Below are 277951 nucleotides of genomic sequence, written 5' to 3'. Positions count from 1 at the left end.
CACCACTATGCTTCAGCAGTAACCCAGGGTATGCGCTCACTAGTCATACATTCACCCGAACAGCAAGCCTCCCCACCTTCAGATTATGCCACCTTCCCCTCCGCTAACACGTATCCACTCAGACACGTTGTCTGATGTGTGTACCTGCAAAGGCACACGAATGCACCTGCAGACCTCAGCTTCTCCTTCAGGCTCCTTCCTTCTCCCCTAGCAAGGTGAGGGATGTGGAAACATGCTCCCTTTTGTCAGGAGCAGAAGTGCTTTGGAAACTATCATGGATGTATATTGGACCAATTTTCGAAATGAGCTGGGCAAGCCCTGGGTGGAAGCATCTTCTCTTAATCATCAGTCTCCTTGCCCTCTTCTCCTGGACAAAGCAGGACCCTGAGGCTACTTTGAGGCTGAAAACTATTTAAAGTGGCACATTAGCCTATAGGGAAAAATGAGGAATTTCTATTGGAGAAGGTTACAGAAAAGAAAGAACGAATTAGGGAAACGATTGTCCTTCTGTCAAGGCACTGCCGTCCTGGTTTAGAGGTTCTCTGTGATTCTCCCTGCCCTTCACACATGGCTCCAAATCTTAAATTGGTAGACTTCAATGTGTTCATGCTCCTGTCTCCACGCAGAACCCTGACCAGTAATAAGATGCAATGTGTCTTGTGTGAGGGGAACTAACACTCAAAGACCATCCTTGATAGGCCAGGCCTTGCATATATTTTATTTCATTAAAACCTTAAAACGGTCCAAATGGGAGATCATACTTACCTCCATTTTGTGAACAAGAAAACCAAGGTTCAAAGATATTAAATAATAGTGGTATTGGGATTTGAACTCAGTCCTGACTGACTTACGAGCTTTCTTATTCTCTTTCTTTTCCTGTGCTAGAACTGATCTGAAGTCAGGGAAGTTTGAGTTTTTAGGATTATTTTGGCTTTTTTATTTTAGCCGTGTAAGGGTGTTGTTCTGAGCCAGGGGCAAGAGTTATAGCCTATATTTGTGAAACAAAAACACTGACCTGTGATAACAGAGAGTGCACATGTGCTCAGCCACGTCTGACTCTTTGCGACCCCCTGGACTATAGTCCACCAGACTCTTCTGCCCATGGAATTTTCCAGGAAAAAATACTGGAGTGGGTTGCCATTTCCTACTCCCGCAGAGCTTCCTGAGCCAGGGATTGAACCTGCTTCTTGTGCATCTCCTGCATCGGCAGGAGAATTCTTTACCACTGCGATATATTGATAGAACAATAATGATAAAATACTTTCACAGAGCTTCTAATGATAACATATATCTTTGTGTGTTTACAGTATCTAAATATTTCCCATCTATTGGACCCCTTTGATAGTCACACTAAGCCTCTAAAGGATGCAGTCCATACTCATTTTATATTTAAGAAAACTGAGGGGGGGGCAAAGAAAAGTGTCAGTATTTACTGAGGAAATGATTTTTATCTCTCTGTCTCATGCGCGCGCACACACACACACACACACTACCTACTAGGAACCTCTTGTGGGACTATGCATTTTTTCCCATGCCATCTCTGTGAAATAATATTATTTTGCCCATCTTACAGATGAGGAAACATTTGAGCTCTGCAATGAAACATTGCATTTAGCACCATTTTCCAACAAGTTCAACTAACTGGCATCTAAGTCATCCTGATGGGTGAGTATCAGAAAGCCTGCCCTAAACACTACCAAGACGGGGGTTGCATCACTCAGGAAGTGTTTCCTCTGTCTAACTCAATCCTTGCTTCTATAGTTTCATTCTACTTCCTTGTGGTTTTTATTTCCCCAGAAAGAATGAAGAATGGCTGCCTGTGGTCCCACAAACAATAACTCTTCAGAGATTTGAAGCCCATTATGGTGTAGAAGACGGTGCTCTCCCAGTGCCCATCTTTTCATGTTAGGGTGGACTTAACTCGGAGTGTTCCTCAGCAGAGGCTCAAAGCTGTATGTAAGCAAGATCACTCTGTTTCATTCTCTGGACCCTGAAGATGTATTTCATGGGCCAAATAGCCTGGCAAGAAGCTACTGGCCTGCCCACCAGTGGGTGTGGGTCTGAATCAGCTGGGAGAACAGAAGGCTGGTGACTTAATTTTCATCACACCTCCCTGTCTTTTACCCTCTTACCTTCTTCCCCAGACTAGAGGTCCTTTCCTTGCCTCTCTGCACAGATCTAGGTCCACTGCTTTTCACCACCCTTTTCAGATGCCTTTTGCAAAACATACATGGAGACATATGCATGGCATCTTGTGTATATCCGTTCACGTTTCTCTCTCTTTTTTTAACTTTATTTTCTTATGGCATTTATTCCCAGAAGTTTTTGTTTCTTTGGTTTCTTCTGGGGTATCTTTTTCTTCTGTGCAACCCCGTCTTCTGATTTAGGAACAGTGTGTTATTTTTCAGTAAGAACCATCTCAGTGTGGCAGGAAGAGCTCATGAATGGGTTGATCTGACCATGAGTGCCATATCTTGGGAGTTTGTTTATCTGAATGTGCTCAATAACCGGAGAATCTACGTCTAAGCCCTTAAGTTTGGCATTACTCTCTGCATTCTGAGCACGTGCAGTAAAAATTCAACACTCTTTTTGGGCCACTGACCCTGCATCTGGCCCCACTGTTTGACCTGGACCCACCTCCCAACTCCACTTTCGTAATGACAGAGTGGCACTCACAGCTCTGTAAAGGGACATCCTTCAGGTACTTGGTGGCTTTTCAGAAACACATACCCTTAATGGCCTGGGCAGTTCCATGAGTATTCTCAGAGTGAACACAAAGATATGAACCTCGTGATTTGCATGATTTTGTGGGGTTTCCTGAGTCAAGTGAATGGCGAACCATTTTTAGAGGTCATTTCAAGCCTCTTGCCAAAAAAGCTATCCCTTCATGTTAATCTTTAGTCCTGATCTTGATTTTTCTCTTTCATCTCTTTCCATCTTTTCAGCACTTATCTCTGCAGCTCAGTAAAGTGCCTCCTGGTCTGTGTTTGTCTTTCTTTGCCTTGGCCTCTGTGTCATGAGTGCCATCCCGTCTTCCTGATGGGACTGGACTCCACCTGTAGGAAGAGGGTCTCCTGTCTCTGGATTTTCCTTCTGCTCCCTGAACACAAGGTGGTCACCTCAGAAGTCATTGATCCATAAGTCATCTGTTAATCCTCCAAGTCAGTGAGATATTTCTTAAATTCCTATTTTTTAAAAAAAATATGTATTTATTTGGCTCTGCTGGATCTTAGTTGTGGTCTGCAGGCTTTTTCAGTTGCAGCATGTGAGATCTTTAGTTGTGGCATGTAAACTCGGCATGTGGGATCTAGTTCCCTGACCAGGGATGGAACCCAGGCCCTGGCGTTAGGAGAACGGAGTCTTAGCCACTGGACTGCCAGGGAAGTCCCTCTTAAATTCCTCTTTAAGATCTTGCTCTAATTCTGGATATGAATTCAGCATTTTTCAAGAACAAATGTTTCTTGCTTCTGATATTAGCTTAGAGTGACAGGAAAAGTGTGAGGAGAAAAAAGAAATATGGTGGTGTGGATGAACACAATTTCTTGGGCCAATTAACTGAGACAATTCACATGTTTACTATGTTTAAACTACTGGGTGATTAATTTAGGGACCTTTATAGACAGTTTAATACTCTACCAGAATAAGGCATAAACCAGTTTATATAAAAGAAGAGAGAAACAACCCTGAGATATATCTACATCTGATGATGACTATGACAAATAAAAGCTAGGAACATGAAAGAAATTTCCATAAATCATGTAGTCCAGAATGTGGGTACTTGGGATGGGAGATGGGAGGGAGGTTCAAGAGGAACGGGACATATGTATATTTATGGCTGATTCATGTTGATATATGGCAGAAACCAACAGAATATTATAAAACAATTATCGTCCAATTAAAAAGAAATTAATTTTAAAAAAAAGAATGTGAGTACAAAGAGTCAACTATTAAACGTTGGCATGCCAACTATCTTTAGAGAAATTAAAAAACCTAACATGACTTTTCCTTTCCTGTCCACACACATCTTGGCTGCCCTATCCCAGTCACTCCCAAATCAGCATTGCAAACTCTTTCAAATGGGATTGCTTATATAAATCATAATTGCTAAGATGTAACTCCTTGGGCAAACCAAATTTAAAAATTTGGGCGGAGTTTCCTGGCAGCCCAGTGGTTAGGACTCAGTGTTTTCACTGCCATGGGCCCGGGTTCAACCCACAACTAATATCCTGCAAGCTGCACAGCACAGAGAAAAAACATTTTAAATCATAATTTAATATAATTTTAATAATAAAAAATGTTCATTGTCCACTTCATTTTTATTAAGACAACTGATCAAGAGTTGCCTGAAATTAAACCAAGAATATTTACTGAGTACTTGGGATAGCTATGGTGATACGGCAGGGGTGACAATGTGAGGTCAGTTCAAGGCCACAAAAGAACCAAATCATATTACTTGAAAATGTGACTCTGGATCAGCCCCAAACCTTTAAGGCCTGAAATGCCCATTCTGCTCCACACCTTTTCCCTCAGTGTTTCTGACCTTGCCTTGCCTATTCTCTTGTTTTTTCACCTCAGGCTTTCTGGGACAGCTGCACCTATCTACTCACATAGAAAAAGCCCTCTCCCTTCTTCGTCCTTCTCTTTTGATCACGAGATGCACGTGTATAATGCTAAAAGTGCCTTTTGGTGTTGCCAACTGATTTCAGTGGATGGGGAGCAGTGCTTTGATTCAAGTAGCCCAGCATAGATGTATCATCAGCTAGCTCTCTGTCTGCCTTTCCCTTTTTTGTCTCTCTCAGTAATCTTTCATGTATTCAACAAATATCTATTAGGTACTTACTGTGTGCCAAGAATTATATTTGTGGTTCGATAGTGACATGATATTGCTGCGTCTCTCTAATTACCTTCTCTCATAGCTCAGTCAGTAAAGAATCCGCCCGCAATGCAGGAGACTTGGGTTTGATTCCTGGGTCTGGAAGATCCCCTGGAGAAGAAAACAGCAACCCACTCCAGTATTCTTGCCTGGAAAAATCCCATGGACAGAGGAGCCTAGCGGGCTACAGTCCATAGGGTCGCAAGAGTCAGACACGACTTAGCAACTAAACCACCACCACCACTCTACCAGAAATTTTAAAAGCCTAAAGAAGGAAGTTATATCAGGAAAACAGCTATCACAGGAAGTTGACTTCCCTGCTTATTTCTGGAGGTTTTATTAATTGAGGGGAAGGCAGTGGTGGGAGGGTCAATATTTCTGATCAGAGATTTCCTCACCTTAGCTCCTGCCCTGGACTGTGGGGGTAGGGCAGGGTTGCCTGCATCCATAGTCCCTGCATACCTTCTCACTCTTATTTTCTCGCCCCAGTCCCCACATCCCCCATCAACCAAGAGGAGTCTGTCACTGTAATTATGCACTCTGTAATCAACCAAGTCCCATTAAGAAATAATGAGGCCAGTAATGCAGTGGGTGCTATTGATGGGGGATTAGTGAAACTCATGTGGTTTCCTACAACTCCCCTACTCTCTGAGGAAGTGGGGTGAGAAACTGTTGACTCGGCACCCTGAGCATTAAGCCCTGTGCTCCCTGCAACACTCCCTAATTAAACTCCATGCTAAAGTTGGATGTGTTGGATGGACATGGATCCCCAGGTGTGTGAGAGCTCTCAGGATCACCTCACAGTCATCTCTGCATTCCCAGAGCTTTCAAGCATCAGTGCCCAGTAAATGGCCCATGGGCACTGGGAGAGGGTGGGCTGGTAGCCCACATCGAGCATAGACCTGAAGATTCTTACTCAACTTCCTTACACAGACTGTGGATCCATTAGCATTTGTGTAAATATCGTTGACTGATGGGGATCTTGGTCCTAAGAACTAGAGTCTGTTTTCATACTCCTCTCATGTTGAATACTGCTTGTATTGTAATTACTTATATACAATGGCATAAGTTATTGGAGGACAATGACCATTGTATACAGCTTTATATTGTATATAACTTTATATAGCTTTGTATGTGGCATGTTTCCTAGCTGCAGTAAAACTCTCAGGCTTATTTCACAGCAGCAAGGATTGAGGCTAGACATAGGGAAAACTGCTATGTTGGAAAGTCAAAGGAGCGATCCCCCAAATATTCCTTTTTACTAATTTCACTGAGTCTAGTGAAACAACAAAAGCTGTATTGAGGAATAACCAATCTAGAGGCTCATGAAGTGCTTTATGTAATCTTCTGCAAGGGAGTTTGCTCTATACTAAGATATTGGTCTTCTACTTTCCCAAAGTGAATTCCACTGAGTCTAAAGAGCCTTCCCAGGTGGTGCTAATGGTAGAGAATCCATCTGCCAATGCAGGAGATGCAAGGGACGTGGGTTCGATCCCCAGGTCAGGAAGATCCCCTGGAGGAGGCGTGGCAATCCACTCCAGCATTCATGCCTAGAAAATTCCATGGACAGAGGAACCTGGGGGGCTACAGTCCCTGGGGCTGCAAAGAGTCGCACACGACTGAGCGACTGAGCAGAAAGAGCCTTCTACGGTAAAGCAGAATGATCCCTCAAATCACCTTTCAGCCCAAGGTTCCTAGATGTGCACTCTTAGCATCTCTTGAGCTTGCAGTGTTTTGCATTTGCTTTTTTCCCTTTGGCCCATGGATTTGAGCTGGGCGAGCCAATCGGGCAAGGATAAAAGTTCATGAAGTCATTCCACTAGTTTCACAGCCTCTGAGTGTACATCCCCCTCTTAAGCAAAGAAGGAGTTTCAGCTTCTTTCTAGGTAGAAAGTTCTTCTGCAGAAGGAGGCAGTATGAGGTGATAATTAAAGGCACGAGTTTTGAGTCACATAGGTCAGTGTTTCAACCCACTCTCCTGCTTTGTAGGGCAAGTTACCTAGTCTCATCTCTGAAATGATGGTAACAATTCCCACGACAAAGGTTTGTGAGTATTATTAAAGTACCTGCCAGCACTGTGGCTGGCTGACAGTGAATGCTCAGAAATGGTTGTTAAGAAGAATAGAAGGAAATCTCTATTTCTCCCTTTTCCAAAATGTGCTGTGTAATTTTCCTAGATTTGTGTGAGCTGTTTGATAGCTCTCGTGTCTTTGTGTTTCGTTTCTCCACTAAACTGTAAGATCCTCTGGGCAGGGCCAGGTATTCTTTAATATTATTTTGCATTCTTTGATATTATTGAATAATTGATACCTGGCCTAAAACCACAGGAGATTTTAGGCCAGGTATCAAAAAATTATGATTGGCCCTTCTGCCATTTCAAGTTCATGAAATGTATTATTTTGATTTATGTCAGAGAAGCTTGCTCGGTATTAAGATATAATTCATCCATATTCCTTAAATGTATCCAATGGAGTCCAAAAAGCCTTCTATGTAGTTTGAAGAAAAAAGGAGATCAGGAACATAGGTGCACGGAGCATGTGGTAAAGAAGAAGAGAAAAAACCCACAGAGCAGAGTGGGGCTGGCAGAGAAAATTGGGCCTGCTTGACTTGGCTGAACCCACACTGAAGAGAACCTTCTCTTCTAGGACTGTAGCCATGTACTTTGCAAGTCTGAAAAGACAGCCTCCTGGCGTGAAACCACAGTCGCAGGGTGATCCTGGAGCTAGGTGTCACCTCCATAACGTCCTTCTCTTCCCCAAACTAGAGTTCCCTTTCTTCTCATTTCTTCTTCCAATGAGAATATAATTTTGGCAAGAGTTGATCATTTCCCACTTACTGTCTGTTCATTTTGCCATTATCTCTGTTAACATTTTGGAACCATTTGCGGCAGGTGTTTTGTCTCGGCCCAGCTTTTTCCTGTTACCCTGCATCCTTGGGCTTGGCCATCTCCTTGCTCTATCATTTGGTGCTGCTGCTGCTGCTGCTAAGTCGCTTCAGTCGTGTCCGACTCTGTGCGACCCCATAGACGGCAGCCCACCAGGCTCCCCCATCCCTGGGATTCTCCAGGCAAAAACACTGGAGTGGGTTGCCATTTCCTTCTCCAATGCATGAAAGTGAAAAGTGAAAGTGAAGTCGCTCAGTCGTGTCCGACCCTCAGCGACCCCATGGACTGCAGCCTTCCAGGCTCCTCCGTCCGTGGGATTTTCCAGGCAAGAGTACTGGAGTGGGGTGCCATCGCCTTCTCCGATCATTTGGTGAGAGTAGAACAAAACAAACCCCTCCTGATAGCCACTCCTCCTAGAGAAACTCTTCATGCTGGATCAGACCCCTCAAGGAACACCTTTCCATCTGTATCAGAAATCTCTTTCGACTGTCGGTATCTCGTTGGTTACCAGAAACGTGGACAGTTGAGACGATAGAATTGTCGTTGTTTAGTCTCTCAGTTGTGTCCGACTCTGCGACCCCATGGACTGCAGCACACCAGGCTTCCCTGTCCTTCACCATCTCCCAGAGCTTGCTCAAGCGCATGTCCATTGAGTCAGTGATGCTATCCAACCATCTAGTTCTCTGTCATTCCCTTCTCCTTCTGCCTTCAATCTTTCCCAGCACAGGGTCTTTTCCCATGAGTCAGCTCTTTGCATCGGTGGTCAAAGGATTGGAGCTTTAGCCTCAGCATCAGTTCCTGTAATGAATATTCAGTGTTGATTTCCTTTAGGATTGACTGGTCTCCTTTCAGCCCAAGGGAGTCTCAAGAGTTTCCTCAGTTCAGAGACAACAAAGAGCCCTTTCTAAAAAGGTGAAAGGCCTTGGTTCGATGGGGGTGGAGCTTAACCTCTGAGATTGTTTGAGGGGTAGATAACCTTTCCCAACCTTCATCCTCCTTACTCCACAACATCAGCATTTGTACTTCGAGACTCTTACAAAAGAATATTTAACAGTGCCGTTTCCCTTCAGCTGGCAGCTTATTGGCTGCTTCCATGACTTGTCCCACAAGGGAAGAGGTTGATTTAGACAGTAGAAAGCCTCTGCTATTTAGGACATGGGAGTGAGGGAAATGGAGCCAGAAAATGTTTCATAAGACAGTGAGAAAAGAATGAGAAAGATACCCAAAGTACTGCAGACCTGCTTAAAAGCAGGACATATTTAAAAGACCCCAAGGACTGAGGTGTTTGTAACATGAGTGACAAGTATTAAAGCCAAAAGTTCTCCGCTTTCAAATGGGCATATTCCTAAACCTACCAAGCAAAGCAGAACCCACAACATCCATTGTGCAATTTTATTTTGCAATTTTATTCATGTGTTGCTTTGTAATTGTTCTCAAGTTGCTTTTGTGTAAAAGGTAAACTTTTATTGAGTTTACCTTCATAGGTAAACTTCATTCCCTTCATTTTGAGGGGAAAGGGCAGACTCAACAGCAGAACTCAGGTCCCAGTTCGCTTTGTGTCTGAGCCTGTGAAAGGGGAAAAGAAGCGAATCTTCCCTGAGATGGCCGAGCAAGGAAGAACTAGCCTTAGGATTCATCGTGGAAAGAGGCTTTTCAGAGCCTTTCTTAGAACAACTCAACTCTTCCAGTTTAGTCTGTTCCTATTCCTTGCCTTTCCCACCTATAATTCTGTCTTGGCAAGAACTCCACACTGAATGTTCTCAAAGTACTTTGTAGACTTTAATTAGTTTCATGGGAAGTAAGGCAAAACGCAGCCTTCACTCTGCCAACAGGGATGATGGCGGTGGGGGCGGAAGGAAGGCAGGGAAAAGATGGACGACCAGAGCAGCTTACAACCTACTGAAATCCATGTGGTACAGGACAAACTGAGGTTAAAATCCCTGAGTCTTAGTACAAATTTCTTAGCCTTCCAGATTCCTAAATAGGTAGTGGGCTCATCCTACTAACCTACTTTGCTGCGATGCTGTTGATGAATGCTTATAAACCCTATCCTAGATGATAGGTTTGGAGGATTGTTAAGGAAAGCATGTCATTAAGTCCATACTCACCCCCTCCTCGACAAATAGCCCTGGAGGGAAATGGGTGTTAGCCAGGACTGGAGGGACTCCACTTCAATGGGATGGTTGAGGTTCAACAACAGGAGGACTTTTCCAACCGTGAGGGAACTCAAGGGCATGTATTAGGGGGTGATGTTGGGGAGGGGACTGAGGAAGGCCTAAAATGGGTGACACATGGAAAAAAATGGTACAGAAAGATGATCAAGAAGTGACTGAATTCCACTCAAGTCACTGTGGATGGTCGCTTTCCTAAAATCCAGGATACAGTTTTATAGTAGTTTCCTTTCCTCTCTTTCTAAGAGAGTAAAACTTCTCTGAGGCCTACCACAAAAGAATTGGGTGTTTGCAAATTAGGGACATGTTTCAAGCCTGGGATTCATCTATGTTTCTCTAGAAGAAGTAATCTGAGCTTTGAAGGCAGAGACTTAGGTTTGAATCCTTTGTCACTTTCATCTGTTTGAATGAATTAGTTACTAAACTTCTCTAAGCCTTGATTTATTCATCTGTAGAATGGGCCCAATAATAGTTCTTAACTCAAATATTTGTTATGCGCATTAAATTAAGGTAAAGCCTTAGCACAAAGCCTCACATGTAGCAGCACTTGGTTCATTTTAGCCACTGTCATGGTCTCAGTTTTTTTTCTGTGGGGGTTATCCATTTTGGAGTTTACCCATGGTCTTTTTTTTTGATCAATTTCTGATGGTCTCCCTGGTCTGCCTCTTGGCTCTCTCCTCCCATCCCTAACCAATGAGAAGGCAGGGAATACTAATACCAAACTCTTTTTCATGTCATTTAGGACAAAGCAGAATTAGGAAGGTTAACCAGCTACTGTAAAAAAGGATTACATAGATTAACATAGCTCTACACACCAGATATGTTCTCATAAAGCTGTTAAGTGGCTATTTTTATGTTGAGTAATTTTTAGATGACTTTCTTTATGCTTCTGAAGTAATATTCTCATAGAAATAAGAATCACTGTTAAGGGAAGAGAAGCTAATATTTGAATGTGAGACAACTTCCATATCCAAGTCTAATTGAATCTTCCTAGTCACCCAATAAAGAGGTCCTTATTATTCCCATTTTATGGGTTAAATAACTGAAACTCAGAGAGGTTAAATGGTTTATTCAGACTCACTTTTCTAGGGATGATGGAGCCTAAATGTAGATATAATTCTGGCTCCCAAATCAATTCATTTTCTACTGTATCACACTCAAAGGAGTATTCCTATTTGTAAATGGCCAAATCTACGTGCATTTAAGTTTCCCACACAAATTCCAGAAGAACTTGATCAATAAATTCACATGATCGTGAGTATTAATTTAATTTTTAAATATTTCCTCTTATAATTTAAAGTAGATATGCATCCTCTTTAGGAAATTATCCAGGTCTTCCCTGATGGCTCAGTGGCAAAAAATGTAGAGACACAGGTTCTCTCCCTGATCTAGGAAGATCCCACAGGCCGCGGAGTAAACAAGCCTGTGCCCCACAACTATTGAGCCTATGCTCTAGAGACCATGCGCCAAAACAAGAGAATCCATCTCAGTGAGAAGCCTGCATACCTCAATTAGAGAGTAGGCTCTGCTTGCCACAATTAGAGAAAGGTCCACACAGCAACTAAGACCTACCACAGCCAAAAGTAGATAACTAAATAAAAATTTTTAATTTTTTAAAAAGAAATCATCCACATTTCCTTTAATTAGTCAGTCAAAAAATGACTGTTGCCAGGTAATAATGAGAACATATTTATGATTCTATTTATGTAGAACTCTAGAAAAAGGAAGCTATTCTACAGTGACAGAAGTTAGGTCAATGGTTGGCTAGAAGGGCTGAGGCTGGAGGGTAGAAGGCAAAGGGGCAAGAAGAATCTTCTGAGGGGGACAAATATGTTTATCTTGATTGTGATGCTGATTCTACAAATGTATTTTATGTTATGTTATTCAGTCACTAAGTTGTGTCTGACTCTTTGTGACCTCATAGACTGCAGCACGTCAGGCTCCTCTGCCCTCCATTATCTCCTGGAGTTTGCTCAAATTCATGTCTGTTGAGCTGGTGATGCTAACCATCTCATCCTTTGTTGCCCCCTTCTCCTCCTGCCCTCAGTCTTTCTCAGCACCAATCTTTTCCAGTGAGTTGGCTCTTTGCATCAGGAGGCCAAAGTATTGGAGCTTCAGCTTCAGCATCAGTTCTTCCAATGAATATTCAGGGTTGATTTCCTTTAGGACTGACTGGTTTGATCTCCTTGCAATCCAAGGGAGTTTCAAAGTCTTCTCCAACACCACAACTTGAAGGCTTCTATTCTTTGGTAGTTGGTCTATTTTAAGGTCCAACTTTCACATCCGTACATAACTATTGAAAAAACCAATATAGACTTTCGTTGGTAAAGTGACGTCTCTGCTTTTTAAAACGCTGTCCAGGTTTGTCAGTTTTCCTTCCAAAGAACATGCATCTTTTAATTTCATGGCTGCATGGCATGAAATTACAAATGTATCAGTTCAGTTCCGTCGCTCAGTCGTGTCCTACTCTTTGCAACACCATGAATCGCAGCACGCCAGGCCTCCCTGTCCATCACCAGCTCCTGAAGTTCACTCAAACTCATGTCCATCAAGTCAGTGATGCCATCCAGCCATCTCATCCTCTGTCATCCCCTTCTCCTCCTGCCCCCAATCCCTCCCAGCATCAGAGTCTTTTCCAATGAGTCAACTCTTCGCATGAGGTGGCCAAAGTACTGGAGTTTCAGCTTCAGCATCATTCCTTCCAAAGAACACCCAGGGCTAATCTCCTTTAGAATGGACTGGTTGGATCTCCTTGCAGGCCAAGGGACTCTCAAGAGTCTTCTCCAACACCACACTTCAAAGGCATCAATTCTTCGGCACTCAGCTTTCTTCATAGTCCAACTTTCACATCCATACATGACCACTGGAAAAACCATAGCCTTGACTAGACGGACCTTTGTTGGCCAAGTAATGTCTCTGCTTTTCAATATGCTATCTAGGTTGGTCATAATTTTTCTTCCAAAGAGTAAGCGTCTTTTAATTTCATGGCTGCAATCACCATCTGCAGTGATTTTGGAGCCCCAAAAAGTAAAGTCTGACACTGTTTCCCCATCTATTTCCCATGAAGTGATGGGACTGGATGCCATGATCTTAGTTTTCTGAATGTTGAGTTTTAAGCCAACATTTTCACTCTCCTCTTTCGCTTTCATCAAGAGGCTCTTTAGTTCCTCTTCACTTTCTGCCATAAGGGTGGTGTCATCTGCATATCTGAGGTTATTGATACTTCTCCCAGCAATCTAGATTCCAGCTTGTGCTTCTCTCAGCCCAGCGTTTCTCATGATGTACTCTGCATAGAAGTTAACTAAGCAGGGTGACAATATACAGCCCTGACATACTCCTTTTCCTATTTGGAACCAGTCTGTTGTTCCATGTCCAGTTCTAACTGTTGCTTCCTGACCTGCATATAGGTTTCTCAAGAGGCAGGTCAGGTGGTCTGGTATTCCCATCTTTTGAAGAATTTTCCACAGTTTATTGTGATCCACACAGTCAAAGGCTTTGGCATAGTCAATAAAGCAGAAATAGATGTTTTTCTGGAACTCTTGCTTTTTTGATGATCCAGTGGATGTTGGCAATTCAATCTCTGGTTCCTCTGCCTTTTTCAAAACCAGCTTGAACATCTGGAAGTTCATGGTTCATGTATTGCTGAAGCCTGGCTTGAAGAATTTTGAGCATTACTTTACTAGTGTGTGAGATGAGTGCAATTGTGTGGTAGTTTGAGCATTCTTTGGCATTGCCTTTCTTTGGGATTGGAATGAAAACTGACCTTTTCCAGTCCTGTGGCCACTGCTGAGTTTTCCAAATTTGCTGGCAAACTGAGTGCAGCACTTTCACCGCATCATCTTTCAGGATTTGAAATAGCTCAACTGGAATTCCATCACCTCCACTAGCTTTGTTCGTAGTGATGCTTTCTAAGGCCCACTTGACTTCACATTCCAGGATGTCTGGCTCTAGGTAAGTGATCACACCATCGTGATTATCTGGGTCGTGAAGCTCTTTTTTGTACAGTTCTTCTGTGTATTCTTGCCACCTCTTCTTAATATCTTCTGCTTCTCTTAGGTCCATACCATTTCTGTCCTTTATCGAGCCCATCTTCGCATGAAATATTCCCTTGGTATCTCTAATTTTCTTGCGGAGATCTCTAGTCTTTCCCATTCTGTTGTTTTCCTCTATTTCTTTGCATTGATCGCTGAGGAAGGCTTTCTTCTCTTCTTGCTATTCTTTGGAACTCTGCATTCAGATGCCTATATCTTTCCTTTTCTCCTGTATACTCATGTCAAAATTTATGAAAATTTATCTATACACAGAAGTAATGCCTCATTAAAAGTATAGTATAAAACAGAGCACCAGGGACTTCCCTGGGGTCCAGTGGTTAAGAACCTACCTTCCAATGCAGGGGATGAAGATTCAAATCGTGGGTTGGGTAACTAAGATCCTACATGCCATGGGGCAACTAAGCCCATGTGTGCCACAATTAGAGAAATTCCATGTGCTGCAAAAAAGGCAACACACAAAAAAGGAGCCCCCATACTGCAGTGAACAGAGCACAGTTTCCCTACATCTCATTGTGTATAAAACATATTGCCCCTCCTGCCTCAGAGCAGCCATGATGGAAGATCTGGACAACAGCCCCAACTTCCTCTCAGGAAGGATCTTGGACCTAAAGCAATAAATGGAGATTTTCAAAGTGAAAATTTTCAAAGTGATGCTGCTTTATGGGTGGACATATCTGATTCTCTTAGTGAGAGAGATAAAGTAAAATTCATTGTTCACACAGAGTTCATTGCCAAATTTTAAATAAAATGAGTTTTCTGTTGTTGGACAGCATGAGAAATTTACCTGGCTTAATGATTCCTTTGTTGAAAATGAAGACTATGCAGGTTACATTATCCATCCAGCACTGCTGAGACCTGATTGTGATGCTTCAAGCGAAGAAGTACAGAAACTTGGAAAAGGGTCTATGACAAAGGAAGAATTCATAAAGATGAAACAGGAGTTGGAAGCTGAGTATTTGGCAATATTCAAAAAGACCGTGGCAATGCACGAAGTGTTCCTGTGTCATGGGGCAGCACATCCTATTTTAAGGAAAGATTTAAATTTCTACATCTTCTTGGAATTTAATAAAGATTTGTGTGTGGAAGGAAAAAAATAAAAAAGAGAAACTTGAAGATTTCTTTAAAAACATGGTTAAATCAGCAGATGGAGTAGTTGTTTCTGGAGTAAAGGCTGTAGATGATTTCTTTGAGCATGAATGAATATTCCTTTTAGGATATCATAACCAAGTGGAGGGTACATCTACTAAATCTGATAGGATCAAGATCCCACAAAAGCGCTGGCTATGATTGCAATAGAATTGGTTCTTCATCATCTGCTTTAGGAACTCAGGATTCAACAGATGTATGCAAGTTTTTTTCTTAAAGTTTCAGAACCATTTGATAAAACAGGAAAAATAGAAGCACAGGTATCAGCTGATGAGGACCTCAAACTTCCTGATCTTTTAAAATATTACTTAATAGAATTCAAACTGCTAAGGATATCCTCTATCGGAGATGTAGGTCACTAGTGGATTATTAAAATGCTAACAAAGCACTAAGTAAAGCAGGATAGAAAAATAAAGATGCTCTGCAGGCTGAAATGTCCCAAACAATTATGCTGTCAGAAACTTGAAAAAATATCTGAATCTGCAAAACAAGAATGTACAGATTTTTAAACAAAAAGAGTCACTGCATTTGGGAAAAAAAATCAGTGTAACTGGCAGAGAGAGAACTGAAGCACGAAAAGGGTAACCATAGTTGCTACAGAATTGCCTGGAGATGTTATGGAGACACATAAGCCACACGCTATCTTCCTTAAAAAGGGCTGCCTTCCTTCAGATTCAATTCTTTTAACAATTAAAACAATTTTTTTTCTATTTTTTTGGTCACACTGCGTGGCATGTGAGATCTCAGTTCCACAACCAGAAATTAAACCCGCCGCCCGGCAATGGAAGCACAACATCTTACCTGGACCACCAGGGAAGTTCCCAGATTTAATTTTTTTCTTAATTATGTGAGGCATTTACTGCTCACTGGAAGCAAAAGAAACAGATGATAAAGGGCATCTACTCTCCTCTTTTTCTGAGAAACAATGGCCTGGTGCCACCCACGGGACCTGCAGACCTGCGGACCTGCGCCTCGCGCCCTCCTTGTCTTCAGATACCCAAAGTGCTGTCTTTTTAAAAGTAACCTCTAGAGCTGTGTTTATTTTTTAAATAGTATCCCTTATGGTTGTCAATCTTTGGGCAGGAGGAGAAGGGGCCGACAGAGGAAGAGATGCTGGATGGCATCACCGACTCGATGGACATGAGTTTGGGTGAACTCTGGGAGTTGGTTATGGACAGGGAGGCCTGGCATGCTGCAATTCATGGGATCGCAAAGAGTCAGACACGACTGAGTGACTGAACTGAACTGAACTGAACTGAATGCCTCAAGTTTAACCCTTTCAAAATACATTGCTCAAACAAGGTGAGATTGCCGTTTCGAGTTTTTTTTTTAATTGTTTTTTTTTTAAAAAAACATTGTACACCACCTTAGTTCACTCTTGTATCCTGGCAAAGCATCTTAATCAGACTTATTTTTAATTAATAAACATTTCTTAGGAGGTTTGGGACAGACTTTATGTAATTTTTATAAGTATGATTTCTGAAGAAAAGCAAATGTATCAGTATGTTTGTCTTAAACTTATAGACTAAATCAATTATTGTCAAATAAACAGTGGTAACAGTGAAATAAACAAACACCTTGCCTTCTACATTCCAGAGCACAGCTGCTTCCCCTAGTTGTCAGCTGCCCAGGGGCAAAGGCTGTGTCTCTCTGGTTCTTAATCTCTAGCATCTAGTACAGTACCTGGGACACAAGTTCTCAATGGGCAGTGAAGAGGACTAGGTATTTCCTCTGGAATTTACACTTTGGGAATTCCCATAGAATTCAAATGTTTAAGCAGCTTGCTAAACATTTATCAAATTGCCCAAAGTGGAAGAGCCATATCAGGAAGCTTAAGTTAAAAAAAGAAGTTTGTGCAGAAGTCAGTTCTCAGTGGTTCCAATTTTATATTTAACCTTAAAAAAAGTGAAGAAATTACATTGATTTGCTAACTGAAGTTGTTCTGATGTCAACCAACTTTGAGTAGCGTGTCTACAGGGAAGAAAGAAGCTCTAAGAGAACAAAGGACTAGTAAGAAGAACATCTATGAAAATAGCAAGCTCTTAAGCTGTAGATTGCAACTGTGGGCTTAGTATTATGACTTCATTAATACATATAGTTGGGAGAGTGCATATAATAGTGTATTCTCACAGCTCACATCGCTTGTTCACCTTTGATAGATGATCTTTCCTCCTACTGCCCCCTCCATTAAAACCAGCTAATGCTAACACTCACAACTTCCATCCCCTTGGTCTCTAAATTTTATTATAACCAATAGCCTTTCCAAGTTTCTTATGTTAATCAGGGGCTTCCCTGGTGGCTCAGAGGTTAAAGCGTCTGCCTGCAATGCAGGAGACCTGGGTTTGATCAGATATGGCCTTACTGCTTTCAGATGAACTTCTCCACTTCTGTTCTCACCCCATCTCCTTCCTCTTTCACCTGTCCTTGATCCATGTTTTCATTTTCCTCACCCCAAATAAATCTATCCTTGAATCTCTTTCTCCTAAAATGCCAATCCCCTTTCACTCTTCAACCCATCATCTTTCCAAAGCTTCCTTCTCTGGTTTTTCCTATCTCAGTTTATGGAGTCACTGTCTACTCAGTCTCTCAAGCCAAAAACTTTGCAATTATCTTTAAGTCCCTATCTCCCATATCAAGTTGATCTTCCAGGCTTGTGACCAGTTGAATTGTATTTCAGAAATATCTTGTGAATACATTTCTCTGCTATCTCTTCTCTTCTCTGTTTTGGCTTAGACCATGATCATCACCCTGAACTATTCCAACAATCACTAGATACTTCTTTCTACCAGGCATCTTCCATTCTGTAGCCCAAACTTCTACACCTGCCCCACCACTGCCACCACCAGAATTATCTTTCTGGAATATGAATCCAGTTGGGTCACTCCTCTGCTCAAACTTTGACTCTGCATTGCCTATAGGACAGAGGCCAAGCGCTTGGGTGTGGCACTAACTGCCCATCATTCAAACTCCACATCACTTACCCGAGGCTGCCGCCACGTTGACTTGCCTGTTGTCCTGTGCTCTGTGAAGCCACATATGTCTTCATATGTTGGTTCTTCCGTCTGAAATGCCCTTCTCCTTCTGGAAAATTTCTACTTGTTCTTCAATGCAGCTTAAGTATCACCACTTCTGAGAGGGCTGTGTTCCCCTCTAAAGAGTTGGGTGGTCCCTCCTATATGCTCCTGGCATTTTGTTTATACTTTCTTTTTTTAAAAAAGGGTTTTGCCTCTTTAAAAAGTTATTTATTTATTTATATGTATTTGGCTCCACCAGAGATTAGATATTAGGCATGTGGGTTCTTTCATTGCAGCATGTGGGATCTAGTTCCCTGACCAGGGATAGAATCCGGGCCCTTTGTACTGGGAGCCTGGAGTCTTAGCCGTTGAAACACTAGGGAAGGCCTTGTTCCTATTTTCATCTTAACGTTTATAATGTTGTTTTAAAGTGTTTTGAGAAATCAGTTTTCCTCTACTACCTCTCTATAAACTAAACTGATTCAGGACAGGAATCAAATTTACTTGTCTTGTATCTGTTATGCCCAGAGCAATAACTGGCATCTAGTAGAGACCAATAAACATTTGTTGAGTGAGTGACTGAACCAGCAGCAGTTTTCTCTTGGATAGTACCAGGCAGCTTGTGTGAAGTTAATACTACTTCTTCAAATGTGCAAGAGAAAGTGCATTGAGTAGATATGCTAGAACTGCAGGGTAACACACCCCAAAGACAAATGCAAATGATATTTGCTCTTTTTCTATTATTTGGATTAGCTGATGTTTTAGATGAATTTCTATTTAGGATGAACTCTACCTCTACCTCTACCTTCTCCCTGTAATGTTGATCTAGGTGAGTATACAATCCTTTCCTTAGATCATCCACACCACTGTACCTCTCGCCCAGAACAAATCGTGAGGTCATAAACACTGCCTCATTCTGAGATAGCAGATTTAGGTGCTCTTTCCTGGACTATTGTGAGTCATACTCGACAGAAGTTGGCACAGATTTACTTACAGTTTTCCTGGCTGAAAGATTTATTTTAAATGTTTGCTGTTTTCACCTTCTAATTCTGAAATCCGTTTTTTTTTTTCTTTCTGTTTTTTTCACTCCTACGTCTCAACCCTAGGAATAGGGACTGGCACATAGTAGGTATTTGATAAATAGTTGTTGAATGAGTGAACATTTTTAAAATTTTCAGACACATCATACTTCCCTGGGAGCTCAGTGGTAAAGAGTCAGCCTGCCAATGCAGGAGACATGGGTTTGATCCCTGATCCAGGAAGATCCCATAGGCTGCAGAACAACAAAGCCTGTGTACCACAGGCTGAGCCTATGTGCCACAGCTACTGAAGCTCGAGCACCCTAGAGCCAGTGCTCCACAACAAGAGAAGCCACCACAATCAGAAGCCTGTGTAGTGTAACTAGAAATTAGCCCCTGCTCTCCACAACTAGACAAAAGCTCACACAGCAACAGAGACCCAGCATGGCCAAAAATAAATAAATAAAATTATTTTTAAAAAATATATATATAAACTCTTAAATAAATAAAACAGATGCCCATGTACATAATAAACAGATTCAGCAAAGTTGCAGGATACAAAATCAAGACACAAAAATCAGTTGCATTTTGATACTCTAACAATAAACAATCCAAAGAAAATAATCCCATTTGTTGTTGTTGTTTAGCTGCTAAGTTGTATCCGACTCTTTTGTGACCTCATGGAAGTAGCCCTCCAGGCTCCTCTGTCCATGGGACTTCCCAGGCAAGAAGACTGGAATGGGTTGCCATTTCCTTCTCCAAGAGGTCTTCCTGACCCAGGGATCAAGCCCAGGTGTCCTGCGTTGCAGGCAGATTCTTTACCACTGAGCCACCTGGGAAGCCTAATCCCATTTATAACATCAAAAATAATAAATCACTTAGGAATAAATGTATTATGTGTATATATTTAATGTATATAGATAAATGTATCTTTTTATATATTAATTTTTCCCTGTATATTATGATGTTTTGACATCTTAAAAGACCTTTCTGGCTGGGTTGAGACTGCCCTTCCTGGGCTAGCCAATTTTTAGAGAAAGTAAAAAAAACCCAGCTGGAAGCATGCCTTTGGTATGCAAACTAACCACTTGGCAGTCCTGCCTCCTCCATCTAGCTAGTGCAGATATTCCTTTGCCTTATCATTCCAGGACTAGATACCAGGCAACCAGAGACCATCTCTATAGCCCAAAGTCCACCAAAATTACTCGAACTAACCAACCCTAAGTTGCTTACCTTTCCCGGCCTTGCCTTTTCCATGGAAATCCCAAGAAATTCTACAGCTTAAACTTTCCTCTCACTCCTGTCTTCTGCCTCCTGATCACCCTGGTGTTTCCCCATGTGGTCCCACGTGGGGTGCCTCCTGTTTCTAGCATGGGTGAATATAATAAACTTTATTTTTCCTGAGCATATCCTCTATCTCTTCTTGTGGTTACACCTGAGTGACTGTCTTATCAATAAAATGCAAAACAAGAAACCTAATCAAGAAACTAAAGACTTGTACACTCTAAAACAATGCTGAAAGAAATTAAAGAAGACAAATCAGAAGATGTCCCATGTTCATAGATTAAAAGACTTAATATTGTTGAAAAGTCCATGCTACCCAAAGTGATCTACAGATTCAATGCAATCGCTATCAAAATCCCAATGGCCTTTTTTGCAAAAATAGGAAAAGAAACTTAAAATTCATATGCAATCTCAAAAAACCCCTGAATAACCAAAACAATTTTGAAAAAGAAAAACAAAAATGGAAGCCTTGCACTTTCTGATTTCAAAACATATTAAAAAGTTGCAGGGACTTCCTTGGTGGTCCAGTGGTTAAGAATTCATCTTCCAGTGCAGGAGATGTGGGTTCAATCCCTAGTCAGGGAACTAAGATCCCATATGCTGGTGGGACAACTAAGCCTGCACACCACAGCGAGAAAAGCAGCGCAATGAAGATCCAGCATGGACAATAATTAAATAAAAGTTCATTTGTTAAAAAAGAGGAAGAAACTACAGTAATCCAAACAGTATGGTTTTGGCATAAAGACAGACATATAACTGATGAGCAGAATAGAGAACCTGCTAAAAAACCCTCAAATATATATATAGCCAAATAATCTTTGAAAAAGGTGCCGAGGCCACACAATGTGGAAAGAATAATGTCAACAGATAGTATTATGATAGCTGGATATCCATGTGCAAAAGAATAAAATTGGACCCTTACTTTACACCAGATACCAAAATTAACTAGAACTTAATTAGATACCTGCATATGAGATCTGAAACTGGAAGAAAATATAGAGGAAAGCTTTATGATACCGGATCTGGCAATGGTTTTCTGGATATGGCACCAAAAGCACAGGCAACAAAAGCAAACAGAGACAAATGGAACCACATCAAACTTAAAAACTTCTGTGCAGCAAAGGAAACAATAAACAGATTGAAAAGGCAACCTATAGAATGGGAGAAAACATTTGCAAAAGATATATCTGATAACAGATTAATATATAACATATATATGAAGCTAACAACTCAACAATAAAAAAATCTAATTAGAAAATGGTCAGAGGGCTTTAATAGATATTTCTTCAAAGAAGATTTACATATAGCCAACAAGGATATGGAAATATTTTAAGCATTACAGTCATTAGGGAAATGCAAATCAAAACTATAATCACCTGACACCTATTAGGAAAGCCACTGTCGAACCACAGCAAACAACAGAAAATAAGTGCTGGTGAGGATGTGGAGAACTGGAGCACTTGTGCCCTGTTGGTGGGAATGTGCAGCCACTAAATGTAAATATAAAATCATATGGAGGTTCCTTCAAAAATTAAAAATAGAACCATCATGATCTAGCAATCCCACTTCTGGGTATTCATCCAAAAGAATTGAAAACAAGTTCTCACAGAGATATTTGCACATCCATGTTTCTTGCAGCATTATTCATAACAACCAAGAAATAGAGACAATGCAGTTGTTTGTCAACAGATGAATGGATAAAGAAAATGTAGAATGTAAATACAATGGAACATGACTCAGTCTTTATAAAAAGGAGAGACTCTGCTTTGGGAAAGCAAGTGTTCTTACTTGCTGCAGGTAATAAATCCTTCCTTCTCTGGAAAAAAAAAGAAGGAAACATTTTCTTATGCTACAGAATGGATGAACTTTGTAGATATCATGTTCAGTGAAATAATTCAATAACAAAGAGAAAAATACTGTCTGATTCCACTTTTATGAGATATCTAAAATAGTCAAACTCTTAGCAACAGAAAGTAGAATAGTGGTTGCCAGGGACTGGGAGAAGTGGGAAAGAATTGTTCAGTATGTAGTTTCAGTTTTGCAAGATGAAAAAGTTCTAGAGATGTGCTTTGTGCATATAGTTAACACTACTGTACTGCACACCTAAGGTTAAGATGGTAAATTTTTTTTGATCTATGTTTTTGATCACACACACACACAATGAATAGAGTTGCTGGCTGATGTGTATCTTCAACTTTAGAAGATAAAACTAAATTGTTTCCAAAGTGGTTGTGCCGATTATACTCTATCCAGCAGTATATAAGAATTTTGCTCCTTATCCTCACCAACATTTGGTATTGTCATCCTTTTTAAATTTGGCCAATCTATGGATAATTTTAATTTGCATTTTATTGATTACTATAGAGTTTGAACATCTTTTCAGATGTTAATTGACTATTTGGATTTCCACTTAAGTGAATGACCTATTCATGTCTTGCCCACAATAAAAAATGATTTTTAAATCAATTCTTTATATATTCTGTCCACAAATTCTTTGTAAGTTATTGAATAACAAATATCTCCTAGTTCATGGCTTATCATTTTTTTGATGAAGGCCTTTAAAGAAAACACATTTTTAATGTAGTCAAATTTACCCATCTCTTCTATTATGGTTTACTCTATTTACATCTTGTTTTAAGAAATTTTTCTTTACCCGTAAGTCATAAAGACATGTTTTGTGGAATTGAGTTTTGAAGAAGCGCAAAAATGGAATAAGAATCCATCAAAAGAGGTACTTTTTCTTTACATAGAAGGCGGATGCCGAAGGTGGTCCATCTACACAGAATTAGAGCTGATGCTGCTTCAGAGAGAGTTGATCTAACCACAGGAAGGGTTTCCTATCTATGATAGCTTATTGAAGCAATGGAGTCTATTTCACTCTGCTTGGGAGTGGTAGTGGTTGCTTGGGGGTTGATGAATACTAGAGAGATAATTCAACTGGAGAGGAGAGACTAAGAGTCAAAGGACAGACAAAAGAATTCTCCAGTTCTCAGTGAGCCTAAATATATCACTAACAAGGTGCGAGGCACAAACTGAAAATAGAGTGTACCACCGTATCCAGGTCTCCCTGTCTCTGCTGGCATCCTTACCCCTCATCCTTCGCCTGGAACTTTCTATCTAGTGAAAATAAAACAATCTAAAGAGAACATGGCCAAAACCACAGTGGAAAGGATAAAAGGTAAAGCTTTGAGAGTTAGAAATACTCTTCTTGAGGAACAACAGAAGTGTGGATTTATCTTCCCTGGAATCTTTAAAAGTTACACTAAAACAGCTTTGAGTGGAAAAAGGAGGAAACCTCTGGAGCTATTTGGATCCCTGTGGAGGACTTTTATTAGAGCAGAGGGCCAGGGAGGGAGGGAGTCTCATGATTGGATCAACTGAAAAGTCCTTCTCCTTCAACTTGACCCAAGGTGGCTGCCCCAGTGAGGAGAACATTTCAGAAGGAGTCAGCGGACAAGGTTTGGGGAAGAAGAGGAGACAGACAGAAAGACTGGCCTCTCGAGCTCCTAAAGCAAAACAGAAGGAGTGGAATGAGAAGAAAAGCTCTAGAGGGGTAGACAGAGAGACAGGATGAATGACATTCCTGGCTCCTCCAAAGGGATGTCACCGTCAGTCTTTAGTTTTTCATCCTAGGCAAGAAGGGGAGCAAGAGAGGAGGGACGATGCAATGTAAATTATTACACAGCCCTTGGCTTTCAGAGTCCTGCCAGTAAAAGAGGTTTATGGAGTGAAGCTTCGAGAACAGAGTTCTAGAAAATGCTCACACCACCTTCAGGCACATTTCTTTACATTTGTGCACTCGTGCATGGACCCCCTCCATGTGAATACTCAAGACATCCATGTCCATAGAAAGAACAGGTATGCAATAGCATGCAACATAATTTCACTACACTTTTCAGATACAATCCTGTCCATTCTTGTGTTTCCACATAGGCTCCAGGCTAGATCCAACCACTGACGTGGGTTTTATTCAGGTTTGCATGGTTGAGAGGAGCAACTATAAAGGTGATGAGGAGTTGCAGAAATCTCCACTAAGCGTTCCAAATTGAATTCAGTAAACGATTGTTCTTGAGGAAGGACGTGAGGAAAGCAGTGATTCACACAGACTATTTTAACTATGTAGATGGAGTTAAATTTTGATTCACTAGAAGCAGAGACTGGAGAGGAGGCAATGCTGTTGAACAGACACAAAAGATGAGTCTCGGAAACATCAGATGAAAAATTAGGGCTGTGACAATAAAGACCAGACAGGTTGAACCTGGGGTAATGTCTATCTGTCTCCTGTTTCTTTCTTTCTATTTCCAGATTCCTGGGAGTCAGGATGCAGCCAGGAGCTGGAGGAAAGAGATCTTTGATCGTATGCTTCTTCATGCTCTAAGGACGCCCTGCCTGGGTTTCTCAAGAGCTTACTCAGAGGCCTGCAGGTAAGTACCTTGGAGCCAAACTGTAGCAAAGTCCTGGTTGTTGTGGGGCAGCTTCTGAGACAAGCTGAGAAAGCAAAGGGGAAGGGAGACTCGGGCTGTTGACAGGGCAACTCCGTCACTTCCCCCCTGCAACCCTGCTGTGGTTGGCTCTTACACCACCTACACTATTGTGACCTTCCTTTCTTCACTTGATTTCAGAGTTAATGGTCAGGAAGGGACTTCAGGCATTCATGCTTCAGTGGTAAGAACATCTAGGACAAGCATGCAGAAGTCTTCCATACATTTAAAAGCAATGACAGAGTCATCATTGAGCCTTGTCATACGATCATTTTAATTGTATTTGTATTTCTTAGCCATTTATTGCTTGAACCATATGCAATTGCTGACGTATTTGGCCATTTTGGTCTACAAAAACCATAATCTCATAGATTTCAACTGAATATTAAGAACATTTTGTGTGCTTAATAGGACTAGGAGGCGATTTGGTGTAGTGGTTAAAAATCAGAGCCAAATTGCTTTCCTTCTCCCAGATCAGCTCCACCATCTAATCTTAAATAAGTTGTTTAACTTCTCTGCATCTTCATTTCCTCATCCCTAGACTAAAGATAATAGTACTTCAAAGGCTTGTTTTGAGGGGGTTTTATGGTGGCTAGTGGTTAGGATTCTAGGCTTTCACTGTTGTGGTCTGGGCTCAATCCCTGGTTCAGGAACTGAGTTCCTGCAAGCTGTGGGACACAGCCAAAAAGAAAGAAAGGAAAAAAGCTTGTTTTTGAGATTTAAATGAGCTATCACATATAAAGCACTTAGAACAGCACTCAAACCAGATTCTATATAAATAGTGACTATTTTTATACCCTAGTCCTTATCTCTTTTTTTAAAAAATTGCTTATTACCTTTAATAATTCTATTATTTATAAATCTTCCACAAAGGGGCATTATAGTTCTTCAGTTTATTGCAAATATATCTTTAAAAAAGTCGGCCCTACTGTTGAAGCTATAATACAAATTATTTTAATTATCAGCACTATACTAAAAAGCACAATGGAGAACATCTTATTTAAATAAAACAAGGATAATATTTCACTGGGGAGTATATCCAACAGATTTTTTTCTATATATATATCTACAGCCAGTGGTGGTGTTTATAGGCAAATTTTAAACAACTGCAAATTTTTTAAAAAGCCATGTTTTGCTCAGGAATACTTTTATACACATACTCTATTGGTTGTTTTATACAGTCGTGTCCAACTCTTTGTGACCCCATGAACTACAACCCACCAGGCTTGTCTGTCCATGGAATTCTCTACTAGTCTGCCAAATTTCAGATGGCAAAATGCTAAGCTGTGGGTCTGGTATTGTCCAGCTAGTTATTTCTTGTCATCCTGGAAATGTGTCATTGAGAAATGTGGAGATCATGTTGTCACCACCACTTCTCAGAGGTACCCCACCATGACAGAACATTCATATCCTGAAGATTCAAGGCCTAGCAAAAAGCCTCCCACAAATCCACCGGATATCACAAGGTTCTGTTTGACAAGTTCTGTTGCTGATTTCAGGTGCTGCCTTATTTGCTCATTTCTTCATCTGTCTTTTGGCTTTGTTTATGTCTTTCTCCACTCCCTTCTGGTTGCTCTGCACACAGCCACTGCGGCTGGCAATCTGAAGGAGAAGAAAGCCACCACCTACTCCAGTTGCTGCAAGTTTTCCAACTTTCTGGAATAAAAATCCCACACACCTGTCACTCACTTCATCCATTACAATCTGGGTGGCTACTGAGTAATTTTCTACAACAGGTCCAGAACTGTGGCCAAACACTAGACTCCACCAGTGGTGTCTTCTTACATACTCAGTTAAATCTAACGTCAGAAAAGTCATCACCACTTTCCTATTCTTTGGGAGGGGAGTTCTGGGCCCTATTATTAAATTATTAAATATTTCAGTCATATAAAAAGTACATATTATAAGAAAATTAACACTAAGTGCCAACTTTTCAGCTTAGAAATAAATTACAAAAATAAGGAAAACCCATGGATAATCTTCTCCTATCATATTAGTGTTCTTCTTTCTCAGAAGTATCCTCCATCTTGAATTTGGTGCTTATCATTACCATGGAAGTTTTCAAAAACTTTTATTTCATATGTATGTAACATAAGCTTTATACAGTATTGTTTTATATGTTTCTTAATTTTTATCAGTGGTATCATACCATACTTATCCTTCAGCTAGCTTTTGTTGTTCAATATTGGTTTTGGTATTTATCTGTGTGGCTACAAGAAGCTTCATTTATTTATTTAACTGCTGTAGAGTATCCTTGGGCTTCCCTGCTTGCTCAGTGGTAGAGTCTGCCTGCCAATGCAGGTGACGCAGATTCAATCCCTGGCTGGAGAAGATCCCCTGGAGAAGGAAGTGGAAATCTGATTCCAGTATTCCTGCCTGGGAAATCTCATGGACAGAGGAGCCTGGCAGGCTACAGTCCTTGGAGTTCCAAAAGAGTTAGACACAACTTAGTGACTCAACAACAGCAATAAGCTAGAGATGTAAATTTAAGTTATTAGCATAATAATGTTTATTGTATTTTCCTCTAATGGTGTTACACTTCTGCTTTTCACCTTTACTTCTTTAATCCAGTTGGAATTAACTTTTTGTTTAGTGAGAGAAAAGGATTTAATGTCCCCCCTAAGGGAAGCCCATTGTCCCCAGCGGCATTAATTACATAGTCCAGCATTTTCTCTACTGGTTTGAAATATCAGACACCAGATTTAAATAGCAGAGGTCTGTTTGTGGGTTCTAGTCTTTTAAATTAGTCAATCTGATCATCCCTATGCAAATACCACACTTACCTGGTGTTGTTGTTCAGTCACTCAGTCATGTCTGACTCTTTAAACAACCCCAGGGACTGCAGCACACCAGTCTCCTCTGTCCTCCACTATCTCTTGGAGTTTGCACAAATTCATGTCCATTGAGTAGGTGATGCTATCTAACCATCTCATCCTCTGCTGCCCCCTTCTTCTTCAGTCAGAGCTTAATGTAAGGACAGAAATAACCCCAGGTATTCTAAGCAGAAAGGAATTTACCACATTGATGCTCGATGTACGATGCTCACAAAACTGTTGGAAAGACTGAAAGAACAGGAGTCAGAAGGTACCACTAAACTTGTTGGTTGAAGAACATACTGCTGTGGTTGTAATCAAGAGGCCCGGAAGCTGCTGCTCCCAGCGTCATAATTGTCAACACCACCCACATATGGCCCAAAGCTTCTGAGAACAAGGCTGTAGCTGCTACTTATAACTTTCTTAATCAACTACCCATTCCATGTTATTTTTGTCTTCAATCAGCACCTAGCTGGTTTGGGTTCCTAGTGGAGAGGCCCCAACCTTTATTCCTGAAGGAGCTAGCCTTTAGGGGTTCCGTCTACACTTGGGGTGCCCCAATCTTCCATCAGCTCTACCTTAGTCATGGAGCTACTGTGAGGCACCCCAGAGGATCCCCTGCTCTCACTGCAAGCAACCACTTTCTTTCACCCCAGCTGGTTCAAGAACCCCTTTGCCTGTTGATTCAGTGGCATAAAGGATATAAAAGTTTCCTAGGAATGAATACCTCTAAACCAGAATCTAAGTTTAGAGGGATGAGAATCAAGAAAAATGTTGAAGTTGGTCAGTATGTGTAACAGTGAGAGAAATCGGGGCTTCTCCACTCAGTGGTAATAAGAATCCGCCCGCAAAGAAGGAAACGTGAGTTCAATCCCTGGGTCGGGAAGATCCCCTGGAGGAGGGCATGGCAATCCACTCTCATATTCTTGCCTGGAAAATCCCATGGGCAGAGGAGCCTGGTGGACTGCAGTCCTTAGGGTTGCAAAGAGTCAGACACGACTGAAGTCACTGAGCATGCGTGCACTTACATGAGAGAATTCCACCCTACATACACTTCTTAGTACCTAGACCCATACATTTTGGCTATAGGAATAATATCTCCAACCACGGCCCTCTCAGTCAGTCTTACAAGACAGCACCCCAAACTCACAAAGTATCATCTCCCAGGTGGCTCTGTAGTAGAATCTTCATTAGACCCTTCTATCATTTCATAAAGTCCACTATCTATGGATAATAGAATACATGTTAAGACTGCTGAATCCTATGAGCCTGAACCCACTGATTCACTTCTTTTGGTGTGTACTTTGGATGGGAGAGATACAGTATGGGTTATCATAATGGTGAATAAGGCACTTGGTAAGTTCATGGATGAGGGGGCTGACAGAAGCATTATGGGCAGAGAAGGCAAATCTGGAGCCAGAAAAAATGTCTGTTCAAGTGAGGCAAAACACGACCTCTCCATGATGGAAGGGATCCACTATAATCAGCCTGTCTTAGCTGATTCCCTCAGGCACAGTATCATATGGCTCATTATGGTCTGTGCGGTTGGCAGATTATCCTCAGGAGGTATATGGTAGCCAGATCTACTTTGATGAGAGAAAAATCTGTTTCGTTGCATAATTTCCAACTTGTGCCCATAGCTACTGTATTAAGAGTTCTCTATCTCCTGAGCATTTTGATAGAGAATGACTGACATTTAAAGACCCAGGTGATACCAACCACCTCATTATTGAGACTTCTTGGAACCCTTTGGTGAGTGAGCACTTACCAATCTGTAGTTTTGTTGATTGTCCCTATTGTATCCTTGTTTTCTAATTTTAACTTTTACAATTATTATTTCTTACCATCTGCTTCAACTATAGGAGAGGTTTTGTGCCTTTTTTTTTTTTTTTTGGTAATTTCTTGAGTTGGAGAAGACTCTTGAGAGTCCCTTGGACTGCAAGGAGATCCAACCAGTCCATTCTGAAGGAGATCAGCCCTGGGATTTCTTTGGAAGGAATGATGCTACAGCTGAAACTCCAGTACTTTGGCCACCTCCTGCGAAGAGTTGACTCATTGGAAAAGACTCTGATGCTGGGAGGGACTGGGGGCAAGAGGAGAAGGGGACGACAGAGGATGAGATGGCTGGATGGCATCACTGACTCGATGGACGTGAGTCTGAATGAACTCCGGGAGTTGGTGATGAACAGGGAGGCCTGGCGTGCTGCAATTCATGGGGTCACAAAGAGTCGGACACGACTGAGTGACTGAACTGAACTGAATTGAGTTGGAACTTAGCTTTTTGTTTCTTTTTCTTCTTTTCTAATGTATTAAGACTATAAAGGACTATTCTAATGCTATGTTAGCTATATCTTACGTATTTTGAATGTATGTTTTCTTTATTAGTCTAAATATTATCCAATTTCCATTATTAGTTATACTTCAAATTTTTTCATGAATTTCCAACAATATGGGAATTTAATCTTTTTTTATTATTGCTATCTAAATTAATTGCTTGCATGCAGAGAAAAATGGTCTGTATAACACATTCTTTTTTAAAAATTGGAGTATACTTGCTTTACAATGTTTTGTTAGTTTCTGCTGTACAGCAAGTGAATCAACTCTGGGTGTACACATATCCCCTCTTTTTTGAATTGTCTTCCTGTTTAGGTCACCACAGAGCACTGAGTAGACTTCCCTGCGCTATGTATAACACCAATTCTTTTTATTTGTTGAGATTTGTTTTGTGGTCCAGTATGCGGTCAGTTTTTGAAAGGTTCTGTATATTTTTAAAACATAAGTGTATTTCCTAATTGTTATATAAAGATTTGTGTTATTCAAATCTCCTATGTCTTTACTAATTTTTATCTACCAGTGTGCCAATTACTAGAGAGTTGTAATTTTAAATCTCCAACTATTATGGTAAATTTATAAACTTCTTATTATAGCTTTGTTTTATGTATTTAAGTGAGCACATAAAAGTAAATGCTATATCTTCCTGGTAAACTGTTGTTTTCATGATTATATAGTGATTACATTTTAAAATCTTAAGGTCTAATTTTTTAATTGTGGTAAGATAGACACACCATAAGACTTACCGTGTTAACCACTGTTAAGCATACAGTTTGGTGGCATTAAGTACATTCACATTATTGTGCAATTATCACCCCTCTCCATCTCTAGAACTTTTTCATCATCCATCACAAACTGAAAATTTGTACCTATTAACCAATAACTTCCTATTATCCTCTCCCTGAAGCCCACAGTAACCACTTTTCTGTGTATCTTAAAGCTGATTTTGTCCCATCTTAATATAGTAATATCAGCTTATTTGGTATTTTTCCTATTCTTTTAATCTCAAACATTGTATGTCATTATGACATATAGCAGCACATAACTAAATTTTAAAATCCAGTCTGACAATCTCAATCTGTTAACTGTTGATCTTAGTCCATTTATATTTGATGAGCTTACTGATAACTTTTGTTTTATATGTACCAGATTATTTTGTGCTTATATTTTTTCAGTGTCTCTCTTGCTGCCTTCTATGAAGTTGATGAAAGTTTTGAAAAATTTTCCTTTTCTCCTTTACGAATTTGAAAGTTGTATATTCTATTTCTATTCTTTTCATGATTATTCTAATTTTTAAATAGTAATCTTATTGGCCTAAGCAATATTCCTATTGTCTTCCCAAATAACGCAAGAAACTTGGAACTCTAATTCTGATCGTATCTCTCTCATTGTACACGTTACTGCTGTCCAGTATTATAACACCCCTTATTTTTCTATCTCCAAATTAGTCACTATTACTACTGTCTGCCTAGTCAACGCTTGTTTAGATATACCACATGTTTTCAGTGTCTTTACTCATCGAAACTATTCTCACAATTCTTATTTTTATCTCACTTCCTCCTCCTGGGTTGAAATTTTCTTTAAGAAATTCCCTAAAGAAAATGTCTTCAGTGGGAGATCTATTTGTGTTAAGAAACCTACTGTGTTTGTCTGGAAATTTATCTATTTCATGCTTACTCTTGAATGATAGTATAGCTGACTAAAGAATTCATGCTGAAAAATATAAGACTTTAGAACTTTGAATACATTTTTTCTTGTTATCTAGTCTCTTTTGTTGCTTTCAGAAAGTCTGCCGTGAATAAAATTGTTGTTACTTTGAAGATAATGTGTCTTTCTCTCTGTTTGCTTTTTAAACTTTCTCACTGTAGTTGGAATTGAATAGAACATTCATAGCAAGGTATACGAGTATGGATTTAGTTTAATCAATCCTGCTGAAGATTTCTGCAATTTGAATCTGAGGACTCAGGTCTTCAATTAATTCTGGAAAATTCTCAGCCATAATCTCTTTGATAAAATGTGTCCTCCTCCCAGTCTCTTCATTCTCTCCTCCAGAACTACTATATGTTGGACCTTCTCATTCTCCAACTCACCTTATAGTCTCTAATATATTCTTTTTTTTTCTAATATAGTCTAACTCTTTATCTCCTGCATTACCTTCTGAACAATTTCCTCAGATCTCTCCTCTAGCTTTATAATTCTCTTTTTACTTATACCTAGATTTCTGTTTACGCACCCACTTAGTTTCTTTTTTAAACATAAAAAATTGAAGTGCAATACATACACAGAAGTGTACACAGAAAAAGCATTGTTGAATTAATTATTATAGTTACAGTAACAAATCAAGAAACAGAATGTTGCCAAATCCCAGGTGCCCTCCCGCTACATCTTCCCAATCACACTGTCTTCCTCTCCACTAGAGGTAACTACAATCCTGATTTTCATGGTAATCTCTGTCTTGTATTAAAAAAAAAAAAAAGCTCTACCACCTAAGTATGTATTCCTAAACAATATAGGTTAGTTTCATTTGTTTTCAAACATTATAAAATGAATACTGTATGTAAAATTTTCTGTCCTTGTCTTTGGACCAATATTATACATTAAATATTTACCTACTTTATTGTGTTTATCTGTGGCTCATTCATTTTTGTGTGTATGTTTATGTACTATTCCACTGTCTAATATACCAAATATTTAACTATTCTACTACTATGAACATCTCATTGTTTTCAATTGGGGCTGTTATGAGCAATGTTGCTATGAACATTATGGTTCATGTATACTGGTACATACATACGCATTTTTGTAGGTTATATACTTAGAATAGAATTCCTGAGTCCTAAGATATGCATACCATCAAACTTACCAGATAATGCTACACTGTTCTTCAAGAGGTACTAAATTATACTCCTATCAGCAGTATATAAGCACCCCATTGCTCAGCAACCTCACCAATACTTGGTATTATAAGAAGAATTTTTTATTTGAGCCAATCTGGTGGATATCTAATAGTATCTTATTGTGGCTTTAATTTACAGCTAATAATTTAACTTGCAATTAGTGAAATGATACACTTCTGTCCATTTGGTTTTTATACTTGGCCACCCTCATAGATATGGTCTGCTGGACTGAAAATCCCTTCTCATTCCCTTATCTTTTCATAAAAGAGAATCTAGAAAGCAAATAAGTATCTACCTACATTTCCCAGGTTCTGCATACAAATTAGATTCCATCCAGAAGATATATGCATGAAAGATTTGGAAGGCAGAGCAGAGGGACCACCTTTCTCTACTTTCAGTGATGAATTTATCTTTGTGAAAGGAGGTGTGATAAAGAATGAATTGACTGAGGCTTCCGCTCCTCTCAGTTCAGTCAGTTCAGTCGCTCAGTTGTGTCCTACTCTTTGCGACCCCATGAACTGCAGCACGCCAGGCCTCCCTGTCCATCACCAACTTCCGGAGTCCACCCAAACCCATGTCTGTCGAGTCGGTGATGCCATCCAGCCATCTCATCCTCTGTCGTCCCCTTCTCCTCCTGCCCTCAATCTTTCCCAGCATCCGGGTCTTTTCAAATGAGTCAGCTCTTTGCATCAGGTGGCCAGAGCATTGGAGTTTCAGCTTCAACATCAGTCCTTCCAATGAACACCCAGGACTGATCTCCTCTAGGATGGACTGGTTGGATCTCCTTGCAGTCCAAGGGACTCTCAAGAGTCTTCTCCAACACCACAGTTCAAAAGCATCAATTCTTTGGCGCTCAGCTTTCTTCTCAGTCTAACTCTCACATCCATACATGACCACTGGAAAAACCATGGCCTTGACTAGACGGACCTTTGTGGGCAAAGTAATGTGTCTGCTTTTTAATATACTGTCTAGGTTGGTCATAACTTTCCTTCCAAGGAGTAAGCGTCTTTTAATTTCATGGCTGCAGTTAACATCTGCAGTGATTTTGGAGCCCAGAAAAATAAAGTCAGCCACTGTTTCCACTGTTTCCTCACTTATTTGCCATGAAGTGATGGGACCAGATGCCATGATCTTAGTTTTCTGAATGTTGAGCTTTAAGCCAACTTTTTCACTCTCCTCTTTCACTTTCATCAAGAGGCTCTTTAGTTCTTCTTCACTTTCTGCCATAACAGTGGTGTCATCTGCATATCTGAGGTTATTGATATTTCTCCTAGCAATATTGATTCCAGCTTGTGCTTCCTCCAGCCCAGCGTTTCTCATGATGTACTCTGCATATAAGTTAAATAAGCAGGGCGACAATATACAGCCTTGACGTACTCCTTTTCCTATTTGTAACCAGTCTGTTGTTCCATGTCCAATTCTAACTGTTGCTTCCTGACCTAGCCCATTCAGTAATTTGCAAGGACTTAGTTCCTTGATTTCTTCCTGTTTAAAATCCCTAGGGAGATTTTTTTTTTCCAGTCCTGAATCCTAACTCATACAATGACTCTTATACATCACATAATCTAAGATGATATCAAAGGTAAGAAGCATCATTATTTTACTGAATTAAGAAAGCCATTACTGCAATTAAACTAAGACAAATACTTTATTGACACAGAAATTTTTGCTATCTATTTAAAGAACTAGTTCAGATTTCAGACATAGGTTTTATAGTTTATTACTCATGTATTCATTAGAAAAAAATAGGAAATTCCCTGACGGTCCAGTGGTTAGGACTCCACACTTTCACTCCCAAGGGCCTGGGTTCCATCCGTGGTTGGAGAACTAAGATTCCACAAGCTGCACGGTGCAGCAAGTAAAGAAAATATATATATAAGGGAAATAAATGAATTAAGGCACTTCTAAAACTTCTTCACCTTTGGAGTCCATATATTCTGAATGCTTTTTAAATGCCATGCATTTGCACGGAATGGCATCCTCTGTGATCTCAAGGGCATTTCCTAAGAGTGCCCCGCATGGGATCCAGAATTTGTTCAATGTTGCTGTTACACTTCTTAACTAAAGAATTCCTATACCATGCACCACTAATAAAAATTTGAATTCCCAAACTGGCATGAAGAGAGGCAAAAAAAAAATTATATATATATATATACACACACACACACATATATATATCATAGGAGAATGTGTTTTGATATGTTGCAATTGTTTTCCAGACCAGAACCCAGACCAAGACAAACTTTGTTCTTTCCCTTTACTAAGGAGCAGATATATTAGTTGCAGTATAGTTGTTTTATAATTTTTTTCAGGGAGCAGATATTTTTTCTACTCTTCCTTTTTATTTGGGCCAAATTTTGATTCCTATTCTAATAGGACCATTAAAATCCTAAAAAAAATAAAATAACAATAGTGGGTATTGACTGGAGAAATGGAATACAAATTACTTAATCTAATTAAACATATCAAATTGGAAGAAATAAGCAAACCTAAATAAATCTAAAGTTTATATTTGTTCCTGTATTTATAATATTTATTTATATTCCTGTATTTATAATATTTTAAAATTAACATTCTGATTGGTGTTTAACTTTAAGAACAAAACAAACAAAAAAAAAAACAATCCTTTGATTACCAGAATCAGCAATCACTCCTAAATACACTGTAGAAGAAGCTTCAGGCTCAGTTCTCACATTTATGGTTCAAGTTTTCAGTTCTCTTCTTATTTTTGGTCCCTTAGGAGAATTTTCTAACAAGTTCAGCTATATGTAGTTTTTTAATTTATATTTTATCCAGTATTTCTAAGTGGTTCATAGTAAAGCATTTTTACTTGCTATAATTCTGGAAAGAAAAGCCCATTTCATTAATATGTTCTACAAAATTTCCATTTAACAAATGAGAAAATTAAGTCTCAAGGAGATTAAATCATTTCCCAAAGCTTACACAGATAACAAATGGTAGAACCAAGTTTAAACCTGAAGTCTTGAACTTCCTTGTTGAATCAGTGGATAAGAATCTGCCTGCCAAAGCAAGGGACACGGGTTTTATCCTAGTTGGGGAAGATTTCACATGCCTCGGAGCAACTAAGCCCTTGCACCACAGCTACTAAGCCCACACGCTCAATAAAATTTCTAGAAGAGAACATAGGCAAAACATTCTCTGACGTAAATCATAGCAATGTTTTCTTAAGCTATTCTCCCAAAATGATGGAAATAAAAACAAAAATAAACAAAAGCTAATCAAACTTATAAGCTTTTGCACAGCAAAGGAAACTATCAACAAAATGAAAAGACAACCTACGGACTTGGGGAAAATATTTGCAAATGATGAAACCAAAAGAGCTTAATTTTCAAAATAGGCCAACAGGTAATACAAGTCCATACCGGAAAAAAAAAAAAAAAAACAACAACAACCCAATCAAAAAATAAGCAAAAGAACCTAAATAGACATTTCTCCAAAGAAGACATACAAATGGCCAGTTAGGCATATGAAAAGATGCTCAACATTGTTAATTGTTAGAGAAACACAAATCAAAACTACAATAAGGTACCACCTCACACTGGTCAGAATGGTTATCATTAAGAAGTTTACAAATAATAAATCCTGGGACTTCCCTTCTGGTCCAGTGGTTAAGAATCCACCTGCCAATGCCGGGGACACGAGTTTGATCCCTGGTCCAGGAAGATTCCACATGCAGTGGGACAACTAAGCCCGAGCGCCACAGCTATTGAGCCCATGCTCTAGAACCTGACAGCCCCAACTCCTGAAGCCTGAACCATCTAGAGCTTGTGCTCACAACAAGAGTAGCCACCACAATGAGGAACCCTCTCATTGCAACTAGAGAGTAGCCTCTGCTCGCTACAACTAGAAAAAGCCCACACGTAGCAACAAAGACCCTGCACAGCCAAACATAAATAAATAAATTTTTAAAAATACATGCTGGAGAGAGTGTGGAGCAAAGGGAACTCTCCTGCACTGTTGGTGGGAATGTAAATTGGTGCAGCCAATATGGAAAACAGTATAGAGGTTCCTTAAAAAACGAAAAATGGAGTTGCCATATGATCCAGCAATCCCACTCCTGGGCATATATCTGGAGAAAAAGCTAATTCAAAAAGATACATTCACCTCAGTGTTCATAGCAGTACTATTTACAAGAGCAAAGACATGGAACTAACCTTACTGTCCACCAACAAGTGAACAGATAAAGAAGATGTATACACAACAGAATACTATTCGACCATAAAAAAGATTGAAATAATGCTACTTGCTGCAACATGAATAGACCGAGAGATTATCATCCAAAGTGAACTAAGTCAGAAAGAGAAACAGAAATGCCCTATGATATCACTTATATATGGAATCTGAAATATGACACAAATGAATTTGTTATAAAACAGAAGCAGACTCACAGACATAGAAAACAAATTTATGGTTGCCAAAGGAGAAAGCGGGTGAGGGAAGATAAAGCAGGAGTTTAAAATTAGCAGATACAAACTACTATATATAAAATAAATAAACAGCAAAGTCCTACTATACAGCACAAGGAATTATATTCAATATCCTGTGATAAACCATAAAGGAAAGAACACAAAAAAGACTATATATATAAAACTGCATAACTTTGCTGTACACCAGAAACTAATGCAACACTGTAAATCAACTACAATTAAAAAAATTTTTTAGAACAAAAAACAAACCACAGTGGAACGTTGATGAATTTTTGAATGTTCTATTTTTAAAACTAGACTTCTGGAGACTTCCCTGGTGGTCCAGTGGTTAAGAATCTGCCTTGCAATGCAAGGACACAGGTTTGATCCCTGTTGGGGGAACTAAGATCCCATCTGCCTCCGGCAACTAGGCCAGTGTGCTGCGAATAGAGGGCCTGCAAACCACAGCGAAAGATCCTGCACGACACAACAGAGAGTCTGCAACTATGACCTGATGCAGCCAAATGAATTAAAATAAATAAAATTATTCAAAAATAGACTTCTGGGCTTGAAAGCCACCTTAAAAGGGCATCTTGTCCATCCCCCTGCCTCCAGGCAGAACCACCCTCCAACCATTATTCACAGTCTTTGCTAGATGATAATTTCCCTGGGATCTAAGGTGCTACAGAAGACAAACTATAAATCCTTTTAGTCGAGCTCAGGCTTAGTGAGTCTCCCTGGCAGGGTTTTCTCCCGTGTCTGAACTCATTCTCTCCTTGTGCACCTTCAGTCATTCCTATTCACCGGGGAGAGACCAAAGAGCTTTCCTTGTCCTCTTTAAAATAGCATCTCTGCCCTCTCCCCAATACCCAGTAACTGCAACTGCAAGCCCCTATTGAATCACTCAGATCCTTTAAGCTTTCCCTTCTTTCTTCCATTTGGGTCATGAATTTTTTTCTTAGCTATTACTCCTGGTGAGTTATCTCCCATTAATGATGCTGACATACAGAACACAGATAAAGTACTATATAAATGCTAAGTAATCACACAGGCTTAGCTTGTGATACAGGTTATCTCAGACTGTTGTGTTATGGGATCAGCCCCCTGCTGACATTCAGGATGAAGTTTACCAGCTGCAGACTTTATTTATTTATTTATTTGCAATGGAATATTATGGCAAGTGCCAGGGCTCTAATAGGAGCCTTCAAAAAAAGAGTGTGCTATTATTTGCTGGTCTGTATGTTTGACATGCATAAGTGTGTGGATCTTTAAAGTATGCTAATAGGTTTTCAGAATGTGGCTGCTCTGGGAGACCAGAGCAAAGTCTTTGTGTTCAGTATTAATCAGGATAAAGGTAGAGAGAGATCCAGAGAGAAGAGGGCCTGAACACAAATTCTGGAGGAAATGGGCACACATCCATAACACAGACACTCAATCTCTTTAAAATGTTAAAAAAAAAAAAAAAAATGTTTTGACTACATAGTGCCAAATGGCCAACATGACTGATTTTTCATTGACTTAACTAAAGCATTCCATTGTGTAACTGCAGTCAATCTCCAACATTTGGGCAGAACAAGTGACTATAGACCTATTCATTCTCACGTTCATTATGTGACACCAATGCAGCTGTTAAAAAATGAAACTTTCAGTCATTAACCCCTTACAATATCAAAAGTCCTCACAATATCAAAAAAATTAAAATTTTGTCATTAGAAAACAGAACTAAAAATTTATTTGGGCATTTTGTGGACAACTATGGTCATCTTCGGAGAAAGCAATGGCACCCTTACTCCAGTACGCTTGCCTGCAAAATCCCATGGACGGAGGAGCCTGGTGGGTTGCAGTCCATGGGGTCACTAAGAGTCGGACACTACTGAGTGACTTCACCTTCACTTTTCACTTTCCTGCATTGGAGAAGGAAATGGCAACCCACTCCAGTGTTCTTGACTGGAGAATCCCAGGGACGGGGGAGCCTGGTGGGCTGCCGTCTATGGGGTCGCACAGAGTCGGACACGACTGAAGCGACTTAGCAGCAGCAGCAGCAGCATGGTCATCTTCTGATCTTCTTTTTCACCAAACTTTCTGGCCATTTGGATAACACTACATATGTGATATATGTGTATTCTGACTATATCTAAGAGGAAGCTTAGATTTTATAAACAACTTTCACACTTAATGGATGAAGAAACAGAGTCAGAGAGAAAGTAGCTTACCAAAGGACAGTCTGCTATTAGGTGATAGGTATGGACTAATAATTCATATATTTTTATTCCTACAGGATTCAGTGCACTTTCCTCTATAGCACACATGCTAGTGGCAGTGAGATATTGGACTAATTTGTTGTAGTTCGTTCAAAAAAAATTAAGCAGTATGTTGCTTGAAGTAGTTGGTTAGCTGGTATTCTTTCTTATAGACAAAAAAAATAGATGATTTAAACACCATTTAAACTCTACTGTTCTCTTAATTTTTTCTATAGTATATGAAATGGGTAGCAGTTAATAGCACTTGTGTCTCTGTGTGGATCTGAAATGGTGTATCTCCATACATGTGCTTTTCTAATACAGATATATATATATATTAGAAACACATATAAATATATATATATATATGAGTGTTATTCAGCATGTGTGTGTGTGAAGGGGTCAGTGCTACACTTTCTTCCACGGGATATATGCTTCTCAAGCTCTCTCAGCAGTATGCCTGTTAATCTATTGCACTACTATATTTGTTGGTGCAGTTTCTGCATACTTTTTCTAAAGGGTTCCAGAAGAAACACAATCAGAACATATAAAGACATGTACCTGTAGCCTTAAACACTCTGATGGAGACATACAGACAGGCACATGCTGCCACACATTCCTTAGCTCTTCCCTGGATGCTCCTGCAGTAGCTAGAAGATATTATTGCTACTTCAGGCTGGAACTGGGGAAGCGGCTTGCTTTTTCTGTTTATCCTCTGTTGCTGACCAAAGATGACTGCATTGCCCTCCTTTGCTTGGATTTTACTTCTTTCTGAAAGGTAGCCAGGGCAAAATCTTCCTCCCTTGTCAGCATTATGGCCACAAACACCTTTACCCAGAAATTCAAGTTTGGCCCATCTTTTCCTGCCAGCTTTATAATTCAACAGCTTCCTAGCCTCTTCTCCCATAACTTCTGTTGCAAAATTTCTGTTCAACCAGACTCCTGCACTCTGCACATCAACACAGTCTCCAGTCTCTAAATTGCACAAGCCATTGCCCAACCTGGGGCACAAGCCGTTCCCCACATCTGCCCTCAGCCCCATCTCAGCTCTGAGCGACGTCCCCTCCTTGAGGATTCCTCTCTGGCACATTCCTCCAGCCTCTCTTCAGCTCCCGCTCCTCCTCCTCCCTGTGCATGGACGTCTCTGTCACCTCTTCTGTCTCTCAGTCTTCTCATCTTTTTTTGCTAGGTCCTGAGCCCCTGTTCCACCTCCACGCACAGATTGGATAAGTCTCCCGCTGTGCAGGAACCCAGCCTCGCCTCTTGTGGTGTCCCCGCCCCCCGTGTGGGCAGGGCCTTGCTCTCCATAGGGGTGTTGATTGACAGACTGGCTAGGGTAGAAGCTCAGCCTTGATACCTCTCCTATCTCTTTTCTCAATTAATTTGATGCGTTTGGCATCCATTACTTGAGAGGTATTTTCGAGGAGGAGAGGAGTGCCAGAGGCTTTCCTCCTGTTCTTTCCCTTCCCAAATAGTCTAGTATTTCAACCTGACAGCTCCCAGCCAGTCCTCTGGTGATGGGGCACTAAGGGTTCACTTTCCTGATGTTTTCATTCTAAAGTCTTTGCCAGGGTCATGTTGTTGAAGTCTGCCAAGTGACAGCAGCCCCTGACCCTGCTACTGAATCCTACACATTTTACAGGTACTACCGTTGTCAGAAAATTATAGAAGCCAACAGCAAAAAAGAGGGAAAAAAAGGGGTCTTGAGAGATCATCTTGGACATGCTCCTGTCTCTGGTCTAGTACTCATCGATTTCTGCTCAGGTAAATTAGAAAAGATCTAGTATTCAAAGTGATACACAAGGAAACTGGCGACATACTCTTCTATTTTTTTTTTTTTTGGCTACATACTCTTCAATTCCCATTCCATTGTCTAACAGCCCTCACTGTATGTAAAACATGTTTCATTAAAGAGACCTGCGTCTTCTTTTGACTGAAAGTCCCTTCCCACTTTGGCTGTTCTCAGAAAGTGGAGGACAGTGAACATAGCTTACTGTACACTTGAAAGTGTGAATTAGAAGACTGGACATGATCCAGAGAAAATGGGCCAAGTGGCCATCCACGATGGATTATTCAGTCTTTAACCCAATCTGCCATTATTTCCAAAGACCAGGCTACTTTCCAGACTGTTTTAGTTGCTCTTTGTAGACATCTGAAATCCCTCCGTGCTGACAATTGTAAGCAGGTTTCTTAGGTGGTAAGAAATGGTAGGCAAGATTTCAATGCCTTTTGTCTACCTACATCCCACTCTATAGCTCTTCCCCTAGAGCAGGCTCAGAAAATGCCACTTAATAAAATGCACACTTAAAAGGTCTGTTATGCCAAGCAACTGTTCCTAAGCAGGAAGAAAATGTCATCTGGTTAATCCATCCACTCACTACAATATATCTAGATATTTTGAAATAACCCAATGAAGGGTTGAAGTTTTCCTTTATCAGCATGTAGACAGCCCTAAAAACTTATAGCCAAGCAGGATCCACATATAAAGTAAACTGTATCATTAACACTTCTGCACTTGGCATGCTGTTGCTGGACAGGCTTTCTCCCCACCTGGTGACCCCAAGGCTGGCCTGAATGGCTTGGCACTGGCTATAAAGAGGGATGCCAGTATCTCAAAAATGCCAGAGTCTGGCAGGCATTTTAACTATCAGACAACTGCTGTGATTTCCATAAAAGAAGTAAAATGCAAAACAGAACTGCAGAGAGGAAAGGGCTCAGTTCCTAATATTGGAAAGGGCCAAAAACCAGGAATTCATTCTCTGAGAGTGAGCCTAGTCTACAATCTAGGCAAGAGGATGGGAGAAGTTTGGGTGAATTAATTCAAAACAATGTATTCTCGTTACCTTTGGAGAAATGCTTACATACCAGCCATTTTTGCAGGAGACCAGTGGGGGCCATTTCTACAAAACCTAGTGAATGAATGGTGATTCTTTACTCAAATTTGGAAACACATCAAACTAATAATTCAGAAAATCTACTTAAAAATCATAAATTGTCTAGACCTCCACTCTCTATATATCCAATTAAGTAACTAATGGCCAAAGTTCTGCTTCATTTGGTGCTATGTACCACTACAGTAGCCCTAATCTGGTTAGTTTATCTAAACTCAAAGTCACTGGACATTGTTCAAACCAATCCCCCACTGTCTCCACCTCTCAAACCACTAGTTGATCTGAAACAGCAGGTGAGGATAGGGGGAGGGAAAAACTCAATGCTAAGTAATAAGTCAAAACTACCCCCTCCTTCCCTCTACAGGCGTCTAGACTGAAGCAATCCTGAATTAGGGAGAGGAGAAGATATCACATTAAATCAAACTCAGTGCCTTGAAGATACACCAGACTGAATATTCTAATTACAGATTTGAAATTGTATATATGACTTGAAGTTGTTATCAGACTGTCACCTAAGAAAAGGCAGAAGAATCTTGGAGCCTCTTGGAGTTTTAATCCCAATAAAGGTGACCTAACATCCATTGACATTTATAAGGGACGATTTTGTTTTTAAAGAGCATGTTAGTCAATAATAAAATCCAAAATGTACAGTGGATCAAACACAATAGGTTATTTCTCCCTTGGGTAAAGTCCTAGGCAAATGATACCTGCCAGTGGGCAGTTCTTCCCCTGAGAATCTCCACTGTTCCCTAAGGCCTCAAGATTAGCATTAAACAGAAGAAGGAGACAGAAAGCATTGGGGGAGGGGATGGGGGCACATCCACTTATTAAAAGCTTTGGCTAGACAATGGCATTTCATTAACAAAAACTTGGTCACGTGGCCACATCAAAATGCAAAGGAAGCTGGGGAATGTAGTCCAGCTGTGAAGAGCTACCAGATTTGGGGGAAATAATTGCTATAGAGACCAACCTGGAAAATCCTCAAGAAGAACCAATGGTTCTACAGCACCTTTGTAAGAATACTTCTTTCTTCAAAAGGAAGAGCATCACTCTCCAAAGAGATCTTTTTTCCCAGATGGCATGTGTTGGTGAATGGGGTAGAGAAAAGATAAGGAGGAAAAGAGAGGACTCCTGTGAAAGAACAGAGGGTACTGCAATCAGGTGGCCATGAAGATGGACAGGGTCCTGCAGCTTGCCTGCCCAGACCTTCCACTCACAAGAGACCGGGTTCTTCTCCCATGGAACTTCTGGCCTCTTGTGTAATAAAGATGTGCCTAAAACCCCTAGGTCTTGGGAAGTGTGGAAGGGAACACAACCCTACAAAACTTCTTGTTATTGAAAAGAATCCAATAAAACTTAACCCTGGACACAGAGGCCATAAAAATCCAGTGAAAGCAGAAGAACTGCCTGGTCTCTCAACCCTAAACAAAATCATATTTTACACGAGGGTAATTCCAAAACTGGATTTAAGTTTTTTTTTTTTTTTTTTTAATGCTTCATTCTGGTAGGATCAGAAGACACATCTGGCAGAGATGAGGTCATCTCAAGAGGAGTTTGAATATTTACAATTAAAAACAAAAAAAAAAACTTGCCTCTCTTGGCGTCTCACTCCTCATGGGAAGCAAACAGCTTCTTCACTGGATTTATCACCTAAGGCAAAGTTTCCAGCAACTTGTTATCTAAATTTCAGGCCTCTGGCTTGCTATTAAAAATAAAAGGGCATCTCCGTTCTTCACTAGATGTTCCATTCTGCAGAGACACTCATTACCTTATTCATGTATGTGTGAAGAGAACGTTTTCCTGTTCCCCTAGTTTCACCGGAGTTTTACGTTAAGCACCCTTCCCCGCTAGGTTTCTTGAAATAATCTGGAAGTCACGCAGGAAAAGCACACTGAGGGAGACGGGTCTGTCAAATCCCAAAGCAAAGAGCAGCGGAGGCTTTCTAAGTAAAATGAAACAGACTTAGGGAGGAAAGAATTCGTTGCTGCTGCTACTGCTACGTCGCTTCAGTCGTGTCCGACTCTGTGCGACCCCATAGACGGCAGCCCACCAGGCCCCGCCGTCTCTGGGATTCTCTAGGCAAGAACACTGGAGTGGGTTGCCATTTCCTCCTCCAATGCATGAAAGTGAAAAGTGAAAGTGAAGTCGCTCAGTCGTGTCCGACTCTTAGCGACCCCATGGACTGCAGCCTACCAGGCTCCTCCGTCCATGGGATTTTCCAGGCAAGAGTACTGGAGTGGGGTGCCATTGCCTTAGTGGGTTGAATTTACTCCGGGTCCCCGCAACGCCGTGAAGGAGTAGAACGTCGGTTCTGGGAGTTCCAAAGCTGCGAAGTGAGGTCTTTGGAGGCGTCCGGGATCCGAAGGTGTGGAGGATCTGGGGTTCCCGGCGCAGCACCCCGCGGAGGCGGGAGATGAGTACCCGCCTGCAGCGGCCGAAGCTTGCACACTGCCTGGACAAGGAGGTGAACTTCTGGAAAACGGTTTTGAGGAGCGATCAGTCCTGGAAAGGCGAATGCGGTTAAGTGATTCGGTCCCCTGCAGTTGAGGTGCTTCGGCCTCGGCTTCTGGGAAGGGCGGGAGGCGCTGGGCGGATGCCGGGCCCTAGTGAAGCGCCCATACACACAAGGTCCGCTAGGAAGTTTGAAAACACGTTTCTCCCCATTCGAGGATTTTTTTTTTTTTTCTTTTCTTTAAATCTGTTCCCCTCAAAAAAACAAAGATGTGAATGGGTAGATGCCACCTGGTCTGGGAACTGAGGTTGTGACTCGGGCAGATTTCGTTTGGTTCAGGCTGAGAAGAAAAGGGTCTCCAGGCCCCAGGCTGGGAGCGTGGGACGTCTGTCTGAAATGGTGCAAACCGTCTGAGGCTCCTTCGAGAGGGGCGCGCGACCCCAGCTGCCCAAAGACTCAGGAGGTTCCATGGAAGCAGGCGTCGGGACCGCTGGATCCCAGATCCCCGTGGGGGAGTCACAGCCCGCACCCCTCGAAGTCACCGCCCGGAAGGCGCGGGTCAGCACACGAGGCCGCAGGGCGGAAAGGGGAAGGATTCTCCTGCTCAACTGCGGCCATTCTCTCCGCCTGATTTCATCAGTTCTCCAGGGAAGATGAGGAAGCTGCTGGGGAATTAGATAGGAAGACAAGATTCGCGAGCAATTTGAAAGGCCCTGGGAGAGAAAAAAAAATTAAATAATTCGGCTGAAGTTTAAATAAAGATCTGGAGCGAGATTATGACCCCGCCGGCTTTTCCACTGAAGACCCTCCCCCATTAGTCTGTACCGCCTGAGCTCGCTCCGTCAGGAAAAGGTGCCTTTTCGGCCTTGAGATGGGGGACTCTCCCCCACAGTTTTAGATTCTCGAAACTGAAGCTACCTTGTCATCAAGGCAGGTTTTGAAATTTCACAGGTATGTTTCCTATTCAAATAGCATGGCCCACATTCTCCAGGTTCACCGTGTGGGGCGGGTCATAGACGCAAGGTTGTCCGTGGACGGTGCGTGGGGAGGGCAGTACTAGAAAGCATCATCGCGATGAAATCCTGAAAACATTCTCACAACTCCTCCTCTCACCTTTGGATTGATTATTTGTGTAATTTAGGAAGAGGAGAATTCTAATTGCTTGTGGAGACTCTCCTGGATGGAGAAGAAAAAGAGAGAGAAAAAAAAGGAAAATCTAATAGAGACCAGAGCAGTGTGCTCCACAATGGTGGAACGGGTCCTTTGTGCATTTTTCCTGGCTTAAAAGGACAGAATCTGCCTTTCCAGGGCACCAGTTCCTCTAAGGATATGGCTTCTGCTGCGATGAAAGGCATAGAACTAGACACATTTGTCAGAATGCATATATGATATAGATATGAAAGAGAAAGTGAGCAAGAGGGAGAGAAAACATGGGTTTTCTCCTTATGTCAATGAAAAACATATTTCTTGGACCTCCAGGGTTTTTTCCAGGTTGATCACAGCTGGGTAGGGCTAGCCCCCTCCACAAAACCCTTAGGCTGAATGCAATCACAAAGTGAATTTGGGGCATCAACCCACTTGAACTGGTACATTCAGATCCATATTCCAAACTGGGCAAAACATCTGAGAGATTCCTGCCCGGCTCAGAGCCTAAGGAGTGAGCCTTGAGAGGCCAGCATGCAGAAGGGAAGGAAGTCTCTTCTGTTTGCACCCAGACAGCCAGAATCCAGGGACTAATGGAGCAGTCATTTTGAGGGAAGAAGGGATGGGACTGTTCTTTCTTCTTCCTAGGACAAATACATTTGGGAAACTTTTTTTCCGCCCAAGAATGAGGAGGCTAAACTTTAAAAGGTAGTGAGCCTGTTCTTTTTACTGGCAGTGTTTGAAAAGAGAAGTTTGCCACTGCTTATGAGCCTGCCCCTGCCATTTGAAGGACAGTATTCTAAAGAAAAAACTTAGCATTCAGATATTTGTAGGCCTATAGTATATATGCACTAGGTTTAGAAGTACAACTGAAACATATCCAGTTGGAGGGGATATTGTCTTCGTGAGTTTCTACATGAACGCATGCATGACTGTGCCACTTCATACATATTATATAAGCAGATGGTGACAAATATGTAAATAAGCAAATGGCAACAAATACATAGCCACCCAGAATTTAATACCAAGATCCCTAACATCTGAATAATTTGCTTTCTTCCTTTACCCTAAGGCAAATTAACATTTAGGAAGCTTTGCAGAAGTCTGTTCTCAGGGCTTCTCTGCCTCTGGCCTCCAGCCTTTCCACCCACCCATCCACCCACCCACTTAACCCCACTTTTTTTTTTTAAACCAGGGATTCTCTCAACTCTTTGGGAGAAATCTTTGTAAGTGTATGATTTTTTTAGAAGACCACTTTCCTACCCCAAGACTGGACACAGGGCATAGAGAATAAGGGGAGGGGTTTCTTTCTCTATTTAGGAGGTACCCTTTCCACAGGAGCAGGCAGGCAGACAGAAAAAGGCAAAGGAAAGCTGGCTGATTCTTGGACATGGCAGTGGTGGTTATCAACAAAAAATCCACAGTTAGGATGCGTCCCTTCAAATAAGCACAGGAACCCCTGGAGGCGCAGGGACCAACTTCCAGAACCATCAGATCGCAACAGCACGCCCCAGCATTCCAGGCACCCGCGCGGACCCGCGCCTCCCCACACGCCCAGAGCTCTCTGGGATCTCATTAGAGTCCGCTCTGCCCCACAGAGAAGTGTACTCACCGGTGTGCTCGGCCATCAGTGCCCACGAAGTGCACCCAAGTGCATCAGTCAGGATTACGGGTGTGAGTTGTGATTGTGACTGTCCCCTGGTTCTGCGCTGGCGCCACGGGAAGTGGAGCGGGAGCTTGCGGGCGCGTGCGCTCGTCCAGCTCTCCTCACGGCTCGGTCTTTGATGCTCCCGGGTGAAGCGGCTTTCGCCAAGCTTCAGTTTAGTCGGAGTTAGTGAAATCAAATACTAAATAATTATCATGTAAAAAACACAAAATCAGCCTGTTAAAATTAACGGAAGAGCTCTCGAAGTCTTGGGAGCAATCCACAAAGAAAAGAGAAAGGAATTAGATGCTGGTGCCGCGTTCCCGGCGGAGCCAGGCGGCAGTGATTGCTCTTACTGAGGGGACTAGCCATCCAGGTTCCAAAAGTGACCCGAATCTCCTAAAAATCTGTGCAGAGGGAAAAAATACTCTGAAAGAACAGTGCCAACGCCGGGACTCTGCCAAGTTTGGCTAGATGGCAATTTGGTTTCTGGCAGGCACATAATTCCGCTAAGTGATGGCTGGGGTGAAATGGGTCTGAGAATTATATACTGCAAAGTTCATCCTGGATATCATCAGACATGGTGTCTTTATTCTCTCTTAAATAGAAGGCTTTTAGCAAAATTGTTAACAAGCATTTCTGCCTACATACATGCCTGAATACCATCTCTGCTCAATAGCTGACTGCATCAGAGGAAACACTGGTGAAGGTGATTATCAAACCCATGTGTCTGTCTCAATATGTTTTTACCCACCAAACCACAGGTCCACCAGACTCCCCACACACATCTCAGCACTGGCATAAAGACAATTAAAAGCTTGGCTTTCAATTTTAAAAAATTTTAAATGTGATTCTGTTGAGACATATTCAAGGGAAACATTATTAATTTTTTTTACAAAGAGTAACTAATTAGATGGAGATGGGTATCTGAGGGTATATATCTTATGTTAATATTTATCTAAAGTTCCCTTAACATCTAACAAATCATATATTACATATTTATTTGTTTAGTGATGATAGGTCTATAATAGATGACAGAAATATATCTATAATACTTCTTTGGAGAGAAGTTCATTAATAAACCAAGCACTGAAAAAATTACTAGTGCTTCAAATCACAAATGCAGATTCTAGCAGAAAAAAGGTTGTCCTAAGTCCTCAGAGTAGGAGAGGAATTGCACAAGGTTTCCTTAACCCCTTAGAAATAGCATTTCTGTGGACATAAGGATGATCTTTTCTCCCATCCATTTGCTTACAGTGGTTCAGCTAAAGGAGAGAAGACCACCACTGTAGAGAGCTGGAGTCGGAGGATCCTCTTGGGGTCTCCCCAAGCTCAGATCCTGTGTTTCCCTTTCTTTCACCATCCTCAGCCTACCCCCACCAGCACCTCTGTCATGATCAACCTGTCTCCATGCTAGCATAATGCATAGCCATCGCCGTGCATGTTTCCCAGCCTGTGTACTATCCAACAGTATTCAAAAATCAGGACCCTACAGTCATGCTCCCCAGAAATGCTGAAAACCACCATGTGCAAGAAGTCTAAGGTGTTCTCTATACCTTGAAATATACTTTTTCTTATCTAAGTTAAAATTCCTCTGACTATGCAAATGAGTGTGGTAATCTTTCAGAAGAGAGAAAATGGATGTCTGAATCCTCCTTTCTAGTTCTTTAGATGTCATCGACTTTACTGCGTGCATGTACAAGACCATAACTAAGAGAGAAAATTCTTCTAAATACATTCTAGAGAAGGAGAAACTGGAATTAGAAGGAGGAGACAGTGAGGGAGAGAAAATCTAGCAGTTCCCTACTTACAGATATCATAGGGACAGTTTCCTTCCAGTCACTAATAGTTCACCAAATTATATCTTTTTAGGAAAGTGGAATTAATTGCCACCAGCAGAAATCTTGTCCCAAGTACCTACTGAATCTTCTTCCTGCCTTTTTGCTCCATATTTCTCAAGCACAAACAGCTATTTTAGCAAAGAAGTGTTCTTCCCCCTTTAGTTGAGTCTTGGGTTTTCATTTCCCTCTTTTTTGGAGATAGGAAAACTACATTTTCTTTCGTTTGGTGAGGGATCTTCTGAAAGTTCTTTAATTTCTGGTGTCCAGCTCAATTATTTTCAAATTAGAATGATTAGAATGCATCTTCTGATGTTACTTCTGAGGGTATCTGGTCATGGGGAGAACTAGGCTGTAATCCATTTAGAGTATAATTTCCCCCATTCCTCATAATGAAATATACATACAACCTCTTACTGTCTCTATCTAACTCTTAGGAGCCACTAAATTCCAGGTGTCAGCTTCATGATGGAATTGAGGGCAGACTTTCACCTAGTTAGAGAAGAAATGTTCAGCCCTTCAGCTATGCCTTTTATATTTATTCTTTATTTGGGACAGGAAAAACAGTCCATTTTGATCCAGAAGAATGCTGTATTGAGGTCTACAATCCTTTCTCAGAAAAATGTTATTTTCCATTATCTTCTTTTAAAGTAATCTGAAATCTTAAAGAAACACACAAAAAGGCGAGGGGGAAGGGAAAGAAGGGAAGAAAAAAAGAAGAGAAGAGATGGTCTGTCTCCTTTCTAGAAGCCCCAGATTTAAACTTTAAAAGATGGAAGAAATTATCAAAAGTGATAAATACCTTTTCAAGCGTTCGTTTGTTGGTTTTCTGACCAAAAGAGCCTGTTGTTAGATCTCTGCAAGGAATTCAAATACAGCCCCTAGCAAACACTACTCCACCTCTTCCCCAACCCCCCTCAGTTCCCTTGTCTAACTTGAAAATGAACTTGGACTTCCCTCTCAGACAGGCCCTAAAACCAGGAGAGATTTTATTTGTCTGTTTCTAAAAGGTTTCCAAAAAGGAGGAGGTGTTTGGGGGAAGAGGAGGGGGACAGGGGGCTCTCTTCCACTGCAGAGATGGAGTAGGGGTAGGGACTCTGGGCCGTAAGAAGAGGGAGAGATACTTTGTTAATTTTCTTAACTCTGTTTATTCCCAGAACTTCTGTCCATGTGGGGTGGTGGAGGGCAAGTGACTGGCAGAGATGCTGCTGAAAAAGAAAAAGGGAATAGGAAGAATGAAGATAGAAAAGGGGTGGGGCTGAGGAAGGAGAGGTTGAGGAGGGTTGGAAAGGGTTTCTGTGAGGCGCCTGGCAGGGCTGAGAGGGCCAGGATGCGAAGCAGTGGAAGAAAGAGGGCTGAGGCAGGAATCTTGGAGCCCACTGGAGGAGGCTTCCTGAGACTTCCCCAGGGAAGTGGCTACCTGATCCCCCCCACTCAACCACAGAGCACAACAAGCAGGGTCTGTGATTGAGGGCAGGCTGGAGGAGAATCCAGGAAAAGATTGGAGATGGCAGCCTAATCCCCCACCTTCCTGTGGATCCCTGCAGAACCAGAGAGGAATGTTTAACGTGACTTCCCAAACTTTCAGCCAGCAATGCAACCCTAAATTGACAAAGAGGGTAGGTTTCCCTAAGGTCTAAGACAGGGAAGTGAATAGGGCCTGGAGGAAAGCAAGTTTGGGTTTGAGAGCAGAAAGCAAGTTAGGAGCAAAGCAATGCTTCGACCCATCCTGGTCCTATCTTCCTTCAATTGAGCGGCCCAAGGAGGGAGAACAATAAAGGTGGAAGATGCCAGGCTGGCAGCTGCTGTCCAGGAGGTGAGCTTCAGACTGGAGGAAAGGTCTGGGTGGATCTCCTCTGAGTCCAGGCTGTGAGGGTGGAGAGAGAAAGTGGAGAAGGTTCCAAAGGAATCCAGGAGCCTGGGAGTGGCATCTGCATCTTCATGCTAGAGCCAGGGAGATGAGGGGAAAGGAGTCAAGGAGGGAAATGGGCAGGGCCAGGGAGTCACAGCATCAGTCACTTTTCTTTCCTTCCCTACCAGTATCACCCTTTGTGACCCACTGGGAATTACCGCTGAATGTGTGGAAGGCTCTCCCATAGCCCCTGCTCCCCCAACTCCCACCCCTTCCTGTTTGTGGCCTCTCCATCCCCCAAATCCCTTTTTTTCCTAGTTAGCTCAAGTCCCATGTCCTCTGTCCTCTACAAACCTCCTCTTCCCTCCTGCCTGCAGCTTGTATCCTGGACCTGAAAGGGCCCCCCAAACTCTATGCCCGCCCACCAAAGCCCCAAGTCTGGGCAAGAATCCAGACCCCATGGTGGTAAGGCTCTTTGTTCTCTTGCAGCCTCAACCCACTCCCTCCTCTTTTTTTAAAACTGGAATTTCTCCCATAAAAAGGGGGGGGAGCAGGAGCTTCAGAGCTTCAAGCTCTTTTTTTTTTTTTTTTTTCTTCCCCCTTTCCTTTCTTTTTTCTGGAGAATATAGAGGAAATAGAGGAAAGGGTGCATGGGGGCAGGGAAATTAAGGGAAATCAACTGACGCTTGATTTCCAGAGAAAGCGATCTGGGCATTGAATATGGGGCACACAAACTTCATTTCTCTCATTCCCTTCTCCCTAACCTGGTATTCTAGCTACACCCAGCCTGCAGTGTGTGCGGCAAGCTTGAGAGCTCCTGCTCCAAATGCTGCTAACTTACCCCTCCGATTTGGTCTCTAACACAGCAGGCCAGGAATTTCACCCCTCACCTTGAGAAAGACACAGACATCTGCTTTCTCATTTTCCTGATATTCTCCTGGAGGTGTCTAAGTAGAGAGCAGGATAAGCATATAAACTGTGTATCCAGAGAAAGAAACAGACCAGCAGAGATCTTTATTTGCACAGAGAGGATTCGAGCCAGATATCTTCATGCATACATTTGGGCTTTATCCACAAGAACATGTGCTGAAACAGTGCATGGAGCCTGCCCACAACCCCAGAACCACAAGGCCAGGCATGTGCACGCACCTACACCGCGCGCGCGGGCGCGCACACACACACACACACGCTTCCAGTAAGAAGGCACATCGAATATCTCTTTTATATATTGGAGCCTCTGAAAACAAGAATTTCAGAGTTGAACTTAGCAGTGAACCCAGTCCATAGAGGACGCTGAGCGAAGAGTGGCTCCCGTGGCCTCCCCATCACAAATGTCCCTTTGAAAAAAAGAGCGGAGCGCGCAGCCCGGGGCTTCTGTACGGGGCTAGAGGATCTGTTTTCCATTTTCCTTTAGTATGATGAAATGCTCCATCCTTTCCTCCACACACCAACATCACAGTTAGAGACCGAAGGGTCATATTCCTATTCATTCCTCTTGACTTCCTGTCAACCGCAGTCCAGCTCCATCATCCGTCCGCGAAGCCCCGGGCGGAGCGAGGTGTGGCTGCGTGGTGGGGGGTGAGCGAGCGCCCGGCGTGAGGATTTCAGCGCCTGGCTTTCTAGAGCGGGATCGCTTCATCGCCTCTGAGATGTAATTACGCTTCCAGTAGTGCATATTCTCCTGGAGTGCTTAATTTGCTTTTATTTGTGTCTCAGTGAGATCCACATTTTTTTTTCCGGGTGAGGAGGGAGAAGCTACCCCAGGCTTAAAGTTAGTTAACCAACAAGGCTTTACTTTGAGCCTCCTGCCTCAGGCTCTCTCCTCGAGTCCTCGGTCCCCACTCCCGAGGCGCCCCACTCTTGGAGTCGGCAGTTTCAGGTGCAGAAGGTCTTGGGGGAACCGAGGGAAAAAGAGTGAGGGATCGTTCAGAGCCTGCGGACGCTTCTCCAGTGCTTTCAACGCCCTGAGTCCTGAACTTTCGCTGCAGCCTTCCCACTCTCTCTAGTCTCTTGGGGGCCTACATCTTCCGCCGGTCTTCCTTGAAGGAAGGGGACTTTTCCCTCTCTTTCCACCAGTCGCTAAATTTTGGCCGCACAGCACCGCTAATAAATGGAATTGTAAATTGTAAATTTGCTGGGTTAATTAAATCTATATCTCACTGCAATAGGAATAGTTAATATAAACCTGGAAAAGAACATACTATTAATTTTATTTATTGCTGGGCCGCCCGTACCCAGAGCCTTTCGCTATTCTGCCCCTTATTCCCAAAGGCTGGAGGGACTCGTCTGTCTTTGGGTTCTGGAGCGGGGAAGACGCGTTGGGCTAGACCATTCCCCGTACCCTGGAGTGAGTCCTAGGAATGGGGTTGCCATTTCAGGCCCTTTGTTTCTCCCGGCTGCCCCCCATAGCCTGGTCCACCTCGCCCGGGGGTTCTCTTTGGGGACCCGGACCCCGCACTTCAGAGGAGGGGAAACCAGGGCCTCTCACCACCCCAACACCTGCCTCTCGGAAAGCGGCAGACTTCTCCACCCACCCACCCCACCAGCCAGACAGCAGGCAGACTCGGGGTCCAAGGTCACAGGACCCAGTCTAGACTAGCCAGGCCGTGTTTGCTTTCCTCCGTTTATCTTGACCTTGGGGACCCCAGAAAGAGAAGCTAGTTTCTTAGCCAAGAATTGGCTCCCAGCAAGACCCACCTTCCCCTCCACCCGGCTCTCTTCCCTCCACCATCATTGCCCTCAAAACGCACTCAAGCTAGCCTGCTGACGTTTCCAAGATTCCTGATATATTTTTCTTCCTACTGTAGCTAGCCCAGCCCGAAGCCTTCTTTCTGGAATTCTGAGGTGGCCTGTCCGAATCAAGATCACACAGATAAGGATTACAGCTCTTATCCTAACTCACCCACGCCAGGGCGCTCTCCATCGTCAAACACCACCTTGCCCCTACAGGGAGAAGGGAGGCGGCTGGCCCATGGGCCAGATCTCAGTACAGACCTGGCCACTTGCTCTCCTCGAGTTGGAGGGATCCAGTGGGTTAGGCTTAGCCGGATGCTATTGCCTCAGCACGGCCTGTGTGCTGTCTGGACAGAAGCACCCAGCATTGAAAATGTTTAGCAGCGACAGGGAAGATGGAGATGCCACAGCCCCCTCTCCCCTCTTTTTTTCTCTGTTTATTACCGCTTCTCCTCAGGGAGGCCCTGTGCTGAAAGGGAACATGGCTCAATCCCACCGAAATGCTCTCTGGAAAGCATATCCAAACTGAGCACAGAAGTCCGACAAGTCGGGAAATTGGGAGGAGGGAAAAAGGTGGCTTTTTAATTTTTTTTAGAAAATTAATAAATTGGTGTTGATTTTTTCTTGAAAGATTAGGTAAGTTCAAAGCATTGAAACACTTCACATTAAAAGGGAGTGACCCCAAGAATGCTCTGGGAGCTAAAGTTGGGGTTATCCGGCTGGGAATTGCGTTGATCCAGACTCTGCCTGGCTCCTCAGCTTATGGCCGAGGGCGGCGACGGATCCGCGGGACTGGGGTCAGGCCTCCTGGGGTCTCCCAGAGTAGCGCCTGGGAAACGTTCCTCCAAAGGGGCAGCGCTGCCTACTCTCCCTCATGCCACGTTCCTTTTGTATATGGATCCGAGAGCGCGTGCTCTGGTTCGCATCCAGGGCTTTTCAGCTTTCCTAGACCGAATCCCTGCTCCTCCTCCCCCTTTCCTTTGAAAAATCTCACTCCGAGGCTTTTAAACTCTACTGTGTATTGAAATGCCTCCATTTCTCTCCTTTATTCTATCTCAATTTTTCATTGAGAGCATCCTGCCCTCGGTGTGATGATGTTTGTGTCTGGGAGTTATGACATTCTCCCAGTTTTCTGCTCCGCTGGAGGAAGACCTGCGGGCAACCAGACTAGAGAGGGTCCCTGTCAGACAACTGGAGCTTTGGAGAAAGTGTATGAAAGTCGGAAATGGAAACCCAGTCCCGACATTAAAGTCTTGCTGTTGGCGTCGGCGTCGGGTTCCAGCCGGAGTTCCCGGGTAGTTAGGCAAGGCCAGACCCGGGGCTCCCTACTCCTTGCCGGTGCGCTTCCGCGTGCTTTCTAGATTTTTTATTTATTAAGAAAAAAAAACACGGTGTCTCCTCCACCCTTAGCTGCAAGCCCCCATCCAGTCAGAAACCTTTGTGGGTTGGAATCAGTCTTCCCCGTACCCCTCCTCAGCCTAGGAGGAAGCGCCCAGGAACTGTCTGTTCTCTCCAGACCCCTTTGCGTCGGCCAAATTCAGCCTCACCCTCCTCACTCTCCCTCCCCTGGGCCTGCCAGGGGGCGGTACCCTGTCCCTTTAAATCTCCCAGCTCCCTCCTCTTTGCCCCCCCCCCCGAGCCAATCAGCAGAGACATCTCCCCTTTCGCCCCGCCCCGCCTCTAGGGGTGGGAACCCCAGGAAACCCAGCCAGGAGGTCACGTGCACCGCCGGCGTCACGTGAGCGCGGGAGGGTAGCCTAGGGGAGGCAGGCGGGAGACGGTGATTTCTTAATGAAGTGTACCCGCATGCGTAGAGGGAAGGTGGGGAGGGCGGTGGAAACACCAGGAGGAGGAGGGGAAGGATGGGGAGGGAAGGGAGGAGGGGTGGGGAGGGAAGGGAGGAGGGGTGGGGGAGGGGAAAAGGGAGCGAGGTGTCTCCCTAGCTCGCAGCCTCTGGCAAGTGGAGTTTTTAAAAAGCTCGAGCAGATCATGTCATGACGACTTCGCTGCTCCTGCATCCGCGCTGGCCGGAGAGCCTTATGTACGTCTATGAGGACAGCGCGGCGGAGAGCGGCAGCGGCGGCGGCAGCGGCGGGGGAGGCGGCGGCGCGGGCGGAGCGGGGGTCGGCTGCAGCGGAGCGAGTCCCGGCAAAGCTCCGAGCATGGACGGGCTGGGCAACAGCTGCCCCGCCAGCCACTGCCGAGACCTGCTTCCGCACCCCGTGCTGGGTCGCCCGCCGGCTCCCCTGGGCGCCCCTCAGGGCGCCGTCTACACGGACATCCCGGCCCCGGAGGCGGCGCGCCAGTGCGCCCCGCCGCCGGCGCCCCCCACCTCATCCAGCGCCACCCTGGGCTATGGCTACCCGTTCGGTGGCAGCTACTACGGCTGCCGCCTGTCGCACAACGTGAACCTGCAGCAAAAGCCTTGCGCTTATCACCCGGGCGATAAGTACCCCGAGCCGTCGGGCGCCCTTCCCGGTGACGACCTGTCCTCCAGGGCCAAGGAGTTCGCCTTCTATCCCAGCTTCGCCAGCTCCTACCAGGCGATGCCCGGCTACCTGGACGTGTCGGTGGTGCCTGGGATCAGCGGACACCCAGAGCCGCGTCACGACGCGCTCATCCCCGTCGAAGGCTACCAGCACTGGGCTCTCTCCAACGGCTGGGATAGTCAGGTGTACTGCTCAAAGGAACAGTCGCAGTCCGCCCACCTCTGGAAGTCTCCCTTTCCAGGTAAGGAAGGGTCCCGACCGCGGCCGCCGCCAGGGACCCCTCCCAGCCCCGTCTGCCCCGGGGCTCCGCGCCCCAGCCACCCCCGCCGTCTGGCCCTGGCGCGCCGGCTTTGCTGGGCTGCAGATGGAGCCGGCCGGGCGAGCTGCGCTGAGGAATGCGCCGGGGAAGAAATCTGCTCCGACACGTTCCCCGGAGCTGCCCGGCCGAGAGTGAAGCAATCACAGGCGCCCAAGCGCCGGGCCGCCGTCTCCGCTCCAGTCGGGAGCTCGCCTCCTCCCCCTCCGCCGGGCTCCAGTCTCACGGGCGGCTCTTGGCCCCCTAAACGCGCTTCCGGCCTGAAATGGGGGGTGGGGTGGGCCTTGGGTGCCTTGGAATCTAAAACCATTAGAACAAAAACACTCAAGCCACCGAGTCAATTGGAGGAGAAAATAAGAACCCCAAGCATTTTCTTGGCCTGAATTTCCAAGAACATTTAGACACTAGACAGGTGTTTTGTCGCTGTTGCTGTTTTTAAAATACGGGTCTAATTTGCCAGGGTCTACAGAAATGTAGATTTTTAATTTTTAAAAGTTTTCTCTTTTTTTCTTGATTTAAGAATTTCACCACGAATTTCCTGATTGTTGAAGGAGCAAGGGAACTGAAATCTCTGGAGAGCGTGTGGGGAAAAAGGGTGTTCGCATCCCTCTCCTGGGATATAAAATTCTTTGCCTGTCTGTGGGGCTCATATCCTGTGTGTGTATGCGCACTACCAATTCCGCCAAACGTCGGGGAGAGAGTTACCCATGCCTTATACACAGAAAGAGGGGAGTGAGAATGAGGTTTCGGGGGAAGGCTTGTTTTGGAGGAATCTGAGGTCCAGGCCCAGGCTGGGAACCCCTCCGCATTGTCTGGCTATGTATTCGGTGGGGGATTGGAATTCACTGGTGTTCTGTTCCCTCTCCAATTGAGACTATCTCTGAACAAGAGAGAATCCCGCAACACCCACCCCCCACTCCCCAGAGGAAAATACCAGTTCCAGGGTTCTCAAAATCACATCAGGAGCTTTGGATTCAGCGCAATGCTGAGAAATCAGGATTCAGCGAATCCAGATCTTGAGTCTGCTCTAATTATATATAAGCAGAGCTCAGTGGGAGAGGGTTGACTGGCTCCGTTCTGATGCTCGCAGGGGTCCTGGGGGCCCAGAACAGCCATATATGTTTCCTCCTACTACCCAGAGGGCCCGTCATGGCTCTCTGTGGGGACCCAAGGACATTTTCATTGGGAAGACCTGAAGACCTCCTGAGGGTGGGCCTGAAATTCCTCTGCATCCGGGATTGGGGAAAGAGCAGACAGTTAAAAAAAAATACTGGATGATGTTACAAAGTATAGCAAATAATATTCTTGTAAATATTCTGAGATGACTTAGTATAATACAACTGACCAAGGTGGGACCCACACTAGACACTCAGTTTCTGACTGCCAGAAGATTTAAGGATGATGGAATTTTAATGTACAGTATCATGCATTACCTACTCTGCATTAACTATATTTTTATATATGATTTATGTTATTAACTACATAATATGAAACACATAATAACACTTTCTAGAAGATAAGCACCTCACATGTAGGTGTGCAATAATGTGTTGTGGAGATATGACCCTTTAATTTCCCATCTCACCCAGATGGGAAGATCCTTGGGAGGTGGGGATTTAGCAGGAATTCCTGGAGCATGGGTAGCTGGTAGCCAGCAGACCATGCTAAGGGGCTGAAGGGCAGAGGGGCCGATGCCCACCAGCCCCACTGTGGGCAGAGCAATGGGCGGCTGGTTTAGTGTGAAGAGGGGATGAGAAGGAGCTGCTCTGGCATTGCTGTGTCTGTATGCGGAGTGAGTGAGAGACTGGAGGAGGAGCTCAGAAATAAATCTGAGCAAAATAAAACACCTTAAAGATTCCCAGAAAAGAAAAGAAAAAAAAAAAACCTGCTAAAAGTAAGCACTTTTTGATCACAGCCTCCTAGGGAAAAATATCTTTAACATAAAAAAATCATACAACCCAACTGAGGTTTAACACACTTGAAAATTATGGCATGAAAATGGATATAAAACCAAATATGTCTCAACAGCTATGTGCTCACACACTCCCAGTGTGGAAATAGAAACCAGCTGGTGTATCTCAGTACAGAGGTACACACAAAAGGTAGATGAATAAGAAATTATCTTCAGACACCCTCCATCTTTCTACCCACACAGAGCCCTTTTAGAAGTAGTGAGATTGCCAGATAACTCTGTCTATGCAATTGTGGTTTGTTCGGCAGCATCTCAGCATAAACAGTACTGTCTCTCTTCAGTGCCTCTGGCTCTGAGAAACCTCATCTGTGGCAGTCTAGGCTGGTGTGGAAGACGAAGGCAATTGTTCAGAAAGATCCAGATAATTAGGGCCAAGATGAGTTGCGGCTTCTTCCTTCACCTAATTATATAGACCCTTGCTTTATCGCTCTTTTTTTCCTTCCTATAGTGAGGGTAGACAATTTTTAATTTTGACAGAGATTCCGAGAGAGGAGGTGGGTGTGGTGGGGAGACAGGGAGACAGAGACAAATAGGATGAGGGGAAGAGAATAATAGAAATAATGGGCTCTTTGGGTCATACTGAAAATCTCTGTTGATAAGCCATTGGATTTTGGTTGAGAAGAGTGGCTAGGATTTCTAGCAGAACTAGGTCCTCTTTGGAGCCCAGAGCCCTGTTGTGGGAGAGAGTGGGCAAGATCTAGTGGGTGGTAGAAACGTGTACACAGGACCCCAAGAGAGAGCTATGGCTAAGCATCGATCTGATTTTTTATTTGCTCCTCAAAAGTGTCCGTTGGGTTCCCAGGTATGAAGTAGGGTGTGTGTACGTGTGTGTGTGCCTGCATGCCTGCGCATGCTCTGAAGGGAGACTACTATGGAAAGGTTGATTGTAAAATTAATCACCAAGTCCTCTACTTACTTTAGGTAGCATAGACACAACTCAGGGCCGAAATTTCCAGATGTCTCCATATCTGTAGATCCCACTTCCTTTCCGAACAAGACAGAAGACAATGAAAGGGGGCTTCTTTGAGAAGGCAAGGCTGAAGGTATTTCCCCAGCTGCCCAAAATAACTGGCAGTTTGGTCTGATCCAGGGAAAGCTTGGCCAGATCAACCCTTGGCATACTGTAGAAAAAAATAGCCAATTTAGACCAGTTATATGCTTTTCAAAAACTGATTCTTTTAGGGTTTGTTGATTAAACCTCATGGGAAATTTATAGTTGGGGTTTAGGAGAGCCCAAATCAGGTAGATAACTGTGAGTTTTCTCAGAAAATGATGTTTGACAAATCAGGGACAATTATCTGGTTAAGTCAGGAACACAAACCCACTTCTATCCCATTTGTTCTCCAGGGAAAAGGAGGTATTTTAAAGCTAAATTGTACCAGGTGGTCTGTTTCCATTTTAGAACTTACTGTGTCATTATGTTGAGCCCAAAAATCTGGTTTTAAAACCCGGCTCTGCCACTTGAGTTTTTTTAACCTGTTCTGAGGCTCAGATTCCTTATCTTGTAAAATGGGTTTAATAAAATAAGCCTTAAAAAGATGTTCCAAGGATTAAAAAATAATCTCATATTATCACTACTTACCTTCTGTGTTTTACTCTTGTTCCAGATTCATCGATTTCTCAAATCATAGTTACATTTGTAAGAGCAAAACATATTTGAGAACGGAGAGTTTTTTTTTAATTATCTTGTGCAAAAAAAAAAATCCTTTTTAACATAAAGGATCTGCTTTGCTAAAGTGAAGTTGTTTTGTTTTTCAGATTTTTAAAAAAATTTAGCCTGTTCCTACATAGGCAGAGGAAAATGACAAGTCCAGCAATTTCCCATAGAAATTGTCATCCTGGAGACAGCCAGACCAGGCCATTGGAATCCCCTCTCTCCCATATTCTTTCCATGTACTTTATTTCCCCCTGCCTGTGACGGTGACCTCTTCTTTCCTGTCCTGTGTAGACAAAGATCTCTGAAAGAGAGCAGACCCAATGAGAAAGGGGATAAGGAAAGTGATTCATGAAGGGGAGGTGAGAACAGGCATTTCAGAAAGAGCTTTGTGCCCTTATTCTGGACTGTGTCTACACTTCCAAGGGGCAGTAAGAATGAAGAGGAAACCTTATTCAGACCTACTCATTAGATCCTGCAGGAAGAAGTCAGCCAATTACAGTTTTTAAAGTTGAGGGGTGAGTTATTCAGATCATCTCCCTAGTTCCTTACTTTCCTTGAAAGTGTTGCAAGGACCTTTCTGTTGACAGGGGTGAGGTTGGAGTGGAAGAGGGGCTGTAAGTGACTCACATTAGCCTTTAGTTCCTGTGACATTCTCATAGAGCAGAAAGAAATTGAACTAGCAGTGGTATGGCAAGGTATTTAGAGTTTAGGATTAGGGTTCCTGCACGGGTTGGAGAGTTTCCTTCAGCCTTGGTGGAAAGATGAGGATGGGGAACCAGATCAGAATTGCTCTGTCCTGGTGAATGGACATTTGAGGGAAGTCAGGGGAAGGGCACTGATTTCTTTTTGTAGAAAATTAATGTGAACCGCTGGTCTTAACCCAAGAGGGGCTCTCTTGGTGTGTCTCCTCTGGCCGGCACACCCTGGGGTGTGGACTCTCTACTTCTCGGGACCTGATTTCTTACATTCTCACCTGGGATGTTACTAAGTGGCTTACAGTATTGGATTCCTTAAGAGATTGACTCCCAGGCAGTCTGGCTTCACCTGGACACTTTTCTCTCTAGCTATTGGTGCTGGCCTCAGATTCCCAGCACAGAGCCAGTGACCAAAGGCAAGAGGCCCCACCTGATGGTCTGTGCCGACTGAGACAGTCTCCCTCAAGCGTACAAAAGGACACCTTCCTCTAATAATTGGGCAGAGTATAACTGACCGATTCCCAAGTGATCTAACTGCTAGGAAAGAGGAATTTTCCTGAATACTTGCAATCCTGCAGGCTAGCAGACCAGGATGGAATTTGGAGGGACTCCTCTACGGGGACAAGGATTCTAATAAGGAATGCTGTGCAGAACCAGATTGGAGGCTGAAGCAAAAAGAAAAATCAGTAGTACTGGTCCTGCATTCATTTAAAATTTCGATTTTTTGTTTATCATGAAATTTTTGATAATCATATAGGTATAATATATAAAACGTTATTTATCTTGATTTCTGAGCTTTTGGCACCCCCTCCTTTAAAGTTCGAGCCAGAGGCATTACCCCAGTGTCATCATTTCAGCCGTGGCCTTGGTAATAGCAGAGGTGCAAAGGATTTGGGGACAATCTGCCCGCCCCCTGTGAGTCCCTGTGCCTTGCACCTCTACAGCCATTTGCCAGGTCCAGCCGCGTGACTCACTTCCTGCTGCCTGCCTTCTTTCTCCCCTCAGACGTGGTCCCCCTACAGCCCGAGGTCAACAGCTACAGGCGCGGGCGCAAGAAACGAGTGCCCTACACCAAGGTGCAGCTGAAGGAGCTAGAGAAGGAGTATGCAGCCAGCAAGTTCATCACCAAAGAGAAGCGCCGGCGCATCTCAGCTACCACAAACCTCTCGGAGCGCCAGGTCACCATCTGGTTCCAGAACCGTCGGGTCAAAGAGAAGAAGGTGGTCAGCAAATCGAAAACGCCTCACCTTCACTCTACCTGACTGCCCACCGGCCCCTGCCCCGTCTATTTATGTCGCCAATTTGTACCATATCCGAACTCACCAGAAGGACCCTTCTCCCGGGTTTAACGTTAACCAGAAAGAGGAATGCAGGGAGGCAGAAAATATTAGATGGTTGGCTTTGCTGCCCTCTACTCCCCACCCCATTCTCAACCCCCACCCCTATGCAGATGGGACCTACCTGGCCTCAACAGCTTTGGAGGTGGGTCTGAGTGGACTGTGGGAGAAGGGCAGCTGGCCTGCACTCCCTCTGGCCTTCACCCCTCTCCCCTTGCCAGAAAGCAGAGTGGCAGCGAAGATCACTCCAGCCAAAGCAAAGTTGGAGAACCCTGAATGATCCCGTTCTTGCCTCATCCTTTGCCCCGGCAGGTAGACAGGCATCCCCACTGAGGGTGCCACCGGGGTGCAGGACCTGCTGAGCTCCTACTTTCAGTCCCTCTTCCTGCTCCCAACCACTTGGCACTCCTTAATTAGGCAAGATGTCCCCGTTAAGATTTTCTGTGCATATTTTAAAAGTCTCATTAATATTAATGATAAGTATTAGGGATCTGGCATCGTGATTGGAGTACAGACAGCACTTAGGTTTTCTTTTTTCTTATCTGTTTCAACAAAAGCTGGAATTGGCCGAGGACCACCTATCCCCTCTCCTACTTCCGGCAAGGAAGTGAGTTTCTCTGGAGCCACCAGTGCCCCCACAGCCTCCTCTGTTCTGCTCCTGAGTCCCATCTGAAAATCCAGGGAAGACAGAAACTCCCACCACGCTGCTAAATATGTCTTCTCTATCTCTCTGTCTCTCTATGGTGAGGCTGAGATTAGGGCAGGCACGGGGGCAGAACTTTTCTCGTAAGGAAAGGACAGACTTCTCTTCCAAGAGGGTGCCAAGTGGGTGCCCCAGCAGATTCCCTCTCCAGTCACTTCTCCATCAAGGCAATAGCTGAGAAGGCCTCACACTTTCACTTTTACTCATTGTCCAGAGGAGAGCCGTTTTCTTCCAGGAGGCCAAAATAATCGCAAGTAGCCAGCTAATTAGACCCGACTGACATTTCCCTCCTCAAAAGCCAGCTCAGTGCTGGGGAGGTGTTGGGGCTCGCCTTCTCCTTTCCCACTGGCACATTACAAAACAGTGTTCTTTTGAAATGTTCATCAGAAATAGGTTTTTTTTTTTTTTAAGTTGTGTATCTGTATATAGTATTGTGGTGTCTAAATGACAATGTACTGAATGCAAAAAGAAAAAAGAACCCACAAACCTGTTTTTAAAATAAAATCTTTTTTTTTTTGCCTTAATTTTATTGCTTGGATTATTTCTGAAACTCCTATCCACTGGCTCTATGGGGGAGGCTCTGTTGCCCTGACACAGCCAGGGTTGGCCAGGGCAAGAGTACTGACATCACACTGGGCTAGGTACATCCCAAACTCATATTTCGCTTTACTTGAGTTTTTTAAGTTAGTCATTCAAATTGTTGATAGTGTCTAGACAGGAGAAAACTCTTTACCATCCTGATGCCCCCAAACAAGTGAGAAGGTTTCAGAGAGAAGGATGTGATCAGTGACTAAAAAGGCCTGGCAGCAAGTAAGTGAGTTCACTTCAGTTAGTAGGGCTCAGATCTGGATCCTGGGGCTGAGAAAATGGCCATCCCATCTGGGAGCTGGATGCTCCGGTGGTGGTGGCAGCAATTGGGCTCTAATCTTAGGTTCTGGAGGCCATTGTGCCCCAGAGGGTCCCAAATCCTTGCCAACAGTTCAGAGCTGGAAATAGGAAGTGGTCCCCTTAGCCAATCCTGGTGGGGGGCGGCATGCAAGCTCAGCATTCCCAAGCTGCTGTCTTTTCTTCCCCACCGACCTGTGCAAGAGGTCAGGACCCAAGGATGCTGTGGTCCCCAAGTTTCTATTCTCTATTCTGCTTCTATTCTCCAGCTTAGCTTTCTTGGGAACCTCAGTCTTCAAGGCAATCAGTAGCTGTGTAGACTCTGCCACTAATTTGTTTTCACTGTCGTGTCCATCTGCGCCCATCTTCCTATCCGGCTGAGTTAATGAGAGCATTAAGTTGTCAGATTAAGAGATTTTTAAAAAGCAATATAGCCTAAAACAATGTTATCTCTGATTAAATCTTTACTGCAACAACTTTTATTTATATATGATATTATTCCTCTCCTGAGATACAGAAAGACTGGAGGCATTGGATTGGAATTCAGAGTGCTCCAATTTCTCTTTGCCTGATGGCTGAAGGTCTTCAAGTTTATTTAAATAAATGTTTGGTGGGGGGTGTGATACACACACATGCACACACAGCACACACACTGAATCTGAGAGACTAAGACAGACTGAAGAATTCACCCTCTGTGGAGCCTCTGCTACTGATGTGGCTGCCGATCCTGTTCTCTCCATCTCAACCCTGGATTAACTAACCAAAGAATCCCAGGCTGAGCAGTACAGATTTAGGAGTTGCAAATCGATGAATCTCCCAGGAATAACGTTCATTCTTAATTCCATCTCCCCTTTCTCTCCCCACTCACCACTCTTAACCTCTCTCCAAAACCCCTCAGACTTCCCTGAGATGTAAAGAATTGAACACTAAATGTGTGTGTTTCATCAGAAAAAGGAAGTGAGTAGACAAGAGACCTCAGGGCTTCCTTAATGGACCCACACCCCTCTTGACCTCTTTAAGGTACACTGGGTAGTCCCATGACACAGCTGTAGACACAGTGGAAACTTGGAGGCTCAGTAGGGAAAGAGAATTCTAAAGTTCTCCGAGGCTTCCTTCCACTTCTGCACACAAACCCACGTGAAGTCACATGAGCGAGCCTTCCCACACGGAGGGACCCGCTGTAAGGCCCCAGAAGGGGGCGATGGAAAAGACAGGGAAAGCTGGTGTAGGCTGGGACACCAGTGACCTGGGCAGGCACTGTGCTACTTCTGAGTCCCAGTGAGCCCCAGTGTGCCAGGGTGTTTAAGATGCCACCCATTCACTGGATTAACTATGCCTGGAGCAGTTTTGGGGATGCCTGTCCCATAAAAGTAAGCAGGTCTGAGAATGGAAACTCCTGTGTGAGACAGGTATTGTGTGAGTGTGTATTCTGGGGAGACACACATTCCCCAGAGTTGGAAAAAAAGTATGATTCATTCCCTGATTGTGTTGGTTCCTTATCTGTCCTTCCTCCAAGAGTTGGCATTCTCACTGCGGAACTCTGTGAGACATTCCTATGAAAGGGTGTGTGTGTGTGTGTGTGTGTGTGTGTGCACATGCCTGTGTGTGTGCCTATGTGCATCTTTGTGTGTGTGTGTGTATGGAGCCTCTGATTAGTGCAGAATTTCCCCAGCTTTTACTGCCTCTGTGTGTACATGTGTAACAATGCTGTCGGCCAGCACTCATCTCAAGGTGTAGAGTGTGTGTTTTCTTCATTCAAATTTATATAAGCTTTTCTTTCCAAGGCCAGTCTCCTAGAGTCTGTGTGAGAGTGAGGATGCAATAAATATGAAGGTGTAAGGGGATAGAAAAGGTCCGAAGGACTGTGAGCATTGCAGTGTCCTCTTCTCTGGGACTGAGGTTCCTGCTATCTTTCTTATAACCCAGTGGCATCGCCTGCTCCCTATGACTCTGTGGCCAGGGCTGGGGGACCTGGGAGAGCCAGAGCTTCACAGGACTCTCGTTCTGGACATCACTCTACCAGGCTGCCAGGGAGGACTCATTTAGAGCTTTTCCTGATTTGGGGGAGAAAACCCCTTCTCCACCCATCTCTTAGTCTTCAGATCTAGGGCCAGCACAAGTGGCCTTTTGGCCAGTAGTCAGTCTCACAGCCAGGAACCCACCTGAGGATGCAAGGCCAGCAGTTCTTGGGAGACTCCTCCATGGCTGTCTCCAGACCAGACGCTTTTCCACAGGCGGCTTGTCGGCAGGGCTGTGTGGGTGTAGGTGGGGGCAGCCCCTGGGACACTCTCCATCTCTCCAAGGATTGAAGCTGGGGACCCTGTAGCAGCCCCCTCTGTTCTGTTCTGAAGAGACCCCACACACCAAGATTTACTTGAGTCTGACTTGGATGGTGTCGGAAGCCCGGTCCTCAAAAAACTCCCAAGCCCTGGATCAGGCAGATGTGTATCCAGACCTGCGCTGGTGGAAGATGGAGGGGCCCCGGGGAGCCAGGAGCTTCTGGGAGGAGGAGGAGGGGGCCATAGCCTTTTCGCAACCAACCAGGCTCTTCCTCTTTTAGCCTTGACCGTGACTAGGTCTTTCTGACCTTGACATCGCAGGAAGCACTGGGAAGGGGGGGAGGGTGGAAAAGGCCTTGATCTTCCCGTGGCCAGAGAAGGAGAGGGCCACTCGTCCCCTCGACGCGCCATCCCCCTTCCCGCCAGAGGCCGCCGCCTCTGTTTACACACAGAGGTGTCGTCTGCAGTCTAGACAGGGGCGCTAATAACGCCCATAAAAGGCGGCCTCTCCAGAGATGCTCTGCAACTCGGCTCCCGCGCGCCTACCGCTGGCCGAAGCCTCCGCCTCCTCCGCCCCGCCCTCCTCAGATACCTCGGCGGGGCTTGCGGGCCGCCTTGGGGAGGGGGGGCGGGGATCCAGAGGGTTCCTGGAGGCTGAGATCCCCTGCCCCGCACCCTTCTGAACCTCTTCAGTCTCCAAAGGTAAGTGGGCCCCCGTTCCCGTTCTTCCAGCCCAGCCAGCCTTGGGGTTAGCAGCGCATCCTCCTACCCCCTCTGGCCTATCAGGCCGGTTGCCCGCACGCAATCCGCCTGTGCCCAAGACCATCTCCTCCCCCGCCCGGAACTGGAGGCTTGGTTTGGGAAGCAGTTGGGTAGCTGGGCAGAGCAGAGCCCAAGCAGATCTCAGCCCTTCCCCTGAGCAGGACTGGCCAGAGGCCATGGTCAGAGGGAGCGGCTGGTTGTGTGACAGAGGGCACTCTAGGTAGTCCTCACCCCATGCTGAACTTCGAGGTCCACGGAGACCCTGGCCCTGGGCTCCGCTTACGTTGCCGGCGGCTTGTAGGTGTGGTGTTGAGGAGAGGGTGCTTTTTTTTTTTTTTTAAACTTGGTCCCCACACCTTTCCTGACACTCAGTAATTCACTAGGTGGAGGAGATCCTCTGCTGGCGGAGGGAGAAAATGTCAGAGCCGCGAAACTAGTTAACTATTCGCGCGCTGAAAAGACAGTGAAAATGAGGGAAGAAGGTTCAGGTGAGGAGTGGAGAGATGGTCTCCCAGATGTTCCCGCCTGGGACCCCTCCCCATCCCTTCCCCATTTCCTGAGTGGCAATCGGGCTGGGATCTTGTGGTGGGAGGGGGCTCAAGGGAGCTACAGAAGACTTGGAGGAGGTAAGGGCGCTGCTGACCCCGGACCGTTTGTGTGAGCCTGAAAACCTGACTGGGCCCCCTCATCCAAGTTTCCTCTCACATCCTGCTCCTCCAGACTGCAGAGCCCTGGAAGACAGCACAGGGGGAGGGACCTTCCAATCTTCTTGAGTCGCATAAGGGGGCCTGGGAGACAGGGGGCTCTGACCCCTGGCTAAGCTGGCGAAGCAGAAGAAAGAGGAGTCTGAGCCCACTACCACCACCCATCAATCTTGTCTGAACCCGACAATATCTTGTCCCAAGCCCAAGATGCCCCAAAAGGACGACCTAGAGAGAGCTAAGAGGTCGGGCTGGGGTGCAGACCTTCCCCACCCGCCGCTTCTCATTTCCCCTCTCTGGGCCAGCCCAGCTCCTGCTCACCTCCCTTCGGGACCCAAGGCCCTGCCTTATTTGCATACGCAGCAGAACCGCTTTGTGCAAACTAGGCAGTGACCTTGAACTGGGCCGCCTTGGCCTCTCGACTGGGGAGAAGGCAGCACCGCACGGAATAATTCCGACCTCGGGTTGGCAGGGGAGCCGGACCATGGCAGGCAGCTCACAGTCACTCCGCGGTGGCCTAAGCCACTCGCAGCCGCTCTGCCTCTGTCACCAGATCTGGCAGAGATTTTGTAATAACTCCTTTCGCCCTGCTCGGCGGTGGCGGGGACTCGAGGAACCGCGCAGAATCGGCGAAGATGCCGAGGCTTAGATAGAGCCAGGTGGGGAGAGGCCGCGGGGCATCCCGCTGGTGAATACGAAGAAGCACAAGGGCTGCCGGGGGTCTTCAAGGAAGTGCTTGGACCACATTCTGGTCTTCAGTTTTAATTAACCCCTGAGTTAATGAAAGGGGGGGGGGGGATGGTTGAGCCAGGCTAGCTGCAGCAGGAACCTGTGGTCCAGCGGCCAACAGGCAGCCCACCTCTTCTTGTGATTTTATGAATGTGTGTTAGAGTGGGCGCACAGATCGCTCCGCGCGTCCGGAGCCTGGCTCTTGCCATTATAGCTTTTCTTGTAGGCTGGCAAGTGCCGGCGGATTAAACCCGGCTGGAAGCGGCTGTCCAGCGCCTCGGGCTGTCCTACGAATTATTCTCACCAAGTCCGGGTCGGCTCCTGGCGAGCAGCTTTCCCCGAGGCTGGATTTAGCTTCGACCCGAACCTCCCGCCGGCCCCGGGGACCCAGGCTGGAAGCTGTCTCTGCAGCTTTTTAATTCGAGCGGGGTTAAGGAATGGGCGTCTGAGCTGCGTGTGCGGCGGGGAGCCGTAAAGGCGTACAGATCCGAGGCTTCCACGAGGAGGCTGGGCGCCTAGATTGCCTGGGTCTTTGCCGGGGTCCTAACAACCCTGTAATAACCCTAGTAATCCTCGAGGAGTAGGGTACAGGGGATGTGAATTTTGCTGATGGTCCTCGGCAGCTCTTGCCTAGAGGAAACAGAGTCGGCTGCACGCAAGGAAGGGGGTTTGTGTGTGTGCAAGTCCAGGGTCCGAAACCTGGGGGAAATAGTGGCTTTTTTTTTTTTTTTTTTGGATGGGACCAAATCGGACTGGGAGAAACTGCATGTCTGGAAGAAGGAAGTCCTCACTCCATCCTCATTTCCGCGGCGTTTCATCTGCCGCCCTGTGGCCGCTGCTCTGCGTGCTCAGCTGCCTGGCCCGGAGGACAGCGAGCAGAGTTCCGGGCTTGAGATTTTCGAGCTAGGGAGGGGTGGGGAGAGCCTAAGACCTTTCTCCTTGCACCCCCCCCCCCCCTTCTAGGAGACTGGAGTCATCTGGGAAGGGAAAAGAGAATGGGGAGAAGCCTCCACCCCATCAAGGACTAGTGATTATCCCGCAAAGCTCAGATCGGCGTCCCCCACACCAACAATAGCGGCTGAGCGCGAGGCCTGGAGGCCTGGATACCTCGCCGCCGGCGCTATGTTCTGATTGAAAACAGCAACAATATTAAAGTCACACCCTGTTTATCTTTATGACTCAAAATAACCCGCAAATAAATTTAATTAAATATTCAGTAACGCTTATTAATGCATCTTGAAAAAGAGGGCATAAATAAGATATTGGAGATGCTGTGATGTGGAATTCGCAGCTGAGGGATGCTCCTCTGTGCAGTCGCACAGCCCCTTAATCAACTAGGCACAAAAAGGCCAGTTCAATTCTGCTCGCTCCTTGCTTCCCCCACTGTCGCGGTTCTGACTGGAGGTGACTGCGCGGGGCTGACATCCCACCGCTTGACCTCGGTTCCGGCAAGTGGGCCCAGCGTGGGGTGGGCTCCTGGGGGCAGAAGGGACCTGGCCAGGCCGCCCAGCTGGCCAGGGCGGGGAAAAGGAAGCGGGGTGAGAGCGGAGGGTACCGAGCTAAGAGCTGCGAGCTGTGCCCGGCAGGGAGACGCCCGCGCGGACACATTTCTGTCGGAGTGAGCAGCTATGGTTTGGGATATGAAATTGCTCGAGAAGCTCTGGAATTCAAAGAATCTGCATTCTCTCTGCCGTGTCCTGCAGAAGAGAGAAAAAGAGGGAGATGAGAATCTTCTGCTTAGGTCTGCTTTTGTGGCTTCTGCTCATTTTCAGATATTTAATTTTCACCCACGTGGGTTTCTTTCTCCCATATTCTGTCGTCTCTCTAGTTTTCTCTAAATCTGGTGTATTCTCATATTTAGACTTTTGCCGGACTATTGATCCCACCTGGTATTACTTAAAGTGGTGCTTTGAGCTTTGGCTCAAAAGAACCCAAAATAATAGCATAGAAATCCGAGTATTCTGTCTACTAGACCCCAATAGAATACACCTTGTTTCGAAGGGAAGGTTTGTTTCCCTTTTCATTTTAATCTGCTTGACTGTGTGTTTTTGGACTTGGTTGAAGTTAGATCGTAGCTTCCAGATGTCCATTAATTTTGCCAATGGTCTGCATTAGGTTCTCAGCCTTCTGCAAAAAGAGCTGTTGGGGTTAGCACCATACATATAATTTTAAATCCCAAGAAGATAATTCTCTGGTGTTCCTTCCCTCACTCCCAGCACACCTACTGGACTGGGCATTGTTATCTGTGGTCCCAGCAGTAGGCTGGGCTCGTTCGGGGGTGTGAATGTTTCCTCCACAGTGGGAATCAGGGGCCTCTCCGGCCAACCAAGCCCTGCTGGGAGCCCAGAGTCTCTTGCTGCAAAGACTCCAAGAGGACAGCACCCCCCCCCCCGAAGCCCCTCTGACCCACAGAAGTCATGGGGCAGAGTAGTTCAGCCCCCCGGGTTTTCAAGAGCAGATGGGGAAGTCCTCATTGAGCTGGGAGCGCCCTTATTCCACTTCCTCCATCTCTCTTCTGTTATTCTTCCTCTAACAGTGAATGAAGATGTGAGGCTGGGTGGCTCCCAGGTGGAGAGTGGGGAAGACCTGGCATTAGTAATCCTCCCTGAGCGCCTCCTGGGGGAGAGGACCCCACGTGTCTCCCCAAATTCCTGAGGAGAAAGAGCCGGGGAAAAGAAGCTGGCAGCGACAGGGCTGGAAGAGACAGCTGCAGGGAAACCTGTCTTTACCCCCACTTCGCCTCTACTGTAAATAAACCCCGAGCCAAAGGGCTCATCCGTCTCCTTAAACAGCCAGTAAACTTTATATGACACAATATCTAATAGTAATTTATTGGGGATATATTGTAAATTCCAACGGTTTTAGTTAATAAAGGAGCTAATTAAAGAGGGACGGGCTGTGCTCTGGCCAGCTGCTGGCCAGAAGATAATACATGGAGGGGGGAGGTGTCTTGTTCAGGGTGCAGAAGCGTGTATGTGAGGGTATTTTTGGTGTGGCTCTTTTCCTCTTGCCCCGTGTCGGGCGATTACCTCGATCTCTGCGTTAGGTTTTATATGATTTTTTTAAAAACCAGAAACCAGCGAATAAATCTGACCCCGCGATTCGTTCACTCTCACCCCCCTCTACTGGGGAAGGGGGAAGTTGGAGTTGGTGCAGGGTGGGGGGATTCTCTGTCCCCACCCATCCCCCTGGCGGCGGCGCCCACGTGAGCCGGACGGCCAATGGGTGGCCGGTGCAGGTTTAACTATGTTTAATGTCAGATAGCAATAAAGTAGAAGCTGCCTGTCGGGCCCCGCGGAAATGGGCGAGCATAATCTCCTGAATCCCGGGTTTGTGGGGCCGCTGGTGAACATCCACACGGGAGACACCTTCTACTTTCCCAACTTTCGCGCGTCCGGGGCGCAGCTGCCCGGGCTGCCTTCGCTGTCCTACCCGCGCCGCGACAACGTGTGCTCGCTGCCCTGGCCGTCGGCGGAGCCGTGCAATGGCTACCCGCAGCCCTACCTCGGCAGCCCGGTGTCTCTCAACCCTCCTTTTGGCCGCACGTGCGAGCTGGCGCGCGTGGAGGACAGCAAGGGTTACTACCGCGAGCCGTGCGCCGAGGGCGGCGGGGGCCTGAAGCGTGAGGAGCGCGGGCGCGATCCCGGCCCAGGAGTCGGGCCCGGGGCAGCGCTGCTGCCGCTGGAGCCGTCGGGGCCGCCAGCGCTCGGTTTCAAGTACGACTACGCGGCAGGCGGCGGCGGTGGCGACGGCGGCGCGGGACCCCCGCACGACCCGCCCTCGTGCCAGTCGCTGGAATCCGACTCCAGTTCGTCCCTGCTCAATGAGGGCAACAAGGGCGCCGGCGCGGGCGACCCCGGAAGCTTGGTATCGCCTTTAAACCCCGGCGGCGGGCTCGCGGCCAGCGGTAAGGACCTCGGCCCACTCCGGACGGGACGTCTCACTCGGGCGGGCAGTGTAGGACTGAGCTAGGGCCGCCTAGGGTGACAGACTGTGTGGTGAGAAAGCGCTTCTTTAAAAAAAAAAAGAGTTGAGGGGGAGGCCTATAAACATGTAAATATCCCCATAAAAGAACTAGAGAGATTCCCTTTTTGCTTGGCTTGCAGCCGAGGGGGCAGGGAGCTCCGGAGACCGGGGATTCTGACAGACTTTTCCAGGCCTGGGGGCTGGGGACCCAGAGCATGATCCCTGCCTGCCCAGGGTCTCTCTTTCCACCTTCCCACAGGGCCCCATTCCCTCCTTTTTTTTTTTTTTTTTTAAGAAAGGCCAGTGGATATGGTTTACTCTTGTCACTAGCTCATGTCTGTTCTAACTGATCAGGGACTCCATTCTGGAGGATGTGAGAGGAAGGGGCCAAGATATCCTGGAGAAAAAGAGGTTTGAGGAGAAGTGAGAGGATAAGAATCTAGAAGGTTCTGGGATGCGGCACTGAGAAGTAGGGTTGGGGAGGCCAGGAGAAAAGAGTGAAAGGGGAAGAAGAGATTGATGAAGGCTGAGGACTTGATGGGGATGGGAATCTTTGCAAAACAGGAGAGGAAGAGCCTGGCGTGGGTTGTTAGGCCAAGGTGAAAGGGGCTTGGGAAGGACCGAGGGTACGGGGCTTGTCATCTCTTGGTCCTCTGGTCAACCCTGCTGGTTCGTCTCCACCCAGGAGCGCCCTGGTACCCGATCCACAGCCGCTCACGGAAGAAGCGCAAGCCCTATTCAAAGTTGCAGCTGGCGGAGCTGGAGGGCGAGTTTCTGGTGAACGAGTTCATCACACGGCAGCGCCGGAGGGAACTCTCAGACCGCTTGAATCTTAGTGACCAGCAGGTCAAGATCTGGTTTCAGAACCGCAGAATGAAAAAGAAAAGACTTCTGTTGAGGGAGCAAGCTCTCTCCTTCTTTTAGGGGGCCAAGACACGGGTGCCAGCCCCAGACTGAGCCTGTCTCTGGCGGACAGCAACAGGGGGTGCTGCCTGGGACACAGTCCCCGCTTAGAACGCCAGGCGTCTCTTGCAGGTCCTCCCCGGACATCCTCTTATCTCTTTTGTTCGTGGTTCCCTCCCACACACCCCCAGCAGACCCTGCCAAGTCCCAGAGACAAGGGAAGAACCCAGCCAGGGAGAGAAGAAGCCCACAGCTGCAGGTAGGGGGTAGGGGAAGGGAAGGCTGAGGCCCTGGGGAGGGGCTAGTTTGACCCCGGGGACTGGGGCTTTGGGCCTCCGGCTGAGGATCTGGAGGCAAGGTGACTAAGACACCCCCTCCCATCATTTTCCTTCCATGGTCTTTGGTCAGTTTGCCTGCAGGAATAGGCCAGGGTGGGGACAGTGGGACCAGTGCTCTCAGAGCTTGCAGTTGTTGGGTTAGGACTGGCCAAGAGGAGGGAGCGAGAGTGGAGTATCAGCAGAGATTGGGGATAGGGTCAGGGTGGCTCTGGGAGGGCAGGAGGAAGTGGGGAAACATAGGAGGAAGTGTGGTTTGAGAGAACAGAATGGTCAGCAGTGCCCAAGTCTGCTGGGGCCTGGGTCCTCCAGGCCTGGACGCCAAGCAGGCAAAGGCACGAGAAGGCATGAGCATTTTGTTGAGCCGGCTGTTGGATGGGGCGATCATCAGCCTTAGGTCCCCTTTACAGCAGGCTACCCGAACGCACCAACCGTGCTCCTGGTCCTCAGCCCCCTGCACCGAGGCCCCTGCGCCCATTCGCTGACAGGTGTACTGCCATCCACTCTCCCTGCCGTCCAGGCGGCTGCGGACCGGAAGCTGCAAGAGGGGAACTGAGAGCTGAGCAGACGCAGTCTCAGGTTCAGTAGCCACCCCAGGGACCCCCACCTGGCTCTTTGGGAAACCCGGGAGGCTGTAAAAGAAGGAGCTGCGAAGCGCAGCACTGATTGGCCCAGAGAGTTTCTGGCAGCCGCAGCAGATCCTCTCTTCCTGCTGGCGTTCACGGTCACGGCCAGCCGGAGGCTGGACCAGGATAATTTACGAGGCGGGAGGAGAATCCGCCCCTAAAAGGGGCTACTGGCCGCAGAGGGCCCCCGCTCAGCCCGGGTTTCCCAGGCTGGTGACAATGAAGGAGGTGGGCGCTGCAGCCCCCCACCCAACTCCTTTCTCTCTTGCCCACCCCTCACTCCACCGGCTCCCCAATGTTCGCCTTTTGTCTGAAGATCCGGTGCCTCCGCCCCCAGGCCGAGAAGCCTGGATTAGGAGGACCAGAGGAGAGGGAAGGGCACATCCCCCAAACCCACTGTAGGCCAGAGAGTGGCTTCACCCGCCCAGAGCCTTTTCATAGCCCCCTTCCGCCGCGGCGCACCCCCATCTGGGTAGATGCCAGGCTGGCTTCGGAAAGAGAAGCAGTGAGGGAGTTGGCCTGCCTTCTTGCACTCATTTTTATTCCTCTTGGTGAGAGTCCCTCATCTTCCCATCTGCTGACCCAGCCTTGCCAGGAGGCAGAGAATGAGAAGCGGGGTGGGGTGGGGGGAAATGATGGGAGTTAAACCCAGCCTGGATGGTGTGAAACTGGGCTGCTTGCTTGGAGTTCTTCCCACCTGGGGAGAGTCTCTCCTTCCACATCCTGGAAAGCCAATCCACAGGGCCCCGCACTCTCCCACCAGCTTCAAGGCCCTGCACAAGATTGTACAGAGGCATGAACAAACAGGCACAGCTGCCCAGTACACCATTGGGCCTCCACCATTCTCCTGACTGTATTTGCAAGCGGGCAGACTCAAAACCCCAAATTCAGCCCTGCAGAGTAGCCTGTACAATCACATACCCCCATCCCCCACTGGGCACCTGACACATTTCCCCACCAACAGTAACCTATGTACAAATTCACAAAAAATCACTAGGCTTCCAGCTATCTTCGCACTCCTCTGTGGGCTGGACCTGGGTGTGAGGCACTCCCCTCTTTGCCAGGTCACCTATCTACCCCTTCATTGAGCCCCTCCTGTGACCTCTTGGCCTCTGGGGTGCTGGGTTTGAGCTCCACCACTCCAGCCTGACTCTTACAGCTTAATAGAGAAGAGATACCAGAATGCTCCAACAGAGGTGGGGGAACAAAGATATGCAATATTCTCTTCCTGTCGCTTTAAACTTGACTTTTGTGAGCGTCTGTTACTCTGTGTCCTCGTCTGTGTCTGTTGCTGGTACCTAGAGTGACCCTTGTGGGTATATGCCCTTTCTCCCTCTTTCCCCAGCTCTCTGTAGTGTGCCCTCCTATGCGGATGTCTGTCTCTAGCACGTTTTCCCTTTATATTGTCCTTGTACAGAGTTGCTTCATCATATTAATAATAATTAAAACATGATGGTATGATGATGTGATTTTTTGAGAGAAAAAAATTTAAACTGGCTCCCTACACATGGTCTCCACTGCCCAGAAAGAATGAGATCCCCAACCTCCTAGCTGTTCACCCACTTTATTTTCTCCAGCTCAGATGAATAATAAAAATAATAAACCTACAATAATGAAGAGCCGGTTGCATGGGCAACAAAAATATACAATCAACCAAGATCTGTTGATGAGCTGCCATCTCCAGTCCCAAGCAATTACTAGCAGAAAGAAAATTGAGGGATGGTAGATGAGTGGGGAGGAGAGGGATATCTGAGGAGTCACAGGGTTGTACAAATCATGTGGACAGCCTGGGAGAGGCTGACACTACCTGTGGGACCACAGAAACAAAGTCTGAGCTGCAGGAACTCCAAGAAGTGAAGCCAGGGTAGGAGATGGGATGGTGAGAGTGCCATGGGGTATAGGGCAGAGGCTGGTGGGTCCACACGTCTAGCTCTGTGGATTCACTGTGAGAGCACATCTGGTGCACTGTCAGATGACTGGACAGGGTACTAAAGACTGCTTGAAGCCGGTGATATAGGCTCCATCCCTGTCAGCCGTGGTCCCCTTCAGGTCATGCTAGAGAGGGGCTCGGGTCTGGGCCAGAGTCTAGTCCCAGCTGGGCCCATGATCCTCTGCACCTCCACCTCATTCCTTCCTTATGGATGATGGGACACCCTCCCTCTGCCTCCAGCACCCATGAGCCTCTGGTCCCCGTTTCCCTTTCTTACAGCCAGGCTCCAGTCACGAGTCTTCTCCACATTACCCCTCCACCCTCCTGGGCCTGCTCCAGAATGGCAGGAGCCCCCATAGAGTTCAGCCTCCTGAGCCAGGCCTCCTGCCCTGAAATCTTTCTTTCTCTTTCTCTCCTCCTTTTTTTACTCCTGCAACTAGAAAAAGTACCAAATTCAGACCAAATCCCATCCTCCCTTTGCCCCAATCCCCTGCTGAGTGTGCATCTGAGGGGTTCAGGCAGGAAGGAGATCCCAAACTTTGGGGGTATTCATATAAAGGGCCCACAGAGTTCAGGGGAGGGTGGGGGCTGGATAGCGTCTGGAAGCCTTGAGGTGGGTGGGGGGAGGGACTGGATTGCTGCCCTTAGGTCTAAATAAAGGCTGGGGGAGAGGGTCCTAAATCCCAAAGAGACTACCCTCATCTATACAGGAAATTAACAGAGAAAGCATTTCTGGCTAAACAGGAAAGAAGGAAGGTCAGGAATAACTGACCTTCACCTTATTCCCTTGATTTATTCCCAGAGACAGTGCAGATCTGAGAGAAAAGGTTCCTTGTTGGGTGTTGTCTATGCAGGCCCCGGAGACTTAATAACTGGGGAAGCTGTCAGGGAAGAAAAAACACTATAACCTCTTCCCAATGGCTAAATAACAAGTCCTTGGCTCTCCTGGACAAACAGAAGGTCATGGTTGGAGCCACAGCCTAAATAACCCAGGGTGCAGTTGAGCTCTGTATCTGGGCAAAGACTGCATCTATTTTGCAATTGTTTGTCTGGTTTAAGCCCTCAAACTACAATTTACTCCACTGATTTAAGACAAAGCATCCTGTGTCTGTAATTGGGTCTTGAGGGACAGGAAAAGGGGAGCGTTATCTGGATAACTCCGGTAAAAAATAATTTCACTGTTGTGTATGTGTAAGCTTATACCATTCAAATAAGTTGTGTATTTGGCCCTGATTATCACCCAGTTCTACACCTTGCGCTGAGTAGACGCAGCTAGAGTATTTTAAGCCACTATCGAACGGACGGAAGATGGGCCGGCAGCCCTGGTTCTGCGGATGCTAATGCAGCCGGAAACCCGGCGCGATCGATGGCACAGACCCAGAGCCAAGCCGGGACCGCCGGCCTCATCTTCGAACAAAACAAACCCCCAGGACCTTGTGTTCCGGACCGGCCAGAGCTTCCGCCCATCCTCCCCGCCATTACCCGGAAAGTAGGAGAGGATTGTAGGCCCCCGACCCGTGTGGGAAACGCATACCGGAGCCCCCAGCCCTCTCTGCGCGGCGGGGACACGGAGGCGCCGAAGGTTCCAGCGTAATTAAGCGTGAGGTGGGCTGCAGGCTGAGGACCTCACCGCCGCGTATACGCCGAGTGTTTGGCCCGACCGGCAGCCCTACGGTGTCTGCCTCCGTCAAGAAGGAGCTGCCGATTTTCCGCGGGGAAGTGTGCGTCCCGGGCCCGCCGCCACCGAACGCCCCGTACCACCGCAGCCCGGCGCCGAGCTAGCGATCGCCGCTCCAATCCCCGAGACAAAGACCCGCCGGCCGCTGGTGGCCGACACGGGCGCCTGGCCGCTCGCTCCCCGCCCCGCGTCCGGAGCGCTCCGTGCCCCGGCCCGGCGGACAGGGCTCCGGGACCTCGGTCCAGTTCCCCGAGCGCCTGACCCGACCTTGGATCCTGGGCGCCCGAGATCCCAAGGAGAGGAAATACGGCGCCCCTCCCAGCCCCGGCCCCGCCGCCCCATGTAGCTGCCAGCCCAACCAACAGCGCCAGTCGCCGCCCGAGGGCCGCCGGCCCCCGCGAATGACGGGATGACCCCTGCTGGCCGGACCCGCGGAGACCGCCAAGACCCGGACCCGCCCAGCTGATCAGCCCCGAGCCCCAGCCCGGGGACACGCTCCGGGGGTTTGTGGGTGACCTCAAAGAGCAGCCTGAGTCCCAGACGCTGCCAGGCTGCGGGAACGAGGCCTTTCTCCCAAGTGTCCTCCCTCTGCTGGGCACGCGGCGTCCGCACAGAGGCGGCCGGCCCTCCTGCCGGGCTCCTCACCGCCGGCGGATCTGCCTCAGGCTCCTAAATAAAGCCTGTGCTGCCCCGCCGGAGCCTGGCACCCGAGGCTTGGAAGAGATCAAACACAGAGAACCTTTAGGCAGTGCGACCAGCCTGTTGCCTGGGGGTGACTTCTCCTCTCTGAGCGTGAGTCGCTTCGTGGATACTCCGAGACAAGCCTTTGGTTTATCAATTTTCATGATCTGGAGTGGAGAACTTCAAGGACCGGGACTGTGCGGATGGAACTCACTGGCAGTTCCTGCTAGAAAAGCTCCCTGTGAAAGATAGTCCACATTCGGAGCAGGGAAAAGATGTTCCACAAAATGTACGCCTGGACATACTGCCCATATAACCAACATATTGAAACAGTCTAAAATGCACAGAGATCTATATTACATGTACATTCTGGCAATGGAAAATATATATCTCTAGAAAATATACAAACGTAGGCACTCATCTATTGTATGGGAAAGCAACCTCCTGAAAAAAGATTACATATAGCATGTATATCCATCATATATAAAAATTCATTTACATGTATAAACAGTACACTTGCACAGGGACAGTACAGTCCTGCACCTATTTAGATACATGAGTATATACACTCTAAAAGCCATATAAAATCAGTACATGGACAATGCATCCAGATAATAATTATAATATTAGATATTAATAGTATTATGTCTTATTATTAATATATCCACATTTTAAAGCTTCATGGAAAATATATCATGTTATTATATATATACAAAATGCATACCAACTCAGTACATGAAAAATATATTCTGTGAATTACATTTGCATACATGTTGTATGTGTACCAAATACCTTGAAGTACATACTTTGGGTTCACATAGTATTGTATTTATAGTACACATTTCTCTGCCAACATTAAAAACAGTATCAGGAGGAAGCCCAAACATTAGCAATGACATTCCCCATCAGCAGAAGTTCTTTTCTATCCTTCCATACTTTCTATTATTTCTGTCTTTTCAACCCCCCTCTATATCTACATGGATTATTTATATCGGTGGTCTCCTGTCTCTAACTGTTGCCTCTCTTGTTTGAGGTCAGGGTCTATATTTTGAGCCCTAAGTCCTGTTTGCAGCAGGGTCTAACTGCACAGTCATGCCTGCATGGAATTAGCATTGTCTAATTACTTTACCCCTTCTATCTTAGCATTTGTTCTTCTGGACCTACTTTAAATATCCAGTTACTCTGGGTTGCCAGTTAGGGAAGTGCAGCAGCCAGGAGAGGTGTGTAACAGGCAGGTTCTGAGTGTGTGCTGGGCATACAAGGGCTCCTTGAAGGGTGAGAATTGTTTAACTTTTTTAAAATTTACTTTCAAAATTCAAGTCTAGGAAGCAGAATGAAGTAAAGACCGGACCTTGTCTTCTATGGTCCTCTATAATTCCATAGCAGCCCCACTCTGCCCGGCCAACCAGGAAGAGGACTCTGGCCTGCACAGCTCCTGGACTCCAGTTTCCAACCTCAATCTTGGCTAGGTCTATCCAAGCAACTGGGAAATTTTATCCCATAACCCAAGTTTTTCTCAACAAAACCCACTCCCAATGCTTTTCCAGAGGCAGTGATAACTTAAAGCATTTTGGGGGGCTGAGCAAATTCTGATTTGATCCCCTAAAAATTAGGTCCACTTGGGTCCTTCTTTAGTAGCTAAAAATCCGGGACTATCTGACACATGCCTACGGAAAAATTCTTTGACAGACAATACACTCACACCCAGCAGATACTGTTTTTGAGTCAATGGGTTCCTGTAGATGCGGCCATATTTTACTGTCCAAAGGAATCAATTAATTAGTGCCTCACCACTCCTCACACCCTCCGCTGCTTGGCTGAGCCTGCCTGAGCCTCGGAGATAGATGTAGGTGGCCAGCTCGAAGGTCTTGTTAACAAGCCTCGTCATAAAGATGGAGATGATAAGAAGAGCAAGGAAGCCCTGGTGGCCATGAGGGGCACTTCGAGGGCCCAGCCCAAGGGTGTGTGGGGCAGCAGCAGGTCGGAGCCAGAGCGATGTAGGAGCCAGAGCGATGTAGGACCGAGGATCGAGGTGACCCGAGACTGAGATCACCAAGGATCCAGTGTATCCAGTGTTTTTCCCTTCTAGGGTTGAAACGCTGTGACTCGAATAAGTCCCTCTCCCCTCCCCCGTTCTTGAGTTTTCCCTTTTTAAAATCAAGCCTCAAGTTTTTAAAAATTAGAAAAAAATAAAGATACATAAACCTCTGTCCATGAGAGCCTGTCTTGCCCTCCACCACGTTTGTTCAGGAACCTGCCGCTTTCTCCTTTCCCCGCATTTCTCTGCGTAGTCCTTTTTCATCTCCGTCTGGCGCTCTCTTCCCTCCTTAGGCTCGCTCTCTGGCTTCAAGCTTGCTTTTTCTACCAAGTTGATACTGGCTCAGGCCCCAATGAGCTTGTAAAAATAATATTACAGATACCCCTGCTTATCTCTCAGCAGAGTAAACACCCCTAGATAAGCCCAAAGGAAAACAAAAACAAACAAACAAACAAAAACAGCAACAAAACATTCCCCTCCCCCCAAAAGGATGTAATTGCTGGTTTGGGTTGCAGCACTTAATTCTCTTTATTCTCACCAATGTGGATACTGAACAGAGAGATACTGATATTAGTAGGCAGGGGGGAATTAATGTTAGTTTTACAGTCATCTATTAGGAGCAGAGAGCGATCTGAATCTACTTTAAAGGGACCAAAAGGGGGGGGGGTGGAGAGAGAGAGAGAAAGGGAGGGGGAAGGGAGAAATATGACTGAAGGCAAACAAGATCTTTGCCTGAAGAAACAATGTAATACTAGACAGAACTATAAAGTCTAGGAATGTAAGAATGCAGGCTCTCTCAGCTTCCCCCTTTTGGAATTCCGTCCCTTGCACTTCCTGCTGAAATCTCAACCTGACTACCCAGCAGTATTCAAGGAAGGATTCATGCAATTATCCGGATAATTGTAGGGGGTGAGAGAAAGCATTTCCTTTTGATGGTCTGATCCTCTCTGGTGTCTGTGCAGAGGAGGAGGAGAGGGGGGTGTAAGGGGAAAAGGAGGTGGTAGGGTCTCCCAATATGACCCATCCCCTACAAGACGGCTACTCCTAAACCACGGAGGTCCTTGGCAAGCTTACAGATTCTGAAACATACTCAAGAATGGACAGAGTCTCACTTTCATTTTTCAGCATATTTCCTTGGCTTTACTTTGTCTGCATAAACCTGCCTCATCCAGTATTGTAATTATCACAAGTAAGCGAATAATAGATAATTATAGGGGTGTCCATAATATCATTTATTTTATAGCCACACAAGATATGATTAGAGTTAATGTTGGAGGCTTTGTTGGAGCCTGGGAGGCAACAAGAAGCAAAGCAGAAAGGCCTGAATAATCTATCTCTTTTCTATTTTTATGTGTGGGAATATCCAAATCCCTATTTCTCTAAATTCCCTCCCCAAATGCCTTAAGTGAAATATCTAGGATTTTACAGGCTGAAAGCTCAGAGAAAGGTAAACAGCAATTTACTCCTTAAACATTTCCCTAAGTCTCAAGAGCAGAGGTCTCTGCTCTCCCTATAACCGCCCCCCCCAAACAAGAGCTTCACCCTCAGTTCAAGACCCCTAGGGTCACAGACCTGGCAGGTGAGGCCAGTGAAAGGAAGACAGTCTTCCAAGTTCATTGCCATCTTCAGGTGGGCACTGGGCCCAGAATGAAGCCCCTTTGATCCCAAACTCGCCTTCTTTCCTGGTCCTTCTTCCTCAGGGATACCTGGATGGGGGCAGAAGCCAGGCGAGGGCCATGGAGGTCAGTTGGGGTGGGGATGGGAGAGTATTGAAAATATTATTTCCTGTTTCTGAGATTCAAAAGATCAGGAAAGAAGAGAGAATGAGATTGCATCAGAGAGGCTAGGAAAGAGAATCAAGGGAAGCCATGAAACCAGAGGCAAGAATCAAAAGAATGAGTCAAAGGAAAGGGGGGTGGGGGAGAAAGAAGAACAGCAGGGAGGGGAAAGGAAGGAAGAAAGTAAAAAACAAAGGGCAGGAAAAGGGGAAGAAAGGGAGAGGAGGGGGAAGGAGGAAGTGAGGGGTGGGGGGGAGAAAAGGAGAGACATTTGACAGAGAAAGAAAGGAAGCAGGGAGGCAACGGCCAGGGTCGCCTGGGCGCTGCCTGGCTGCCTGCAGAGGTCTGGGTGGGCGGGGGGCGCCATGACAAAGTGAAGGTCAAGTTAGCATCGTACCTTATAAGGAAGGCGTCGGTCCTCCATTTCAGCCTTTCTTTCTGCCAGGACGTGGCCGTGGCATTTCTGGTCTTGTAAACACTGGAGTCTTAGGGGCCTTAAAAAAAAAATAAAGACCCCCCTCCTTCCTTTATTGGGGGTGAGCTCGGCCGGCTGGGGGAAGCAGTGGACAGAAGTCAACTAATGATGACTCCGGGAAACTTTTCTCTCCTTTTCTCTCTGGCTCCGCTCCCGCCAGCTGGGGCCCCCTCCCCCTCCCTCCGTCCCTCCCTCCCTCCCTCTCCCCACCCCAGTGCCTCTTTTTCTCTCGGTATCTCTCCGTCTTCCGTATCTCTCGCCACCGTCTGTAACTCTGGGCTCCGTCTCTCCACTCCCTCTTCCCAATACTGCAGACTTCTAAATCCCTTTCATGCTACCGCGAAGCGGAATGGGACGGAGAACTGGAGAGAAAATTAGCCGTCACAAAGAAAAAAAGTTCATTTACAGCTTAGATGTCTGACTATTCAGATTTCCTTCGAAAACAAGGCGGTACACTCGGTAAGGAGGAGGGGAAGTGAGGCAGCAAGAGTGGGGAGGGCTGATGAAGCAGGGGACTTGGATTTATTTATTTCTCACATCCAGAGGCGGAAAGGGGTTGGGGAGAAACGGGAAAGTGAGAGAGAGAAGCGGTTGAACCCAGCAACTAGCAAAGAAGGAGGCTGCAGCGGGGGACGGGGAGCGAAGCGCAAGAACCCGGTGGGGCGGCGGCGATCCGCGAGCGCTGAGCAGGCTGAGCCTAGGCCTTGGGTACGGAGAGACAAGGGCATTCGATGTCTGTTGGTCTGAGAGGTGGGGGCGGCGGGGTGTGAAGGCAGGGATGGAAGGAGTCAGGCAGAGACAGACGGAGTGAGGCGGCGCCGCAGCCGGCGGGCCGGAGGGAAAGCGAGTTCCGGAGCCGCCGCGGCGGCCCAGGCAGCGGGCAGCGGGCGGGCTCAGGGGAGAAAGGCGGCCAGAGAGAGGAGCCTGAAGTGGAATCCTTGGCCCGGTCCCTCCAGGGTACCAGAATAGCACTAGGAGAGGGTGGCGGGGGAGAGAGAGAGAATATGGCGTGGAGGTGTCTGTGAAGGACTCACCTCTATCTAGGACTTCTGTTTTTGCCTGCTCTGCGTCCACCTTGCCCTTTTTAGGCCTAATCATTGCTTATTACATGGGAATTCTAATAGCCAAGGGAGGGACGCCCTGATGGCGGCCTTCTGGTTAAACCTGATGCCCCACAATCCCTTCTGGTTGTCACCTACACCCTTCTTAACTGAAAAATCAGCGTCTAGGATCAGCCCCCTCCCACTTGGCCTACCTGGTTGAGGGCACCTAAGGGCTCTCTGGAACCTGAAGTGGGGCCTGGGGTCCAGGTGGGAGCAGCCAGGAGCAGTGAGGGTGGTCAGGAAGCTCCCAGGCCTCCGCCTCCGGCAGCCCTCCCACCCTGTGTTCTGATAATGAAAAACAAAGGGGGAGGATTTGATTATTTCTGCTGGTGTTAAAGGAGCCTGGCTTTCAAAAACAGCCTCTGACCCTGAGCTCTAAGGTGATAAGTGTCTCTCCTATGGACATTTAATCTGGGCAGGCCTCCTACTGCCTGGGCTCTGGGGGCTGAGGGGGTGGCCAGGGTAAGGACATTTGAAGCCAGGAAGCCCCAGGGAAGGAGCGGCAGGCCCTCTCTGGCACTCTCTAGAGTTCTGTGTAGAGTACTTTTAAAGGACCAATTGGACTGGGGAAGCCCTTTCTGAGGTTTCCCTCAGCCCGGGGAAAGGGAGCCCTAGGAAGGGAGGGAGTTTATTAGGAGCTGGGACTTTTCCCTAATGTGGGAAAGACAGAGATAGCCAGACCTTATCCTGCAAAAATGTATTTTGTGCCTGCCACAGAAAATTGGTAGCCACTGGGGAGACAAGGGACTGGCAGTGAGTGGAGCAGGGCCAGATGCTGTGGTGAAGGCAGAGGTTGAGGTGTGATTTCGGGTGGGTGCAGGAATCTGAGGGAAAAGAACTGGAAAGGTATCACCCAAACCCTTTTTCTCGGAGAAGCTAAACACACACACACACACACACACACACACACACACACAATGGGCCCCAAATTGAAAAACACCAGATGATCTGCTTCGAAGAGACATAAACAGGCCAAGCGGATGCAGGTTAATAAAACCCGCAAAATCCCAGACAGGAACACTTAAAATGCCCCAGAAACAAAGCATACCGTGACAAATTCTCACCCAACACACAAGTACATGTACCAGAATGTTCCCAGGCACAGGCAGTCCTTCCCTATTTCCAGCTCCCACCCTGGGACACTCAGGTGAACCTGCCCAGCTCCCAAGGCACATGCACATTTGCGTCCCCTGCTAAACCTACCCACCAGGAGCCCCTACTGGGCAGGGGGGCTGCACACACACCCCACATAGTCAGCCCCGAGTCTCCTGAGCCTCAATAATGCATGATCCATACCCCGAGATAAAAGTCTAGACAATAGATGGCTGTTTATGACAACAAGGCTCTCCAAGTTTGGGGCCAGGCGATAAATCTCTGGCGAATCTTCCTGTAACTCAACTTCTGGCTGTAGTGACAGAAGAACCACGGAGACCGCTGAAAGGGGAGCAGCAAAATGGGACATACTTTGAATCTAGAGCAGAAGGCGACTTCCAGGCCCGGTCAAGGGAATGCAAGCGGCCGCACTCGGCCCCCATGGCAGGTCCACAGTGTGGAAGCTTTTGGACCAGGCTTCAGAACACAGGCAAGTCAGGCTTCCTGGCTCCTGAAATCAGGGAGAAATGGCAGGGCCTGGAGGCTGGGACAGACCCTCAAACCATTCTTGCTGCAGGCAAAGGGTCTTTTTTGTGGGTGACCCAAATCTTCTTGCTACGTGTCACCTGAATTTTTTCACCCCACGCCTTCTCTCTCTCTCTCCCTTTCCTTTTTGGATTGATGGGCTGTATCCTTTTGCATTTTCTACCCAGGCGTCTGATTACAAGTAAAGAGCCACTGAAGTTGATCTCATAAAAATGCCGCGAGCTCACTTTGATCTGCGCGGACTGGGTCCGAGCCTAAGTAGGCGCTAAAGCCGGGGAATGGCGGCTTCGGCCAACCCGGCCTCCGCTCCGCCGCGAGGTCGGAGATCCTGGTGGTGGGTGGCCGGGCAGGGCAATCCTGCTTAGAAAAGGCATTTTGTGTGTGTGTGCTGCTGCAGCTGAATTTGGAGACCAAGGTCCAGTGGTTGTGACTCCGTTTCCAGACTGCTTTTAAGACATTTCCTTCATTTTAGAGCATTTGCTGAGGGGGCCAGTGAAACTGGCTCATAAAATGGGACTTTTATGGGGAGAAATGGGGTCGCGTTGCTAGCCTCCCAGGACAATCCCTCCGCGGAGGAAAGAGGGTGGGGCCGCGGGGGCTGAGGGGCTGCCCTTTTCCCTCCCCTTATCCTCTCCAGAGGCCACAGGAACCTCGGAGCAGCATGTCCTCTTAGGTGACCTGAGTTAGGACCTTGGGCTTGGGTTGAGGAGAGATGAGTATTGGGAACTGGCAGTCCCTTTCCTTTCTAGTTCCCTGGCTGGAGGTGTGAGGTGTCCAGGGATGCAGGATAAACTGCTGGGCTGAAAATCCCCAAGCACACTAAAAGGATTATTAAAATCAGTGGCATTGCTCTAACGGAGAGAGCTGTGCCCAAAAGGATGCAACCGTTGCCTGCCCGGCAGTCTCAGACCCGCGGAGGGAGTCCATGTGCTGATTGCTTATCTTTTTACTGACTCTATAGAGACTGATCTTACAGACTTGAGAGCCCTAAGGGCCCCCTTGCTCCAACCTGAGGTTTCCTCCCAGTTCTTGATCTGTGGGAGTGGGCCCCTTTCCCGACCACAATCCACTCTCTCCTGAGCCTCAGCAGGAGGTGGACAAGCTGCAAGGGGGCCCAGTACTGGGTGGGGGGTGCTGCGCTGGGATCCGAAGATACTGCCCTTCTGAAGCCGCTTCTGATGTCTGCGTGTGGAAGGGAAGGGTGCTAGTATCTGTCGCAGCCCTGGCCAGAGTACCGAGGCAGCTACCCAGACCGCAGCCGCCCGCTGGCCGCCATGCAGGCAGACAGTGCTGACTGAGGCCACCCAGAGCCTCAGTGGGGCTGGCAGGATGGCCCCGCTGAGGAGGATTTCAGGTGAAATCTGGGTCTCCAGTAGGAGAGGCTACAGGCACCCATGAGATGAGGGGAAAGCCAGCCACCTCCACTCTGAGGAGTGAGGTTGCCCAAGGCTCTTGGAAAGTGACCTGGGGTCTCACTTCAGGGAAAGCACTGATGCCCAGGGATGCAGGCCAGGGCAGGTGGCTAGCCTATGCTTCAGGGTGGCCTGGACTTAGGACTGGGCAGGGAGGCCGCTCGCCCATGCCTTGGGCACTTTTGCTCACCAATATCTTCCTGACTTCAGCCACCACGGCCTTCTCTCCTTGACCCCAGTAGCAACCTCCTGTTGTTGGGACTTTTTCTAAGCTGTTGAAAAATTAAAAGTCAGACCAAAACTAGAAAAAACATTTTTTTGAACTTTGTGCCTTACTTTTAGGGAGATGAATATTAATATTCAGAAGCCTCTGTTGGAAGATCTCACAGTTTCCTGAACATCGACTCCTTTGACATTCTTTCTTGCCTTTCTTTTTGTTTCAAGGAAATCGAGCCGCCAGCAGCTCCTTGCAGCCGCCTGGCTCACTTTTATGGTGGCCCTGGAATAAACTTTGGTGGTCAAATTCAAGTGCTCAGGCCCACAGCTGTCTCCTCACAGGAAGTGCACCCCCTCCCCACTGTCGGCCCTGCGGTGCCTTGGGGGCTTGGGCCCCACAGCGCCCTGGAGGCCAGGATGGGGGAGGAAGCACAGCCCTGGGGAAAAGTGGGGAAAGCCCGGGCTGAGACTCTGAGCCGTCATCCACACCTCTGCAAGGGATAGGGGTACCTCTCACCTCCTTCTTGCCAGTTCCTATCACTGTTTGGGGAGCATTTTGCCTCCAATAAATTCGAGTTTAATGAGGAGAGCACGAACCCCATAAAAGCCATAGCCCATAGTTCCCCATCATTATAATTAAAAACGCTGGCCCCAGTTCACCCTATAAAAAGGGGTAGAGGAAAGAGGAAAAGCAACAGATTTTTTTTTCTTGCAGCTTACTCTTTAGCAAAACTCCAGTCTAGCTCCTCTTTGCCCTTAGTTAAGATCTGGCCAGAACTAAAGGAGGGCTCGGGAAGCAGTGCCCAGCCAAGAATGGGTAAAGGGAGCCCAGAGGCCTACCCTTGGGTATGCCAGAGCCACCCCAAGAACAGGACCCATGGTCAAGGCTGTCCCAACCCAGGTGTTGCACTAAAGTAGATTTGAGGAGGCAGAAGGGTTGGGAAAGAATGACTTTGGAGGGGTTGTATTTGGAGTCAAGGTATTTTTTTTTTTTTTTTTGTACCTTCCCTGTCTGGTATTGGGGCCTCTGTAACTCATCAATAAAAATCAAATACAAATAATATTTTTTAAGTGGAAACCAAGTTTAACCATGAGTTAGGGGTTAAAAGAAGGTTTGGGCCATTTCTGGCTTTTCCTAAGAGTGCATGGACTAAGTCCTTGGGGGCTTCAGTTCCTCCCTCCTCCAACCCTCGGACCCGAACAGAACAGAATAGATCATACTCTGCTGGCTCCTCTTTAGATGCACGGTTGGTTTCTGCTCGTGGGCGGTTGCTCTGGTACCCAGTCCAGAACCCATCAATAAACTGATTTTCAACTATCCAGATGTGTCCTGTGGTGCCCAGAGGGAAGGGAGGCAGGCAAGGGAGGGCAGAACCACTGAGTCCACCCCTTGGGTCACAGCCATCTAGGAGGCTGGCAGATGTGGAGGAGGGCAGGGCAGGGCTGAGAAACAGGAAAGAGGCACCCACCAAGGTCTGGCTGCAACCCCTTGGGAGGGGGGAAGTGGGGCTGGGGGTTTCCATTAGGGAGTGGTCCCTGGCCCTGGGCAGCCTGCCAGGGTCCTCAGTTCCCTTCCACTGCCCTACTGGTCTGTCCCAGAGATCTATACTGTCCACCCAAATCATTCAAGGATATCACCCCCAAACCCAGATCCCCCATCATATCCTACCTAGACCCAACACTGGGCTTCTTTACTGCGCAGAAGCTGACACTTAGCACCCAATCCAAAGGGTCCCCAACAGAGAAAGACGTAGGACTCTCATTGCAACCTTTTTCTTGGGGGTTGAAATTTAAAAAGCCACTGTGGATGCAGCTTTCTGCGCATTGATTGACAATAAAGGCAGGCATGAAATATTCACCCAGGGCCACTCTCTCATACTAAATATTTAACACAACATTAGAGAAGGTTTTTCCCAGACTTCGCCAGGCACCGGCTGGGCGGCTGGCTCACTGCTTACCACTGTTTATGACTAATCTGAGTCCCTAGCCGCCAGCAGCACAGCAAGCCAGACAAAGTTGGGACACTGGCTGGTTGCTGGGCCACCTCACCTTTGGGAAACTTCAGATACCCTTCCAAAGAGTCCCTCCAAAGGGGAAAACGAGTCTGGATACCCAGCCCGGGCTAGGAAAAGAATCGACTTCTTCAAAGTCTTGTAAACAGGCACTGACTCTCTTCGGGTTGGTGGGGTAAGAGTCCCTGAGAGTTGGGGGAAAGATTCACGTCTCTGGAGGAATCAGGCAGTGGAGAAAGAGGTCCTCATCCCCACCTCTGTCTTGGGCTGATCTCAGGGAGAAGGCAAGACCCCCCATATGTGAGAACCCTCCTCCTTCTCCCAATCCTGGGGAAAAAAAAAAGAGCAGCAGCTAGAAAAAAATACAATTACCCCCTCCTAGCCACCGCCCCCGCCCATCCCACTGCCCACCCCACCCCAACCCTCTCTCTCTCTCCTTTGCTCGCTCTGTGGAATGGAGAGGAGGGGAGTGTCAAGAGCAAAACGAATACAAATCTGCAATTGATTTTCATAATGTTTCTGCGGTGTTTGCAAACCAATCGCCTGAACGTCCCCATCTTACCTAAGAGAGAACCCCTCCTACGACTGCGAAGTGCTCCGAACTGATATATGACAATATCTACTTTGGATCACGTGCTCGGGGAGAGAGACTAAGACGGATAACGCGTCATCTCGCCTTCCCAAATTTTACCCCCTCGCTAGACTTGGTCCAAAACCTCCATCTGGAGCCGGCAGAAGAGAACGATGTTTAACTCGGTCAACCTGGGCAACTTCTGCTCGCCGTCGCGCAAGGAGAGGGGCGCCGATTTCGGCGAGCGAGGGAGCTGCGCTTCCAACCTCTATCTGCCCAGTTGCACTTACTACGTGCCTGAGTTCTCCACGGTCTCCTCCTTCCTGCCCCAGGCCCCCTCTCGTCAGATCTCCTATCCCTACCCGGCCCAAGTGCCCCCGGTCCGAGAGGTCTCCTACGGCCTGGAGCCCTCCGGCAAGTGGCACCCCCGGAACAGCTACTCCTCCTGCTATGCGGCGGCCGACGAGCTCATGCACCGGGACTGCCTGCCTCCTTCCACCGTCACCGAGATCCTCATGAAAAACGAAGGCTCCTACGGCGGCCACCACCACCCCAGCGCCCCGCACGCCGCCCCCGCCGGCTTCTACTCCTCAGTCAACAAGAACAGTGTCCTGCCCCAAGCCTTTGACCGCTTCTTCGACAACGCCTACTGCGGCGGCGGCGACCCGCCCGCCGAGCCCCCCTGCCCGGGCAAGGGTGAGGCCAAAGGGGAGCCTGAGGCGCCCCCAGCCTCGGGACTGGCGTCCCGGGCTGAGGCGGGGGCCGAGGCCGAGGCCGAAGAGGAGAACACGAATCCCAGCTCGTCCGGTTCAGCCCACTCGGCGGCCAAGGAGCCGGCCAAGGGAGCCGCCCCCAGTAGGTAGCAGCGGCCGGGAAGCAGGCGGGCAGGAGGGAGGGAGCTAGGGAGGGAGGGCGAGCGAGGGTAGGGGGGAGGCGAGGGGAGCGGGGACGGCCTCGTGTTTTGGGTCAGTCCAATTTTATGTGGAGTTTTATAAGCATTCAAAGGATTTTATTATAACCTACAAAGCCCTCTCTCCCAACGACTCGACTTTTTACGATGGAGAAGGGGTGGGGAGGGAGGGAAAAGGGCTCTTTGGAAAAGCCGGGTGAACCCCCCTCTCCGTTATCTCCTTCGGTCTGTGAAATTTTTAAAAGCGCCACCATCGCGGGCAATATTAACTTTGATCGTGAACTCAGAGGAGCATTTAAGGAAGGATGGGGAGCCCCGCGGCCGGGGTTGGGGGTGGGAGGGAGGGGAGGGGTGGAGGGGGAGAAAGGGGAGGGCAAGGGAAAGACAGGGAGAAACTCCGAGAGGGGGAGTGGTGGAAGAGAGAGGCATTGGAGCAGAGCTGGAGCCCGGGGAGTCCAGCCAGGGCCGCTCTGCTTCTTTAAAAAAAACTATTTTTTGAAATGTTCAAACTCTGTGTTGGCGGGTCCCTGAGCAGGGCTCGGAGCGACCCGAGGGTCAGCGGCGACAGGGGGTGGGGGCGAGGCGGGCTCAGGGCTCCCCTCTGCTCCAGGCCTGGGGCTTGGCGTTTCCCTGCGGCCCGCGGCCTCCGCGCCGGCCTGCCCAGGCCGCGGGGAAGGAGCGGCCCGCCGGGCGTCCCGGGGCGCCAGGGCCCCCGGAAGCGGCTCTCGGGTGTCTCTGGTGCCTGCTCTCTTGCTTCCTCCCCGCATCCCAGTGACTCTCGCCGGATCGCACTTCTTTGCGCCTGTTCTCCGCGGTCCCCCCACATTTCTGGGGGTGGGGAGTGGGGGTGGGTTTTTAGAGCCACCCGGAGGGCAGAGGAGCGCGGCTGAGCGGGCGGGGGGCCTTGGGGACGCACTTGGCCGCGGCTGGCGCGCATCTCCCGAAGACCCCGCCACAGCCACGGCCCTCGCCGGAGGGGAGGGGGCACGGGCCCCCGCGGTGGCCCGGGACGTGGGACGCGCTTGCCGCCCAGGCTGGGGGTAGCGGCTCGGCCCAGCGCCGCGCTTGCGGGAGGAGACCCGGCCGGCCTGGTGGGAGGGCTGCCCGGCGGTGGGGCCGGCTGACGGGCCCGCCGAGCGCTCCGGGGGGCTGGGGTCGCCAGGGTCTCACGTGTCTCTCTCCCCCTCTCCTCGCACTTGCCCCCTCCCCTCCCCTCCAGACGCCCCCCGCACCCGCAAGAAGCGCTGCCCTTATTCGAAATTCCAGATCCGGGAACTGGAGCGAGAGTTTTTCTTCAACGTGTATATCAACAAAGAGAAGCGGCTGCAGCTGTCTCGGATGCTGAACCTGACGGACCGACAAGTGAAAATTTGGTTTCAGAACAGAAGGATGAAAGAAAAAAAACTAAGCAGAGACCGGCTGCAGTATTTCTCGGGAAATCCTCTGCTGTAACCGCAGACTGGGCCCTTTTGAGGGGAGGGGGGAAAGGGGAAAATTATTTTATTTTATTTTTATTTTTTATTTTCTAACTCGCCTACTTTCCGCGGGTGGAAAACTGGACTGTGGCCAGGGCTGGCCCGCACTGTCGTTTCCCGCACGTCTTTCTGGACAACCTCCTTCACCTTGGTCTGACTCCATGTGGGACAGGGACAGGGCCTGGAATGGGGGATGAAGGAAAGTGTCTGACCCACGGCGAGTGGACACCGTTGGCGCCGAGGCCAAGACTCTTTATTTAAAAGAAAACACACCTCGCGACCATGTCTTGCTGCTCGAATTGGGTGGGGGAGGGGCGAGAGTAGTGGGCGCCTGAACTGAACAATCCTTGAACTAAAAGCCTTCCCTTGCCCAAGTGACAAGATCTGCTAGGACACCGGGTCTGCGAGGGGAGACTTCCCGGGCTCCCCATCCCTACCCCACCTAGCTCCATTGGTAGGGGGCAGCTAAATGTGACCCCGCCTTGCTGTGAAATTTCTGTTCCTTTGACCTGGTGTTAGGTGTGCAAACTCGTGTCCTACCTCCGTCTACGCCCAGGCCCCACCCGAGCCTAGCTGTTCTCCCCTTGAAGGTGTAGAACCCTCTTTCGAAATTTCTTAACTGGTGCATCGAGGTTTCCTAATCTTTTTCCTAGCCGCGCCCCACTTCATGAATTTATAGCTATAGTCTATGCATTTGTTACCTCCTTTTTTGTTGTTGTTGTTAAGGAAAAAAATAAAAAAGATTAGGGTGGAAGAGGCAATAGGGAGATGGGATTGGGCACCTCCCCTATGCTGGGGCCTGAATTTTTTGTAAATAAATTTCACAAGCATTTCTTTCTACCCTGAGGGGGTGTGGGTAGGACTGGCCTGGAATGAGATTGGAATCACCCATCTCCATGTGCGTGAGTGTGTGTACATGTGCAATCCCCATCCGGCTCGCTCCCTGTCCCAGAGGGATTGCTGTGACTTTTTTTTTTTTTTTTTTTGTGGCAAATAAAGATATTTCATTCTGTTCAATATTATGATTTTATTTGATCCTTTTATTAGCCCCTCTCCTCTTAAAACCCTCGGTGCTCTCCAGGCGGAGGAGGAGGCAGGCGGGCAGAGCATGTGAAGGTGAAGTAGGCCAGAGCTAGCGGGCCTGCTCCCTCCTTTCCACGGGCAGGGGCAGGAGTGTGGCAGTAGCTTCCTCCAGCTCTCAGGCTGAGGACTTTCCACCGTGAGTCTCAAAGCTGTCCTTTCTCACGTGCTGCTCAAGCCTCGTCCAAATGCCCAGCAATGCTTTCCGCTTTCCGTTTAAGCACACATTTGTTGTGGAGTTAATTGTAACCATCATCGAATTTAAATTTATAGGAATTTTCTTGGCTCCACCGCCCTCCTGCCAGATGTCTCCGTCTGTCGCAGTTAAATGTGTAGGGTCGAGGGTAGGGTTTTCGGTTTTCCTTTTTTTCTCCCCCTCAACCATGAGAAGACTGTATTGGAATTTTTATATACAGTTTCGAGGGAGGGAGGGGAGAAGGGGGAAAGCCAGCCCCCACCTTTCCTCTCTGCGCTGGTCCCCGAGGGTGAGAAGGTGGGGCTGGGCCCCTTCCCCTCAAGCACAAATGGCCAGTTCGTCCAGACACAACAAGACCCTAGACTGGGGCTGGCCACCCTGATGTTTATACGTTGGTTTCCCAGAGTAGAAAGCCCCAGAGATTCGTTTTGTAAGGGGTTGGCTTGGGGTGGGGCTCTGGGGAAGGAGGTAACCTGTGAGACCGTCGCCACACCCATCTATATTTGCTGCATGTTTCTTCTGTATAAAGATAACCACAGTCCTTTCAGCGCGTTCAGTGAGGGCACTCTGGTGGTCTCTGTTCCAAATTCGTTCTGTGGGGGCTGAGATTTGGAAGCAATTCTCTCATCTTTCCCTTCTCTTTGGAATTGTTCTGTAATTCAAAGAAAATGTTTTTTTGTCAATAACAATTCTGTTGAATGAAAGAAAAAGCACCACGACTATGGACTGACTATTGCATCTAGGTTCTCATTTTTGATGACAGAGGTATCTGAACCTCTAGTTTGTAAATGTAGGTCTTGAGATGAAATTGACAAACTGGGGTTTATACGCAGCCCCACAATCCTTTCTTGTGCTTGCACACAAATATTTAAGTTGGGATGCCTATGGGTGCACATGAAAAGGATGTTATGTGTGTGTTTTTGCCTGCAGTGTGGAGTAGAATTGACCACATGCACATCTAGAGCTCGTGTCCTCCGAGCTGTGTAAGCACTCTGGGTGTTTAGTGAATGTGAGCAGCAATGCAGCTGAGAAGCCTCTGTGTGTGTGTGTGTGTGTGAGCTTGCACGTGTTCATGCGTATGCACAGAAATAGGAGAGATTTCTCTAGGTGTGGTGTTTGTCCACCAGTAATAACAAGGGATATTGACCTGCCGGCTGTGTTTCCAATAAAATAGGAAGGAGATAACGATAACGCTATAGAAGGAACCTGTTTATAAAGCAAAATACTAATCTCCAAATGGCTCCTGATTATGAAGGAAAATATTAAAAATCCAAAGGTACCACTTTCCCTGTATTGTGAAGCTCAGAAAAGGTCCCCGGCTCTAGAAGGATTTCTGAAGGAAAACGCAGAGTGACATAGTGAAAGAAAAACAAAAGCTTCTAGGATTCAAGCCCAGGAACCTGCCAGTCCTGGGTGACCCTCTAAAAGTTAGGGGAAAAAAGAGGTCTCTGTCCCCCAAACAAACCCACCTCCGGGCCCCTGGGATGTCCAACCCCGCCCTTGCCGGTCAGGGGCACTCTGGGCTCAACCTCTTCGGGTAATCCCCTCCAGCCGCGGCGCTGCCTGGGAACAAAAGAGCCTCGTCTAGACGCCGCCATAAAGCGCCCCCCCGCGCCTCTAAACCCAGTTTCATTTCGCCCTTAACGACCCAGTCTGGCCTGTGTTAGAAAACGCTTCCGCCCTAAATAGTAAACAAACCCGCCGTGGATAGTCTCGGCTCCCCCAACACACCCCAGACCCCCATTCCATTACCCCCTTGCCTGCATTTCCCCCCTCTTCTCCTCCTGCTTTTCTCAGCTCCCAGCACCCCCAATCCCCTCCCCCCACCCCAGTAAATAAACCCGAGGCCGAGTTCAAAGTTTCCTGGAGCTAAGGAGGAATGTTGGTTGTAAAAATCCAAGTTTATAGCGCACGTGGGAGTTTACAAGGGTATTAAGTGGTGTGGGCTGAGAGAGCACTCTGGGCCCCTCCCCCTCCCACTATGGGCTTTAGGGGTGCCGGGGGAACCTGGGGGACTTGAAAAGAAAAGTGGGTTGGGGCCAGTCTTGAATTTGGGTTTCTTTGTCGCTCAGACCTGGGGTTGCTGGGGGATGGTGAGGCAAGGGAGACTTGAAAGAAGATTCACAAAGCCCCATCAAGCACCTTTGAGAGAAAACCCACAGGTTCTAGGTGTCCCAGAAGGGGCCGGTGGGGAGCTCTGCTTTGGACAAGCAAGAAGGTTACAGACCAGGTGTCTGAAAGGTGGACGGAGTTGGGGACACCCGGAACCCTTCCTCAACCAGAGAAGAAGAAACTACCTGAGGCTGATTTCTCGAGTGGGTTGAAGGCAGAGGGGTTTTTTCCTCACCAGAGCAAAAAAGAACTTTGAACTTCAAGGGAGTCAAGGGCAACACCCCTTCCCTCTCCCCGCCCCTCTCCGGAATCTACAGGGCAATTCCTTTCCGAGCAAATATTCCCTCAAGGGGGCAGCCCCTGGGGTTTCCTGGTGCCCCAGGGCTGGATAACGCTGTTTGCTGAAGGCTCCCAGCTCAGAGCCCGCCAGAACTGTGTGCACGCGACTGCACTCTTTATTATTCATATAAACCTTTGGAAAAGGCAACGCCTGGGAAGTTTTTATAACTTTGTTTGGCATAAAAGTTTTACAAGATTCCTCCTCCCTTTTTAAAAAAAAAATTAAAGTTTTGGTCTTTCCATGGAATGAAGTCTCAGGATCTCTGGGAGGGTGGGGAGACAGAGGTTCTGGGGTCCAGGGTGTGGGGGGGGTGATGTCTGGAGCTGCATCTCTAAGGCTTCTTTGTCGCTCAGACCTAAAGGCTTAAAGGTAGGGATTACTCATTCCTGAGGCCCACCTTAGACCCAGCTTTGGGGGCTGCTAGGAAAGTCTCAGCCACTCTGCTGTTGAGACACACACTAACAGACCCCCAAAGTTAGGACGATGTCAACTGGACCAGATCTTTTCCATCACATCCTCTTGTTCTCCTGTAGGCATCTCTCTCTCTCTCTCTCTCTCTCTAACACACACACACACACACACTGCGCACCCTCAACCCACTGCACAAAGTGGAGACCCATAACCTTGACTCAGACCTCCAAGTTGGCAGAGTCTCTGCACACACACACCCGCATCCCTGCCTCCTGCAAAGTCCACAAAGGGTTTGATGAAAGACAGAATTCAAAACAAGAACTGCCTGCCCAGAGGTTGCAGCGATTGCAGGACGGAGAGAAGAGGAAAGCCAGTGGGCTGCAGTCCAGGAGCGTGCAGAACAAAGGTGCCTGTGTAGAGATGTGACCTTGGGCTGCTAAGCCTGCTTGTGACTCCTTGGATCTGCCCCCCACCTGGGACTGACGGAACCCCACTCCTTCATTTCCCCTAACTCCAGCCTCGGGACATCAAGTTGACTGAAACAAGGGCTATTTTAATGTTCAGCTCTGGAAGTCACGACGAAGACGGAGTAACTTTTCCAAAACAGGCCTGGCGGATGAGGCTTCTTTGGGGTGATGGACTTGAGGGTACCTAAGCCCTGGAGCTGAGCACTTCAGGGAGCCATCGGAGTCGGTCAGGACGTGCCCCAGACTCTGCTTTTCCTTCTCTCTAATGGCGACTGCTGAGGCCTGGCTGCCAGCCGTTGACAGCCCTACACTTCGCCTTGTGAGGAGCCGAGTTAAGGCTGGAGGCGGGGGAAGGTCAACTCCAAGCTTGAGCAGCGGGGCTGGGGAGGGATGCTACGGAACCTGGTGCTCTCCCCCTCTCCGGGCGCCGGGTGCAACAGAGAAAAGTAAGAAGAGCTGGGGGAGAAAGTCAAAGGAAAGGAAAGCATTGATGAGGAAAGAAGAGTAAAGAATAAATTGTATAATAAAGAAGGAAGAGAGAAATAAGGACGACAATTAATTTAAAAAGAGAAAGAATCCGAAAAAGAGAAGGAAACAAATGGATTCCAGAGAAAAAGAAGCAAATAACGAGAAAGGAAGAAGATGGGGAAAGAAAGAAAGGGGTGGGGAGGAAGATGGAAAACAAAGATCTTCAAAAAGGAATTTAGCCGGTAAGGGAGGAGCGAGATTCTCTCTGGAGTAAGCCGGGCGACCGCAGACCTGACTCGGGCTGGAAACCCGACCTACTGGGTAACTTGGAAGCACACCATAAAGTGGGGAGCAAGTCTTCCCCCTCCCCAGACATCCTCCCATCCGTCCTCCTCCTAAAGCTTCTCTTGGATGTGTTTGCTGTCTGGTTTCAATTCAGGAGGCAAAGTTAAATAACTAGCTGGCTTCAGCGGGGCAAGAAAGCCATTGTGCTGGTTATGAGACTTCGGGATGCGGGAATCGCAGGGAGTACATTTTTGGGTAAAAGTGACTATGTGTGGCCCTGTACATACAATTAAGCGCCTAGTCAGACACGTGTCTAGGCGGTAACCTCCATAGCATCTGGGTGCAAACGTGTACAATGTCCAGATGTGAGAGCGACTCTGGTGGCTGGGCTGCCGGCGTGGCGAGGAGATCGGGGTGGATCAGAGGCCCCTCCATGCGTCCTGTCCTCGGCCTCCCACTTGCCTCTTGTACCTGTTTAAAAATCTGTTTGCAGGGTGGGGTGGGGGTGCTGGGGAGCTTCTAAGCATTCTTTTGCCTGAGATTTCTCTGCTCCCAGTTCAGCCGGGGCAGAGCCCGGTCGGTGTTAAGGAAGAAAGCAAAATTTTCCTTCAAGTTTTGAGAAGAGATTGATTTATTTGGGCCTCCAAAACAAGAGGGGAAAAAACTCTGCAGTTTTCACCACTGGTGTGATTTTGTTTTCCATTTCGCTTGAAGATATTTCAACACACACACACTGTATAATTATTTTATTATTTGATCCTAAATGGAGAGACATTTTATTTTTGTTTCACTTCACCTTTGGAATTTCCTAGATGACTTCCTTAACCTGGTGAGGAGACTCCACTAGTTTTCCCTGGAGGAATAAGGGTGCCTCTGGGGCGTTTTGAAGGCTAGAGCGGGCAAAGTAGCCGAGGTTCCTTTCTGTTCATCGAGCACTACCTTTTCCGGCTTCTGTTTCCACGTGGGGACCTCTAGCGCCCCAGCCCTCAGCCTGTCCTCTAGAACCCGCCGATCACCCTGGAATCTGTGATGAGCACTCTCCACCTCTTCCTTGGTCACAGTCCCACTGGTGGCAGGAGGCCCAGCTCCCATCCCTGGTGCCCTTTCCAGGGTCTGGGTACTGGGAAGAAGGGCGCAAGGGGCCAGGGCGCTCGGGATGGGGGGGATTGTCAAAATATAGGTGCCGCCTGAGCCCCACTCATTGTGGCCTGAAGCCCCTGAATTTTCGCATCCCCAAGTTGAGGCAAAAAGAGGGCAATCCTGAGTCAGGCATAGACTGGGCACTTTCAGGGAAAGTTGGGTAAATGGCTTAACGGTGATTTTAGCAACACAGACTTCTCCTGGACCCCAATCCAGTTCCCTAGGGGTGCAGGCCTGAGGCTCTAGGCCCCGTGGGCTGGGCTGATGGGCGCCTGGCAGCGGTGGCAGGCGGGGTGGCCGTGGTGGCCTGAGTGCCTTTGAACGCCAGGCCTGGGCAATAGGACTGAACCGGCCTTTGCTCGATGGAGCCCGAGGGGGCAGGGCCAGGACCCACACGCGGACCCACACAGTCGCCCCCTCTCACCGTTCTGGCCCATGCATCTTCCTTCTTTTCGCCTCCATTGGGGCAGAAACCCCAGTCTGCAATAACCCAACAAGTTATTCAAGTCTGTGGCTTCGGGTACTTGTTTAACAGCTCTGGGTTTGCGTTTATCCTGCGTAATTAAAGGCAAACATTTGTCCCACCGGGGGTCCCACTTAGGCTGATGAATTTGATTTCTTTTTTCATTAATGGGCCGTGTTTATCATACTTCTAATTATTTCAACTTTAAACACTATTCGTTCTTGTGAGGAGGTGGGAGTGGAGGCGGGAAGTTCGTTCTCCCCGGGGGGATTATTTCCATGAATAATACCGAGGATTCTGAAAGCAACTCTGTCCCCACCCAGGGCTGAGGTAAGGAGTGGGTTTGGGACCGGGGTCAGGTTGGTCTGGGAGACAGGTCGCAAGGCCCAGTGAGTCTGCTTCCCTCCAGCTGGTTCCCCAGGTTAAGCCGTGGGGCTGGATGTTTATGAGAGGTTATCTGGAGTTTGTTCCCCTCATTCTGCCGCCTCCCTCGCCCCCTCCCGGGCTAGGCTCACACTCTTCCCCTTCAAGGCTCTTGAAAACCTTCCACAACCCCAGCAGATACCAGCCCGGCCTGGGCAGAGAGGGTCAGGGAATGATGTCCCGGCCCCCAGCTTCCAACACGGAGAGAAAGACAAGGAAAAGCCTGAGGTGGTCAAGCGGCCCCTGGGTGTGGGGGACAGGGCCCAGCAGACCCCAAAATGGGGAGCAAGGGCAAGGGACTGGGACGTCAAACTCTAGGGACAGGCACACCAGGCAGGAAAATAAAGGAGACGTGAAAGAGGGGGGGAGGGAACCCCCCAAAGCCATATAATTCTCAATTGCTTTGGTCTTTAATTTCATCGCCCCATAAATGAGGAAATATCAGTTCCCATACTAAATTTTTATCCTCGGCTGATAAATATGACGGGGAATTTTCGTTGGGTCCTCGTAAAAGCGAACAGTTTCGATCAAACTGGTGGGGAAAGACTTATGCAGATAATACAAACAGAGTTGCCATAAAGTCTCCGCGTTTCCCGCGGGGTGGGCGGTGGGACAAATGGCTCCTTGGATTGACTGCCGCCCCGGCCGGCCAAGTCTCATCTGGGGCCTAAGCAGGCTAACCTTGCCCGGGCCATCCCCCTGTGCCGAGCCCACTGCGACCCCTGCAAATGAAAACACGAAAGCATTTCAAATCTCCCTTGGCTGGCCGGGTCAGCAAGTCACACATTACAAACATTTTCTTCCAGTTTTTCCTGGGGTTCAGGAACCCCTGAGCCTTCTCTCTCGCCCTCTGGATGCAAGAAATCCCGGATTTCTTTCCGAAGTCGTCTTCTAGAAGCCGCCGGCTTGGGCCTCCCTAGAAGGGATCCAGTCTCCTCACTCCACGCCAGGGCGCCCGGGGCTCAGATCCCTTTCTCGGCCCGGCTCCAAACCTTTGGAAAATCGAAACCCGAGGCTCAGCACTGGGGGAAATGTGGGGCCACCGGAAAATATTCTCCACATTCCGTCTCCTGAGGAAGGGGTAGAGAGTTTAGTTCGCTTTGGGAGAAAGGCGATGAAGAAACGGAAAGAACTATTTGAAACATACCTTGTCTCTTATTTCTCGCTTTCCCTTATTACAAAAAATAAAAATAAAAAAATAAAATAACAACCATAAAAATAGTCTGGTTCCGCTCCATTCAAAAATGCCCCCAGCTCCTTGGCTCCGTAAAGGACACTTCTGTAGGTCGGGTTTCGTCGCCGCCTCTGTTGTCCCGGTTTCCCGGTTAATACGTGACTCCCCCCAAGCCGCTCGAGGCGGCCCCGAGGGTTCCCTCTTTCTCTCTGGGAATATTCCCTGTTTTCATAGGGGGCAAGGTCAACTGGAAAGCGAGGGCCGCCAGGGCTCGGAGCAAAGCAGCCGAACCGGCTCCAAGGCCAAAGCCTTCCAGCCTCTGAGTTGATAACCCCGGAGCCGCCCACCCAGCCAGGCCCAGGCCGCACTCCCTGGTCGGGGAGCCGGCGCTTTGGGTTGCCGGCTTCTTCCTCCCGCGACCCCTAAACCCCTTCGGAACCTCCCTCGCCCACGCAGCCCTAAAGCCGTCTTGACCCCTCCCTGGCCTGCCCCGGACACTGGAGATTCCCCGTCAATCCCCGCAGGGAACTGGCGACTCAACCAACTTCCGTGACAGGCGGTCCCGAGCTGAACTCCCAGCCCCAAGGAAGGAGCCCGACGAAGGAGGACGCAGGAGAGGAGAAACTTTAGTTCTGTTCGGGAGTCCTTAACTTTTTCTCTCCCTTTTTCTGTCCACAGGAGCCCTCCCCCAAACCTCACCCCACTCCCATCCCAAGGGAAGAAGTGGGGGCGGGGGCCAAGGCGAGGAAAAGAGGAGGTGAGGAGAGGGGAAGAAGTACCTGAATCGTGTCTTGACCTTTTAATTTGAATTTGACTATTTTGAGCCCTGAGTTGCCTCGCTCTCTCACTCTCTCCCGCATTTCCCCCCACCTTCTCCCGCCCCCCTCTCCCCAGGAGTTACAGGCTGGTTCCCGGGTAAGCAAACCCCATTCTCCCTAGAACCCCCGCACCCCCCTCTACCTCCCTCCTGCCCCCGTCGCCCCGGGGGCCCTTCCTTTGTTCGCGGGGAAGGGCTCCGACGCCCCTACCCCGAGGCGGCTGCTAGGTGGCGCTGTTACTCCACGCTGCACACTCCGCCTGCCGACAACTTGACCCCGCTGACGTCACGGCCGTCTGAATCATCAAGGCCATTTTCAAATCCCATTGGTCTAGCCGTCACATGGTGAGGCTCGAATGCGCGGATAATTATGGAGCTGATATTTCCCCCCCTCCCCTTCTTTTCCCTCCCGCCCCTTCAACCGCCCCCCCCTCCCGGATGGGGAAAAAAAAAGATGTCAGCTCCTCCGCTGTAGTATTGCTCCTTAAAAACCCCTCTCTCTGAAAATGACATGCCCTCGCAATGTAACTCCGAACTCGTACGGGGAGCCCTTGGCTGCGCCGGGCGGAGGAGAGCGCTATAGCCGGAGCGCAGGCATGTATATGCAATCTGGGAGTGACTTCAACTGCGGGGTGATGAGGGGCTGCGGGCTCGCACCCTCGCTCTCCAAGAGGGACGAGGGCAGCAGCCCCAACCTCGCCCTCAACACCTACCCGTCCTACCTCTCGCAGCTGGACTCCTGGGGCGACCCCAAAGCCGCCTACCGCCTGGAACAACCTGTTGGCAGGCCGCTGTCCTCCTGTTCCTACCCACCTAGTGTCAAGGAGGAGAATGTCTGCTGCATGTACAGCGCAGAGAAGCGGGCGAAAAGTGGCCCCGAGGCAGCTCTCTACTCCCACCCTCTGCAGGAGTCCTGCCTCGGGGAGCACGAGGTGCCCGTGCCCAGCTACTATCGCGCCAGCCCGAGCTACTCCGCGCTGGACAAGCCGCCCCACTGTGCCGGGGCCAACGACTTCGAAGCCCCTTTCGAGCAGCGGGCCAGTCTCAACCCGCGCGCCGAACATCTGGAGTCTCCCCAGCTCGGGGGTAAAGTGAGTTTCCCTGAGACCCCCAAGTCCGACAGCCAGACCCCCAGTCCCAATGAGATCAAGACCGAGCAGAACCTGGCAGGCCCCAAAGGCAGCCCCTTGGAGAGCGAAAAGGATCGGGCCAAAACCGCCGACTCCAGCCCAGACACCTCCGACAACGAAGCAAAAGGTAAGGCCGCCTGGGCCGTGGTCCGGCTGGGACGCTCGGGCACTGGGTTTTAGTGGCCCCGGGCGAGGGCAGGGAGAGGGTTGGGCCGAGGAGGTCCTAGACGGTCTTGGGAATGCGACCCCAGCTTGAGACTCGTGTCTGCTGAGCGCCAGGCTGGTGGCGCGTCACTTGGCTGGGGAAGGTAAGCGGCGAAGTGGAGGTGCAAGGCCGGCAGCGGCCGTGGGCGCCGAGACCGGGGAGGTGCACACCGCGGGCAGCCTGCGGGCGCCTTATGCTGCCCAAGGCGGGTGACCGCGCCTGGGTGTGTGCTGCCTTTGGTTTGCTTGTTCTACGTTGTTGTCCTGGGGGACTGATGTCCCCCCACTCAGGTCAGAAGCTTGCAAAAAAGCTTAAAATGGCGATCTTGGGCTAGGGACTAAGGGAAGCTTGGGAGACGGGGGATTTCGCTTTACTGCGTTTTCCCAGTTGGAAATGTTTCCTGCGAAGCGCGATTTGTTGTTTGTGGGTCTGATTCCTGCGTGTGGTTTGGGCTCCTGCGGTTTTTGGCTCGGCCGGGGGCCTCGGGCCGCAGGGCTGGGGCCGGAAGAGGTGGAGGTGAAGGGCTGCCCGCTGCGTCCCTCCCTCCCCCAGATGCCTAGGCCGCCTATGGCGTTGGAACAGGGCATGTGGAATGTTGTTAAGTTTTTTATCTTCCTTTGAAAATTTTTTTCTTTTCCTTTTTTTCTAGTTGCATTTTTAAAAATGTAGTTTTCTCATTGGTTTCCAAAAACAGACTACAAATGAGTGGTTGGGAAATTTCTGTGTGCATAGTAAGCGGTTTTCTCCTGCAAGGGAGTGTAGCTTTAGTTGGATTTCATTGTGATTTTGGTTGGCGAGGGAAAGCCTAGGCAGAGTTCAAGCTCAGAGTTCAAGATTCATTTCTGCTGAAGGAGCTGGGGGCCTTCAGGACCCTTCTCTGACACCTGGAGAAAATGTAAAGGAAATGGGAGCAGTGGAGGGAGGCTGAGGCGGTTTTCCATGAAAAGTTGGAGCAAAAAGCATCAGAAAAGGCCCAACTGGCAGACGAGGTGGGGGCGGATAAACTGCTCCCCACGGCACTGGCTGCTGGAGGCTGTGTGTAAGAAGGGCTCTTTGGGTGCAGAGGCAGATGAAATAGTGAGAAGTGAGCAGACTGAGGGCGGCCTGGGTCTTGTGGCGCTTTGTATATGGATGCGGTGCACAGGCATGCCCGGCGGCGACCTGTGTCACACTCACACACGCGTGCCCTCTCATACATGCACACTCACTCTTTCAGAGGGTGAGGGCAGAGCCTCGCCCTCTTGGGTCTCCTCTGCAAATCAAAGGTGGGCCCTGGCAAGTCAGCCCATGGAGACCCTGGCCAGAAGATGGGCACGGGTGTGTTCCTGAAGGTGAGGGGGAGAGAGGCACACACACCCACGAAGCCTTAGTGGTGGCACATGTGCAGCACAGAAGTTTAATTTTATACCATCTCCCCACACCGTGGGCTTGGTTGGGGTGCAGATTTGGGGTAAGAAAAGCTGCATTCTAGCCCCACCAAAAGCAAAGTCAAGGTTAACAAGCCCACCTCCTAGCTCAAATTGCCCCCATGCCCCATAGACTCTCCTTTCTCTCCTGCCATTCCCCACACCATCTAAACCCTCCAGCCCCAACTAATCTTTCTCTGCCTTCTGCCTGTGCCCTTCTTGCCTCCATCCCCCCATTTTGGTACCTCCTCCAGGCCAGAGGCAAGCCCGCTTTGGGCCAGACTTCCCCACTTGTAATTTCTCCCCTTCCCCTAAACCCCAATTAAAAAAATCAATAGCACAGAGTTATATGTGGAGAGCCTTTGAACAATTTGGCAGGAGGCTGCAGGTGCAGAGGTGGGAGCAAAATTAAGGACATTCAAGTGTTTTAAACTAGAGCCTCAAGTTTGCATTTTTCTGGTGCCTCCTGGTTCCCCTAGGGCCCCCACCCCACTCCCCATCAAGATAAGATCCAGGAACTTGGCAGTTTCATTGGGCATAGAGGGGAATAGAGCACAGAGCCATCAGCAGAGTCCTTTGCTTGGTGTCCCTCTCGGGTCTCTGGACTCTGGGTTTTCTCCCTGGAAAAGATAGCCAAGGTCCCTTCTGCTGCCTAAGGTTCATTTCAGCGAGAATGTGTGCCAGGGGGAGAAGCTATCCATGAGGGAAAGGGAAATACATAGTATATTTAGAATATCTCCTTATATAAATAGACACACATGTGCATATCCCTGTGTGTGCATATGGGGAGGAATGTGTGTCGCTGCAGAAATGCACATGTACATGCATGCATGCATATCTGCATAGACGAGGCAGGAGATTTCCAGGAGGCTGCATTTCCTCAGGATCTCTCTCCCTTGACCTTAGGTCTCTGGCCAGGGCAGTTGTCTGAGGACCCCTCAGCATGCCCCAGAGCTGTTGCCCCTGACCTCTGCTGCCTGCACAAGCTCCCTGCCTCAGGTACTCCTGGGGAAAACAGCTAGGAGAGGAAAAGCTGGCGATGGGAGATCCAGTGGGGGAAGAGTCGCTCTGTGGCACTTGGGGTGGGAGTCAGGGCTGGGGGTCTGACTCTGGCTGCAGAGACTGGGGCAACCTCCCTGCACTGAGTTGAAAAGGGCCAAAGCTCTCTGGGAATTGCCCAGGGCAGCGGGGTGGCCTCTGTTACCCAGTCTGAGGCCTGGAAACACCTTTCCTTCTGGTTGGGGTTTTTTTTTCCCCCCCTAGAGCTGGAAGGGAACAGAGAGGAGGGAGGGTCTGGTGGGGCTTAGAGAGCCCACCAGGGTCAACAAGCTGAGGGACAGTGGGAGTACTCAGAACCTGCTAAGTCAAGGTGGACTGGGGTGATTTAAATTTAATAGACACGTTGGAGGCAAGTACCTTCTGTCTTTCTTCCCTGTAAGTTTAGACCCCAGAGAAATTCTAAAAGCCCTGAACCCAAGAGGACCCCACCAGCCAGGCCTGTGGGGCGAGAGCAGCTCCCCTGGGCTCCCTCAGCCGCCCCCACAGCAAGCTAGCTAAGGCTGCAGTGCTGCGAGGGTTTGCCTCTTCCAGGGATACTTATGCAAATAATGTTATTTTTAACAGAGGAGATAAAGGCAGAAAACACCACAGGAAATTGGCTGACAGCAAAGAGCGGAAGGAAGAAGAGGTGCCCCTATACTAAACACCAGACGCTGGAATTGGAGAAAGAATTTCTGTTCAATATGTATTTGACGCGAGAGCGCCGCCTGGAGATTAGCAAGACCATTAACCTTACAGACAGACAAGTCAAAATCTGGTTTCAAAATCGCAGAATGAAACTCAAGAAAATGAACCGAGAGAATCGGATCCGGGAACTGACCTCCAATTTTAATTTCACCTGAGCTCGGGGGGCCTCCCCTCCCCCTCCCTTCTCTCCCCACCACCTTCTTTTCCCCGCCCCTCCTTCCTTTGTGCCTGGTGGTATATTTTTTTTTTCCTCCCTGAGTATAAATGCAACACGCCTGCAAAAAAGGCAAAGACCTCAGACTCTCCTTCCAAGGGACCTATGGTTCGTGCTCCGAAGATGCGTCCACCTAAAGCATGAGAAATGGGGTGCTGGGGTGTGGGGTGTGGTGTGCCCACATAGATGAGGGTGGGAGTGTGGCTGGTGTGTGTGTCAACCCCTCACTCATGCACGCACTCACACATAGCATCCTGTTCTCCAGGCAAAGTTAAGGTCGAATCCACCCGATTATAGGGGGAAAAAAATCAACCAGAGAAGGTCTGTAATCTCGCAGAGCACAGTCAGAATCAGAATCGCTTCTTCCTTGCTGCATTTCCTCCTTAGAATAATAGACGTTTTGGAAAGTTCAGCTAGTGTTTGTGTGTTTGTTGTAGCGTCCAGCGCCTCTGCCAAACCCTCTCTGTGTCTTTACCTCCCAGTCGCTCTGAGAATCTGCTTGAAGTCTCGTATTTGTACTGCTTTTTGCTTTTCTCCCATCCTCCCAGCACCCCTACATCCTCCATCCACTGCCATCTCAGAAATTCCATTCAGAGGAACAAAAAACAATTTTTAAATTAAAAATAGAACATAGAGAAGCAAAGACAGAATGCCCCTCCCCCAAATATTACCCTGTCCCTGTCTGGGAGTTGTGTTATTTAAAGATATTCTGTATGTTGTATCTTTTGCATGTAGCTTCCTTAATGGAGAAAAAAAAAAAAAATCCTAATAAATTTCCAGAATCGTAATCCTCAAATGGGTGGTTTTTTTGTTTTTTAGTGTTTTTTTTTTTTTTTAGCGACACCCTCCCCCCAAAGAGGCTGAGTGTGTGGATATGTGTGTTTTGTGTTCGACTCATCTCCTAGAGCCTTTCTAGAACGTCTCTTGGCGGGTTTAATGTAAGTGAGAGACCATAACGTTGATTTAAATATTATCCAGGTGACCACAATAAGTCAAGGTCATAAAACAGTAATGTCAGGACGGTCTTGGTGCGCGCGAGAGGTGGATTTTATGATCTGCAAATATAATGTGGTGCTGCAGTAAAAGATGCATTTAAAGGTGACTGGAGGAGGGAAAGAGGCAGAAAGCAAACTGCAATCTTGAGGAGCAGACGGATCCCATTGCTTGGGGTGCTGGGCCAAGCGCACCCCACCGCTGCTGGGGGGAACCCCAAGAGCCCCCCACCTATCCAAGGAGAGGAATAAACTTAACCACCGGAGGGGGATGAGGAGCTGAGCACCCCCCCCCTTCTCGACAGCAGCAGCAGAAGCGCGGGCAGTGGCAGGAGGAGGAGGCAGCGACAAGGTAAGAGAAGCGGTTTCTTGTTCTTCTCTTAGCGGCGGAGTGGGGACTAGCGGCGTCCCCAGGTGCCCAGCACGCATTGGGCAGAGCAGGGTGGAAGGTGTTCTGGGCATCTTTGCTTGCTGGGAGCCCAGGCTTGCCCTGTGGCGGCTCAAAGCGGAGGGCAGTGGCCACAAGCTCCCCCTCCCTGACCCATTGCCTTGGGGTTCGGCAGTGAAAGGGGTAAATTGGTGGTTTTTGGCTTCTTTCTTTACTCGGTCACTCATGGTCGCCTGGAGCTCGACACATGGGTCTTGATGTAGCTCAGTCTGGTCGTCTGCTGAGGGAAGGCAGAAGGAGGATGGGCTGGTGAGGGCTGGAGCTTGAAGCTTAGGTTTTCCTGCTTTCTGCTGGTTTAGATGTGAGCCTTAGCCAGGCTCTCGGTCCCCACTCGCTCTGGCTGTGGGGCTTTGCCAGGCAAGTGGCCTGATTGGAAGAGGCTTTGGAGTGGTTCGGTCACACACGGACGAAGGGAAGCCAGAGTTCAGCTGAGAGACAGAGGGGATCAGAGGAAAGCTAGGAGGAGAGCACAGCAGAGCCAGAAGGGCAAGACAGGGGACCCAGCCCGAGAGTGGAAGGACACTCCAGCTTCCCTCAGGGCCAGAGGCAGGGGGATAGCCCCACTGCGGTGCTGGGGGCGGGGCGGGGGTTTGGCGGCTTGAGGTCCCATTTCACCAGAGTCTCCCTGAGCGATTGCTTAGACCAGAAGCTGATGAGGCAGTCAGACCCCCTGCCCACCCAGCCACCCAAAGTCTACCCTCTAGTCCTTAGGGAGGTTGTGGGGGCGGAAAAGGGGACGGGGCTGAATTTCTTCCTTCCCCAACCCCCTTCCCTTCTCCTCCCGATAAATGCAAAGCTGAATCTCCCGCCCTGCTCGCTCAGCTGATCTGTGGCTTAGGTAGTTTCATGTTGTTGGGATTGAGTTTTGAACTCGGCAACAAGAAACTGCCTGAGTTACATCAGTCGGTTATCGTCGAGGGCCCCAACCCACCTATCCCGCTCCTACCCTCCCCAGTGGGACTGCTCCCCAGGCCCCCTCTTAGACAGGGCAAAATGGGTACAGACTGAGGAGGGCAAGCTGTGAGTGGGGCCACACGACAAATCTGGAGAACCCCAGTTTATCCGTCCACTCAGCCTGTCCCAATCCCCGTGCTTGAGGGAGAGGAGTTTTTCCTGCAGCTATTGTTTCCTGGGCCCAGCTGATGGAGACAGACAAAGGAGGTCTAACCAATTCCAAGGAAATTCAGGAATTTGAGTAAGAGGTGGCCTGGCGGGCCAGCTCAGCTGGGTAGCAGGGTGGGGCAGGATGATTAGAAGAGAGAAGACCACAGAAATAGAAAGGAGTCTTTGAAGGGTTAGTTTTTCCCACTTGCCACCCCCGGGGTGGGGGGCGGGAATCTGCCTCCAGTCAACTGGGGCTGGAGCTTCTTAGAAAAGTGGGGTGCGTGGGGGGTCCCAGGAGCTGGGGAACTCTGAGCGTCAGCTCAGCCACCTCCTCTTCCTCTTGTATAGCCCCATCCCCAGGAGAAGGGCATATTTAGGGTGTTAGTAGGCTAGAAGAAAGTCATCAAGTCCAAGTAGAAACCCCCCTACACACACCCTACTGGGAAACATCAGGGCAAGAATCTGGCTCTGGTCTCTCTAGCTGTTTGTTGCCCGTAGGCCTTGGTCTGTTGTGTCTGTGCCTGTCAGGCAGCTGCTTGTCTTTGCACTGTGTGGAAAGGTCTGGGTGAACCGGAGGCTGCCAGCGCCCAGCATTTCATATTGTTGGAGAGGTTGTTGGCTGATGCCAGGGGGAGGAGGGGAGGACCTGGAGTAAAGGGGCATCTGAGCAATGTGCAACTTTGCAAAGCTTCTTCCCCTCCTTGCCCCCTCTGGTTCCTCAGTTCTGGTCCTGGTTGCTAGAGAGAGGGCTCTCCGAACAGGTTTCTCTGCCTGCAGAGAAAAATGGGGAGGGTCACGGAAAATGGAGAGGTACACCCCTGCTCTCAGATTGGGAAAGAGAAAGTCAAAAGGCAAAGGACAGGTTTTTGGTTCTCTTACTTTGGAATTATTATGATTATTAAAACATAAGAAACTTTCAGACAGGGAAACAAAGTCATGTCCCTGTAACACAGTATATCCATGAAGTTTATTCACGCAGTTGTCTGCTGGGGGATATATTGAACCTTGCATGCATGTGGGTCTCTGTTTCTATATCTCTGCCTCCTCCAGGCTCTCCCAGATCCCCTGTATATATTTTTGTGCATACTCATGTATTTTTCTCTCTCTCTTATACAAAGAGATCCCATGGAGATTAGAGGAGAGAATAGTAATAGAGCCTCCGTTCTCCCCAGCTGAAATTGTCAGTCTGTCTTTCTCTCTGTCCCCCAGCCCTTTGTAAGGGAAAAAAAATCTCTTCCCTTGGAAGGAAGTGCTCAAATCGCCCTATGGCTCCCAGAGAAATGGGGAAGTTTTCAGAGAGGAAGGCCAGCTGGTGCGAGGCAGGCAAGGGCTTCCCCGGTTTGGGAGCCCTTGGCAGTCTCTGAGTTTTCAGGCTGTCAGAAGCCGGGGGCCAGCTGGAGTGAAGGGAATCCCAGGCAGGGGCGGGGTGCTCAGGAGTGCCTGGCTTTGAGACAGTGTCCCTGATGGGCCGAAATTTACCAATGAACGACTTCTGCACTTTGGGTCTCAGCCCCAATTTCCATTTCAGAGCTGGTGGGCTTATAGGGGGGTGGCCACAGAGCCATGGGTCTGAGTGTCCCCCCTACAATATCCTGGGGAGAGGGGTGCATTCCCACAGGGCCAAGGTGAGGGCCAGTCTGGTGGCCAGTGTCCACCGCGGGGCCCTGGGGCCGTGGATCATGGCTAAGGCGATGGTGATTATTTATTCGCTTCGCTGGAGGGGAGTCTTCAAAAGAAACAGCGTGAAGAGGAGGGAAAAAATTATCTCTCTCGTCTGTGGATATTAAGATGGATTTTTATTTCTTAAAGGACCCTCCCCGCCGAGAGCGCATAAGCGTAAACTTAATATATGCTCTGCAGCCCAACTCCAGAAATCGCAATAAAAGTTAAAACCTCCCCTACTGGTTTTTTTTAATTATGATATGGGAAAGAGGAGCAGGATTTATAGAGCTGAACTCTCGGCGTGTAAGTGTTTAAGACTTGCGGGAGAAGGAGGAAGAGGCAAGAGCTCGCCAAGGAGAGCCTTGGTCTCTGAGATCTCTCGCCGGCTGCAGGGGTCTCCGGCTTAGGCGGCGGATCATCTGTGGCCTTCCTGGGACCTCGGCTCCCGGGCACCCTACAGCCCGGCCCACCGCCCTGCCTCGGCTGGCTCGGAGATGCGGCCCTTCTTGAGAACAGGTGAAGGGCAGCGGGACTGGGGAGAGGGGGCCGCGGGTGGGGGCGTCGGGACACTGGGCTTTGTGTGCGTCCCGTGCAGGGGAGGAGGTGTGCAGCCCCGGGCAGGGCCGCGGCCCGAGGGTGGTCAGCGGGCGCCTTGGCTCGGAAGGGTGTCCGGGCCGGGCCCCGAGAACACGGACAAGGTGGATTGTGTGAGGACTTTGGCCGCAGATGGAGCGGAGCGGGCTCCCAGGCGGAGAGGCCAGCGGCAAGGCGGGCAACCGGATGTTGAGTCTGTAGGAAGGACCTTGAGGTCTGCTTGGTGTTTGGGCTGCCGGGGGGCGGCGGCCCAGAGTGTGGAGCGCGCAGCGCGCGGGGCGCGGCGGCCGGCGTGGGCGAGGCAGCAGGCCAGCACACCTCTGCAGCCGCAGGGCCGGGCCCAGGACGCCTGAACTGAGGCCGACCAATGGTCAGAGCGTGAAAAATAAATGCAGTTCAGGGTCTTTCTTTCTTTTCTACATCAGAGGTCCTTTCTTTTTTGTCTCTTTCGGAGATACCTGGATTTGGTCCAGAACAGGTTGCCCGCGGGAGGGCCCCGCGAGCGGCGGCGCGCGAGGGAGGGAGAGAGGGAGGGAGGGCGAGGAAGAGGGAGGGAGGGAAGGAGGGCGGGCAGCGGCGGCTGCGGTGGCCGGGGCTTCCCTCCCCCGGCGGAGGCGGCTGCCCTGCATCTGTGGCCGTGGGGAGCCGAGGAGCAGGTAACGAAGGCGCTTCCCGAGGCGGGATTGGACCAAGCCGGAGGGACCGAGTCTTCCGGGTCTCTGCCGGACGCCCTGGAGGGGAGAGAAGGTAGGGAGATCGGCGCCCGCCCGGCCTGGCAGAGAGGCCTGGGGAATGTTGAACCTGTATTTGATTTCAGACTCACACTCATGTTGTGAGTCTGTCTGCCTCCGGAGATGCGGTTTGCCTGTCTGTATGTCTGTCCGTCTGAGACGTCCTAAACCCTAGTCTGTCCAGCCAAAGGCTGAAAAAAATCGGGAAAAATTCGTCGGAATGTGCACTTTCATTCATTGGATTCTCGGCGACTCAGTGGGGCTGGTGGCTGGGCCCCCAAGTGGGAGGGCGCTTTCCTCCTGCTTTTTGGACGCCAGAACCTCTGGTTCCCTCCGCCATGGGCTGAGTTTCCGGCTCCAGGTTCGCGGGTTGCCCTGAGGTTTGAGGCCAGACAGCTCCTAGTCTGGCAGGGAGGGCGGGGGAAGAGACTAGCGGCTCTGGCTCCTTAATTGTACTTCGGACCCGTATTGTCTCTCCTTTCGCCACCTCCGCTTCCTCAGTCTGGGATCCAAAGTCACTGCAAATTTCCTTGCGACACATACATCATACAAAGATCAGGTAACCAGGCGCCCAGGACCACGGGGGGCTCCGGGCGGAGAGCACCCCTAGCTCTGGGACCGCTCCCCCTCCAGCCACTCCCCAGGCTGGGAAACCAGATCGGGTTGGGGGAGCGGAAATAGCCCCGTTTGCTGCGGGGCGCAGTGCAGGGGGCCGGAGGGAATGCAGGCCGTGGCGTTGAGAGGGCCACGTTCACAGGCCCTGGGGGTTTCACTCCTGCTGGGCTTAGCGGCTGGACTCCTGGTGTGTAAGGATCCCGGATACCCACCTGGGGTGGGGGCAAGACGCTGGTCTCCTCGCGGCGGGCCAGGAGAATTCAGTTTCTGCTTCCAGCGCAGGCCTGAGCTAGGAGGAGTTGTGTGTGTGGGTGTGTTTTTCCCAACAAAGAGGGATCAGGAGAGAAAAGGGGGGAAAGGAGTGGGGAACCGAGGAGGGGCGGGGAGGAGGAGAGGGCAGCGGAGAGGTGAACTGAGCCCATTTCAGGGGGAGAAGGAAAACGAAAGCAAATGGAGCACGCAGGGCCTCCTCCGCGCAGGCGGGTGCTGACGAGCCGGGAGCGGGCGCCCTGCCTGCGGCTGCGGGAATGACCCGCTGGGGGACCGGGAGAAAGCCTGTTTTAAATATAATCCGAACTTGACGGTGTAGATTGAACCGGAGGGAATTTAAATCACTAAAAGGGAGGTGCAGGGCCAGGGGAGGGGATCAGTCTAACCTGTCTTTCTGTCTGTCTGTCCTGCCCACGGTGGTGCTAGCTTGATTGTGATCCCAGCTGTCCAGGTCTGAGGTGATGTAGTCAGGGTGCTCCTCCCCCTGAGGGGGCTCTCCTCTGCCCAGTGCCGTCTTTTGGGGTCAGAAGAGAGCTCTAAGAACCACAGTGAATGCACAGCTGCTAGCTAAAGCTGGAGTCCTCCCATCTCCCAACAGGGACTCCCAGTGGCCTCCAGTCCCTCGGGCTGCCCATCGGTGATAAGGAAAATTGAGGGGACTGGTGGGGGTGAGAGGGAGTCTGGGAACCTGGCAGGCGTAACTGAACCTGGGAAAACAAACCCCTCCTTCTTGGTGCTCCCACATCCTTGGTGCCCTCCAGGTCTGGATTTGGGGAGAGCCCTAGGGTCTGCTTCAGAGCTCTGACCTGCCACCCCACCTCCAAATGCAGAGGATGGGGGTACCATCCACATGTAGTTGTGGAACCCAAGGGACGGCCTGGTGGCCTGATGAACTCAGGGATTCTCAGCCTCTTCCAGCCCCCCTCCCCCAGGCTGCCTCTCTTAGCAAGGCCCAGGCAAAATGGGGTGTTGGTGGGGAGGGGGCTGTGGGTGAGGCCTGCTTCCAGATCCACAGCTGTGTCTGTGCCTGAGTGGGGAGGGTCTGAATTCATGCTCTGAAAGGAAGGCAACAATCTCCCCTCAGTTTCACAGGGAATTTGATGGCAGCAGAGAGCGTGGGCCTGGTGATCTTGGTTGCCCCACTGCTGCTGCCTCTGCTGGGTGGGCAGACTGCTCAAGAGTTGAAAAGAAGGTGATGGCCAAGCTGGGTAGGAGAGAAAGGGGCATCTGTTTACAGCCACTGTGTCTGGGGGGCTTTCCCAAATAGTCAAAGGCCATAGGAGAGGGGCTTTGGGGGGCAGCTTCCTTCTAGGAAGACTGAGGTAGGGGTAGATGGGCCCTGTCCCCTGGCGAAGACGAAAAGGAGGAGCCGGCGGGCTTGAAACCTTCTCCTTCATCCTGTCTTCTTTGCTCCTTGATTGAGAGCGTGGCTCAGCTCCCAGCTGCCTGGGTAGCTGCCTGGGCTGAGATAGGGTTCTATATCCTGGAGGCCTGGTGTCCCCACCCCAGCAGGTCGCCCGGGAGGGGCAGGAGAGGAGGCCTCTTCCTCCTTTGTGTCCGGACAGAAGTGGCCGCCGCGCCCAGAGCCAGTCCCGCGGCAAAGGCCCGGCCAGCCAGCGGGTTGCACAATGCCACGGCTGCTCGGTCAGCCCGCGCCCTGCCCCGTCCTGCCTGCCTGTCGGCGCCCTTCCTCCGACTCTCTCTGCATGCCTTCCTTTCCTTGCTCTTCCCTCTCTTTCATCCTGCCTCCCCTCTTTTCTGTCTTTCTTCCCTCTTTCTTTTATTCTAACCCGTTTTCTTCTTTCTTTCCCTCCTTCCTTCCTCCCTTTCTCTCTGGGGACCTGGCGCCGTGCTTCAGTCTTGCTGTCTCAGGCTGTCTCGGGCTCAGTCTCTCTCAGGCTCTGTCCCCTGATGTCCTCTTCGTCACAGTCTGGCCCCGGGCCCTCTGAACGCTCCGCGGCTCTGCTCAGCATTGCCAGCAGCCACCCAAGAACCAGGCAGGGTTCCCCGCCGCCAGGGCTGGGGGGGAGGTGCAGATGGCGCTGGGGATTTGGAGGAAGCCTAGGCAGGGGGACTGTAACCTGCAGTCTTTTCCTTGAACTAGTGAGGGAGAATTTTTGATTGACAGCTAACCCAGCTCCATCAAGGCCAAAGAGATATTCTGTTTCTTGCTGTAATTTGACTTTTCCAAAACCAGTCCAGTCGGGGGGCGAGGAGCGGTGAGGAGAAGATAATCAGAGCTGAGGGTGAAGAGGCTGAGGCCCCGGGTTGCCTCTCCCCAGCCGGGTACTTCTCACGTCCCCCCCATGCGTCGAAATCCCAGCCCCGCTAGACCGAAAAGGAGAGAACCCGAGAAGGGGAGGAGCAGGGACTGGGGTGGGGGCCTGGCAGGCTGGGGTCAGTGCTGCGGGCTGCAGACAGACCCTTCCCCCTCAACTTTCCTCACCCCCCTTCTCCCAAACACACACACTAGTCTCTGGAACACCTCTCTCTAGCCCTTCTCCTCCTTAGAGGAGACAGGTTGACAGAGATGCAGGAAAAAAGCAGCCTCCGCCCCCCCCCCCACCCCTGGTGTTTGGTCCCCTCCTGAGGACAGGAATGGGAAAGAAGAGCAGGCATCTCCAGTCTGAGAAACCTTGTCCTTCCCTGCTGCCTCAGAGCCTGTGTCTTAGCCTCAGCTCCTGCCTGTTTCCCTTGGCGCAAACTGGACTATTCCCTGCTGACCCTGAAATTGCACCCCTCCTTCAAATTCACTCTGCCCTGACTAGAACGCCTGTGTCTCTGGGGATATCACCTGCTCTTCTCCCCCACCCCCACCAACTTCCCTGCCCCTCTCTTGCACCCACACTGAGAATTTCCTGCTTGCCTTTGCCCACCTTTGCTAAACCACCATGGGACAGTCTGATGAAAAGCAGAAGGCTGGGCAATGAATGAACCCCAAATTCAAAGAGGAGGGTAACAACCAACTTACTGAGGGGGGAGGAATCCAAGTTGTGTGATCTTCCCTGCCATCACACTGCCCCCTCCAGAATTCCTGTGTCTGACTCCAAAGAAATTGCTTTCTCCCATTCCTTCATAGCTTTTTTTCGTTCCAAAAACAGCCTACAATTTTATTTAATGAAAGACACATTTATGAACAATCAAATGATCCTCATAAAAATTTTATTGAAGGACGTAAAAACAAGCTACTTGCCCACGACCGAGGTCGCTCTCTCGCCTTGCCCGCTCTCACCCTGGCTCTCTGTAGACAGAGCCCCGGTAGTGACTTCTTTTTTGGGGGGAGGGTAGGATGTCTCAGAGATGGAGTTGAGGGCAAAAGAGGGCGAACAGGAAGACGGGATGGGGACACCCCACTGAAGTTGTGTAGATCTCTCCTCCACTTCTTCAGGCTGGCAAAGAAAGATAAAGATACAGACAATAAATTTAAAGACGTTTGCATATCTGTGCCAAAGCAAAGAGAGGACTTCTGGTGACAGAGGTGTACAAGGTCCCGAGGTCCTACCCCTCCCAGCCTTGGGCCACCTTCCCCAAGCTTCCCCTGCCCCAGATTTGGGGGGCTGAGTTGGCCAGTGGCAGAAGGACGCTCCCCTTTCCCTCCTTCCCTCCCTCCACCCCAGCTTCCCCAGTCCCCTCCCACTCTCCCTCCCTCGCTGCTGCTGCTCCAGAAAGAAATACATACATACACACTATTTAAAAACGCATTTTTAAAAGCCACGTTCCGAACTGACAATCGCTGATCTCGGCTCGCGCAGAGACTGCGGGAGCGTCGGGACCGACAGAGACGGATTACGTCAAGAAATAGTTCCTCCACCTACCTCGGCCGGCCTCTCTGCCCCTGCCAGGCTCCAGCGCCCAGCTCAGCCCCGAGGGTCCGGGAACCCTGGCTTCGGGGACTGGCATTGGCACCCCATTAAGAAATCCTCCCGGGGGTGGGGGCGGAGGCCATCTGCTTATGGGTGGACACGGGCAGGGGCTTCTGTGCTGAGATGCGAGTTGTCCTTAGGGGGCGGCGGGTCCTTGGGTCCAGAGTTGCGGACCCCCAGGAAAACGCAGGTCGCGGGGATCAGCAGAGAGAAGGGGGTGGGAGAAGGGAAAAAAAAAAAAGCCAGGAAAAAAAGCCCCTGCGCATTGATCCGCGCCGTATTTTTGGGTAAATACGATCACGTGGGGGCCGGGGAGCCAATGAGCTGCGGGGAAAAGGCTGGAAAAATAATTACCTGCCTTGATTGTTCTGTGAGCAGATAAAAAGTACATATACAGTTCATACAATAATCTTATGTATGTAAAACCCTGTTACGATGTCGGCGACGGGGCCCATCAGTAACTATTACGTGGACTCGCTCATCTCTCACGACAATGAAGACCTCCTAGCGTCCAGGTTTCCGGCCACAGGGGCTCACCCCGCCGCCGCCAGACCCAGCGGTTTGGTGCCGGACTGTAGCGATTTTCCGTCCTGTAGCTTCGCGCCCAAGCCGGCAGTGTTCAGCACGTCGTGGGCGCCCGTGCCCTCGCAGTCGTCCGTGGTCTACCACCCGTACGGCCCCCAGCCCCACCTCGGCGCCGACACGCGCTACATGCGGACTTGGCTCGAGCCGCTGTCCGGCGCCGTCTCCTTCCCCAGCTTCCCGGCCGGGGGCCGTCACTACGCCCTCAAGCCGGACGCCTACCCCGGGCGCCGCGCCGACTGCGGCCCGGGCGACGGCCGCAGCTACCCGGACTACATGTACGGCTCGCCCGGGGAGCTGCGCGACCGCGCCCCGCAGACCCTGCCCTCGCCCGAGGCTGACGCCCTCGCCGGCAGCAAGCACAAAGAGGAGAAGGCCGACCTGGACCCCAGTAAGTTGGGAGCAATTTTCCTTTACAACCCGCGCGGGAGGGGAGGGGAGGCCAGGCGGGGGGAGCGGATTACAGCCCCTCGGAGCGGCGCAGGGAGCGCGGGAGAGGGGTGAGGGCGAGGACTCAATAAAAGCGAATTACCTTGGGGAGCTTTCAGGGGCAGGAAGGTCTGAGAAGGGGGCCCAGGGAGCCAGGTTGGGAGAAGGCTGAGGGGGGCTCCTCTCCCAGGAGCTGGCTTTGATGAGACCCCCGCCCCCACACCCCCAGCCCAGGCTTTTTGGCTCAGTCACTGCTTTCGGAGAAATGCAGACAGGGCCAGGGGATAGGATGGGGGCGAGTTTCATTTTATGGTTTGGGATGAGATGGGGGAGAGATGAGGAGGACACTGGGGATAGAGAGGAAATAACCCCAAGGAGAAAAGCCACCCCTACCTCCCAGGCAGTGTGGGGGTCCTCACCCCACTAGAGATTCATAAAACAGAAGGTCCATGGGCTTCTCCCCCAGGAACCTTGGATGAGAGGTCTGAGGGCTTTCTCAGCCTGGGAACTTGGAGGGATCAGGACTTCCAGAGTTGAGGGAGAGAAGAGGGGGTCCCAGTTTCCTTAAACTTGAGAGCCCTCTTCTGAGGCTCTGCAGGAGAGAGGGGTGGGAATGGGGGTCAGGGATAAGGAGTGGGGAGAAGCATCTCCCCAGATTAGAGAATTGCACACACACACACAGACACACACACACACACACACTCCAATCAGGGAAAGGGGAGCCTTCTGAGTATTGCAGAGAAAGGCAAGGGTAGGTTTTTTTTTTTTTTTTTGGAGGGGGGACAGGTGAGAGCTGCAGGGCCAGAAAGAGGATAGAAGGGGAAACAGCAGGAGGAGGGGGTGCAGCCCCTGGGTGTGAGGAAATGTCTGGGGGAGACCCAGGAGGGGGCTGCAGGAAATCCTTTCCTGCAGCCCCATCAGGGGCCAGGGCCTAATTATACCCCTCTGAAGGCTTCCCTCCTTGCCCTCAGCTACTCCCATAAACCTGAAATTGGAGGCTTGGCTCCTGCAGAGCCTGTCCTGGGGCTGGCAGGAGGAGGGGGCACTGGAAGCCAAAGAGGGAAGCTAAGATATAGGGGGGCCTGTCCCCAAGGCCAGCAGTTCCCTGGGGAGAGGAGAAAGGCTTTTCCCATCCCAGCATCACCCTGAGAATTCGCCTCAGCAGGGTTGAATTCCGAGAGCGGAGATGGGGCGCTGGAGAGGGTAATGAGGGGCTTGGGGACTCTCAGGGTCAGGAAATAGAACTGCTGAAATTTCAGGACTTGGTCGTGGGCTGGGAGGATGGGAGGGGGCAGAGGAGGAGGGAAGTGGGGAGGAGAGAGACCTCGCTATAAAAATAAAAAACAAGAGAGAGAAGCGTTTATGGGCCTATGAAACGGTTGGGAATTTGGACTTTTTATGAGGATATTCTCGAGTTACTACTCTTGAAGCTGAGGAGGACCAGACTGTAGAGGCTTTGATAGCTTCGATTTCCTATAGTTTTAGGTGCTGGAAACTGAGGAGGGGAAAGATAGGGAGGGGGGAGACCGCAAAAGCAGTAAGGGGGGTGGAATTCCTAAAGCAAAACGTGTCCAAATTCAGGTTCAATTATTGGGTTTGGGGAGCCTGGCTGAGCCTGAGGATGGGGTGGCAGGGGTCCTGGGCTGGAAAGGGGCTCCACTGACCCCTGCCTGTGTTTGGCCCTCCAGGCAACCCCGTGGCCAACTGGATTCACGCCCGTTCCACGAGGAAGAAGCGCTGCCCGTACACCAAGTACCAGACGCTGGAACTGGAGAAGGAGTTTCTCTTCAATATGTATTTAACCAGGGACCGTCGGTACGAGGTGGCCCGGGTTCTCAACCTCACCGAGCGGCAGGTCAAAATCTGGTTTCAGAATCGGAGGATGAAGATGAAAAAGATGAATAAAGAGAAAACCGACAAGGAGCAATCCTAAACCCTGCCCCAGCCTGCTGCCTCGCACAGCCAAGGGAAAAACAAAACAAAACAAAAAACCCACAAAATACCCCAGCCCAGGCGGGAGACAGCACTGAAAGAAAAAAGGAAAGAGCAAGATAGAGAAAAGCCAATCGGCTTATAAAGGAAAAAAAAAAGGGGAAGGGGAAAAGGAAAACTCTTGCAATTTGGGAGGGTTCAATGTTGAGAAATTGGTGTTTTAGAGTTAGTTCTACCCAGCGAGGAGGAGGAGGAGGCGGGGAGAGAAACCGCGTTCTCTTCTCCCAGCGCAACTGAAATAAATGACACACACAAATGTGATTTTTTTTTTCTCCTTTCTTCAGAGAAGCCAGTACTTGAATCGCTATATTTCTATTTTTTTTCATGTATTGTATTTGGTCCGGGCCATCACTCCCCAGGCCTGGGGTGCTCTGTGTGCAGATTTTGTACAAACACACACACGCGCACACATACAACATACACAAGTATGCTTCCCAGCCCAGGAGCGAAAAGGCGAGGGCCAGGGACCATGCCGCAGGCTGGGTCCAGCGGCACAGGCCGGCGCCTCTGGCGTGTACATAGCAGTGTCTCCTCTCATCCTCAGAGTCGGTCCTGTAACGTGCTTCTGTTTGTTATGGTAGAACAGCTCTGTGTTAATATATCGAAGTCACTTAAAAAACCAGAAACCCAACTGCATCCAGTTCTCATTATTTCTCCTCCTTGTCGCTCCCAGGCTTCTGACGTGGAGGAGGCAAGTGCTTAGATCCTTTAGGGGAGGTGGGAGCCAGGCAAGGGTCTCCCCCTACTTCGGAAGGGCAAGTGCCCGCCACTCCTCCCCAGGCAGGGTGTGATGGGGCTAAGAGGCTCCCGGGGTGTGTGGAGGCTGCTGAGGCCCGGGTGCCGCCTGTGCCTTCCCTGGCTGGCTGCCTGTGAGTCTCCTGGTAGCTCGATGGAGTCCCTGGGGGTGGGGGTATGGCATGAATGGTTTTCCTTGGCTGTAATTAATTGTAATAATTTATGAGTACATGAGATCGGAGGGAAGAGATAGGTAAAGATGAAGGTTGCGTGCTGGGTGCAGGCCGGGGCTGGATTCTTGCCTGGCTGCATCGGTGCTTTGAGGGGTGTCGGTGGGGGGGCAGGCTGCTAAGGAGGGTGTGCGGTGAAGGGTGAAGAGGAAGGCCCTGCAGGCCTCAGGGAACTGGACAGGCACTGGACATTGAGAGTGAAAGAAGATGCAGAGAGAGAGCAGGGAGAGAGAGTAGAGAGGGAAGAAAGAAAAGGGAGGAAAGAAGGGAGAGAGAAGAAAGATGGCAAAACCAATGCAATCAAGATTAGATTTAGTTTCTATTTCTCAGTGTATTCTCAGTTTCTCTCTCCATCTCCTAGTTCTCTCTTTTCTATTCAACCTATCTCTCTGGTGCTTAATTTGAATGTTGATCTGGGGGTGAAGTTTGAATGTTGATCTGGGGGTGACAGTGGTTATGCTGAGCAACCGCAGCATTTCAAGAGATCCCTAGGCTAGGACCAAAGGAAGCTGGGCAGGGATTAGCCAGAAGTGGGGTGTTCTCTGGTGGCTGTGGGACCCCAGGGGCAAAGATTTGGGGATATGTGTGTGTAACAACAGCCCAGTGGGGATGGTTGACTGCCTAGCACCCCGAGAGCCTTCCCCAGAACCAGCAGTTTTCATCTGTTAATCAGAAGCAGACTCAAGCTGCTGGGTATGCTTCAGCCCAGCGCCCCCTTTCTCGGAAATCCCCCAATCTGGAAACTATTAAACTCAGACTGCTTGAAATATAGCCCTTTAATATCTCAGGCTGCCCATTTTGGCGAGAGTGCAGGGTGTTGTTCTGAATACTTGGGGAATACCACCGTAAAAGAAAATAATTGGGGACCCCGATTCCTAAGCAGCTCCCCCCATGGCCATCACCTTACAGGATTGGTGAGGCACTTGTAGGGACCAGCCTCTTCCCATCATTTGAATCTCCTACCCGCTCCTCCTATTAAATAGTCCAGTTTCAGGGGCTGGAGGAAGGTGGGAAGAGGTGAACGTTTTGTTTTTGATAATATTTTGAGGGAGACAATCTAAAGTCGCGGTTTGGTTTCCCCAGTCGCTGAAGCACCCCTCCTCTTTCCCGCTTAAGAAGAGACCTCCCAATTCCAGAAGCGATTGTTTTCTTGGTCCTTTTGAAAGGTGCTTTGCCTGTATTTTTCTGGCTACCTTGCTCCTCCTCTGGGACCCTGGCCTCAGTTGCGCCCCGCGCGGAGGACAAGGCACCCACCCATCTCCCTCGGTCCTGACCGCGGGGACTCAAGCTTCTCTCCCGGCCCGAGCTCGGCGGTGTTTCCGGGCCTCCACCCCGCCCCTGCTCCAAGGCCCTGTCGCCTCCCCTCGTCCGTCCGTCAGCGCGGCCTGCTTCCTGCGGCCCGCCCGAGCCGGTCTGGCTCCCGGCAGGAAGGAGGGCCCTGACCAGAGCGTGGGATCCAGAGCAGGCCCACGCGGTCCAGCCCGCGGTTCAGTACCAGCTCAGCCTCCAGCCTGCAGGTCAGGATTGGATTCGATTTTTATTTATTGTCATTTGTGAACTCAAACCACAACAACACGACACACATCTGGGGAAAGAAACGAAAGCTGGGGACGAAAGAGGGGCTTGCAAACGCCCCCCTGCCCTAATCCTCCCCTCCCACCTCTCCTCTGCTCCTTTGTCAGAATCACAAAACCCTAAAGGTTGTTCCACTTGGGAAGGCAGAGGGTAGGTACATTTCCGAGGCCCCGAAATGCCACTTTTATGGCGCTGTTTGTCTCCCTGCGCTGGATTCTGAATGGGGCCGAACAAAACAGCAGCGCGGAGCTGGCTAGACGTCTGGGCTTAATTGTTTTATGGTTTAAATAAGGTGGACACTCTTTCCTTTGAAATCGGATTATAGGAATGTTTTGTCTATGGCCCACGGAGAACAGGACCTCACTGGATGGGAGGGAGAGGTGGAGAGAGCGCGCGTGAGAGAGGGCTGGGCCACAAACCAGGGGGCAAAGAGCAGGGAGAAGTCAGAGTCCCACCCCAAAGTCCTGCAGGCGGCGGCGGAATAGGCGGTACGGAGCAGGCGGCAGGGTAAGAGGAGCGAGGAGTTTAGAGTGCGCGCCACGGGAAGGCGGTCGCGGGAGCTTCGGTGCGTGTGTCTGCGTGCGCGGTGTTCCGAGGCCAGAAATGCGCCTGGTTGCGGGGAAAATCGCGGCAGTTCCTTTTGCACAGTGTCTCAATGCGGGAAGGGAGGGTGACAAAAAGAGAAAATAGTATAAAACCTTGGACAAGGTTTATTTCGAGGATTTAGACCACAAAAGAACAGCGCTCCTGAGGAGGGGGGAATCCCTTCCGGGGACCCCTCTCGTGCGCATTCATTTGGAAACTCCTTCCTCCCACCCCCCATCTTTGGGTCAAGCCTGGGGACCTGCTTGCTCTTAGCTGCTGGCTTTTTCCCGGCCGAACTGCATTGGAGCAAGTGGACGCGAGGTGGCGCTGTTGCTCAATGTTAGAGGCGGCGGCTGTGCCCCGATCCGGCCTGGCCGCACTGACATTTGAGACCCGGCCCCGAGGAGCAGCAACTAAAAGGCCGGGTGCCCCGGCCCAACCCGGCCCCTCTGGCTCTGAGCAAATCAATCCTCTCACCTGCGAGGTGTAAATAAATCGCGAGTGGCGGCCGGAGATGGGCCCTCGCTCTGCCAGCAGACTCGAGAGGCTCAGAAGGGCGGGCGTTGAAAATAATCGCTTTGCGGAGGAGATAAGCACGAAGCAGGCAGCGCGTAATTAACACGAAAAGGCAGAATGACCCGGACAAACGAACATAAATCCACGATACCTAGGAGGGCGGTGCAGGCCTCGGGGCGAGGGACGGAGACGCCCCAGCAAGGATGGCTGCTTGCGGTTCCTTTATTTCCAGGTTCGAGGAGCGAAATCAACCAAATATATGTAAAAAAACAAACAATCAAATGAACTGAAGAGAGAAAAGGCGAGGGACCTTTGAAAGGGGAAATCAAGTCCAGCCGGGGCTTTGGGGACTGGTGGGCTCTCAAAGCAGGCGATGCATGCAGCACACTCTGGACAGTTGCATTCCAAGACACAAAGGCCTGGAAGGATAGCTCTATGGCAGGATTTTCGCTGGCCCATAAAATGTTGAGATATCCCCCCACCCCCTAAAAGATAAGGCGCAGGCCCCAAAGCGGATATGGCCTGCCCAGCCTCTGCTTTCCAGGAGGGAAAAGGAAAGTATTTATGACAGTCCCCAGTGACCTAGAAGCTGGGAGTCCAGAGTCTGTCAGTTTAGTACCCACAGAGCAGGCTCAGAGAAGGCAGAGGCTGAACCAAGGCTGCATCGTGCTCTGGTAGTGGAGGATATCTTGGTCATGTCCCCCACTGCCCTGGACCCTGCAGCGCTGGCATGGCCCTCTGAACCTCCCCTCCTGTGGCTCCAGGGTCAGAGATATTGGTGTGGTGTCACAGAGTTGGAGCGGTCCCCACCTCACTCAGATGGGGGTGGATTCTTCCAAATTCAGAGTATCCTGATCTCTTGCTGGGGCCCCAGTGGTTCTCCTTTGGGAATGTGGCTGAGAGTGACTATTTCCCCAGCAATTATTTAGATTCAAAAGGGGGAGACTCATTTTCTCTGCATCGTCCTCCCCTGCGCTTTCATTTCTTCCTTCATCCCTAGAGCTGGGCTCCGGATGGATAGTGAAGAAAAAGATCTGATTTTCTAACTGCCTCTTTCCTCATCCAACCCTGAAACTTCAGAATGTGGAAAGAAATTAGGTAGCCTTTTTTTTTTTTTTTTAAATGATGCAAAGAGCGAAAGATGCATGTGTGTTTATCAGGTCTTATTTTCACATATGTCTGGGTGTGCACGAGTGTGCACAGTCTCTGTGAAGTGTCAGGGGTGCTTTCTGATAATTGAGTGTGTGTGCATTTGATGTTGTTCGTGGTGGAAGAGAGCATATACAACATGTGTGGATCCTGAGCATGGCCCCGCATTGCCCTCACATACTGTGGAGGGGGAGAACCAGAAAAATCATTCTTCTTCATTCACCTGCACAGAGCACACGTGTCCACAGCTCTCTTTCTCCCTTTTCTCTCTGTCTGTGTTCAGTCCATGTAACTGTACATGTTTATGGCCAGAGAAGGGTGCTGATGGGATAAGGGTCTTTTATCCATTAGCATTAACTTGAATTTACCCAGTCTTGGGGATGGGGGAAACCCCCCAGAGAAGTGTGGGTAAATATTTAAAGAGTGTCTGTTGACAGTTCCCATCCACATCCTGGCCTGGGCAGCCTGCCTGGGGAAGTTGGGGAGGGGGGATGCGGTGAAGCCAGGAGGCCAAACTGGCATTTCCTATGGGGTTAGGGTATGTGGGGACAAGTAAGAGGCCTGCTTTAGAGGCCTCCAACCCAGATACAGGGGGTCTTCTAAGAAGCAACCTCCTGGATCAGCCCAGCCAGAAGCCAGAGAACCACAGCTGCCCTCTCCCTCTGTTCCCACCAGCCGTTTTGCTCTCAGAGCCTCCAGCAAGCTCGTGGCCATTGCCCGGGCTTCCTGCCTGAGGCATGAGCTGGTGTCTGAAGGGGCAGTGCAGCCCTGACTGGGTATGTGGAGTATCCTTGCCTCTGGCCCTCTCCACTACCCACAGCCAGCTGACAAGGGATCTTAAGAATCTAGGGGGGACAGGGCAACTGGATAGGGGCAAGAGGGTTCTGATGGCTGACGTGTCTGGGGATAAGATGCACTTTTCCTCCTAAAGTCCCCAGACTTAAGGACCCCCTGGGGAACCCACCTTTGGTTGTTAGGGGACCGCTCTCTCTGGTTGGCATTCAGCCCCCTCGGGGGTCTTATACCTGTTGAGGTAACCTGAGTTGACCTGCTGTCTCAGGTACCTCTCTCTCTGAGAGGAAGGAAAAGAGAAGGGAGGAGAGGCACCTTCAAATCTGAATGCGCACCTTGGAAAAGCTGGCCCCAGCCATTAGCTGGGACTGGCTCACCACCACCCCCCACATACCACACCCCCATCCCTCCCCCTTCCTCCCCTCCCCTTCTTCCAGGTCCCCCCAGCCCTGAACCCCTCTACCCCCCGCCCGCCATCCCTCCCTTCCTTCTCTCTCTCTCTCTCTCCCTCTCTCTCTCCCTCTCTCTCTCTCCCTCTCGCCTGTCTTCATGTCGTGGATTGATGAACGCGAATCGCGTGTAAGCGCCGCCACCGCCGGGAGTCTGAGGAATTCGCCTGGGCTGTTAAAGGAAAGAGCTAAGTGCGAGAGCGCGAGCTCTACCTACCGACAGTGAAGAGAGCCGCCGCCGCCGCCGCCGCCCGCTTGCCCGCCGCCGCCCGCGCCCAGCCCGGGAGCTGCGCCGCCCCGCCGGCCGCCGGCACCCAGGCGCCCCCCACCTGCCCAGCCCGGCCCGCCGCCCCGGGGAGCCGGCCGGCCTGGGGATCGCTCCCGGGGGGAGGGCAGTTTCGGGGGTCCCGGGCGGGGGAGTCGGGAGCCAGAGGGGAGGGGGCGGCGGGTTTTCATGTGCCCAGCATGAGCTCCTACTTCGTCAACCCCCTGTTCTCCAAGTACAAAGGCGGCGAGTCCCTGGAGCCGGCCTATTACGACTGCCGCTTCCCGCAGAGCGTGGGCCGGAGCCATGCGCTGGTGTACGGGCCCGGCGGCTCGGCGCCCGGCTTCCAGCACGCCTCGCACCACGTCCAAGACTTCTTCCACCACGGCACCTCGGGCATCTCCAACTCGGGCTACCAGCAGAACCCGTGCTCGCTGAGCTGCCACGGAGACGCCTCCAAATTCTATGGCTACGAGGCGCTCCCCAGACAGTCCCTTTATGGGGCTCAGCAAGAGGCGAGCGTGGTGCAATATCCCGACTGTAAATCCTCCGCCAACACTAACAGTAGCGAAGGACAAGGCCACTTAAATCAAAACTCGTCTCCCAGCCTCATGTTTCCATGGATGAGACCCCACGGTGAGAAGCCTTTTCTCTTTCCCCCTTAGTCTCCCGCGCTCCGGGGTCTTCCCCCCTCCCTCGCCTCCTTTTTGTCTGCCCTCGCTCTCCCTCCTGGCTTGGGGCTCTCTCGGGCCCCACCCCCGGGCCTGAGTGGGTTTCTGGAGGTTGGGAGGTTCAGCTGGGGGTGGGGCACCGGGTTTGTCTGGGAGATTTGGGGGATTGGGGTAAAAGTGGGGGAAAAGGTGGTATCTGGGTGCAAAGGGTTAAAAAAACGTTTTCTCCACCTCTGTCAGTCAGTCTGTCTCTCTCTCTCCCCTCCTCTTTCTCTGTCTGTCTCTTTCTCTCACCGTCTCTAGTCAAAGTTGGGGAGGTGGCTGGGAAGGAGCGGGGGACCCAGAGGTTATCAGCCTTTGGAACAAGCCAGTGTCTCCATAAGGCAGAGAGCCCCAGTCCAGGACAGTGGCCAGGCTGTCTTGGGATGAAGACCCCTGCTTCCCTCCCCTGGCTGGGTCAGGGGGTGGCAGGACCCCAAGGACAGGTGATCTGCCTCTCTGGGGTACCCACCACCTCCTCTCAGAGAACTAGCCTTAGGGCCACTACCCCAACTTTGCTCTACTTCCCTCAGTTGGAGAGAAGAGAGGGAGTCAGAGAGAAGGGGAAAAAAAAAAAAAGAGTCCTGAAAAGGAGGGAGGCCATGTAGGTTAGAGGGCTCTGACGTCCAGAAGACCCTGGGGGAAGCCAAGCTGCCCCCCATCAAAGGCTTGTGGGGTCTTCCTGAGACCCTCAGGGCAGCTCAGGTCATGAGCCCCTCCAAGGGTGGCCCCTCATCGCCCAATTTCGAAGTAAAAGGGGAAGCTAGAAAGCGACAAGTTCCAGCAAGGATGGCCCGTGATTTATTTGCTGATCTCTAGTTAGCAATCAGGCCAAGCAGTGATACATTCCAGGAGATCAATTATTTTTCCTCCTTGCAAGGCATAAGGCAGAGAGATCTGAAGAGGGGCAGTGAGCAGAGCCTCACTTCTTCACCCCCAGCCCTTTTGCCTTCCTTTTGGAAAGGGACTCTGTCCCCAGCCCTTCTCACCCAATGCCCCTCTGCACTTGTAAACAAAGCTGCAGGGCCAGTTTCCTGGAACTGCAGGCCTGGGGGGACTCTGCAGTGCTCCCTTGGCCTCTTCCAGCCCCGGCTTTCCAGACAGATCCTAGTCCCTGCCCCCACCCCTACCCTACCTCCCAAGGTGAAGCTAAACCAAAACAAACCCCCCAAACTTTCCTGCCCTTGCCTGCTCTGCCTTTTATGCAGGAGGGAGGGGAACTGGGGAAACCAGAGGGGGGGATTTCAGGGGAGGAAGAGTGACAGGGGAAAGCCAAGCCCCTACCCAAACATAACCAGACTGGGCTTCTGTTCTGTCCAGCTCCGGGGCGGCGCAGCGGAAGGCAAACTTACAGCCGGTATCAGACCTTGGAACTAGAAAAGGAGTTTCTCTTTAATCCTTATTTGACACGAAAGCGTCGGATTGAAGTCTCTCATGCCCTGGGACTGACTGAGAGACAAGTGAAGATCTGGTTCCAGAACCGAAGGATGAAGTGGAAAAAGGAGAACAACAAGGATAAACTGCCCGGAGCCCGAGATGAGGAGAAGGTGGAGGAAGAAGGAAACGAGGAAGAGGAGAAAGAAGAGGAGGAAAAGGAAGAAAACAAGGACTGAGCAAAAAAAGAGAGACATCCCCCCCCCCTCCTTTAGCAACTCCCTTGAAGTTTCATTTTATGGTAGCAGATAAATTGAGAAGTTTACGACTGTCATTTGCTTTTATAGAGAATAGAATGACACTCACAACTCTAACTACCTGTCAGATACTTGCAGCTCTGGTTTTATTACGTTTGGACTTCCCCCCACCTTTATTTGTTTGGGGGCTGGAGGGGGGATACTGAGACACAGCGAAAAGTTCCGAGTTTCTGTCTCAGTCGTTGCCCCAACACACACACTTCTCCCTACCCCCACCCTTCCTAGTCTTGCCTGGATTTTAAGGTCTGAGACCTGGCCCCCTTTCCCCTTCTCCCGGCCCCTTCTTGCCACACTGCCACCTCCCTGCTTCTCTGGTATTTATTTTAGAGGGGAGCCCCCTCAAAATATGGAAGAAGACTCGTGGCTTTGTTTTCATGCTAGGATTAATGTCTTAGATTGACTTTTTTCCCCAAAGGACAGAAAAAGTGAAGGAAGGAAGGAAAAGAAAGGGAAGATATTCAAAGACATTTTAAAAATGATAGCAAGGAATATCCCCTCTCCCTCCCTGGGAGTCCCCACTTAGACCCCCTTGACTTTCTCTAGGAACCTGATGGAAACCTGAAGGAGACGAGGTCTCCCCTTCCCTCCTCCCTTTTCACGGGGTAGAAAGGCGCCTGCCTGCAGTTGCCGCTCAGATCCTACCTAGCCATCCCTTGGTCACTCGGGCCCATGCCTTCCTCCCCTTCAGCTGTCTAATTCCTGTTGTTGGGCCCAGCTTCCTCTGAGCTGCACTGGTATAAGCGCTCAGAAATCGCCATAATCATGAAAATAATAATAATACTGATAATAATCATAGTAAATCTTTAACATACTACCTAAAGGGAACCTGCAATAATCTTGAAAAAATAAAAAAGAGAAATTAAAAAATCCTAATACAGGAGAAAAAAAGAGAAAAAATTTAAAATAAAAAAAAAGAAAGAAACCTCCAACGTATTTTATCACTACCTATAGGAAGAAATCCTGCTTTGAGAGTATTTGTAATGCGGTTTTGTTGTCGTTTGTTGCTGCTTATTTCACTAAGAAAAACCCAACAACTGAGACTGCCTAGCCCGCCGGTCCTGTGCGCTTTTATTGTGCTTCTAACCCCAGTAGAGTAGAACTAAATTGCACTGAATGTATAGTTAACTGTCTTGAATCCTCTGTTTATGCAATGTGCTCGAAAGGAAAACAACGTTAAAAATATATCTATAATAATAATTTTTGGTCATTCGTCTTTATGTCCAGCTATGAATGTAGATTTTGTGTCCCGGCAGCAGCTCTGTTTCTGGTCGAAGTACTTTGTATTGTATACGTGAGTCATAATAAAAAAATGGAGAAAAAATATTTGAAGCTGTAATGACTGACTCGATTTTTCCCCATCGTACCCCATTTTCTACCCCTCCCCTCCTTACCCTTTTTCAATATTCTAGTAAAGGTTTCCTCCACTGATCTGACTTGGGGTTGGGGAGCACTCACATGGAGAGGAGTGGAGGAGCTGAGAGGGCTGGCTGGGCTGGGAGGGCAGGTGAAAGTGGGGAGGTGAACAGGAGGAGGAGGAAGCAGAGCAGAATGCCCTTGGGAGAACATTGGCTCCAAACAAAGTGGGTTGGTAGATGCCAGGGTCCCAATGGGAAGAAAGCATCTTCTCCTCCACTCATCCATCTTCTTCCTCCTGGCCCTGGGCTGAGCCCAGATCAAAAATCTGCCCCCACTCCCATGCCCCTCCAGGAACTAGGCCTTTTTCAACCAGGGGCTGGGGCTAAGGATGAGGAAATGTGATTCCTTCTGATCTCTCATGGTCAACCCTTAGTACTCAGCACCCAGCACTAGAAAGCAAACAGGGTGGGAAGGATGTGAGGCTTGAGGCAGTCTGGAGGACTTGGTTGGAAGAAGCCTGAGAGTGGGGGATAAGGGAGCTTAAGCCTAGGGGAGAGGAGAGAAGGGAAAGGTGGAGGGACTGGCAAGGCAAGCAGCCTGAGTCCACTGTCTGAAATTCAAATTCAGCCAGCACAGAGCCATCACTGTCACCCAGCCGCTTGCACTTACTCCAGCCTCTGTTCTGGCTGTATCAAGCCCTCTCAGCTTCACCTTGGCAATTGGGCAGCCTGCCCTGCCCTTATAATTCAGATCATTGGCTTGGGTGGGGGTGGGCCCACTGAGTGATCAGTCCCACACTCCAACCACAGCCGGGTAAGGACAGTCTTCACTGGACTCCCCATTCCCCAAAATAAAGGGTTGAAGGCTAAGGGACTCAGGAGGCAAGAGGTCTCTCGGTCTTCCCTGGAGAGTCCTAGACAGAGAAATCTGTTTATGCCAGCAAGATTCTGGTCAAATAATACCAAATTCCAGAGATACAAGCCGTCTGATTCAGTCAAGAGATGGGACGAGGGGAGGGGATGGGATCTTCTGGTCTTAAAAACCCAGACCCCCAAAGACTGAAATATTTTTGAGGTCAGACCTCTCTATCTCTTACTCCCTTCACTCTCTCAGTCTCTGTTCTCCCGTTCAATGATTTCCCCAGACTTACGCCCAGTAAGTCGACTCTAGTTTTGTGTAATTTCACCCGCGTCTGAGTCCCTGGCTCCCACGCAAAGTGGTCTTGAATACAGGATTGGATCAGGCGTCGTTAATAGGGGAGTCCTGCGGCCCGAGAGAGGCTACGGATTGGAAGCGCAGGCTGCGGGCAGGCAGTCGGGAACAGCTTTGAACAGCTCTGGGGTAAATCTTTCGGAACCTGGGGTCCCAGCTGACAGCCGCCGGGCCAGCCAGGTAACCCCGTTTGCTGCGGGGAAACACCGGCTGCCCGCCGGGGAGGCCCGAACAGAGAGCATTTCGCTCTGACCTCAGGCCTTCCCACGGGGCGTCCAGACTCCGAGGGCCGGCGAGGGTCGTTTCATTTTGAAATGTGGAATTATGCTTGCTATTAATAAAAAATCGCTGGCCCAGTAGCCATTGACCTTACACTAAATGCCTTCGAAGAACCTCACCGAATTTTCCCCACACCCAATGCCCCATTCAACCCCGGCCGTGCGCAGCAATGCCCGTGGCCCCAAGCCCGGCGTCGGAGGGCGGGGTGCGTCTGGCGCCCAGCATCGCTTGAGATGCGAGGCAACGGGTGGGCCAGACCCAGAGATCTCCAGCCGCCCTCTCTTACAGCACCCGCTCCCCCCAGCCCGTGGTGCCCACCGCCTCTGTTTTCTCGTTTGGAGAGAAAAGGAGGCAAAACCCGTTTTATGGGAGAACTTAATTGCGAGCGGGGACGCGCTCTCTTTAGAAACGCGTCCTCCCAAATACTCCCGCCGTCCCATTACCGGAATGGGGACCATTCGGCAACAGCAGCTAGGACTTTCTCCCATTCTTTACTTTTTTATTAGCCAATCAAAGTGGCTTCCGAAAGCTATTTGTGATTTGTGAAAAATAGTGTCTTTCAAAATGCTGAGTGGAAGCATCTCGCTCATTTCGCCTTGAATTTATTATTCTAATCTCAACCGTAGAGACAGGATAATGCAGCTATTAAGTTGGGGGGCAAATTCGTTTCTCAGGATTTAAAAACAAAAAAGAAAAAAAAAAAACACTCGGCATTATCTCTCCCTCCCCACTTCGTTGTAGAGGCCAAGGGAATTGCGGGCCTGTAGGGGATCTGGGGGAGGAGGATGAGGGAGGTAATAAGTGCCCTAAAAAGCTCCTTGGGGTACCCTAGGATGGGAGAGTGGATTGGCCTCCCCAGCCTCAGCTTCCCCAAATGAGATGCCCCAGCGGCTGTGTGCTGGAGAAAGTCACCCCGTGCCAGTTAAAGCGAACTGTGAGACAGGTTGTGCCACAGACTAGAAGTAAAATTTCCGGTGAACTGCCCGCAGAGCTGTCCCATTCTCCCCGAGGCCCATTGTGAAAAGCTGGGCCACTGCTTCCTTGTCGTAATTTTTAACTACCTGTTATAAAATTTATGGGTGGGTTTGTAAAAGAAACGAGGTCCCTGCATCCGGCTGAGGGAACTGCTTCACTTACTGTAGAGGAAGTTTGGGGAGGGGATGAGGGGACCCCCTGTTGGTTGGGGTGGGGCACCCAGCCGTGGAAGTCCCCATGCCAACATGACTCTGGAACCAAGAGAAGAGCTTTGGGCCTTCAAATCTCCAGCTTGTTGGGGAGAGTGGCTGGGTGGTGACTGGTGGCAAATAGTCTCTATGGGGGAATTTATTCTGGGCTCCCTCACATTGGATTCATTGCCAAAATCAGGGGTCTGGAGTCTCCCGTGCTCTGGTGTTTAGCATGGAAGGTAGAATTTAAGGAAAGAATAGATTCTTTTTTCAGGGCCTGCAAGGTGTGTCCTAGTTGCCCAGACATTGGAATTTTTCTGAAAAAGGCAGATGGGTTTGGGCCACCTGACCAGACAGAAAAAGGCTTCCTATGACCATGCACCCAAAGGAAAAAGAACTGGGAAGTAAGATCGATCATAGGCCTTAATTTTATATTTAATTCTAAAAAGATTAGGAGGAAGCTGCTATCTGAACCTAGGAACTGAGGAGACCTGACATCCTTAGGAGACCTAGGGATGGTCTTGGGGGGTGGGGGGATAGGAATGTCACTTTTCCGGAGAAAAGAATCTGGGTACGAGGGGCGCTTTGGGAGTTCTGCAGGCTGCTCCCCATTCTCGTCCGCCACGCCCCCCCCTCCTCCCCAAGCTGCCTCCGCAGGCCTAAACCCTCTCCGCTCTTCAGACCACGGCCAGGTCAGTCTTGGTTATGAGGCTTCCAGCCGCCTCCCCGTCCTGTTCCCATCTGGGGTGGAGTGGGGGCTTCCCCTACGCCCCAGTGGGAAGGATGTTGTTCTCTTTCTAGAAAAAAATGACTGGGGTAGGCTGAGCATCCCTTCTCAGTCCCTTCATGCCGCCGGGGCTGCCGTCACTGCCCCAATGCCACAAATCTTTGCAAAGCTGTGGTTCCCCCAGAGCCAACCTTAATACCCCATTTATTAAGGAAAATATGTAAAATTCGGCATGGCAGAGGGAGGCAGCCGACTCAGCGCCAGAATCCTTCCTTGTCTCCTGTCAGGTCCCCCCTTCGCCCTTCCGCGCTAGCCAGGAGCAACCCGGCCCGTGGGGAGTGGGCGGTGGGTGGGGGTGGGGTGGGGGGTCGGGGGATGCTCCCTCTCCGAGAGAATTGGGTAAACATGGCGACCGCGGCGCCCATTTGCACACGCTACACAAATGCATCGCATTCCCGGTTGTTTGCAGAAAATTTACAGCTGAGTAATAAAAGTTTACGATCGACTCACAAGTTGGATTGGCCACAAGAAGTCATGTGGATTCCATCCATGAACGTGAACTTTTTATTGTGGTTTGTCCGTTCGGAGCGCTCCGCAGAACAGTCCTCCCTGTAAGAGCCTAACCATTGCCAGGGAAACCTGCGCTGGGCGCTCCCTTCATTACTAGTATTTTTTTTTTTATTAATCTGATTAATAATTATTTTCTCCCCTCATTTAATTTTCTTCCTCCCAGCTGGAGTTGCCGGAAGCTGGGAGCACCTGAGGAGGGGGGTGGGGGGAGAGGCTGGAGTAGAGGGCACCCCTCTCTCCCTTCCCGACCCTCTAGCCCCCCAAGGGGCAGGAGGAATGCGGGAACAGGAGTTGAGATAGGGAGCTGCAGATGCCTCCGCCCCTCCCCTCTCCTAAGCTCTCCCTCCTGCCCCCTTCTTGCATCTCTCCTTAATTTTATTTGGCTTTTTTAATTATTGGGACTATTCTTTTTTATTTTAAATTTCTATAAAGTATATATATATACATATATATGTATGTGGAGCTGAGACAGGCTCGGCAGCGGCACAGAATGAGCAAAGACGAGAAAGAGAGAGTGGGAGAGAGAGGCAGAGAGAGAGAGGGAGAGGGAGAGTGACAGCAGCGCCCGGTAAGTGTTTCCTTATTGGTTCAAATATGTAACTAATGGTCCGTAGCTGGGTGGCGGTTTCAAGATAAGGACAGCAGCGGCTTGTCTTGGTTAGAAAGGAGAGGGGGCGAGAGGGTGGGCGCGTGGCAATTATGGGAAGGAAAAGTGGGGGTGGGGGAGAAATTGGGTTAAACTGGAATATGGTAGTGGGGGAAGTATGTTGTCTTTATGTCACTGTACGCTGAAGTTGGGGGTCGGGGGGCCAGAGGACTGCGTGGGGCTCAAGGCCGGGGTCTAGTGCGCAGACCTTGTCCTTACCTGTTATAGATCTGCGGCCTTTTGGCTAACGGGACTGGGACAGAGAGGGCTCGGGAGCTCAAAATCCAGGGCAGAAGAGAGAACCTGTAAGCTGTAACCAATGCCCTCCGAGCAGAGTCAGCCCCCCAACCCCCAAACAAACTTTCCAGTGCCCCCTCCCTGCTCCGCAGCCCCCTCCCTCCCGGAGAGCGCGACCGCTAGACCTCACACATGCGCAGTGCGGGCCCAGGGCCTGGCCGCGGAGCAGGAAGAGAGCGCAGCTAGGCGGGCGGCGGGGCCTGTTAATTGGCAATTAGGGGGGAGGCTGGTGGCTGGTGCGCGTCAGCGGAGGGGAGAGCGTCTGCCCACCCCCTGCTTCCACCCCCACTCGAGCGGATGGAAAGATGGGAGGTGCTCTGCACTGCGGATGGATGGGTGGGGGTGGGGGACTCCGTACTCAAAAGCCATCTTGTGCTTGGAGAATGGGGGCCAATCTGCTTTTTCTCCCCCCATCCCCGGCCCGGCGTTCTCCACCCCCAACCGCGGCCACCCCACCCAGGATACCAACTGGACTGCTTCACCGGCGTAGCCTGGCTGCTCTGGGCTGTGATCTGCCCTGTCTGGGGCGGAGGTGGGAATTGAAGAGGCCCTAGAATGGGTGGGGACAGTGACCAGGCCTCGCCGGCAGGGCCTCCTGAATGAGCAGAGGTAGTGAGGTCTCAATGCACGGCTGGGGCACGACTGACTTACGGGGTCGGGACTCAGAATTGGGCGGCCCGGAGGGTCCTGGGCGCTGGGGATCTTCCTAATAATTGGTGCTAATGGCGTGTTGTATAGTCTTAACCCAACACATATGGTTTCATAACACAGTGGCTTAATTTCTTCCAAATGTACGTGGCCCTGAATGTGTTGCAGCTTGATATATGACCCCGCCCTGCTCCCTGGCCTGGGTCCGAGGCGGCCCCTATATGTGTGAGCTTCTGTTTATAAAGGGCAACGCACACACACTCGCTTACACACCCAAGGCAGACACACCCCAGAGCTGGGGGAGGGGAGGGTGCATACTTCTAGAGAGAGATCCGAGAGTCTGGGGGCCAGAGTCCCCTTCAGCCCGAGCCAGGAGCACGCCCCCCCCCCCCCCATCCTCTCCCAAACGCGCGACTGGGCTTCTGCGCCAAGCCCGAGTGGGGGAGGGGACCACTCCTCGATTTCCTGTTTAAACCCAGACTAGTCGCCTGGGGGGTAGGGGGGGGGGATAACCTGTTTTATCAAATTTTTAAAAATATAGTTCGACTGCATTCAAATCAAACCCCTTGGGCCCGAGTTGACGGTGAATCTTCCCTCCCCTCCCCCCACAATCCCCTTCCCTTCCTCTCTTGCCCCCCCAAAATTCCCCTTTCGCAGCCGACATAAAGGCCTGGGAGGTATTCTCCCGGGGGAAGAAATGGCATTTTCTCTCCCCCTTCCCCCCCGCCCCCCCCCGCAATAGGACTTGTGTGTGTCGGCAGAGGCGTCTGCCGAGGGGCTAATTTCGCGTTCCTTGTTTACGATCGAGAAAAGCGCTTGGCTCTCCCCAAATGGGCCCAGCCCGCCGCCCGCTCCGGCTGCCGCGCGCTCTTTCGCCGCCCCGGCGCGGCCCTGGGGCTGACGCCCCGGGGAGCCAGGCCGCGGCCGCTCAGACCCCGAGTCCGTGCGACCTGCAAAGGGCGAGGGGAGTACCGTGGGCCAGTGGAGGGGCCCCGGAGGCCTGAAAATGGGAGCTTTTCTCCTGGCGTATTCTGGGAACCGCCGATCGGTGAGGCCTCTATTTCTCTTTCGCTGTATTTTGTCTGCCCCCGCCCCAGCAGATGGCCGCACTGACTGGGGGAGGGGGACAAGTCTTTGTTCACCGCCCCCCCCCCAGGACAACAGTTTCCGGAGAAGGCCACTCGGGCCAGTGGGGTTCACCTGGAATACTAGAGGGGGCCCCCTCCCTTTGGAGGGGTGGGCCTGGGCTAGGCTGGGGTATCACCTTCGGCCTACAGGGATCTAACCGAAAGAAAGTGGTTAGTGAGATTTCACAGTGGTAGGGTTGGTGGTTGTCGGGTTAGTAGCACCATCCTGAAATGTCCTTATATATTATTTTTATACATTGATTTTCTGTCCCTTGTTGGCTATGGTCCTGCAGGCTCCCACTCATTTCACCCCTAGACTCTCCTCAGGACCCAGAGGGATGCAGAGACAGTCTAGCCGCAGTGACTGGCCCTAGTTTTCCATTTTCTAGTCTGGCCAGGGGAAAAACCCAGCCCCAAACGCCAGCCCCTTCCTTCCCTCCTTACTTTCAATTTTCCTTCCTTTCTTTCTCTCCCTCGATGGCACTCAAACAGAAGCACAAAAGGGGCCACCCGTGGCAACCCTCACCCTCCTTGCAGGCCAAATTCCCTGTGGACAAGGTCCTAAGAGCAGGAGGACACTCCTGTGATTATCTAATAATAGCCAGAGCAGCTGAGAATAGAATCGGGCTCAAGGACTCTGCACACCCAGAGCTAAGGCTGTGCAGAAGCCCTGAATCCATGGGTCAGGGTCTGGTGACACTCCCTTGAGCCCAGGGCCCCCAGCAGTCTCCACTGAGTCCACTCTTTGGGTACCTCAGGCCTGTCCCTTACGGGGCTTTGTCAGTCCTGCCACGGGCTGTATTTCACGCGCCAGCTCCTAGCTAAGGAGAAATGGGCAGAGCAAACCCTTTCTCCCCCTGGTCTGACAGTTGTGATCCCCACGAAGAATGCGACCTTGTTTGGAGAAGGCGGCCTTGTTGGGTTGGCTGTTATGTTCCGAAACCAGGCTTGGTAGCTTTATACGTTTATTAGATAGAGGCTCAAATGTACGGGCGCAGACTTCTGCACGAATATATACAGACTCATGTTTCCTCAGTGGTTAATTGTGTATTACCATGCCTATATGCGCTCAAACACCATTTTATGTGCGTGCGAAATTTTGTTAGCCCTCACTAGATGGGCTTAGGCTCAAGGAGGCACTGGGTGCCCTCTGTGCGTGCTCTGCTGAAAATGTGTTCGTGCTGGAATCGGAGTATGCGGGTATCAGTAACCAAGAGATGCCACAAAGGTTTTCTTAGACCTTATTGCCTTCGCTGTCCAAGCAGCTGGGCTGGGGAAAGATTGACTTCCTTCTGCTTCCTCTCCACACCTCCCTGCAGACTTCCCCAACTCAGGATTGTTTGAGCAGGCGAGCCCAGTTGTGCTGAAAGTGAGTTCGGTGGGAAACTTTGGTCGGTGAGGCATGCCTGTGAGCAGTTTTGAGCAGTCGCTGGGCCCTGGTGTTCGAAGCCTCACTGAGGCGGCAGAGAAGATTGGAGTGGTTAATAAGGTGGCCTCTGGGCAATGATCTGGGGCGGCTGTGGACGGACTAAGGTGCCTGGAGAGGCCGCTGGAGAAAGCCAGCCAGACGGATGAGGGTGCGGTGAATGCCTATCTCCCCACTCCTGCTCGCTCTGGTTGCTGACGGGGTCTCAGCTTTGCCTGTGTCATATGTGGAGCCGACTAGGGGATCTCAAAGTTCCCCAGAAACCTAGATCTGGTTACTGGTGGAACTTTATTTTAATCATGTCTGCTACCCAAGCCGTAGAGATAGCTGAAGCTTGGTCTGACTGCCAGTGGGCCTAGAGCACTGAGTGTGAGCCAGGGCTGAGAATTAACCAGCCTTCTTTCTCCCTTCTGGGGCCAAGGAAAGACAGAGGCTGGGGTATAAATGTCCATTAAAACCCCCAGGAAAGAAAGTAAGGATGGGAGAGGAGCTGGCGGGGGTTTAACTCCACTCCCTAGGTGATCAGGTTCCTCCCCAGAATCTCCTGTCCAGACTTGCCGCGGGTGCGAGGCGTGCAGCTCTTTCCCATCTTCTCTCGCACCAAGGGCAGCCTTGAGCTTTTAGGCCTTGGCGGCCCCGAGTGCCAGGATGACATTACCCCCAAAGTGTGCCCCTCATCACGGCCCACGGCCTCTGCCACGGCGCTGCAGCCGCCCCTGTTTATTGTGTCTGTGAGTTGTTTACTTGTTTTGTCTGCTGCCACCCTGCGTCAGAAACCCGCCAAACAGCAAACTCACCCAGGAGAACAAAGTGCGGCGCTATCCTGAACTCCCTCCCCTTTCCGGCACCCCGCTCCCGCCATTCCCACCTCCCTCGCTCTCCCTTTCCGAGGGGAGGAAGCAGAAATCGTCCTAAAATAGGGCAGCTGTTTATAGGGTCGGGGGAATTATGGAGATACCATAAACCTCCGGGTGTCCTGGTGGTGGAGAGACAGAACAGCCCTCCCCTGGCCTCCAGCTTTTTTTCCTTTCCCCTGGCAACTGCTCGGTTAAGGGGGCCACACTCCTTGAGAAAGCCGAATCCCCCTCACCCCACTCCTTTCTGCAGGAGTTTTCCCTGAGACACAGGTTGTTGGGTTTTAAATCAGGCTAATGTTGGCGGATTCATAAAGCTAGATAAAGCATGTCGCTCTCCCCATCACCCTCCCTTCTCCTCAGCCCCCCAAAATAGCAGTGAATTTAAGCAAATCCTACAAAATTAAATTGCCCCTTCACTAAAGATCCTATAAATCTCCAATCTCGCCAGGTGTAGAGTCGGAGAGGCCGCTGTTCGCCTCTAATTTTGCTCCTGGCTATCAAATCTGAAAGAGTATTATCGAAGTAAGTAATATTCTCTCATTTCTGAAATTAATTCCCCCCTCCCCATCTCTCTCCCTCTTTTCGCCAGCACAGATTAAATGGTTCTTTCATATCTGCAAACAATAAAGGATCAAATTATTTATAGGGAAATGAGGACAGTGTTTCTTGTTGGCTTATTGTTCCAGAACTTTAATAATATTTTATTTTCAAGTGGGAAAACTTAGACCAGGGGAAGAAGAAGGAGACAGGTGGGGGGAGAGGAAGTGAGGGGAGGCAGGGAACCCACACACAAAACTCCTGCTGTATGTAGTAACTTTTATGACATTTACAATTTCCTCATGACAACTCACTGTGACGTCATAAATGCCGCGTTCTTGTTCTTGAATTTTACAATTCTCAAAACTTCCAAAATGGATCCAAGCAGTACTCTGCATGGAGGGATATAAGAAAAGCCAGAAAATTGGGGATCCTTTGTTTTCATTCTGGAGGCCAAAAAATATTCTGAGTGTTCTGGATTTTAATTTTCCCTCCTGGGCCAAACAGGACTATTTGCTTTCCCTCCCTGAAATGTCACTCAGGATCTGAATTCCCTCCCCATTCCCAATGGGGATGAGACACTATGTCTGAAGGCTTTCTGTATGCCCCCTCCTCAGTTGATACTCAGCTGCTTGGGACAGAGGTGGGAGGCTTGGGGGCCAGGCCCCTAAAGCCAGAAATGATTTCTTCCAAAGGGGGCCCAAATGGGCTCAGGGTTGAGTGCGATGGGATAGAGATGTTGAAGACCTACTGTACTTCTTAACCTTCAGCCAGAGAAGCCAAACAAATTCCGTTGTGGGAGTGTGTGTCTGCTGATGGTAGTAGCATTAAGTGGAGTGGTGGTAAAGAAAGGTCAGGCAGAAATCTGGAAAGAGAGGGAGAGAAGAGAAAATATGATGTGAGTTAGCTGAGCCCCTCCAGGTACCTTTCTTCTCTGTTTAATTGCAAATAAAGCAAAAGCAGCTTGGGTAGCCTCTCAACCTCTCAGCTCAAAAGCCCAGGCCTCTGAGGTGTTTGGGGCAGTTCTCAGGAGCTTGACATGCCCCATCTGGCCTTTTCCTCTATCCCGCCTCCCTGCTGCCCCCCAACTCCATTCAGCTGGCCAGCCTGGGCCCTGTCCCCAGAATATCAGCACCCCCAAATGGGATCCATTTCCGGGCTGGGTGTGTCAAATTTCACTTTTCTCCAAGTGTCTCCATGCCTCAACTTTGAAAGGAGAAAGAGCATTCTTTTTTGCAGTACAACACATGTGTGGAGAGGTATGAGCTCAGACAGTTTCCCCACTGGATCTTTGAGAAGCTGGGGGCTCCTTGGGTCAGCTATGCTGGGGTATCCCCAAGCAGACCCAGTTCCCTGCGTTCAGGTTCTCTGACGGACTAGGAAACTCTTTGCAAGCCTTTTACTCTGCATTCTGTGGAGATCAAAGGATCTCTTACACAAAACACTAGGCATTTGGAGTAGGATTTATTTTTTTAATTTTTAAATAAAAAAAATCCTATCATAAGCCAGTCGGGCCAACTGAGCAATCACTCTAGAACAGCAAAGCCTTAACCAAACAGTGCTATTGTGAGGTGAGCTGAACAATTATTGAAACTCAGCTTTCTCTGCAAGAGGGATTTCAGCCCTCGCCCAGTGGCACAAAAGGGGCCAGTGGGGCAACCGCTCCTCTCCCGCCCTGGAAGTCAAGGATCCAGGGGGTGGGCTGGGCAGCTGTAGGGGCTTCCAGGCAGCCAGGCGTTCAGGCCGACTGCTGAGTCCTGCGGCTCCAGTGCCCGCGTCCCTGAGCAGCCTTCGGAGGCGCCGGGCTGCAGTTGGCGCCGGCAGCCAGGAATGGAGTGTGTATGTATCTGTGTGTGAGGCTGGGTGAGTCACAGACAGCGGCGCAGAGTTGGGGGATCTGGGGAGAGAGAGAAGACTGGGAGAACACAAACTAACCAGGACCTCTGGAGAAGACTGGCCCCAAATAAAAATTCCAGATCTCATGCCTCTCACTTCACATACTCTTCCCCTAGAATTAATTAATATATTTCCCAGAGCAGAGTGGAAAGCAAAGGCAGGCAAGGTGAACCTTTCATGAACCCACCCATGAACCTCTCCAGGGCCAGAAGCCAGACCCAGCCACCCTCTCCCCAGTTCAGAGATACACAGGCCCCCAACCCCCAGTCTGGAGCAGGATAAGGCTGGAATAGGAGCCTTAACACTTGCCCTGGGAAACCCTCCAGTGTCCAGCCTCCAATGCAACCCTTGGGGACTCCCGACCAATGACTGCCCCCCATTTAGGCTCAGGGCACCTACAATGAGTTCTCTCCTATAATTAGTGTTCATGAAAAGCATGTGTTTTGGTTGCTGAGACAGGGAGCCGCAACTTTCCCCCTTTATTCCTTTTCTGTATTTTTTGAATTCTGTTTTTGAATCCACTGATTCCAGCTCCGAAAGCGAAAATCCGTTCTTGCCGCCAACCCCCCTCCCTATTCCAGAGGCCGAAGGGGCAGAGCAAGTCGGAGACCAATGGGCCTGATGAGGGGGTGTTCTCTGATTTCTCTAGGCTTGTTTTATAGAAACAAAGAACTAGTTCTCCCCCCTCCTTCCCAGGACTTGTGCATATTTACAAGAGCTCAACTGCAGTTTTAATAAAACATCTGTTCTTGCTTCTGCTGATGAGTTTCCATAATTGTTTTCAGACAAATTTAACAGGAAAATATAAATATATTTAGAAAAACCCAAGTCCCAGCTTTCCCCCCATAGACAGTCGTTCTTTTGCCAAAAAAATAAAATGAACATGAAATGAGAAAAGGAAAATATAATCCAAGGGAGGGAAGATTCGGCTCATCTGACTTGTTCTCCCCCCTTGGAGCGAATCCTTCCAGCAAATTTCAGCTGCATAATTAAAGATCTAACTGAAGGAAAAAGGCTTCTTTCCTGAGGAACGAAAGGTGATGGGGGAAAAGTGTGTTAGAAACTAATTTTGCCGAAAGTCTTTAAGCAGTGGCAGAATTTATTTGTATTTCTGCTTCCCCTTCTCCCCTCTTCCAGCATTTCTGCCTCCCCCCACCCCCAGCAGCTGGTTCCTGTTCATTATAAATTGGCGAGACCTTTCCGTCTCTGCCCTCTGTTTAGGGATGTAATAAAACACTTAACTTTCCGGGGCTGAGACTTACATTCTGCTCCTCAGGGCGCCCACCCCCTGCGCCCACTGCCTTTAGGCCCCAAAGGGGACTCTCCCCAACTTAGGCACCCTTTTCCTCTCCACACTTGGTTTAGAAGGGGCTCAAGAAAACAAACCCAGGCATCCTTGCTGGGGAGCTGCAGCGCATGCTTCCCCAGAAGCCCCTTCTTTCTTCCAAGGTCCTTCCTTCCCCCACCTACCCATAAAAGAGATTTTAAAATACATAGAAAATCAACAGTCATTGAAAGCGAAACCTCATTAAGACATCCTATCTTCCATCATTCAATTTGTTGTACATTGCAACAATTTAATATCTTGAAGGAAATATCACTGACATGATTTATCCCTCTAGCAATCTCTCTCTGAAGGGGGGGTGGGGAGGGAATTTACTCTCTCTTCCGGCCTGTTCTTCGTGTAACACTGCTGTCCTTAGGGCAGAATTGAGACTGGGAACTCAGAGAGCGGCTACTGGTGTCCAGGGGGGCACTGACTTGTTCCTTAGTTCAGCCCCCTCAGCCTTCCTTCCATCCCCTCCCCACTTCTCTTTCCCTCTCCCTCTTGCCCTCCAGGGGGCCTGGAGCCCCAGCCAGCTGTTGGAAACCCCTGCCCAGGCATGCCATGAATTCGAGGACAGCTGGATTCTAGAGCGAAAAGCAGCTCATGCTGGTGTCTGTTTGTGTACCTGCCATGACACCCCAAAAGAGACAACTCATCTCAAAATTTCTTTCTTATTTTAAGAATCCTCCTCTACACTTCACATTCATTTCCTTGGGGAGAGGAAAGTATGGTCCAGGAGAGGGAGCCTTTATAATTATAGGGGCCTTCCCCCTGCCCTTCTAAACACCAACACATTTCTCTCCTCTCTGAAGGACTGGGGCTGTATTTTTAAAAGCCAACACAAATTGTCTCGCAGGAAGACTCTTACATCCCGTTACGAGGTTCATGTATTAACTAACATGTTGTCTCCATCAGCTCCTACATACTGTCTGCTTTTGGGTTCAAAACTTTATTTTTCCCCCCTAGCGACACTCCAGGGAAACCTTAACGTTACAGAAGATGAATAAACGAGTTTTTTTCCCAGTGTAGTCCCGTTTATGGCTTTATTGCTACCCATTGATTACTCCGCTTTGTTACACAGAAGGAAAAGATCATAAAATCCGGCGACATCCGGGTTCTTGTTATAGCCAGTTCTCCCCCTCCCCAAAATGGTGAGGGGAAAATATGATCTGCCACTGTTCCCTTCGCTTGCCCCACCACCCCCCACTTTGTCAACTCAGAGCATTTTCGGCCTATGTTACAATATCAAAAGAAGTTTGGATTAATCAGGAGGAAAAAGCCCATCTGCACACCTTCCGCTGTTTCCGTTCGCCCACTGCGGCTCCTCAGAAGCCTCGGACTCAGCTGCCTTTTCCTAACCTTCTCTTCCTTTTTCTCAGCCCCCAGGTGGGAAGAAAATGGGGGTAGGGAGTTGCTGAGAGGCCTGGCCCCACCAGGTGTGGCTGGCCCTTGGGAGAGAGCGCCCCAGGAAACCTTGGCTGGAATCTCCAAGCCCCAGAGCTCAGGTCCAGGGGCATTTCCCTTGGCAGGACAGCGTCCAAGAGGGGCAGGGGTTTCTGCCCTGGGCAGGGGCTTGAGGCTGCAAGACGCTCTGTCTCTGTGTCCATCAGAGCCCCACCAGCTTTCTCTCTTTGGCTGGATGCTATGTGAATTACCCCAACGGCCCTGGCTGGCTCCAAATCATAAATTCTCACCAACATAAACAGGAGTTGATGTGTCTAGAAAGACTCTCAGAGTTCTTTCTTCTTCCTTTCTTCCTTTTTTTCTCTCTCTCCCACCTTTTACTTCTTTCTCTTCCTTTCCTATTGTATTTTAAAATAAATTTTCCCTTTTAGGCAAAAATGCTGTAAGAGTTTCCCCCAAAAGGGGTTCCTGAGCAGGAGGAGGGAGAGGAGGGCTAGGAGAGAGAGGAAGCAGATGCATGGCTCCTTTGCACACCTCAGCTCTGCCACTGCACCCTGAAGACTCAGCATTCCCTCTTTAGACTTAGGGGTTCCCCACATGCCCCCCGCCACCCCCAACTCTCAGACATACTCTACTTCCTCTAAACACCATGTCTTATGCAATTTCTTTCCATTCTTGATTTTAAAAAAAATTATTCGGGTAAAAATAGACTGGTTTAAAGATGGGAACTCGCTCCTTGGAGTATCAAACCAGATTTCCTGTAAGATTTCTGGGGAACCCCCTGAGCTGGGAAGGAGTTCCTCCTATGGAGAAATCAAAGTGTAATTTTAGAAGAGGGCAGATATAAAAGATGAAATCAAATTGAAAATACAGAGATTTCTCCTGTGGCCACAGCACAGCAAAGTTAGCTGGGGCTGAGAGATTTCCTGGGAGTGCAACTCTCCTTTTCTGGGCCTCAAGGCCCTACTAGAGGACATTCACCCTTCCTTCACCTTCAAATCAGTTCTCTTACATATATATTTTTAAAAGAAATCCAAGTCTTACTTTCAAAGCACACACTTAGTCTCAACTAGGGAATCAACAGAAGCAGAAGCGATTTTTTTCCCCCTTCTTGACATCTGGCTTGCGATTGGCTAGGAGGGGGTCAGCTGACTTTGTCATTTTGTCTGTCCTGGATTGGAGCCGTCCCTATAACCATCTAGTTCCGAGTACAAACTGGAGACAGAAATAAATATTAAAGAAATCATAGCCCGACCAGGTAAAGGCAAAGGGATGAATTCCTACTTCACTAACCCTTCCTTATCCTGCCACCTCGCCGGGGGCCAGGACGTCCTCCCCAACGTCGCCCTCAATTCCACCGCCTATGATCCAGTGAGGCATTTCTCGACCTATGGAGCGGCCGTGGCTCAGAACCGGATCTACTCGACTCCCTTTTATTCGCCACAGGAGAATGTCGTGTTCAGTTCCAGCCGAGGGCCGTATGACTATGGATCTAATTCCTTTTACCAGGAGAAAGACATGCTCTCAAACTGCAGACAAAACACCTTAGGACATAACACACAGACCTCAATCGCTCAGGATTTTAGTTCTGAGCAGGGCAGGACTGCGCCCCAGGACCAGAAAGCCAGTATCCAGATTTACCCCTGGATGCAGCGAATGAATTCGCACAGTGGTGAGTTTTACAGCTCCGAGATATAAATTAAATAAACTGAACTGGCTTTATGACCGGCTTCCCTAGAAGAACGGGCGGAGAGAGTTTTTTATGGCCCCATAAAAACAATCACGCTCGTCTCCTCGCCGACGCCGAGACAGGGCCCCCTCTTCTGCCCCCTCTGCTCGCCTCCTGCTTGCTTGCAGGGGCCTGGCCCCCTCGGCCCCTGACGGATTGGAGGGCTCTAAGGCGAGTTGAGGGGGCAGGAACAGGGCAGGGGATGAGGGGAGGGGGTGGGGGAGCCCCCAAAGTCGAGTCAGACTGAGGAGAAGGGAGTGGGGGGAGAATGGGACAGAGAAGTGGGGAGAAGTTTCCCAGGGGCTAGGGCGCTTGGGGAGATGGGGGAGCCCAGACCTTGAGAAATGGGGCCTCATCCCCAGTGTTTTGAGATTTTTCTGAAAAATCAGCTTTTAGTTTACAGCTTCCTGCTTGGTTCTGTCCCCCCACCCCCCACACACCTTTCTTTGGGACACACCTACCAACCGGGGAGGGGGGGGGGACTGAATGAGCTTAGGATCCTGGCTGTACCCCCAGTGGGGGTGGGGACAGCAGAGGGGAGAAGGCTGGAGCCGGAGGGGCCCGTGAGTGCTGGCCAAGTTGGGAGGGTCAGGGCTGTGCTAGGCTAGATCATCTGCAGAGGATGCCTTGCTGATTGTTTGTAGTGTGTTTTGTGCCCGGATCTCTAGGGGTCGGCTATGGAGCGGACCGGAGGCGCGGTCGCCAGATCTACTCGAGGTACCAGACGCTGGAACTGGAGAAGGAATTTCACTTCAACCGCTACCTAACGCGGCGCCGGCGCATCGAGATCGCCAACGCGCTCTGCCTGACCGAGCGACAGATCAAAATCTGGTTCCAGAACCGCCGGATGAAGTGGAAAAAAGAGTCTAATCTCACGTCCACGCTCTCAGGGGGCGGCGGAGGGGCCGCGGCTGACAGCCTGGGCGGAAAAGAGGAAAAGCGGGAAGAGACAGAAGAGGAGAAGCAGAAAGAGTGACCAGGACTGTCCCTGCCACCCCTCTTTCTCCTGCTCCCTCGCTCCCCCCAATACCCTCCTAATCACACACTCTATATTTATCACTGGCACAATTGATGTGTTTGGACTCCCTGAGACAAAATTAGGGAGTCAAATATGGACCTGAAAAGTCAACTCTGGACGCCCCCCTCCCTCACCGCACAAACTCTTTTCACCAGGCGCCTCCTCCTCCTCGCTCCCTCGCTAGCTCGTTCTCGGCTCGTCTGCAGGCCCCTTCCCCCGCCCAGGCCTTGGGGCTCGTCCCTGAACCTCGCTTTAGACTCCACAGATCTCCCTCCAAACGAGGACTTGGCCTCCCACCCCCTCGGCGCCCCCCATCCCCGCCCCCGTGCAGAAAGCTGGCTCCCGGGCCCCGGGGGCCTCTGCTCCCGGGCCTCAGGGCCCGGCCTGGCAGCCGGGGAGGGCGGGAGGCCCGAGGAGGGCGCGTCCGGGCCCCACAGCAGCCCCCAGGGCCTCCCCGCAGCCCCCGCCCGGCCCCTCTGCCCCAGCAAATGCCCAGCCCAGGCGAATTGTATTTAAAGAATCCTGGGGGTCATTATGGCATATTACAAACTGTGACCGTTTCTGTGTGAATATTTTTAGCTGTATTTGTGGTCTCTGTATTTATATTTATGTTTAGCACCGTCCGTGTTCCAATCCAATCTTAAAAAGGGAAAAAAAAGAGAGGGAAAATTACGAAAAGAAAAAAAAAGTGAGCGACGTTTGTTTAGCCAGTAGGAGAAAAAAAAACAAATTAAAAAAATTCCCTCGTGTTACCTTCCTGTATAAATCCGACCTCTGGATCCGTTCTCGAATATTTAATAAAACTGATATTATTTTTAAAAGTTTATATCGGGATTTCTGTTACTTCGCTCGCCCGCCGGCCTCAGGCTTAAAGTTGGAGCAGGCTCTGAGCGCTCCCGCGTCTGCCCGCCGCCTGCGAGCCCCCGGCCCCCTGCACGCGCCTGGCCCGGCCCGGCACCGATCCCGGCCTTGCGGTTCTCCCGGGGGTCGCACTGGGGGCTGGGAGGCCTCTCTGGGCTCCCCACGCAGAGCAACGCACTCAAACCGCAAAAAAAAAAAAAAAAAAAAAAAGGCCGCATGGGTTTGGTTGGGGGTAGAGTGGGACCCCGGGTTGGCCGCATTGGTCTCCGGCCCCACACAGGCCTTTCTTCCTGTCTTTGGTAGTTTGGGGTCCTCGGCTTCTGAACCCCGGACCCCCAAAGGCCAGAAAGGCTGCATCATCCAGGCCCCAGGTCGCCCCCGCCCACTCCTCGGAGTAGGGAGGGAGGCGCCGGAGCTAGCAGGGCAGCCCCCGGCCCGCGCCAGGATTCTTGCGAAACGTGGCGGAGGCGGAGAGCCGAGGGGAAGAAGACCGCCGGGATCTGAGCCCTTCTGCAGGGCCTGAGCGATTCAAGGACATCTCGGAAAAGAAAGCCTGGAAACTGATCTCTCGCCTGCTCTGGGACTCCTGACGTGGCCGGGACCAAATTCCTTCTTCCTTACTTCTCCAGCCCGTCTTTTCCTTACTGTTTCTTCTCCCCTCAAACTAGGCCAGTGAAGAGCGCAGCCAGACCCTAGCCCTTCCCCAGCTCAGGCCGTCTTTCCTAAGCCCAGCCAGAGAAACCTGAGTGGATGTAGGGGGTGAGGTATTGAGGGGGTCTCCCGGAGGAAAAAAATCCGCCAGAGTTTTCCAGACCTTCCAGATCCCCGCCAGCGCCCCCTCCAGCGCCTCCACCAGCGGGGGGGGGGCGAAGGGGGGCTTCCCCTGGCAGGGGCGGAGATTTCCTGGGGAGAGACAGGCAGGAAAGAATAAGACTTGGAGCTAGGGGAGGGGGGTCGGAAAGGGGCCGAATGGCTGCCAAGGCCCTGGTCTCAGGCTGTGAAGGTAGACTAGGCGCCTGCCCTGCCCGCCCCCCACCCCTACCCTCCTGCCCCCAACCAGGTCCTTTGGGAGACCTCCAGATCGCTCAGAAATTGCTCTCCCTTGGACCTTCTGAACCCAGGTCCCTGGAAAGCCTGGTTCATAGGCCTTTTCCCCAAAGGGCACAAAACAGGCCTTTTCCTTTGCCCTGCTCATATAATATTTGTAGAAGCTTGGATTTTGCTTCTCCATGCCCTCAATGAACATATATTTTCCATTCAAAATACTTGGCATGGGTACCACACGAGGGTCATACACAGGGATGCAGAGCAGTCCTCCAGTTCATTATGTCTGATTCTTTACCTAGGCAGCTAGCCACTCACCCACCCACACACACAATTGAAAATTGCCTTGATGTCACTCTGGAGTCCCTGGGGTGATGAGAAGGCCTACCTATCTTCCCCTGGCTCCTTACCTCCAGGCTTACCCCAAAGTCCCCAGCAATCTTAGTCCCAGGAGCCCTCTATCTAGCTCTGTCCACCCAGGACCACTCCTCATGGGCATCCTGTCTACCTCTCCAGAGGCTGGGTTCATTTTCTGTCTGACAGGCACCTCCTCAGCGGTATCAGGGCTCCGGGGCCTCAAAGGAAAGGGACCTGGACCCTTGATTTAGAGAACCTGAGATAAGGCTCCTCCAGCCTGGGTTGGGGCTCTCCTACCTCAATCCCCTTCTCAGCCATTTTTGAACATTGAAACTCCCTGGGGTTGTGGAGGATGGGGCTATCCGTTATCAAAAAACGCTCTGCGCATCCTGGTGAAGGCTTATCTCCAGTTAAAATTAAATACAATTTAAAAGGCCATTTCAGGAGTTTATTGCAGCAACACCCAGCTTCTCCTCTACAGGGTAGAAAATCCTGAGAGGCCTGAAGGCCAGCCAGCGAGCCAGGATGCAATTCCTCCAAGTAGGCACCAGGTGTCGCTGTGGGCTTGTTGTCCCGGCTACCCCCCAATTCCAAGAACCATTTTTTTTTTCTCCCCCTTCTCTCCTTTTCTCTCTCTCTCACTCCCTCTCCCCCTTGGTTGGGCTTTGCCAACATATCAAGATGCGTTTCGCCGGCTTCCATCACTAACCTCCCGGAGGTCATCAAGCCAAATTTATGAGTGGCCGCTCGAGTCACGTGACTCTATTTAAGGCTCCCTTATTTGGGAAGAGCGCATAGGATAAAGAAAGAGATATCTCCACCTATAAATTGTGCACTTTGGAGAACAAAAAACCCCTCAACTTCAAAGAGTCACAAATCACCCTTAATCAAAAAGGGTGCAGAAATTTTTTTTGGGCCCTCCCCGCCATGAGCTCCTACGTAGCCAATTCATTCTATAAGCAGAGCCCCAATATCCCTGCCTATAACATGCAAACTTGTGGGAACTATGGATCGGCCTCAGAGGTGCAGGCATCCAGGTATTGCTACGGCGGATTGGACTTAAGCATCACTTTCCCACCGCCTGCGCCTTCCAACTCTCTCCACGGGGTAGACATGGCTGCCAACCCCCGGGCTCACCCCGACCGCCCCGCCTGCAGCGCCGCAGCCGCTCCGGGACACGCTCTGGGCAGAGATGAAGCGGCTCCTCTGAACCCCGGGATGTACAGTCAGAAGGCGGCTCGCCCAGCGCTGGAGGAGCGAGCTAAGAGCAGTGGGGAGATCAAAGAGGAGCAGGCGCAGACAGGGCAGCCTGCCGGACTGAGCCAGCCACCGGCCGCGCCACAGATTTACCCGTGGATGACCAAACTGCACATGAGCCACGGTAAACTTTAGGACTTCATTTTGCGCGCTCGGGTCCGCCTGGGTTTTATAGGCCATGCGGGGCAAATAAAGAAAAAAAACCTGCGGCCATAAATTTTACGATCCAGGCATCAATGGCTCGTAAAACTGTCCACTAAAAGGCTTAGAGGCTGTGTGCGCCCAAATTTACGACGACATAATTGGATCATAGGAACAAAACGTGTATAAAAGGCAATATTCAATTTTTGGGGGAGAGGGAGGGAGTTAAAAAAATAGAGGGATCTGAAGGGTGAGGAGCGCGGGGCTCCAGAGCGGGGATCCCCCCGCGGTCCCTCCTCCCTCCCCTGCGGAGCCGGCTCGCCCGCCGCTTGCGGCTCCGGAGGATTCCAGCGACTCGGGAGGGGCGGGAGGGGGGTCCCCGGTGCTCGGATCTCGAGGGTGCTTATTGTTCGGTCCGAGCCTGGGTCTCCCTCTCCCCCCACCCCCAGCCCCTCCGGCTGCTGAGTGAAGGCTGCGGCGGAAAGTTTCCTGCCTGGGCGGAGGCTCCTCTCCCGGGGCCAGGCTGGGCTGGGCCGGGCCCGCCTGCGGCCCGCCGGGCCTGTCCGGCCCAGCTCGCGTCTTCTCCCTCTGGCCGCGGGTGGGGGCCTGGGGCTGGGATGGGGACGCTGGGGTGCTGCACGCTATTCACCCCTTCCTGGCTTGGGGGGTTTATATTCCAGAGACGGACGGCAAGCGGTCCCGAACCAGTTACACGCGCTACCAGACTCTGGAACTAGAAAAAGAATTCCACTTTAACCGCTACCTCACTCGCCGCAGGCGCATAGAGATCGCCAACAACTTGTGTCTCAACGAGAGACAGATCAAGATCTGGTTCCAGAACCGCAGGATGAAGTGGAAGAAAGATTCCAAAATGAAAAGCAAAGAGGCTCTCTAGAGGCATCGGGGAGGCCCGCCGAGAGCACCCCGAGCCCGCTTCGGTCCCGCGCCTTTCCCTGTCGGTTTTTCCTCTCTAGATATCTTGGGGGCAAGAACGGGGGCTGGAGCGCCGGTTCCCCACCTCAGACAAAAGCTCTTTCCCTTGGCATTGCGCATCCCTACCGACCCCAGGTTCCCGCGGGGCTGCCCGCGCCGACCGGACTCCCCTCAGTTCTGCTCAGCACCGTGGTCCGGGACAAGTTCCGCAGGGGACCCCCAGACGGCTGTGGCACAGGAGCTGGTGCTGAGCGAACCTGGCTTGGGCCGCCTCTCAGAATTCCTGCCCCAGCGTGGGCCGCCGGGGTTCAGGTGGGCCCTGCCGCCGCGGCAGGCCCCACGCCCGGACCCTGCGGCCTCGCCCTCTCCTTTGTTCGGGCTTAGGCGGGCCAGGCGGGCTGCCGGCTTGGTGAGAGCATGGTTGTGCTTGGCAAAGCCCGGCACCATCTCGGGGTGCTTCTTTGTAGCCACTCAACTCGATGCTCATTTTTTAAATGATCTGCATATGAAAGGGGGAGATGGCTGTCTGCCTAGGGCCCCCTCGGTTGCCCTATGCTCTCTAAACCTGCGCCCCCCCCAACCCCAAAACCTGGAAACCTGTCCAGCCTGCGCTCTCTGCATGTCCTCTCAGGCCCCCAGCCTCAGACCGCTAGCTAGCTCAACCATTGGGGTTCCCTGCTACTAGACCCCACAAAGGTTCTAGAGGCTCCTGGCTGCCCAGTAGTCCTTGCCACGACTTTCGGTGTCCTTCTGCCCATCGCTATTGTCAAACTATTTATTAACTCCACATCTTTCCTGAAACTATATTTTGTCATATCAAATAAAGACAGAGAACAGGACGAAAGATACAGTGGCTCCTCTCTGTTTGGGGGGCATGTATTGGGAAAAGTGTCTAAATGGGCTGCGGGGTGTTGGGGAAGGCCCACAGCCTTCAAGGGCTCCTTCAAAAGAATTTTAGGAGAGTCTAGGAGCATTGAATAGAGGCAGGTGAAACTGAGCTCCTTTCCTAACCCTGGCTCCAAGAAGAACCTCTTGGGGAAGGGGAGGGCACCCAGACCGTCTCTACTGCCTTTTCCTGTGCTGTGGCTGTCCCAAGCATTCAGGCCTCTGTACCCACTCCAACCCTGACTGGGTAAATCTGAGGCCTCTAGACTGGCCGCCGCACGCACTGCATGCCAGAGCTAATCTGCAGGGACCAGGGATCCATGGCTCTGAGGTGCTCAGACTCAGGCCCTCCTGGGCCTTTGAAGAGCTCTCTCAAGGCTAGGTGGTCTCTGAGGGGTCTCACTGGACATAGAGGAAGGGTTGAACTCTCAGTCTAGGGGCCTGTTTGGTCCCCCAGACAATGCTCAGAAAGAGCTGGTACTGCCTGGTAGAGGGGCACTGCAGGAGGAAGTGTGTGACCTTTGTTGGGGCGGGGGGAGCAGTGGGGCAACCTGCAGTTTGTACCTGCCTGGCCGGAAAAGTTCAGATTGTCTTCCCCACCTCCTAGAGCCTAGGGCTATGCAGACAATTAGCTGGGAAAGGAGCTGCGTAGACCAGTGCCTGAGTCGCGTCTGTTGGCCCGCCATCATTTATCTCAGTCTCAGAGATTTTGTGTGGAGGGGGAGGGGGAGCTAAAGAGAAGGGGGAAATGCAGAGAATTCAGGTGGTGCCTGAGGCTGGCCTAGGCCCAGAACAGCTCTGCCCCAGGCTCCTGGGATGGGATGAAGGAAAGAAGCACTTTACGGGAGAAACAAATGTGGGAAGGGTCCATAAAACTTTACTGCATTTCCTCTCCTGCCTCCCACGACGGGGTAATTTCCTGGAGCCAAGCCTAGGCCCCCCACACTGGGGGGCGGGGGCCAGTTCGGGAGCTGGGCTCCGAGGCTGTTCCAGCAGCCAAGAGGGAGAGGGAGCAGAGAGGATCTGGGGAGGGGGAAGGGGAATATTTATGATTATTAACGCTGATGCTACTTGGATTTATTATAAGGATGGACTTCTCTGCATCCTACTGCTTAAGCTGCCAGTCTGTCTTTTATTTATTTTTTTTGAAAGATCCAAAAGCCTTGCCTCACTCCTAACACACAGGAGGTCTTACACAAGTTTCTTGAACTACACCCCTGGCTACACCCTTCGTCTTCTCAGAGCACTCACCAGGTTAGGGCACCCGTAATGTCTCTCTTCCATTAGCTCATAGCAGTCAACCCAGCCCAGCACCAATTCATCTCTCTCAAGCCCCCTTCCTCTCAAATAAAATGTGTGATTTTCTTCAGGGAGTCATTTTAATTTTTTCTCCATGCTGAGTAAAACTATTGGGCGAGCAGTGAAGCATGGAGAAGCACTGGCGTCTCCAGTGGGTAACAGTTAACTAAGAAAGAGGCCGTGGCACCCACCACCACCCACCCCAGCCTCCCTGACTGCCAGGGAACAGGCTCTGTGCTTCCTCCCCATTGGCGGCGGGGGCGGGGGTGGGGGGAGGGATGCACCACCCCAGGGGGAAAACCAGGGGTGGAGGCAGTGTGACAGACCTGCTGAGCAGGGTGCACAGATGCCTTCTCCCCACAGGGTTTGGGCCTCTTTCCCTGGAGGAGCTGGAGGACTTGGGTAGCCAGAGCCGTGCCAGCCAGTTTTCCACCCTCTGTCACAGTCTGCAGGCCTGCGCCCAGGCCCCAGCCTCTGCTTCAGCGGCATCAGCGACCATAACTTAGACAGAGGCTACAAATCTACTCCCGTGCACTGGGAGTGGTTGCAGCCCAGACCCCTGCTTTCACCGCTAGCAGAGGCCTCCGCGTTGGAGTCTGGGGTGGTTCCCCTACCAGCCAGCCTCCTAGAACGATCTTCAAGTACTAGAGTTTGGCATTGCTCTGGGGGAGTTTAATGGAGGGGCTTCTGGGTCTGACCAGAGACCACGGAGCCTGCTTCTCCACTCCACCCTGGAACCCACCCCCTCTGGCAGCGAGAAATAAGGGGAAGAAACATGACTTACCTTCCCGGGGGAGTGGGAAGAGGGGTACACGGCCCACTCTGAACAATTAGAGGATAGAGGAGGAAAAAAAAAATAGGAGGAAGAAAAATATCAACACGACCTTGAAGGCGACAGGTCCTTATGGAAATAAGTAAGTAAGTAAATAAATAAATAAGGATCCACTCCTCCCCCCCCTCCCCACCCTGCAAGGGGTGTGTGGGGGTGGGGCAAAGGAGCAGCAAAAGGGCTTTTTAGTGTAACTGAGCATTAGAGAAATACGCATGGCTTCTATGTGAATTTAGGAGTTTGAAACTTTTGGAGGTTATTTATGTGAATGGCCTGAAGGCAAGCCCGTGAGTGGCTCTTGGGGGACCACGTGATGTCATTAAACCAAGTTTTATGGTGTAGGGAGAGCTGACAAACCCACAATATATTTACATCATATATAATCTTAACTGTCCAGCCACGCAGCTGCTGGTGAGGTTTAATGCTAGGACAGAGGGCCTGGCAGTTAGAGGGGATTACGGCGCTGGGGATGATGGTGAGAGAGGTTACATCTTCGCAAATGAATCCCAGGCGAACGCTGTAAGTTAATTTTCTCTCTCTCTGACCCTTTCTCCCATTTACTTAATGTCCCCCCAACCCCGCTCCAGATAGGAGGCAGTTCCCACTCATTAAGGGGAGGGGAAGAAGGCCTCCCCAGGCCATGGTGGGAGAGAAAGAGAAGCCGCTGGGAGGTAGAAGGATGGGGGAGTTTGTCTCCTCAGACCAGCCCTCCCCACTCCCAGCCCCTTAGTTCCTCCAAATGCAAGTTAACTGGGGTAAAGAGAGACTTGGATTCTTTAGAGCTTCACTAGGTCTCCCTGACCCCCTTTCCCGTCTCAATTGGGAAGAAAGACAGCGGCAGACACAGGGATGTTTGGTGTTTGTAGGACTGTGTAAACTCTAGGCGCAAGCGCAAAGGGCCTCTGGGGCCTTTGTCCTGGGGAGGGGCCAGTTCAGCCTTGGCCAGTGGCCCAGAGACCAAGGCAGGGCGGGCAGCTGGGGAGGGGGCCAGGGAAGGAGAGTGTGAGACTACTGAGCCTGCGACCTGAAATGGCAGAAGCATTTTAAAGGTAGAGGATGGAGCCCAGGAGGTCCCCAAACATTCTTTCTTCACCACCAGACCTAAATGGGCAGCTGTCCCAGTCTCCACAGTCTGGGGGTCTTAGCCGGTCTGGGGCCAGTATGGTTTCATGCCTCCCTCTCTCCCTCTAGCTGTTGAGATCTTTCCTGGTGTCCCCAGCACTGGCCTGAGGTAAAACTAGGCCCGGGAGGCCAGGAGGCTCCTGCTGTGAGTGGAGTGTAAATGGGTGTGGGAGTGGAGGTAACATCTTTATTGAGCCTGGCCAGGGAAGTCCCTCAGCTCTGAGGAGAGAATGGCCTCTGGGGGATGGAGCCTTCAGGACCCAATATGGGTTTGCACCCTGGGGCCAGTCTCAGGCTTGGGCTCCCTTCAAGTTTCTAGGAATGTTCCTTCCTAGAGGTGTCATGGGACATGGAGGCACGTGTCCTCCACACCTTCGAGTGTGTACCCTACCTGACAACCTAGGAACTCAGGTTCTCTGAAGGGGCCAGGGATTCCGAAGCCGGGCCAAAAGGCGGGCCCTTCAAGGGTGTAGCGTCTTAAGTCCTGGGAAAGGGAAGGGGAGCAGATGGGGAGAGGGAGTGAGCCGCCTGGAGGGACTGACTGCCCTGGGGGCTAGCAGCTCTGGGTGCCTGCGGTGTGGAGAGGTGCGGTTGGATGACTGGAAGAGGACACTGCTACTGAGCCCCTGCCGCCCAAGAGACTGAGGCAGAAGCAGGCAATCAAGCAGAGGCAGGGAGCCCAGGCAGACTCTGGCAGGGTGAGGGGGGACAGAGACCCAAAGACACTGGGCACTGGGCGTCAGAGTTGGAGCCACATCCCTCAGGGGACTGTCACCTGTGTGAGGAGCACAGGCACCCTGGTGGAAAAGTCCAAAAGCCTCCCCCTGGGTCCTCAGTCCCTCACGACCCACCTGCCCCACCAGCCTCCCACACCTTTATGTTCCGGGAAAGTGGCAGGATCCCAACGGACTCCTTCCAGTGGCCCAGAGGAGAATTAACTTTCATGTTCTTTATGGGCCCTCCTCCCTTCTCCTCCTCCCCACTAGTCCAATTTGGAGAGTTTCTGGAAACTTTCCATTCAAGCAGCAGGGAGATGGGAGTTTCCCTTGGTCTATAACTTGACTTTTCCCCTCCCTCTGGCCTCCCTAGTACTTCAGGGAGCAAATCTAATGGTCTTCAATAAAGAATTTAAGCAGGGCCAAAGTTCTACACCCAGGCAAGACTCACCACCTTCCCCCACTCCTGGCGAGATCGCAGGCCTAGTTCTCTCAGCTCTGTGTAGCAGGGTGAGCGTGCTTCTGTTTAACAGACTTACATAGCATTTCTTGGAGGGTTTCTATAACTTCCTCGTCTTCTTTTCCTGTTTCTTAGGCTCAAAAGTTCCATGTAAATATCACCCCTTAATAGATCCTCCTTCCTCTCAAATAATTTGCCAGAGCGGTTTTTTTTCTTCTTCTTTTGTTTTGTAGGACTAATATAAAGGGAAGTAGTAGTACAACAGGTCTTGAAATTTTTGGTTCTCCCACCCCTCCCACACACTGGAATTTGAGGTTTCTCTAGAGTAGGGGGATGGGCAGTCCATCAGGTGCCCCAACTAACCTGGAAAGCTTTTAATTTTGTTTCTAGGTCTTTAACCCTAGAAGAGGTCAAGCAACCAATCAGAAATATGCTAAGCAGGGTCACATGGCCTCCACTAACCAATCAGCCAAAAAGGGTCTCACCCTTCCCTGCTCTCTTCTTCCTCCTCCCTCCCCACCACCCTCTTTAGTTTCTGGGTCCTCCCTGTCTATGATGTGAAGGGAATAAGTGATGCTGAGAATATTCCAACCCCTTCCCTCTGTCCCTTACCCAGCTCTCAGGAGTCTGCGGCTTTTGTCCTCTAGTTCTAACAAAGTTGTATTTCGAGGTCAATCTCAATTGTACTGGGACTGGAAGTTGTATGGGCATCCTCTGCATTACTCCATGTTCTCCTGTGTGATCCTACCCAATTCCCTGCACTTTATAGATATGCCCTTTCGATTAGGCTGTACAGTGGGTGTGGATGCAAACTCCAGCCCTGAATTCAAATTCTGTGATTATTCCCTATACACTTACCTTGCACAACTTTTCGTTTTTATTCTCTTCCGATCCTCTTGAGCACAGGTGGAGTGACTAGAAGCGATCTCTTTCAATTTTCTTCCTGGAAATGCTCCAGAAGTCACTAGCTTTATCAAAGTGCCTCTGGCATGGTTGGGGAAGGCAGCAAAAGTGGAGACTTTCTGAAAGTTGTGTTTGGTACCTTTAGTTTGTTGAGTAACTTCAAGTCTGGAAAAGGGAATCAGCACAGAAAACCAGGACCCTTGCCTCACTGCTCTCATATGAAACAGTTGATGGATTTAAGTCCCCTTCCTTTCCATTCTTTTAACAAGATATGCCACTGCTGCTGCTGCTTTATCCTGGCCAATGGCTATCAAAGGACACAGCCACTGAAGATGTGGGTTTTAGTGTTTATATTTACATGGGTCAGGTCAGAATAAGCAATGGGTGATAAACTATTTCTGAGCAAAACAGCTGATGGTGCAGACAGTGTGCGTGTATGGCAGGAGTGCATGTGTCTCCTGAACACTTGGACTGGGCCCTGAGCCAACTGACTTGCTTTTCAGGTCCAGACCCAAGCATTTCATCCCCCATCCCTCAGTCTCCAGGGCTTTGTTGCAGGGTTAATTTTCCGATTGAGTTCCACCACCACCCCCCATCCCCGCAGCTGCACCCCCCCCACCCCCACCCGCACCAGCAACCTCCCCTTTCTCTGCTGATCTCCTGCCCTCTTTGAGCTGACTGAGCAGCAGGAGTTCTGATGGGTGGTGCCCCCAGACCTCCAAGCCCTCCTCTGGGGGTGTCAAGGGATAGCCCAGTTTGAGCTGGGCTTTGTCAGCATCCCCGCGGTGGTAGTTTGCTTTCTAGGTGGGGCTGATTTGGGGACAATGCCACAGGCCAGGTGGGAAGGATTAGAATGAAAAGCCAGAGGAAGGGCAGCTCTTCTCAGAAACCACTGGGCCCTCACTTCCCAAGTTACCTTCAATCCCACCATTCTATTGACTTCTTTCATGAACTAGAATTAGAGCACACAAACTTATTTTTCCCTGGTAGATGGTGTGGTAATCTTGTCTAAGACCAATCCTCACCTCTAGTGTGGATATCTCATGCTGGAGTTTCCAGATTCCATGAAACTAAGGCAAGAAGGGGGGAGGGGTGTGGCTGGCTCCTTCTAAGCAGGCACTGGGAAGAGAGCTTTTATTGCCTCAGCCCCTCCTAATATCCAGGTCAACTTTATCTGTCTCTTTGCCTCTCCCTCTCTTTGTGTAATTACTTTGGGTTGAGTTTCTCAACGGAAACATCATTGTCCAGGGCTTCAGTTCTGTGCTTTCTTTTCCTGAAGAGACAAGCACTGTTCTGAGCCTCCTCCTCAGTGGGATTGTAGACCCTGGAGCCCTTAGCTGTGGAGAAGGGAGAGAATCTGGATTCAGGACCCCCCAAGCTCGGGCTCTTTGGCTTTCTGAGATGCAATTTAAAGAAGAGGCTAGCTGTTAGAGAGCCAGGAATATCTCATCCTTTTTACTAGGTCTTTGTAAACCCGAATGGTGTACCTGTTCTAGTACTTCCCTTCACTGCTTTGATAGGGCCCCAGGAGCCCAAGGAGTCTGGACTGAGGAGCTGAAGTAGTAGAGATCTCTTTGTCCTTGAGTCCTACAGAAGAACTCTGGGGTCCATTTTCTTCTTCCACTGCTAGGAAGATCCACTGTGTGGGGAGTGGGAGGGAAACGAAATTTAGGACTTGGGAAAGTTGGGCTGTCTAGGACCTCGTTCGGCTTCTGATAACCAGGCCTTAGAAGCTACAATGAAAGGTTGACCAGGAGGCTCTGGGTATGCTGGGGAGCAAGTACAGGAAGGAGGCTACTTCTCTACAGCTGACTCAAACACAGAGAAAGCTCTGCCATGATGTGCAGCCCCATATTAGGGGGTGGGATGGTGGGCTTAATTCCCTGGGATCTCTTTAGTTCTGCATGTGTCACAGCTCTGACAGAGTTAGAGGAGGCTAGGTTCTGCCCTTGAAAGAGTCCCACTTCTCCCAGCCCCCGGCCCAGAACATCACACACCAAAGTATATGTATGTGGCCAAGTATGGTATTAAAGAGGTCAGAAGCCGAGGCGGGACACAGTAAACCAGCCTTAAACTAACTTCCCAGTCCTTGTCCTGCTCTGTTCTTCCCATCAGCCCAGCCTGAAGACCATTTGTCCTCCCCCTCCACACTCATGCCCTCAAGCCCCAAGCAACTATTGAGTTTCTTCCTTTCTGCTTCCCTGGAAAACCAAACCCCTGGAGCAGCCCCCACAGAGGGTGGCAGCCAGGCTCTTGGTGTCTTTAGTGTCCTGTTGGCCTGTTGAGTTGTAGGGGAGTTGGAAGGCAGTGTGAGACCATGAAGCCAGATCCTTATCTGATCAAATCCACTCTTCAGGATCAAACTCCAAATATCTCAGGGCTGCTTCTTTGCTCAGATAGTGGAGAAAATTATTGTCTATAAAATGCTTCTTTAAAAAGTTAATTTTCTGGCTGGAAAACCCAGCGTGTGCGTGTGTGTGTGTGTGTGTGTGTGTGTGAATGAAGAGAGTAAGGGTCAGGTCCCTCATTTTGGATTGTGTCTCTCCCCCTCCTCTGGGTGGAGGATGGGGATGTGGGCTGGGGCTTTATTGAGGGTGCTTTTCCTGTTGGGAGTAGTGGTGGGTCATAAAACCTAGAGGAGGTTGTTTTGATCTGGTGACTTCTCAGGAAGTAGCATTTGAGCTTTTGCTTTGTAAATCACTCTCCCCTAAACTGGCCAACTAGATTGGATTGCACTTCCCCAAGCCCACCTGGGGCCCTTCTTACTTCCCTTTCCCCAGTAAACCAAAGCAGAAAAATCAAAGCAAGTCCAGGGGCCCCAGATCCTCTGCCTCCAATATGAAAAGGGCTCACTGGTGATTTGACCCCTCTAAATTCGGCATGTTCTGGGTGGTATGGCCATAGTTCTCCTTAAAATTCCAGATTTAAAAATCATACCATCTTTCATTTTCTTTTGCCCATGCAGACTTTGGTTCCCCCAACCCCTCAGTTAAAAAACAAGTAACATGGAAGGTAATCAGCTTCTGAGTCTGGTGGTAGATACAATGACTCCTGGGGGCACTACTCTCTTGTGGGGCTGCCATCTCCCTGTGATGCATTTCCTGAGCCCCAAACCCCTTCTTGACAAGGTGGGACTTTGGGTGTGTAAGAGAGAGCTCATGAAGAGAGGGGATGGGACTGAGGCATCATCTAGCATTATATGAATGGAGGAAACTCTCTGCAGTCAGTGACTGGGATTTATGTAATTAAGATGCATGCTGGGGTGTGAGTGAAAGCCCACAGCCTCCTTACTAACTGAACTGTAGCAAAAAAAAAAAAAAGCATTTTACCTAAATGGCTCCATTTTGTAATGTTAATGACCCTTTCCCTCCTAAAGACACCCCTGCTTCTCAAGGGTCCCTCTGCCAGCTTTGGGCTAGGGAGCTAAAGGGAAAAGAAGTAAAGAGGCTTCTATCTCTGTCTCAGTTCAGGCTACAAGTTAGGATGCTTTCAGGCCCAGACATCAGGGCTCCTATCCATAGCCAGAGAAATGCCCCGTATGCTGGAAATGAGGCCATAGATTATATGAATTCCCTCTTAGCACTTACTTGCACAGGCTCCAGTTTACTCTCCTTCATTTCCCTGAGAAGTCTGAGTTGGGGCATCCCAAACCCGCAACCATCAGAGAATCTCCCTCATTCCTAAGGCTCGATGCAAATACACTGCCTTTATAGAGAGCTGAGCACTTCCATAGCTGTATACGGGAAAATATATTTATAGATCACTCCGTGTATAATAGGATGTATGTTTTCCATATCTCTCTACTCCACATTTAAATGCAGATTTATAGATCTTTAGATTTATAGATCCACAGTGAACATAACAGTCCTCTGTCAGATTTCTGTGTGCATATTACCAATCTCTCTATAGTGCTGGATGTATAGGCTGGGATGTATTGGTACAGCACTCCCTAAATATCTGGATGAATATTTGGTGAGCTTTTTCTTTCCCCTTGGTTGGAAAAAGACTCTGAGTCTGTTGCTCAATCTCTATTTTGAAAAATTTATCTAGATTTATGCAAAAGCCCCAACTCATAAAATAGCTACATATTGAAGCTACATATTTGGAGATCTTTATAGTCTTTGCAGTTTTGCTGCAAACTTAAATATTTGAAAGTATGTTTAGAGATGGTTCCATAATACATGTATCTATATGTAGGGGCATAGATCTCCCTCCAGAAGGATATAAACTTAATTCATCTCTCTGTCTATCTCTGTGTCAATAAAGACATCAGGTGAGTGCCTTTATTGGGGATAGGGAACAAATATCTTTCTGGCTGTTTTGCTTATTAAAGAGAGTGATTCTGTTCCTGTCTTCAAGGTTCCCACTAAATAGAGTCCAAAGGAGTTAGCTGCCTCCTAAAAACCTGCTCTAGGGACCACAGCCCTCTCCAGGCTTTCCCTGTGACCTGAAATCCCAGCCCAATCTCCCCAACCTGCAGGACCTCCCAGAACAGCCGCTAAGAAGGGAGAGAAAAGGGAAGAGTCCTAGGACTATGCTCCTCTTGGCTCTCAGGGTGGAGAGGTTGAGGGAGGGAAGCATGAGTCTCCCCAACACAACTGGGCCTTTGAAATTTGGGGAAAGATGTTCAAGTCTCCCCCTATTTTTGGAGGGTGCCCAAATGGTGCGAGGGTCACTGCCCTACCCATAAATGCCTCCTCCCCAATTGTTCTTGGTGCCCAGGGCCCAATTAAGCGGCTGCCTCACTCCCGGCAGCCGAGCTCTTATCGGCCGGGGATTGATGCCTCCGCGGCTCCTGTATATCATTTCCAAGATTTTTTCTGTCCAACTCCTCGGCTCCTTCGGCTTCCGCGGCTTTGACTAATGATTGCTACAGATGCCAACGTCTCCAGAATCCTAATAGCCAGGCAGGCGGACTCTTATTTACCCGGCAACATTGCCGCGGGGGAAGGGGGGCTGGGGGAGCAAGGATTGGGGTGTTGCAGGTTGTGGGGGACAGGGGAGAAGGTTGTGATCAAGTTTCCCTGAACTTCTTCCCCAGTGAGAAAGACATTGCCAACTCCCTCCTCTCCCTGAGGGAAAAATAGAATCATAAAATAGGGCTAATAGTAACTCATAGTTTGCCTCGTTGGAAAAGATCAAAGAATGAACAGGACATGGGAGAATAATCAGAGAAGTGTTTATTACTTGTAAATAGATGAGATTAAGCAGGACACCAGCAGTTTAGGAAGGAAAAAGGAGGGTTTCTTTTATTTTTTTGTCCGGAGGAGGAGAGACAGGGAAAGTCAGCCACGGTGGGAGAAGGGGCTCCTTTTTAAGTTTTCGCGTCTTCCCCGTCCTCTCCCCACCCCAAATCTGGTCTTCCCATCCGTGAAAATGCCTCCCCTTTTCCCCTTTCTTCGCCTCACCTTCGGTCACTCCGGTGTAGGGATGACCCGCGTGTTGCCGACCCCGGTGCCTCCTCCCAGAGGCCGCTCGGGTGCCCGCTGGGGCTGCCGGAGTGCTGGGGCCTCTGTCTGGGGGTGGGGAGAAAATCAGACCCAACAGCCCACTGCGGGCTGGGGGTCGCCGGCCTTGCGGTTCCACGCGGGCCGAGTGGCGGAAAGTTGCAGCCGAATCCGCTTCTCCGGCGCTTCTGGGCCGCCAGCGGGGCCAGGTCTTTGGGGGGAGAGGCTGGAGTTCCCCGCCGAGCCTGCAGCCTGGGCATTGCGCTTCCTCGGGTCTCCATCCTGACCTTCCCAGACATACACACTTCATGCCGGTGAAGAGACAAAAAAGCCGAGCGGCCCGGCTCCGAGCCCAGGCGTGGAGTGCTCACTCCAACCCGGAATATTTTTCTATCAGAGAATAATGGAGCACAAAATAATTCAGCAGAGCGGATGGGCAGGAGCGCAGTGTGGGAGCCCCGCGCGGTGGGCCGGCTGCACAGCGGGCCGCGCCGCCCAGCCCCGGAGGACCATTTCGTTGGAGTGTAGAGCGAGGCCGCAGCCCAGCCCTGACCCAGCAGCCCGAGGGCCAGTCTCTAAATGACGGCCCTTCAAGAGGACTCGGAAATGCAAAAAGGGAGCCGAAAAATTTGAACAGTCTGAAGGTAGAGGCGTCCCGGCGCGGCCAAAGCGAAAATCAATTACGTAATTAAAACGGGGAGAGGGCGAGGCCAGAGGTTGGGGGTCCCGGGTTCCGAGGAGGCGGCCAAAGTATGGGCCGAGGCGGGTGAGTGGCCCGGGGATGGGGCTCGCCCGCCACGGCCCGGAGCGCGAGGGGCTGCGGGGAGGTTTATCACAGATCGCTATTGATTCCCGCTCGTCTGGGGAGAGCAGGCTGCATGTCCTCCTCCAGGCCGGATCCTGAAACCGACCGATGGGCCTTTCCGGGCTCCCTCATTTTTTATGGGGTTGCGGCACGCAGTGAAAGACGGCTCCCCAGATCCCAGGAGTGCCCGGATCTGTCCAGGCAAGTTTGTCTGAGAGTGCAGGTGGCACCAAGACATTGCCTCCGGGTTTAAGGGGATAGAGGAAGGTGGTACCCTAGTTTCAGGCACTTACATGTTCCTCTCGGTCTGGATTCCCCCAGCCTGGGAATCCAGGCTTGCTTTTGGAATGACTCTTATCTAAGGAGGGAGGCTTGGAAGGGATGTGGGTAGGCTTATCAAGGGGAAACTTGGGCCTGAGCTAACTGGATCCCTTAGGGGTCCCAGGGACCCCAGGGAAGGAAAGGGAACAGTTTCTGGAGGAAGGAAAGAAGGCACACAGGGAGCTCTGTTTGTGAAGAAATGATGTTCTTGTTATTATTGAGGTTAATGATGGTAATGATTGGGTATGGCTGGGTCAGCCTGAAAGAAGAGCTCTCCACAGCCCTTTCTCACAGAGGCTTCTCTGGAGAAGTCACTGGCTCTCTGACCTAGCTGTAATTGGGGAGAATAAAATGAAGACCTTTCCTCCCCTGCCCTTTCCTCCCCCACTCCTTAAGAACTCCAGGAAAAAAGGGGACACCTTGTAAAATCTTCATCACCCACCCCAATAATTTCCCCTCTGCTCTCTCCAGTAAAACGCGTCATTTGGGGGCACTGGGCTTTTGCCAGGCACCCTTCTTATGAAGTTCAGCAAGCAGTTCCTGGGCCAAGTCCCTACTAATGAATTCTGTTTCTGACTCTGGAGGAGACCCAGGATTCTCTTGCCTGCTCCATGGAATTCTCCCTCCATCCTTGTCTCTGCCTTCCTTGGTCTAGGGTGCCTCAACCCATGAGTCCCTGGAAGCTCAGAGGCCAAGAACAGATTAGAGTATTTTGAGATGCCCTCATCAACCCCAAAAGGAACCCCACCTTCCTATCGGCTTCTTAATTCTGGGAGCACCAGGTCAGCTCTCTGGAAGCTACCCTAAGCCAGCCTAATTCCTAAATCTTTCAAAACCACATTTAGAGTGCTTTAAAAGTAAAAGTCCTTTCACCCACCTCTAACAGGAAAGTTCAAGTTAGAAATACTCAGCAGCGCAAGCTTCTTGCAGCACTGTCAGAATTTTTCAATAACAACAACAAAAATAAGAATTAAAGCTTTCATCAAGGGGAGAAAGGGACACCCCCACCCTAGTTTTAAAGAGGATATAATCCTGCAGCCTTGGACGAGAGTGGGGAGCAGGGGTCAGTGAGGCCAGGATGAGCAAAGAAGAGGATGGGGAACCCAACCTCTAACTAACAATTTCTCCAGCATAAAAATGAAACATCAAATTCGTTAGCCCAGGGCCTTCATTTTTCCCCTTCCACATTATAACTAGTTATTGAACTCACTGGAAGATCTAAAGGCCATTTGCGAAGAGACAAATTTCAATGGAGTTTCCCCATCAATAACCCCATGGCAGTGACCTATTGGAACAAGTCAAACACCCGAGGTGAAATGCAGGTCACTCTGTCTAACCAATATTAAAATGCGGCCACTTTTTAAAAAGCCACTTTAAATGAGATTTGAGGAAAATTGAATTCCAAGGAAGGCAAAGCAAGGAGGGGGAAATTCACGAGAGGACCCTGCTTATGGTCTCCGAACAAACAGGAGAAATTCATCTTTAATATTTTAAAGGGGGGCAAATTAACATTCCATGATTGCTTTTTTTTTTTTGAGACTATAAGCGATTCCAGGAGAAAAAAAAGGTTGAGTATTTTCTGGTGACACGTCTGGGTTATTAAAATCATTTTAGACCAATTCATTACTTTTACTGACAAGAGATTTAAGAAAAAATCAATTAAGCATTTGCATATTCTTTTGCATACATTAGCCCTGCCTGCTGGCATTAGAAGGGGACAAAACACATACATATATACAAATACACACACAGCGGGGAAAATGGGAGCCTTGCTTTATTTGGGGGTTTGCAAGTTGCTTGGAGAAAAAAAAAATGGAATGAATTACTTGATGGTATACCATCTAAAAGTCAAATTTATTTGAGGAAGAGGAAAGAGACGTGTTGCGATGTTTAATCTCTAAAACAACAACAAAAACCATATATACACGCGCGCGCACACAGTCACATCCTGTCCTTCTGAGAGTGGGGAAAGGAATGACACCTCATTTTCCCTCTCTTTGCCCGCCAAATCCTGAGTTGGCTCTCACTATTTTTCTCCCTAGGAAAATCCAGGGAGTCTGAGAGGTGAGATTTTAATGCAGCAGAGAATCAGTGGAGTCGCTGAGGTCTCTCAGCCGGCAGCTTGTTACTGGGGAGGGGAGGAATATGGGTTATCCAACGGTCAGTATGGTAATGCGGGCACAATAAGGCCTCGCACACAATGGACACATATTTTTCTTCAGCGGTGTCAGAAGGGAAGCGCTTTGTACTAAAACACGTTTCCGAAAGAGAAACCAGATCGAGATTTAGAAAGAATATGGGGGGGCGGATGCGGGTAGCATTCAGAGAGTGATTGTTTGGAGGCTGGCAAAAGGTGATCAGAAAAAATAAAAAAAATAAAATTGGGGCTGAGAGAGGTAGAGGGCAGAGCAGGGGTTGGAGATCCCTGGGCTGATGAGGCAGGAGGGCAAAACACAAAAGGAGATACAAGGATTCATCACGGACAAGAGCTGCTTTAGGCCGCCCCCCCTCCAACCCATTAAGCTAACGCTAAGTACAGGAGCCCTCAGAAGGGATCTTATTTCTATGCTCGCAATAATATCCAGGTGAAAATGTTTGTATGTGTGTGTCTGTGTAGCGGACTCTGGCTTGCTGTTTTCATGTGATAGGCGACTTTCTTGCTACTGAGATATAGGAGCCCAAAGAGAGTTTTTTTGGTAAATGATGTAGATACATGTGGACAAATTTGGGGAAATCTCCCAGATTTTACTTTCTGGATCCGAATGTCAAATTAGCTGTGCAAACCTGGGAAGAAAACTCCATGTATTTATGGCTGCATAAGGAGGCACTTAATACATCAATAAATATTAATAGTATGAATGCACATGGACTTGGCATTCAGTTGAAGGCATCTGAACTCTCTTGGATCTGCCTACACACACTGGCCCAAAGTGGGTTTCGTGCTCCCTTTCCCTCAACGCACCTGCAGGAGCTCAGAATCCTGGCGAGTGGGGGTGTACGATGGGCCGAGCCTTGGAAAGGACTTCCTAGCAAGCCCAAGAGGGTGAAAAGAAGGAAGAAAAGCAAGTTGAGGCGGGGGCAGGGCTGGTAGAAGGTAACAGTGAGGGCTGGGAGGAGGGGAGCCAGGTGGAGGTGAGACTATTCCTGGCCAGCATAGGGTGGGGCAGCCTGATCCAGGTGCAGGCCTAGAAGGGAGGATGGGGGTGGGGCTGGAAGGCTTTCTCCTTCAGCAACCTTTCCCCCACCCTACCTGAGCTCCTGGAGTTCTGCTTCTCCCCAGGTTGGGGGCTGGGGCTGGGTTCAGAATTTTTCTGTAGGACAGCAGTCAGCATTGGTTTCCCTTTGGCACTTCTAACAACTTGTAATTAACCCACCCCCCAGCACCAATAATAAACCAACTAAGCAGCAGCCTTCACCTTCTCAGAGTCTCAAGCTCCTCTTCCAACCAAACCAGCCAATCTTCACACGCAGAGGGTCCCAGATAAGAGTGAGCAGGAGTACTTTGGAAATTTGAGAATCGCCTCTAAGAGGTGGTCAGCCTCCAGGGAATTCCGGTTCTCTCACCCATCTAGTGGCAGCAAGTGGGCACTGACCTCTGGGCAAGAGGTTTCCAGGGACTCCCAAGCACTGGCTCTTGGTGAACCTAGGGTGAGGGTAGGGGGCTTGAACATGGCAGGAAGAAAGGTGGCCACGGGCCCAGGCAGAGGGAATCAGTCCTTTGGGGCATCTGCTGTGGCCCAGCTCTCCAACCTCAGGGTGAGCCCTAATTTGGAAGTGAGAACCCTCTCTGGCATCCCAAAGGTGGTGAGAGACAGGTTGGGAATCTCCTGCCTTCAGCCTCCCTCTCGCAACGGTTTTATTTTTTTCCCTTTCCCCTCCTCATTCCCTTAATTGCAGATGTTCTAATTAAACCCTCAAATAGTTGTTATGCCGTTTTAAAAGGTACTTATTCAAGTGTCAACCAGGCTGGGCTGGGAGGAGGCAGCGTAGGGCGGCGAATTAAAGGTAGATTGACTAATCACAGCGGCGATCATAATAATAAAATCAGAGGGGAAAAAAATCACATTACGACTTTTCGTGGAAAGGAGGGAGCAGGCAGCCAGCGGCCGCCAGCCCTGCGCCGCCGCCGACACAAAGAGTGCGGGCGATTCCGCGAGACTGATTTATGACGTTTTACAGCCCTATAAAAGCTGTAGCGACGAGGCAAGCGCTCCTACCACCGCTGGCAGATTTAGTCTAATAAATAAAACATAAACAGTTAACTTTATGTGTCACTTTTATTGTTATCAAGTAAAATATAGCCGAGCCCCGGCAAGCTATGATTTTAAACTATAATTGTTATCAAGTGCAACAAGGGGACCCAGCTCCCTCCCTGGGCTCTCCCTTCTGCCACCCCCACCAACTCTGAGTTATGGGATCAGTTAATTAGAATTGGTGGCATGACGTGGCCACCCCTAGCTGGCGGGGGGGGGGGGGGGGGGCGGGGCGGTGTCAGAAAGCAGCTCTTCTTGCCCCCTCCCTCCTCCATGGCCCTGCCACCCCACCATCAAGGCTATTCCTGTGGGTGGGTGGCAAGAGAGAGGGGAGGGCGCAGGAATGGACTGGAGACCCCCGAGTCCCGCCCAGCCTCCCCAGCTTCGTGAGCTCACCCCTCAGCTTTTGGAAGGCAGCCTGGAGCTGACCCTTGGGGATGCGTGTTTACATGTAAACACATGTGTTACATGGATACAATCCCTGGCCGGAAGCAGGCTCTACTAACGCAGGCCTTCCTCCTAGCTAGGTCTGCCCTCTGTGGGGATGGAGAAGGAAGAGCTCCCAGGGCCTTGGCTGGGCACCATCCCAGGGGACTGGCCCCTGGCAGAGTGCTCTCCTCCTTGCCCCAAGTCCTCGGGAACCGGCCTTGGAGGTAGTTGTCAGAAAGCGGCAGGCCAGGCAGAATGGAGAGCAGAAACAACTGGCAGCGGGAGAGATCCTCTGCTCCAGGCTGGGCAGGGAGGGTCAGTGGGCACTTGGGGAGGGCAAGGCTTCTGAACTATGCTTTTGCCAACCACTTCCTGTCTCTCTTCAGCGGGGGCTCAACCCCCAGACCTCCAGAAATGACGTCAGAATCATTTGCATCCCGCTGCCTCTACCTGCCTGGTCCAGCTGGGACCCTGCCTCGCCGGCCCCCTGGCCAGAGGGTTGGGTGAGTGTGTATGGAGAAGAGGGCTGGACTCTGGTCTCCTTGGATGGCGGGGTACCACAGGCTCTCCAGCCTCCTGGGCTCAGCCTGGGCCCCTCCCCATCCAACCGCCACTCCAGTCCTCATTCAACTTCCTCTTCCTGCGAAAGAGGGGCGCTGCCCCGTGACCTACACAGATTGAGACAGGATCGCCATGAATGGGGATCTCTGGAAAAGCTCGGGAGCCGAGGCCCGAGGGGTACACCGGAGGTTCAACGGGAGACTCTGGGAGGGGGCTGAATCACAGCCTCCCAACAGCCTCCCTATGCCCAGGCTTTGGAAAGGAGCTGGGGGCTTCCCATCTCCTTTGGCAGGGGAGCGTTGTCAGTCGGAGGGGTGTGTACTGGGGGCACCCCAGCCCCTGCCAGCTAACCCCACATCACCACCACCACCCCCCAGCACCACCACCACACACAAAAAAAATTGGATACATTTTGAATAAAGCGATTCGGTTCCTTATCCGGGGACTGGGTTGCTCCGTGTGATTGGCCGGCGGAGTCACATGGTGAAAGTAACTTTACAGGGTCGCTAGCTAGTAGGAGGGCTTTATGGAGCAGAAAAACGACAAAGCGAGAAAAATTATTTTCCACTCCAGAAATTAATGATCATGAGCTCGTATTTGATGGACTCTAACTACATCGATCCGAAATTTCCTCCATGCGAAGAATATTCGCAAAATAGCTACATCCCTGAACACAGTCCGGAATATTACGGCCGGACCAGGGAATCGGGATTCCAGCATCACCACCAGGAGCTGTACCCACCACCGCCTCCGCGCCCTAGCTACCCTGAGCGCCAGTATAGCTGCACCAGTCTCCAGGGGCCGGGCAATTCGCGAGGCCACGGGCCGGCCCAGGCGGGCCACCACCACCCCGAGAAATCACAGCCGCTCTGCGAGCCGGCGCCTCTCTCAGGCGCCTCCGCCTCCCCGTCCCCAGCCCCGCCAGCCTGCAGCCAGCCAGCCCCTGACCATCCCTCCAGCGCCGCCAGCAAGCAACCCATAGTCTACCCATGGATGAAAAAAATCCACGTTAGCACGGGTAGGCAACTTTGCTTTTTGCTCTCCCCCTCCCCTCTTCCCCAGCGCTCCCCACCCTCCTCGGCCCCCGCCGGCCCCGTCCTCCTTTCTCTCCTTCCCCCTCTCTCTCCAGGAGCGACTCTGGGTTAGCACAATTGAACTGGATTTACGAGCGAGAATGGGTAATTACATCCCCCATAAATTTTATGGCTTAGCTACTCTGGGCAGTCCGAGCCATGTGCTACGATCTGTTATGTATGTGTGAAAACTATGCTCGCTTTCTAAGGGCGCATAAATAATTCAGTGTCGTTACAATGAGGATTCCCCTCTTATTACACTACAAAGTCTCCAGCTCCCTTCAACTTCTTTATAACCCATTTAGCTTGATGACTTTATTTCCATCACCCCCTCCTCCTGTTCCAACAGAGCTGAGGATGGGGTGAGGGTGGGGGGCGGGGAGCCTGCTGCCTTTGAACCCCACTATTTGCTTTCCCCCCTCCCCTCAGTGAACCCCAATTATAACGGAGGGGAACCCAAGCGCTCGAGGACAGCCTACACCCGGCAGCAAGTCCTGGAATTAGAGAAAGAGTTTCATTACAATCGCTACCTGACCCGAAGGAGAAGGATCGAGATCGCCCACTCGCTGTGCCTCTCTGAGAGGCAGATCAAAATCTGGTTCCAAAACCGTCGCATGAAATGGAAGAAGGACCACCGACTTCCCAACACCAAAGTCAGGTCAGCGCCCCCGGCCGGCGCTGCGCCCAGCACCCTCTCCGCAGCCACCCCGGGCACTTCTGAAGACCACTCCCAGAGCGCCACGCCGCCGGAGCAGCAACGGGCAGAGGACATTACCAGGTTATAAAACATAACTCACACCCTGCCCCTATCCCAGGCCCCCCATCCTCCCCTCACACACAAATTGACTCTTATTTATAGAATTTAATATATATATATATTTTGGTTCTTTTCTCTCTTCCTCCCACCTTCCCCCTTGTCAGTTCCAAACAGACAAAACAGATAAACAAGCCCCCTGCCCTTCTCTCCTTTCCACTGTTAAGGACCCTTTTAAGCATGTGATGTTGTCTTAGCATGGTACCTGCTGGTTTTTTGTTTTTTGTTTTTTTTTTTAAGGCCATTTTGGGGGGTTATTTATTTTTTAAGGGAAAAAAAACTGCAAAAATTATATATTGCAAGGTGTGATGGTCTGGTTTGGGTGCATTTCAGGGGAAATGAGGAAAAGAAAGAAGGAAAAAGATTTTTAAGCCAGTACTCCTCCTCCTCCTCCTTCCCCCCTCTTTCCTTAGGCCTTTTGCATTGAAAATGCACCAGGGGAGGTTAGTGAGGGGGAAGTCATTTTAAGGAGAACAAAGCTATGAAGTTCTTTTGTATTATTGTTGGGGGGAGCTGGGAGGAGAAGGGGGAAGACAGCAGACAAAGCTAAATGCATCTGGAGAGCCTCTCAGAGCTGTTCAGTTTGAGGAGCCAAAAGAAAATAAAAATGAACTTTCAGTTCAGAGAGGCAGTCTATAGGTAGAACACCCCACCCCACCCCCCATCATGGTTATTGTGTTTTTGGACTGAATTTACTTGATTATTGTAAAACTTGCAATAAAGAATTTTAGTGTCGATGTGAAATGCCCCGTGATCAATAATAAACCAGTGGATGTGAATTAGTTTTACGTCAGTGTCTGATGGTTTCTTTTTCTCCCCCTTCTCCTTCTGGCCTGGAAACATCCCACCTTCTCTCTAGAGTTGCTGAAGTTTACTCTAAGCAAATACACACATCTTAACTCTCAACTCCAGTTTCCCAAGGTCCTTAGAAGATCCAGCAATAGGTTTGGGGCAGAGGATGTCAGAAGAGGGGATGTGGAAGAGTAGGGCACTCCCTCCCTGAGTCTGTAGGGGCCAGACTCTCCTGGGGGGTCTCACTTTTCTAGAGTTAAACATGGTGCCTTCTTTGTCTCTTCCTCTCTCCTCTCTTCTCCCTTCCCTCTGGTGAGTAGGCCTGCCTAATTTGCAGATTAGAAGGCAAGTTTAGGGAGTGGGGACGAAGAAGAGTTTTCATCTTTGGGGAGTTCTTTGGGGCTGAAGGATTAGGAAGATGCCTCTCAACATGCCTGTTGTCATAAAAGAAGAAACATTTTGAGCTGGTGATTCTAAAGCAGCAAAGTGACCTGTCAGGATGGCTTTTCTGTTTGTTTAGACTTGGAAAGAAGGGTGAAGTGGAGGCCAGAGGCCTGGGAGGCCCTCTTGCATGGGTAGGCCTCAAAGCCTGATGCCTGGAGATAATGAAGCACTCTTATTCCCTGCTCCACCCCCCCCCCCCAACCAACTTTTATCATGGACCTGCTAGATGTGGAGAAAAGACACAGGGAGAGGCAGGGGGATCACCTTTCTTCCTACAACCTCCCAGGTCTCCACAGGACTTGAAGATTGAAGGAACAAGACTTCCTGCTTGTAAGAAAAAAATTTTTTAAATTGCTTCCTTGGGGGTTAAAACAAAAAACTGATTTGGATTGCCTGAATGATTACTTTAAGCCAAAGTCTCCAAAGAATTCTAGTCCTGGAGACCAGGCTCTGAGCAAGGCCTGCCCGAATTTTTGCTTGTTTGTTGGGAGAAGGTAAAGGGGTAGTTGGTGAGCTTCTCCGACAGTTTATCCAAATATCAGGATGGAGGGCTGTCAGAAGTAGAAAAGAGAGGGATAAGAGATCTGGGATAAGTAGGGAAGCCATGGGTACTGCTGTCCTCTCTCCTCAAATTCTGGAGTGAAAGGCAACAGAGGAACCAAGTTATGAAAAGCTGTTTGATATGCTTTGGATTTATTTCCTCTTGAACCACTTGCTGGGTATGTGTGTGTGTGTGTGTGTGTGTGTGTGTGCTGGGGTCCTGTAGGTCTACTTTCCCCTCCCTCAATGGTGCCCTGGGGACAGCAAAACATGCTGCCTACAGTGTGAGGAAGCAGGGCCAACAATTATCTGGAGTGATTTTATGTAATCAAGTGAATTAGGGGCCAAATCTGACTGTAGCTCCCATCATCTTGATGCAATTGGCTTTGGGGCAGGAAAAGGGGGTCTAGTTGCTCTTAGGAAAAGGGAAGGTGTGAGAGGGGGACCTGGAAGTCTTTTCAATCCCTTAAGGAAGTTAAGATGGAAAGAGGGGGCAATGGAAATTAAGATTGATAATCTTTTCCTAACTTTGCTCACTTGGTTTCAGGGGAATGTATTCTTTCTCCTCCCTAAAGTGGAAGGGATGAACACAGGGGAGGGAAATTCACTGTCTTCTATATGTTAAGATGAACTTGCTAAAGGTACACACTCTTGTTCGAGAAAAGCAGTATAAAAGGATTGGGACAGTTCTTTTATTTTTCCTTCTTTAGGAGCTTCTGTTTTAAATTCCTCTTCTCATACATCCACATGTAGTCACTCTCTGTGTATCTCAGTCTGAAAAGCAGAAACATCAGACATCCATAGTTTGACAAATAAAACTAAACCCTCTTGTATTTGAGTTTTGGAAAAATTTGGCCTCTGGCCTTCCCTCCAGTGGGTTCCATTCTTTGCTCTTTCCCCAAAACTCTCCTTTGCCTTGGACCTGACCACCTGGAATGGGATCAGGCTCTCGGAAATGAGTGGGATGTCCAGAGTAGGGGGCCAACCTGAGCCCCTAGCTCTAGCTGTCTTGACCCACTGGATGCTGCTACAGCCTCACTGGGAAGCTGAGGGTCGGGGCTTTTATTGAAGTTGGATTGAATAGTGGGGAAAGCCTGGGGGAGGGTGGGGAAGACGCAGCCCAGGTTCACGGGGAGGACACAGCATTTTCTCTCCCATCGCCTTTATATTCGGCAGCGCCTCTGACCTCTCCCCCACCCCCAGCTCCAACCCTCCCAAGCCAGCCCTAGCTCAGCCCCCTGTCTCCAGACAGGATGCCACAGCTTCTGTGGGGCTGGGGATTTCTTGCCCCGAGTAATGGGAGAGGCAAGGCGCAAGAATGCCTGCTAGCGTATTGTGTGTGTCTCTCCAATGGCTAAGTAAAAAGAAGACGGGGTGAAACCGGCAACACCAATCTTCCAAGGTCCTTCTCTCCAAGCACCAGGAGATCCCCACAGGTCAAAAATCCCCTTGACATGTAAGTAGTTAGCACTCATATGCTCTGGGGGCGAGGAGCACAGCAATTTCAACTCTCTCTCTATTTGCCATTCATTTTTATTTCAAAGCCCCGTCTTGGGGAGGGAAGGCGGGAAATCCAATCAGGAGCGGTGAACTTCTGCTTGGGGAAAAAATTAGAGTATCTGAGCCGAGGAGTGTACCTGGGGAACGAAGAAACTTGTCTCCCAAAGGAGAGAAAGAGTGGAGAAAGTGAGCCTGGGGGCGGGGGCGGGGGCGGGGGAAGGACTGAGGAACTTTGCATGTCTGAGGGCCTCTCACTGCCGCTTGTGTGAAGTTTCCTACAAAGTTTTCTCTGCAATCTGTGCATTAGCTTTTTTTGAGCATAGACTTGGCGGATTGCAATCCAGGGACGCCTTCCCGCTGTTAGATGTATGTATCTGTGTGTATTTGGGGGACCGCTAAGGAAGACAAACAGTTAAGGGTTTCTCCGGAGCTTGGGGCCAGGGTACCCTCTGCTAGGCACGGTTTGTCTGCTTTTCTAAGACTAGACTGATTCTGAAGGGGGTGCTATGGTGGGGAGGAGAAGCCTGCTGGGGCAATTTTACCATCTTTTTCTCAGCTTTCTGCCCAGTCCTGGGGAAGTGTGGTTCACAAAGCCACTTCTCATGGTTTTCCACAGCTTCTATCTGCACCCCACCTTTGCAGAGCTAATTTTTATGAAAATGTTCCCCTTTCAAGACATTCTTTTTAGGCTTGGAAAAAGAGATGGAGGAACCCCCAACTTCAGCGGCCATCAGCGCAGCGGGAATATTTATTACCTCTCTGGATATCATTACCTAAGAATACAATTTTATGAACTTCCTAATCTGTTAGCTTGATTTATCTGGGTGGGTAGGGGCCCAAAATAAACATTTAGGGGATTTAGTAGGAAAAAAAGTCTTTGCCTGTGACCAGTCTTTCTGATGGAACTGACCACCCCCCTTGGCATGCTTTTTCTGCATCCCATCTCACTAGCCCCAGTTTAATTTTTCTCCTGCAGCATGTGGCAGCTTTGAGTATCCAAGTTTTAGTTGCTTCTTGAGAATTAAAAAGGGTAATGTGCACTGTTTGAACCAGACACCTGGAGGGCTCTCTCAGCCGCCTTAAAATCTATGTAGTTCCCGGAACTCGGATCCCCTTTGGACTTGGGGAGCAGAGAGAAACCGAGGTCTGCTCACTGCCTCCCAGGTCCAGGAGCCTCTTCTCTGGCTTGGCTCTCCTCTACGCCTCAGGATTTTCCTGCTCTTCTCTCTGGTGTCATCTCTGTAGTTTCTTTGAACAACTGGGTCCTTCCAGAAGCCAAGCCCACAGGCCCAGCTAACTGATGAATTAGGAGGCAGGGGAGACAAGGATGGGTAGGAAGAGTCTCAGAGGATGTTTGAGGAAGAGTAGGGCCACATAGTCTAATAAACCTAAAGGGACTGTTTTAACTTCCCAGTCCCCATCAGCAATTGCCAGATTCCCTGAGATGTAGGGTCCTGTAGGATCCACTCTGCAACCGTGATGGGAATGGGTCCAGTCCAAAGAAGTGCCCCTCTACTCACTCCTTTCTGACCCTGTCTTTGCAGCATCAGAGTTTGGGAGAGGGAAGTATATTTGAACTTGGGGCGGAGAAACCCTAAATCATAGCATGTGGGAGGCTCTGCCAAACAGCTCAATCCTAGGTTCCTGCTCCCGGGGGTGCCTCTGGCTTCCCAGGAAGCTGGGCCTAAGAGAACAGGGCACAAAGCAGCTGCCTGCATTCGGGGGTCCTCGCTCCCCTCCTGGCAGCGGCCAGGGTCTGGAAGAAGCCGAAATGGGACCAGCCCGACAAAGACCGCGAGAGGCCGACGGGCGGCCCGGCTTCTGCTCTGGGTTCCACGCTGCGTCTGCTGCGGGGCGCGGTGTCGCCTTCAGCTGGGTCACGACCCCCAGCTCTCACAGAGGACAATAGGGCGCAGGGCGGGGGCCGGGGGCTGCGTGGCCGGCCAAGCGGGTTCACTGAGCAGTGAACTCCGCTCCACCTCCCGGGGCTCGTCCTTCAGAGCCCAAGCTCACTTTGCTTCCCCCATTCTGCCTTCCATTTTTTGTGGAAAATGGAGCGGGCCTCTCGGTTGCTCTTCGACCGATCAACTCCCCACCACCAAATAAGGAGACTTTATTTCCTTTGGAAAGGAAAGGATAGTTTTCTCTGACTCACAAGAGCAGGAAATGGGACCCTCTCACAAGATTTTTGTGGGGACCGATGGAGAGGAGAGATCTCAGTCAGTAGTAGAAACATTTCCAAACCCTGAAGAATCCCGGGTCATCAAACCAACAGTCTCTCCTGTGTCAGAGGAATTCCAGGCCCAGAATGGGTCCACTCCGCACCTCAGCCCCAAATCCTGCGAAGAATTGCCTCCCTCCTCCCCGGCCTTTGTCTCTGAATGCCAGGTTAGGATTAGGACTCTTACAAAACGGGAGGCACCTTCTCCAGTCCCATGGACAGGGGACAGGGCTGGGTTATCCATGGGGGTGTGGGAATGAGTCACTTGGGAGATGGCCCCCAACCAGTTTGTTCTTGTTCTGAGGTGTCACCCCACTCCCATGACTGCCTGGCTCCTGTTTTGACTCTGTCCCTTTGGGCAGGAATGCAGTGTTTGTAACTTTCTACATGTGGAGTTTTTCCACTCAGCTGGAACAGACCTTGGTAATTAAGGTTACAGAACAGGGCTTGAGTTCCAGCAGGAGGAGAGAAGAGCTGGGGAGAGGAGAAAATGGAGGAGGTATGGAATATTCCCCATGGGTGTTTGTTCCTGCTTTTACCGGCCCTTCTCCACACCCCACCTCATCCCTCTGCTGCCTGACCCCACTCAGAGGGGAGACGGGGAGATTTAAGCTTCCCAGCTGGAAACCTCTCTTCTTGGACTTGGTCTTTCTGATGATTTTGAACCATTTTGGGATGTGACTGCCTCAAGTTCTATCCGTGTCTGTCTCTGCTCAGCATTTTCAAGGAAGCCTAATGTCCCTGCTGCTTTCTATGTTCCGTATTTCCTCCGGTTGGTTCTTGCTCCTCTGCCCTCTCATCCCCCAATAATCCTCTGGGACAGCCCCCAGCTCCAGTGCTCCTCCTGGAACTCCCCTCCCTTGAGAATGCAGAAGAGGAACCAAAAGGTAGGGGGTGGCAATCTGGGAGGGACATTTGAGGTTCAAAGGTTCCTGGCTGAGCTTCCAGTCCAGGTCACCTCAGGGACCAATCTGACTGCTTCAGAGTGGCCCCTGGGCCAGCAGCAAATAGAACAAGATTTTATAGCCCCAGGGCAGATGTTGGCTTAGCCATCTCACCCAGATTCCACCAAAGAGGCTCCAATCCCCACCACACCTTTGTTCTCTTTCCTTTTTCCCCTCCTCCCCCTCCTCTTCCTCCGTTTGATCCTGCCTTTCCCCCTCAAATTATTTCTTTAGATCTGGAAGCATCTGTTCCTGCCTGCCCCTCCCCCTCCCCTCTTTCCCTCCTTCCCCCTCCCTCCCTCTCTAGCAAAGAAGCCCCCAAATGAAGGGCCTCTGGCCTCTAGCCTGTTCTGTTACCTCAGAGCCCAGAGACCTTTGAGGCCAAACCTTGAGACCCCTCCCAACCCCCCGGTCCCTTTCATTTCATTCTCTGAGCTGGAGAGGGTCCTGGAATTGCACAGTTTTGAGTCTTGGCCCCCAGGGACCAGTCTCTTCTCTTACTGGGTCAGTTATCCATTAAATTCAGGCAAAAGCACTGTAGTCGAAGGGTTTGGTGCTGAATTATTTAGATTATTGCCCCAATTCTCTGCTGGGCTTTTTTTGGACTCTGGATTTTGAACATATCTTCATATTCTGACCATAGAGGGGAGATGGCCTTTTCTAATCCTCTCTACCTGGTCATTCTTTATTACCTTCCCCTGCCCCTTCCCTTGATTGCAAAGTCATTTTCTGAGCAGTTAGCATTTCCCTCAATACCCCTCAGAATTCTGTAATCTAACAGAGGAGGCCAAGGCATTGTTCATACTATACACACAGAAGGGTCTCTTTTCTCTGTCTTCCAAAAAATAAAAAAGAAGCCAAGAAATGACTGCCTCACATCCTCCTTGCCTCCACTCATATCCAGGAATATGTGGTCTCCAAAGCTTGATGGAGAGGGTGGTAAACTTAATCAAGGTGAACAATAGCTTGTCTTATCCTCTTAGTCAATCCAGTTGGATTTTAGTCTGGATAATGCCAGCCCAAGACTCTTGAACTCTGTCTGCTAGACCTGTCTGTAGCAAGAACACACCTTATATCCCAGAGTACCAGACTGGAATAATCCCAAGGTCCTTGCCCTAGTACCCACAGTTGAAAACCAGTAGAAAAGATTAAATCCTTCTCCGTCCCTTCCTTCCAGCTCTGTCTTGAGATTCAGCCCTGCTTGGGATTCTGCCCCTCTTCTCTCTTTGTAGATCGGTGGTTGGCCAAAAGCCCCAGATTCATGCTCCCGTTGCTCTGCCACTCGGTTACCATGACAATGAGAGGCAACTGAACTCCCCACCCACTCCAGGTGGTTGGATAGACCCAGACCAGCCAGGATGGTCTCTGGGGGAACCTGACCTAAGAAAGACACTGGAGATGAGAGCCTGTATTTTGTTATAGCATCTTTGCTAATTAGTCAGGATGGAAGACGGAAAACTGGGGAGAGAGTCTCTCTCTGCACTCTATAATTTCATACAGTCCTTTCTCTCTGCATACGTGTTTGCCTAGAGGTACACCATCAAAACAAGCATGAAGCAAGGACCTCAACACATTCATTTCTTCTGTTTATAAATGCATGGGAGGTGATTTTGCTGAAGGTCTGCATGTGTGTATGTGTTCGTGTGTGTGGAGAGGCTCTGAGTGATAGAGAAGAATAACGTCCCAAGTATAGCACCTGTGAAGTAGGTCTTTTAACTTATCACTGATGTTGCTGGTGACAGAGGTTTTTGCTGTCCTCTCTTCCTCATACACTGCTTTAAAAGGCCTGCCCCTTGGCCTGAAGGCCATGTGGCCTGAGGACTCAGTCTTGATCCTACATCTTGGCTCCAGAGGCCTGGGGTGGTTATATAAGAAGAAGGCAGGAGTCAGAGACATCTGGAAGATCAGATTCCTCACTTAATGCTCTCACTTACATGTCGAAGTTAAATCAAAACCACAAACATTTATCTAACCCTTCGATCTACACTATTCTGCTCATAGGCAGGGCCTGGGAAACCACCACCACCACCACCACAATAGCAGCAGCAACTGCACAGTAGCTGTCTCCTAGGGTTCTTAATTGCCTTGGGATTAAGTGGATAAATGTATGAAAAGCACTTAGATGAGTGCTTGGCATATAGTAAGGTTTCAGTAAGTGCTGCTGCTGCTGCTAAGTCGCTTCAGTAAGTGCTAGCTGTTATTATTATTAACAATAATAGGCATTTTCTTAAGTGCTTACTATGTACCAGGCAGTATGCTAAATTTATTTCATTTGAATCTTATAATAACACCGCAAGGAAGTTGTGTCCCTATTTTACACAAGGGGAAGCTGAGTGAGGCCCAAGAGGCTGATGATATACCCCACTGGCAGAACCAGGACTCCAATCAGACTTGCCTGACCCCAGAGTGGGCACTCTGAACCATTTCTCTGCTTCTGATGACCTTGGACACTGCTTTAGGCTGGGACTGAGTTTGGCAGGGAGCACTGATGAGGATGTGGGTACAGCAGCAGCCTGAGGGTGAGCAGAACCTAACCTGGGCTTTGCTACTTGCCTTGGTCTTGCCTTAGGTTCTTGTCCCTAGCAGCAACAGGCTCTGACGGTTGTTCACAAACTTTTTGGTCTTAGAACCCCTTTATACTCTTAAATATTATTAGAATCTCCAAGAGCTCTTTTTATATGGGTCATACCTATCAATATTTACCTTACTAGAAATGAAAACTGGAACTTTAAAAAAAAAGTCTTTTAAAACAATGATGATCTGTTGCACGTTGTCATAACTTTTTTAAAAAATTTTAATTGGATGTCATAACTTTTTTTGAAAAAACTATTTTGAAAAACAATTTAGTGAGAAAAATGTCATTGTTTTACATTGAAGCATATCTTTTAAATGTCTAGCTTAATAGAAAGTGATTGGATCCTCATATCTGTTTCTCCTTTCAATTTGTTATGATACAGTTTATGTTTGAAGTATATGAAGTACATAGCCTCATGCAGATATATATTGGAAAAGAAAGGAGTTCACAGAACTCTTGAAAGGATATCCAGGACCCCCAGGGATCCTTGGGCCACACTTTAAGAACCACGGATCTAACCAACTGAGACAACCAGCAGAACTCACTTCATAATAACTATATCGAACATCTTTTTTGCTCTTGATTGTTGCTTCTAACTCCAAGACTCCATCATTTCACTAGTTTGGGCTGTATTCGAATTGCGTTATCTTAGGAAATTACTCATTTTTTTCTATCCCATATTTTAAATTAGATAAATAGATTGGCATGCATGCATACAAATATTTATATGTTATACATGTTATTGGTGGATATTCATTATTTTATTTTGAATATGTAGAGTAAAATATAGATTTATGGAGAAAATAGTTTTTATGTTTAGCATAGTTTGACCTGGGCAGCTTAGCTATTCCTATCAATCTTGTTTTTCCAAAGAGGAAACTGAGCCAAAGAGGGGTGATGTGACTTGCTGAAGATGACATGCTCAGTGTGCGGTGGACAGGAGGTCAGAACTCCTGTCCTCTGACTCCAGCACCTGCGCTCACTGTGCAGGAACCCTCCCTCCGAAGACATGGCTGCATAACACGTGCATGAAGGTAGCTGGGTGCCATACACTGTTTATGGAAGTATATGTGATGGCTTTAGTTATCTGAACATATTTATGTATGAAAGGGAAAAAAATCTTGTATCCCTGGGTGTGAAGTTGCAGTTTTATTGAGAGGCACAAGGCACCAGCTTGCCAATGGTTTTCCTTCCTTACAAAACTCACTGTGTGTCTGTGCTCTTGGGCTTGATCTAATTTTAGGGACACTTACTCCTTGCAAATCCTCTGTTGGTACATTCTCACAAGGGGTATGCAGATAGCCCAGTTCTTCATATGAACACACAGAACAGGCACACCTGGAGGTAACAATCTGATCCCCTTTCTTATTTTTTACCCTGGACATCATGCACAACCTCCTGTATTTTCAAAATAAGTTATCTACAAGTGTATAACCGAGAGACGCATAGCTGTGTGAACAGAGGTGTGTATGTGTCTCTGCGGATGCAAATGTGGAACCCTTGGGTGTCCATATACTTGTCTAGGTAAGCACCACGCAAATGTACAAGCAACTGGAGCCTCAGTAATTTCATTAATCTGATAGGGATTTATTCACAAATTCTATATTTTATGACTGCATGAGGTTCATGTTTATGCACAGTCCAATGAGAAGAACCCTAGGTGGGAAGCAGGCTGTTGGAATTCTAGTCAGGGCTTTCTGCTCCCAGTTGCCTTAAACAAATCACTTACCTGGTGAGGGCCCTCCACCTCCTCATCCACATAATGGGGGGAATAATGAGAGTTTCAGCTACATCTCCAGATGGAGAGTGCAGTGGGGAAAGAATAGGAGATGTCTGTGAGAATGTGATTCTTTCATACTAGGGAAAAATCCAAAGAAAATCAAGAGAGAGTAATATAATCAAACATTCACATACCCATCACCTCACTTTAACAGGGATCAACCCATGGTCAATCTAATTTCACCTAGTTTGAGCCCAACACTTCCTCATACACTTTTAAGCAAACCCCAGACATCATATTGTTTCTTATGTGAACAATTCAATAAATATCTCTAAAAGATAAAAATCATTTTTAACAACCTAACTACAATATGATTATCATACTGACCTGAAAAATGTCAGCAATTTTTTTTAGCTTTTAAAGTGTGAGAAAGGTCTAAAAAATGTAGAGCAGCTGCCTTCCCTACGCCTCATGCTCAGGGTTGATTAATGTTAATAAGGGAAAATGAGGAAAATGGGAAGGAAAGGATGAAGTTTCCTTTTTTATTTCTCTCTTAAAATCCCAGTTCACCTCCAGAAACTCCCCTCTCCTCATTAGGGCCATTAAAAATGGACTGAGAGGGGACCGTGGAGGTCTAGATTGCTAGAGGCAGCCAGAAGGGGCCCTTGGAAGACTCTGCAGACTTCATCTTGGAAGAAAATAGTTGTTGAGCCAGAGGGAGTCTGAGCAGAGGGCCTGCCCAACCATTTCCAGCATCAGATTTCACCTTTGGCTTGCCAGGCATTTGAGAGATGTCTGAAGTCTCATTGGAGTTACTGATCTCTAAAGACATGCAGATACATGTAATAGCATCCTTATACAGAAACCCAAAAGGAGATATGCGCAGAGGCACAGGCAAATCTACCCATTCATACACAGGTCGTGTACAAACACATGCAAGCATTCAGAGACAGATGCAAATGTACAAGTAGATGTACACCCAGGTGTGTGGGAAAACACAGAGACAACCCGAACACTCAGACATATGTGAGTATGCAGGGATACAAAAACATGCAAGTCATGGAAAAAAATATACAAAAAGCCAAATACAAAAGCCCAGAGACATGCAAATGCATTTGGGGCCATTTTTACACAGGAGAAGTTAATGTGGCCAAGCCCCATTCTAGCTGGTTCCTTCCCTCTCAGCCTATAAATTTACCAAATATTGGCCAAAGCTACACTCTGAGTCACATTCATGCAAGTGTGCACCTAAGAGAAGTTGTCCCAAGGGTTTCCCATTGCTCCTGCTAGCACACGTTTTCTATCTCTCAATCCTCTCTCTCCCAGAAAGACAAAGACTAAGGGTAGCATGGCATGGTCTGTATGTGTGCATGTGTCCATATGAACATGTGTTTCTTTGTTCTAATGAGTCAGCTTGATGAGAACAGAAGGGTGCTAGCCACGTACAGACTGCAAGTCACTGCAGGCTGATGAGAGAACGTTGCTTTGCCTACTCTGTGTTGCAGCTATAGGTTAGACTGATATTTTGGGGGAATTGATTGACCCACGTGGGTATTTTGGCATCTTATAGACATGACTGAGAGTGCTTTCTTTGAGCCTGAGTGAGGCTGTCAGTTGTCTGGGTTTGATTTTTTTGAGTGAACTTACCAATCAATTCAAAGAATAACGGTGATGGAACTGAGTTGGTCAGGTGGTTGACTAGGCCTCACATGGCCACAGAGTGATTCTGAGTCAAAAACGATGGGCAGAATCTGACAGTTTAAAAACGGGATCCATCAATTAAACAGAAAGAAACCAGTGGGGCTGTTTGGCACTCATTCACCCAAACCAGTCAACTGATTAAAATGTTCTCATTTCAACCAATTTGTGCAAGATGCACCCACAGCACCTGAGGGTCAGGGAACCCAAAAGGCTTTGCATCGAAAGCTGGATGTATACCAAGATCTAAAAGAGGAAAGGGCTGTGTTCGTGGCTATACACTTGGAAGAAAAAAGTTCTGATGCAAGGCTGTGTGTGATTGCATGAGTGCTTGTATCTGGACCTGTGTCTACTTATAACTAATAACACTGGCAAGACAGTAAAAGCTGTGTATCATAACTGGTGCTTTCTTTTCATGTGGAATCACAGAATGTTAGGTATTGAAGGAACCTTTAGAGTTCATGTAGAAACTGAGACTTGGAGAGCTTTTGGTGTTTGTTTTTTTGTTTCGTTATTTATTTTTTGGCCATACCCTACAGCAGGTGGGATCTTAGTGCCCTGGCCAGGGATCAAACATGCGCCACCTGCATTGGAAGTTCGGCGTCTTAACTAGTGGACCACTGGGGAAGTCCTAAGGTGTGGAGAGTTTTAAATGACTTGTCCAAGGTCACACAGTGAGTGAACAGCTGAGACACATCTAGACACCATATTTGTTAAGGCTGTCATAACAAACTACCCACAGAGTAGGTGGCTAAAACAATAGAAATTTATTTTTTTCACATTTCTGGAGGCTAGAAGTCCAAGACCAAAGTGTTGGTATGGTTGAATCCTTTAGAGGCTTCTCTCCTGATCCTTTTCACATGGTCTTGGGGTCCACCTGGTTTTTCTGTGTCCTAATCTCTTCCTTGGACATCAGCCAAGTTGAATTAAGGTCCGCCACTATGTCCTCATTTTGTCTTGATTATCTCTTTAAAGGCCCCATATCTAAATACAGTCACATTCTCCAGTACTGGGGGGTTAAGACTTCAACATAGGAATTTGGGGTGACACAAAGCCTAAAACAGACATCAAGTCCCTAGACCCCCTAGTCCAGTGCTATTGTGCCCACGTCAAACTGATAAGTGATCTGGTGAATTTTGTTCCTGAATTGATTTAATTTTGTTTGGTTCCTTAGAGATGGGAAAGTTGGTTGGGGCCAACATGAGATTTAAAAATGTATTCCGGAGCCAAAGCCCAGTGGTAAACTGAGTAAGCACTGTCTGAGGACTCTGGAATTAGACAGACCACCAAACACTGGGAAAAGGAAGTTTCCAACCAGAATCTGTGGACTAGAAGGAACCATGTGAGGTTAACTTGACCGTCTCAGGGGGTGAGAATTACCTGATACGTTCAGTGAGCACAGGTGTCTAACAATGTTCATGACTGGCAAATTCTTCTTATATATCATCAGCATTCTTTGTGCTAAGTTCAACCCTCTTCCCTTGCAAAGAAAAGTGCACTTATCCCTTTGCTCTTTGCCCTGAGACCTTCAGCCCCTCTCCAGGTCTTGGGCAGCGCTAGAGAGTGGATTGAGGGGAACTGACACATACGGTGGCACAGAAACAGGGTCTTCCCCTGTTTATTAGAGAGGCCCTCTAATTTCACAGGGCTTCCCTGGTGGCTTAGACAGTAAAGAATCCACCTTTAATGCAGGAGACCCAGGTTCGATCCCTGGGTCAGGAAGATCCCCTGGAGAAGGGAATGGCTACTCACTCCAGTAGTCTTGCCTGGAGAAGTCCATGGACAGGGGAGCCTGGCAGGCTATAGTCCGTGGGGTTACAAAGAGTCAGACATGACTGAGTGACTAACACTTTCTAATTTCACAGAAATCACAGATGGGCTCCAATGGGATTATGGAGTGTGGTGTGGGTATGATAAGGCATGTGCCAAAAAAGTGGCCATAACCAAGCAAGAAAGTCCACATTATCATGATGGTTAGTATCTCTGTTCTCTGCCATGGGAATCAAGCTCAAATTCTGGGTTTTGGAGGAAGAAATTACAAAAGTATCTAGCGGAAATGCAGAGAGCCAGGTGCAGTGTGGTATACTGGGAAGGATGGTTTGAGGATCAGAATGCTTGGGTTCTGGTCTCTGTCTGAGCCTCAGTTTCCCTTCCTTTACAATGAAGTGGTTCGATTAGGTTATCACTCAGATCCTTCCAGCTCTGAAACTCTAAGCAAAAACTAGAGGATGCTGGGGGGCAGGGAAGGAATACTCTTTGTAGCAAATCAAATGATGGACTATGTGTCTCTGTGAACCAAACCAGGCACAGAAAACTCTCCATCTTCATTCCAGAGCTGGTGGGGGTTGGAGGAGTGGGGGTGTTAGCTGTGGTGTCTCCTCATTTGACAACTCAACCTTCTGCACAGGGCCCCTGCAGACACACCATGGGGAGCCGTCTCCCTTGAGGACTCTGCCCCTGAGGGGAGGGAGGCAAAGACAAGATGGGGCAGGACAATGGGGAGGGTGTCTGGAGGATGCCAGCAGCCAGGTAAAAACAGAGATATCAGCCCACTCTCTGCTTAGCTTCAAAAATCAGAATAAAGGGATCCAATTTTATAGCTTTCATCTGAAGTTAATGGATAATGAGATGCAGGATCAGCCTTATGCAGTGATGCAGTATAAAGCCCCTGGGAAAGCTCTGTTTTCCCCCTCCCCAATTATCCCGCCACTGAAATGCCTTAAGTTCCACCGTTAGAGCACATGGTGTTAAGTGCAGTCCTCTGCACATCACATCCTTTAAAATACAAAAGCACCGCTGGGATACTTTATCAAACAAGGCTAGAACCAGAAAAGTAGTGCTTAGCGGGGATGCTCAGGGAGACGAGGGGCTCTGAAGATTAATCTCTAGATGCTTCTCAGTTTCACGTTGGCTGAGCCTTACAAGAAAGCTAGACTCTGCCTGGGGAAGTGGGAACTCAAGAACTCCACTAGAGATGAGGTGCCTCAACTCTGGCTCTATCTCCAGTCTTGGGAAAGGGTTGGACTCTAAGTGGTAAGGCTAGTCATCATGCTGAAAGAAAAAATCACAGACTGCCAATAAAGTAGAATTCAGGGAGATGGAAATTTTGAGTTATGTGCACTTGGATCTACCACTGCAGAAGCCAGTATAGAAGTTCCTCACAGGGCCGCCTCTGCACGTCCAGAGGATGTCAAACTATTAAAAAAAATTTTTTTTTTCCTTTCCCTGGTTATGTTCTTTTTTTTTTTTTTTAACCCAGGAGGCATGATTTGGAACTATGAAAACCTAGCAGATGGGGAAACACACAGCCAGGGTTCAAACCTGGCTAAGCGACCTTGGGCAGGTGACTTAACCTTTCTGAGACTACATTTCCTCATCAAATTCAGTATAAAGCACCTGGCATATAGTAATCCTCTATAAATGGAAGCTATTATAGTTATGAGTATTGAGAGGGCTTCAGGACACTACCCATGAATTGGAACTGAGTCATGGAATGAATAATTACCATATTCGGAACAAATCAGAAGCCCCGACCCTGATAATTCATGCATAATCTTCTCACTGCATGGAACCCAGTCTTTCCCTAACTTAATTTGACCTCTCAAAAATGGGCGATAAAAGAGGAAGAATGCATTCTGGACTCTTCTAAGCAGCCTGGAAACCTTAGGTTTAGGGCAAAGATACTCTTCCCCAGAGACAGGATGGGTGGCTGTCTTCATGATATGGTTTTAAGAAAAATTGTACACCACCCTCACACAAATCTGTATTATGCCACCTGCCATGGATCTGAAATTCCATCATCATAGCTACTTCTTTCCACCTGGGCAATGGCTCCTGCAGACCCCTACCTAAAAGCACACAATTTCCTGGGAGGATGTACATGTGCACACATTGGTTAAGGTTTCCTAATCTGGCAATCCAGCTTTTACCCCATGGGTACTGAGCTGGAACTCAGGATAAGTAAACTTTGATAGGACTGGGGATATAGAAAGGCCAGAGGCGTACAGTGGAAAGTATGGGCAGCAGAAAGACATGAGGGCCAGAAAAAGAAGAAAAGACACCCAAAGAGCTAGGGGACCTGCTAAGAAGGGCCACTATGTCACCGAGGGTTTAAAGAGGCAAAAAGTAAATGCAATTCTAACTTTTCCAGTTTGCCTTGATACTGACTTTATCTGAGTCTTGTACCCTCCACCCTGGACTGGCTTCTTTCCAGGAGCAATTGTGTACTTGGGTGGAGGGAGAGGTGGAGGGCTGCCCTCAGCGTTCCGGCTGTCTAAGCAGCAACACCCAGGATCTCAATGACTGGCCAAGCAGCTTTGTCTCTGACCAAGGCTACCATGACAGCCACGTCAGTTCTCCACCCAGGGTTGGGGCTGAGCACTGAGTAACTAGGAGTGTGCTCTGCACATTACTGGGATTCCTGGGGGCCTTTTAGAATCTGTCATCCAAAAACATGTGTCTGGTTTGTGTTTTAATTATAATCTGTGAAAAGATGAAAAAAAAAAATTGTTACTCAGTCATATTTGACTCTTTGCAACCCCATGGATTGTAGTCTGTCAGTCTCCTCTGTCCATGGAATTCTCCAGGCAAGAATACTAGAATGGCTTGCCATTCCTTTCTCCAGGGGATCTTCCCAACCCAGGGATCGAACCTAGGTCTCCTGCATTGACGGCACATTCTTTACCATCTGAGCCACCAGGGAAGCCCCTGTGGCTTCTATTGCCAAAAAAGCCAATAGACATGTGGGGCCTGGCACCTCCGAGATCTGGTCTGAACAGGTCTGAAGGCCCCTGATGTTGCTATGTTTGCAGGATGGGCCGTCCTCCTACACTTGATTCAGATGTTTTGGCATCATGGCAGCACAAGTTCTCTCTTTAACCTGATCTGCCTAGAAACTGTGCAAGCAGTTTCTGCCCCCAAAAAGGGCAATCAGAGAGGTAAGAATTGGATTCCTCCCACATTATCCTAAATATCACTGTGATGTCAGGGAGACAATATTAATACTTACAACTCTTCTCCTCCCAACTTCCAACTCTCTCCTCCAACTTCTGAAACAGGAATGGAAAAGGCTGGGAACAGGAGAGAAGAATCGGGACTGGAGAGACTGTTAAGCAGGTGTAAAACACTGGGGGAGGGGTTCTGTAAACACTCCATCTCAGAGAGGGTGACTTTGTGGATGGGAGGAGGAGAGGGAGCTGAAGGGTGGTAATTAGCTTATTATTGTCTCCCCTGGGTGTTGTGAGAATTCCTTAGGAGACACTTGTAAAAAAGCAGAGGGAAGACTGTAAATACACATCTAATGATATGCTAAATAAATTATTATTGTTATTATTATGACTATTATTATAGCAATTGCAACTTGCTCCTTGCATCCAAGTTTCCACTAGAGATGGGAATTGGTCCCCTTATAGCCAGGCCTCCACTCTGCCAAGATGCCCCCAGACTCCCCCACCCTCAGGAATTACTGGAATAATTGGGCAGAGGAGACCAGGCTTCAGTTAACAGCCAGTTGCCTGGTTTCTGCAGGAGAGCAGATAAGGAGCTTGCAGAAACGTGCAAGGCCTCGGCCTGGTGCTTGTGATCCAGCAGGAAAGCAGGAAAAGGGATTTGCCTAGAAAGGCAGGGCTTGTACCTGGAGAGGAACTGACTCCCAAGCAAGGGGACTCAGAGAGGACAAGAAGCAGACAACTGGGGATGGGTCACAAAAAGAAAGGGTAAATAATATATCAATTAGGGACGCCCAACCCAGAGATCCTGGTCTTCCCAGCTCCCTATCATCCTGGCGACCGTCCACACTGTGTATTTGCCTTTGCTGGGGACAGAGCAGATTGTTTTTATCAGCTTCTCAAGGGGGTCTGGGACCCAGAAACAGCTAACAGTCATTCCAGCCCAGGTAAAGGGACCCAACCTCTCCAGGCTCAACAGTGTACAGTTGACTGCCTGGGTCTCTTGTTTCCTGCCTTTTGGCCAAAGACGGTTGTTATTTGAACCCTGCAAGTTCTGAGGTTTATAGCAAACCATCCCCACCTCCTGGCCTGAGCCTAGAGACACCGGCCCAGAGTCCAGCTTAGGCAAACATATGTAAATGTCAGCCCCTCAACTCTCTCTCTGCATTTCCGTAAAGAAAGTAGCCACAATCCATCGGTGGGCATTAGGTGTTGGAGGGTGAGGGTACAGATTGTCTGCAGAGGAAACTGTCAAAAACTGGGGGACTAGAAATGAAATTCCAGGTTTAACTTAGCCCACTTTCCAGACTTCAGTCCCTTATCCAGACCCCAGGCAGATTGCCTCTAAGTGTTCTGAGAGGAAATAGAAACCAAAGCAGGGGCCTCCCTGCTCCAAGCCTTGATGGGATCCTGCAGACCTGGATCCTCACTAGATGGGGATCTCTGAACCTGACTATCTCACCCCATGCCAGTGACTGCCTGCCCCCAACTCCCAGAAGGAATTATTCTACAGGGACCGAAGCAGGGGGATTATGACAATTAAGAAATAACTATATGAAACAACCTAAATGTTACTGCAGCAGAAAATCTGAACCTTTTTAAAGTTAAAAAAATTTTTTTGATAACTTTATTTATTTATATTTTTGGCTGTGCTGGGTCTTTGTCCTTGCATAGGCTTTTCTCTGGTTGTAGCAAGTGGGGGCTACTCTCTAGTGGTGATGTGCAGGCTTCTCATTGCTGTGGCTTCTTTTGTTGCAGAGCACAGGCTCTAGGGCGTGGGGGCTTCAGTAGTCGTGGCACTTGGGCTCAGTAATTGAGGCTCCCGGGCTCTAGAGCACAGGCTTGATCATTTGTGGTGCATGGGCTTAGTTGCTCTGTGGCATGTGGAATCTTCCCAGACCAGGGATTGAACCCATGTCTCCCGCATTTGCAGGTGGATTCTTTACCACTGAGCCACCTAGTAAGCCCCATCTCAAATTTTTTTAAACATTAATTCTGATCAGTTTGGTAGCATCCACAGAGCAGGCCTGAGGCATCCGGCATTTCCTCAGCCAGGCTAACTGCCTCCAGCTGATTTATGTTTATTTCATTTGTATATTTCTTAATGGATCAGGTGGTGTTTCCTCTTTGGAACTCTCAGGCCCACTGGCAGCTCTAGCCCAACCCAGGTCTTGACTCTGGTTTAGTTTTAATATATTTGGGATTCTGGAAAATCAGGAGACTGAGGGCAGAGGGCAGAGCCTGACTTGCCCCCTCCCCTATTTCCTGGCTCCAGGTGCCTCGCTCCAGTCCCTAACCTCCCATCTTAGGGCTGGAGCTACTCTCTTGCCCTGACACTAACCACTGGCCCCAGCAGAGCTCCTGTGGCCAGTGACCATGTGATCCCCCAGCCAGGCTCCCGTCCATGCACCCAGATGCCCTAGCCTGTGGTGGCCAGTGGCTGGGAAAGGTGAGACTCCCTCTGCCAAAAGCCTTTGAATTGGTTGCCATTCAGTTTACTACAAGTACCTATTGGGCAACTCCTCTGTGCCAGGCGTCAGAGAGAGTCCATGCTCTGGAGCTCCAATCTAGTGGGTAGGGGTGTGTGGAAGCTGGTGCTTGGCTTTTAACCCCAGCTGAGGGATCTCCACTCCCTTCCAGCATCCTAAAGATCTTGGAAGCCCTGCTGGCTGCTGAAACTAAGAGCCAGGAAACTCCTTCATGCAAACCATTCAGCAAACATGCCTGCAACTCTCAGGTTTTCAAAAAATAACGAAATGAGGTTGACGGTGTCTTTTTTCCCAGGGGATGGTTGGTGCAGAAGAACTGTGGAGCCTGGGCTCAGTGGCATCTGGAAGGGGCTGCTGGGAGAGCCGTGTGGATGAGTAGAAGTGAGGGACAGAGGTTCAGTTCCATGTTCCCTCCTCATTAAGGTCATATTCTCCCCATAAAGGCTCAAGGCAGGGCTATTAGGGAGCTAAAGAGGCCCCTAAGAATCCCAATTTGGGGACCAACAGATCAGAAATGGCCCAAAGGAGGAGAATTTGGCCCAAAAGCCCAGGCCTCAGAGAAGGAGGGTGGGGAGGACCTCCCCAAACTCCTATCAGAATAGGCCCAATACTGAAAAATTCACCCCTCCATCCACCAGACTCCTCAGGAGCACAGGAGGCCCAGGCTAAAGCAAGCTTTATGGGGTCACATTACCTTGGTTTCCTGGCCGTATTACCGGAGAGCAGCAGGGACAAAAGTGTACCCCACTTCCTGCTCCATCCCTCCCAAATGTCTTCATCTCTAAAGCCTACTCCTTAGAGACCCCAAAATTAGGGTTCAAGAGAAAGGTACCAGGCATATGAGAGGGGCTGAATGGTAGCCAATCTTTGGTTCATCAAAAGCCAAACCTAAGGCCCTTCAAGATCTGTTCCCTGCCTCCATCAGTGGTGATGGTAGGATATCCTACCTCCATCTGGGTGGTAGGACAGTTCACTGCCTTCCCTTCTGTGCCACCTATGTCAGCCCGTCACAAAATTGGTTCCACTTTCAGTGGGTGCCCACTGTTTACCTCTTTCCTCCCTGACTCTCTGTGCTGAGCCCCAATGTCTCTCCTTTTGACTTCCCCTGCTCTGTTTACCCTCCTGTAACTCCATCCCTCCATAAGTAAAGAACTCCGCTAGCCGGATTCCTAGTCGGCCAGATACAGCGCTAGCCGGTTTCCTAGTCGGCCAGATACAGCTGCTCTGTTGGCCCTCTGAAAACATTTCCTGAACAAGTCTCTCCCAGCCCCTGCGTATAAATATGCCTGAACAGAGATAGACTGACCTAAGCCCAAATACACACACATCATGAGATAATTACACCCTTATATACATACAGATATCTCTATAGAGTTATATTCGCAAGTGTCTATAACTCTTGCGAGATAGCAGCATGTACATATAGGACTATAATTACTTATGTCTATTTTTATAACTATGTAGTTATAAATAGATATGCCTATATATAGTGATAATAATATAGAAATATCTCCAGAGCCATATATGGCTCTAAGTGAGTGCTCTAACTACTCTATATCACAATCAATAAGTATATATCTCCTGATACATAATTCCAACGATATACATTTATCTATATAGCTGCTCAGAGCTGTAAATCTGTCAGGATATCAAATGTCCATAAAGCTGGATGGCTAGAAGAGAGTCGTATATTTTCCTATATATAAATCTGCTCTTACAACTACTGTATATGCACAAATACAATGGAAATAATTATATTTTCCTCAAGCATAAATCTGTAAACACAACCACAGCACATTTAGGTATGGTTCGAGATAGAGCAATATTTTCTAGACATCAGTCTGTCAATAGAGCCACCAGTGCCTCCAAACAGAGAGAGTTATAGTGGGAGGTATAAATAAACTCTCCAGCCGCCAAGGGATGTGTAGACCGAGATGTAAACAGGACTCTAAGCCGCCTTTCTTCTTCTTCTTCGCAAGTTTCCTGCTGAGAATACAGTGCAGAGGTGTCTGGGTGGTGCTATTTCCCCCCTAAAGAGGACTGGAGGTCGCTGGACTTTGGGAAATCAGGCAGGAGTTGGTGGGAGCAGCCCAGAAGCCCCTTCTAAGTCAGCCGACCGGTGGCTGAGAGCTTGGGCAAGTGGAGAGGCCTGGGGGAGAAAAAATGAAGCAGAGTCTGGCTTGAGTCACTGTCCCCAGTTTTAGGCCCCAAATCCTCGCATCACGGAAGCCCCCCGACCGACCGGGCATCCAAGCCGAGAGAGCCAGGAGAGCCGCGGAGGCTTGGGAGAAGAGGGCTGCAGGCCGACCCGGGGAGGCTGAGACTCAGCGGGGTCGCCTGCCGGTGCGGGCCCGCACTTCGCCCCGTCGCCCAGGGCAGCTGCCTCGGCGGGCGGCTGCCTGGAACCCAGACCTGGGCCCTCTCTGCGCGCTCCGCGCTCAGTGCTTCCACCGACCGCAGTTCTTTCCTCTTATTGTTATTTTGCCGGGTTGGTTATGGCAGTGTCCTCCACTCCGCACGGTTCTCAAATACTAGGACGCCCAAGGGTCTCTTTCGGATCTTTGTATGTCTACACTGGTTTTAAAGAAGTGACTCAGTGAAAAGTGTTTCTCCGTCTTTTCCGACCAGATGGGTCACCGGCTGTTAAAAAAGAATCCAAACCCCTTAAAAGGTTTGTGACTTAAAATTTTTTAAGTTTTCACGCCCACTTGTTATGATCATTTTATCTTATTTCTCTTTTTAAAGTTAGCTAATTTGTTTTTGTATTCCTTTTTTGATTTTCTTTCTCTTTTTTTTTTTGCATACGATTATTTTTAAGAGGGGATTTCGTTAGACCCGAAACTGTGGGACGGCTTCCTCCCCCGAGAAGCGTAGGTCGCATCTCTACCCCTCTTATTTCATCCTCCCCTCAATACATAAATTCATAAGATGACCAGAAAATTGTACCTGCATAGAATGAGGCGGACGTGGACGTATCCGGGACCCTGCGCTTCTCTTCCTTTATGGAAATCCTCTCCGCTCCAAGCCCGCGAAGGAAAATTCTGCGTGCCTCAAACCCTCCTTTCTTTCTCTCTCACTGTACCCCCTCTCTCACTCTCTTTTTTTAAGACCCCAGGAAGGCAACTTCCCTGGTCTTGCCTCGCGCTCTCCCTTCTCTCCGACAAGGCCATAAATGTTTTTCAGCGTGGATCTCTGCCCGCGGCTGGTCCTCCCAGACAACTCCAACTCGGGCACCTCGGCAGCTCACTCGCTGGGCCTGGACCCTGGCTGTGATCATCCCCTCTTCCCTTTCTGCTCCTGTAGGCCCTGACCCTATATGCTTTAATTCCTCTTTAAAACAGGGGTTCCAAAGAATCCCCAGAGCTACTAACCCTCCTCTTACGTGGGGTTCCTCCCCCATCAGACAAAGCAAAAGCCGAGAAAGAGAAACAAGAGAGAGCGGCCTGCAGGCTCGCCTTCTCCTCCTCTGGCGGAGGACCTTATCTGGGGAGGGGGTTCCCAAACCCAGCCCCACAAGGGCATAGAAAGAAGCTAACTTCCTTCCTTTCTTTCTCCCTGGGTTGCTGTGATCATGACTCCTTCTCCTGTCCCCTCCTCAAAATATCTCCTCTTGCATTTTATTGTTATCCTGCTAGGGAGGGACTGTTAACTACTGTTTTTATTGTTATTATTTATCGTTATTATGATTGTTGTTAGAGATTTGTTCACCGGGTTTGGGGGTGGGGGGAGCAGCAGCCTGGCCCAGAGGGAGGCCTGCTTGTCACACGTGCACATGTACACACACACACACACACACACACACACCCCTAGCATGGTGCACACACAGGTATATATCCACAAATGCCTGTTATAGTCAGGCCCTGGAACAGCAATTCGCAGTAGGCTGGCATGCTCTTACCCTAGCACACAAACAAAACATTGCCCACGCACACCAGCATTCAGTCGCAAACACCACCCCCAGACCAGTTTCAAAACCCACACAGCAAGCTTGCAAGGAAAGGAAAATAGGTAAGAATCCACTTGCAGAGATCACTTCTCTCCCAGAATCTGGAGGGGTGAGTCAAGCCTCTGTCTCTTCACCCCCAGTCTCTCTCTCTCTCTCTTTTTTTCCTCCTTGTTTACAGCTTCAGAGAGCTCAAGGCCCATAAATCTTGAGGGGCCTACAGAGGCAGAGCACATTTGTATGCATCGTTAGGACTCGCTAATACCTAAGCCCATTAACGAGCGTGTTTGCTCGTGGTTTCCGGTGTGTATTAACTTATAGTTAAATTCTGGAGGAAAGGGCATTGTGAATTAACATATACCAAATCCATCACGGGGCTTTTGTCATATCAGATTAGTCAGCGACGGGTTTTGGGGAGTGGAATGCCTGAGTCGGGGTGTACCCACCCACCCTCTTAACTTTCTGGTGCAACATGAGGGTCTAGGGTAAGAGGATACTCCTGTCCCAGCCCTAGCATTCAGATCCCCCAAGCCGGCGGCTGCACACCTGCGGGACGGTGGATGGCCCAGGGAACGGGGTCTCGGAGATCGGCGCCGGTGAATGGAGGCGGGCCAGGGGAGGCCCAGCCGGCTGGGCCGGTGGTTGTGCTGGGACCGCCCGGCCCGCGGCTGCTGGGCTGTCTGGTTTCGGCTTTCTGAGGAGAGGCAAGTGGAGTCGCTGAACTTTAATTAAACAGAGGAGAAGACAGTGGGGGAAGGACCAAACGAACGGAGGAGGAGGAGGCAGCCGAAAGGCCGAGGAAAGGAAGCAAGTCCGACTTGGGGAGATCTGTCTGCAAAGGGCCGCAAGCTGGGCCCTGGTGATGGTCTATCCCTTTCCTCACCCCAGCTTCTCTGCCCTAGTCAAGGACGGTCATTCCAGCCCTCTTTTAAAAAGAAAGAAAAGAAACGGTAAAGAAAAAATCCTTTCTAATTATAAGGCATGTTTCAGCCAGGTGTTCTCGGTTCCAATGACTCAGACCCTGTTGGAACTCCAAGGATCTGTATAATTGGCTTGGACAGACAGAGATGAAGGATGCCACTTCTGGAGGGAGAACGGAGTGGAAGTTCTTTCTCTTGGGGTCCTGCAGAAAATACCAAAGACAAAACCAGCTGAATTATCGTGTCCGTGTAGATCTAGTTGCCTGTTTAAATAAAGCAAGCAGGGAGGGACGAGGGTGGATTGAGTTGGGGGGGCGGGGTACGGAGATCCACGGCCGGCCGGCCCGGAGCGGGCTGACGGGAGGGAAAACGCCTCCCTCTCCCCTTGCGAGAGCAACTCAGGGGCCTCCCTGGCGGGGCTGGGGCGGCGGCGCGCGGGCCGGGCCGGGGCGGGCCGGGGCCGGCGGGAGGAGGGGAGGCGGGGGCGGGCCCTCCCCGGGCGCTGTGAACTTTAGCTGGGCCGCCGCCTGTCAGCCCCAGAAAGCGTTAAAGGTGCAGCAGCCCGCGCCAGCCTCCGCAGCCGCCTTTGTACGCGTGATTTATGACTTCAATCTTGGTTCACCGAGAGTTCACACGGCTTTCGCTGCTGTTGAAGGTTAAAAGATGGTCTTCGCTTGACAAGTGGGACTATTGAAAATTCCTTCTTCTTCGTTTTTTTTTTAAAGAAGCGAAGAGAGAAAAAAAAAATTGGGGAGGGGGAGGGGACAGAGTTGCAGGTGGGGAAAATGGTAAATCAGGAAAGTTTGTCCCTCTAGGATTTTTTTTCCGGAACTAGGATTTGGGGGTATAAGCTGGGGAGGTGCATGGAAAGTAGGAGGAGCTAGGGAACAGATTTTTTTTTTTTTTTTTTGGCCTCTTTGGAGGCCAAAGGAGTGGCATTAAAACACATACACACACAAACTCGTGCTTCCACAGTTAATTATCTGGATAACTTGAATCACACCTAACTAATCCTCCTCTTGAGACCAAAAACTGGGACCAGGGAAGGAAAGAGCTTGAGGTGGGTGTGTGATGCCCACCCAGTGTGTTTGGCTGACCGTCCACCTTGCCTGTAGCAGTTTTTCAAGGACACCCTTGTACCACAGATTTGGAAAAGGATACTTTTAGGTTCCAGTTGTCCCAACTCCCTTCAACCTGTAGATTTAGCCTGACGTGCACACTTGAGGTACATGCTGAACTGATGGGAACACTCTAGAACTGGGATTGGAAACCCTTTCTAATACCAGATCTCCTTGTGCACCTCCACCATCTTCTCATTCCTTCTTCCAGTACTTTGAAGGTGGTTCCACATCAGAGATGGTGGTCAAGGATCACCTAAGGACCAAAAGATAAGGCCCCTTTGTGGTCTAAGGCGGTGAATGCTTAAAAGAACCAATCTCTCCTTTTCAGATTCCCTGAGAGAGAGAAGATTCCCTGGAGCTGAGAGTTTCTGAGCAGCTCTTTGAGGTTCCTTTAAGGTTTTTTTTAATCCCCCAAAGTGGGAATTTGGGGTTGTAGGTGTTGGGAAGAGGAGCAGCAGAGAGCTGGGTCTGGTGCTGGGTATGCCTCCCTAGCCCTGTTTAGACCCCACCACTATAACTGGGCTTCCTGGTAGCTCAGATGGTAAACAAGCCTCTTGCAATGCAGATAAACCTGGGTTCGATCCCTGGGTAGAGAAGATACTCTGGAGAAGGGAATGGCTACCCACTCCAGTATTCTTGCCTGGAGAATTCCATGGACAGAGGAGCCTGGGCTACAGTCCATGGGGTTGCACAGAGTGGGACTCGATTGAGCGACTAACACTTTCACCATAATTGATGCCATGTAGAAGTGACTTAGCATCAGCAGCAGATGTCTTCTCAGGAAGTCAGCCTCTCTAATTCAGAAGCTGGAACTAAGGGCATCCACACTAGAAGGGGTGCTTCCTGTTTCCCTTCCTGCAAAGAGTTGGAGAGGTCTTCTGCCACCCTCTGAGGGCTCCTAAGGCAATCTGCAAGAGAATGGAAGGAAGAAGGAGGAGAGCCAGAAGATAGCCACATCAGTCCCTCCCACACCCCATATATAAACAGTAGAACAGGCAGTAGGGAACAGAGGGATTCCAGAAGTCCAGAATCCCAGTTCTCAGGTCTCCCTGGCATGGATGCCCCTCTGGCCTTGGAAGAGCTGGAGGCAGTGTGGTACTATGTTTAGTGGCTTGGGGAGGGAGGGGGGATAGTTGTTGGGAGGAACCAGCCAAGGAAGCTAATGATTGCCTTCCATGTTTGGCTAGGGAAGCAAAGGAATGAACTTAAGGGCCTCTAGGGAAGTGATGGCTGTACTGAAGTCCCCCTCCCATCCCCTCCAACTATGTTCCTCCCTGGGAAATCATTTCAATGGGCTTGTGCTTATCTGCAAGTGGGGAATAATTATAAATTATTAATTCATAATTAAGACTGTTGGTGCTGACCATTGCCCTCCAGTGGGCTCCTTGATTTCCTTCTCCCCTGTGAAGCACAGGGCAGCCTCTGTTAGCCCCTGCCCTCAGAACAAGCAAACTGAGGCCAGCCCCTTGAACTCAGCCTCTATGTGGAATGGTCGCCTCACGGTGCACCGCATAGAGTGTTTATATTCAATAAATCACCTCCCAGGAACCTCAGATTTCAAAGTGCTTTGTAGGCTTGGCTCCTAGAAAGACAGAGTGGGGACTGGACGTGAGACCCCAACAAGAAAAGCATCTTGGCCAACCTTGTGTGGAGAGAGGAACTAAGATGTGCCGGCAGGACTCCCAGGCGCAATGTTCAAGTGGTCTGGGATCAGGGATGGGTGGTCTGCCTCCCCTGCTGGGAGGGGATGATGGCTTCTGTCAGCCCTCTGGGGACCCCTGAAGACACACTGGGCTCCTTTTCCTGACCCCCTTTCCCCCCACCTCACTCCCCTGTAGGAGGCACCATACCCTGGGATGGTTGGGGTGGGGAAGTAGAATCCATCAGTTGTTTCACGTCTGTAATGGCCTAGAGAGAAAACTGTCCTGAGGGATAATTTCCCTTTAAATCCCTGCCTGCAGCTCACCTCCCTCTGCACTGAGACAGTTCTCTTCATCCCCTCTTCCTGCCTTTCCCGTCCTCCGGAAATACAATGGGGAGGCTGAGGCAGCTCCCACAGCTGCACCTAGAAAGAGACAGAAGTAGGAAATGAGGAGAGGGGTTCAGACCTCCTACTTCCCTTGACTTGTCCCTCTGTTCCTCAAACTCAGCTTGACACCTTGATGGCAGGGCCCTCCCACCTCCCTCCCCCAACTCTCTCTCAGGGAAAAGAAACCCTCTCTTCCCCCCGAGGCAAAGGCTGCTGTAAGAACACCACCACTGGGGACCCGGCCCCCATGCATCTCTCCATGCTGTCTGGTCCCAGGTAAGCCAGTGGCCCAGCCAGCGCACATCACCGCTTCCTGCCCCAGTGGAGCTGGTCCACGGAGTCATCTCAGCCACCACCCCAAAGTTCACTCGCTCTTCCTTCAGGCCACCCCAGCGTCTCTGGGTCTCTCTCAAGCCAGGAGGCAGGTAGGAAGCCCATCCACAGAGTCCTCTGGAGCTGGCAAGTATATTTTAATTTACTGTTTGATGGCAAATAAAGAGACCTTGGGAAAAAAGGGAAGGAGCAACTGTGCCCGGCATCCTCCCCACCGGCCCCTCCTTTGGACATTGGCTTTCTCCACGAAACAGTGCACTGTTGTTCTTGGACAACCATTCCCCACCATCTCTGTTCGAAGGGTTTGAGTTTCACCCTCCGTTCACCCCCATTAATCACCCCAGCAGCTAAACATCACCCAGCCCCCTCTGGCCCTTTCTCTTCTTCTTGCCCTTAGTATTCATGGCGGGCATTCCTCACTGCTTCGGGCCTCACAAAGACCCCTCCTCTGACACAAGTTCCCTCCCCGTCCCAGCCACCCGGTCCTGATGATGGGCTCTGCTCAGCGGTCCTGGTCCTGCTGTTCTCCGACTGCCAGCTCCTTCCCACACCCTCCTTCAGGTACCTCAGCCCTTCCCCACAGACTCTCTCCAGCCTCTCCCACCCACCACCACTCTTTCCTTCATGCCCCATCCACGTGTAGCCCCTCTCTACCCTTTTCCCTTCCTTTTCCCCAATATATTCCCTAGGACCTTCAGATACCAGCTAGGAAACACTTCCCTTCCAGCCTTGAGAAACTGAGTAGCTAAAAGCATGGGTTTTGGATTCAAGTCCCAGCTCTGTCACTGGCTGGTTGTACGACCTTAGGCAGACTGCTTAACCTGTCTTAGATATCCATAAAATGGACATACCCACTGACCTTATGGAACAGTTGTGTGGATCAGATTAAATTTTATTTGCATGGATCCAAGCATTCAGCAGGAGCTTGATAAATGGTGGTTATTAATATCAAGCTTCTTGTAAGGAGGGAAAAGGATGCTCTTCAGATTCCAATAAAAGTGAAGGAATTGCTTCCTCTAGCATCTAAAAGGGAGGGATAACAATGATGGTGTTGTGCAGATAAGCAGCGCCCTACACCAGCAGCCACTCTCTTCTGTTAGCTCTCTAGGGCCACGTCATTTGCCACACGTTGGAACTGCCTCTGGAGCTTTAAGAAATACTGATGCCTGGGTCCCACTTCCTGAGATTCTAATTTGGTTGATTTGGAGTAGTGCCCAGGCTTCTGTATTGTTAAGAACCCCTCAGGTGATGCTAATTTGTAGCCAGGGATTAGGTACAGGCCCTGGGAGAAGAGAGGTGCTAGAAGGCTGCCTGTCCTGCTGCCCTTTTCCTGTGTGTTAACGGGAAGTACAGCAGGAAGGGTACTCAGCCTAGAACTTCTCAACTTGGGGCCCCCTCAGCAGCCACATTGCTTCAGGTGGGATTGATGGGGGGCTGTCACTCAGGATCGACTTGAGATTGCAGAATTTCAGACTTTGATCCTTTTCATTTCTTACAACTATTGGGATTTAGAAAGGGGCCACTCCAAGAGAAAACAGGGGAATGGACAAATGGACCCCTCCAAGGTTCCTTCCTCATCAGAAAAGTATATGATCCCCAGACCACCAGTGACAGAGGTAGAAGCAGCCAGTGGGGAAAATCTGTAATTACGTAGTAAATGGAGTTTCTACCTGGTTGCTACAATAATAGGCCAAGCAATTAGGATACAAGTTTCCAGGATCTTTTCCTATATTTCCAAAAAGACAAATCGCCCCCAGGAACAGAATCTGCATATTGTAATTAACTGATAAATATTTCATGCCTGGCTCAAACTTTCTCCTCTTCTATTTAATGGCCACAAACTTGAGCACAGAGGAAACTGGGGAAGAGAGAGGGAGGGGAGGGCCAGGAGGCCCCACACTGGCTTTGAGGGAGGGAGAAGCTGTCTCAGTTGCTTCTTTACCTTCCTCCTGTTCTTTTAAGGAAACATTGCTCACCTCAGAAAATCAGGTCCCAGGTGGCAGAAGATGTAACTTGGGCTTCTTGGCCTCAGCCCTGACCTCCCCCAGAAGAGGCCAGTCTCTGGTGACCCTGGGGCGCTGGGAGCTGCCTGCTTTGGAGTCCAAGGGCCCAGTGTTTGAATATAAGCTCAGTTCTGCCATTTATTAACCAGTTGGTTTTTAAGAAATTTACTCAATTTATCTGAAACTCAGTTTCTTCATCTGTAAAACAGGCATAGCAATCTTTTCCTTGTAGGGTTGCCTGTGCCCAGGAGTATTACACCTGATAACTGTTGTTATCAACAGTGACAGTGTATAATGATTAGTCACCCCATTGCATCACATTGCACTGTATCCCTTCCCTTGCCCAACCCCACCCCAATGTTTATGGCACTTAATTGAATGCTTCCTGTGAATGGGGTGAATACCTTACCTCATTTAATCAACACAACATCTCTGTGAAGGGAGTATAGTATTACCTCCATTTATTATCTGTATTATGCAAATAAGGGAACTGGTACCTGTAGCAGTTGAGTTTCTAGCCCAGGGTCACCCCAGGATGGGCTTAAGAGCACAGGCTTTGTGGTTTGATAGTTTCAAAGTTGGGCTCTGCTGTTTCATAATAGCTATAGGATGCTGCGGAGTAAGCTACGTAACCTAAGTCTCAGTTTCTTCATCTGTAAATTGGGACTATTCATGGTATCTATCTATGCTCAGTCCCTCAATTGTGTCCAACTCTTTGCAACCCTATGGACTGTGGTCTGCCAGGATCCTCTGTCCATGGGATTTTCCAGGCAGGAATGCTGGAGTGGGTTGCCATTTCCTTCTCCAGGGATTCATGGTACCTACCTGGAAGATAACTGTGGTACTTAAGTGTGAGATTTACAGGCAGTGCCTGACTCGGTACTGGCACTGCTAGGTGCCCAACAAGTATTAGCCATCCTCATTTTGATCCCCATTAGACCAGAAGTGGCCTTCGGCAGTTCAGCCCTGGTGTCTCCTGCTGTTTGGTGGTGCTTGGAGGTTAAGTGTGTGAGGTTCTCCACAAGCCACAGAGCTGCTCTCTCATTAACTCCCCCTCTCTCCCCACACACACTTCAGTACTCAGGACTTGGGAAAAAGGACACTAAACAGATTATGACTCCATTTCGGGAATTAAATCAAAACTCAAGACTAACTCAATTTGGCTTCCTACGAGAGGGAAAGGTTAAAAGGGAGTGAGGAGGCGTCTGGGTGCGCTCTCAGAATGGTAATGGGTTCTGGGTCCTTGCTCCCAGCTCTCAAAAGAGCCCTTGCCTGAGGGGGATACCCTGGGGTTGGGGAGCAGAGGAGCCTTAGAGCTCTAGGTCACCTGGAGTGGCAAGGGGTTGGAAGATGGCCCAGGAACATTTCCCCAAGCAGGATCTTCTCCTCACGGCCCTCAGTCAGCCCAGCCCTTGGCTGAAGGGGATCCCAGGACTGGACAGGACCTTGAGGTGGTCATCTCAGAAGGAATATCTGTGCTGACCTGCTTCTTAAGACCTCGAAGCAACACTGATACTGTAGTGTTTTACGTGCAGATACACTTGTTAGACAGCCCTAAGCACTGTGACCTGTGTTCTTGTATGAACATACAGTCTACATGTGAATATCCGCCCAACTCTCATTCAGCTTCCTGCATTAACCCAGATGATTCTGAGCGACATGAAATAAAAAGTAAAAATCGATTTCTACTTCCGGAAAAGTGATAATTTTCCACAGCATTTCCTCCTTTGCTGCTAACACTCTCTTTCCAGTCTTATAAGGACCATATTTCCCCTTATACAGAAGGGGAAACTGAGGCTCAAGGAGACGGGTAGGTTGAATCACAGAAGCAGTAGATCCAAGGATGAACCCCGAACAGAAACCAGTGCCTTTAGGAGGAGACAGGGCAGGGAAAGCCCCGCTTTGGGCTTCACCTGGAGGTCCCAGGCCTCCCCAAAGTCCAGTGGGATGGGGACAGCGCCGGGGAGGCCGTCGCTGCGGAGGGAGGGACTCAAGGGCTCGCCGAACAGCGGGGCCTCGGGCGAGAGCGTCGCCAGCGCGTCCTCATTCCGCGATTACTGTCAGGGGACCATCCATCAGCGCTGCCCGGGACGCTCGGCCAGACTGCCCGCCGCCCGCCCGGGTCTCTCCAGATCGCATTAGCGTGGGGTGAGGGCGCGCAGCGGCACCGGCTGCTGGGAGAGGGGCGGGCTGGCCACGCTGGGGGGTTGGGGACCTGGGCTCCCGCAGTGGAGCCGCTGCAGGGGCAAGGCGGAGGCTGCTTTAGGGGGTCTTCCTTCCAGTCTCCCGGCTCTGGCGTCTTAAGGTCGAGGAAGGGGGCACTAGAACACGGGAGCGGTGGGGGAGGGGAACCCAGGGCTCCAGGGAGGGGGCAAGGTAGTTTGGGAGACCTCTCTCACTCTTTACCGGTAAAGAGGAAAACGGGAAAGAGTTGGTTGGGGAGGGGAGAGATTGAGATAGGGAAGGGAGTGGATTAAGTGGGAGTTGTTTATTCTTTGCTCAGTGTCTGACTCTTAAGTGACCCCATGGACTGTCGCCCGTCAGGCTCCTCTGTCCATGGGATTTTCCAGGCAAGAATACTGGAGTGGGTTGCCAATTCCTTCTCCAGGGATCTTCCCAACCCAGGGATGGAACTCAAGTCTCCTGCATTGGTAGGTGGATTCTTTACCACTGAGCTACCTGGGAAGCCCGGTTAAGTGGAAGACAGGGACTTAAAAGGGGAGAAAATCGAGGAAGTAGAGAGAATGGACGAGGAACAGATACGCAGGGGTGAAAAAAACCTTGGAAATAATCTAGCGCAGCCCCCTCATTCTACAGAGGGAGAAAGTGAGGCCAAGAGTTTGGCCAGCTCTCCCATAGCCTTCCCTGCTCAGTTTGTCCTCTGGGGATGGGCAAACCTCACTAATTGCCATAAGATCAAAACCAGCGGGCTTGAGGTTGGATATGAAGAAGTACTTCCTGGTCCCACAGTCTGGAACCACTTTTTTTGGCTGAGACTCTAAAGCAGCTGTCCTTCCCTGAGTGTGAAGTTGGCACCATCTGCCAGGGAAAGACTTGTCCACTGCAGTCAGATTCCCTGGTCTGCCTGTATAAGCCTTGGTGCTGACATACTGGGGGGCTCCAGAGAGCCTGGTTCCTATCCATGGGGCTTGTGCTCTAGACATGGATAAACTCCCATCTCTCTGGCCTCCTCTCCCGTCCCTGCCAGCTCTGCAATATCATGGAATCCCTGAATCCTTGGCAGCCCTCAGATCATCTCATCCTTCCTCCTGCCTCTGGACTGTATCTGAGTGGTTCCTGCTAACCCACCCCAGCCTCTCTCCTTCAACCTGTTTCCTGACAATCAGAAGTCCCCCCTTATGTCTCAACTTGACCCCTCCACCCCTGTGGTCCTTCATCATCACTTTGGTGGGATTTTGTCATGACCAGGACTGAAACAGAACATTCTTTCTACAAGCAAACGCTCCTCCTTTCCAGGGGTACCCAACCCTTTTGAGAGCTCTGGAAACTTCTCTTTCCTCTTGCTGAAACCAGCTCCTATATGTGCTGAGGTAGGGATTGTCTTTTGAGAAGAGTTCATCTTTCTCCACAGCCCAGGTTACACTCAGAGGAAGGAAAATGTGAGGGAGTTTCCAATTCCAGCCTCTGCCTCTGAGTCTGGCCCCTGAAGAGGCCTGGGGCTCAGTAGAGGTGATAAATGAACAGAGCTGGGATAGGGGCAGATTCTCTGTACCCCCTTTCCAGCCCAAACTCCCAGGGACAGGGCCCCTACAGGACAAGAGAGATATTCCTGACACTCCAGTCTAAAGGCCATAGATAAATTTCAGCATTACTCCTTCTTGTGGACAAAGGGATGCCCTCAGGACTTGTTTAGTTGCTAAGTTGTGTCTGACTCTTCCAAGTGGAAAAGCCTGGGAAAGAGGTTGTTTTTGCAGCCGCTGTTGCTTTATTCAGAGGAGGATGTCAGCCTCACCCCAGGAGCAGTGCTGGAAGCTGAGAGGTTGGGAGTATAGAGTGAATTCTTCCAAGGGCATGCTAGTCAAGGGGGTTGAAACGCCCAGGCCAGAAAACCATCCAAGGAAGGAAGCCATGGCAATAACTCTGTCTCTGCGCTAACTCCACATACATTGTCTCATGTGATCCTCAGTGCCGGGTGCAGTGCCTGGCACGGAAAATATGCTTGTTGTACAAATGGATTCATGAAGAGCCCTGGGAGGAAGGTCACGATCCTCAATTATAGATGAAGAAACAGAGGCACACAAAGGTTAAATGACTTGCTCAAGGTCATGTGTCTCATTGGGGCAGGGCCAGATTTCAGGGGAGAGCTACTTTTGTGGTCGAGGGTGCTGGAGAAGAGGAAGGCAGGAAGGGAGGGATAAACGATCAGACACCAGACTGGGGAGGGGAACAGAGGAGAGCTGCATAAAGAGATGACTCCCTGGACAAAGATGACATTTCAGACCATGCAGCTTTAGAATTATCTCACTGAAGGCTGACTGGTAGCATACACACAGCCCTGCGCATAACATGGAGAGGTCGAGGGGGAGACTGGGCCATTAAAGACCAAGAGAGGGAGTTGACACTGACAGTCTGGACACATGACCCCTTAATGCCCCTCAGTGCTGTAGCAGTCTCACTTCCCTGGATCTGTTCTTGTTATTGTTATTATTGTTGTCATTGCTTCTGTCTGATTTTAATTATCTTATTTTTTTCAAATAGGAAATACATATACATGGTTGAGAACTCAAAAGGCATCAAAAGTTATACAGTGACAAGTAAGTCTCCCTCCCACATGCTCAGGACCGCCAGGCCACCCAGGTCCTCTCTCCATTCTAAACACAGCAACCACTGGCTTGTAGAACCCTCCAAAGATATTTTCTCCTTCTCCTGGCTTGTACCCTAAAGTTGCCACAAAGCTGAGCTGAGCACAGTGGTTTGGGAGAAAGGGGTAAAGGGAGACACCTAGATTGGTGGATCTGGGAGGACCAAGCACCTTCACTTCCCCCCACCCCACCCTGCTGAGATGACTGTATGCCTTGGGAGCTCGGAAGCCTTGCAGGTGAGAGGGAGGGGTTAGGGGTCCCAGCCGAGGCAGGAGCCCTTTCCAGGGCTCTAAGTCCCCACTCTGCCATCCCAGGAGCCTCAGTGTTCACCTGGCTGAGGCATCACCCAGTTGGGTCCTGCTCAGGTTCTTCAGAGAGCCAGTCTCCATACCTTCCCTCTCCTACCCGTTGCACTGTTGGGAAGTCTTCCTGGATGTCTAACTCCAATTCCTTTTACTTTTGGTGCAGCTCATGGTTTTGGCTTCTGCCCTCAGTGGAGATGGAACGTCCTCTTTGAGATGATGACTCGATTCCCTCCATGAACATACACAATAACATACGCCCTCCCCCACCTTGAAGACCTCTGAATTCCCGTCCACCCATAATTTCCAATCACTTCGTTCTTGCCTGGCACATCCCTTTGGTATTATTATCCCAAAGTGCTTCTTGGTCACTGAGGTGATGAAATTCCAACATAAAGTCAAATCTTCCACCAGATTCAGGGGGTAGATCCAGGCTAGTCTTTTTGCCAACCCCCCAGCTTTAGTGATGGCCCAGCACAACCCTTGCACTTGTGTGCATCACCTTGACCCTCCCCTCTGGCTCTGGGCCTCGTTCATGGCCTGCAGTGTGATGAGGCATAAGTGGAGCCCATCCTAGGGTGGCTTCTCCTGCCTTCCCTCCAAATCTCATCTTTTGTGTTTACTCATTAAGCAGTTATTATTACTGAGCACTAGTCTAGGTTCTTGGGATACACTGGTGACCCAAAGAGAGAAAGACACCTATCCAGGCCAAGTTTACATTTTAGCAGGGTGAGACAGATAATAAACAATACATTTATTAGATAAGTAAATTCTATTATATATTAGGTGGGAGTTATTACCGAAAAAAATAAATCAGAGAAAGAGGGATCAAGATGAAGGGGAAGTCTGCAATTTTAAATATTTTAGTCAAGGATGTCTCACTGAGAATATAGTATTTGAATAAAGACCTAGAGATGAGGATGTAAGTTAGTCCTGCAACTATGTTGGGGAACAGAATTCCAAGCAGAGGGAACAGCTGATGCAAAGGCCCTGGGGCAGGTATGTGCCAGGCAAGTTTCTGGAACCTGGAGGCCAGTGAACAAGGAAGAGAGGGGGAAAGGATGGTATCAGAGAGGTAATGAGGGGGCCTGGTGACATAGGGCCTTGAAGGCTATCTTAAGGAGTTTGATTTTTATTCTGAATGGAAAGGACAGATATGACTGAACTGACATTTTAAATACGCCTTCTGTCTTTTGTGTTGAGAATGGATTGCAGGGGTGGAGGGTGGGTCAAGATGCAGGGAGACCTGTTGAAAGGTTCTGGCACTAATCCAGGTGTGAGATGAGTGGCTCGGACCAGGGTGGCAGCAGCCAACGTGGTGAGAAGGGCCCAGATTCTGAATCTGGTGACAGTTTTCCCTTCCTCGACTTCCATCCTCTGCTCTCTTCATGTTCTCTCTTCTTTTCTAGGTTGTATGTTTTCTTTTGCCTTGAAGACTGAGAGCTCCCTGGGGGCGGAGCTCAGTGCCCGTCCCCGGATCTGCCCAGCATCTAGGTGTGAAGGTCAGCAGGCCCCAGGGCTGCCCAGGAAGAGGCTCGTGAGCAGGGCAGTCCGGCAGCCCTCCTCGGTCCCAGGCTCCCTGAGCCGAGGGGAGGAGGCTGCTGACTCTAAAGAGGATGTGATGGACAGTTATTGAAGGCACTCAGCTGGGGGCTCCACTCCAGTCTTAATCTGAGCCGCCCTCGAGGAAATCATAACCAGCTCTTAAAAACATGTTAAGACCAAAGCTAGTGTGTGTGTTTTTGAGCAGCGCTTCAGACAGCTGCTTAATACTGGGGCCCTCTGGGCCTTTGATTTCTCCACCCTTTGCCTGGCCCTCTCCCCCCATCTGGCTGGTGTTTATCGGCCAAGACATTGTTTAAATCACACTCATTTCCTATAAACATTTCACTTGAAATGCCATCCACTGCTCCAGAAATTCATCTATCACCAGCTCAGGACTGTACTTGAGGAGCCTCGGGGTGATGGCTCCCCACCTCTTCCTTCTGTCCCCCATCATCCCTCCTCCCCTGACCCATATTCTCAGGTTTCACGCCCTAAGAACAACTTCCCCTCAGTGTAACCGTGCACTTAGTGCCAGGATTATTTATAACAGTTGAGATGGCAACAGGCTACAGGGAACAGCCCAGCCCATGGACACTGTCTCTTACAAAGCTCAATAAATGGACTTGGATCACTGTTTACCACCTGGTGTCTCAGTCTCCTCTGTGTTCCCTGCTTGCTTCAGGGGGATATGGGGGGATGGGGGAACAGGGGCCTGGGCCAGGTCAAGGCTGTCCTCAGAGTTTAAGGTTCTTATAAGCCAGGCCCCAAAGAAAGCGAACCCTTGTTCTCTCTCTGTCTCCTGCCTCTCATTTCGGGCCTCAGGTGAGTTCTCCTCTCAGAACTGAGCCACTCTTAAGGGTGTGTTCTCCAGCAGGGAGCCCACTGCCTGCCCAGGAGTTAAACTTGTTGTTTTTATTGTTCAGTCGCTAAGTCGTGTCCAACTCACTGCAACTCCATGGACTGCAGCACTCCAGGCTCCCCTGTCAAACTGGGGAAGGCATCTAATCTTAAATGGAATGGGGTGTGGGAGATTCTGGGGTCTCCTTCCAAGGAAAACTTTGAAATGGCTCAACTCGAGCTAGAGTGGAGGCAGGGGGATGGATGAATTCACTTCCTAAAGACGGAAAGCTTCCTGACTGACTTCCTCCCCCTCAGCCATAACAATTCACTAGTTGCCCTAATTTGAAGGCACTCATGTTAGGGCTGGAGGACCCTAACCCATTGAATGGCTCCTCTCCCAATCTCATTCATTTGGTTAGAGTCACCTGAAGGAAAAGTGTCATCAGCTCTCCTAGTCCTTCCCGAAGGCCTGATCCAACCCCTCCCCAGACACTGGGGTACCTCCAACTCCTTCCCTTCACACCTGTGACCACTTGCTGTGCTGGGGAGGCCCCCAGCTGAGTTCCAGGGAGAGCCCAGGTGAGAAATTTCTAGAAGGTAGGGAGGGATTCAGGGTTAAACCCAAGGTGGGGCAGGCAGGGGAGCAACCCTCGTCTTTGGGGGTCAAGTAGCACCCCTTTACAAGCCAAATGAAGAAAAAAGGTTCTAAAGGGAACACATGACTCCATAAAATAAAGGGACATAATTGGGAGCGATATCTAATTTATCTATTGAATGCCTCCTACGTACTCTTTTATCACTTAGATGGACAGAATATAATTGGTGTGCTGAACGCCATCAATCTCAGGGCCTGGGCTTCCTGTGCTGGCTACACCTATTACTGTCAGATTATGACACTGTAATACCAAGATCAATGACATTTTAAATGTGCTTCAGTTATGGGCAATTGCTGACAATAAAAACAGTGACAAATTGATGAAACTTGGGCAGCGATGATCTGGTGTCAAAAATAAACCATAAATAATCTGCTTTCCAAACTGGGAGAGGTGCCTGGGACACCAGCTTAAGGGGGAAAGGCCCAGGGAGAGCAGAGCCCCCCTCTACAACATCTTGGCCACTCAGGAAGCCACACCTGCTTTGGCAAACTCCCTGAAGGCCAGACTGTGAGGGCCTGATGGGGAGATGCAAAGGATGCAAAGGTGGTCTTGGGTTGAAGCCTGAGGTCCCTTCAGAGAGAGTCCCCATCACTTGGACTTTGGGAAGTGCCCCTGTGTGGCTGCCAAGTCAGGGGCCCCCTTTAACGGGAGTCAAGACACCCTCGAGCGGTCTTGTGGGATCCTGCCCACACTAAGGGATTGTTGGTCAAATCACAGAGTCAGACTTAGTCAATGTTAAACCTGGTGGAGACTTTGAGAATCTCTCTTGGCAAACAGTCTGGCTTTGTCCTGAGGGCTGGCTGGCAGAGGGAGGTTCAGTGTCTTTCCTCAGAGAGGCCTGCATGCGGGTGTGTTCTGGGCGCCTGGCACCAGTGTGGCAGGAATGAGTTAGAGGCATGTTCCTTTTGGGATCATGGAGTAGACATGGAAAAAGACGTGGTAAAAACAGATCAAGCCCCCCTGCTCAAAACCATGATGTGTCTCCTTCTCTGGTTTTGACTAATGTTAAAGGTTTCTCAGTGAAAGGCAGCTCTAGGCCTGCAACCAGCAGAGCTATTCAAGGGCGCATTAAGGCAGACCCTTCTCCAGTTCCTTATTTTTAAGGGATTTATCTTTTATTATTTTGCTCTCACATTTCCCCCTCATTTTAATAATCACAATTTCTTCGTATGGATACTACCGCTGATACTATGACAAGGTTTAATATTGGAGAGCATTTATTGAGCAACTACTGCATGCCAAACTCTGTCCTGAGTTTTTTACAGATATGGTTTTTAAGCCCCATAGCAGTCCTTTGAGGTGAAAGACATTTTCCACATTTAGAGGCTTAGAGATTTGGTGTCTTCCAGAGAGTCACCAAAGGAAGAAAGGAGCAAGAAAGGAATCTAAGATACAGACTCCAAGACTCACCTTTGTTTTTTTTCACTATCCTTTTCACAAACCATTTCATCCCATTTTATAGATGAGGACCCCAAAGCTAAGAGGATCCCTCAAGAACCTAGCTAGTCAGGGCAGAGCTGGACCTAAACCCGGCTTTTCTGACTCCTGTACTAAACCTCTGCTCTTCCCAGGTGTCCCACAGCTGTCTCCTTCCTCAGGAGACTGCTACTCACTTGGCCAGGTGCTGCAGCCTGAAGGTGGCAAGTGGCCACGGTCTGCCCGATTCCAAGCAAGCAGTGGTTGAATCTTCACTCTGCCACTTGACAGCTCTGTGACCTTAGACAAGTCACTTCACCTCTCTGAGTTTCAGGTGGTTTGAGAATTTAAATGACATAATCCATATAAAGCATTTGGCACCAGAGCCTGGTGCATAGTAAGTGTTCACTAAATGTAATCATTAGAGCTATAACCTGGGACAGTGGCAGGGAGTGTGACAAATGAAAAATCAAATTGAGAAGGGACTTCCTGGGGGAGCAGGGCACACACGGAAGCATTTCTCACCTGGGGTATAGAAGCCACTTGGTGGGAGTACCACAGGATACATGAGAAGCCTCTCTGAGGGCCACAGAGGTTATTTGATGGCAAATATCATTTTTATATGAAGACATAAAGACATAAAAAATATACTATGAAAAAAACATATATATACTCTGTAATAGAATGCAAAAATTGCATGATTTTAAAGCTAAAATTTAAAGCATCAAAAGAATTTGGTCCTTGGTGAGGGCCCTTCAAGCTAAGCCCCCAGGCCATGCGTGTGTGCTAAGACGCTTCAGTCATATCTGACTCTTTGCTACCCCATGGACTGTAGCACTCCAGGCTCCTCTGTCCATGGGATTCTCCAGGTAAGAATACTGGAGTGGGTTGCCATGTGCTCCTCCAGAAGATCTTCCCAACCCAGGGATCGAACCCGTATCTCCTTCAGTTCTTGCATTGCAGGTGGATTCTTTTACCGCTGAGCCACCAGGGAAGCCTGATCTCCCAGACCACTGGGGTCCAATTCATTCTTGTCTAATATCAAAAGGACTTTGGCAGAAAAGCTTGAGAATCCTCATGTCAGGGACAGAGCCTGGACAAGAGCCAGGATTTCTGACTCAGTCACTCTTTAAAAGAGTAAAACAAACACAATTGTTTCCACAGCTTAACCTTCAAGTTTAGCATTAAGAACATGAAGTATTCAATTTAAATTTATGACAACTTATTTCTGATTCCTTCCTGTTTAATAATTACAAGCCAAATCACTAACCATAAACCCTGTGAAAAGTCACACTTTATAGAAGGTGGCAAAGCAGAACACTTAACATTGGTTGGATTCTTAAGGAAAAACCCAGGGGCTGCCAAACACTTAGATACTTTTAAGTTTTATGACCACGGGAGGGATTTGCCCCTCCAGGTCTCATGGACTCTTTCCTCTCTTGACCCCTACTCTAGTCCTCTGCGGATGCTCTCTGTTGGCCCAGCCTTGGGGCTGCCGAGGGTTCAGGGCTTTCATATTCCCAAAAGGCCTTGGAGTGTCCCTTGACCAATTATAGAACACCCACAGGACACACCTACCTAGGGCTCTGTAACCAACCCAGCAGCTGCTGCCACCATGGCTAACTTCTGCTCTTTTTAAAATCCTACCTTCTTCTCTCTTCTTTTTAAAATTTATATGTATTTATTTTTCATTGGAGGATAATTGTTTACAACACTGTTGGTTTCTGCCATGTAGTGTAAGTAATACATGTTAATTGTAGAGAAATGTTAAGAGTCCAGGTGAAAAAGAGGAGAGAAAAAAGTCCCCAGAGTTTCCCCACTAAGGAAGATCCTCAATTCACTCGGCAAGTCAAAGGACTGTGGGAGTGGTGCTGAGTCACCTCCTGCTTAAGGCGGAAGCCTGCATAGTGTGACTCTGTTCAGAGTGGCAACGTGGTATTCTATAGGGTCGCAAAGAGTTGGACACAACCGAGCGACAAAAAAACAACTTTGGTAGGGAGTATTGTTCTGATAAAAATCAGAAGCCTTGGTTTCCCTGGTGGCTCATTGGCAAAGAATCTGCCTGCCAATGCCAGGGACAAGGGTTGGATCCCTGGTTGGGGAAAATCCCACATGTCTTGAGCAACTAAGCCTGTGTGCCATGACTATTGAGTCTGTGCTCTAGAGCCAGCGCAACCACTGAGCCCAGGGGCTGCAACTACCGAAGCCCGTGCGCCCAAGAGCCCGAGTTCCGCAACAAAAGAAGCCACCACAATGAGAAGCCCAAGCCCCACAACTAGAGAAAAACTCGAGCAGCAACAAAGACCCAGCACAGCCAAAAATACATGATAAATAAATAAAACTTAAAAAAAAAAAAAATCAGAAGCCTGCCCAAGTTTAAGGTGGAAGGGGACTGGCCACAGCCCAGTTTGAAGATCGTTAGATTGATCCTTGGGTGACTCTAAGGATTGGATCCGGGGGACAGCAGACCTTTCAGTGGATCCCACCACCCCATAAAATGACAGGCTCTTAGAGAACTGGGCTGACCAGGGTCAAGATTTTTCCCTCACCTACTCCACTACTTCATGACATTAAAAGTTCTTTGAAAAAAGAGCAAGTCTAAATTGCAAATACTCTCAGGAAAGAGAGTTGAGTGACTTAGTTCCATTTCTGAGAGGAGGAAATGCCTTACTCTGCCAGACCAGACAAAACTAAAGTGAACTTCTGGTCCCTCCACCCCACCCCGAGAAGGGCAGTGGGAATGGTAAAAGTATTTCTGCCCCCCAAACCCAGGGATGATGTGGAGAAAGGCCACTTAGCCATACCCAGGTCCCAGAGACCTCTGAGACCAGGTGAGGGTCTAAAAAGAGGATCTGAGACAGATAAGCATGAAGCCGTGAGCTGGCAGAGTTAGTTCAGGAAACTGGTGCTGGAGGCAGAGAAAGGGCGGGCAGGGAAGGCTTCCAGGGGAAGGTAGTGAGTCAGAGGAGGAGAAAAATGAGACTGAGCAGGTCTCTGTGTAGAGATGGAATTGGCAGCAGAGGGTGGGTAACGGCTGGGATGGGGCAGGGGGTGAGGAGGTGAGGAAGGGGAGGGGTGGCAGTGGCTTTGGGGGGGCTCTCTGCAGAGGGTAGCCTTTTGAGGCGATGGCCAGAACTCTGGGTCTTAAGAGCAGGAAAGCAGGTTATATTTCACATCCTTCTCTGAATAGAGAGATTGGATTTGGTCAAGAATAAGTCCCTAGGAAGCAATTGTGAGCACCCCGCCCGTCCATCTTGTTGATGAATATGGAGTGGGAGCAAAGTTAGGAGTGTGGGCGTCTGACAGGTCTTTATGATTCTAGAATCACTTATTACACCTTCTTCCTCCTCCTCTGCCTTGGCTAATGGGCTGTGGGTACCCACCATGCAGAGGGCAGCAAAACTCTCATTGTGGGTAGCACAGAAGCTGGGTCCTGCACTCCTGGCCTTCTGAGGAAACTATTTTTTTGAATTGTTTGTTTTTTCAGCCCTAGAAGGACTGAACCTTTCCCCCTCCAACTTCTGGGTCCCTCCAAATCCTTCATAGCCAGCAATCCTGAGAACCAGAAGTCTGGTCTGTTCCCTAACATCAGCCTTCCTGTGCATGGCTGTCTCATTACCTCTTGCCCAGAAAGATGGTTTCTGGATGTACCTTTCTCAGCAATCCAGGTTCACCTCCTGGGACCCTCATCTTGGAGGCTGGCACCATCACCAGGTCAGTCACGTTGGGCCGGGAATCTGGGAGTCATCCTGGATTCCTCCATCCCATCAACCTCTCTGAGCCAATACTTACTGAGCATCTTCAGAGAGGCAAGCCCTGTTCATGGTGCTGAAGACCACCAGGTACAAAACAAATCCCTGCCCTTATCAGCTTGAGAATCAGTGACCTGATGTGTGGGTTCCACTTTCAGAATGCGTTACCCTCTTTCCTGCTGTTACTGTCCTCAGTATTCCCCATCACCTGGAAGCTTCTGGTTAGTCGCCAGGATGGTCTTACAAACTCAAGTCTAACCTTGTTGGTGCTTTGCCAAACCTCAAATGAAGACTTAACTTTTAAAAATTCAGAGTGAAAAAATCAAGTTGTAAATTATGTCATAACAATTGGATGGTTTTTTAAGAAGCACTGAAGCAATATAGTATGCTATTCATGGATCTATGTATGTGGTTAAAAAAAACAGAACAAGGAATTCATGATGGTGGGACCTTGGGTAGGAAGGAGAATGGTACTAGGAGGGGAAAAAGGAGCTTCAATTTTATGTCATGACCTGTTTATTTTTAAAAACTCCAGAGCAAAGTTGATGAAATATCAGTAGTAGCTTAATAAAACCTGAAGTCTTTTGGTGGATACAAGAGTGTGATATTATTCTATTTTCTTGAATTATAGAAAAACTTTTCAAAATTGAAACCATAAAATCCTCAGAAGTCCTTCACGATCCCCACCCCTTTAAAAGACTACTATCTTGGGCCTTCATAAACTTGTTTCAACCTACTCTTTACAATGAAGGACTGGCCGTTTCCCAAAGATGCCACAGGTGCCCTGGCCCCCGGGGCCTTCATCAAGGCTGCTCTCTTCTCCCGAATACCCTTTCTGGATTGCTACTTCACCCCTGCCCCCTGGTTAGTATAGCAAGCTGGTTAGGACTGGGAAGGTAGAAACATTATGGGAAAGACAACTCTTAATTGACCTGGTTTGTATTTCACTGCAGCTAGCGAGACAGATCACCTGTTTCTTTTTATTTAAAATCTGGTTTGTTTCAAAGCTGCTATCAATGAGAAGGAAGTGGAAAGAGTAAGACCCTCCACAGAGCCTTCCTGCCCTCCCCTCTCCCCCAAATAACCCAGCCCTGAGGCAGAAGCTTCCCAGCAGAAAAAGGAAAACTGATAACCTCATTCCCTGGTCTGGCTTTGTTAGGATTATCATCTGGTGTTCCCTGCTGCTGCTGGAAGAGCTGCTTTAGTGCAGACCAGTGCCATCCCCTGCCTAGAGGGAAGAAACTTGACCGGAGCCTGATTTGACCACAGCTCTTGGTGGGATGCTGAACAGGCACACAGACTGGCCCAGAACACCCTGCCATGCTGAGCTGATCTGTCCCTGATTTCCACGCACCCTTTGGGATAGCTTTGGTGTTGCTTCCCTACATCCTCCTTGCATGCCCCCTCACAGACCAGAGTAGGTGCCCCTTATATGCCTTCAATGGCAACTGTCCCTTCCCCTTCATAGCACACATCACCCTGAACTCTGCCTGCCATTATGAACCTGCCTCCTGTATCAAGTCTTGCTCTCCAAGAAGGCAAGGACCAAGTCTGTTTGCTGTTGCATCTTTAGTGCCTGCAACTTTACCTGGCTCATAGTAGATGCTCAAGACTTTTTTTTTTTTAATGAATGAGTGTTCTCTGTTACTAGACTGTGAGTATCTTGTTGACAAGGACTATGCCCTGATTATCTCTGGATCTTCAGTGCCTTGTATAGTGCTTGGCACATAGTACGTGCTCAATAAAAGCTCCCCCATTTGAGTGACTGGAACTTGGTTTCTCCCCTTACAAGCTGGGTAGAAGAGAGAATCTTTGCATCTCTCTCTCTTCTCCCCGCTGTGTTAGGGCTGGTGGTTGAAGCTGTGGGACCCTTCCTGCCTTCAATGACCATAGATTCAAACATTCTAATGGGACAACAGAAAGTGCTAGTCAAGTTTCTGGGTCCTGATGTCTCTCCTACTGACCACCCCAACTGTGGGTGAACTCCTTCAGAGAAGGCGCTTCAGGGCCCCTCCCCATTCACTTCAATCTCTAGCATCATCAAAGAGTCCAGGGAAATTTCATTTTCACCCCTTCTTTCTAATCCCATAGCATCTGTAGTTTGTACTTGTTCCCCCATACTGTTTGTGTGAGTTCTGTCTCTAACCATACTGCACCATCATGCACTATTTTAAGCAGGTTTAATAGATGATCCTTGCAAATTGACAAGAAGAAAACAACACATACCAAGAGAAAGCAGAAGAGGATGTTTTCTTTTTTTGTTTTAACCTAGAATTTGTCATCTGGTGCTTGCTAGCTCCTTAGTACAGTGAGAAGTGCACTTGATTTCTGCAAAACATCTGAGGAGGCATAAAGTACTCACTCCAATATTCTGGCCTGGGAAAGTCTGTAGACAATTTTGTTGTTGTTGTTTAGTCACTAACTCGTGTCCCACTCTTCTGCCACCCCATGGACAGAGGGTCACATGGACAGACAATCCATGGGGCCGCAAAAGAGTTGGACACGACTTAAAGACTAAACAACAACGATAACAACAACGAAAGTACCCTGGAATAAAGACCATGTCTTTTATTTGTATTATTTTTCTAATTCCTCCACTCTAAAGAGTTTGCCAAAGTCCTCGGTTTAAGCCCTGAGTGTTAACTGGTTGATTTAGCTTTGGTTGTGGTCCACTGAGATCCCTGGATCCTTTTAAGCCAAAGAGTTATGCCCTCCGATGGGGAAACATAAGGTAGGGGAAGGGCCTTTAAATGTGACCCGTGAGAGGTGGTTCTCCTGGGCCTCAGCCCCCAGGCTCCGAGTGTAAGGTGGGAGGGGAGTGAGGAGAGAGGACATAGGTACTCTTAGAAACTGAGCTGGCAGTTCAGGGTAGGGTTGGGGGAGTGGGGAGAGGGGAAGAGAGGAGTCTGGGCGAAGGCCAGAGGTGGCTCCCAGGGGAGTCCTCAGAGCGGGCAGCCGGACGTCGCTCCATCCTTCCCGCCTGACGGATGGGTCTGCTGCTCAGGCACAAGCTGTCAGGCCAGGCCGCTGCCAAGGCAGAACAGTGGCGCTTCTGTGAGCGCTACTCCGCGCCTGGAGAATGGGGCCCTCCAGGAGAGTGATGGACAAAGCAGACGTCCCGGGCAGGAGCCGTGAGGGGCGGGGCCCCGGAGCCGCTGGGTCACAGGAAGCGTGTCCGCCTCCCCAAACGAGGGCCACAGGAGGCCAGCAGAGGTGGGGCGGTGGGCAACCGTGTGGGCAGGCGGGCAGGGACAGGGTGGGGGTGGGGATACAATTTGGGATTGCTGTAGTTGGGGGTTGCTGTTGGCCCGAAGAAGAGAGGCAGAAGGAAGGCCGCCGAGGAGGGCTGAGCCCCCGCCCCTTTAATAACACGAGCCTTCTGCCTTCAGTTGCACGGTGTTTGTTTCCGGTCAGACGCCCAGAAACCTTCCCATCTCTTCCCGAATCCCTTGGCCTCTGTTAGCTCTGCCTGCATCTCCCGCCGGTCCCTCCATGCGGGCGGGATCCCTACTGCTCTCGCTCGGACCTGGGGATCCACGAGGCTCCGCGATCCGCTCATGGCCCGGCTTCGACCCCGCCCCGCAGCCGCCTCCCCCTCAGCGTTAATTAAAACTTGCGAGATGGAGAGGCTGGCGCGGGCCGCTCCGTTTTATTTGCAGCATCTTTCATGCTGCTGACGATCGTAAAGGGCTTTAATATTGAAATATGGGCCATTTTCCCAGCTCCAGCCCTCGCCGCGCGCTCCCTACACCCCCACACCCAGCCACCCCGCGCTTGATGAAAGAGCCCCTGCAAATCCATTAAGAAGAGATAATTGAAAACTCCGGGGTAATATTTAAGGCCGCGCGCCGACGCGGGGCGGAAGGCCCGGCTGCGCCCACCGTGCCCATGAGTGCTGGTGTGCATAGGTCCCCCGCGCTCCAGACCGCCAAGGCCCTGCGGCCTTTGCCTCCGCGAGGCCTCATCCCGGTACTCGCCTCCCTCCCAGCTCTCAACGGGTCTGCTCTGCGCTTCCTTGACTCTGAAGAAGACTTGCCTCGAGAGACTCCTAGTTCCATAAAGTGACAAGTCACACTTGCGAAAGATGGCTCAGGGGCACGTGTGCTACGACACAACTCTGGCCCCACTGGTCCAGCCTGAATTTGATGCATAGGTCTGAGGAATTGCTTAGTGGCTCTGGGCATTGCATTTCCTTCTGTCTACAGTGTTCCTCCTGCACTTGGCTGTTCCTCCATCAAAACTAGCCCAGCAAGATCCAAAGTAATGGTGCCCTGGGGTGTGGAGGGGGCAGGAGAATAGTTACCCCATGATCTGAAAGAGATGGGAATACCAGACCACCTGACCTGCCTCTTGAGAAACCTGTATACAGGTCAGGAAGCAACAGTTAGAATTGGACATGGAACAACAGACTGGTTCCAAATAGGAAAAGGAGTACGTCAAGGCTGTATATTGTCACCCTGCTTATTTAATTTATATGCAGAGTACATCATGAGAAACGCTGGGCTGGAAGAAGCACAAGCTGGAATCAAGATTGCCAGGAGAAATATCAATAACCTCAGATATGCAGATGACACCACCCTTATGGCAGAAAGTGAAGAACTAAAGAGCCTCTTGATGAAAGTGAAAGAGGAGAGTGAAAAAGTTGGCTTAAAGCTCAACATTCGGAAAACTTAGATCATGGCATCTGGTCCCATCACTTCGTGGCAGGTAGATGGGGAAACAGTGGCTGACTTTATTTTTCTGGGCTTCAAAATCACTGCAGATGGTGATTGCAGCCATGAAATTAAAAGACACTTGCTCCTTGGAAGGAAAGTTATGACCAACCTAGACAGCATATTAAAAAGCAGAGACATTACTTTGCCAACAAAGGTCCGTCTAGTCAAGGCTATGGTTTTTCCAGTGGTCATGTATGGATTTGAGAGTTGGACTATAAAGAAAGCTGAGCGCAGAAGAATTGATGCTTTTGAACTGTGGTGTTGGAGAAGACTCTTGAGAGTCCCTTGGACTGCAAGGAGATCCAACCAATCCATCCTAAAGGAGATCAGTCCTAGGTGTTCATTGGAGGGACTGATGTTGAAGCTGAAACTCCAATACTTTGGCCACCTGATGCAGAGAGCTGACTCATTGGAAAAGACCTGATGCTGGGAAAGACTGAGGGCGGGAGGAGAAGGGGACGACAGAGGATAAGATGGTTGGATGGCATCACCGACTCAATGGACATGGGTTTGGGTGGACTCCGGGAGTTGGTGATGGACATGGAGGCCTGGCGTGCTGCGGTTCATGGGGTCACAAAGAGTCAGACACGACTGAGTGACTGAACTGAACTGCACTGAACTGGAAGTGATCCTTCCTGCACCTAGTGATGAGGATACAGTGGCTTACCATAGTGTTCCACTTCTGTAAATGTTCTCAATCTTCCATAACAAACATTTTTACAAAATAGCTCAAGTATCTTCCTTTCACTTCACCCCTTCTCTCAAGGATGGATTGGCTACCTGTTGTCCTGTATGTACATTACTATCCCTTAGCACTTTGTGTTCCCATTACTGTTGAAAATCTGTCCTCCACTAGGCTATGGCAACTTGAGGAAAGGGATCAGGTCTAAATTCCTTCCTCAGTCCTTGCTCCTGGCCGAGGCCCAAGTATATAATATGTGCTTAGTAAATAGCATTGAGTTGACAGCTGTCTCTGTCCTAGAGGTCTCCAAGGTTTGCAGATCAGGATGCTAACACTTGGGGAAGGGGGCCAGAGGACAGAAGAGAGGCAGGGTCTGCGAGTCTGGGTCAGTGTTAATGTCTGTTTCCCACAGTAACTGGCTCCAGGCTGTTCCCAGTGTGGGATGAAGGGATAGGGGAAGGGCTGAGGACCCTGCTGTGCACTGTGGTATAGGAATCCATAGGTTTCTACCCATGTCATTTGGGCTGTGAGGGTTCTCTACGCCATTTGGTCAGACTCTGTGTGAGACTAGTTCTGCTAGGAGTTAGGGTCTGCTGTGACTGTGAGTGCCCTCTGTGTCTTGGGTGGGGAGGAGATGAGAAGAGAAGGGAGGAGGCTATTTTGTGCAAAAGGCACAGTGGTTTAGGCATTTCCATCCATCCCCACCTGGCCTCCTACCCTCTGCTGGGCCTTTCACCCCTCTTGCTCCAGACCTCCCCACTACGGTGCCCAGCCCCGTATGCACAGGAAGGCGGCATGAGGGGGGTGCTGTTTCTGCTCGGCTCCCACCCCCACCTTGGTCCCTGAGGCCACAGTGGCAGATTCTCCATATGGCCAGGATGAGGCATAGCCTTCCGGCTCTCCAACTCAAGAAGTCCTTGTTAATACCACAAAACATCAAAGCTGGAAGGTGTGCACAGACATTGGGTCTAGACCTTTCTTAATATCTCTGGGACAGCTGAAACCCAGAAAGGGTATGTGTGTGTGTGAGGACTCAGGACAGAACCAGTGCTGGATGGAACCCCAGCAAGTTAGTGGCTGAGCTCGAAACCCAATTTCTTGATCTACGATTAGTGTTTAGGGTTTTTTTGTTTTGTTTTGTTCTTATTTTTTTGCCATTCCACAAGGTATGTGGGATCTTAGTTCCCCAACCAGGATTTGAACCCTTGCCCCCTGCATTGGAAGTGTGGAGACTTAACCGGTGACTGCCAGGGAAGCTCCTGCAAACATTATCTCACTGGATTCTCACAAACCTATGGCATTGTATTATAATTCTCACCTACACATGGGGAAAATGAGGCTCAGGGAGACTAGCCATTTGTCTAAGAGACACACTGCTAAACAACAGAGCCAGGATCTGAAACTTAGCTTAACAGGCGCAAATTCCAGTGCACATTTCTCCAGTGACCCCCTCCTCCATCTGCCCGCCCGCAACACACACACACACACACAGCCATGCTGGGCTGGTTTCCCAGACTCACTCTTCATCCCTGGAACATCCTCAGTCAGAGATCATTTCACCTCCCCTGCCCAGCGCAGGGGTCTTTGCCCCAAATGAAGTAGCTGGTGGTGTTCCCAGTATGGTCTTGGGCATGGGACTCCATGAGCTGAATCCATGCAGAGCCTGGTCTCCTGCACACAGCCCTGCTCCTGTCTGTGGCCACTGAGGCCTCTGCCATAAATCCCCAGGTCTCAGCTCATAACCATTAGCAAGCGATTGGACTCATCAGTATGTGCTTATGAGACTCAGGTCAGATAAATGGATTGCCGGAGGTCAGGAACAAGGGATCTCTTCACCCTGCCTTACGCCAGAGGTGTCCCCGCCCCTATCCAGAGGCTGGAAAATTCCTCTTGACTTACAGCTTCAGTACGAAGAGGGGGTGTTATAAAGATGTATCCCCAGTAATCCACATTCGTGGGAAGAAAATGGCCTGGAGATAGAAAACCTCGGTTGTCTCATGGTCATTGAAGCTGGAGTTACCTACACACTCACACACAGACGGCACACCCACAAACATGTACACTCTCACACTCCATCTCGGATCAAATCCAGATTCTTCAGCAACTGCCCCCAACCCTGCCCACCCCAGGGTTGGCCTCACACTGTCCCACCTTTGAGGTGTTCTCTGGATCAGCACTGCTTCAACACCCCTGTGCCTACTACACATGACTAGGGGTCTTGTTCAAATACAGATTCTGACTCAGTAGATCTAGACTGGAACCTGAAATTGTTTTTCTAGCCAGTTTCCAAGTGAGGTCTCTTCTCCAAGGCTGTTAAACAATGGTCCTCCCCTATTGATCAAGTAGGAGGGGGGGAAACGAGGGTATATAGTTTGGAAAAGCTCCCCACCCCCACTCCCTGGAGATGCACACTCAGGCACTGAGCCAGCTCTAGAATGCTGTTCTCTCACTCTTCACGTGGCTCCTTCTTCCCCCTCAAATATCAGCCTAAATTCTCTGCTTCTCCAAAGAAACCTTCTCTGACCCCCCTCAGTGTAATGGGGCCCCATTCCACCAACTTACCCTACCCTCTTCTTAGCAGGTATCACAACTTGCGTTTATGTATTTACTTACTTATGTTGGGGGGTGGTCAGTCTCATCCCCTGAAATGTAAGGTGTCAGAGTTCAGGGATCATGCCTGCCTTGTTCACACATGAATGCTCAGCACCTGATGCCTAGCATGGAGTAGACACTCATTAAATCTTAACAAATGAATGAATGAATGAATGAAGCACTTTCCTGATGATAAGTGGTGTGGGAAAGAGTATCTGAATGAGGGGCTGATGTCATAGGCAATTAGAGAAAGCTTCTTGAAGGAAAATGAGAAGCATGGTACGAAAGACTTGGTATATATGATGCAAGGGAAGGGGAGAGGCAAGTGCATCTGGGTAACAAGTTGGGTTTTTGGTCACACCTGGCATGACAGGGGTGGGGGAGGGTCCTGAAAGAAAGGTCATCAAAGCCGGGCAGGTGCTGCAGGCTCTTGACAACCGTGGTTGTCAACCATGGGCAGCAGGAAGGCTACTGTCCTCTCCACACCTCATGGACAGGGACCTACACTTATTCTTTCCTGTACTTGACAAATTCTTCCTGAGCCTGTGTCACATGCCAGACACTGTGCTGGGTGCACATCCAGAGATAAACACAATGGCTCTGATTCCTGCCCTTATGGGGCTGACAGTCTATCAGGAGAGACTGAGGTTAAACTAAATCATTAGAGTTGGGCTAAGTCCACAAAGAAGTACATGATGAGGGACGTGATGGTCAGAAGAGGAGCTTCCCTAGGGGATAACAGTCAGCAGAGTCTGAGGGGTGGGGTTTGTCTTCCCCGGCCCCCAGTCTGCCTCAGCACTCGCCCTGGACTTCCCGCATTCCACTGCACTGCCCCTTTAAGAGGCGCGCCTCTTTCCTGAGCAAAGGAGGTTCCGGGCACACAGCCGAGCCTGCCAAGGTTGTGGGTTATAAATCAATGCTGGCACTCCCTTGGCAGCGGACTCTCCTCTGAGCTGCCCAGATGGCGGGCAGGCCTGGGGCTCCAGGGGCAGCCAGACACACAGGAAGGGGGAGTAGGGCAAGGTGGGGACACAGCTGGGCCCTGGGCCCCAGTGGCAGCTACCCACCTCTGCCTAAGGACCTTGGGCCAGAGAAAACGCCAAGGTCCTTCTATGCTGATTACAGAGATTTTCTGAATCCTGAGTCACAGGCTGGCACCCGCCTTTGGGGTTGTTGCCTCACCCCTGTCGGTGACCCAAGCCTCACAGACACCCTCTGAGACCAAGGGTCATGGATTTTCCCTTTGGGATGACCTCTTGGGGTCACGGTCAGCTCCAGTATCCAACCTGAAAGTTCTACCTGTGGTCTGATCCTCTTCCCTCTTGCTGTAGCCAAGAGGTGCTCTTCTACATTCTCTGAAGGACAGCAGCTTCCCATTTTGGGGGGGTGATGGGAGGGCTTTGGGCTCTGATTACATGCCCCCTCTGCCTTCACTTTACACCTCCTAGAAATGCAGGATAGGAAGGTTTCTCAAGGTTAACCAGAGAGGGTGGAACTCCGCCCTCTTGGGGGTTGGCATCCCTCAGCCACCCTCACAGGTGCTGTGACAGAGGGAACATATGTCGATTCCACCCCTGAGGACAGTGACGACATCTCAGCAGACACAGCCCCACAGAGCTGGGCTCAGCAGGCCTTGACAGAACTGGAAAGTCAGCCCCTCTCCCAGGCCTGGGCCTGGGTCTTCATTGTGTGCCAAGGGGTGGAAGCAAAGCCTGGAGACCCCACCTACCTATTGCCTGAGCAATAGGCAGATTTTTGCTCTCCCCACGCCCTCTAATATCCACCAATGTTTCTAGAACAGTGGGGAATTCCTGGGTTATAGAACAATAGATATTTCCTGGGATGTTCTTGTCTTCCAATTCTCCTGTGAAAAATCAGAATGCACAGGGCCTTCGAAATCTTACACATTCATTGTACAGATGAAGAAACGAGACTCAGAGAAATAAACACAGGCCTTTGAGCATTAAGGTTATTTCTACTACCCTACATTTGCCTCCTGAATAGAAACCCCTGAGCCACCACTAAGCAGGATACATTAGGCTCCAACTATAATAGAACAGATGGAGGTTAGATAACAAGCTGAACTTTCTCAGAATAGTCGATCACAGAGAAGGATGAGAAATGAAATAAAGGAATGGAGTTTTCCCCAAGAGTGGGGTGGGAGCGGGTAGAGATAGACTCAGGACTTGGGTTGGAATTTTGCAAAAAAGGAATGTAGGGAATGGAGGAGGAAGCCGCTGGTATGGAGCCCAGAGCTAGGCAGCTTGGCTGTGGGGCTTCCAGGGTTCCTCCCCAAGGACCTCCAGCCTCCACCCACAGCAGGCCTCTGGGTGTCTACAGAGTTTAAATTCAGGCCTTACTTCAGCTGATTCTCTTGGCCTATTCCTTGCTCTCCCGGGATGGCTTATCTAGCTGCCAGAGTCATTTGCCTTCTCTAATTTGTGTTTAAATTAAAGTTCCCACAAAACAGGGGCTTAATGTGCTGTTTCCAAGAGCTCCCAGGCCCCCCGCAGCTCTGGAAGTTAAGGGCGGCTGGAGGGAGGAGGCCGTTGAGCTCCCATAGAGGCTGATCCCACTGGGTGTGGGGGTCCTGGTGCGGATGATCCAGCTGGGTCTCTCTGGTTCTTGTCGTTCTCTCCAAAATGGTAATACGTGGGGGCAGGGCAGGGAAAATCATGCCCACAGAGGGGTTGGGGACCACCAGACCTGTCTATGGACTCCTGGTAGGTGTTCACCCTTTTTCAGAACCTTGTAAGGATGGCAGGGAAGGCGGGCAATAAGAAGGGGTAGAAAATAAGAAGAAAGCTCGAGGCTCCTTTTTCTTTTTAACACTGACGCATAGCGCTACACTGTGTGTCTGTACTTCCTAAGTGAAAAGTGAAAGTCGCTCAGTTGTGTCCGAGGCTTTGCGACCCCATGGGGAATTCTCCAGGTCAGAATACTCCCCATTCCCTTCACCAGGGGATCTTCCCAACCCAGGGATCAAACCCAGGTCTCCCCCACTCTCCCACGTTGCACACGGATTCTTTACCAGCTGAGCCACAAGGGAAGCCCAAGAATACTGGAATGGGGAGCCTGTCCCTTCTCCAGAGGATCTTCCCGACCCAGGAATCGAACCCAGGTCTCCTGCATTGCAGGAGGATTCTTTACCAACTGAGCTGTCAGGGAAGCACTTCTAAGGACCTCATAACCTTAAGCTTACTTCACTGTCTCCACAACCCTATGAGGGAGTGTTATTATTATCAGCCCCATTTTTACACCTGTGGAAACAGAGGCACAGAGAGGTCAAGTAACATGCTCAAGATCACACAGCTTAAAGTCTGGCTCCAGATTTCAGTACTACACTGCCACTTATTCCCAGATTTTTCTCCCTGCCAGTCTCTTGATTACAAAGTGAGGCTTCTTTTTGATTGACAGCAACTGAAGTGGAGTGACGCTCTTTTCCGGTTCCTCCTTCCCTCTCTGGGCCACAAGCTTCTCTCCTGTAAGATGAGGACAAGGTGCTTGAAGGGATTAAGGGGGTGAGGAAGGCTTAAGGAGACAGCTTGTCAGAGCAGCCACCACTGGGTTGTGATTCCCAGGTGGCTCAGAGGTAACGGATCCACCTGCCAATGCAGGAGACACAGGAGACATGGGTTCCATCCCTGGGTCGGGAAGATCGCCTGGAGAAGGAAATGGCAACCCACTCCAGTATTCTTGCCTGGAGAATCCCCATGGACAGAGGAGCCTGGCAGGTCACAGCCCACGGGGTCGCAAAGAGTCAGACATGACTGGGCGCACACTCAGTGCAACTATGAAGGCTTAAGAAGATAGCTTGTCAGAGTGGCCACCCCAGGGTTGGTCCTCAGTCATAATTTCCTTCCCTTTGGCCCAACCACCAGGCCTTCTGCTGCCCTTGCCTGCACCACCTCTTGATTCTGCTTTCCAGAGAACTCCAGGCCGTGATTCCTCAGCAGAGGAAAACCGTGAAAACCCTCAACAGAGAGCCGTCCCCCATTCCTTGGTCCAAAACTCTCTCTTCCTCCAGGGAGCCCTTGGAGGAGAAGAAGAAGAAAGCTCACCTGGAACCCCAACCTACCTGTCCCCACCACCCTCACCTTCACCCAGGCAAGCCAGTCAAGGTCCAAACAGCAAATCCATGACACACCCGAAAGGGTTTCACTGAAGAGAGTTTAATGACACAATTTTCAAGGCACAGATGGAATGAAGGGAGCCAATAAGAGCTTCAGGCAGGTGGGCGGGTGAGACCGCAGGGGACGGGGAGACAAATATCTCAGCTCCTCACTCCCTTCCCTGCCAGGACCCCTGCTGGCCAAGCCTGACCAGTTGAGAAGTCAGGAACTCAAGCAATGCCGTCTGCATCAAGCAGCCTCCGGGGCCAGGGCGACCCAGAGAAAAAAGGCGGCGAACATCATCACCCCGCCTGTAGCCCAACAGGGACCCAGCTCACAGGAAGATGGGATCCAGGCAGGAAGAAGCGGGAGCGAAGGGGCTACACTGACCATAGGGCAAGGATAGGAGGAGGGCAGTTTTTGGGGGTAGTGATATCAAATGGTGACATGAAACCAATTCAGTACTTGATACAAATCACTAATCTCGCTCCAGCCTCCCCTCTCTAGACTGCAGCCCCTTTGGGGCGGGGATTTTGTCTTGTCCATCCTGGACATCTAGCGTGGTGTGCCTCTGAAGTACATAATCAGAACTTATTGACTCAGTAAGGGGATAACCAGTAAATGAGTGAACAAGCCTACTCACAGCTCATGTGCACACCCTGGGCCCCCATCAGAAAGCCCCAGTGAGTGAATCACACATAACACTCCTACAGGAGCTTTATTTCAGCCGTCCAGCACCTCAGATTTTCCATGCAGCCGTTCAGCCCCTGGCCGCCCGAACCCACGTCTGTCTCCGAGCTGGCCAGAGGCTGTGCTTTGACAGCCCCCATTCAAACGTGCCGTGACTTCATTTGGCTCCTCTTGATGAGGGAATCAGGGAAACAGCAAGTGACTTCATTTCTCACAGCAGCCTTCCTGTGAGCTTTCTCCGGAGAAGTCTTGATCCATGGCAAACAGTCTGTGGTACTCCCGGTTGGAGCCCCTGGCAAGAGATGGGAGACGGGAGTGACGGTGCCAAGGAGGAGCTGAAGGATCGTCACCCTGGGAGCCACATCTCTGCGCTGCTTTTTCCAATGGGCCATAAAGACTGAGGGAGGCAGGGGGAAGGGGGCGGAGGCAGCTGGGAAAGCACACTCAAGTTCCCAAATGGAGTCACTGCGCCAGGCCCACCTGGTGGAGCGATTAAGCACAGACTCTGGGGGCCAGGTGGCTGGCTGGCTTCGTGATCCTCGCCCTGCCACTTGCTGGCTGTGCAACCTTGGGTAAGATGCGTCACGATTCTGCCTCAGTTTCCTCATCTTAAAAAACATATGCGGAGAATACTAATACCTACTTCGAATGGTGGTAGGCAAGAGGTGAGTTTAATAGCCATGAAATATTGAGCAGAATACATGATCCCTGGTCAGCCCTACATAAATTTCATTATGTGAAATTGATCGGGACACTTGGGTTCTAGCCTCACAAACTTTTTTTTGGTAGTAAGTCCAGCCTTGGATACTGCTTCTGTTTGTTGTGAGAAGTGAACAAATGCATATGACAATTAGAACTTGTTAGAGTTTGTTATTTGTCGTCAAGCTTGCCTATGTTCCTGATGGAGCAGGGGTGGGGGGATGCCGTCAGTCGTCAGGTTCTGGTTATCTGCCTTGCTGAGGTCCCCTGCTTGTCAACATCATCAGCTCTTTGGGTGGTTAAAGCTTTTGCTTGACAACATCCAGACCTCTCACAGTCCCTCCCACACAGCAAGAGCTGGAAGAGCTCGGCTTTTGAAAGCAAAACTGGTCCTTCCCTTCCTACCCACAAGGCAGGTGTAGCCGGTGGACACAAGTTTCCAGAGAGGAGAGGGCACCTCCATATCAGCCCACTTTGCCTTTGGGTGGGAGGGGAGGGGCCAGCCTGGGGCAGGACAGTGGAGAGTGGCCAGATCCTCTGGGCCAGGGCCTCAGAAAGAAATGTATTTGTCTTTGTCCTGGAGAGCAGAGAATGGAAACAAACCCATCCCAGAGTCCAATACGAATGTACTACCACTTACTACTACCAATGTGATCTCAAATAGTTACCATAATCTCTTTAAGTCAGTTTTTCTCATCCTCAAAATGGGGATGGTGGTGGTTTAGTCACTAAGTCATGTCCAACTCTTTGCAACCCCATGGACTGTAGTCCACCAGGCTCCTCTCTCCATGGAATTTCCCAGGCAAGGATACCAGAGTGGGTTGCCATTTCCTTCTCCAGGGCATCTTCCCAAGCCAGGGATGGAACCCTGGTCTCCTGCATTGCAGGCAGATTCTTTACTGACAGCCACTAGGGAAGCCCCAAATGGAGATAATTATATGTAACTCAAAGAGTTGAAGGGAATTTCCATGGTGGTCCAGTGGTTAGGGCTTGGTGCTTTCACTATCGCGGCCTGGGTATAGTCCCTGGTTGGGGAACTAAGATTCTGCAAGCTGTACAATGCAGCCAAAAAAAAAAAAAGGATGAAATCAGTGAGATATATAAATCCCTTGGTACATGGCTAGTCCAATACTTGGTAGTTGTTATTAGCTGGTATTTTGTGTTGTTTGTACACCATCCCTCTGAGAGATGGGGAAGTAGTGCTGTTTTCCAGACTGCAAAAGGTGGTGGCAGCAAAAGTGACTCTCAACTCTGCTTTGTTTACATTTTCGTTATGGAGCACATAGTAAGTACATCATTTGTTCATTCATTCATTTGTTCAACAAATATTTACAGACCTTTGCTTTACAACAAATGTTTACAGACCTTCATCACTTTGCTCACTTGTATTTATCTTACTCTCACCGTTACAGTTCACGAGGGCACAGGCAGTGGCTCATGGGTTCACTGGGTCCTTTGTGCATACTTGCTAGGTGAGTGAGAGCGTGGAGCTCCAGGTGTGCAACACTGAAATGGGCTAAGGAGGCGGGGGCAGGAGGCCTGCATTCTAGGCTCCATCACTCCTCCCAGAACAGAATGTTCCTTTGATCTTGGAGCCTGCATACACCTTCCTTCAGCTGTGAGACACTGGAGGATCACTGGAGACTGGACTCAGGGAACCTCTTCCCCAGTGGGTAGAAGTCCATTCGTCTACTCCGTGTCTCTGAAATCCCTGGAGAAGGGTTTGAGTTCCCAACTCTGAGGAGCACAGCAAATGACTCAAATAACAACAATGTTAAGAAAACAATGACTAGAAAATGGAAGGAGGTGCTCTCCCTCAGTCACTTACAGAGGAAGGAAAATGCCAACTTGTGTATATTAGCTTATGCGTGCATTAGTTCTCAGTCCTGTCTGACTCTTTATGATCCTATGGACTGTAGCCTACCAGTCCCCTCTGTCCATGGAATTCTCCAGGCAAAAACACTGGACTGGGTTGCCGTTTCCTTCTCCAGGGTATTTTCCCAACCCACGGATCAAGCCTGGGTCTCCTGCATTGCAGACAGATTCTCTACCGCGTGAGCCATGTATATGTAATTATAGTTTATGTAATTAACACAAAAGAAGGCATGGTCCCAAGATCCTGCCTTCCTGGATATTGGGGATTCTCATATGTAAGACATACTAGGTTCTTTTTTTTTTTTTTTTTGCAGAACTGGAGTTTTTATTTTTTAGAACAATTTCAATTTTTATTGTTACCAATAATTAACAATAAAACCAGTATCATTTTATGCCTCCACATTTAAAAAAATTTTTTATTATAGTTGATTTATAATATTGTGTTAGTTTCAGGTACACAGCAAAGTGATTCAGTTATATGTATATACACACTTTTTCAGATTCTTTTCCATTATGGGTTATTACAAGATATTGAATATAGTTCCTTGTGCTATTCAGTAGGACTTTGCTATTTATCTATTTTATATATAGTAGCGTGTATCTGGAGAAGGCAATGGCACCCCACTCCGGTACTCTGGTACTCTTGCCTGGAAAATCCCATGGACAGAGGAGCCTGGTGGGCTGCCGTCTATGGGGTTGCACAGAGTCGGACATGACTGAAGTGACTTAGCAGCAGCAGCAGCGTTTATCTGCTAACCTTGAACCTGTAATGAGCCCCTCCCCTTTCCATTTTGGTAACCATAAATGTTTTTCTGTCTGCAAGTATGTTTCTAGTTTGTTAATAAGTTTATTTGTATTAGATCCCTCATATAAGCATATAATATTTGTCTTTCTTTGTATAACTTACTTCGCTTAGTGTGATAATCTCAAGGTCCATCCATGTTGCTGTAAAGGGACTTATTTCTTTTCTATGGCTGAGTAATGTTCATATATATAATATATATGCCCATTTTTGCCCACAGATCTCATTCCATGTGGTCCAAGCTCTCTAGAGACATAAGAGTTAAGGGAGAATCATAGTATTCAAAAGGTAGAAAGTGAAAGTGACACTCACTCAGCCGTGTCCAACTCTTTGCAACCCCAGGGACTATATAGTCCTTGGAATTCTTCAGGCCGGAATACTGGAGTGGGTAGCATTTCCCTTCTCCAGGGGATCTTCCCAATCCAAGGATCAAATCCAGGTCTCCCTGACAGCCCAAATATCCATCAGCAGAAAAGAGGATAAACAAAAGTAGTGTATCCATATAATGGAATATTATTCAGCCATAAAAAGAAGGAAGCGCTGATAGCTGCTACAACATGGGTGAGCCTGGAAAACACTGTGCTAAGTGAAAGAAGCTGGTCACGAAGGACCACGTAGTGTATGATTCCCTTCATATGAGATTCCAGAACAGAGGAATCTGTCGAGACAGAGAGCAGATCAGTGTTTGCTGGCAGGGGTATGGAATAAAGAGGGATAAAAAGAGGGTGGTAAAACACTTCCCTGATGGTCCGGTGGTTAAGACTCTGTGCTCCCAATGCAGGGGGTGCGGGTTCAATCCCCAGTCGGGGAACTAGATCCTGCGTGCCACATCTAAGACCTGGCACAGTCAAATACATTTTTCTTTAAGAAAAATGGGGGAGTGCTAATCTCATAAGTGTATGAGATTTCTTTTAGAGGTGATGAAAATGGTCTAAAATGGACTGTGGTGATCGTTGCACGTATCTGTGACTCCACTAAAACCACTGAATTATATACTTTAATAGCAAATTATATGGTGTGTGTGAATTATATCCCAAGAAACTTGTTTTAAAAAAAGAAAGGGAGAAATGGAGACGGGGCAGTTGAGATGGAGCAGGAAGGCCAAAACGAAGCCCAGGCACTGTCTGTCCTGGCAGCCCCCCAAGCCAAAGCCTGCAGATCGCACAGGCAGTGTTATGGTAGCCCCCAAGCCACGACTCAGGAAGATAAATTGGCCCCAGAGGTATGGGACTGGGTCCCTTCTCCCCTGACAGCTCCCTCTCTGTGTTTTTTCTGGCACAAGAAACATTCTGTCTTCTTGTATAAATAGGGGAAATTTATGACAGTTTTCCCCCTTCTCCTCCCTGGTGGGCTACTAGGAAGAGGCTGGGGTGGGGGAAGGAGGGAGACATAAATGTGGGAAGACTAGAGGGAGGCAGGGAGCTTGGCTCTGGCCCGGCTCTGCTCTGTGTGTTGGACCATCTGGGTGAGAAGGCGGCTGGAGCAAAGATGCAGCCCGTTGGTTCCCAGGCGCAGGGAGGTGGGGCTCCGAGGCAGACATCCAACAGGAGGACACAGGGGAAATCAGGGAACTATGGCCTGGCCATCCCAGAGTTTTATCCAAGGAGATGCAGGCTCCCCCTGCCTGGTTGGGGTGTTTTTGTCCTGTGATTTGTTGAGGAAGCTGATATGGTGATTAGAGAGCCCATCCTGGATTCAGAAAATGACAGAAAAACTGTGTGATCTTAGGTAAGTCACTTCCTCTCTCTGGGCCTTGTCTGTAATTAAAAAAACAGGGGGGAAGAGATTGAACTTGCAGGGGGTTTCAAACTGGTTTTCTTTCTCTAAATAAAACTTTATGTAGCAACCCAACATCTAACTCGGGTGTTCTGCTGAACTTCTTAGGTTGAAGTGAGGGTGGGGATGGAAGATACCTAGGTCCCTTGGTGATAGGAAGGGGCTTGGCCGAGCAGAGATGATCTCCAAGGTCCCTTCCATCTCTGTTCTTAGGTGGGAAGGTATATGAAGAAGGATGATGGCAAAACTGCTATTAAAAAAAAGTCTCAAACACAGTCACAAATAGAAAACATATTTATTTATCGTATGACGGTCTGGAAGGGAGCCATCCTGGACGGCAGGTGGCTCTGCTCGACCTGGTCAATCAGGAACTTGGGATCCTATCCTACCGCGGTTTCGCCTTCTCTTAGGGATTTCTCCTCAACTGCACAGTCACAGCTCAGTCTCAGGCACATCAGCTCCAGCTCATGAAAAGAAGAACTTACCAACATCTTAAGGCTCTGATGCCATTCCTCGACTTACATTCCCTCTGGCCCCCCTGGCCAGTGGAGTGTCCAGATGGGAGGTGCTGCGCCCTCGCAGAACAAGAAGAAAAGGCGCTTAGTGGAGAGCCCAGCAAGTCTGAATCCAGGGCTCAAACCACCCCCAGCTGAGCGGCCCTCTTCTGCCCCTCCTCCCTCTGTGGAGGAGAAATTGAGTCCATTGTCCAGAGGACAGTGTGATGCCCAATAAAGTCCCCCCATCCACCCCAAGATCAGAGTCCCAGGAAAGTGACTTGGAGGCCTCCTCTAGAGAGAATACCCATCGTCTTCACAAGGGTGTGAGAACAGCTTCTGCCCCCACTGCCCCCTGCCCGTCCCCCTCTCTATCTCACCTTATTCTCCAACTCCTGTTATGACTACAAATAGTGGGCAGCAAGGTGACCAGAACTCTGAAGGGAAGGAGAGACCAGGCCGGGGAGCTGCACTTTGCAGGCGCCCAGGTATGCTTTTGGTGCCAGGCAGACCCGGTTACCACATGCATGACTGGAGGTGGGGATTCAGTTCTCAGAGCCTCAGCTGACTCCTCTGGCTATAGGAATGAGCAGCTCACTTGTCAGCGTCACCACAGGCATGAAACAAGAGTAACAGATCCACCCGGCACAGTCTGCGCTAAGAAATGGTAACCTATTGTACCTGGTGCCAGAGAAGTCAATCTGATCCAGACCCTCTGGCTTCACCCAGCCTTTGCACAGTCAGTATTTCCCCACCTGCTCTGCCAGTGCACCACTTCCATCCCTCTTCTTTACTTCCGATCTTCCTTCCCCTCTTATCTAAATCCTGATCTGTACTTTCCTCCTCCAGGAAGTCTTCCCTGACTGAAACATTCCCACTCCCCACCCTCATCTTCCAGCAGCTCCATGGTCCTGGCCTCGTCCGTGTCCCAACTTTACGTGTGTCCTAACTCCCCCTTCAGAAAGTCCCACCTCTCTGTTCAGAAAATGTGCAGCAATGGAAGCAAGTTGAGATTTGTCATCAGGCAGGTCAGCATTCAGATTCCAACTTTGCCACTTCATAGTTTTATGATTTTGGCACGTTACTTCATCTCTTTGGACCTCTGTTTTCTGGGCTCTCTCCAGTGGGGTCAGGGATGTGGAGGGTGGTACCTAGTTAGACAGTATTTATTAAACTTCAGTCCCTTCTGCTCGACCCAGTCTCCCCCAACCCACACTCCTGGGGACTGACTCTCTACCAAAGGAGGGTATTAGACCAAGAAAGCAATCTTCCCATCACAGCCCTCCAGAGGAAAAAGAAGTGACTTTCCTTTGTTTGAAGTCTCTGGTCACTGAGAGGGGACCACCAACCCAAGAGCCAAAGCAGAGGCCAGGGAACTCAGGTGTCCCAGCTCCCAGGGCCCCAGGTCTCACTCTCCCCCTGCTCTCACCACATGCACCTGAGTTATTAGACCAGATCCAGGGATGGGGGTGAGAGGGCTGACCTGTTCATGATCCCAGAGAACCCACTGACCCCTTAACCTCTAAGAAGTTCTGTGACCATCTCCAAACTCCCCAGCTCAGAAAAGCTACAACGTCAGTAACAACTAGCTTTGTACAGTTTGTACAATGCTTCCCACACAACTAACACTGGTCCAGACACTTCACACATATTAACTCACTTAATCCTCAAAACAGCCTATGAGCTAGGCACAAGTAAATCCATTTGCCAAATAAGGAAACTGCAGTGTGGCAAGGTTAAGTAACTTGCCCAAGGTCATACAGCTAGCATGAGGCAGGGCTGAGCTTCAAATCCAGGCAGCCTGTCTCCAGAATCTGTGCTTTTAGCCACTATGCTAGTTTATTGGTAGTTTCTAGGTGCCAAGCATCGCAGAAACAGTAAGTGTATTTCATCTCATCACTGAGATAGCTACTTCAGAACCCCTAGCTGCTTTGCTTCACGTCCCAGCCTCCCAGCTCCTCCTTCTCTAGGGGGGGTTTGGAAATACTAGCACCTTCCTTCACAAAGCTACTTTACCCTCCTCACCAGCACCCAACCTCGTGCCCCAACTACTCCCATTCACTTCTGCCTCTTCCTCTTGATCCTCGCCTCTCAGCCCTCCCTCTCCCCACAACATCCCCAAACCTTTCTATCCCTTCCCCTCAACTCCCTTCTGCCTTCCCCCAAAGCTCCAACGGGATCAGATAAATTTCACCTAAAAAGACTGTCAGATGGTCCCCAACCAGGCCCCCACTGCGCGTGGATCTCATGCCCCCGGGGAGGCACCGCAGTGACTGCGCTGGAGTCAGAAATAAAATCCTCCTCGTCCTCCCCCGCCCCCCACTTCCCATCACTCATCTGGGAATCTAGGGCGAAGAAGGGAGCTAAAGTGCAGAGCGTTCATTTAATATTAACAAATTGAAATGAATTCTTTTAATGCCAATTAACTTGGAGCGGCCCCTTATTAATAGTAATTTAGATTCATACTTGGGAGAAGCAGGGACGGGGGTTGGGCCGAATGTGCCCAGAATGTCAATGTGACGACAAAGCTGGGGACTGATTGGGGAGGAGCAATGACAACGTTACTTTGGCCAAGTTGGGCTGTTTCCCTCAGAGGCACGGACAAAGTCAGCAGAGGTGGGGCTTCGGGAAATGAAATTTCTTTCATCATTTGATTTTGGTACCTGCAGTGGATCTGAATAGGCTGCAACTGTATCACACTACTTTGATGATTTTTACTTCACAGTAATGCTAGAGAGAATGTCTTCGGAGCTGGAATTTACCCCAAACTCTCCTAAACCAGACCCCACTGACCCGAAGTGATCTAGTCCCCAGGCCAGCCCTCTCATTCTTTGTGTCCATTCAAAGCTAGAGCTGGAGATCAGAATGGGGTCCCCCAATCCCTGCCCCCTCCACCTTATCAGAAGTAAAAGAGGGAACTACATGTTGTGTCTCTCTTCTGGGAATCTCTCCCAGGAGGCAAGAGTCCCTAGAGGCTGACCCTGAGCTCACAGTTTACATTTAAGGGAGGGGGGGGGGAAAAATCTGTTGGTACTTTGCTTAGAATTCAGGGTCAAGATGAGAACTAAAAATTCAACTTTGTGTCCCAGAGACTTGCCCAGAATAGAGCCAAGGAGAAAGAGCTTGGTCCCCAACTACAAAGTCAAATAGCAGTTCTGTTTTTCCTGATTTTGCTGGCTTGGGGAGTCGGACTAGAAGTGCCCAGAGCCTCGAGTTTAAGCTCTGACATAAGTAGGACATTTTCTTATCAGGTATCCCTCCTTGCCCTTGGGTGAATCGAATTTGATGCTGGGAATTGTGGAAGTTGAGGGTGGGAGTTCTGAAATGGAGGAGGCAGGAGGGGAAAGGGGGTCGGACAAGGGTAAGGAAATATACAAAATGGTGAAGTGTATAAAATTAAAATTTTAAAGATGGTTTAACAAACTAAAGTTTAAATTTCAAGAACAGGTCAGGTTTTTATTAATAGAAGAGGTAAACTACATCAAAATTGAAAGATAAAAATTGAAGACAATGCATACAACAGTTGAAGTAAATTGTCCTTCAAAAGAGGGGTCAGAATGAATCAAAAGAGACCTCATTCACACCCCCATAGAGTTTCCCAAACAATAAATTCATTTACAAAACAAAAAGAGAAATCAACACAAAAGTAACCCTTGGTCCACACTAGGAGGAAAAAAAAAATTGCGAAGATTCAGTAGCAGCTGAAAACTAATGAGGGAGGAGAAAAACAAAAATGAATAAACTTGAAATATGTTAACTGGTTCTTTGTAAATACTGAAACTGGAAGATGGGATGGAGAAAAGCACCCACTTGACATCATCAGAAAAGTGAAACTTGCAAAAACAAAAGGGTAACTCATCTCTAAAGTAAACTCTCTTCAAATAGAATGCTCCTCTCCAAAAGAAGAGAATAGAAAATTGATCCAAAAAGTACTAGTCGTCCTCTAAGGAAAGTATATTAACCTGAACTTCATCTTTCCCCAAATCTGAAATTATATATATATATATATATATATATATAAATACAAAAGGATTATATTTTTTTCAACTAAGAGAAAAACAAAATCATATTAAAATTGTCTAACGGGGCAAGAAAGGCGATGCTTTTTGCAGGTGCCAGAAAGGATGGGGGAGGGGGTGGTTGAAGGGTGGAGGACCCGCTTACCTTGCTCTCGAGCAGCGGCTGTTGGACAGAAGTGGGTGCGGGACCCTGCAAGTGCCTGCGGGGTTGGGGAAAAAGAGGATTCGGGGATCCCGGTGCCCCGCACGAATAAGGTGGGTGGAAGGACTGGGGGCACCCATTTCCCTCCCTCCGCCCGCCTCCCTCCCTCCAGTACCCAGGCCTAGAGAGCTACTGAAAGTTACAAATTGCTTCCATTATTAGCTCATCCCGGGCGGCCTGGTCATTGGCCAACCCCGGACCACGTGGTCCCTCGTACCAATCGATCGAATTTCTAGTTGCAATTCTCTGTACGTCCCTTGGCTCTGGGCAGGGACGGGTGGGGGGAGCGGTGGCGCGGGGCCTGGGGAGGGGCTAAGAAAAGGGGTCACTTTTCCCCCTCACCCTCCCTCTCTGCGTTGTCCGGGTCCTGAGTGTCGCCCCAGAAGGGGCTTGGGGAATGTTGTGGGTTGGGACACACCGGGGAGGTTGCAAACTGGAGGAAGAGAGGGACGACGCCAGGGACCCAGGGCCCTCTCCTTCCAATTCCCGAGCCTGCCCGGCCCCGCAGGCTTCTTCCTCTAATAGCGCCCAGTCTCCCCTGGACGGTCCCCAGCTGGCAGTCTGACCCGGTACCCCGGGCACTTGAGCGTCATCTCTCCGGATCACTGCTTGGGCCCCCACCTTGGGGAAGATGCACCCGAGTCCTGCTTCTCAGGGGCTCGTTCTGAATCAGGCGCCTGCGCTCTTAGGGGGCGCCCACCCCATCCCGACCGCCGAGTTTGCGCCCCTCCTCAGACAATGTGAGAGACCGACAAACTTTTGAATGGATTAAAATCCAGAGGAGCCCCGCCGGAACAGGTGAGCTGGGTCTGGGAGGGGTGCGCTGGAGCCTGAAAACTGTCTTCCCCATCTCTGCCTCTCTCCTCACTTCATCCCGGCTCCCCTGCTGGCAGATACTGATCTACCCGACCTCGGGGGAATTTGGGCTGCGGTTGGAGGAGCCACTGGCAGAGGAGTGGAGCCAGAGCAGCTTTCCTCACCCGTTTGGGGACTAAGGTGGCAATGTCAGAGGATAGGGGATGCTTCTGAAACTGGAGAGAATGGGAGAAATTGGGCGCTTGGAGACCCGTAGAGTCTGAAGGTGATCACTTCTTTCCCTAAACGCAACTTGCAGGAACTTCAGAAAAGTTTTTTGAGGAGATGGAGATGGGAGCAGAGTTTGGGTTTTGAGGTTTGAAGTGGGAGAGAGGGCCCTGCTTCTTATATCGGAGGAAGGATGCATTTGTTTATTTCTCCATCACGGCTAATTACGGATGTATAAAAACCCGGACAGGTCCCGAACCTGCTCACCCAGCAAACTCTTAGAGGCGCTTAGAGATCCCCAAAGGGCTTTCCCAGGAAAGCGAGAGAAGTACCAGCCGCAAACGGTAGTTTTCGACTCTGCCTGGGTAGGGGGCGGGGTATCGATCCAAAGCATCAGCTCGCGACCTTCTCGGGGGCCCCCTGCTGCCCCTGGGAACCTTTTGCTGATTTTAAGTTAGGAATGACATGAATTTCTTCTTCTTCTTCTTCTCCTTTTAACTCCAATTTGACTCAGAGACCCATTTTCCCAAGATGGAATCCGGGGAGCGTCCCTCCCCACCCCCCAGCAAAACCACCTTCCAACTTCTTCCAGCCCACGCAAGAAGGTCAGGAAAAGACCCCCTACCCCTTCCCTGGGGCTGAGATTCCAGCCCCCCTCCCCAAGAGAAGTTCTAGGAGGAAAAGACTCTTCAAAAGGGAATCAGAGAGGGTGGGATCAGAGGGTGGGACTGAACTTGGGGGCACAGGTGGAGAGTGGGCAGGCTGGTGTGGAAATGGGGGCTGGCCTGCCGGGTCTGGGAAAGCCGGGAGAGTGGGGGCTATGGCAGGTGTATAGCAGGACCCAGAGAACTCTAGAGCCAGGCAAAGGGAGGCCCAGCCAGGGCGGAGGGTCTCCATGGTGCTGAGGTTTACCCGTCTGACCCAAGGAGCCAGGCAGGATGTGGCTGGAGCCTTTGAACAGCTTCTTGGAAAAAGCCAGGAGGGGCTGTGGATCCCAGGAGAGAAAATTCCCACCTCCAGCGAGTGGTGTCTCTGGCCTCTACTTGACCCGCATCTTTTGGTCGGGAGTGGCCAAACCGCCCAGGCCTTTGTGTTCAGTGCACCCGAGGTTTTTCTGCGGGTAGTCCAGGGACTGCTCAGACACTGCTCATGGTGGAGCCCCTAAGTGGGCCTGCCTAGCTGAGAGGTTCCGAGAGAGCCACAGGGGGCACTGCCTAGGGACTCAGAGGTTTCCAGAGCATGGCCCTTGGGAGGGACGTATCCCGGGGCAAAAGTGAAAGGGGCTGATATTCAAGTCTAAGCCCTTTTCTTTCCTCCCACCCTGTGGCCCTGTGCACCTCTCTAGCCCAGAGGAATGGGATGGAAGGTCTTATCTCCACCCAATCCCAAAATTAACAGGGAGCCGACTGAGGTTTCTTTTACCGGCTGTCCCAGCTCTGGGTGAGCTAAGAGAAGGCGCCTGGGTCTGGACTTTGCCCCCTCCCTCTTTGATGAATCTAGACCTTTTTCCACCTCTTCCCCCATCTCCACCAACTGCCCCCCACACGCACACAGTCTGTAGAGCTGTCTCTCTTTTACTCTTTTCTTCTCTTCCTTTTTCTTTTTTATACTAGGATTGATGGAGTCATGACAGTTTGGCAGAGCGTCCCCTAAGCCTGTACTGGGGAGCTGTGGACCCAGCCCTGACTTCTCAGCTAGGGGCGAACAGCCTCGTCTGTGAGCCCTTGAAATTGAACCCCGCATTGAGGGAAGCTGAGAAAGAATGGTGTGAGGGGTGGGTAGGCTGATGCAGGACAGAGCCCTGATCTGAGGAGGGGGCACATTTATGCCTTCTGCCTGTTCAGAGAGAGGATTTATAAACAATGGAAGATGGAAAGGAGGCTGAGGAAGCTGCACAAAGGACTGGAAAAAACCTGAGAACGACAAAAAGACTGGTGAGGGAAGAGAAGATTTGAGAAAGCCCTGTAGTGAGGGCAGAGGAGGGGACTCGGAGGGAGCAGGGAAGAGCGATGGAACGAAGGAACATTCATGAAAGACAGAATGAAGAAGCAAGATTTGTTTGTTGTACGAGAGAAGGGAAGAAAAGCAAGAGAGGAAGGAAAAGCACATAAACAAAAGGAGAAGGCTAGAAAGTAAAAGAAAAGGGCAGGAAAAGAGAGAGAAGTTTAAAAAAGTAAAAGAGAAAAATGAATGGGAGAAAGAGATGGAGAGGAACAGAGGAAAGCTAGGGAAAAGGAAAGAGGGAAGGAAGAGAAAACAGTGGAGGGAGGGCAGGAGGAAAACAAACGAAGGAAAATTGAGAATAAATATACAGAGAAAGAGGAAAGAAAGAAAAGAAGAGGGAACTGGGTTAACAGGAAGGAGGTGCAGACTTGGGAGGAGCAGAGGGAGGGAAGGAGTGGAGAGGAAGGGGTGAGGAGAGAGGCCGGTGGAGCTGAGGTGGGGGCTCCCAGGTACCCCGGCCTCCTGGGAGTGGATCCTGACCTCCCACCACCTCTCCCTCTCCTAGGGCCCTGGTGCCCGCCTCCCCACCAAGGTGGAGATGGAGGCCAGCCTCTTGTGATTAGCTTCTCCCCAAAGTAGACAGAGCTGGAGGAGTTCTTCCTGCATCTGCACCTGCCTTGGGCCAGCCTTAAGGCTCTGCAGATCAAGATCTGGTTCCCAAAAGCAGAAGAAGCACTGCAGAGCGGCGCGAGTCACAGATTCACCCTGGCTCCGTCTCCTGACCCACCTCCACTGTCTGCAGACTGGGCCTCTTTGTTCTGCCATGCTCTGGCTCTGTGACCTTGGACCTCAGTTTGGTCGCTATGTCAAGCAAAACCTTTGCACTGGTGGGTTCTTGTGTCCCTTTGGTTAGGCTGCCTGTATGTGCACAGGAGAGAGAGGGTAAGGCCCAGTCCATTCCAGAAGGGACATCTTCATTTTCTTCCTTGGCGAGAAGAAAAATCGTCCTCCTTTGCCAGCCTCATCTCCAGCCCTGCCCCGGAAAGCTACCTTTCAGGGCAAGGGATTTCTCCATGCCAGAAGGGGTCAGATTAATCTAGAAGGAGCTTGGTATAAGGTTTGCAGACACTGGAGGAGCCAGCGAAAGCGTCTCACGCCAGAAAGAGAATGAGAACATGCCTTCCCAGGGCATTTGGACTTTCGGTGTGCGGTATATTTCACTGAAATCTTACACACATAGATTAATTGGCAAAATGGCTCTAGGTGCAGCCCGTAGGAGAGGTTGACAGGGGGTGGTTGTGTCTGCAGCCTCTTGGGCCTATGCTTCCGTACCGTGTCCATGGGATCCAGTGGCAACTACCCACTTAAAGCCGATTAGGTAACCCCTTTGTTTCCCCAAAGTGGGATGGGGCAGGTCACTGAGTTCAGCACATCTTCCACGGACAGCGCAACCCTTGAAGATAAAACTCTCAAACCACCGGCTGGAAAGCCACCTCCCCAGTAGAACCTTGCAGCTCCCCTCAGGGAGGCCTCAGTCCGGCAGTTCCAGTGTGGCTGTTAGCTTTCCTTCCCTTCCTCAAGGCTCTTCCTTCCTTCTTTTATCTCTCCCTTTTCCCCCCAAACCCCACCCCTGCCTGCTTGCTTCTTTCCTTCTTTCTTCCTGTACTTTCCTTTTCTTTCTCTCCCTTTTCATCTAGTCCAGGCTGGGGCTCTTGTAGCGTCTTCATACCCAGAGGCTTTGTTCTGAGACCTTCAGACAAGCTAACATGGACGCTGACCTCAAGAGTTCATTGCTCAGATGCAAATATTGGGATTGGAGGATGAAAGGCAAAATGGGGGAGTAAGCTTTGCTAATCAAGTGCAGACTGTAGTAACTCATTTTCTGTATCAATCATGGTTATCGCTGTCATGTCCCTGTGGCTTACCCCCAGAAAATCCTTCTCCACCTCACCCATCTGCAGGCCACAGTCAACCTGTCCCTGCCCATGGGGGTGGAGTTGCTAGTGCCCCCGAGGCCGTTGCTCTGCCCGGGTGAGTGAGGGCTACAAGAGCTCACCTTGGTGATGTCAGTAATGCCAGATCAGAGCCTCAAACTATTAAACAAGCGAAACCTATTTCCCCATTCCCGATGCATTTAGGGGGCCTCTTTCCCTTGGATGGAGAAGCTGGTCAATTCTGACTCTTGGCCGTTTCTCCAAGGAATGCCCCCTGATTAGCTGGGCCCACCGCCATCCACAGCAGTTCAGCAAAAAAAGGACGCCTCTTATTCCAGGCGGTGGTGGAGGGAACACCGACTGTCCACCCAGAACAGCTTCCTTGCCCCCAGCCTGGCCCCCACCTGGGAAGGAGGGAGCCCAGTTCACTTCGCAGGATCCGGAATCTTGAATCTCCTGGGCAGAGCCGACAGCTGCGACCACTTCCAGCCTGAGCCTGACGCTGGAAGCAGCTTCTGCCGTTGGGTACTCACTGCTGCCTCCACTTCTGCTCTGTTCAGTTTGCTGCTGTGTTTTTCCGTGTCGTGTAGGGATCTTGGGGGACAGGGCAATGAAATGTTTCTCCTTGGGTCCCCCAGTCCTTCCCCACGCCCCCACCAAACCTTAAAGCTGCTGATGGATGGTATTAAGCTGCAGCTTCTGGCCCTGCTCAGAAGCTACTCCAAGCAAATTCAAATTTTCTTCTGGGCCGGAGGAAGGACACAGGCTCCTTCCTCAGTCCTTCCTTGCTCATTGATCCATTTGAAGGGCATTTGGGGGTCAAAACTGAGACCAGACTGCTTCCATTGATATAAAATCAGCATCGTTATCACACGAAAGGCCCAGATTTCTCAAATCAAGGAACCGAGAGGGCTTCACCCAGCCCCACACCTCTTCTCTGGCCTCTCAAACCAGTGATGATGTAAAGGTTTGTTGAGGTGGAGGAAGAGAAGGGAAATAGGTAGTTTGCTGTACCAAGAGATCAATCTGTAACTGCGGCTGTTCGTTACACCAATGTTTATTTCATACCTACTATGTGCAAAGCATTGTCCCCACCTCAGATTTGTCATGATAGTCAATAATGGGATTCCTGCCACTGTGAGGCTTCAATACGTATGGACAAATATATAAATAAACAGACTGATGGAAAAGAAAGTTTGGATTTTGATTGCCACCTTCCATGTGCCTGGGCTTAGAGCCTCTGTCTTCCCAGCCCCAGCTACCGAGACCCAGTCAGTCGGCAAAAAACAAGACGGCCCTAGGGCTCATTTCTTTCCCCTACTGGAAAAATATTAGAAAAGAAGCAAGAGTCGTGCCCTGCGATCAGCAACCATGGAAGCCCTGAAATAAAGGGTTTGGGATGCTGAGCAGAAGGGTCACCCAGAGGTACCTTCCCATCCTTGAGATGTTGGGGGAGGGGGGTGGGCTGTTCTGTTTCTCTGGGCGTCTGAACAGGCCTGCGGGTTTGCCTTGGTGTTATCACATGCCTAAAGGTGACAGCAGGGTGTGCACGTGCAAGGGGCCGGACGAGCATTCCCGAAGCAGGCTTGTGTTCGCTGGACCCAGACGCCTGCACTGGAGCAGGTGCATGTTGGGGGGCGGGTGCACAGATCCAAACACATCTCCGCATACATGATCCTCTGTGTATGTGAGAGCGTGTGTACCCGCTGAATTATTATAAAATTACACTGACCCTTACAGAAAATCCATACCGCCCGGTCTTTCTCCCCCGACCTCTCGACCTCTGGGGTGCCTGAGGAAAGAGCTGACCGGGTCACCGCCTCCCCCTAGTCAATGAGTCTCTCTCCATTAGCATGAAACATGAATCTACTGGCAGCTTGACAAATTATAACTAGCAGCCAGAGTTTTGCCAACTGGCTGGCTTGGGCGCTGTCTATTTATCATTGAAAATGGTAAATCATAAGAATCCAGATGACTTAATTATTCAAATCCACCCAGACCCAGAGAAGCTGCAGGCCCGTCAATCAGCTCTGGGCTTGGGGAGAAGGGCAGGGGGAGAAGGCTGATTGCTTGGGAGCTGAGAGATGCGGGTTCCATGGCCTCTGCTCTGCCCAGCGAGCGGGGGCTCTCTCTGCCGCCCTTTCCCTTCCCTGCCCACCTTCCAGGGCAGGAGCCTGGCCAATTATTCGGGCTGCTGACCCTCCCAGGGCTCTCCCTTCCCCGCCTCCCACTGCCCAGTCCCCAGGCTCCTGTGATGTTTCTCTGCCTCTCTTTGTGCGAGTCTGCTAGCTTGCCCTCTGTTTCTGTATTTCAGTGCCTTTGATTTTATTTCTTCTCTTTCTCCTATTTTCTTCACCATTTCTTTTTCTCCCCTCTCCCTGCAGATGGACACTCATTCATACATGCTCACACACACACGTGACTTCTCTGATGGGGATTTGTCTGCATCCCTGGCCCCTTTGTTCTCACTGGCCAAGAGGTGCCCAGCTCAGGATCCCCATGCACACACACTGCACCCCTTTAACCCAGTGCCCTGCCTGAGTCCTGGAAGGTGTGAATCCTTTCCACCTTGGAGCCACACGAAAGCACAAGTCACTGGATGATCTGGGCTTGATCTGCATTTCACCCCCAAATGCCATATACACACTTTCCTGTCCCTCCTTCTGTGGAGTTCTGCACGGCTTGAGTGGTCAGAGATGAGCCCCAGCAGGAGACAGGCCTGTGTCCCAGCAGGGCCCACCTCGTGCTGTCCCCTTGCTCTGACCATGGAACCACCACAAGCCTTAACAGAGGGACCCCTCAACGTAAGTTTTTGCAGAAGGAGAAGGGAATCTCTTTACAGAACAAATCCTAGACCCGGAGGTCTGCACACTGAGCTTCTAGGGGCTCTTTGATCTCTGGATCCTTTTATCTTGGTGCCTCTCAAAACCCGCTGTAAGTATGTGCTCCTGTTCCAGTCCTGGGCCCCAAGGGAAGCCCATGCTCCCCCGGCCCCCAGTTGGGGTGGTGCTGGGTGGGCCCAACGTGCCCCAGTTCAGGGGTTCGCTCCCTCTGGAGGACAGTGTGGATGGTGGGGAGGGTCCCCTCTTTGAATGGTGTCCTGGCTTGTTCTTTGAGGGGTGCTTGTTAGTTTGGCTCTGAGTGGCTACGTCAGCGCATGTGACCACACGTTTTCGGGAGTCCTTGTGCAGGAACAACAAGTGACAATGTCCCCACCAACAGGGCACCTGAGGAAACAGTCCTCTGATCCCTGCAATTCCACTTCAAGGCCTCCAACCCTCGAAGCTCTCAATAGAAACTGGCCTTGCGCTCTCACAGAACTCTAAAGAAGGAGCTGCTTGTCTCTGCTACTGAAAGGAAGTTCTTCCTTGACTCTAGCCGTATCCTTTGGTATTGGAGGATGGAGATGATCAGGAATCTTGGGAGGGGACTCCCCTCTCCTCCAAGAGAGTGTGTATGGTCTATAAGGGACCCTTCCTTACCTGGGCCCATCCCCCCGGCTTTGACACCACCTGCCACTCTTTCTTTCGTCCCCACCTTTCTGAAGCAGGTTGATATTTGACCACAAGGGCAGTGTTGAGGGGTGAGGCAGGCAGGGAGAGGATCAAGATTCCAAAGCAGCCCAGCAGCTGGGCGGCAGGGAGATCAATAAAGGGAGATAGATTGAAGACAGGTTTCTCTCACTTTTTTTCCTGCTGGCTCAGCGCCCCTGCCCGGCTCCTACGAGCAGGTGGAGGACAGAGTGGAGCCCTGGCCTCTCTCTGCCCTTCTAACTCAAACAGGTTCCTAATCCCTGGGTAGAGGGTAAATAGCCTCCAAGCACGGCCAGGATTAACCACAGAAATGCCGCTAAGGTATTTTGGGCACATTTCCCTGTCTGCCCCCGCCAACCCCATGTTACTAATTAGCCCAACAGTTTGAGAGAAGCTTGCGGGGAGTAGCTAGGAATGCCTTTGTGCGTTCCCGCAAGCCCAGGGCTGAGCTCTGGACAGTGTCTCTGGTGCTGGACTAGCTGAGGGGGACAGAGGGTTTCCGACCCCTACCCACCCACTGATTTCCACATCAGCTCCAGGGCAGGCCTCGCATTTTTTCTCTGCATGCTCCCCGAATCCCCCGGCCTCCCCTTGGCTTTTCACAGCTGGAAGGCAGGTGGGGGACAAGGGGGAGAGTGGAATCAGCTCCGGAAATCAAACGACCCAATAAAAAATTAATTGTCTAATTAAAACCATGAGGAAGCCCCTTGCCAGAGTCTGGCTCTGAGTCATCAGGGCTATAAAGGGTGGGAAAATGAGTCTCAGCTCCTAATAAATTCCTGATTTGCAGCTTGGTCTATCAGCAAAGGAGCAGGAGTGCCGAGGGTTCTGGGGGGCTAGGCCTCCTGGAGGTCACACCATCTCTCCCTGGGCCCCCAGCCCTGGTGAGCACACCCACGTCCACCCCACAAACCCAGCTCGAACCCAAGGACTGGAATCTCTCCCAGAACCACTGCTCAAGGTGGGCGAGCCTTCCCAAGACTGACCCTCAGGCTCCCTAATCTGGGGCTCATACATTTCTTCCAGATCTTTCCTCAGGAAAGCAAACATCCTGGGACTTCCCTGGTGGTCCAGCAATTAAGAATCTATCTTCCAACGCAGGGGACGTAGGTTGGATCCCTGGTCGGGGAAACTAAGATCCCACATGCCAAGGGATAACTAAGCCCATGCACCGCAACTAGAGAGCCGAAACATAGCAACAAAGACCCAGCATAGCCAGAATTCTTAAGAAAGCAAACGTCCTGGAAACTTCTCCAACTGGAGAGTTCTTCATTTAGATTAACTGATCATTGTTAGAAACAGGTTGCTGTGTGGGTGTGTTTTGACCTCATCCCCTCCATTTTTTGTGAAAAATACATTTTTACATAATTCATGAGCCAGAAACTTCCCTCTCTTAAAATTATGCTGATTTTTGCATGAATGACAGGGAATCATGCTGCAAAATGAATCCCTCTCCCCTAAAAAAGTGCTCTGCCCAGTTGACCAAATCCCCCGGGAGAGTGAACACAGAGCTATTCCAAAAAGGAGTGCAGAGTTAGGCAACTCTCGAGGGTAGATGGGGATCTGAACCTTCGCCCTGGATAACGGCAGCAGTTCTTCCCGCGGGGAGCCTGCCCCATTCCTCTATTCCCTGCCTCCCTCAGCAAAAGTGCATTGTAGACAGAGGCATGAAGTCATAATAGCAGGAGGAGGAGGAAACTGTTAGCATATAGCCTTCAACATCCTGATACATTATTTTATTACACAATACAATATGGGATGTGTATCTGCGATTAGCTTCTTTAAACAAACACAGGAGAACGAACAAAGGATGTCCTTCAGCACAGTCACCTCAGGAGGACATACATCTATACCTCCCTTGATTTAACCACTTTGGCAAAGACTCCTTTAAATTGGACTTTGTAGCCATTCTACAAATACTCAAGACAAACATGATTAGCTACAAATCATTTTTTGACTGATTCCAGAAAAGCAAGTGATTTTCTCTCCAATAAGGACATTCAAAGACTGAGTCAGGTACCCTCCGGACAGTTCCCAAAGAGGAGTTACAGAACCGGTGTCATTGCTGCCTTGTTGGAAGAAGGGCTTTTCCCCAAGGTGACTACTTGGAGGCAGTGGTGCTTTCAGTTGCATTTCTTTCTGGACACATCTGGAGTGTGTTATTTATCATTTCTGATGATCGTTTTTTTGTTCATCTGGTGGTTATTTTTCATCCTAAATAGCAAACTAAGCTTTTCCTAAGAAGGAGAAAAAGGGAAGGAAACAAATTCCTGACCCCCATCTGGGTCAGAATCTCATTTCAGATTTCAGCAAATTCCCATACACAAATGTCACCATGGTGGCTGGGTCTTTCTGCTTTCATGAACTCCAAACCTAGAGACAGGAATGTCAACACTGATTCTGATTCACCTCACAGTAACTACAGACCTACTAAGTGCAACTAGGTAATTGTTTTCTATCTGAATTGAAGATAGAAATTCCTTCCTTGATGGATGGAATCTGCATTTCTTTTCCCTGCTACCCAATTTAAGACTGCATCCTGCTCCATGGGCCTGTTGTTTTGGGAGACACTCTGGTTTCCTGGCGCCCATGTCTCATGAGTACATGACTTTGAAGATCATTTTGTCCACTTTTCTGTCCCCAGGCAAAGCCTCACAAATATTACTGGTTCTCAGCTTGACTTGCTTGGGTTGGTAAATAGAAAAGTCCTCAGTGTCCAACTATTTGCGACCCCATGGACTGTAGCCCAGCAGGCTCCTATGTCCATGGAATTCTCCAGGCAAGTATACCCATGTGGGTAGCCATTCCCTTCTCCAGGGGATCTTCTGGACCCAGGGACTGAACCCAGGTCTCCTGCAATGCAGGCAGATTCTTTACCATCTGAGCCACCAGGGAAGTCCTGACCCAGAAAGGGCATGATGGTGGCCCACCATCACACAATCTTGTGGGTGGGTGGGGGCACAGGTGCCATGCACATCAAACTCTATGTGAATGGCACCACCTAGAGTTGTGCTCCAGGAGTGCAGTGAGTGGTTGGTCCCTGGAGCTGAGCAGTGCTGCCACCCTGCAGCCCAGAGACACTGGCGATTCAGTTTTGCCCAGTATTCACAGATGAAATATCTACATTTTGACAACTAAAGGGTCAGCAACTCAGCCCCAAAAGAAGGGCTCAAAGTGGAGATTCCCTCCCCTCGCTGAGATCTAGGCTCAGAAGACAGCTCACTAGTCTTCTCTTCACAACTTCAAAGGCAGCTCCAGCCCTAGGGAAGATCTCGGGGGTATGGAACAAAGCTGATCCGACCCAAGCTCAGTGTCAGGTGATGTGGCTGGAACACAGGTCAGTCTGGGCCTAGAAATTGCAGTGAGATGTAGGATCGCTCCTGGCCTAGAGTTTGGGGAGGGATGGCAGTGGGTCATGGAGTGGTGGATGGTCAGGGTCCTTGGTGTAGAGTGAATGTTTACAATTGCCCAGGCCCTTCCCTCCTGGGCCCTCACCTGCAGGCAAAGCTGCCTTAGCCTCCTTACCCACTGCAAAGTCCATCCCACCTGGATATTCTTCTGCATCCTCTGCCAGCCCTGCTCTTCTCTCCTTCCACCCTCTTTTATGCTTTCCTCTCTGAAAGAGTCTGAACAAAGCCCACTGACCTCAGTCATTTCCACAGCATCCCCCTCAAGCATTCTCTTGGCGTGCAGGATCACTCAGACTCCGTGTCCTTACCTCACTGGGACCAAGCTCCTTCGTGTTCAGTTCACCCCATTCTGCCAGGACATCCCCAACTCAGCAGCTCCGGACACTCAGCCATCAGAGCCCTAGATGAGCCACCACATCAGAGGCTGAGACACTAGGACTTGGAAGAAAGAGTCAGCCAGCCCACAGTCAGCCTCTCCTGATGGGACTCCTCCACACTGGGCACTGCGGGCCATGTGGAGAGTCGGAGGAAAAGAATCTGGTCACAGAGAGCATCGATCTCATGTGACCAAAAAAGACATCCATTCCAGATTAACATAACAGTAATAGCCCCGACCACGGAGGTGAAACTTGCACACAGTCCATTTCAGAGGTAAGAGAGAGTGCTCGCAGCTAGGGGCCCCTCAAAGGACCCCCAGAGCATGTCAGATAGGAGCTGCCCTTGGAGACCCTCGTAGGGCCTGCGACTGTGGAGGGATCATCACATGGGTGCCCTTTGTTTCCCAGTATGCAGGTGGTGGGAGAAATGCATGCCAGCTGGGAGCTGGGATAGGGCTTCATCACCGAGCACCTATTCTGCCAGGCACTGGGAACCCAGTGAGAGTGAAGGAGCCCATGTTTCCAAGGCTGACAGTCTAGACGGGGAAAGAAACCAGAAGCAGATCTTTACAAGGCAGTGAGGGAAGGCCCTACACCGGTGCTACCCACTCCAGGCATCGTGAGGTACCACGCCCACACCTAAACCTCTCAGGGCAAAGAGAGGAGGGGGCAGGGAAGGCATCCTGAAAGGGGGGCTGATGTGAACTGAGAGTGAGTGGTACCCTTTTTCTTCCCATACTCTCCCAACTGAGGCTTATCTTCCACCATGAGAAGAATCCATTGGCTTCTTCCAAACAGTGGGGTGTCAGCACCCTCTCAGCTGCTCTGTCTCTGGGCAGAGTATTCAAAGGTGGACTGAGGTCCCAGCCATCTCTGGGGCGCCTCCTGGTCCCATCTACCCCTCCCTCATCCCTCCCTGCTAGCATCATGGCCAGGTGAGTGGATGGAGCCTGGGAGCAGGAAGGGAAGAGCCACCAGCCTCCTGGAATTACGTGCTCTTCAGTCTTCCTCCCTCGGCCTTTGTGGGTGATGCCCCTGCTTCCCCCTCATTCTCCATCCGGATCCAGCTCCCACCTCCCAAGGCTGCAGCTGCTCCCTCCCCTGCACCTTGGAAGAATGTCCTTCCTCTGCCTCCCTCCACAGGGGCCGAGTGGGAGGGAGGCGGCATCTGGCCCCATTCTCCTTGGCCTGGGAAGGCTATCTGGAAAGGGGAACCCCCCTTGCCCTGTCCTCCTCTCTGGGGAGCACCCTCCCTCCCCTCTCCACATTCCCCAGAAGTTCTCAGACTGAGATCCCTCCGACTACGTGCAGTTATGTGGTGAAATCACTGCTTTCCTGCCCCGAGGCGCCAAAGCTGGGAAGGGAGCCTGCTCAGACCTTTGATGTAGGCACGTTTTAAAAGGCCCACCTGTCCCCTCTCTCTCCCCCACCCCCAGCCTGAACTGCTGGCGCCCCTCCTCACGGCTCTGACTCCCAGGCTACCCCCGATGCGGCCTGGATCCGGTCACACAAACCCTTTCCCGCTGGGGTAATCGAACCCAACCCCCAACTGTGCTCACTCGGGGACATCTGTCTCCAGTGAATAAGGGGAGATCCCAAACTTGAGTGGTTCAGTGACACTTAAAAGCTTAGAGCAGGAAGATCTGCAGTTTCTCTTGGAGCAGGGCCTGTGGGGAGGGTCGCTCCGAAGCCCTCGTTTGATGTTGTGCTTTCATGGTTGCGGTTTGATCCAGATGTTCCCCACTTGTGGGATTTTCTCCTTGGGAGGGAGGGGGCCCTTGGCTGTAAAGACAGTTCCATCGTGCGCACATTTGGATCTCAGTGGCTGGGTGGGGGTGCTCTTCTGGCTGATGTCAAACTCTGCTCTGGACAACCCTGCCCTTTCCCCTCTGAGGATCACATCCTCTCCCTTCACGTCCCCAGCCCCTTGTAGGCTTGCTGTGCTACTGTCCAGAAGTGACTCTACCTCTCTGTTCTTCCGGCACCACAAGATGGAGCCGGAGTTGGTTCCCAAACCATGGGAAGAACAGGAGAGGGAATTCAAGAACCAGATTTCTGGCCAAAGAACAGAGAGTTATCAGAGAAATTGTGAATGGGATTGCACTGAGAACGATGAGTCCTGAAGAGGAAGTGGCCAGCCCTCCTTTACATCAATCCTATAAGGCTGGAAGTAAACCTTTCCACATTCACAAGCCCCTTGACTCCCTCCGAGCTTGAAAAGGCCAAAGCCATCCCTCCCCAAAGGCTTCATGGAAACCCTGGAAGTCTTTCCTTCCACCTCAAGAGTCTTCAGAAGGTCTTCCCACTGTCCAGCCTCCATCACTGCTTGCAATAGCGGGAGGTGGCTTCCCCAGGGACAGTGCATCAGTCATACTCAGTGGTCCTCTAAGACCCTCTGCAGCCTTCTAGATACTTCTGCCTCATGGAATCAAAAGGAGAGCTCTTAACTCTATCAAAAATCAGGTTGCTCCCGGAGTTATGTTGGTGACCACATAAACACTTGGATCCTTGCTGGCTTTGTGGAGGTCACAGCCTAAACTGGACATGTGGATGTTGAGTGACAGAGGACAGATGGATCAAAGAAACTCCAACCCCGCCGGACCAAGACACCAGCCCATGAGTGGACCCTGAAGAACTGTCATCAGCCACAAGGTTAGGTAAGTGGACTTGATTTGGGGGGCAGGGCCTATGTGGGACGAGACAAAGCCTGGGAGGCTTGGCGCAGGAAGGGGAGACGAGGAAACAAGAGAGGGCGGGAGCCAATGAGTGGACAGGAGGAGAGAGAACTGGCTCCCCACTGGAAAGAGAGGGGGAGGGATGGGGAGTCAGGCGGGAACAGCAAGGAGGCCACGCAGCAGGCTCCACCCACAGTCCCACCTGGAGAATCTGGGCAGCTGTTCCCAGCTCCCCTTGCTCTGTGTAACATCAGGGAAATGCACGTTTTGGGTATCAGCTTTTGCCCCCCAAAGGCCCTGAGGGTCAGTTCTCAGGCCTCCCCGTCCCCTTGGACTTTGATCCAGCCAAACACAGATGGGTCAGGTCATGATGTTGAGGGGGCAGGTGGCACTGGGTCCCCCTGGCTTGAATTTTTTCTTATTCCCCCATGTCCTCTCTCTCTTAAGCAGTAATTTCTCATTTTGCTTGGTCTTATATGCCCCATATGTCTCTAGCTCAGAGAACTAAGAAACACTCCATCATTCTTAAGCTGGGCCTTGCCACCTGTGGGTCCCTCCCCTCCACACATATGTTCACACAACTGGGGCAAGTGGCTAGCTTCCCCACGGCCCCCTCTGGCCCCTCTGTCCCACCACAACCCTTCTCATCTTTCCAGCTAGAATTAGAGCCTTCTCCCCTGCAGAGGGTGGGAGAGGCCTGGGCTGGGTTCCTCACAGCTGGATAGCAGCTGGGAGAGCCCCACCTGTTCTGTGCACTCACAGCAGCTCCCTGGAGAAGACCAACAACAAGAGCGAAAGGTGCTGGGCACTCGCCTGGGAAGAAGCGACTCATGCAGTGGGATGCTCTACCTGGTCCGGTCTGACCCTGGGGGAGGTCACGTGTTCAGCAAGGTGTCCCTGGTCTTGATGGTGCAGCGGAGGGGATGAGGGGAGGCTAGAGCACCTGCCTGCTCGGGCCATCCAAAGACTTGCCCCCACCTCCTCTGCCTCTCCCACTTGCCTTTACTGTGAAATGGACAGAGGCTGCCCTCATCCCTTCCTGCGGCTCCACTTCCACCATGCATTAAACCCTTTAATGCATGCCTGCATCAGCCCCCGAAGGGCCACCAGAGTCTCTTACTCCAGAGACAGATCCAGTCCTCGACTCCCACAGCTGCTGTGGATGGAGAAACTGAGATGAGACCAGAAGAAATGCTCCCATCTCCTCTCATGAGAGCACTGCAGATCCCCAGCCCCTTCCCAGGATCACACCTCCCAGGCTGACGTGAAGAACCTGAGAAGGGAAGGGTCATTAGGCCGAAGACTGGGGCCGGGAGCAGCAATGCTCCCCACGATCTGCTTATGAGTGCGTGTAAACCCAAATGTGAGGCTTCTACTTTGGTGCCATGGAAGACCCCCAGCACCTGCTGCTCGCCCTCCTCCTCTTCAGTACCATCTTTACCAAGACAGAGTTGTTTGGGCAGCCTCGACTCCCAGGACGGGGCTAAGGAGTTTGGGTGGGAGAGCAGAAGAGAAAGACACTTCCTTAGTGTTTCCTGCAAACCCTGCCAGGCTAGAGGTGCCACGATCTGGGCCCTGTAACAGACCTGCGGGATCAGTGGGGCATATGTGAGGGCCCTGGATTCATTGCAGCTGATAGATAAGACTGTGGCCAGTGGACACAGAGCATCTACTACGTGCTTGGCATGGGCCTGACACGCTGGAGGAGACCTAGAGAGGCACACATTACAAATACTGGAGACCAAACCCTATGTAATCTTACCCTCACTCCTGTTCAAACATGTGATCATATGTGGACCTCCAACACACGAGCTAGATAGAAGAAAGAACTTCCCTGAGCCTGGGTTGTCAACACTGTTCAGTAAAATCATCAGAAGGCCTTTCCTCTTGGAAGGTGGTGAACCAGAAGACCCTCATCTTGATGGGACAGGATCAGGTAAGGCTCCAGTCTGTAGGCAGGGGTATAGCTGACTTGACCCCTCAAGATGTTACCCTAGGCAAGGCAGAGAAGTGGAGGTTCCAGAAGAGGGGCATGAAGGGGAGGGTCACACAAATGGACATACAGACAGAAGGAAGGACTGGAGGAGCCAAGGGGGCGGGTAGGGAAGCAGGGTTGGAGAAATGAATGGTCTTGGCTGGACTGACAGACGACGCCAGGATGGATGGATGGCGGCTGAGGTTTGTTTACGGGCAGCCCCCAGCCCGCCATCACCAGGGAGAGGAATGGCGGCTGGCACATCAGAGGGCTCTTAGGGAAGCTCATGGAGATGATTTAGATGGAAATGAATCAGCTCCATATGGATTAAGTGTCCCCACAAATCCCAGGATCTTACAGATGAGGGGACAGGGCAAGGGCACTGGGGGGGGAGGGGGCGAGGTGGGGAGCAGCGTGGAGCTGGTGCTGGAAATGGGCCCCTAGGTGCTGGAGGTGCCCTCCCAGGGCACGATGGGCCAGCCTGACAGACACCACCCTCCCCAGTCTGTCTGCACCACCATCTCTCTGGCTGGGTACCAGGCTGGAGGAAAAGACCTTGTCTGTTGGAACATCGTCTCTGGGTAAGTTTCTGTCTGTCCCCCCCTGCCTCTGACTCTCTCTCTTTCTTCCGGAGTCTTCATGCATCTTTGCATCTTCGTCTTTCTGTCCCTCTCTTCCCTGGCCTTCTCCCTCCCCACTGTTCCCTTCTCTTCTTCCACTCCCTGGCCCCCATCACAAGTTCCCGTTCCCTCCAGCCCTCAGCTCTGCCCTCCCTCTGGCTGCAGACCTGCTGCCTGTTCTCTCCCAGGCCCCTCAGGTTTGGAGTTGGATGGGGAAACCAGGAAGGTGGTCTGAAAAGTGACTTTTTGGCTACAAAAAGTTCTTTTTCTTCCTCTCTGCCCACCCGGGCCCCAGCCCTTCCTTCTCGCAGTGCCCGAGGCAGCTTGGACGGAGCCCTGTGCTCTGCAGACTAGGGCAGGTTTGAACAGATCTGCATCCCCAGGTCACCAGCTGGCTGTGGGGTTATCAGAGGCACCATCTCCCCACACCCCTCCCAGGCCCTGCGTGGAGGGCCCCGGGGCTGTGGTTATGAAGCTGGCTGCCATGCGGACGACCTGGATCAGAGCTCGGGGTAGTCATATATGACAATTGGTTGAAATATCACAGCCGCTCTCCCCCCACCCCCATTGGTGATCTATGGGCTGCGTGCCCTGTAAAAATTATTTATCGGGGCCTCAGAGTGTCCTGATTTAGTGCTGCTGCCTCTGGGGCCGAGGGGCCTGCCTGTCCGCCAGAGCCTAAGCGTTAAACGACGCTAAAAAGTTAAACGGCCAACGTTGGGGGCTCACTCGAGGAGGCGCCATAAAGCTGTCGGAGCTGCTTAAATCAGGAGCGAGGATTCCCCGGGACATCTTCTCACCATATGCTGCAAGCCAAGAAGGCTCTCCTCACCCTTCTGCGCTCACCCCAACCCAGCCGCACACACGGGCCAGGGGCCACGTGGGCCAGGCCTGGGGTCCTGCGCAGAGCGGTCAAGGTAGACCTCCTATCAGCCCTCCCCCAGGGTCAATCGGGCAGGGCCCAAGAGGGTAAGAGGCCGCGTGTCCAGCCCTCTGCCTCGAGCCAGCGTTTCCTCGTTCAGATCCAGTTCTTAAGGACTTGCAGTGAACGGCTGCACAGCAGCCCCTTCCAGGGGCCCGTGTCGGGGCAGCGCTTTCCTGGTGCTTCACTGACAACTGTTAGTGGGTCGGACCCACTGGAATCAGTGTCTTCCTGCCTGGGTTTGAAGCAGGTGCTCTGTCCCAGCCAGATGGGGACCTCAGGTCGGCTCTCCGCCCCCACCTCCTTCCATTCACAGCTCTTGGAAGAACAGAACTCCACCCTGTGATCACTGCCCTCCTCCAGCCACCCCTGGGTGCCAGCCTGACACTCAAGGCTCACAGGCAGTCTTCCCGGCCGAACCCCAGTCCATGCTGCCACCGCCCGGCCAACGCCGAGTACGCGAGAGGGAGGTGGGTCTCCGCGGGCTGCCTATCACGCCTTCTTTCAGCAGCAGTAAAACTCACCTCTTAAAACCTCCGCTTGGGTCCCTAATATTTGCCTGGCTATATATCTCCGGTGATATATGGACAGAAATTGCTCGTAAACGGCTATAAAACCTCTCAGTTGAGCTGGGGAGGAGGCGCTTGAGGGTGGACATGGGCCAGGCTGCAGTAGGGTCGGAAGCGGAGACACTCCACCGAGCACCCCAAATTCAACCCTGGATCCCAGGACGAGGGGCCGGGGGTGGGGCCCTTGGGGGAAGGAGGGAGGAAGAGACCCAGAGAAGATCTTCAAGCCCCTCCGGTGGTGTTACAGGCTGTCTCATCTGGCTGCTCCCATGATGTGCTGTGTGGCCTCGGGCACGTCACTCAGGGGCTCTGTGCCAAGCTTCCCATTCCTAGAAGACAGTGACACACACCCAGGCTTGATGAGGAGCCACACAGAGAATTAGTCTGGCCTTTGTAAAGGAAGGAGGTTGCACATACTGGGCACTACCCCAGGTGGGCAGGGTGTCTTTGGAAGGCCTACTGTGTGCTGGATTCTTTGCCTAATCATCTCTAATCCTGACAACGGCCTGCCATGGAGATATTGTCGTCGCCACATTGTTGGATAAGAAACCTCAGATTCACAGAGGTGCACACAGGGGGTCAGTTCCCAGGGAGCAACCCCAGAGCTGGTGTCCTTTCCACAGGTGAAGATGAAATCCGGGTAACAGGAGGGGCAACAGGGGACTCTAGGGGGACTTCCGGATAAGGATGTGGGGTGCTGGGAGGCCTTCTGGGCCCCTCCTCTTCCCAAGGGTGCAGGCCTCTCACCTTCCAACACTTCAGTCCCAGTCTCCCCAGGGCCTAGGGATTTCTGCAGTGAATTCCCAAGCACTATACCTGCTGACATGGCCCTATGAAAGCCGTTCCTCCCCTGGCCCCACCAGGACTGGACCCCTGTCTCCTGGTCTCCTGGGTGGAGGGTGCTGCCCTCCCACGAAGCCTCAGGTTTCCACTTCTGCTTTGGGAGCGATTTCTCCGGGAGGTGGAATATAGTGCTCTGGCCAGAGTTTCAGAGCCCTAGGCCAGGTTCTGGTTACCCCTAATCCCCACCCCGCCCCCACCCTCCCCAGGCTTTGGATGCCTCTTCCTTCCATGGCTCCAGCCCTTCTCTTCTCTCCATGCTATATCCCCCTGGACACCCCACAGTCTCCCTCTCCCACAGCTCCCTGAGAGCTGGTCCCCCCACTGGTTTTTCCACCCTCACACTGCCTCTCCAGTACCTGGTCTCCCCTTCCCTCCACCGTGAGCCCTAGTTCTCTTCGTCCTCTTGCCCAAGTCCCTTTAACTCCTGGTTGCTGCCTACGGTCACCCACCCTTTCCCTCCCTCCTGGCGTCTTGTCTCCCTTGCTCTCCAGATGCTCCTTCCTTCCACGACCCCCAGACACTACCCGTCCCCTAATGAACCTGTTGTCTCTCTCCCCTGCCCTCCAGGATCCCCAGTATCCCACCCTTTGTCCCATTCTTGGGATGAACCAGAACAAACAGTAGGAAGGCTACCCTCTGCCCCACACCTCCCCTTTCGTGGTGGTTCCCACCCCCAACCCCACTTTTCTTTAAGTTTCCAAATCAACCTTCCTCCAATAATAATGATAAAGCAGGAAGCTGGGCCGGAGGACAGTGCAGATTTTTCTTCTTGACACGGAGTTTCCGATTAAAGGCAAAGGGACATAAATCCTCCTGCGTAATTGCTGTGCTCCAGCTTGGAGCCACTCAGAGGGGAGGTGCCCACCCCTCTGCCCCTGCCCCTGGGAGCCCCACCCCCATCCTGAGCAGGGCTCATTGCCCCCAGAGCCTGGGGCTGGGCTAGGAAGGGGGAAGGGAATGGCGCCAGGTGTCCAGAGGCTGTGGGAAGGGAGGGGCATACACCCAGCAGGGGCCCTGCTTTTCTTTCCAGGGGTCCCAGCCCCAATGATGGACCCCTGCCCATGGCCCAACTCTAAAGTAAGCACCTTTCCCTTCAGCCCAGGCAGCCCCTCAACCCCGCACATTGAGAACACGCATTATATTTCTGCAAAGCTTCTTGGCATTCATGATCTCATTTGATTCTTGTAAGGACCTTGAAAATTATTAAACAAATATCAGATGGAGGGAGGGGCCTGAGTGATCTGTCAAAACAAGGCCCCTCGTTTTAGGGGAACTTGGGCTGCAGAAGTGACTGGCTAGCGGCAGAGCTGACCTAGCCCTCTCAGAACGTGCCTTCTCACTTACAAGGAGGGGCTGACATTGCTGAAATCTATTTAACTAGGGCCTAAATAGCCTCCTCCCAAGCGGTGTTCTCACCCACCAGAGCAGTTTTTTAAATATAGAGAATGCTTGCTTTATCCCCTATGATTAGGGAAAGAAGACTCTGTCAGTGTATGTAAATTGCTCAAGGTCGAGGGTTAGGGGCAGAGCCCAGAGTACCAACACTTCCACCTTCACACTCATTCTCAGAATTTTACCTCCAGATTCTAACCTCTGGTGACTGCAGGTTGGACTCTCAGCCTGGCCAGGAAATCTGCCTCCCCTTCCCCCACCAGTGAGAACCCTCCCCAGCTCTGCCCCTCCCTTCTTTTCCATCCCTATTGCCCACTCGCCTCTTCCATGAAGCCTTCCTGATTTGAAACCCGTGGTTCCTCTCCTCTGTATCTTCCTGCACTGAACAACTCCCTCCAGCTCCTGCTAAATCAGGTCCTAGATGTGAGTGTCCCCTGTCACCAGACTAACAGACCAGGCCTGTGTGTCCTCCCTCTGAAATGCCATTTCCCAATCCCCCCTTCATCTTGCCCTCCCATGCCTGCCCCCAATCTAGGCCCAAAACACTTGTACAGCAGGCATGCAGACAGATGTGTGTCCAGGGGACCCAGCAGTCCTGTCTCCTTTTACATCAGTGGATGTGTCCACAGAACCCCAGGTGTAAACACCCATGGCTTCTGGGTTTCCCTGGCCCTCCCAGGCCATCTGGTCTGCTGTCCTCCCAGACCCCCTACTTCCCCTGTATCTCTAGGGAGCAGGGTCCTTTAGCTGAGACCAAGGAAAAGAGGAGCCACCTCCACCACATCCTCATTCTGCTTACCCACCTATGAATAAACCCAGGCCCGACCGATTCAGGCAAGGCCTCCCGAGGTCTGACCTCTAGGCCTCCTGCCTGAGCTCTTCAGACATTGGAGCTCTTCAGACATCGGACGAGTTGGTAGCTGACTGGGTCCTGACATCCTCCATGAGCCACCCAACCCACACCCACGCCCTGCCTACCCACCCTTTCCTCTGCCACAGTGAAACTATGCGGGCAGGGTCCAATGAAGACTTTGGAGTCTTCAAGAAGAATGTCCTGTCTGGGTTAGGAAAGAAAACAAGTGCAGGGGAGCAAGAAGGCCAGCCTGAGGCTCAGGTGCTCCTGCAGGGGCCTGCGTTGGTGTGCCACGCTTGGGGTGGCACAGTAGCAATGCCTGGGCTGGGGAGTCCTTGGTGTTACAATGGGTTTGGAGATGTGTGTATAGATTCTGGATGCTGGTGTAAGGCTAAGGATATTGGTGTTTCCCTGGAGATTATGTGGGTTCTCTGGGCTTTCCAGTAGGGCTCCTATGGGATTTCTATAAGGTAGTCTGCTGCTGCTGCTGCTGAGTTACTTCAGTTGTGTCCAACTCTGTGTGACCCCATAGACGGCAGCTCACCAGGCTCCTCCATCTGTGGGATTTTCCAGGCAAGAGTACTGGAGTGGGGTGCCATTGCCTTCTCCGATAAAGTAGTCTAAAAGGCCACAAAGCCCGTGCTTCTTCCTGGGCCTGAACAGGGCAGAGAACTCGGGCTATTAAAAACAAAAAACAAAAAACAAAAAAAGCCAGGTGTGAGGGAGCAGAGGTGGGCCAGGTTTCCGGAAGACAGGGATAATCTGAGGTTGCAGGCAGTGAGGCCCTCTTCACTCCACCTGGGTGCTCATGTCCCAAACCCTGATCAACAGCCTTATTTATTGACAGTAAGGGGCCAGGAGTGACTGCTGGCCAGAGACTGGGCATGTAGGGAGGAAGGACCAAGGAGAGGTACACAGGCAACCGGATAGTCTTCCTGGGTGTGCGTCCCCAACAACAACCAGGCTCTGAGCTCCCCCTCAAGCCAAAAGCCATGCCTGAGTGTTACTGAGGCAGGGGAAATCTGGAGGAAAAAGATATAGATCCTTCCTCCTGGAGACCCCGGTCTTTTGGGGTGATAGCCCCTCACCTTGGACCTAGGCAAATAAATAGAGAACTGTCCTTGCAGCTTAGTGACGGAAAACTTCCTGAGAGAGGGGGATGTGGGGCAAGGATTGGGCAGAGAGGTGGGAAGGGCAGGAGGGGGTCCCAAGCAGGAACAGGCTGAGGGCCGATTCAGAGGTGAGCAAGGGTCAGGGGAGCTCTAGCCCCAGAGGCTTGGTGAGCAGAGAGGAGTTGTCACTGAGTCCATCATCATTCACTCAGCAACCATTCGCAGGGCAGCCATGCTCCATGCAAGGCACCAGGACACACAGATGAATTAGGGAGGCAGGGACAGCCACTGGAGAGGTTCCTAGAAGCTTGGTTCCTCCTCTCAAACTTGCAGTTCTGTAAGCTTCTACCTCCATGCCTCTCCAAGCCGAAAGATGTCCATCATCCATAAGTTTAGCTTTCTTCTTCCCCAGGGTCCCACCCCTGCCCAAGCCCTTGCCCTAGGCCCTGCCACTCAAATATGCCAGTCTGGGCGGACTTTGGAGCATCTTCCGAGACACAGCGACAGCAGGAAGGACTGGGGTTAGACATTCTGAGCACCTTCCCAGCTACAAGGAGGAGGAGATCTGAGGAGCTGAGCAGGAGGCCAAGGAAGAGGTGTGTGAGCACATGAGTCCAAGCCTGAGATCCTCAGGCGGGCTCTGCATCGCGCTGGGAGAGGCATCATTCATCTGCCCAGGGGTGGAGATGGGGCAGGGGGAGAGGAATGAAAAACACCCACAGCCCATTAACCTACTTTTGCAACTTCATTAAAACAGAGTCTCCGACGTGTCGCCATAAATTGTCTTCGGAGGAAGAAGCCAGATCCAACACCCAGCTCTAGCCGTGAAGCCTCTGAGAAGAGGCTAGAATAACCAGGTGGTTATGGGGAGGGGTGTGGGTCACTGAGTGTCTGCAGGCTGGACCAGTCTGACTGCCTATCGTAGATCTCCTAGGTGGGCAAACCACTGTGTGAGAGGCAAGAAGGGGATTTTTTATTATATTATACAGTGCTGATCAAGAACCTCACAGCAACAGCAGGGATGTGTTACACAGCACAGGGGACTATATTCAGTATCTTATGATAAACTACAATGGAAAAGAATTTTTAAAAAGAATATAGATACATACAATACATGTATAGCAGAATCGCTTTGCTGTACACCTGAAACGAACACAATATTTTAAATCAACTGTGATCGTGAACATGTTAGTCGCTCTGTCATGTCCGACTCTCTGCGACCCCGTGGACTATAGCCTACCAAGCTCCTCTGTCCATGGACTTCTCCAGGCAAGAATACTGGAGTGGTTTGCCATTCCCTTCTCCAGGGGGATCTTCCTGACCTAGGGATTGAAGCCAGATCTTCCGAGTTGCAGACAGATTCTTTGCCATCTGGGTCACCAGCAGTAGAACCCTCACAGCTTTCTGGAGTCCCTTGTAACAAATCTAACAGCTCCTCTCAGCCATTCAAAGCCTCCTTCAAGAAGCCCTGTTCTGCCCCAAGGCTCCCGTTCTGCCCCGAGGCCCCCTTCTGCCCTGAAGCCGCCTTCTTCCCTGAAGCCCCCTTCTGCCCTGAAGCCCCCTTCTGCAAGGCCTGCACTGAGCATTAGCTCACAGCCTGAGCTCAGCAGACCCCAGCAGCCTTCAGACAGTGTGAGGCTCTTACCACCCTGGCTAAACAGGTAGCCTGGTCCAGCTGAACCGACACCGGTCCACCGCACAGTGGGGCTGGGCTGCCACTCCCTGGCTGGCTGATCTGGATCCAGTTGTCAAGTGAGCAGTGAACTGAGTGCCCAGGCCCTGGAGAGGGACTGCCAGGGGTCCAGTCTGACTTTGCCATGGAAAGACCTCAGCCAAGTTATTTAACCTCGCTGTCCCTTAGTGATCTCATGGGAATAATGACATCTCATAAAATTATTGAGTCTTAAACGGAAAATGCACAACACTTAGGACCTGGCACAGCCTACTACATTATTGTGTACTTATTTATCTAGGCCTTCACAGGCCTGAAAAGGACCTTGGAGTTCATGGAATCTGACCCTTGTATTTTACCAGTGAGGAAACTGAGGCCCAGGGAGGGGAAGTAACTTGAGTCAGAGTCAGAGCTCAGATTTCCTTCTAGCCAATCCAGTTCAGTTCAGTTCAGTTCGTGTCCGAATCTTTGCGACTCCATGAATTGCAGCATGCCAGGCCTCCCTGTCCATCACCAACTCCCGGAGTTCACTCAAATTCACGTCCATCAAGTTGGTGATGCCATCCAGCCATCTCATCCTCTGTCATCCCCTTTTCCTCCTGCCCCCAATCCTTCCCAGCTTCAGAGTCTTTTCCAATGAGTTAACTCTTCACATGAGGTGGCCAAAGTACTGGAGTTTCAGCTTTAGCATCATTCCTTCCAAAGAACACCCACGGCCAATCTCCAAGGATCTTCCATAAAATGTTCTCTTGAGCCTCAGTCACGAATCTCAGTCCATAGTTCATCAGGCACTCTATCTGTCAGGTCTAGTCCCTTAAATCTGTTTCTCACTTGCACTGTATAATCATAAAGGATTTGATTTAGGTCATACCTGAAAGGTCTAGTGGTTCCTATGCAATATTGCTCTTTACAGCATCGGACCTTGCTTCTATCACCAGTCACATCCACAACTGGGTATTGTTTTTGCTTTGGCTCCATCCCTTCATTCTTTCTGGAGTTATTTCTCCACTGATCTCCAGTAGCATATTGGACACCTACTGACCTGCAGCCATGAAATTAAAAGACACTTAATCCTTGGAAGAAAAGTTATGACCAACCTAGATAGCATATTGAAAAGCAGAGACATTACTTTGCCAACAAAGGTCCGTTTAGTCAAGGCTATGGTTTTTCCAGTGGTCATGTATGGATGTGAGAGTTGGACTGTGAAGAAAGCTGAGCGCCAAAGAATTGATGCTTTTGAACTGTGGTGTTGGAGAAGACTCTTGAGAGTCCCTTGGACTGCAAGGAGATCCAACCAGTCCATTCTAAAGGAGATCAGCCCTGGGTGTTCCTTGGAAGGAATGATACTAAAGCTGAAACTCCAGTACTTTGGCCACCTCATGCGAAGAGTTGACTCACTGGAAGACTCTGATGCTGGGAGGGATTGGGGGCAGGAGGAGAAGGGGACGACAGAGGATGAGATGGCTGGATGGTACCACCGACTCGATGGACGTGAGTTTGAGTGAACTCCGGGAGATGGTGATGGACAGGGAGGCCTGGCGTGCTGCGATTCATGGGGTTGCAAAGAGTCAGACACGACTGAGCAACTGAACTGAACTGAACTGAGCCTCAGTGTCTTCGTTTGTGTAGTGAGGGTATTAGAGTAGACCACTGGTTCCTTCTTTTATTTATTATTATTGTTACTATTACTGCCTAAGAACCACTTTTCAAACACCATGCCTGATGTGCAAAGGTGGACTAGGTCTAGAGAAAACAGTGGAAGAGCTGGAGGTGGACTGGAGCCTGAGCAGCGGTCCCTCCTTCTGCCCTGGCCACCACCCCAGAGGCCTGCCAGGGTGTCACAGACCCCAGGACAAGCCCCTGGCCGGGTGACCTCAGGGCTTCTGCCCCTGGCACTCTGGGAGGCTGGAGCCCAGGGAGAGGAAAAACTCTTAATAGCCCCACTGGGGGAAGAAGAAGAAGGAAAAGAGACTGCGGTGACAAGGTTGTTCTACATCCTGTCTGCACAGAAAGGAAGGAGGGAGGGAGGTAGGGAGTGGACCAGAGGGCTGCCCAGGTGTACACCGCCCTCGAGCGCCTCCACCCTCTCCAGGCTTCCCAGCTCTGAGCCGCCCACACTCCTGCCATAGCTGCAGCCCAAGAAAACACGGCCATAAAACAGACATTTGCTTTAATTTTCACTTGGAGGGGCAATTTAGCACAGGCTGTTTGCAAGCTGTCGAAATTCTTTACGAGTCTCTATCATGTTTTCCCAAAATGCTCCCCCAAGCGGCTTCTCGGGGTCAAAGTTCATACATAACTATTTAGGAGGAAAGGGGGTTGGAGAGAGCATGGGAGATTGTGGAGAGTGGGGAATATGTATTTTTAAAATCAAATCAAGAGTGGCTGAGCAACTAAAAGCAAGAGAAAGACAGGTCAGGACAGTCCCTGGTCGGAGGTGAGTGCTGTGCGACTTTGCCCAGCCCTCCACCCTCTCTGGGCCTCCCACAAGCAGAGGCCAGTCCTGGTCATAAAAATGAAACATTGTGACTCAGCCCCCCACACCCTTGAGGGCCCTCACACAGTTATTCACAACGACCCGGGTACTCAATTCACAACCAAACCGATCTCGCTGTGTCCTGATTGGCATTTCTGCTCACTAGCTCTCACTCCCAGAAACTTCAGCCCCCACAAACTACTGACCCTTCTCTGTCCTCAGTCTCCCCATCTTGGTCTCCACCTGCCACTTATTTTCTAGGGTCCTCTTTCCCGAGGAGAAAGTGCTAGATTTTACTAAATCCTGCCAGTTGCTACAAGGAGGGGAAAAGTCACTGACCAAACTCCTCCCAAAGCTGAACTTGGTTCCTCTTCCTCAATTTTCCCACAGTCCCATCCCCTCTTTCCTCAAGAGCCCTGGGTGGAGAGACGTCGGTAAGAATAAACCTCCCACACCATAAACAGAGCAGCAGCTCCTGGGTCTGGATGCACTGAGGTCCTGGGAAATCACAGAGCGGGAAGCCAGACCCTGGGGTCTCCTGAACATACCCCAGGTCCTTCTCAGTGCCCTATGAAGAAAGTTTCATGCCTCTAAGTTCTTGTGGAGACTGGGGCATGGGGGCTTGGGGGAGGGAACACTCTGGGGCCTTCATCCAACCCTCTCCCAGGGGTGACGTGGGAAGCGAAGGGGAGCCAGAGGCCATAATGTAGGACAGGGGTCTCCCCTCACTCAAGATCCCTCCCCCTTCCTCACATTTCTGAGGAATTTTCCTGGCCACTGTGGACAACTCCAGCCTCAGTATTCCCAGGGAAGGGTGATTAGGCAAGGGGAACATTTCTCAGGCTGGGAGAGATCCCAGAGGTCAGGTCAGATTGGGGGCAGGGTGGCCGGGGGCCTATGGGAACCTGGGGTGAGGGAAATCCCGTGATCCCTGCACAGCGCACGTACCTAGGAGACTCCCCCCATACCCCCGCCCCCCCATCCCCCGCCCATGGCCAGGAGCTAACTGGAAGCTCCCCAGGGCATTCTGCAGCCCAGACTAAGACCCTAGTAAAGCCTGATGCCACGTACCCCCTGCTGATTGCAAGAGATATGAGCAGGGTTCCCTAGGATCAAGATATGAGCAGGGTTCCCTAGGATCAAGGAAAGAAGAGACAGAGCAGAACCCTCACTAGAGGACATGAGAAGGGAAAGGGACCCAGACACATGACTCCCCAGATAACTGAGTCCCTAGACGTGCTGTGTGCATGAATTAAGCTTCCACCTACTTAATCTTCTCTAATGCCTGAAAGAAGCCTGAAACATTCATCCTATTTTTCATATAAACTGAGGGTTCAAGAGGTAGAGGAAGTTGTCCAAGATCACATGGATCTGTCTAGACCTGAAACCAATCTGCTTTCTCCCTGGGTCAGGAACTCTCTGGACCCTTGAGTTTAATTGCCACTGAGCTAGTTACCACCCCCAGTCTCCTCACCCACTCTATTGAAAGGGGCCATACCTGCATCTACCTGAGGATGTTTGCCTCCATCCTCATCACAACAGAAATACAGAATCCTCGAGTAGGGAGGTCTAACCTCCTTATGACACAGAGAAGATAAGTTGCTTGCTCAGGTCACATAGCCAGGAAGTCTGAGCAGGGACATGATCCAGTTTAGAGGGATGTTCTTCCCAGAGCCAGGTTCTGAACTGTTTACACATACAGATGCCAGGTGCCATGTTGGCACCAGAGAAATAAAAATGAATAAATACAGGCCTTGCCTGGAGAGGCTCAGAAGTGGGCCCCTTCCCCCAACCCCAATCTGCAGAAAAACTTCTCCAGATGTCAAGGACATGGGAAGGAAGGAAGTTGCTGTAAGAAGAGGCAGTCAAGAAGGCCTCTTGGAGGAGGTGGGCCTAACCCAGTAGAAATGGGAGTGGGAAGAAGGCTTGTGCCCTCCACATAGGAGGAGGAAATGTAAGTTCACACAACCTGTCTTTCTTTAGGAAGATGTTCCTGTTGGCGGATTATGGGAGACCAGGTTGAGAAGTCAGGTTGGAACCAGCTCAGACTTTGAACACTAGGATAGACAGTATGAGCCTCAATCCAAGGGCACTGGGAAGTCATGGAAGGTTTTCATCTAGGGTAGGAGAGGGAATCCACACAAAGGAGTTTCTTAGGGAATTTACCCTGGAAGCAGCTCACACGACAGACTACTGGAAAAAATGTGTCAGTGTATCTGTGTGCTATCTCTGGGGTGAGTGTGTGTGTGTGTGCATGAGTGCACGTGTTAGTGTGATACTAAGATCAGGAAAATCTGGTTTCAAAAACCGCCCTGGTCTGCTCTTGGGAAGATGATGGATCACCAGCTCCCCACCCCTTCAGTCTCCCTTGTAACTACCCTAAATAGGCCACCTCCCCCAGACACTCCACGAGCCTGCACCCAGCAGGCCCAGGAAGAAACCCTTGGAGAAGGAGACACTCAAGAACAGAGGGAGCATCTCCTCACCTGAGACTTCCCCTGAGTCTCATGACAGTAGTGAAGGCCACCCCGGACACTAGGAAAGAGCAGGGGAGGGCTAGAGCTGACTACTCAGCAGCCTGTGAACTCAGAAGGGCAATGAGAGTCAAGTGGTGGGGTTCAGTTCAGCCACCCAGGACCCATGTAAACACAGCGAGGCGGGGAAGTACGCTGGAGAGACAGAAGTAGAGACCACTCAGAAAAGGGGTCACTGGGGGGCACTGGGAGCCCACCTACCCCTGACCTTTCTGCTCACTGTCCTCCTCACTGCAGGCACTGAGGGAGAGCAAGGGGAAGAGCCGTCTAACCAGGACTAGGACAGATATTTTATTTTGTCCTCCTTTCGGACCCAGAGCGCCAGAGACTCAGGCCACCTCTTCCCTCTCTTCCCTTAGCTGAGAGACCCCCAGTGGTGGGGGGACTGTGATTAATGGATTTTAGTGGGGCTGTCATTACTGAGACCTGCAGTATCCATTAATAGTGATCAGAGACCATCACAGCCACACCTCATATCCACGGCCCCGAGGTGGAGGGGGCTGGTAGTTAGGATTCCTGGGGCTATTCACTGGCTCTGCTGAGCCTGGCCCGGTTCCTTTCTTAAATCCCATGAAGAATCCTATTTTGGGGATTCATAGGGTCTTAGAGGCAGGACAAATTTGGAAAGACAAATCTCGTTCCCTCCATGACCACCTGTTTGCCCACCTCCAGCCCAGGCGCTAGTGCCCACCAGGCACGCTCTGCAGTGGTGATTCGTTAAAGGTGTGCCCCACCCCCCTGAGACCTTGGTGCCACTGTGGAAAAGACTGCTGGAGTTCTGACCTCTTTACAATCCCAAGGTCTTCCCCAGCCCTCCCCAAGCCAGCCCAGACATAGAGCCTCCCCCACTGATCTGTGACAAGCTCCTCAAATGTCCGAGTCCAGGGTCACCCAGCCCCACCCCTCCAAGAAGCCCTTCCAAGTTCTATCTCCAACCCTGCTACTCTAACTCTAGCCTTCTTCTCCTGCAGCTGTTCGCTGTGAGCCTCCCACCAGCCCGGAAAAGGATGATCTCATTCGCCTTCTAAGAAGTCTTCCAAACCTTGGCCTCCACATTTCTGACTTGTGCACAAGTGTCCCTTGTCCCTGCCTGCCAGGAAGTTCTCCTCCATGTTTAACCTGAACCTTGCCTTGGTGGGGTGGACTTGGGGAAAGGTCGTTTATCCAAAGTCCTATCCCAGTCACGATGTTACAGTGGTGATGTGCTTTTGTTCCCTCTGTCAGCCTTCCAGAAACCCCCCACCACACCACACTCCCAGCCAGTGCCCCCTCACGTCCTTCACCCCAGAATGGCTCAGGGGACGCCTGCCTCCAGGCCTGGCTCTGGCTCAGATGTCAGCCCAGCCCCAGTGGAGCAAGCAAGTGGGGAGCCATCAGCCCTGCCCAGCCCTGCCCCCAGCCCAGGCTCGAGAAGGAGGTAATTAGGAACTGTGCGGTCCCTGTCCCCCAACAGGTACAGCTGAGCAGCTGCATCCATCATCAGGGGCAGCTGCCAGAGAAGGGGAGGGTCACGTGGCTCAGCTGGACCAACAGGAGGGTGGGGGGAGGCTGTGGGGGCTGGGGATTGGCTGATCAGTAGCTGGAGAGTCAGGGCTATAGGGGATATAGCCTGAGAATGACCTTGTGGGGACTTCAGCCCCCAGTCTCTGCTCCTCCCTAGATGCCCCCCACTTTCCCCCAGTCCTTAACCTTCTCAGCCACCCCTGCCCTGCCTTTTTCTCTCCTCCTCTGGTACCACTTATCTAGGGTGCAGGGCCCTTCTTACTCTTGTATGTTTTTTTAAGAGGAAAATGGCCTCTTGTGTGCTTAATAGATCTGTAAAAGCATGCGGGAATGGGAGGGGGTAGTTTTCTGGCCTGGACAGGGGCTGGTGACCCCATGAGAAACACTGTGGTTAGGGCTGGAAGGGAGAAAGGAAAGAAGGGCAGAAAGGAGGGAGGAGGTGCTGTTTGGATGGAGGAAGTATGGGTACAGGTGCGTTTTTCTCTAATTGCCTGTGTTGGTGCCAGGGCATAAGTGTGAAGGAGCGTGTGCTGGCAGCCATGTGCAGGCGCCTCGCGTGGGTACAGCCTGGGACGTGTCTTGCATATTTGCACTGACCTGGGTACGTTACCGCATGCTGCAGTGCCCTTGGGCAGAGATGGGCGGTTTGACCTTGACCTTGTCCCTGTGCATGTGTACAGGCTCCTGTCCACTCGTGTCCACAAGTACCCGGGCCCCTCCAAGTACACTGTCGCAACGGGCTTTTACCTTGCCAATTTCTGACCCAGAGAGGGGAGCCCTCCCGCAGTTTGCCTGTGCCTGGGATCCCTCAGTACATCCCCCAGCTGAGTGGGCAGAGACCCTCATGCCCGCCCCCAGAGCTACAGGTCAGGGTGGCAGCTGGTGGGAGAGAAGAAAGGGAAAGAGAGGAGGGGCAGCCTCCCCAACACCTGTGAAGGTTCTTCGTTATATATGCAAATGCCCTCATTAGAGATGCAGAGCGCTTCCCAGAGCTAATGGCTGCTGCAGCCATTTCTGCGTGGAAGTGCTGAGCAGAAGGAGACTGCGGCTGAGAGGAGGAGGCGGGACCACAGGCTCTCATTCCCCATGCCCGATCCTGAGCAGCCCTTGGGGAGGGGGAGCCTGCGGGAGGGCAGGCCCAGCGGGATCAGAAGGCATTAGCTCTGGCACTTGGCACTGCCTGGCCCCCTACCCCCACCCAGGGCCAGCATTGGCCAGCAAGGTCCTGAAATGCACGCCCCCCCACCCACCTCTCCATCCACCAAGCCCAAAAGCCAGGGTCCCTCTGGATCTGGGAGCCGGACTCTGGTTCCTGCTCCATAGGACACCAGGCGCCTCCTCGATACTACCAGCCCAGCCTGAGACATGGGCAGACTTACACTCAGCCTGCTTCCTAGGCCTCACCTCCTGCCACCTCTGCCATTGAGCCCGGAGGAAAATAGTCTCATTGTCGTCTTTTCCTGTCACCCAACCATAGAGAACAGAGCCTGGTTCTAGTCGCCGCTGCCTCTCAGGCCCATTGGACATCCATTTATAAACCAGCCACTCCTCCAAGCTGGCTTGTGCTTTTTCACCTTGCTGCCGTCAACATGGCACCAGAGACCAACACAAACACACAATGAGCTCACACGGGCCCTGGGAAACGTGTAGTCACCCTCACCTCTGGGGCACACGCTGGCCCACTTTAGGTGAACTTGCCCTCAGACTCACACCTAAAGCATCCCTCCAGCCTCCGCTGTCCTTGAGTACACCCAGCACCCCATTTTGGGGACAGAGTCCACAGAGACGTCCCCTGCCCTACCCCCCACCTCTCCTTTTCCTGCTTCTCTCTCCCCCTCCCGCCCTCCTCCCTGGGCACCCGTTTGCCAGGGTTATTTATAGAAGCAAGCGATAAATTCAGTGTGTTTCTCGGCGCGCAAAGCTATAAATAATGGCACAGATCATTAAACCCCGAGAGCAGGCCCAGCCGCCCCGCAAACAAGATGAAGTGCAAACCACCACGTGAGAGGGAGAGAGGGAGGCGCAAGGCAGAGCCGCAGACCCCGGGCACAGGCTCCAGCGTGCACCCGGCAGCCTGGTCCCCGTGAACCTGGGCCTCCGAGGAGCCTGCCGGGGTGGGCGCTAGGGGCGGGGAGAACAGAGGTGGAGCCTGGGCTTGCAGGCTGGCCCCCGGGCTCACCCCCGCCTAATCTCCGCTCCCTCTCTCCTTCTTCGTCCTCTTTCCCACCTCCCAGCCCTCGGCCTCTCTCTCCACAGCCCTCACTGTTCTTCCATTTTGCCAATGTTTTCTTCTTCCAAGTTTCCTCTTTCCCACCTCTCCCTCTCTCTCCACTTGTTCTCCACCCCTGCCCTTCCGTCCCCGCAATCCCGAGTCCGCAGGCCCCAGGAGGGGTCTGATCCCACCCCAGAGCCCTCAGAGGCAGAAAGTCCCCCGTCAGCAGAACGCTAGAGCTGGCTGCTGATTCAGTGTCTGTAATCTCCCAGGCGGAGGCGGCCGTGGCAGGGGGGCGGGGAGGGGGGACAGGGAAGATGGATGAGGAGCAGAAGAACAAAATGGCACGGACTCCAGGGACGGGCTCCAGGCTGAGGCAGCTTCCGGGGAGTAAACCTGGACCCAGAGCCTCAGCCCGACCCCATCACCACTGCCAGCTGGTCAGTGGGGCAAAAGAAGTGTGTGCTGGATATGAGAGCTGGCACCACGGGAAAGAGCAGGCAGATGGAAAGGAGCAGAGGGGAGCAGGCAGGGGCGGCTGGCAGGTGTTGGAAGAGCCAGAGAAAGAAGGGTCAGAAGGAAGCCAGAAAAACCAGGGGCACCAATGGAGGGCTGACCCTGTCCAGGCCCACCCATCCCTAGCTCCAGTGTGGACCCCGGGCAGCCTTCCTGAATCTGAGTGGAAGGGTTTGGGATACCAAGTGGCTACCACAAGCCTCCTTCCTTCACTTTCAGAAGGCACCTCTACCCTTTGGGGTTCACCCAACTGGACTCAGACCTACTTTTTAGAGGTCTCCCTCAGTCCCTGCTCTAAGTCACCTGCATTCTAGGGTCTTCCACGCCTTCCCACTGGGAGGTTCTTACCACTTCCTAGTTCAGTGTGAGCCTCCTTCCGGAGGGCAGAACCTAAGTCCAATAGATGCCATATCAATTTGATTGAAGCCTAAGCAAACCCAGGGATGGTAGTCAGCTCACAAGCAACGTCAGGCAAATAGACTTCACATGGGACCGCAGGACGCAACCTCAACCAGAACGTGTGGGTGCTAGGGGCTGGGAGATGGCAGGATGGGGCGGGGTGGGCCAAGCCTCTGAAAGCTAAGGGGATCCATGGGCCTGAGGAAGGCACGGCCTGGCCTTGTGGCTAGGAATGGACAAGAAAAGCCTTGGAGCCTTCCTGCCTGCCCCTGCCCTCCACACCCCACGGCTGAAGAGGCCATCTGCTCCTGCTCGCTCCCCTGTCGGGTGCTTTGATGCAGAGCTCCGTTATTTGCCCGGGAATTTATAGTAGGAGCCAGGACAGCAGCTAAATCCCCCAGCCACAGAGGTAAATCAGCTGCCGCGATGGGCCGGAACGAGGGAGCTGTTGGGCTGGGAGGCGGCACAGCGGGGCTGGAGAGGAAAACACTTGTCCCTGCTCCCTGGGGACAGCAGCCAATAAATCCCCTCAGGCACCGATTAGGGCTGGCAGCCAGACCAGACCTGGAGGGCCGACGGTGTTGGTGGCAGAGATTACACCACAGTGGGCAGTGCCCACAGAAACCGGCCGCAGCCTGGGATGGCCAGGCCACAAGGACTTCGCAGAGCAGCTGAGCCAGTAACAACGGATGGGAAAGCAAAACCAGGTTCCTCAGGAACTGAAAGGGGCAGTGTCACCACCTAGGAGAACAGGTTCTCTAGAGCCCAAATCCTACCTGTGTGAGCTGGGCAGGTTACTCACTTCCCTGGGCCTCAGTTTTTCCATCTGTAAAATGGGGCTGGCTAAACAGGGTGACAGGCATACAGTGTTTAGAGCAGTGCCTGACAATGCCGTGTTAGTGGTACCATCACACAGAACAAGCCACCCATGCCGCGTTAGATCCAGTCTTGTGCAGAGAAGGGAGAAGGGAGCCAATCTGGGGGTACCAAGACGATGTTTAAAGAAAGAGGTCTCTCTTAAACCCACCGGGGAGAAACTGAGAACAGCTTCTTCCGGGGTCACTGTCGATGGGTTCCTGCAGGTGGGGGAACAGGCTCCTTGGTCACACAGGCTGGCCTTCAAGTTCCAACGCCTATGAACTACGAGTCCTTCAGCGAGACATTTCACTTCTCTGCACCTCATTGTCTGCATCTGTAAAATGGGGCCAATAATACCATTCACCTCACAGGGTTATGGAGAGATTACATGAGATCAGACATAATTAAACTGTTTACTGGTGCCTTGCCCGTGGTGAGTGCTCATTAAATTTTCACCTTGTTATTACTGTTATTTCATCAAGGGAGTGAGGGCTACACAGTGGATTCTAAATCCAAGCAGTGAAGCCAACAGGGAAACAGAGGAGGGGAGAAGGGCTAAAAGCTGGGGGCAGGGGCAGTGGAGTCAGTAACAGGAAAGGAGACCAGAAAATGGGAAGGGAAGATAGAAGGGTAAAGATGGGAGACTTGGAGCCAGAAAGAGAAAAGGGAATGACAGAGAGATGGGGGACAGGGAGAGATGGGGAGATGGGGGGATGGAGAGAGGGAGAGGAGAATGCTTGGTGTGGGTGGGGGACCCCAGGTCAGGAGGACAAATGAATGGGGCCTCAGAGCAGGAGTTGGGGAAGTGGGAGGGGGAGAAGGGGCCTGTGGGGCATATCGAGGGGCAAGGGAAGTGAGGGAAAAAGAAAGAAGAAAAGTGATGGGAGTTCAGAATCTGGAAAAAGAGCTAGCTGAGCTGGTGCGGCCCGTTATGCAAAGGTGATTCCAGCCGCTGCTGTGCTGTGCTGCCCCCTCTCCTGCTCTCATTTTCAGCTTGGCTTCCCTCTGGCCTCCCTCTTGCACCCTCCTGCCATCTTCTACCTTCTCAGCCCCATGACCGTGGAGGTGGGGGGCGGGTAACATGGGAGGGCAAGGGGCCTGGGCTCTGCTCCCCAGGGGGTGAAGAGGGAAGGAAGGAAACAGTCCCTAAAGTAGAACAGAACCCAGGTCCTTGCCTTCTTCTGGCATCTTCCCCTTCATCAGTATGAATACAAGACAGCAGCCAAAAGAAATCCAAGAATGAAATAATAATAATAATAGCAGCTAAAACATTAGCAGTCTGCAGTTTACAAAATGTTTACAAGCCTCAAGTCTCCCAATACCCCTTGTGATGTAGGCAACATTACCCCCATTTATTACTATCATTATCATCAAGGAGTCTCCCATGCTTCCTACCTGCTAAGTGCTTCACTTGATCTAATCACTTCTCTTGACAACAAGCCTATTATCCCCATATTACAGATGACAAGCTGGGGGCTGGATCCTATGCTCCTATTCTGATCTCTCCCATCTCTGATCTCATCTCTGATCTCTCGCATCTCTGCTAGACCCTCTTTTCTATTCTCTCATCTCCTCTTGTCTTCCCTTGATTCCCCTCATCCAACAGGGCCGCCTCACTAAACTTCAACTTAGCTATCTGTTCACTCCCCACCCCCACAGGGACAGGCAGGAGCTGGTGTGACTACATGGAGCCTTTCGTGGTTGCGGAGGGGTCATGCCACCTGCAGGGAGCAACCTGAAAGAAATCACACGGCAGAGGAAGTGGACTAGGACAATGTCTTCAAAGATGCTGGTTTTCCCCACATTCCTCCCCCAAAGATCTGAACCATGTAAGACACAGATAAAACAGAACCATTAAAACACACGTGAAAGAAGAAGACAAGGTCAACAAGTTGGGGTGAGAGAATGTCCCCAGGAAAGCAAACCTAAGCAGGGAGAATTACTGAACATTGGGAGTAGCTGAAATCTTCCTCGCCACCACCAAAACCCCTTTACCTGTTCATTGGTCATGGACCCAGCACCCACCGTATGCCACGCATCAAAGATGTGACTAACGCCAAGGTCATGGACTTTTCTCTTCACTCTACAAGAAGACCCCTTGGAGAAGGAAATGGCAGCCCACTCCAGTATTCTTGCCTGGAGAATTCCATGGAGAAAGGAGTCTGGTGGTTACAGTTCATGGGGTGGCAAAGGGTCAGACACAACTGAGTGACTATCACTCACTCATCACTACAAGTTTCAGGAGGGTTTACCTGAGATGGGCTGGGTGCAGTTACTGTAGAAGGAAGAACTGACGGGACTCTGGGCTGAACGAATGAGCAGGAGAGCAGTGAGGACTATAAAGGTCGGAGGCCATGGGACACGGGGAGAAGGAAGGGCCCACACAACATTGTCCCTTGCTAGTGTGTCTCAGACTGGAGAGTGTCCCAGCCTGGGGTGTGTCTGTGGCAGCTTTAATTTCCTGCCCCAGGCCTCCCTGGGACAAGGCCCCTGTGTGCCTGTCAATCCATTCACCTTGCACACGATGCTGTTGACGCCTGCTCCTGGCTACTTCTGCTCGTTAGCACATCAGCACAGGGATCATCAGGAACCGAAATAAATCAGATGAAAATAACATCCCACACTCTCCCACAGAAACAAAATCTGCCCTCCCTGTTGGCACAGTCTCTTGCCTGCAGGAAGGGTGAGCGCAAGTGAGAGTGGCAGAGGACGGGGCAGGCAGGCAGGGAAGAAGGAAGCGGATCCCTGTCGGGGAGAACCCCGGATCTGTTGGGGGGCACCCTCCCACAATCACAAAAGTGCTGTGCCTTCCCCAGCAGCCAGCAAAAAACAGGCCTGAAAAAAAAAAATAGGGCCTACACCTGTATGTGACTATGGATGAGATATGTACGTGTGAAACCTAAAACCTGGTTCTCAGGAAGGCTGACACATAGACTGACCAGCACTAGAGGTACTGGGAATATGACCAGTTTAACACCTTAAAAAGCTTTCAGGGAGTGTGAGCAGCTAGTGGGGCTTCAGACTGAAGCCCAATCCTAGGCAGGTAAGTGTGTCCAAGCATTCACCAGCTCAGATCAAGCCATGCTCCACCCACTCAGCTGCCATGAAAAACTGGCCTCCTTTCCCCTTCCCTCTCTCTTTCTTGAAGCGGTTTGTCCTCATCAGGGACTCCTGGGTTAAAGAACCTGGAGTTAGGACAGAAGATCATAAAACTTCCCACATAACAAAATCTGCTCTTTCCCACAGTGGGAGAAAAAAAATCAACAACACCCCCAACTCTTCCCAAACCCAGGCATCACTCACCTCTAGAGCCTGACCAAGCCTCCAGTGAGTACAGAGATGGACAAGAAAACTCACAGAGATGGGTCCCTCCCCGGTAGGCCAGGTAAACCATAGGTGGCAAAGCCCTCCCTCCAAGCACCCCTTCCAATACTTGGACATCCCTTCCATGGCTCCCTAAGGCATACAGAATAAATCTGCCTTCATGCCAAAGCACTGATTCCTCAGACTGACATCTAGAGCCCTCCTTAATACAGACCCATACTGAGCTCCTCTAATTTCTCCTTCCTCCATCACCCTCCTCTCCCCAGCTGCTGATCCCCATATGTGTCAAGGAGCATGTTCTGAACCATCCTGCTTCCAGCTGATTGCCTGGAATGCCCTCTCTACCACTTCCCCGGGGCTCCCATATGCTCATCAAAGCTCTCCCCATCCTCCTCCAAAGCCAAATGCAAACCCACCTTTCATTCATGCTTATTGTCTCCCTTTTCACAAGACCAACTTCCGGGCTATCCTTCACTCGTTCACGTTGAGAGGCAGTTTGGGGAATGTTCATGGAATTGGGTGAAGACTCCAAACCTGTTCTGGGACTCCCAGTGGTCTCAGAACTAAGTGGGCAATCTGTGACGCAGAGGTGGCAGGTGTCTCCAGAGCACCTTTACCCCATCGGGACTGGACCCTGGGGAAACGAGGCTGCTGCTGAGGGAGACGCTACAGGTGCTTCTAGGCTTCCTGCAACTGTTGGGAATGGTACTTCTGAGGGGCTCTAGGGGCTGTTAGACCAATGGTGGTGGTGGGCTTCCTTTCTTCCTCTGACTCCTCTCTCTGTCATTCTCTCAGTTTCTCTCAATCATCATAATTCTCTTTCTTCATTAGGCAGGGGCTTCCTTCTGCCTGAGAGACACCTCCCCTTAGAGCTTTGCTTCTCAAAATGTGACCCAAGATGGGACTTCCCTGGTGGTCCAGTGGTTAAGAATTCACCTTCCATTGCAAGGGGTGCGAGTTCAATCCCTGGTCAGGGAGCTAACATCCCACATACCTTGCAGCCAAAAAAACAAAAGCAATATTGTAATAAATTCAATAAAAACTTTAAAAAATGGTCTAGATTAAAAAAAAAATCTTAAAAAAAAAAAGTGATCTGAGAACCTGCAGCATCAGCATCCCTGAAAACGTGCTAGAAATGCAAACTCTCAGGCCCCAGACTGGCCCCGGCCAATCCAGTCCTCCAGTTTAACAAGATCCCCAGGTGGTTTGTATCCACATTAAAGTTTGAAAGAACTCGTTTAAAGAACCAGAAAAGCTAGGCTCAGGGCCCAACAGGGAGGCTGAATGCCTCAGATATTCATTCATTCATTTATCCTTTCAATAAATATTTAATAAGCACCTACTGGGTGCAAAGTGCCGTGCTAGGCCCTGGGGGAGGACACGGTGACTGACTCAGCTCTGGGTGCACAGGCTGCAGAGGGTGAGGCCAGCTCCTGGCATGGGGGAGGGGGAGGGAGGGACGGAGGTGGGAGGGGCAGGCAGCGGATTGGGTCAGGAACAAGGCGGGTGCATTCGACTGGAGACTCCCAAGACCCTGGCACTGGTAAGGGATCTCTCCTACCTCTCAATATGGAGGATCAGTCAGCGAGATGGAAAGGAAGCAGCAATGAGAACAAGGGAGAAAGCTGAGCTGGTAGAAACGGAAGATGGAAATGAGGAAAAGTGAGTCCACAACAGACTCTCAGAACTACCCTCGCTGCTCATCTCAGAGACACACTCGGCCTCACTTCCCAAGCTCCCCATTGAGTGCCCCCTCCAGGACGCGCTCCACCCCACCTCCAGGCAGATGGCCTCCCACAACAGGAGTACCCAGTGCCCG

The 277951-nt window shown here is 50.0% G+C and overlaps 11 protein-coding genes, 10 long non-coding RNA genes and 2 pseudogenes across 66 annotated transcripts; 13 read left to right on the top strand and 10 right to left on the bottom strand.

Annotated features, from left to right (window-relative positions):
• Positions 1-14531: 14531 nt before the first annotated feature.
• On the top strand, positions 14532-15180 carry LOC147371487 (sorting nexin-6 pseudogene; annotated as a pseudogene).
• An 11120-nt stretch (positions 15181-26300) lies between these two features.
• Positions 26301-28815, bottom strand: LOC147371486 (FUN14 domain-containing protein 1 pseudogene; annotated as a pseudogene).
• A 27226-nt stretch (positions 28816-56041) lies between these two features.
• Positions 56042-63879, top strand: HOXC13 (homeobox C13). The gene is made up of 2 exons (XM_086403812.1): positions 56042-56916; positions 62321-63879. The coding sequence occupies exons 1-2, from the start codon at positions 56181-56183 to the stop codon at positions 62575-62577; spliced, it is 993 nt and encodes a 330-aa protein (XP_086259938.1). The 5' UTR covers positions 56042-56180; the 3' UTR covers positions 62578-63879.
• Positions 63880-71954: 8075 nt separating this feature from the next.
• Positions 71955-74092, top strand: HOXC12 (homeobox C12). Its single transcript, XM_086399011.1, has 2 exons — positions 71955-72618; positions 73363-74092. Exons 1-2 carry the CDS (start codon positions 72012-72014, stop codon positions 73599-73601), a joined length of 846 nt encoding a protein of 281 aa, XP_086255137.1. The 5' UTR covers positions 71955-72011; the 3' UTR covers positions 73602-74092.
• A 5073-nt stretch (positions 74093-79165) lies between these two features.
• On the bottom strand, positions 79166-84511 carry LOC147371483 (uncharacterized). Of its 3 annotated transcripts, none has more exons than XR_015163536.1 (4): positions 84377-84511; positions 83044-83483; positions 82441-82574; positions 79166-81225 (listed from the first exon to the last, which is right to left on the bottom strand). It is a non-coding gene; the product is annotated as an uncharacterized LOC147371483 (long non-coding RNA). The 3 variants fall into 3 exon arrangements; XR_015163537.1 differs by having other exon boundaries at positions 84156-84449; XR_015163535.1 differs by lacking the exon at positions 84377-84511 and having other exon boundaries at positions 83044-84003.
• Positions 84512-89728: 5217 nt separating this feature from the next.
• On the top strand, positions 89729-92652 carry HOXC11 (homeobox C11). 2 transcript variants are annotated; one of them, XM_086399008.1, is made up of 2 exons: positions 89729-90932; positions 92203-92652. In XM_086399008.1, the coding sequence occupies exons 1-2, from the start codon at positions 90247-90249 to the stop codon at positions 92510-92512; spliced, it is 996 nt and encodes a 331-aa protein (XP_086255134.1). In that variant the 5' UTR covers positions 89729-90246; the 3' UTR covers positions 92513-92652. The 2 variants fall into 2 exon arrangements, with proteins under 2 accessions (XP_086255134.1, XP_086255136.1); XM_086399010.1 differs by having other exon boundaries at positions 89729-90928; positions 92203-92575.
• A 7579-nt stretch (positions 92653-100231) lies between these two features.
• On the bottom strand, positions 100232-102095 carry LOC147371481 (uncharacterized). 2 transcript variants are annotated; one of them, XR_015163533.1, is made up of 2 exons: positions 101797-102095; positions 100232-100913 (listed from the first exon to the last, which is right to left on the bottom strand). It is a non-coding gene; the product is annotated as an uncharacterized LOC147371481 (long non-coding RNA). The 2 variants fall into 2 exon arrangements; XR_015163534.1 differs by lacking the exon at positions 101797-102095 and adding an exon at positions 100991-101742.
• HOXC10 (homeobox C10) lies at positions 101371-107331 on the top strand. Of its 7 annotated transcripts, none has more exons than XM_086399003.1 (5): positions 101371-101774; positions 101912-102179; positions 102743-103091; positions 105482-105574; positions 106199-107331. In XM_086399003.1, exons 2-5 carry the CDS (start codon positions 102177-102179, stop codon positions 106474-106476), a joined length of 723 nt encoding a protein of 240 aa, XP_086255129.1. In that variant the 5' UTR covers positions 101371-101774; positions 101912-102176; the 3' UTR covers positions 106477-107331. The 7 variants fall into 7 exon arrangements, with proteins under 7 accessions (XP_086255129.1, XP_086255130.1, XP_086255127.1 ...); XM_086399001.1 differs by having other exon boundaries at positions 101382-101774; positions 102566-103091; XM_086399004.1 differs by lacking the exon at positions 105482-105574.
• A 3523-nt stretch (positions 107332-110854) lies between these two features.
• On the bottom strand, positions 110855-113179 carry LOC147371479 (uncharacterized). Its single transcript, XR_015163532.1, has 2 exons — positions 112894-113179; positions 110855-112066 (listed from the first exon to the last, which is right to left on the bottom strand). It is a non-coding gene; the product is annotated as an uncharacterized LOC147371479 (long non-coding RNA).
• Positions 113180-116096: 2917 nt separating this feature from the next.
• LOC147371478 (uncharacterized) lies at positions 116097-117642 on the bottom strand. The gene is made up of 2 exons (XR_015163528.1): positions 116767-117642; positions 116097-116340 (listed from the first exon to the last, which is right to left on the bottom strand). It is a non-coding gene; the product is annotated as an uncharacterized LOC147371478 (long non-coding RNA).
• HOXC9 (homeobox C9) lies at positions 117250-120078 on the top strand. The gene is made up of 2 exons (XM_086399006.1): positions 117250-117787; positions 119514-120078. The coding sequence occupies exons 1-2, from the start codon at positions 117250-117252 to the stop codon at positions 119756-119758; spliced, it is 783 nt and encodes a 260-aa protein (XP_086255132.1). The 3' UTR covers positions 119759-120078.
• A 2222-nt stretch (positions 120079-122300) lies between these two features.
• Positions 122301-126186, bottom strand: LOC147371476 (uncharacterized). 3 transcript variants are annotated; one of them, XR_015163531.1, is made up of 4 exons: positions 126066-126186; positions 125572-125679; positions 123420-123678; positions 122301-123008 (listed from the first exon to the last, which is right to left on the bottom strand). It is a non-coding gene; the product is annotated as an uncharacterized LOC147371476 (long non-coding RNA). The 3 variants fall into 3 exon arrangements; XR_015163530.1 differs by having other exon boundaries at positions 123610-123678; XR_015163529.1 differs by lacking the exon at positions 126066-126186 and having other exon boundaries at positions 123610-123678; positions 125572-125711.
• HOXC8 (homeobox C8) lies at positions 126177-129837 on the top strand. The gene is made up of 2 exons (XM_086399007.1): positions 126177-126749; positions 128144-129837. Exons 1-2 carry the CDS (start codon positions 126314-126316, stop codon positions 128434-128436), a joined length of 729 nt encoding a protein of 242 aa, XP_086255133.1. The 5' UTR covers positions 126177-126313; the 3' UTR covers positions 128437-129837.
• A 3985-nt stretch (positions 129838-133822) lies between these two features.
• Positions 133823-147562, top strand: HOXC6 (homeobox C6). Of its 11 annotated transcripts, XM_086398994.1 has the most exons (4): positions 136365-136463; positions 139274-139347; positions 145436-145661; positions 146387-147562. In XM_086398994.1, the coding sequence occupies exons 3-4, from the start codon at positions 145508-145510 to the stop codon at positions 146692-146694; spliced, it is 462 nt and encodes a 153-aa protein (XP_086255120.1). In that variant the 5' UTR covers positions 136365-136463; positions 139274-139347; positions 145436-145507; the 3' UTR covers positions 146695-147562. The 11 variants fall into 11 exon arrangements, with proteins under 11 accessions (XP_086255119.1, XP_086255117.1, XP_086255116.1 ...); XM_086398993.1 differs by lacking the exons at positions 136365-136463; positions 139274-139347 and adding an exon at positions 133823-134392 and having other exon boundaries at positions 145316-145661; XM_086398991.1 differs by lacking the exons at positions 136365-136463; positions 139274-139347 and adding an exon at positions 133830-134392 and having other exon boundaries at positions 146363-147562.
• LOC147371472 (uncharacterized) lies at positions 140159-154429 on the bottom strand. The gene is made up of 2 exons (XR_015163527.1): positions 154298-154429; positions 140159-140227 (listed from the first exon to the last, which is right to left on the bottom strand). It is a non-coding gene; the product is annotated as an uncharacterized LOC147371472 (long non-coding RNA).
• On the top strand, positions 147989-152173 carry HOXC5 (homeobox C5). Its single transcript, XM_086398997.1, has 2 exons — positions 147989-150379; positions 151077-152173. The coding sequence occupies exons 1-2, from the start codon at positions 149926-149928 to the stop codon at positions 151289-151291; spliced, it is 669 nt and encodes a 222-aa protein (XP_086255123.1). The 5' UTR covers positions 147989-149925; the 3' UTR covers positions 151292-152173.
• Positions 154430-168566: 14137 nt separating the features above from the next.
• On the top strand, positions 168567-172034 carry HOXC4 (homeobox C4). 2 transcript variants are annotated; one of them, XM_086398983.1, is made up of 4 exons: positions 168567-169022; positions 169185-170377; positions 170489-170537; positions 170862-172034. In XM_086398983.1, the coding sequence occupies exons 3-4, from the start codon at positions 170534-170536 to the stop codon at positions 171215-171217; spliced, it is 360 nt and encodes a 119-aa protein (XP_086255109.1). In that variant the 5' UTR covers positions 168567-169022; positions 169185-170377; positions 170489-170533; the 3' UTR covers positions 171218-172034. The 2 variants fall into 2 exon arrangements, with proteins under 2 accessions (XP_086255109.1, XP_086255107.1); XM_086398981.1 differs by lacking the exon at positions 170489-170537.
• A 2329-nt stretch (positions 172035-174363) lies between these two features.
• Positions 174364-208772, top strand: LOC147371469 (uncharacterized). Of its 21 annotated transcripts, none has more exons than XR_015163505.1 (6): positions 177107-177242; positions 199405-199553; positions 199859-200022; positions 204009-204115; positions 206184-206239; positions 206756-208772. XR_015163505.1 is itself a non-coding variant. In XM_086398995.1 (5 exons), exons 1-5 carry the CDS (start codon positions 177131-177133, stop codon positions 208223-208225), a joined length of 708 nt encoding a protein of 235 aa, XP_086255121.1. In that variant the 5' UTR covers positions 177061-177130; the 3' UTR covers positions 208226-208772. The 21 variants fall into 21 exon arrangements, 1 of the variants encoding a protein (XP_086255121.1); XR_015163514.1 differs by lacking the exon at positions 204009-204115 and adding an exon at positions 197428-197484 and having other exon boundaries at positions 177119-177242; positions 199937-200022; XR_015163511.1 differs by lacking the exon at positions 177107-177242 and adding an exon at positions 198501-199404 and having other exon boundaries at positions 199512-199553; positions 199937-200022.
• On the bottom strand, positions 192786-194921 carry LOC147371470 (uncharacterized). Its single transcript, XR_015163526.1, has 2 exons — positions 194062-194921; positions 192786-193755 (listed from the first exon to the last, which is right to left on the bottom strand). It is a non-coding gene; the product is annotated as an uncharacterized LOC147371470 (long non-coding RNA).
• Positions 208773-233017: 24245 nt separating the features above from the next.
• On the bottom strand, positions 233018-237646 carry LOC147371468 (uncharacterized). The gene is made up of 2 exons (XR_015163501.1): positions 237400-237646; positions 233018-234386 (listed from the first exon to the last, which is right to left on the bottom strand). It is a non-coding gene; the product is annotated as an uncharacterized LOC147371468 (long non-coding RNA).
• Positions 237647-237657: 11 nt separating this feature from the next.
• On the top strand, positions 237658-243551 carry LOC147371467 (uncharacterized). Of its 2 annotated transcripts, none has more exons than XR_015163503.1 (2): positions 237658-238254; positions 242696-243551. It is a non-coding gene; the product is annotated as an uncharacterized LOC147371467 (long non-coding RNA). The 2 variants fall into 2 exon arrangements; XR_015163502.1 differs by having other exon boundaries at positions 237666-238254; positions 242623-243551.
• An 8049-nt stretch (positions 243552-251600) lies between these two features.
• On the top strand, positions 251601-261533 carry LOC147371465 (uncharacterized). Of its 2 annotated transcripts, XR_015163500.1 has the most exons (6): positions 251601-252334; positions 253115-254288; positions 254772-254908; positions 256186-256339; positions 261051-261234; positions 261396-261533. XR_015163500.1 is itself a non-coding variant. In XM_086398980.1 (5 exons), the coding sequence occupies exons 2-5, from the start codon at positions 254274-254276 to the stop codon at positions 261162-261164; spliced, it is 420 nt and encodes a 139-aa protein (XP_086255106.1). In that variant the 5' UTR covers positions 251601-252334; positions 253115-254273; the 3' UTR covers positions 261165-261287. The 2 variants fall into 2 exon arrangements, 1 of the variants encoding a protein (XP_086255106.1); XM_086398980.1 differs by lacking the exon at positions 261396-261533 and having other exon boundaries at positions 261051-261287.
• LOC147371466 (uncharacterized) lies at positions 256473-260204 on the bottom strand. The gene is made up of 2 exons (XR_015163504.1): positions 260071-260204; positions 256473-256767 (listed from the first exon to the last, which is right to left on the bottom strand). It is a non-coding gene; the product is annotated as an uncharacterized LOC147371466 (long non-coding RNA).
• Positions 261534-277951: the final 16418 nt, after the last annotated feature.

This window comes from Bos grunniens, chromosome 5 (genome assembly GCF_055505025.1).
Source record: "Bos grunniens cultivar Pamir isolate PY7600 chromosome 5, Bosgru_T2T1.0, whole genome shotgun sequence".
Lineage (NCBI taxonomy): Eukaryota > Metazoa > Chordata > Mammalia > Artiodactyla > Bovidae > Bos > Bos grunniens.
Note: the sequence above shows the minus strand (reverse complement) of the source record. Positions and strands in the feature narration are given on the sequence as shown.

Coding starts and splice junctions, on each gene's coding strand:
- HOXC13 (XM_086403812.1), top strand. CDS start 56,181: ATGACGACTTCGCTGCTCCTGCATCCGCGCTGGCCGGAGAGCCTTATG. Junction 56,917..62,320: donor CTGGAAGTCTCCCTTTCCAG/GTAAGGAAGGGT, acceptor TTCTCCCCTCAG/ACGTGGTCCCCCTACAGCCC.
- HOXC12 (XM_086399011.1), top strand. CDS start 72,012: ATGGGCGAGCATAATCTCCTGAATCCCGGGTTTGTGGGGCCGCTGGTG. Junction 72,619..73,362: donor CGGCGGGCTCGCGGCCAGCG/GTAAGGACCTCG, acceptor GTCTCCACCCAG/GAGCGCCCTGGTACCCGATC.
- HOXC11 (XM_086399008.1), top strand. CDS start 90,247: ATGTTTAACTCGGTCAACCTGGGCAACTTCTGCTCGCCGTCGCGCAAG. Junction 90,933..92,202: donor AAGGGAGCCGCCCCCAGTAG/GTAGCAGCGGCC, acceptor CCTCCCCTCCAG/ACGCCCCCCGCACCCGCAAG.
- HOXC10 (XM_086398998.1), top strand. CDS start 102,341: ATGACATGCCCTCGCAATGTAACTCCGAACTCGTACGGGGAGCCCTTG. Junction 103,092..105,481: donor CTCCGACAACGAAGCAAAAG/GTAAGGCCGCCT, acceptor CCTTGACCTTAG/GTCTCTGGCCAGGGCAGTTG. Junction 105,575..106,198: donor GCACAAGCTCCCTGCCTCAG/GTACTCCTGGGG, acceptor TATTTTTAACAG/AGGAGATAAAGGCAGAAAAC.
- HOXC9 (XM_086399006.1), top strand. CDS start 117,250: ATGTCGGCGACGGGGCCCATCAGTAACTATTACGTGGACTCGCTCATC. Junction 117,788..119,513: donor GAAGGCCGACCTGGACCCCA/GTAAGTTGGGAG, acceptor TTGGCCCTCCAG/GCAACCCCGTGGCCAACTGG.
- HOXC8 (XM_086399007.1), top strand. CDS start 126,314: ATGAGCTCCTACTTCGTCAACCCCCTGTTCTCCAAGTACAAAGGCGGC. Junction 126,750..128,143: donor TCCATGGATGAGACCCCACG/GTGAGAAGCCTT, acceptor TGTTCTGTCCAG/CTCCGGGGCGGCGCAGCGGA.
- HOXC6 (XM_086398984.1), top strand. CDS start 145,262: ATGAATTCCTACTTCACTAACCCTTCCTTATCCTGCCACCTCGCCGGG. Junction 145,662..146,362: donor GCGAATGAATTCGCACAGTG/GTGAGTTTTACA, acceptor GATTGTTTGTAG/TGTGTTTTGTGCCCGGATCT.
- HOXC5 (XM_086398997.1), top strand. CDS start 149,926: ATGAGCTCCTACGTAGCCAATTCATTCTATAAGCAGAGCCCCAATATC. Junction 150,380..151,076: donor CAAACTGCACATGAGCCACG/GTAAACTTTAGG, acceptor TTTATATTCCAG/AGACGGACGGCAAGCGGTCC.
- HOXC4 (XM_086398981.1), top strand. CDS start 169,939: ATGATCATGAGCTCGTATTTGATGGACTCTAACTACATCGATCCGAAA. Junction 170,378..170,861: donor AAAAATCCACGTTAGCACGG/GTAGGCAACTTT, acceptor CCCTCCCCTCAG/TGAACCCCAATTATAACGGA.
- LOC147371469 (XM_086398995.1), top strand. CDS start 177,131: ATGTGGAGTTTTTCCACTCAGCTGGAACAGACCTTGGTAATTAAGGTT. Junction 177,243..199,404: donor GAGAGGAGAAAATGGAGGAG/GTATGGAATATT, acceptor GTCTGGTCCCAG/GTAAGCCAGTGGCCCAGCCA. Junction 206,240..207,998: donor CAAAAGTTATACAGTGACAA/GTAAGTCTCCCT, acceptor CTTCTTTTCTAG/GTTGTATGTTTTCTTTTGCC.
- LOC147371465 (XM_086398980.1), top strand. Junction 254,909..256,185: donor TGTTGGAACATCGTCTCTGG/GTAAGTTTCTGT, acceptor TTCCATTCACAG/CTCTTGGAAGAACAGAACTC. Junction 256,340..261,050: donor GCCGAGTACGCGAGAGGGAG/GTGGGTCTCCGC, acceptor CTTCTTCCCCAG/GGTCCCACCCCTGCCCAAGC.